At 36.4% G+C, this 288,358-nt stretch overlaps 16 protein-coding genes across 22 annotated transcripts; 7 read left to right on the forward strand and 9 right to left on the reverse strand.

Annotated features, from left to right (window-relative positions):
- Positions 1-5,751: 5,751 nt before the first annotated feature.
- Positions 5,752-6,691, reverse strand: LOC131801275 (uncharacterized). Its single transcript, XM_059119777.1, has 3 exons — positions 6,267-6,691; positions 5,937-6,212; positions 5,752-5,877 (listed from the first exon to the last, which is right to left on the reverse strand). Exons 1-3 carry the CDS (start codon positions 6,374-6,376, stop codon positions 5,778-5,780), a joined length of 486 nt encoding a protein of 161 aa, XP_058975760.1. The 5' UTR covers positions 6,377-6,691; the 3' UTR covers positions 5,752-5,777.
- A 12,249-nt stretch (positions 6,692-18,940) lies between these two features.
- On the forward strand, positions 18,941-22,391 carry LOC131801277 (uncharacterized). 2 transcript variants are annotated; one of them, XM_059119783.1, is made up of 5 exons: positions 18,941-19,312; positions 21,328-21,413; positions 21,484-21,716; positions 21,796-21,949; positions 22,021-22,391. In XM_059119783.1, exons 2-5 carry the CDS (start codon positions 21,332-21,334, stop codon positions 22,134-22,136), a joined length of 585 nt encoding a protein of 194 aa, XP_058975766.1. In that variant the 5' UTR covers positions 18,941-19,312; positions 21,328-21,331; the 3' UTR covers positions 22,137-22,391. The 2 variants fall into 2 exon arrangements, with proteins under 2 accessions (XP_058975766.1, XP_058975773.1); XM_059119790.1 differs by having other exon boundaries at positions 18,941-19,252.
- A 1,407-nt stretch (positions 22,392-23,798) lies between these two features.
- LOC101900369 (DNA-binding protein RFX2) lies at positions 23,799-40,498 on the forward strand. The gene is made up of 9 exons (XM_059119795.1): positions 23,799-24,731; positions 32,201-32,285; positions 32,346-32,562; positions 32,683-32,877; positions 33,558-34,058; positions 34,197-34,496; positions 34,566-34,880; positions 39,480-39,848; positions 39,913-40,498. Exons 1-9 carry the CDS (start codon positions 23,846-23,848, stop codon positions 40,012-40,014), a joined length of 2,970 nt encoding a protein of 989 aa, XP_058975778.1. The 5' UTR covers positions 23,799-23,845; the 3' UTR covers positions 40,015-40,498.
- On the reverse strand, positions 37,411-38,050 carry LOC101900542 (peptidoglycan-recognition protein SC2). The gene has a single exon (XM_005181114.4). It carries the CDS (start codon positions 38,013-38,015, stop codon positions 37,458-37,460), a length of 558 nt encoding a protein of 185 aa, XP_005181171.3. The 5' UTR covers positions 38,016-38,050; the 3' UTR covers positions 37,411-37,457.
- Positions 40,499-44,382: 3,884 nt separating the features above from the next.
- Positions 44,383-48,705, forward strand: LOC101898359 (peptidoglycan-recognition protein LF-like). Its single transcript, XM_005181102.4, is given in 3 exon segments — positions 44,383-44,693; positions 44,695-45,019; positions 48,028-48,705. Coding segments are annotated over 3 exon segments (1,233 nt in total). The 5' UTR covers positions 44,383-44,397; the 3' UTR covers positions 48,640-48,705.
- A 1,111-nt stretch (positions 48,706-49,816) lies between these two features.
- Positions 49,817-71,641, reverse strand: LOC101900719 (serine-rich adhesin for platelets). Its single transcript, XM_005181115.4, has 3 exons — positions 71,507-71,641; positions 55,580-57,754; positions 49,817-54,893 (listed from the first exon to the last, which is right to left on the reverse strand). Exons 1-3 carry the CDS (start codon positions 71,564-71,566, stop codon positions 54,411-54,413), a joined length of 2,718 nt encoding a protein of 905 aa, XP_005181172.2. The 5' UTR covers positions 71,567-71,641; the 3' UTR covers positions 49,817-54,410.
- A 2,541-nt stretch (positions 71,642-74,182) lies between these two features.
- LOC101898877 (protein slender lobes) lies at positions 74,183-80,059 on the reverse strand. Of its 3 annotated transcripts, XM_020035907.2 has the most exons (8): positions 79,871-80,059; positions 79,598-79,696; positions 75,530-79,530; positions 75,344-75,464; positions 75,197-75,276; positions 75,033-75,135; positions 74,786-74,959; positions 74,183-74,722 (listed from the first exon to the last, which is right to left on the reverse strand). In XM_020035907.2, the coding sequence occupies exons 1-8, from the start codon at positions 79,899-79,901 to the stop codon at positions 74,418-74,420; spliced, it is 4,914 nt and encodes a 1,637-aa protein (XP_019891466.2). In that variant the 5' UTR covers positions 79,902-80,059; the 3' UTR covers positions 74,183-74,417. The 3 variants fall into 3 exon arrangements, with proteins under 3 accessions (XP_019891466.2, XP_058975796.1, XP_005181161.2); XM_059119813.1 differs by having other exon boundaries at positions 74,183-74,959; positions 75,344-75,458; XM_005181104.4 differs by having other exon boundaries at positions 74,183-74,959; positions 79,871-80,058.
- Positions 80,060-82,272: 2,213 nt separating this feature from the next.
- On the forward strand, positions 82,273-109,384 carry LOC101899058 (baculoviral IAP repeat-containing protein 6). Its single transcript, XM_059119824.1, is given in 38 exon segments — positions 82,273-82,662; positions 83,054-83,364; positions 84,089-85,220; positions 85,958-87,695; positions 87,759-88,000; positions 88,243-88,464; positions 88,529-88,913; positions 88,979-89,239; positions 89,308-89,474; positions 93,217-93,455; positions 93,514-93,631; positions 93,701-94,632; positions 94,696-94,905; positions 94,971-95,182; positions 95,239-95,504; positions 95,571-95,749; positions 95,810-96,046; positions 97,807-97,956; positions 98,016-98,130; positions 98,199-98,264; positions 98,340-98,770; positions 98,931-99,290; positions 99,357-99,621; positions 99,690-99,910; positions 99,971-100,088; positions 101,169-101,408; positions 101,477-101,658; positions 101,717-102,225; positions 102,301-102,734; positions 102,797-104,365; positions 104,504-104,782; positions 104,845-105,032; positions 105,086-105,533; positions 105,602-106,104; positions 106,165-106,514; positions 106,577-107,075; positions 107,607-108,035; positions 108,106-109,384. Coding segments are annotated over 38 exon segments (15,228 nt in total). The 5' UTR covers positions 82,273-82,418; the 3' UTR covers positions 108,883-109,384.
- Positions 109,385-114,600: 5,216 nt separating this feature from the next.
- Positions 114,601-134,041, forward strand: LOC101899227 (solute carrier family 23 member 1). The gene is made up of 8 exons (XM_005181106.4): positions 114,601-114,899; positions 124,317-124,942; positions 125,008-125,128; positions 125,190-125,445; positions 128,202-128,341; positions 128,580-128,949; positions 129,019-129,139; positions 133,802-134,041. The coding sequence occupies exons 1-8, from the start codon at positions 114,852-114,854 to the stop codon at positions 133,860-133,862; spliced, it is 1,743 nt and encodes a 580-aa protein (XP_005181163.2). The 5' UTR covers positions 114,601-114,851; the 3' UTR covers positions 133,863-134,041.
- An 18,910-nt stretch (positions 134,042-152,951) lies between these two features.
- On the forward strand, positions 152,952-155,533 carry LOC101900896 (conserved oligomeric Golgi complex subunit 2). The gene is made up of 4 exons (XM_005181116.4): positions 152,952-153,168; positions 153,234-154,292; positions 154,349-155,064; positions 155,126-155,533. Exons 1-4 carry the CDS (start codon positions 153,088-153,090, stop codon positions 155,391-155,393), a joined length of 2,124 nt encoding a protein of 707 aa, XP_005181173.3. The 5' UTR covers positions 152,952-153,087; the 3' UTR covers positions 155,394-155,533.
- Positions 155,534-155,556: 23 nt separating this feature from the next.
- On the reverse strand, positions 155,557-161,658 carry LOC101899408 (3-hydroxyisobutyryl-CoA hydrolase, mitochondrial). 2 transcript variants are annotated; one of them, XM_005181107.4, is made up of 5 exons: positions 161,496-161,658; positions 161,204-161,327; positions 160,393-161,114; positions 156,293-156,561; positions 155,557-155,774 (listed from the first exon to the last, which is right to left on the reverse strand). In XM_005181107.4, the coding sequence occupies exons 1-5, from the start codon at positions 161,496-161,498 to the stop codon at positions 155,765-155,767; spliced, it is 1,128 nt and encodes a 375-aa protein (XP_005181164.2). In that variant the 5' UTR covers positions 161,499-161,658; the 3' UTR covers positions 155,557-155,764. The 2 variants fall into 2 exon arrangements, with proteins under 2 accessions (XP_005181164.2, XP_019891467.2); XM_020035908.2 differs by having other exon boundaries at positions 155,557-156,561.
- A 4,598-nt stretch (positions 161,659-166,256) lies between these two features.
- LOC101899679 (uncharacterized) lies at positions 166,257-167,679 on the reverse strand. Its single transcript, XM_020035906.2, has 2 exons — positions 167,106-167,679; positions 166,257-166,642 (listed from the first exon to the last, which is right to left on the reverse strand). The coding sequence occupies exons 1-2, from the start codon at positions 167,677-167,679 to the stop codon at positions 166,341-166,343; spliced, it is 876 nt and encodes a 291-aa protein (XP_019891465.2). The 3' UTR covers positions 166,257-166,340.
- LOC101901077 (biogenesis of lysosome-related organelles complex 1 subunit 5) lies at positions 167,664-168,428 on the reverse strand. The gene is made up of 3 exons (XM_005181117.3): positions 168,282-168,428; positions 167,933-168,204; positions 167,664-167,873 (listed from the first exon to the last, which is right to left on the reverse strand). The coding sequence occupies exons 1-3, from the start codon at positions 168,298-168,300 to the stop codon at positions 167,706-167,708; spliced, it is 459 nt and encodes a 152-aa protein (XP_005181174.1). The 5' UTR covers positions 168,301-168,428; the 3' UTR covers positions 167,664-167,705.
- A 624-nt stretch (positions 168,429-169,052) lies between these two features.
- LOC101899854 (bifunctional arginine demethylase and lysyl-hydroxylase PSR) lies at positions 169,053-171,236 on the forward strand. The gene has a single exon (XM_005181110.4). The coding sequence runs from the start codon at positions 169,220-169,222 to the stop codon at positions 170,441-170,443; it is 1,224 nt and encodes a 407-aa protein (XP_005181167.2). The 5' UTR covers positions 169,053-169,219; the 3' UTR covers positions 170,444-171,236.
- A 1,219-nt stretch (positions 171,237-172,455) lies between these two features.
- Positions 172,456-182,134, reverse strand: LOC101900022 (GTP-binding protein SAR1b). Of its 3 annotated transcripts, none has more exons than XM_005181111.4 (6): positions 181,974-182,134; positions 180,871-181,011; positions 176,240-176,359; positions 176,105-176,170; positions 173,522-173,757; positions 172,456-173,460 (listed from the first exon to the last, which is right to left on the reverse strand). In XM_005181111.4, the coding sequence occupies exons 2-6, from the start codon at positions 180,911-180,913 to the stop codon at positions 173,344-173,346; spliced, it is 582 nt and encodes a 193-aa protein (XP_005181168.1). In that variant the 5' UTR covers positions 180,914-181,011; positions 181,974-182,134; the 3' UTR covers positions 172,456-173,343. The 3 variants fall into 3 exon arrangements, with proteins under 3 accessions (XP_005181168.1, XP_058975846.1, XP_058975843.1); XM_059119863.1 differs by lacking the exon at positions 181,974-182,134 and adding an exon at positions 181,723-181,846; XM_059119860.1 differs by lacking the exon at positions 181,974-182,134 and adding an exon at positions 181,596-181,718.
- A 2,565-nt stretch (positions 182,135-184,699) lies between these two features.
- LOC101901246 (farnesol dehydrogenase) lies at positions 184,700-204,703 on the reverse strand. Its single transcript, XM_005181118.4, has 5 exons — positions 204,485-204,703; positions 204,253-204,421; positions 204,064-204,193; positions 189,946-190,081; positions 184,700-185,397 (listed from the first exon to the last, which is right to left on the reverse strand). Exons 1-5 carry the CDS (start codon positions 204,620-204,622, stop codon positions 185,206-185,208), a joined length of 765 nt encoding a protein of 254 aa, XP_005181175.2. The 5' UTR covers positions 204,623-204,703; the 3' UTR covers positions 184,700-185,205.
- Between the last annotated feature and the right edge of the window lie 83,655 nt (positions 204,704-288,358).

The following is a 288,358-nucleotide window of genomic DNA, read 5'->3' on the forward strand; positions in this document are numbered from 1 at the left end:
CAGGTGCAAATCCGAGAATTTTTTAATATTTGGCTTAGGCATCGTACTCCAAGTGCTGCCCAGCGAGAAGTAATTTCGTATTTCGAAGACAAGTTAGGGCTAAAACTTAATGAGCAGAAGATAAAAATAATTCAATGAATATTACTAAAAATAAAAGCTAATTGACAAAAGTGTCACTACAAGAGAGAGAGGTTTGAAGAAAAGTTCGGATCGTGGCTAAATTCACCTTTTGTTATAAGTGATGAGTGTTTATCTTTTGTAAGTACATTATGTGGAACATAATTTCTGATTCTAAATGATTGTGTCGTTTTAGGAACCTTGCACCAGCTCTAGAGGAAGACCTTCGACAGACTTTGATAATTGCTGTGATCGTACCAAAATCGAAAAGTGGGTAAACTTGTTTCAAATACAAATCCAAACTTACTGCTAAAGGCTGCAAAGAGAATTTCCGACCCAGCGTCTCAAACATCTATACCGGTAGATAAAGCTTTGACACTTTTTTTAGATATGGATTTGTCTTTCAGGCAATACCAACTTATATAATAATAGTAGATAATTGGGAATTTAAAAAATATATATTTATAATATATATATAGAAATGATTTTCTTATTTGATGTCAAGGAAATATGTTTTATAATATAATTAAATGAAATTAAATACTAATCAAAATACATCAGGGACAAATCAAGCTTAATTTGGATCAATTCTAACAACAATTTGCGAAAATATAATTTTTTTCATTTAAGAATATATGTGAGATGGATGTGTCCTTTGAGATATTTTCATATAACTCACAACAGTTAACAGTAATATATCAGAGACAAATCGACCCAAATTAGGTTCAATTCCAACATCGATTTTGGAAAATATAAGTTTTTTTCATTCCAGAATATATGGGAGGTCAGCGAGTCGTTCGGCCGATTTTTGCAAAACTTCGTTTTTTTCTTTTCCTACTTGTATTAGTTATATGTACCAATTTTCATTCTTCTACGATAACTCCTTCTATTTTTGGCCGCCGTTTATATGAAAACATGACACTGTATACCATAGGTCTGCATAATCAAATTTCTGTTATTCCTTGCAGTACCCATTAGACACTTCAAATGCGAAATTTAGAACGATTCCGCCGAAGCAACATCAGCAGAAATGGTTCGAAAAGTAAAGAAGCTACTTGATCGAAACCCGCGTCGCAGTGGCCGAAATATGGCTCGTGATCTATATATTCCATATATATTCCATTCGGCAAATATTGAAAAATGAGCTCGGGGTAAAGCTATTGTAATTCCAAAAAGTGCAAGAACTTACACCGCAACAGAAAGAAAATAAACTCAAAAGAGCTAAAGACTTGCTTCTCTTCACCGAAAGTGGTGAACTGCGGAATTTGGTTTTCTCCGATGAGAAAACATTCGTTGTGCAGCAGTTTGTAAACAAACAAAATGATCGTGTTTACTTACCAAAGAGGTCTGCTGAAAATGTGCACCTTCGGTTGGCCAACAGAATTCAAGCGCCGGCCATGGTGATGGTGTGGGCCGCCATAACAGCCGATGGTCGCTCTCCGCTCGTATTAATCAACCGTGGCACCAGAATAAATGCCGAATATTTTCGCGAAAATATTCTTGAGGGTGTATTAAAGCCTTGGGCACGCAAACATTTTGGCCGCAGACTTTGGACATTCCAACAGGACTTAGCAGCACCCAAGAATGGTTACAAAATGAGGTTCCTAGCTTCATTTCCAGCGCACAATGGCCACCAAAATCTCCGGATACCAAACCGTTGGACTATAGTGTCTGGAGTATTTTGGAAAGCAAGGTTGGCACTAAAAAATACCAAAGTGTCGATCACCTCAAGCAAGCGTTTCGTCAGGAATGGGCCAAAATACCGCAGAGCAACATTCGGGCAGGGTGTAACGGTTTTATTGGCCTTTTGAAGGCCATAATACGTACCAAAGGTGACCAATTTGAAGAAATCTAAACTTATTCTAAAATTTGACGGGTCTTCTCTTCATAGAAGACCTTTAAAGCCCTGTGATAGGTCTTCTATACATAGATGACCTTTGATAAGCCTTTTCTTCATAATAGAAACTCTTTCGTATGTCTTCTCACCATAGAAGACCTATGATAGGTCATCTATTCATAGATAAATCTTCTATTAATAGAAGATGTATAATAAATCTTTGATAAGTCTTCTGTGATAGGTTTTATATCTTTCGAAATATATGTGGTATGTCTTCTCTCCATAGATGGCCTGTGAAAGGCCTTCTCTCCATAAGAGAGCTGTGATAGCTTTTAAATAAAGAAGAGCTGTCTCTTCTTTTCGACATAGAAGTCCTCTTCATGGAAGACCTTCGAAAGACTTATTCTAAAATTTGATGCCATTTCCGACATTTTTTGCTTTCATACAATAAAATTTAAAAAAAAATTTAAAAATTATGGCGTTTGACTTTCTTGCAGTTTTTTTATCTCACCCTATATATATTGTCCTATGATGATTCGCTAAAACTATAACCGAGCTTTGAAGTCCTAAAATTCTGAGTGCTTATTCAATGTTCTACCAATTTACGTTAACATTCTCCCTGACTTAGCAATCGCACTTTTTTAATGGTTCTGATTGTGAGCGGGAAGAAAACTACGCTCATGGAAGGTATGTTGGCTGCTTTTCCCTGGCTTAGTTCAGGGCCAGGGAAAAGCAGCTAACATACCTTCCATGAGCGTAGTTTTCTTCCCGCTCACAATCAGAACCATTAAAAAAGTGCGACTCTCTATATTTAGCATATAAGTTAAGAGCAATACGGTCTTCAAAAATGCAGTCTCCAAGTAACTTAAGAGGTCCTAGTCCAAGTTATGCGCCTGATTTCCTCCTTATGACAAAAAACAGTTAATTATTTACAACAATTTTCTTGAAAGTACATGTGAAATCTTGTAGTATAAATTTAATGAACATAATTTTGCTCTCCACTGTAAACTCACATGTGCACGCTTCATACAGAAAGTAACAGTGAGCCCTTATCATTTCGTGTGACTGTTGATGTGAATACATCGTGTTGTTTTCACCTTTATAAAAGACGTATGAGTGAGTGTGTGTGTGTCGGCATCACATCCGTGGCATCGCGCATCGTTGAAGCACTCAAAAAATTAAGCCCCTTTAATTGTAGTTAGCAACAATAGCGTATAATCTCCGGTATAACAAGGACTTTTGCTTTACTCTCTACCGACCGACCAACCAATGTGGCTGCCGCTTTCGGCACACAGCAGAAAAAAACAGAACAACAGTACATTACAGTTGCGAGATTCTCGAGGGGAGGGGAAAGGCGGGCGTGGGATTAGTAGTTGTACTAACGCCACAACGTAACATCATTGTCATCACCACCATCAGCGTGCGATGTTTTCACCGGCATGTTTTTCCAGCTTTTTACAAGTGCAATTTGTATAAGTAACCGGTATCTGCTGTTCTGGTAAGAAGCATCAAACGCTAAAGAATAGTAGCCCCGTGGCACCAGAGAGAAAGCTGAAGATAAATCTAAAGTGGAGATAAAGAAGTTTTTTTCTTTTGTTTTTTTTTTTTTTTTCAGTTTTTTTTTTTTTCAAAAAGTTTAATTGCAAACTTTTCCACACAAAATTGTTGTAATGATAATTTGAATTTTGTAGTCGAGAAACTTTTGAGAGGAGATACAGGCATAATCTCTGCCAAAGATAGAGGGGTGGGTTGATGTGGGAAATTTTCTTGTATCTATTAATAAATTTTTATAGAGAAGCTGTAAAGGTCCCTTCATTTTGAGAAGACCTGTGATAGGTATTCTATTAATGCAAGAGCTGACATAGGTCTTCTATACATAGGAGAGCTGTATTAAATATGTGATAAGTCTTCTCTCCACAGAGAAAAACCTGTGATAGGTTTTGTATACATATAAGGCCTGTGATAGATCTTCCCTCAATGTCTGTGGTGTGTCTTCTCTCCATAGACGAAGACCTGTGATAAGTTTTGTATCCAAATAAGTCTTGTGATAGTTCTTCTCTTAATATCTGAGGCATGCCCTCTCTCCAAGAGGACCTCCATAGAGACCTTCGAACCCTGTGACATGTCTTCTATACGTATATGACCTGTTATAGTCTTTTCTTCACAATAGGTGCTTTTGTAGGTATTCTCTCTATAATAGGTCATCTCACCATAGATAGATCTTCTTTAAATAAAAGAGCTGTAATAAATCTGTGATAAGTCTTCTCTCCACAGACCTGTGATAAGTTTTATATCTATAGAAGTCCTGTGATAACTCTTCCCCAAATATCTGTGGTATGTCTTCTCTCAATAGACGGCCTGCGATAAGCCTTCTCTCCATAAGAGAGCTGTGATAGGTTTTGTATATAGAAGACCTGTCTTTTCGTTACGAAGAAGACCTCTTCATGGAAGAAAAACTGTGATAGGTCTTTTGCCCCAAAAATCCCTTTGGGGATAGTAAAATACCTTCTGTGATAGTTTTTCTCTCCATGGATGACCTGTGATGGGTCTTTCCTTCATGGAAGACCTATCATAGGTGTTCTCTCCGTTGAAGACCAGTGATAATTTTTCTTTCCATAGAAGTACTGTGGTAAGTCTTTTATCCAAAGATGATCTGTAATAGGTATCTCTCCATAAAAGAGATATGATAGGATTTATACCTATGATGTGATAGTTCCATTGAATACCTTTTATAAGTCTTAATCCATTCAAGACTTTTGATTGGTCTTCCATAGAAGCCTTGTGGTATTCACTCAATGGAAGACCTAGGATAAGTCTTGTCTCCATAGAAGACTTGTAAGAGATTTTCCCTCCATTTTCTCTCCAAAATTTTGGTATAGGATTTGGTGATAGGATCTCACTTGATATGAGACCTTTGGTGAGTCTTCACTCCATAGAAGAGTTGTGATAAATCTTCTCTCCATACAGGGTGAGATGAAAAAACTGCAACCAACTTCAGACTGCTGTCATTTCTAAGCCACTCGTCCGACAGCTGTTAAAATTATTCCAGTGACAGCTTATTATATTATTTACAAACGTACAGAAGCATTTTGGCGAGAGTTTTTCAGAAAAAAAGTTATTCGTGATGGAATTCAAGCGTGATAGTGTGATTTCTTTATATTTGGCTGGAAAATCTGAAGCGGCTATCGTTAGAGGAGCACTCCATTTAAATGTGAATAAATCTTTTGTATCTTGTACCATTGCTCGTTACCGTGATACTGGTAGCGTAGCCCGACGTCAAGGAAGTGGACGGAAGAAAACAGCAACATCAGCAGAAATGGTTCGAAATGTAAAGAAGCGACTTGATCGAAACCAGCGTCGCGGTGGCCGTAAAATGGCTCGTGAGTTGAACATATCGCGATATTCCATTCGGAAAATATTGAAAAATGAGCTCGGGGTAAAGACATTGACAGCCTGTTCCACGATATCGAAAGAACACGTTCGCACTACTTTTACACGACAAACAGCTGATTTCCGTTCCACTAAAATCCATCAGAACGAAAATTTGCACGAAAATCAAAGCGAAAGAAAACGTAAGCGTTTCAGTGTAATTTTGCGTTCAACTATATTTTTTCTTTCGTACGCATGCGAACACAAATGTCAAAATCAGTCACTTGTGTGTTTGCTGTCGTATGATGACAATTAAGGAAAATTGTTTTAACATAAACATTGCTTGATTGAAAATGGAAACAAAAATGTAAGTTAAAATAATAAATGCAATTTAATATGTGAACAACAAATATATATTTTTTTTTATTTTCTCGATTCCAGCACGAAAAAATAACTACACAGCTGCGGGCACTAGTTGAGTATATGGAGGAGAATCCTGAGTTCGCCAGAGGAGTGCAAATTTTTGGAAACAGCAGGCAATGCCTGAAAAACCACTGGAAGAAATTAGTTTTTAAATTAAATACCATACATTGTTCTTTCATAGAAAGCCTACATTGTGTTGTGTTCCTCTGTGAGTGTCGGCTTTTTTATCCATTGGCCGCAAATGTGGTCCTCAATGGTTCTGCTCACTGTCGACTTCGCTGTTGAAGTCAAGGCTTCGTTCCCTAAATTCTGTTGGTAGCTTCCTGTCGCCAAAAACCGCAAGAATGTGCCAAGTTTTAAATCGGGGCGGATTTGGGTAGTTCTACAACCGTGCACCCACTTCTCTTCCATCATATCCAAAAGAGACCGAAAAACTTCCTTCGACACACGAAAATTGGCCACAAACCTAGAAAAATTCATTTTTTATTATTTCAAAATGTAAAAATACAATCATACTTACTGGTTGTTAGGTACTTCAAATAAATTCGAAGCATCTCTTAAATGCCTCCGTGGCACATTTTGAACCTCCTCCACATCATTCATAAAAAATAGGGCTACAGAAATATTCATTTTTTTTATTTTTTAATAGCACAAATAGTTTGAACACAATCTTTATTCTGTTTGTTTATTTACAATTTGTTTGTTTACAACTGAACTGTCAGTTGAGACAGAGCCACTGCTGCTTTTTCGCGTTTAAATTAGACATTTGGCGATTTTTATGCCTTATTTCGAGATTAATTTTTCCAAAAAATATTTAGCAACACTGAATCACGTAAGGCTATGCGAAAGAAAGAACGAAAGTTAGTGGAACGCATTCTTATACGAAAGTGAGTGAGTAGCCTTCGTTCGCACAAATTTTCTTTCGAGATCGTGGAACAGGCTGTGAAATTCCAAAAAGTTCAAGAACATACAGCGCAACAGAAAGAAAATAGAACCAAAAGAGCTAAAAATAGCTTCGCTTGGCCGAAAGTGGTGAACTGCCGAATTTGGTTTTCTCCGATGAGAAAACATTCGTTGTCCAGCAGTTTGTAAACAAACAAAATCATCGTCTTTACTTGCCAAAGAGGTCAGCTGAAAATGTGCACCTTCGGTTGGCCATCAGAACTCAAGCGCCGGCCATGGTGATGTTGTGGGCCGCCATAACAGCCGATGGTCGCTCTTCGCTCCACCGTGGCATCAGAATAAATGCCGAATATTATCGCGAAAATATTCTGGGGGTGTATTAAAGCCTTGGCCACAGACCTTGGACAGGACTCAGCAACATCGCACTCAACACGCGCCACCCAAGAATGGTTACAAAATGATGCTCTTCGCTTCATTTCCAACGCACAATGGCCACCAAAATCTCCGCATACTAATCCGTTGGGCTATTCTGTGTAAAGTATTTTGGAAAGCAAGGTTGGCACTAAAAAATACCAAAGTGTTGATCACCTCAAGCAAATGCTTCGCCTGGAATGGGCCAAAATACCGCAAAGAAACATTCGGGCAGCGTGTGACGGTTTTATTGGCCGTTTGAAGGCCATAAGGTGACCAATTCGAACAAATCTAAACTTATTCTAAAATTTAATGCTATTTCCGACATTTTTTGTTTTCATTCAATAAAATTTAAAAATTATGGCATTTGACTTTGTTGCAGTTTTTTTATCTCACCCTGTAGAAGACATGTGATAGATTGTCTATATATAGAAAACATGTAATAAGTTTTTTCTACATAAAATACCTGTGACATGTTTTTCTCCATATAAGACCTCTAATAGATTTTCACTCCAAAGAAGCGCTTTTGTGGATCTTCACTCCATAGAAGACCTTAGGTAAATCTTCTCTCCATAAAATACATATAATAGGTCTTCTCTTCATAGAAAACCTGTTATTTTTCTTCTATCGAAAGAAGTTTTGTTACAGGTTTTTCATAAAAAAAAAATTCTCCATAGAAATCCTATGATAGGTCTGTCATCCCAAGAAGACCTGTTATAAGTCGTTTCTCTATAAAAGAGATTTTATGGATCTTCTCTCTATGGAAGAGCTTCGATAGGTCTTTTATCCATAGAAAACTTTTGATTAGTCTTGTGATGAGTTTTCTCTCCATAGAAGACCTGTGATATATCTGCTACATTTTAAGTCAATTTCTATTCACGGAAGAACTCCCAGATCAATTATTACAGTTCTCCTCATCTAATTAAATTTCCTCAAGTTCCAAATAATGTAATTAACAAAAATAAACCCAAAAAAGTTTTTCTTCAACATTTAGATCACATTTTAAGAGTCGTGGGTGGATGATGAAGGTGGTGTTACTCTCCGTACAGATGACTCTAAACTCATTTGGATGGCAAAAATTACAGGTTGTGGATTTCACAGTTCAGCTTCAGTGAACACAACATTTTTGGTTGTTCGTCGTCGTCTTCGTTGTTGTTGTTATTCTTATTGTTGTCATGGCAATAAAATTAATTGGAACTAATAGAAATTTGAGTGTCTGATTTGTGTGTGTGTGTGTTAGATTGTCTGTGTGTGTATGTGTGCATTTACCTTAACACAGTTATGAATGTACCTTCTATCTATTTGCGTACACAAAGAGTAACATTTTTCTTGAAAATCCTGACAAAAGATGAAACAGGCCTCTCTCTATATTGCCGTGGCATACGACAGGCCGACCGACCAACCAACCAACCGGCAAACATACTTTGAGGGTGTTGCTAAGGAATAGTCATCATTTTTGTTGTGTGTTTCTTCTTTTTCATTTCGTTGAAAAAATTTCCTTTCCATTCGACTGAGCGATGAAACGAACGAACAGCTTCAAAGGATTTCTACCCCACCTGTTTTGCCAACGTTCCATTGTTGTTCATAAAGTTGTATTTTCTTTCATGGTCGAGAGCCGTATAGATCCTGATGGATATGAAACGGTATATATGTATAGAGACAGGTGAGTTCAAATACCCAATAACGAAAAAACGCTATAAATTGCGTCAATGGAATCCATTTTATGCTATTTCATGCTATTCTGCTATTTTCTAAGAAATTGTTTCATTTCAAGGTAGGTAATTTTAAAGAATAAATTCCAGATTTTAGCTCCAAAATTCTGAAAAAACAACAACATTAAAAATTACAATTAATTCAATTGTTTTACTAATTTATTGAGAAAGTTATACAAAATTGCATTAAGATGGAATTATTGATTTCAAGAACCACCACCTAGAAATGGGAAAAGTTCTCAAAAACCCAGCATTGGTCGTTTTAAAAAAATTAACAAACTAGATTAACAGACCATTCCAGAACCACTAGAACTTGTATATTTTTGCTAAAAAAAAAGTCGTAAAAATCTTAAAAGACAAAATTTTGCGTGTTTTTTTTTTTTTTTTTTTTTGAAAAGTTCCTGTAAAAATATTTTTTTATAATATAAAAATGCGTTTTGATAAATTATTGAAAATCCGTTGTGATTGGTCAGGAAAAAAAAATACAAAATCATAAAAACTCAAAGAATTGTTCATAAGATTATATTGAAAACATATTTTTCATCAAAATCCCTGAAATGCTTGAAGTAATATTTCCACCTTGAAAAGGATGCTATATTAACCTAGACATTCCGTTTGTAACAAGCCTAAATATTCATCCATATAATGGTACCTTTTTGATGATTTTTGCCACATAATCATAATTTTTAGGTCTAGCTCCAGAGGCGAAACATTGCAGATATAGGCCCACGTTTTTGTAAAGCCACCATATAACGGTTCCTCCGGATATTCGGTATCTTGATGATTTTCACCACATTTTTCCACGAATTTGCCTAAAAATTGGTAATTGAAGTTCATATTGGGTTCTACCTCCGGTGGCGGAACTTTGCAGGGTGAGATAAAACAAGTAAAAAAGCTGTAAGTTCGGCCGGGCCGAACTCTCCACCATTTGGTACAAATTAGGCGATTTCCAAAAAAAAAAATAAAATCCGTTAACAATTCTGTTAAAATCTTAAAAATACTGAATGCCTATACGACGACGTGGACCTGCATAGGCAACTTTTGTCATAAGTTATTACAATATTTAAATGCGAAACTTCAAGAAAAATCTGTTTATAATGTAGCTAAAATCATCAAAATACCGAATATAGGGGATACCGTTATATGGGGGCTATATGAAGACGTGGACCTACATGGCTCATTTTTTCTGTCTCAGGCTGTAGTATCCATTACGAACTTCAAATGCCAAATTTGAAACAATTCCGGTGAATAATGTAGCTAAAATCATCAAAATACCGAATATCGGGAGGTACCGTTATATGGGGCTATATGATAACTTGGACCTACATGGCCCATTTACCAACTTTAACCTGCCAATTTGTTCGAAAGATAGCGTGATTACAACAGACAGACGGACATGGCTAAATCGTCTTAGAATTTTACGCTGATCAAGAATATATATACTTTGTTGGGTCTGACATGAGTATTTCAAGGAGCTACAAACGGAATAACAAAATTAATATACCCTCCAGACACAATAGACCAACGGATTGGTATCCGGAGATTTTGGTGGCCATTGTGCGCTGGAAATGATGCGGGGAACCGCATTTTGTAATCATTCTTGGGTGGCGCTTGCGATGGTGCTGAGTCCAACTCTTTTTTCTTTCTGTTGCGGTGTAAGTTCTTGACCTTTTTGGAATTTCGAGCTCATTATTCAATATTTGCCGGATGGAATATTGCGGTATGTTCAGTTCACGAGCCATTTTCGGCCATTGCGACACGGGTTTCGATTAAGCCGCTTTTTTACTTTTGGAACCATTTCTGCTGATGTTGCTGATTTCTTCCGTCCACTTCCTTGACTTCGGGCTACGCTACCAGGATCACGGTAACGAGCGATGGTACGAGACACAAAAGATTTATTCACATTTAAATGCTGGAGTGCTCTAACGATAGCCACTTGTGGTTTTTGCAGCCAAATATAAAGAAATCACACTATCACGCTTGAATTCCAGCACGAATAACTTTTTTTCTGGAAAATTCTCACCAAAATGCTTTGGTAAGCTTGAAAACAATATAATGAGCTGTCACTGAAATAATTTTAACAGCTTTTGGGCGAGTGGCTTAGAAATGACAGCAGTCTGAAGTAGGTTCCAGTTTTTTCATCTCGCCTGTATGTTTCATCCGATTTGTGGTTTTATGTATCTCAGATGTGTGTTATACCCTCCACAACAAAGATATTTGATACCGGGTATCAGATGGTGCTCGAAAATACCTCTGCCAAATTTCGAGATCGGTTCAGATTTTTATGTAGCTTCGACATACATCTTCATCCGATTTTGCGGTTATTGTTCACGGTATATGTAATATGAGCCCATATTAAATAGTTTTTTTCATATTCAACCGAATTTTACCACTTGGTGAAAGTCTATAGATATACCGGATATATCTATTGCTCCAATAAATATTTTCTAACATAATCCTTATCGAAGTCATAGTCATATCATGCACTATACTTTAATGATATTTGGTTCATAGTTAATATGATCTACTTCACATCGAATCTCCATATAAACCTTTTTGTTACATGAGCTCTATACATACATAGTTGTGTGGGGTATCATAAAGTCGGTCCCGCCCGATTTTTGACCTTTCCTTTACGAATCCCAGTGGATGGATGGAAAAATAAAATGTAGATCTTGTTTTTGATAAGTATGTCGGATTTTTTTTTACAGGGTTGCCCATATTCGACGGACCCATCTGGCAATGCCATAACTTTTGACAGAGATGTCACATCGCTTAATGACATACCGCGTTTGAAGTGTCAATCCAAGCTGATTTTTACCATGAACCAATGCACGCCACGCGAGCGCTCTGAAATAGTTAAAATTTACATTCAACAGAAGAAGTCAATTGTGAAAACTCAACGTGCTTTTAAAACATTAAAAAATGTGAGAAGTACGCCTTCTAAGAACACAATTAAGCATTTCTACGAAAAATTTTCGACAGGTAAGGCTCTTTCTAATCCGAAGAGGCCATATAAAAGTCGACCAAGGCGATCGGCCGAGAATATCGCTGCCGTACGAGCCAGTGTTGAGAGGTCCCCAAGAACATCCCAAAACCGCCGTTCTCAGCAGTTGGGCATGGCTCGGTCCACTTTACAACGGATTATTCGCATTGATTTGCATTTGTTCCCGTACAAAATTCAATTGACGCAAAGAATGTTGCCTGCGGACAAGCCTCGTCGATTGGAATGGGCCCAAAGAATCATCGAAATGGCCGAAGATGACGAGCAATTTTGGAACAAAATTATCATGTTCGATAAAGCCCATTTCACATTGAATGGGACCGTAAATAAGCAAAATTGCCGTTTTTACGCCACTGAAAATCCTCAGGAGATTCAAGAAGTGCCTCTTCATGACGAAAAAGTCACAGTTTGGTGCGGCGTTAGTGCGAAAACGGTTCTTTGGCCGTTTTTCTTCCAAAATGACTCATACGCTAATCGCGACATGATGATTAATTTTGTGATGCCAATGATTCGTCGAAAGCGTATGAGGCAGTTCTGGTTTCAACAAGACGGCGCTCCACCGCACACAAGTCGCATAACAATCGATTTTCTGAAGAATTTGTTTCCGGGCCGTTTGATGTCGAAAAGTGGTGATTTGGACTGGCCACCGCGTTCGCTCGATTTGACGCCGCCTGACTTCTTCTTGTGGGGATATTTGAAGTCAAAGGTTTACGTTAACAAGCCAAGGACAGTAGAAGAGCTCAAGGACAACATTCGTGAAGAAATAGCCGCTATTCCGGCCGAAATGTTGGCAAAAACGATGGAAAATGCAGCAAAAAGGGCACAATACGTCATCAACGCCAGAGGCGGCCATTTGAGAGATATCATATTCAAAAATTGACGTAAACAAATCTACTTGGAACAAATTAAATGATTAACATTGCCAATCGCCAAATTTTTATTTTTTTCTTTGATTTAAAAAAAAAAAAAAAAAACATGGGTCCGTCGAATATGGGCAACCCTGTAGTTGTGTGGTGTATCATATATTCGGTCCCGCCCGATTTTTGACTTTTCCTTTACGAATCCCAATGGATGGATGGAAAAATACAATGTTGATCTTGTTTTTGGTAAAATTCTCGGATTTTTTAGAAAGTCTAGGTTAAATTTTTCAAATGCGAGTTTTCTTCAAAATTGTTAGTGATTACCCATTAATCTGCGCAATCATGGCTTTGTATTACAATTCAAACAAAAAATTATTTTTATACCCCCCACCATACATAGTATGGAGGGTATATTAAGTTCGTCATTCCGTTTGTAACTCATCGAAATAATCATTTTAGACCCAACAAAGTATATTTATTCTTAATCAGCGTAAAATTCTAAGACGCTACAGTCAAAACGAATTAAGATAGAAAGCTAAAATTTTGCACAGATCCCTCTTTTGTCTGTAGGCAGGTTAAGTTCGAAGATGGGCTATATCGACCCACGATATCGTATAGCCCTCATATTACGGTACCCCCCAATATCCGGTATTTTGATGATTTTAGCCACATTTTCCAATGGAATAGTCTGAAAATAAACACGAGGAGTTCTCAATGAGCACTTTACTCCCTGAAAGAGAATTGTTTATATAGGTCCACGATATCGTATAGCCCCCATATAACCGTACCCTCCGATATTCGGTATTTTGATGATTTTAGCCACATTTTCCAATGGAATAGTCTGAAAATCCACACAAGGAGTTCCTTGTGAGTACTTTACCCCTAGACATAGATTTTTCTATATAGGTCCACAAGATTTTAACAGAATTTTTAATTGATTTTATTTATTTATTTATTTATTTTTTTTTTTGTTTAAAAATGTCCCAATTTGTTCTAAATGGTGGAGGGTATTTAAAGTTCGGCCCGGCCGAATTTACTTCTTTTTTAATTGTTTATAAATATTTTTCTTTAAATTATCATTCGCCAAAAAAAATTTAATATAGTTTCAATGAGTAGAAAGAACAAAAGAACTCCAACAAATAAACATTATTTTATTGAAATAAATTTCAATGTACTCTATACTATTTGCGTTATTTTTTAAATCAACAAGAGTTTTTAGTCGACAATCGAAAAAAACAAACAAAATTTATTTATTCACAGAATTTTACAATAAACTTAAAGAGGAATTTTATAATGAAAAATACTCATAGCCATCATCTACCTACCTACATAACATTATTCACAAATTCATAAAATACAAATAGGAACAAAATTGGGTATAATGTGGGTGGATGCTTTACAACAGACAGACACACAAACAGAAAAACAGACAGACAGACAGAGAAACTAAGAAACAAACAAATGAAATGATGATAAATGTCTTTATTCAACATTTTATAAAATGCGTGGAAAATTATAATGTAAAAAGTATACAACGAAACAGGCACTCATACATGTGGATACACATAAACATTGATATTTGTATGTATTACATACACATATACTACAGTGCGTTGGTATGTATGTTCGTGTATATGTGTGTTTGTGTGCATAGATTACATTCATCATCATCCTGGCATTATGGTTGGCTGAATTTCCGCCACCGCAGTCACAACTTTGTTGTTGTTGTTGTGTGTGTGTTTGCCTGTATGTATCTGTGTTTGTAGTGTACACCCACTTTGAAATATGAAAAGGAAATTACACAGGACAACAATGATATTGCCATAAATTGTAATCATTTGTTTTGAACAACTAAGTTCAATAGGGCCAAATAGAATGACATTTTTATAAAATGCCCCCTACTTCGTATGCGGATTAAGGAATTTATAATAAGTCAATTTATGTTAAGAATATTTTTTACCCCGAATAGAATGTATTCAATAAAAGACCATAATTTATAAATATAAATTGGATGATTAATTGCGATACACATTCATTTCAGATTTCCAGCACTATCCCTTCCCCAAATACCAAATTTAAAACCATTCATTACTTTTTTTTTAGTATGTATTTCCAAATTCTTTATATAAAGATAAGTAATACCAAATATAGATCCACTTTGAACATTTCGTTCACGTAACCATTCATTTCCATAACCACTTTATATCTTGAACCTACACACCAATATCGTACCTTTTGTACATAACCGGTACGTATTTCCAAAACCACCTCTACAGGGTCAGATGAAAAACTGCAAACAACTTCAGACGGCTTTCATTTCTAAGCCACTCATCCGACAGCTGTTAAAATTATTCCAGTGACAGCTCATTATATTATTTTGGTGAGAATTGTCCAGAAAAAAGTTATTCGTCATGGAATTCAAGCGTGATAGGGTGATTCCTTTATATTGGGCTGGAAAACCACAAGTTGCTATCGTTAGAGCACTCCAGCATTTAAATGTGAATAAATCTTTTGTTTCTCGTACCATCGCTTATTACCGTGATGCTGGTAGCGTAGCCCGACGTCAAGGAAGTGGAGGGAAGAAAACAGCAACATCAGCAGATATGGTTCGAAAAGTAAAGAAGCGACTTCATCGAAACCCGCGTCGCCGTGGCCGAAATATGGCTCGTCAAAAAATGAGCTCGACATAAAGCCATCGAAATTCCAAAAAGTGCAAGAACTTACACAGGAACAGAATGAAAATAGACACAAAAGAACTAAAGAGTTGATTCGCTTGGCCGAAAGTGGTGAACTGCCGAATTTTGGTTTCTCCGATGAGAAAACATTCGTTGTCCAGCAGTTTGTAAACAAACAAAATGATCGTGTTTACTTGCCAAAGAGGTCAGTTGAAAATGTGCACCTTCGGTTGGCCTCCAGATCTCTAGCGCCGGCCATGGTGATGGTGTGGGCCGCCATAACAGCCGATGGTCGCTCTCCACTCGTATTAATCGACCGTGGCATCCGAATAAATGCCGACTATTATCGCGAAAATATTCTGGAGGGTGTATCAAAGTCTTGAGCATGCAAACATTTTGGCCGAAGACCTTTGACATTCCAGCAGGACTCAGCACAATCGCACTCAGCACGCGCCATACAAGAATGGTTACAAAATGAGGTTCCTCGCTTCATTTACAGCGCGCAATGGCCACTAAAATGTCCGGATTTTGAAAAGCAATTTTGGCACAAAAAAATACCAAAGTGTCGATCACCTCAAGCAAGCGCCAACGGTTTCATTGGCCGATTGTAGGCCATAACTCATGCCAAAGGTGACCAATTCGAACAAATCTAAAGTTATTCTAACATTTAACGCTATTTTCGACATTTTCTGCTTTCATTCAATAAAATTTAAAAGAAAAATCTAAAAATTATGTCGTTTGACTTTGTTGTAGTTTTTTTTTATATCACCCGGTATATCAATTCATATGACCAAAACGTGCCTCATCGAAATAACGGTTTTAAAACATAGATCTCTATTACCCAAATCCGTTTCAGAACATTTGAGGTGTCCCTCCGTCTGTCTGGCAGTTGCGCACGATAAGGGAGTATCCAATTTGGTCCAAACTTAGGTCCAATTTTAGTATCCAATTTGATCCAAAGGGGGTCAAAGACCCACCACAAAGGGTCAAAGTATTGAATGGACGAAACGAACATAAAAAGCGAATTGAACATCAAATTTCACAAAATGCAATATTTCCACCCAAACAATACTTGGTATGAAGCTGGAAAATATTGGAGACTCCTTCTGGCATTTCCCCACAAAGGGTATCAATGTGAAATAGGAGTACGATTGTCTTTAAATTTCACAAATCCAAAAATTTTTATTAACACAAATTCTGGTGTGAAAATGGGATATATTGGTTCACTCCTTCTGGTACCTCTCCCACTATGGATCAACATTATTATTAGTATTGAAACTCATAAAACGTGAATTGAGCATCCAATTATCTTCAAATTTCCCAATATTTCTCCCAAAACAATATTTGGTATGAGGATGGAATATATAGGACCTCACGCACAACAGGTCAAAATTTTTTAATAACACAAACTCATAAAATGCGAAACAATCATCTGATTCTTAAGATGGAATATATAGGACCACTCGTTCTGGTACACTCCCAACAGAGGGACAACATTTTGAATAATTACATTTCTCATAATATGCGAAACAAATCAGCGATTTCAAGAAAAAAATCAGTCATCGACTCTAGAATTTAAAAATGTTAATTCTATAACTTATATTTACTTTTTGGTGGGAGCACACCTGACTAAGTAACGTCTCATCTTTATATTACGATGAGTCAAATTTATACTGGCTACTGCCTCCCTTCGCTCTACGTGAGATTTTACTTTTTTTAATTGGATTTGTTTACTTAGTCGATCCAGCTATGTATGTCCATCCGTCCGCTCGTATGTCCATGTTAATTTGAAATCACGATACCGGTCGATTAATCACGAAATTGAAAATGGAGGTTTTTAAAGATGATCGCTGTTGTTCTGCAGACCACAATTATATAGGATGAAATGAAAAAACTGCAACCAACTTCAGACTCCTGCCATTTATAAGCCACTCGTCTGACAGCTGTTAAAATTATTCCAGTAACAGCTCATTACAAGCTCACTAAAGTATTTTGGTGAGAATTTTTTTCTTTATACTTAGCTGGAAAACCACAAGTGGCTATCGTTAGGGCACTCCAGCATTTAAATGTGAATAAGTCTTTTGTGTTTCGTCCCATCGCTCGTGATACTCTGAGCGTAGCCCGACGTCAAGGAAGTGGACGGAAGAAAACAGCAACATCAGCAGAAATGGTTTGAAAAATAAAGAAGCGACTTCATCAAAACCCGCGTCGCAGTGGCCGAAAAATGGCTGGTGAGCTGAACATATCGCAATATTCCATTCGGCAAATATTGAAAAATGAACTCGTGGTACAGCCGGCCATGGTGATGGTGTGGGCCGCCATAACAGCCGATGGTCGCTCTCCGCTCTTGTTAATCGACCGTGACATCAGAATAAATGCAGAATATTATCGCGAAAATATTCTGGAGGCTGTATTAAAGCCTTGGGCAAGCAAACATTTTGGCGCAGACTTTCGATATTCCAAGAGGACTCAGCACCATCGCACTCAGCACGCGCCACCCAAGAATGGTTACAAAATGAGGTTCCTCGCTTCATTTCCAGGGCACAATAGCCACCATAATCTCCGGCTACCAATCCGTTGGACTATTGTGTCTGGAGTATTTTGGAAATCAAGGTTGGCACTAAAAAATACCAAGGTATCGATGGCCGGTTTCATTGGCCGTTTGAAGGCCATAATTCGTGCCAAAGGTGACCAATTCGAACTTATTCTAAAATTTGATGCTATTTCCGACATTTTTTGCTTTCATTCAATAAAGTTGAAAACAAAAATGTAAAAATTATTGTATTTGACTTTGTTGCAGTTTTTTTATCTCACCCTGTATGTGCCCAAATATTGATCCATTCTCGCTACTTAATGGTGGATGCCTTCCCTTCCCTGACTCAGTCTTTTCGGATTATTTAAAAAAAATTCTCCTCAATAGGTTTAAAGCTATTTAATTATATTTCGATAACCTTAAAAAAACCTGTTGTCCTGTGTAATAATGTTTACAAACACCCACACAAATACATACCCACCTGTATTGTGTATATGTGTACATGCGTGCAATACACCATTGTTGTTAACAGGGATGAAGTGGATGCAAAAATAATGATAGAATGAAAGAATGAATGAATCACTTGTCATCACAACAGTTCGTAGCAGAACAAAAAAAAAGAGAAACACAAAAACTTATTGTCGGCAAGAAAACAAAAAAAGATGGGAAAAAAATAAAGCAAAGGTACAATAAATCCCAACAATCCAACCAAATTTTTTTCCAGTCATCCATCCAGCAAGATGGGTAGGCAGCCAGTGAGTGAGTGAGCGAAGTGATGATGTTCCATGGTGGTGGTGGTGCGTTAGCGATTTTTAGTCCTTGTTGGTGTTGTTGTTGTATTCGCAGCAGCATGTTTATCCCTTTTCACTGTTTCGTGGGGGAGGTGCTTGTGTCAATGCCGACTAACATCCTTGGTGATTGGTTGGTTGCTTAGTTTCCGGACTATTGTTACAAACTGGCTGTGTTGTGTGTGTGTGTGTGATGGAGGGGAGTATAATGAGTGGCAGTGGATATATGTGTGTGTTTGTGTGAGTGGATAACAATAATAATGACGATGGAGGTGGTATTGGTGTTGGTGTTGGGAGTTACTACCCAGTAAAAAATATTTGGAGTAATCCTCAACCGAGCAATAGAGGAGTAATGATTTCTTCATCCATTTGGAGTAATAAGCGAGCAATGTATGAATTTTGTTTTGCCAAAAAATTCCACGAAGTTGGAAAAAAATTGATGTCTCGCCTTATGCTCCAAATGGATCAATAAGGGATGCATCAAAGCATTTTTGGCATGTTTTTTTTTGTTTGATGTAACTGTTGTTTAACTGTTGCTTTCGTCATGTTCGATTATTTCTTTATGGTTGTCCGTCCATTTGCTCAGTTTTCTTGTGTCCGTCTGAAGTGAAACACGTGTTGTAAGTGTAAATAAAGTGTAATTAAAAAAATTAAAAAAGTGTAATTAAAAAAATCAATTGGTAAAATAATGTGTGATAATTTTGTTTCTAAACGTCATCTTAGACGGCTTGTAAAAAAAGAAATTGAAAATTTCTCAAATTGTACTCGGCAGACTCTTACTGATCAGGAACTTTCGGCACCTATAGAAATTAATCAGTCATCAAATGAGGGTAGCCAATCGGAAAACTTTAATATTCATGACGAAATGAATCCAAATGATACGAGTTTCAGCAGTGAAAAAAAAGATTGTATTGATCGGAAGCTTGCTTCGTGGGTAATAAATAATCGCGTTTCCAACGAATGCTGTAATTCGCTTCTTAGCATTTTAAAAAGTGAAGGTATTAATGTTGCACTATGCAAGGAAACATTGTTGAAAGCGTTATATGCAGAAAACTCTTATTGCCCTAATGAGAGCCCGTCAATATCACAAATGCCACCAGGTGAATATTTTCATTTTGGATTAGAAAAAGCGCTGATGATGCATGGCCAATACTTGCTGTTGAATGCAAAGTCCGAATTACTTCTTGATGTATTTGTGGATGGAATGCCGCTTTATAAAAGCTCATCAACGTCATTATGGCCAATCTTATGTTCTTTCTCAGAGTTCAAAAACTCACAACCATTTTTAATTGCTACTTATATTGGTAAATCAAAACCTCCGGATGTAAAGGATTTCTTAAAAAGATTTGTGGAGGAATACATCTATTTGAAAAATGAAGGTTTTAAAATTGGTGATAAATACTTTACACCCAAAATTAGACTTTTTGTTTGTGACACACCTGCAAGGGCTTTTTTAACCGGTACAGTGGGACACACTTCTGCGCAAGGATGTTCGAAATGTGAGCAAGAAGCTTCATATAAAAATAAGAGACTAAATTATGCTATAGTACCCGGAAATGCCAGGACTGATGAAGCTTTCCTAGCACGAAAAAGTCAAGCATATCACATACAGCAATTTCGTAGCGAAACTCACCCTTTGGAATTATGCAACATTAAGATGGTCACACAATTTCCGCTTGACACTATGCATTTGATTGACCTTGGAGTGTTTAAAAAGATGTTGCGTTTAATTTTACAAAACAAGCATACAAAATCAAAGTTAAATGTAGCGGAAATAAATGAATTAAATCGCAAAATATTGTATATTGCGAAGTATACCCCAAAGGAGTTTGCTCGAAAAGGTAGACTATTTGACGAGGTATGCAGGTGGAAGGCAAAGGAATTCCGGCAAGTTGTGCTTTACACGGGAATAATTATTTTTAAAAACATATTGCATGAGGATTTATATACACACTTTTTACTATTACATACAGCATATCGGATGGTTTCGTGTCCTTCAAATTGTCATAAGAATTTGCAATGCGTTCAACAACTAATGGAAGCTTTTGTTGCCGATTTTGCCTTGATATATGGAAGTGATAAGATCAGTTATAACGTGCACAATTTACTACATTTGGCGAAATGCGTGGAAAACTTTGGAAATGTAGAAAATTTTTCATCATATAAATATGAGAACTTTTTGCAAACCTTAAAAAAAGATTGTCGGAAACCATCATACATTAGCCAACAGCTAAATAATCGATGCATGGAGCGGCATTTGCTTTTGAAAACAAATGATCCTAAATTCTTACCACTTGGGCAAAAACACAGAAACAACTTGTTTATGAGATACAAGTTCGACACATATTTCTTATCCGGAAAATCTCCTGACAATTTTTGCTTCACTATGAGTATGGTTCCAATTAAAGTATATGGTTTCTTGGTAGATAGCGGCGAAGAATACGTAGTCGGTAACGCATTTACAGATGCAGTAAGCTTGTTTCAGTACCCAGTGGACTCTAAAAAGTGTTTAGGAATTTGTAAGGCGAAAACACTAAATATCCACCGAGAGAAAATTAACATGCGTGACATATATTGCAAGATATTTTGCGTACCTGATGGGGAATATTTTGTATTTATTCCTATTCTACACCACTGTCAAATTTAGTAAATACTAATATTTAAACTATATTTCAAACTATTTTTCTACCTTAAGAACCATGAATTTTAATGCGAACATATTCCAAACTCAATCAGTTTTTACGGATGAAACTGTACAAAGCACACCGAATAATGTCGCAGGTAATGTTAACTCATAGCTCTTTTTATATTTTTTATCATAGTAATTATTTGATTTTATGTTCATTTCTAGAAACAAACAATGAAACAAAAAACACCAATAAAAAATTGGAAAACAAAATTGATCTCCTTCAAACTGAAGTCGAAGCTTTAAAGAAAATTATGTGTAAACAGACAATTTTGTTAGAACAGGTCGTTAAACACATACGCCCAACTAGCAAGGATCTCAAAATTTTTCCAATAAATTCACTAGAGGAATTAAATTCGGCAGAACAATTAGTTAATAACGAGCCTGAATCAGAAGTGGTAAGCCAGAGTTTTTAATGCATAATTTAAGTGAATTTGGTACTAAAAGCTAATTATATTTATCTTTAATTATTTTCAGATATCATATATGAAACTAAAATTTGGCAAAGACAAAATAGAAAAGGCGTTACATGCAATGATTGGTGACAATATTTTGCTTCGGGTAAATTGGGATGGAGCTAAAAATAAGACAGCCATAAACAAATATCGGTTGTTTAACTTTTTTTATTTCGGTAATAGCTTGATTTTATAACGTGTTTTAAATAATATGTACATGATGTTTATTTTTCCTTTATTTTTGCAGAATCACTCAGAGACACCTACGAAACTTATCCTGAATTTGAAAAATCTTTTAAGTTGGCCTTTCGCAAATGTAAGGCAACATTTTACCGGCAAACCTACAGCCTAAAATCTAAATAAATAAAGTATTTAATATGTTTTTTTAATTATAAGAAATTATAGTACAAAAATGAATTATTTGTTTTTTTTTCGTTAAAAATAAATGATAAAATATATATTCTTTATTTTACTCTTTTCTTTTACTTCTTTACTTTCTTTTACTCTTTCAGGAGATAACAAAGATTACTCCCTTGATTCTCCTTTCCGAGATCAAAAGGAGTACTCCCTATATGCTTTTTCAGGAGATAACAAAGATTACTCCCTTTGTCCTCCTTTCCGATATGAAAACGAGTACTCCGTCTATGCTTTTTCAGGAGATAACAAAGATTACTCCCTTTGTCCTCCTTTCCGAGATGAAAACGAGTACTCCGTCTGTCATCCAATGGGAGCTCAAAAGGAGTGCTCGCCTCCTAGGACATGCAATGTTAAAAAAGAGTATAAAATGCAAGAGAGTCGGAGATTTAAGGAGTACTCCATTGCTCGAAAAGGAGCGTCCTACGATTAATCGTTGGATGATCCAATTTTTTACTGGGTATGTTGTTTGCCAGTACGTACAAGTGTTTCCGCTTATGATATGTAGGGTTTGAGGGCGTTGTAAAGGAAATAATTTGGAAAAAAAACCGTGCGTAAAAGCTACTTTCACCTAAGCGAAATTTAAGAGAACAAAAACACCAACAACAAGAGTACTCGTAAAATAAAAATATTGTTGTTAAGGTATCCAATTTCCAAATTCTGAGGAAACTTTTGGAGTTTTTGTCATGGAGAATAAATCTCCCCTCCTTTTGCGATTTTGAAGCGGAATGGAGGAAATTTGGGGTTTTTATTTGATTTTATCTTTTTTTTTTCTTGGTGGTAGCAACGCTGCCAGTACGCACCACCACCCTTAGCATGGCTTGCTCTTACGTTAACGCCATTATTATTATTGTTATTATGATTGTCATTCATCAATCCAGTCAGCCGCTCGCTCATCCACATTCAACCACCCCATCATCCATGCCATCCTATCCACCCATCCAACCATTCGTCTATCCATCATCCTTGTCGCCGTGTTTTCTCTCCCATTGTCTATTAGTTGAGGCATTTTGCCGGGATAAAGTTCAAATTGGTGTTCAGTTGTAATTCGACCATTCGCTGCAGACGTGCGTTGAACAGTTTACGCGCTGATGTTGCCCGGGTAACATAAGCAAAAGAGCTTTTCAGCAGTAACCAAGAGGAAAGCCAGCCAGCCAACCAACCATCCAGCTCTCCTGCCTAGCTGCCTGCGACAAGTGTTTGTGGGAAGAACCTTCCGGCCCTGTTCACTTTCACTTTTACAATCAGTGTTGCTTTGCCATTGCTACGTGGCGACAGCATCCCAGAGCGATTGAAGCAAAAACAAGCCCCGTTTTAATGGTGTCCTTGATTTTCTCCATGGTGGAGATACATGGAAACCTTAGTCGTTATTCGGCCGTTGTCCAGCTAATAAATCGTCTCAATTTACTCGGGATTTAAAAAAGTGTTGTTTTATCAAAATTTGAATAGCAAAAAAAATTAAAAAGGAGATGGGTTCAGTTTCTCTGGGACCAGGACAACTTCTCACACATTTTTAAAAAAAAGTGGATTTCCTTCCTTAAAAATTAAAAAAAAAAACTATCTGCTATTGGAATATTTACCGGATATATGGAACGAACGCCACCTTAGCACTTCAGCAAGAACTACATTCAAACGTTTTCTAATTTCAAATCAATCGAATGCATTCACGACTTATTTTGGATCAACAGCAGCATTTACATCAACATTTGCAGCATTTGAATACGTCAACAAATTTCCATCAGCATCATTTTTTGGAAAAGTGTCGCTGTGCGGCCCGAGCCCCATTGAATTGCATACAGGGTCATAGTCATCATCATCATCACCAACACCAACACCAACAGCACCACCCGACCCAGCAATACCATCAAACGTCCACACCAAGACAAAGTCAATTGCTAGCGCCGGCATATTCTCATCATCATCATCAATATCAAACGCACTCCAATTCCAATTTCCAACAGCATCAACAACAACAACATCGTCAACTACAACAACACCAACAACAATATTATACACCACAACCATTGCAGCATCCTACGCTGCGACAGTCAGTCCCTCCACAACAGTTTTTGCATTCACAGACCCGACGTCTGCATCATCATTATCAACATCACCATCACAGTTCGGCAGCAATTGTAGCTAACGGCTCTCTCTCGACCAACAACAACCAGCAGCTACAACAGACGCAACCTTTAATCAAACAACATCACTCCCTGGTCCAACATTTACACCAACATCATCCGCCTCCTCTACAACAGCAAACGCATTATCACCATCATCACAGGCAATCGTCGTCTTCGGCCACCTTCGTTGCCAGCAGCAGCAGCAGCAGCAGTGTTCCAGCCAACAACTGTTGTTCACCTTTGGTCGCCGCCGCTGCAGCTGTTGCCACTGCTGCAATCTCGTCGTCATTATCACCAGTGACACCCAACAGTTGTTCGCCTGCAACGATAGCAACACCACCATCACCAGCGCCACCTCCTCCGCCACCAAATCCAGCTGCAACAATGTATCGGCGTCACAACAACCTGTCCTATTGTGGGGGTATGTATGACAAAATCTCTTCCCATGGGAATCATGCGGGTGTGGGGGGACCGAGCAGCATAAATACTGCAAAAATTCTGTTCTATTCACCGCCATCATCAAACAAAAGTCAATTTTCCATCATCAATCGAATCGAAAGTCATCAGGTGTATAATAGCCGACCAAAGTAGTTATCCCCATTTTGTTTTTCTTCTTCCTCTGTGTGTGTTTGCTTTTTTTCCTTTTTTTTTGCTATTGACTACTGCTGACCAGCGGGTAGTGGAGTATTGAAAAAAAATTAACCCATTCAGTTGTTTGAACCATCTCCAGACGTCAAGTTATACAAATTAGGAATAAAAACTTAAAGAATTTTTAAATGAAACGGTCATAACTCAAACGGTGTATCAAAGAATTTGAAAAGAATGCCGAAGGTTAAAAACATTGGAATAAATGCAACCCAAAAATGAAGTGAATTATTAAAAATGAAAATCGATTTCTGAATTGTGAAATTTTGATTATAACCGAAAGTGTGAATCAAGTAATATAAACCTTTGCAAAAATTTGAAAATGTTAAGGCGCATTCATTGATATTGGTCAGTCAAGACCTCATTGGAATGCATTAAAAGAAAAATTAACGCTCTATTATGTTCGATGAGAGAACCTTCATATTTAACAAAAAAAAAATAAAAATTAATAAGTGTTATATTATTTTTTAACTCTGATCAACATTGCAGAATATTACGTCATCAGCCCATTTGTCGCCGAATTGAAATATTTGCGCCAGATAGAGTCAATTACAAATGAAAAATGCTTTTGACTCCAGGAAAAGAACACCAAATTTTGGAACATTTAGTAAACGGGTGTGGTTATTCCAGAATTGAAAATAAACATGAACAAGTTAAAAAGCAGTAAGTTCGGCCGGGCCGAACTTTTAATACCCTCCACCATTTGCAACGAATTTGGAAATTTTCAAAAAAATAAAATCCTTAAAAAATTCTGTTAAAATTTTAAAAATACCGAATATAGCCGTTATTTTGGGGTCTATACGAAGTGGACATACATAGGCATTGTTTGTCATAAGCCACTACCATATTCAAATTCGAAACTTGAAATAAACGGTGAATAATGTAGCTAAAATCATCAAAATACCGAATATAGGGAGGTACCGTTATATGGGGGCTATACGAAGACCTGGACCCGCACAGACAATTTTCTGCCACAGACTGTAGTTCCCATAACGAACTTCAAATACCAATTTTGAAACAATTCCGGTGAATAATGTCGCTAAAATCATCAAAATACCGAATATAGGGAGGTACCGTTATATGGGGGCTATATGAAGACGTGGACCTGCACAGACAATTTTCTGTCTTAGGGTGTAGTATCCATTTTGAACTTCAAATACCAAATTTGAAACAATTCCCGTGAATAATGTCGCTAAAATCATCAAAATACCGAATATCGGGAGGTACCGTTATATGGGGGCTATACCAAGACGTGGACCTGCACGGATAATTTTCCGTCTTAGGGTGTAGTATCCATTTTGAACTTCAAATACCAAATTTGAAATAATTCCGGTGAATAATGTCGCTAAAATCATCAAAATACCGAATATCGGGAGGTACCGTTATATGGGGGCTATATGATAACTTGGACCTACATGGCCCATTTACGAACTTAACCTGCCTACTGGGAAAAATACATGTGTGCAAAATTTTAGCCTTCTATCTCATTTTGTTCGAAAGATAGCGTGATTACAACAGACAGACAGACAGACAGACAGACGGACAGACAGACAGACACACAGACAGACAGACGGACATGGCTAAATCGTCTTAGAATTTTACGCTGATCAAGAATATATATACTTTGTTGGGTCTGACATGAATATTTCGAGGAGTTACAAACGGAATGACAAAATTAATATACCCTCCATAGTATGGTGGAGGGTATAAAAAATGGCTTTAAGTTTGGAAGTTTGGTCATTTATTATCCTTGAATCTTTAAAATCCCTAAAATTTGGATTTGACGCAACTTAAAAATATTTAAAAAAAAACTAAAGTACTCTTAAGACTTTTGCAAAATATTCTTATGTACTCAATTACAAATGTGACTAAGCCTTCAAAAAATATATACACTTAAATACAATACTAGCGGGCATTCCATAACACATTTTATGCTTCAAAATAAGAAAAATCTGTTCATTTTAATGGAGCATTTATTTTATAGACAAATCCGTTGATTTCAAAATCCCTTAAATTTTAGAACTCAAACGCCATAATTTTTAGTTTTTTTTTTTAATTTTGTTGAATAAAAGCAAAACATGTCAGAAATGACATCAAATTTAAGAATAAGTTTAGATTTGTTCGAATTGGCACGAATTATGGCCTTCAAACGGCCAATGAAACCGTCACACGCTGCCCGAATGTTGCTCTGTGGTATTTTGGCCCATTCCCGACGAAGCGCTTGCTTGAGGTGATCGACACTTTGGTATTTTTAGAGCCAACTTTGCTTTAAAAAATACTCCAGACATAATAGTCCAACGGATTGGTATTCGGGGATTTTGGTGGCCATTGTGCCCTGGAAATGAAGCGAGGAATCTCATTTTGTAAAAATTCTTGGGTGGCGCGTGCTGAGTACGATGGTGCTGAGTCCTGTTGGAATGTTTAAGGTCTGCGGCCAAATTGTTTGCGTGCCCAAGGCTTTAATACACCCTCCAAAATATTTTGGAATGTTTTCACATCGGAGAAACCCAAATTCGACAGTTCACCACGTTCGGCCAAGCGAAGCTACTCTTTAGCTCTTTTGAGTCTATTTTCTTTTTTTTGCGGTGTCTTTTCTGTTGCTCACGAGCCACTTGGACGGGGATTTTGATCAAGCCGCTTCTTTACTTTTCGAACCATTTCTGCTGATGTTCCTGTTTCCTTCCGTCCACTTCCTTGACGGCGGGCTACGATAAGAGTATCACCGTAATGTAGTAGGTACGAGACACATTTAAATGCTGGAGTGCTCTAACGATAGCCACTTCTGGTTTTCCAGCCAAATATAAAGAAATCACAATATTACGCTTGATTTCCATCACGAATAACTTTTTTTCTGGCAAATTCTAACTAAAATGTTTATGTACGCTTGTGAACAATATGATGAGCTTTCACTGGAATAATTTGATCAGCTTTCGGACGAGTGGCTTCGAAAAAACAGCGGTGTGAAGTTGGTTGCAGTTTTTTTTTTCATCTCACCCTGTATACCGGTGGACACTCTATAACAGATTTAAGCTTCAAAATAAAAAATAAACTGGTTATTTTAATGGAACATTTATTTCATAGACAAATCAGTTGAATTCAAAATTCCTAAAATGTTTTAAATCCTGTTAAAATATTTAAATCACAACGATCCAAAACGCCAAATTGTAGCCCATTCAGTGTAGTTGAGACATGCTGTTATAAGGGAGTCCTTTTTTTATAAAAATGTGTTTGTGTATATGTCAGACATTATGGAGATTACTAAAAACCTAGGCTGACATTGAACTTTTTTCTGTGAAAGTGTTCTAGCCACTAATACTTTCTAATATTAAATTGCAATCAGTTCGGTTGAAAACTCCAAAATAACCGGAATCCAAAAGTGGTGCTCATGACATTGTGAGCTACAATTTTTTAAAATATCGAAAATATACAAAAAATTCAATATAAATAGTATGCTCCAAAACCTGCAAGAATCACAAACGAAAAAATCGGCTATCGTAATATCATTTTTACATTCTTGTTCTTGGTTTTGCAACAAGGAGGATTTATTTCCTCTAAGATTATTTCCTCCGATCTCTACCAACTTTATAGCAGATCTTGTGTTGATGGAAATATTGTCAAGTCTGAATGTAATCGAATGTTAATTTCGCGTTTGATATTAAAATTTTGAACCTTTGTCACAGCAGATCTTGTGTTAGTATAATAAAAATATTGTAATGTGTGTAATTAGAAGACAATCGGACAGAGTTATAATTAGTCAAAATTTTGACGCTTAGTGTGGGAGGTACATTTGAAGTCAGCCGATATTGCCCATTTTAGCACCTGGCCTAGCACTGATGCAAATATGTATTAGAATCTGCATAGTTGGAGCAAAATCGGATTATCCTTTCTCTTTCTGTGCAGTAAAATATTTGATTTTTTTTTAAGTTTCGACCTTTCGACGGGGAGGTACTAGAAGGAGTGGATCAATATTGCCAAACTCGATCTAAGTTTGATAATAATAATACGGTGTACAAAGTTTGAACCAAATCGGATTCTCCCTTCGAGAGTTAACGTGCGCACCAGCCAGCCATACGGACATCGCTAGGTCGACTCCTAATGTCCTTAAACCATCTAAAACTTTATTTAGATGAGGCCCGTTTTGGCCGTATCAAATGATATAAACCCTCTCTACCCATATTGCTGAGGGTATAAAAAATAACTTTCGAGCAGCTGGCAAGTCAAAATATGTAGTGCCGTGATATGGTTTCACACAGAGTAAAATGAGAGAACTCCTAATTTTCACAAAAAAAAAAAAAATAAATAAATAAATAAAATGCTATTCTATTTTTGAGCTTGATAAACTTTTCAATTTTCATAGACAGATTGGTTAGCCTCAGATTTAGAAATACTCTTACATGGTTACATTATGTTCTACAAAAACAATAAAAATACTAAATATTGGATTCAAACCATTACGATCCCAAAACACCCAACCCCGGTAGACTTTTTTTTTCGAAAATTTGTGTTTTGAGTATGTCACACCTTTTTCAGTGAAAGTGTTCTAGCTGTTAGAAATTCCAACTATTATTGAAGTGAAACCAATTCGGTTGAAAAGCGAAACAAAAATGTCAACATTAATGGCATGTTCCATAAATTCCAGGAATCTACCAGTTTTGTAATTTTTTTCCCATATCACAAAAGAAAAATCGTTTATCGTAGCAAAGGCAAAAATTAATAAAACATAAGAACATTATAAGACCTTTCTTACGAATTCGGGCCGAAAAATATTTGAAAGTAGGCAAAAAAACAGAAATGCGCACGATATTAATTCCGAGTTCGATCTGAAATCTGTCCGACAGACCATGCGAATTTGGTCCGACAGCCTTTCGATCCGACAATACGTCAACCACACCATATAATTTTCAGTCAGAAGTCGGATTTGGATGATTTTTATGGCAACGAATTAGATGCTACTCAAGTGCGTGGCGAATTTCTTCCTGAAATAATTAAGCATTCTCTAAAACTTTTAATTACCAACAATTTTGACATTTTATAGGGAGGAACCAGAAAGTGTATACTGTTTTTGTCGATGTTTGCACCTTTCATAATATTCATATCAAAACAAGTAAGCAAAGACTACAGTCGAGCGAGGCCGACCGTTGAATACCCTACAACACTATAATAAACGATACAGTTTATATAGGCGAGATACTCGTAAGAATTCCACAAGATATTGTGACAAATAATAAAAGAAAACCATCAGGTTTCGTTCTCTAATTTTCGAATAATAGCAACTTAAACTAATTTGCTCATTTCCAATTTATTGGTAGATTTTGCACGTAAATGGTCTTCCTAGATCTGGAACCAATATTTCCCAAAGACCTATAATCTCTCAAAAGTGGCAAAAGATTAAAATTTTTATTGGTTTTTGACTGAAACGCATCTATATGAGATACAGACATTTGACTATATTCTTCCACGAAGTCAGCGTTAACGAAATAGTCAGAAGTGGGTCTTTCCTGAATTTGTGAATTCTCCAAAGAGTCACTGGAATGGACATTTTCGTATTTAGTCTACAAAAGTTGGCAAACTATTGCACACATTGAATATTTTTGGATGGCCATCCAAAACTACTTGGCTTTTGCAATGTGCGGTAACCCCCATCCAAATGTGCGTGAGGATCGGGCGATAATTACGACCTGCTGGCAATTTGGCAGTTTTTTGGTCCGTTTCAACCCCTAAATATATAGCGATCATCTCCAAAAAGAGTAGGCTTCTATTCTGACCCTCATCTTATCTCCATGCAAAATTTCGTAAGGATCGGGCCATAAATGCGATCTGTATATGATATCCAAATGTTTACCAAATGTTTAATTCAAAATGAAAATATGCCAAAAATATGACTAAATTGAAAAAATATGAGAAAATTTTAGAAAATCAATATTTTCATCTTTAGAGAGATATTTTTATGCGATTTTTTCAGACGTTTTTTCTTTCCTGCCAAGAGGCCATTCTGAATTAATGAGTACTGTCGAAATCAGTTCAGCCGTTCTCGACATATAAGAGATTTTTCAAGCATATCTTCTTTGGTAAACATATATGTCGCACATATTTTGCTATATATCCATTTTTTTGGATGTTAACATCAATGTAAAGATCAGGAGTAACTTTATCATGGCTTTGTGATTTCGCCGCGATTTAAAATATTCGCGGTTTAATAAAAATTTTTGAATTTTTCAACACAAAAGATGTGGTCTATTTTACCCGCTAAATATTATCCGATGACCACCCAAATTGGTAGGCTTCTTCCCCGCCCTAAACTCTAGCTACATGCGTCGATTGGTCTATAATTGCGACCTGTATAGCTACTGCAAAATTCGACATTTTTTCAGTATTTGGTCCATTTCAACACCTAAACATTTGGCGATCATCTCCAAAAGAAATAGGGTTCTATTCTGACCCTAACCCCACCTTCGTGCAAAATTTCGTAAGGATCGGGCCATAATTGCGACCTGTAGAGTGATTACAAATTAACATGGACAGACGGACGGACGGACATACATAGCTAGATCGACTCAGCTCGGCGAGCTAGGAAGATCCATATATACTTTCCTATATGGGAAACCAATATTTCGAGGTGTTACATAAATTCTGGCCCAATCAAACTTATAATACCCCCAACACATAGTGTTGTAGGGTATAAAAAACCTAATGGGATATTCAAAAATTGTTGTTATTTGTGGGGGTATTTTCATGATTTTAGCGACAATTGTTTCAAATTTCGTATTTCAATATCTTAACAGGCACTACAGCCTATGACAAAAATTTACTTATGCAGGTCCGCGTCTTCATATAGCCCCCTTATAACGGTCATCATTTAAACGGTATTTTTCAGAAATTGTTGAAAATGTTCAAGGTCTTTCTAAAATTGTGGGGGTATTAATAGTTCTACCCGGCCGAACTTAGCTGTGTTTTTACTTGTTTAGTCTTCTATTATGTTGCTATGTCAGAATATGGTCAATAATTTTCGAGTTGCGTATTGCAATGGGAGTTTTTGATGGGAAACTATACTTCGTCGTCTTGTTCTGTTAAATGCATAGTCTAGTAAAACGTTGGTCGCCGAAAGACTTCCTGAAAATTTATATAAAATATCTTCTACAAATTTAAAATAATTTCATTACATAAAGATTGGCCTCCAAAATGTTTTTTTTTTTTTTTTTCCATAAGCATTTTTATCAACATTTTGTTGTTTTTTAATATTTCCAGTTTCAAGTCAAGAGCCCGGTCAAAACTATCAAGTTCAATATGTGGATACTGAGTTATATCACAGCAATTCAAGTCAATCGCAAATGTAAGTTTCAAAAAAATGTTTTCAACTGTCTAATGTAACTAAACACGTTTCTTTCCTCAGGACATATCCGTTTTGTCCCATAGGAGATTACCAACCACCCAATGGACAATCCTACTATACTACCACACACACAGCTAACTATTCTACTGCGGTTCCATTGAACGCTCCGACGGTACCACATCATTCGACGCTGCCATACATTGTGCCGACGGAAGAAACATTGCTGTTGAATGCCTCATCGCAGACACACAGCCGTGATTCGCCACACAGTCTAACAGTGAGTAAATATTTTCTTTATTGTTGAACATATACATATGTTTGTAAATATGTGTTTACATATATAAAGATACTTCCTGCTTCAAATTGTCTTTAACTTGAAATTTGTTCAATTTTATAGGAAGTCCCTTTTATACCCGAAACTCATAGTAGCTCTCAAACGCCCACTTCAACCACTGCCAATTCGGTAAATGTTGCTGGTATTGGGCCAAATGGCGGCGGCGGTCCCAGTGGAGGCAGCAGTGGTGGCAGTGATATTTCACCCGACAATGAACATGGATTAATGGGAAATACCAATAAAATTGCTTCGGCAACGGTAAGTAGTTTTTTGGGTGGGTGGATGGGAGGGAATGGCCGTGCTACCAATAGCAGGGATGGAACTTTTTTTATTAAGGAATTTATTGAAGTACTTCCGTGGATAATAAAGTGATGCTGAATAGGATAGATAGATACAATAGAATAGGAGATCTTCTAAAGCTCTCATATAGGGAATTGAAGAGTACTCTCACTTCTCATTTTTTTTTTTTTTTTTTTGAGGCTTTAAGTCGAGGACAGTATTACCCTTATAGTGGAAACACCATGGAGCCTGCATGTTATCCATGTTAGGCCCATATATACCGTTACCTGCTGATTTTCGGTATTTTGAATGTTTCAGCGACAGGTGGAAACCTGCATGAACTGTAAATTAATAATCCAAATTCTATGTATGCAGAAACTTTTCTTATCAAAATTCTATAACCTCAGCCTCATGTCTAGAGATGTTGGTTCGACCAAAATGTGACTCAAAAAAATTCTGAAGGTAGCAAAATTATGGACATTTGGTGTCGATATTTCAATGAAAACTCTTAAATGGAGTCTTCGATTGTGAGTTTCATCGAAAAAAATGTATCAAATTTAGTTCGAGTTGAAATATGGGTCATATTGGTCCACTACTTTTTCTTTAAGGACCTCCCGATTGAATATAGGGGAATCTCATGTTACATCTCTCTCTTACAGATCAAATGGTTATCACGGAATTATGAAACAGCCGAGGGCGTAAGTTTACCAAGATCTACACTATACAATCATTATATACAACATTGCAACGAGAGTAAAATCGAACCGGTTAATGCCGCCAGCTTTGGGAAATTAATACGCTCAGTGTTTTCGGGTTTGCGTACAAGACGTCTGGGTACCAGAGGAAATTCCAAATATCACTATTATGGTATACGCATTAAACCGGAATCAATACTAAATCATATGATGGATGAAAAACCCAACGCATTCCAACACACACACCATCAACATCATCCACATTTGAATCCAGCCAATTTGACGTCGGATCAAGCAAATGCCATGGTGGCGTGTAGTTCCAGTGGCATTGTATCGTCGGTCGGCGCACCTGGTGTGCATACGTCCAATAATAGTGGCGGCAATAACGGTGGAGGTCTCCATCACAACAGGGGAGGCAAAAAACAACATACCTTTAAGTCGGAAACGCATGAGGCTTGTGGACATGTAAGTGTTTGAGTTAGAAAATTGTTTCCTTAGGATGATATGACTTCAACTGGCTAAGACAAGTGTTACATAGATATTAGCTATCTCACGAGTGGCGAACATTGAATAATAACTCCTGTCCCCTCTGTTCTCCTTCAGTTTTTGGGCAACGGTTCGGGAGCTATACCACCCTTTCCTCCCATAGAATTGGACAACACCTTTGACAGTGAATTGACACCGGAAGACGTGGAGACATTCCGTTCCATGTATCGTGAACATTGTGAAAATTTCCTAGATGCAGTGCTCAATTTGGATTTTAATACCATAGAATTTTTGTGGCGTGATTTTTGGCGCGAAAACCCCCAAGTAGATGAGTGTCACGAAGAGGACAAGTATTTAAGTAAAACCAAACTTTATTTGCTCTGCCATTGCGCTGGTGTTCAGAAATTTGTAAGAGAGGTAAGTTAACCAAATCGAAAAAATAGAGAACAATTTATAATTATTATTATTCTTTTTCCCCTTTCGTAGGTTGATTACATATTCTATCAGAATATGGTGGATGTTATTATACCCGACGTTCTACGTTCCATACCCAACTCTTTGACCCAGGCCATACGAAATTTTGCCAAGAATATGGAAATTTGGCTATGCGAATCAATGATTGGGGTACCGGAACGTATGGTCCAAATTAAATCGGCTGCTGTATCGGCATTTTGTCAAACCCTAAGACGTTATACTTCCCTCAATCATTTGGCCCAGGCCGCCAGAGCTGTTTTGCAAAATAATTCACAAATCACTCAGATGTTGAACGACTTGAATCGTGTGGATTTTCATAATGTTCAGGTATGACTCTGTATATGTTAACTGTTACATCCTAAACGTTGTGGTTACAGACGGTCGACATCGTTTCAAAACCATTTTGGGTGCCAAACATTTGGACTCGGTCTTTATATAATTTGAGTTTAGACCTATTTTTTTCATATGATAAAACTGCGTACTTAATAATAAAATCGATGTTGTGAAAATTCAACTTCAAACTAACTTACCTTCTTCAAAACGTTGCATTCCTGTTATGAATCTAACTGGTACATGGAAGGCATCTTTGTATGGAAAACACATTATCAGAATTCTCTTTCAATAACAATCGCAGCAAATTCTTTTTAAAACAACCGGAACGGAACTATCACAGATCAGAGAATTTGAAAACTTCAATATTAAAGAAATGCACCAACAATATGCCACGTAAATGGGCATGCAAATATTTTCAAACACACTAAACCGAAAGATCACTGTTAAAACGACAAACAATCGATAACAATCCATAATTTTTTCAATGTCCAACAAGAACATGAACATCATTCTCTCTCTCACTCTTTCTCTTTGAAACACATTAAACGATTTAAAAACGACACAAACCAATCAAGTTTACGCGATACACAACGAATTGTCGGTCGTTAAATTATTTTCTTTATATGCCATTTCGCCATCGTAAAGTTATTAATTAAATGGTTATACTTCACTTCAATGCACCACATATTTACAAGAAATCGAGAGATTTCTTTTAAAACGGCTTTTAACCGACCGCCAACAACAACAATCCAACTGCATACATCTCACTCGCACACTACCTCACACCCTTTAGGAAAAACAACATCGATAATTGCAAATTCATTGCCCGAATTAAGCACTCACATTTTGCGTTAATTTCAAGCTAAAGCACTTTTATTTTGAAGTCAAATACTGAAATTAACAATTGTTAACACTTTCTTATTATTTATATTTAATTATTTACTAGAAAACCTCCTTAGTTTATATGTTTACAACTTAAGAACACAATTCGCGACTGACCGCTTTTTAAAATGAACGACAACTAAAGGAAGAAGCAACGATTAGTAATAGCAGTGTTGTCAATATCAAGAAATCGCGAATGTCAGCAATCAAATGTAAAAATCGTTTAACGGCAAAAAGGACTTTTAAGCCACATTTATAGTTTGATTACCGTGTTTTGTATGTTGCATTCTCGTAAATTTTTTAATTTTATGCCATATTAATAATCTACGTACTTTTTAATAAATCACAGCTAATTGTTTTTAATAAAACCGAAACGAAAATGTCACACATTAGATACATTTCTTTTTTAAATAAATACACCACCAATATTACGCCGTATATGGAAATGCAAATAATTTCAAAAACACTATGCCGAAAGATCACTGTTAAAACGATAAAAGATCGGTAACCATCCATGATTTTTGCAATGTCGAACAAGAACAACATGAAAAGCCATTCTTACATTCATATCTCTCTTTCTCTTTGAAACATTTCAATCGAATTAAAATAGCACAAACTAATCAAGTTTACGCGATAAACAACGAATTGTCAGTCGTTAAATTATTTTCTTTATATGTTATTTCACCATTGTAAAGCTATTAATTAAATTGTTAAATGTCACTTTAATGCTACACATATTTACAAGAAATCCAGAGATTTCTTTTTCAACGGCTACTAGCCATCCGCCAAAAACAACAACAATCCAACTGGAAACATCTCTCTCACACACTTACTCGTACCCTTTGGGAAAGCAACATCAAGAATTGCAAATTCATTGCCCGAATTAATCACTCACATTTTACGTTGAAACTTTCTTATTATTTATATTTAATTACTTACTAGAAAATCTCCTTAGTTTATACGTTTACAACTAAAGAACAAACTTGCAACCGACCGCTTTTTAAAATGAACGAGAACTAAAGGAAGAAGCAACGATTAGTAATAACAGTGTTGTCAATATCAAGAAATACTAAGTGTCAGCAATTAAATGTCAATAATCGTTTAACGGTAAAGCCACTTGCATAGTTTGATTAGCGTGTTTAGTATGTTGTATTCTCGAAATTTTTAAGAAGTAAAGCTAGATAGAAAGGAAAACAGCTTTGAACAGCATTAATGAGTACAACCAATTTCTGGGACACAACTGTTACTTTTTATGTGGGAAAATCAATTTCTATATCTTCTAACGCCAAAGGTGATGATACAAAAGCAGCTTGTCATCACGACATGTTATATTAATGCCAAATTATAAGGGAAAACGTCGATATTATTCTGGTTTTGGGCTGACATCCCCTTTATGATATGTCACTAAATATGCCAAGCTGCGTATGCATCATCACCCATAGTCACTTCCAAGGAGGTTGCCTGTTCCTAACCGTATCACGCCCTTGTAAAAATCATGATATATGGCGCCTATTTCTTTGCCATCAAAATTTTTGTCGGAACTGTTTAAACATAAGCTCCATGTAGCCGTCGTCATTTTCCTAGTCTGAAAAAACTGAAACTTCAATAAAATAATCGAGAATTGTTGATTATTTTCGATTTATTTTTTTTTTTTTTTTTTTGCAAATAATACACTTTCAATATCCATACTTAAGCCTTCCAGTGAGCCCAGGTCTTGATTTCATTCCACAAATGGGTGCCGGGACAATCGGTGGATCCGACTTGACGATGACCGTACAAAACATAACCGGACACGATTTGACCACGAGAAACAGCAGCAGCCAATAGATTTTTGGCAGCATTGATTTGGGCAGCACTGGGTTTATAATTGTGATAGTTGCCAATGAAGGAGATGCCAAGTGACTTGGAGTTCCAGTTTGTAGCGTGAGCACCCACAACATTCCAGCCACGACCCTCATAGATGTTTCCGTCACCACCAATCAGGAAGTTGTAACCAATATCAGCCCATCTCAACGTTTTTTGATGGTAGTGTTGAACATTTCTCATCTGCTGGCTGCAGGAAGCCTTATCGGAGCAAGCAGCACCCTCGGTATGATGAATGACGGCATATTGTAAGTTATTGGACAAGGTTGTTTTACTGGTGGCGGGAGCACCTCCCCATTCCGCTTTGGAGATAATAGTGATGCCAAAAACGGCTTGGGCACAGAAGAGAACGGCCAAGAGACCGAATTTAGTTTTGGAAACCATTGCAAGACTTGTCGATTCAAATGAACTGATGATATGTCGCCGTTTCATAGTGTTTATGTAAGAAAGGGTAAACATGATAAGAATATGGCTGCTTTGGCAATATAAGCAAAATATAGCACACAATATATGGCACACTTCTGATCAGATCTTTATCTCCGATAATATTGTTTAATTAATCTAACACCTAATCGAAGTCGTGCGACAATTTAACTGCTGAAAGTATACAAGCATTTTTTGGAGTGTTTTGGTAAAAATATTATTTTTAAAAGATCTTAGAAAATGTTCACAGTTTTGAAAATTAAATAAAAACGCTAAATCTGGATTAGACCGATAATGTGATACTCGACGTTACTTCACGTGGTCCACTTGTTTAAAAAATGGTGTTGACAATTTTGAATATCAAAGTCAACTTTTACCTGTTCTAAATATTTTGCTGGATCGACTTTTTGTAATCGATATTCTATAATAGATCTATGTCGATTTTTCATTTTTATGTAACCAAATAATATGCAACATTTAAAATGTTATTAATTTGGATTTTTCTTTTATTTTAAAAACTTCCAAACTTCCAAAACTTCCATGTAATTTTAAAGCGATTTTCTTGACATTTGTTTAAAAATTTTCCGATGTTAAAATATCGAAGAACGCAACATATGTTGCCAACATTCTTTTGGCAACGCTTTGCTTTTACAGCATTGGCAACACTGTTTCATATAGGTGATATTTTCTTTCTCCTGTCAATCAACTGGAACGATGATCACTGATAGTTTCTTATTTTAAATTATGCATTTTAAATTTTTTTAATAAATGTGTAAATATTAAAAAGCGTCTGTGGGTGGTGGGTACTTACGTCTGTGGGTTGTGCGTAATTTCAACTAAAAACTACAAAATTTTAAACAAATATTCATATTAATGCAAATGTCATTGGTTGTCGTACAATTCCCATTAAAATCAACAAATAAAAACCTTGAAAAAGGGAATTATGTGCCATATGAACGGTTTAATGTACCTAATTCTGAGAGCGTATAACGCGAATTAAATCGCAATGAGAACATAGCATAAAAGCATTGACAACGCTGTTTCAAAAATGTGCTTCTTCTTTCTGGTGTTAATCAAGTTGAATTGTGGTCAACGGTTGTTTGTGATCCTTAATTAAAAATTTAATAAAATAATTATTTAAAATTTAATTAAAAATTAAATAAATAAAATATAAACAAAAATAAAGGCATTTATCAATCGTAAATAGTTAAAAACACTATTGTGTCATTGCTTGAGATGAGACTTAAACGGTTGCGTGCTTTGTCAATTCAATTCCAAAAACGCGAATTTAACTGTCGGTGTAAAGTAGACTCTTCATTTGATATATATGTTTTACCCAAAATCCCATCATTTACACAAATATATCAAATCTTTAATATCTTAACATCTTTTTTAATATACATTTTTCAACAATTTTTATTCCAGGAACAAGCTGCATGGGTATGTCAATGTGAACCATCACTAGTGCAACGACTGGAGAATGATTTCAAGACAACACTACAGCAACAATGTTCCCTCGAACAATGGGCAGCATGGTTACAAGTTGTCGTTGACTCAGTGCTGCAAGAACATTTCGGCAAACCCAGTTATGCCAAAGCTGCACGGCAATTTCTTCTCAAATGGAGTTTTTACAGTTCAATGATAATCAGAGATTTGACATTGCGATCAGCATCCAGTTTTGGTAGTTTTCATTTGATACGATTACTATACGATGAATATATGTTCTATTTGATAGAACACAAAGTGGCAGAGGCCCATCAGAAGACAGCCATTGCAGTGATATGTGACTTGAAGGTAAGTCTTGTTATAAATAATTATTTTTTTTAAATAAAAATTGTATATTTTTCTCATTTTTTAGCAAAAAGATGTTGAGTTTGATTTTGGTTATCAATTGGAGTTCATTACTTCGGATTCAATGTCATCGGAACGTGGCACAGCAAAACGCTTGAAACATGAATGAGTTGTGTGGCAATCGAAATTGGCCTGTACCCTGGGATGATGTTGATAACGATCTGAAGGATATTCTTTGGAATGTGATCCTTCATTAAATGCACCAATTGAAATATGTACCTCTGCTAGGTTTATATTTTATATTATTTATGTTCACACAAATGTATATAGCTCTAATATATGTGTTTGTATATATATAGGAAAACAATAGGCATACATATAACGTAGATTAAGACAGAGATGGTTCCCTGTAGGGATACATAAGTCGACTTTTAATTAATCGGCTTTTGATTTTGAAATATTTAAAACAAGGTTGACTTTTGCCTTCCGTGAATACAGGAAAGTTAACTTTTTATAATTAATTTTGAGAACATACATTTTTAATTTTCATTCGAGCCAAATACTATGCAATGAGTTAAGCCTTATTTAGACAGAACATGTTTTCGTAAAACGTGTTTTTTGGAGGTCAGTGTGTAAGGCGATTAATGTGATTTTAGTTTTTGCTGTTTTTCTTAAATTGCGGAATCGCTTATCTGGCTGGCTTAAGTCTTCTTCAGGCTTTTTCGTAAAAGAACAAAGGAGCCAAAATCGAACGAAGTCAACCTAAAACTCCTTTGTTCATCTACGAAGAAGCAAGCCAAATATTCGCTTTATGTATTTCCACCCTAAAGGTGTCGGTACATAAGCAGCTTGGCATAGGTATATGCAAGTCAAATTATAAGAAAAAACGACGACAGGATTCGATTGCGTCTCTGACATCCCTTTAAATTGATTTTCGACCTTGTTTTCAAAAGTCAAAATTCATTTTTAACTTATTGTACAAAATCGAAAGTTTAGATAAATATATAAACTTCGACTGCATAACCCTAAATGCAGAAGTACACAAAGAGCTTTTTACTGGCAGAAGTCATCGGCTGGCTTTTTCGTAAAAGAACAAAAGAAGCCCAGGGCCAATATCGAACTAAGTCAACCTAAAACCCCATTGTTCCTCTGCGAAGAATCCAGCCGATGACTTATGCCAGTCAAAATAAGCTCTTTATGTACTTCCACCTTAACGCCAGAGCCGAATGAGCACATAGAGTAATTTTACGCCTTAAATATTATCGATAAAACATCAACTACAATGAAACGGGTTTATTGACACTGAACTCGCCTGTGGTTGTCATTTTATCTATAATTTTTAACGCGAAAAATACCTCAACGCGTGCATTCTGTTTAGCCCTTAAGGGGAGAGTACATAAAAAGCTTTTCTGACTGGCTTAATTCATCGGCTGGCTTCTCCGTAGAGAAACAAAGGAGTTTTAGGTTGACTTAGTTCGATTTTGGCCCTGTGCTCCTTTGTTCTTTTCCGAAGAAGCCAGCCGATGACTTAAGACAGCCAAATAAGCGTTTTATTTATTCCCAACCTTAATTATCTCGGCATGCTTTCAGTTTTATGTTGAAAGGATATTGATAAGAATTGTATGCCAAATATTAGTATTAGTAGTTACAATCGATTTGTATATGTTAAAAATTAAATTATGCCAAAGTAAATAGTATTAAGCCGTCCATTAATTGAATGAATACCACTATAGATTTACATAATTGTATATTTGAAAAAATCATATAGTAAATATTCATTTTATACAGATGTAGTTAGGTTCGTGTCTGTATGTTATAATTAATAATAAGTATGTGTGTGTCGATGTTTTGTGAAATAAAAAAAAGAATGTAAATCAAAGTATTTTCAATGAAAGTTTAACTGAGCGTAATAGTACGTTTACAGTTTACCGGATTGAGTTAATCCAGTGTATCAAAATTTTTCAAATAAAATATGATAACCCGATAAAAGACTCTAATGTAAATATACCACAAATGAAAGTACGTTTAGACGCGGCATAAATGTATTTTCAAATATAAATAGATTTTTATATGTTTTCTTATAGACGTCATACGGAGGTTATTATAACCCGCGTTTTTAAACAATTTTTACAAATTTAAATAATTTTTCTTTCAACATTTTCAATTCCAAAATTATTTGACGTATACACTACGGAATTGACATTTGAGATTGAGTGGATTTTTTAAATCTACTTTAAGTTTGACTATGGGAAACGTAACTTGGATTTTTTATGTAAACACGTTATAAGATTAACAACTGCAAATATAAACACCACCGAAAGTCCGGAGACATAAATGATTCCTGTGGCAGAACCAACAATTAAATACTCTACCATCTTCAAATTTCTTAAAAGATACAGCCATTTTCAATAAACGAAAGTAAACAAATAGTTTTTTGTATTTTTTAATTCGTAAAGATAAGAATAAGTGGGTTCTGGTATTCAGACCCGTTGCCTTTTTTCACAATTAGTCCCAATTTAACCATATGCATGAAATAAATCAATGTTGGGCGGGGCCATAATTCATGTAGATCTTATCGTCCGGTCATGATAAGCAATTGCAAAATTATATTGAGGAAGGTCTCTTGAGAAGTTGGATTTAATTTATGGTAATTGTGCTTAGATGTTGACCGTTATTTTTTGTGCCAAGCCTTTTCTAGACCGTTCGCCATTGTTTGGATTGTGGTTGAGTTTGATTCTTTTAAATTTTATATTAATAAACAACAATTTTTGTTCGCATAAAGTACTGTTGCACTTATCTTCAACTTAAGAGTTTGTGACCGACAAGTGACTAAATCGTTTGTTTTCATATAAAAAATAACAAAAGGTGAGAATACATAAAATGCTTTTTTTTTTTGACTGGCTTAAGTCATCGACTGGCTTAGTAAAGGAATGAAGGAGCGTAGGATGAACAAGTACAAAATGAACTAAGGCAAGCTAAAACTCCCTTGTTCATTTACGAAGAAGCCAGTCGATGACTTAAATTAGTCAAAAAAGCGTTTTATGTATTCTCAACTTAAAAGTTGACATCATTGTTATATCGGCAAGTTTTATAACACGTTTATACTATTAAAAATTGACTCGCTGGGTTTATTAGATCAAGTGGGTTAATCTGGTGTTTTCATCTGATGTTTGTTTACGTATACATACACAACCAAAAGAAAAATTCGGATATTTTAAAATCGAAAATCGATTTTTGTTTCCGTTATGTTCCTAGTCTGTCCAGAAAACATATGATTCCCGACGAAGGACTTTACCAGTAGTCGAATCATGTATTTCTGCAGTTACCGACAAAAAATCGGTAATTTTTAATCGCAAAATTTCCAGGTGAAAATTGTGTAGAAAGTTGACAACATTGTTTCTATCTGTATTTCTAAAGGAGAGAATACATAAAAGGCTTTTTTTGAGGGGCTTCTTTGTAGAGGAACAAAGGAATTTTAGGTTGACTTAGTTCGATTTTGGCCCTCCTTGGTTCTTTTCCGAAGAAGCCAGCTGATGACTTAAGACTTAAGGAGCAAGTACATGAAAAGCTTGAAGCTAGGCATATTATTGTCAAATTATAAAGGAAAGCGACGGCAGGATTTTTTGTGCGGCTCTGTAATTCCTTTATGAAATTTCACAAAATATGCCAGGCCATGACTTCAAGCTTCTTATGTACTTGCGCCCTTAAGGTTCTGGAACAGATAATAAGTTTGCAATAATATCCAACATCTATAATCCTACCTCTAATATAATCCTACCCCTTATATTAGAGGTAGAGTATTTATAAATTTAGGGATTATAGATGCTGGATATTATTGCAAACTTGTGATTTGTTCCAGAACCTGCAAGAATCTATTCGTCTTGCATTTTTTTATATCAAAAAGGGAAAATCGGTTATTGTTTCCAAACCATTGTACAGTCATTTTAAATCTATAGTACTTTACAAAAATAGGCTAGGATTTATATTCTTGGATCTCCATAGAATATTTTGGAAAAGGTAAACATCATGGTAAAATTAAGAAGGTAAAGTCATTTGAATTAATCATATTCATATCTTCATTTTTTATAATTTACCTTGTCAAATTTCACTACATAAAAAAAGGTTCCCATCCCTGATGTGTGTTTATACAATGAATATGAAAATATAAATTTTGACAATGAGATGTTGTCAAACGAATACTTTTGAAAAAATTGCAAACATATGATTACCTGACTATATTCTTAATTCTACCATGGTAAACATTTGCTATGTTCCAGAACATGCAAAAATCTACTAGTTTCGCAATTTTTCGATATCATAAAGGGAAAATCGGCTATCGTAATCAAAACTTTAATATTATAGAAAGTCTGGAATAGAAATGTTTTAAAACTACCCACTGTTAACAGTTAAATTTTCACTCGGATCCAATTAAGAGATAAATTCATTAAATTATGTTTTTTGTTTATAAATAGGTAACCAGAGATAAAGATCCAACCGAGAGTGTGCCATATATTGTGTGATATTTTTTGCTGATATTGCAAATGTAGTGATAATGTTATCACTTTTACCTCGTCGAGTTTTCCTATATAAACGAGGCGAAACGGCGACAACCAGCAGTTCGACAATCATAACAATGGTTTCCAAAACTTTATTCGGTCTCTTGGCCGTTCTCTTCTGTGCCCAAGCCGTTTTTGGCATCACTATTATCTCGAAAGCGGAATGGGGTGGTGCTCCTGCCACCAGTAAAACAACCTTGTCCAATGGCTTGCAATATGCCGTCATCCATCATACAGAGGGTGCCGCTTGTTCCGACAAGGCTTCCTGCAGCCAACAAATGAGAAATGTTCAACACTTTGGGATGGCCTGATATTGGTTACAACTTCTTGATTGGTGGTGATGGCAACATCTATGAGGGTCGTGGCTGGAATGTTGTGGGTGCTCACGCTTCTAACTGGAATTCCAAGTCACTTGGCATCTCCTTCATTGGCAACTATCACAATTACAAACCCAGTGCTGCCCAAATCAATGCTGCCAAAAATCTGTTGGCTGCTGCTGTTTCTCGTGGTCATATCGTGTCCGGCTATGTTTTGTACGGCCATCGTCAAGTCGGAGCCACCGATTGTCCCGGCACTCACTTGTGGAATGAAATCAAGACCTGGGCTCACTGGAAGGCTTGAGATTGGACTTTTTTGAATTGTAATACTTGCAGTAAAAAATAAATGAGTTGAAAATAATAATCTGACTAGTTCTTGATCAATTTATTTAAGACCTGAGGATAAATGCAATGATCGGGCTGTATTTAAAATATATATTCAAAACAGTCTCAGTTTATAAATGATCTGTACCAGAAATGCAAGAATGTAAAACGTATAACCGATTTTCCTTCATATCGGAAAAAATACAAATCTAGTAGATTCTTGCAGGGTATGCAAGAGAGCAAATGCTTCAGATTAAAGGAAATATTACTAGGACTATTGGTCTATTCCAGAAATTGAAAGATATACATTTCTTTACTGCGATAACCGATTTTTCATTTATGCTATCAAAAAAATTCATATATTCTTGCAGGTTCTGGAACAGAGCATATGTTTTAACATAATTAACAAAATTGGTCTGTTCCACAACCTGCAAGAATCTACTAATCTTGCTTTTTTTTTTGGTATCATAAAGGAAAAATCGGTTATCGAAGTGCTCATTTATATATTCTTACATTCCTGGATCAGATCAAATGTCTTCAAAAGTTTTTTATGTTATAGAATTTTAGTTTCCCACGTAAAAAATGTGCTATGTTTACAATTTTTTACTAGAAAACCGGGTCCGTACATAAAAAACAATTAAACTTACAGGCGAAATGAAAAGAACTCACATAAATATGGCGTCTTTTTGTACCGCTTTTTACTAAGTAAAGATGAGAGTACATAAGAGGCTTATCTGTAGTACGATTCTCTAACTCATTGGTAACTTTCAAACGCAAAATTTTGATATAAAAAGGAAATAAAAGTTGACAACATTGGTATCTATCGGTAGGCCTTAGCGACTACTTTAATTTCATCACTAACTTATCGAAAAATATCGCTAATTATCGAAATTATAAGCATTTTAATTTTAACGATTTTTGTCGGTTACTCGAAAAATGAGTTAGAGAATCGCACTACTGACTGGCTTTGGTAGTTTTAGGTTGCCTTAGTTCGATTTCGTCCCTTCGCTCCTTTGTTATTTTCCGAAGATGCCAGCCGATGACTTAAGGTCATCGGCTGGCTCGTTCGGAATTACACAAAGGAGCCTGGGACCAAAATCGAACTAAGTCAACCTAAAACTCATTTGTTCATCTACGAAGAAGCCAGCTGATGACTTAAGTCAACCAAATATGCGCTCTATGTATTTCCACCCTTAAGCCATTCAAAAAAGCTTTTTATGTATTCTCATCTTAAGTCTGATCGTATATGAAATAGCTCCAGATTGGTTTAAATAAAAACATCAAACTTTATTGTATAACATCAATACAAAAGCGGAGGGTCAAAAAAAGCCTTGGCATATAATAGCTATCTATAAAAAAAATATAAAATCATAGTTTTCCAGAGACCTTCCTCAATTTTGTTTTAGCAAATACTTATCGTAACTGGACGATAAGATCTACAATCTTATAGCCACGCCCCAGTTGTGATTCATTTTAAGTCTATGCCTATCAGCTGTGATTGGAAAAAGGTAACATGTTCTTATCTTTACGAAATTTGCAGATAAGAATAACTATTTGTTTACGTTTGTAAATGACGTAATGACTCTTATGGACTTGTATATGTTACGCCCCTTTTTGTCTTTAATCTCCTTAAACATTTTATATTGGGATCGTATCATGACTCAATAAGAAAGGTTGTCAACTTCAAAGAAACTAGAAAAATGCAACTCTGTGCTGAAGTCTTATAGTGTCAAATAGACTTTTAAATGTGCAACAGTAGGTTTTGTTTATTTTTCATTTTTTTGACAAAATTCTTATATTGGGGAAAGAAAATCCGCGAAACAAGATTGGAATTTTGGGGTTATTCCACAAGATAGTAGGACAATACAATTTTATCCCAAATTGTACAATGTGTTGCCCATTAACAGAGAAAATATTCATTTATTTTGAAAACAAATTTGAAATATTTTAAAATAAAAAAAATTGTTTTTAGAGGGTAGCTTTGTTCTACCTTCTGTAATTGTGCCATGCGTGGCACCAAAAGAAGAAATATAGGCCTTCTCCATACATTTTCCATGGGTGCCAAGCCATTGTTGCATCGTTGGAAATGAACCATGTGTTTGGATTCACGGAACAAAAGATAAACAATAGTCAAAAATCTGTAAACAAAATGATAACAAATTTTCCCTTTATGATATCGAAGAAAATTTGCAAAACTAGTAGATTCTTCCAGGATCTGGAAAGGAGCAAATATATGTGCGCATATTCATAAATCCGATGTATATACACAACATGTATACAATCAGACATAGTAACCTTTTCTCAAAGAAGTTGAATTTGGCATGGTAAATCGCAGAATATGCAAAGCTGGATATTGTTATTTGAAATGAGGTTACATTGAATTAATTTTAGCATTATAGGTACTTACAATATACACGACAAAGTGGCTAAAGTTCAGGGCATGGTGAATTCCTTTAAATTCATCTTAAGTATGAAATGATCATTTCTGATCTCTAAGCCCAAGCAAATTCTCTTGACGTGCATTTGCGGTTAGAAACGTCGGGCATGGGAAAGTACATGTGTCCCCATGTTTGCTTTTATAATTTTCTCGAGAATATATGGTTAGAGTTTATCACTAAAATAATTTCAAAGTTGTGTAGATCACATGGCCTGTGGTCTCGTCCGACTTTAGTTTTTTTTTTATTTTTGATTTTTTAATCTGTGGAAATTTTCCAAAACTTTTCGATTTTTTTAAGGTTCCATATAAAACTCAATATGACTTTTTGTATTTCTAAACACAGAACACCTGAAAATTTTTGCTTATTTCTTTTCCAAGTTCAATTTGTCGCTCGACTTCGATGAAGAGATAGATTCATTAAACAATATTTATAAAAAGGCATCGGAGATAAAGATCAGTGCCATATATTATGTGATATTTTAGGCTGATATTGCCGCCATGTTTCAGCCACATTCTTATCATGTTTACCCTTTCGAGTTCCTATATAAACACTGCGAAACGATGACATATCCATCAGTTCATTTGAATCGACAAGCCTAGCAATGGTCTCCAAATCTTTATTCGGTCTTCTGGCCGTTCTTTTCTGTGCCCAAGCCGTGTTCGGTATCACTATTATCTCCAAAGCGGAATGGGGTGGTGCTCCCGCCACCAGTAAAACAACCTTGTCCAATAACTTGCAATATGCTGTCATCCATCATACCGAGGGTGCCGCTTGCTCGGACAGGGCTTCATGCAGCCAACAAATGAGAAATGTTCAACACTACCACCAAAAAACTTTGGGATGGCCTGATATTGGCTACAACTTTTTGATTGGTGGTGATGGCAACATCTATGAGGGTCGTGGCTGGAATGTTGTGGGTGCCCACGCTGTTAACTGGAACTCCAAGTCACTTGGCATCTCCTTCATTGGTAACTATCACAATTACAAACCCAGTGCAGCCCAAATCAATGCTGCCAAAAATCTATTGGCCGCTGCTGTTTCTCGTGGCCAAATTGTGTCCGGCTATGTTTTGTACGGTCATCGTCAAGTCGGATCCACCGATTGTCCCGGCACCCACTTGTGGAATGAAATCAAGACCTGGGCTCACTGGAAGGCATAAGTTTCCATTTTGAAAATTGTATTATTTGCAGCAGTAAACAAATAAATTGAAAATATTCTGGCTAATTATTGATAATTTTATTGGGGGCTGATACCGGACTGTGAATTAAACATTACATTTTTCGAAAAAAAGTATAAAAGGTATAAGGTTGAAAAGAGGGGCGAAGCAATTCGCCGCATGCCCTATTGGGCATACACGTAAGCCCCTATAGGTCTGTTGTGCGCTCTATAGACCATATTGTTTAGTTTAGCAAAATGTGGAGTAGGAATAACACCGTAGAACAAAATTGATGCAATTTGCGCTGAAAGTCCTTTTTGGTATGTTGGAATATTTGTCTTTCCGATTTATTGCTCACATTATTTATTTGGATATGTTAAATGGTATACAACAACAGACTTCTTATCAAGATGGATGAAAATGCCAAATAATGAGCCTGAAAATGCAACAGAATTTGTAGTAAGGATGAATGTTAGTATTTCTCATGTTTAAATCTTACTCACCTTGGTTCTTTGCTGCCCAAAAAAGTGTGTGTCAAGGTTAATGCTGAATAACCTTGGTATTGTGTTCCAAATGTTGCTTAAATAACATTTTATAGTCGAGTAGCAAGGGGCGACAAAGAACTGTTTTTCAATTGCCAGTTACACTCTTGCTACAATGGGGTAACGATGTTCTATATTGGGATTACCGAAATTCGAAACTCTTGTCATTTTGAAGAATTGGAACAGTACAGAAATATTCTTTAATAATGCCCATATCCAGATCCTTTTCGATTGCGTGGATCTTCCCAGTTTATCTTTGGATAACTGAAAGCGCAGCAGGTTAATCTGATCGAGCTTAAAAAATCCACCCACAATTTGGATTTTTTTACAAAACCCCTTAAAAGAAACACCAATTTCTTGTAACTTTTTACATTTTTTTTATTAAATTTTACTTTGTTTTGTTTTTCTTTTCTGTTTTGTTTTTTACGCTATATGTACATAGAAAAATAGGATAAATGTACTTTATATGTATATGTATATATATGTATTTGTTTTGTGTTTGTATATATATTTATATGTAATTTAAATTTTATTTTAAATACTATTTTACATTTAAAAATATCTTTATAAAATGTTGTTTTTTTACTCGTATTGTTTGTTTTTGTAGTATTTTTTGCTTCTTCTTACTATTTTTTGTAAAAAAAAAATATTTTTTTGTACTTCAATGCATGTTGCTCAAAGAAATGTGTTTTTTATTGTTTTTTTTTTAGTTTTCTGAATTGAATCTGGTAATAGTTAGAACATTTGGAACGGATGAAGGGTGAAGGGGGTTGTTAGGTAAGAAATGTGAAATCAAAAAAAAAAATATACACAAAACGGATTAATTATAATGCAATATACCAACAACAACAACAAACATATGTATATATCTCTTTTTATTTACGTCTGCTTAAAACTAAATCTAGGAAAATGTACAAAAAATTGACTGGGTTTCTTGATGCTGCTGGTTGTTGTTGTTGCTTGGTAAAAATATGATGGGGATGTTTTGTTTATTTCTCTTGATTATACATGAAATCATAAAGAGAAAATCAAAATTACATTTCTAAGTTGTTTTTTAAGGTTATGTAGTTAAAGTAGTTTAAATGGTTTGTTGGTAGTGAGTGAATACAGTAAATGGTATGTATGGATTTTTTTCAAATGAATACTGTGAAAGATTTACTATAGATGTTAAAGGGACACCATAGTTTATTTCTTCTTTTCTTAATGACACTGTGCCATAATCCTTTGCAAAAATTGTAGTATTTTGAAGAGGTTTTTCAATCAAAATATGAGGTTATGTCAAAACAAATATATTGGATATAAATATATTGGAAGGTAAATTGGCGAAAGAGTGAAACCAGTAAAGAAAGACTTAAAGTCGGGCGGGCCGACTTTATGATACCCTACACCACTTTGCTTATTTAGTAGAGTAGAGTAGTAACAATCAAGTTTTTATGGGAGAATTAACTCATTCAAGCTATGATTATAATTATAATTTAAAGTTCAAGGGACTAAATATGCCGAAGCATTTGTATCTTTTTAATACGGGCTTATATCGCCCATTTGGTGCACAATTATCGTGAAATCGGATGAAGATATATATGGGAGCTATATCCAAATCTGCACCAATCTCGTTAAAATGGGCAAAGATATTTTTGAGCTGTATTTGATATATTTCCCTGAATATCGTCGTAACGAAGTGCATATTACGGCTGTGGAGAACAAATATAATAAATCAGATGAACAATATATATGGGAGCTATAGCTATATGTGAACCGATTTCGATCAAATTGAGCAAACTTATTTTCAGGCCTATTTTGGTCGTATGTGCAATATTCCATACTATTTGGGCTGATATTACACGTTGGGTGCACAAAAAAGACAAATCGGACGAAGGTATATATTGGAGCTATATCTAAATTTTGACCAATTATCTCCAAACGAATGATTTGTGCAAAATTTCATGTTTACAAAAATACATGGACAGAAAGACGGACGAACGTACATGAATCGACTCAGAATCGGATTCTATCATCATCAAATTCAGATCAAATTCATCAGATCATCAAAAGTAACTATAGGCTATCTCGTTTCAATTTGCAAAGACATAATACCCTGACCAACTTATGGTGTATGTTATAAAAAAAAACAAGACCGATTTGGAAGTATTTATTCAGCGGGACAACATTGTATGAAACTTTGAATATACATGTCCTATGTCCTATTGAAAGTCTAATTTTTTGCCAGTTTGGCTCCTTTCCCTAAGTTCCCCCCCTTAAATCTTTTTTTCTTAACCTCACTTTTTACGGTATTCTGAGAATCTCCTCCTCAAAATAAGTTCATTTTAGGATTACTATTAAAAACATTTTTTAGCACAGTGTTATTTGCGTCAATAAGAATGATTATTTTTTATATAGGAATGTCATGATAAAGGTTATATATTTGTAAAAAAAAAAAAAAACGAAAATGTTTGTAAATATAACTAAAACGAAAAGGTTTTTGTTTTTGTAATATATTGTCAAAAAAATACAATAACAATTTAGTTTCCATTTTTTCAATTAGGAATTTGTCAAGAGTTTTTAAAAAAAAACAAACAAAAAAGCATATTTTCTTTATGCTGAGTTAAAAAAATAAAAAAATAATTTTTGTTGGTCATTTAGTTATGGGATTTTTATATAACATTATATATATTATGTATGTATGTATATACTGTGAGATCAATTCATTATTATTTTGTGTCATATAGCTGGGGTGTATAAAAAATTTGTTCTTTTTTGTTTTTTTGGACTTTTGTTGCAAAAGTTTGAAAAATTGTCAAACGAAAAATAAAGATAATTTGGAAAAAATGAAACAAAATTTCTTGTAATTTTTTCTTTCTTTTGAACTGTACATTTACATTTTTTTAGGATTTTTTGATGGTTTTATAATAATATTCGATAATTTTTTTTTTGTTTTTAAAACTAATTTAAAAAAAGAGAGAGTTTGGGGAATAAAATTTAAACTCTCTCTCTCTGTTTAGATATAGGAAATTACAAATACACATGAAAGGATTTCTTTTGTGTGGCTTTTTCAAGTAGCTAGAGGATGTGGGCATAACATATATTCTAGGGGGAATTGAAAAATTCCGTTTTTATAGTTTAAAATATTAAATTTAAGGTAATACGAAAAATACCTTTCTTTTCAATAGAAAATAAGATAAAAAAAACTTAAAATAATGGTAGCGAATAAATTCATATTACTGCCAAATATGATTTAACTTGGAATTACAAAACTTTGGGCAGTGACAGGGGCCAATGTTGATAACAAAAACAAAATATTATTACAAAAAATTATGTTTAGTTATTAGTAATTAACAACTTAGCTGGGATGTGTGAGAACATCTCCGGATGGTATATTACTAATAACTAATTAAAAATTTAGCTGGGATGTGTGAAAACAGCATCCCCTGATATCATTCCATTGGCCCAGCCATCTGCAGAATTTTTGTTGATATGCATCCATCTAATAGAAGAAATCTTAATTTTTTTTTTGGAATATATATTCTCAATATACAATTAGTAGTATTACTTCATAAAAAAAAAAAAAACTAAATAAAAATATTATTCAGCTCATGTGAAGGAAAATGAAATTGAAGGTAACGAAAAAAAAACAAGTCTCAAAAAAATGTAGCGATGCAAACAAGCAAATTAGAGATAGAAAAATATTAGAAACAAGGGGTCGTGTTAAAATTTATGGTAGAGCTCGAGAATCCAAAATAGTAAATTCCGATGGAATTCAAGCCTTTGGCAAAGAAGTGGGTACTCTTAAATACCCCAAAAAATGTTTTTTTCATTTCTGCTTTATTGTAAAAAATACAATGTTTTATTACAGCACAAGACCAAAAATGGTAAAGTCTAGACAAAATGCATTCTGAGCAAATGGTTTGTGTCTATAATATCTAGAGTAACAGCTAATGACCGAAGCATGTTAATATAAAACAGACAATTATAGAAAAGACAAATAAAAGTTTGAAAAAATAACATTTTTTTTTCGAAATTTAATTCCATAGACTTTCCCAATTAATGACATATTGCCTTAGCGGTTTAAATCACTTCACATTGATAACTATGTTGTTACGATACCATAACAACAGAGGTATTTACACTTGGTTACAATATTTTGACTCTGTTCTGTCCCATTTTTATACTTCTATGTCTTTGAATTTGGTTCGTACAAAAGCAAACCCAGAAAGGAGATGGGAATTATTTAATGGATCTTATTTATGCCTTGCAATCACCAAACACTGCATAAACATTGATAGTAATGCAATTGAGGATCCTAATATTAAAGATCCTGGTTCAGATCCTTAGATTCCCATTGAATTGCACGCAAAAGGGGAAAGGGGAAACTTGAGCAGTCCATAATAAGTAAAAGGTCTAGAATACCATCGCATTGGATCCAACTTCTTTGAATCCTAACGATTCCCATTGACTTCCGAAAGCCTCATGACCCTTTCAAACTTGATCCTAAATATTACTGGCAAGATAATAACACCTATTTGCATCACTTTTTTTGAGAACAAAATCGAAGAAAGGAAAAAAACTAAATTGAAAATTCACAAAAATTGAGCACAATATTTTTTAGGATTTCTATGGGTATGACGGTATGTGGTATGTTTTGTATCATAAAAGGTAAAACTTATAGCAATATATAGAACGTAAAATCAATAATTAAAACTCATAAGGGTAAAATCAAAAAATAAAAAAACATAAGAATAAATTAAAAAAAATCCTATCCATTAAGAGATTACTTAAAAGCTACTTAAGCGTATTACGGTAGCAATAAAAATTATAGTAAATAGTTTTGTTTTTCTTCTTCTTTTTTTTTAAATAGATAATTATGAAAAAATCGGGCGGGTGGTTGGATGTTATTAAAGGGAGAAGGAGGAAGGGCAATTAGATTTACTACAAATTGCTTAATTTGCAAAACAAACTCCTTGAACATTGCAAAATCAAAAGAAAAAAAATTTTCTTAAAATGCCTCATAGGAATTTGTGTTGTTGTTCAACCGACCGCCAAGAGCAATTCTCTCTTTTCCCTACTGGCGCGGCCAACAAAAAATTTGTTCTTCTTCTTTTTTGGTAACTCCCTTTGAGCGCTAGACAACGATGATGACGACAAACAAAAATAAAAACGAACAACCATTGGAATTCCAATTTGTTCCTTGTTGGTTTTTTTCTTAATTTTTGCCCAGTATTAGTTATCATCATTCATTTAAGCAATCCGATTGACCAACTGCATTTTGCGACGATTTTGATTTGCCACCTCACCTAATGCCGATGAAATTGTACCAATCTGTGTAAACTGGCCCGCTGTGGCATGCTGTTGCTGTAGACCACCATTACTGGATATGGTTTGCACGACAATTTGTTGTTGTTGGAGCTGTTGTTGGATATGCTGTAAATCCTGAATATTTTGAACTTTTACAATCTTCTTAATATTTTGCATTTGTATGTGACGTTGCTGGTGATGATGCTGCTGTTGATTTTGTATCTGCTTTTCAATTTCACCCGCCGGCCCAATGGAATAATTGATATTTAACCGTGCCCTCTTTGGCGATTGATGATTCTCATTACAGCTCACGGTGGTAATATTATAATCGGCCGGACTCAATTCAATAATATCCGATTGGTTAATGGCCATGCGCACAGCCTCCTTGTCGTCATCAATATCGATGGCATCGTAGATGTCTTCAACCTGGGAAGAGAAAGAGAAATTACATTTTAGACATGCATTCAAAAAATATATCAATTCATCAAAAAACAAGTTAAAAAGCAGTAAGTTCGGCCGGTTCGAACTTGGAATAACCTCCACAATTTGGAACGAATTGGAACATAACAACAACAAAACAAGTTAAAAAGCAGTAAGTTCGGCCGGTTCGAACTTGGAATACCCTCCACAATTTGGAACGAATTGGGAAATTTTTTAAAAAATAAAAGCCTTTAAAAATTCGGTTACAATCTTAAAAATACCGAAACTTGAAATAAACGGTTAATAAAGTAGCTAAAATCATCAAAATACCGTATATAGGGAGGTACCGTTATATCGAAGTTATACAAAGATCTGGACCAGCATAGACAATTTTCTGTCACATGATGTAGCATCCATTACGAACTTCAAACACGACATCTTAAACAGTTTCGGTGAGTATTGTACCTAAAATCGTCAAAATACCGAAAATAGGGAGGTACTGATATATGGGGCCTATACGAAGACCTAGACCTGACCTAGAAAATTTTCTGCCACAGACTGAAGTTCCCATTAGGAACCCAAAATACGAAATTTGAAACTACTTCCGAGAATAATGAGGCTAAAATCATCAAAATACCGAATTTTGGGAGGTACCGTCCACAAAAAAAGAAAAACATTCCAAACCAACTTACCTCAATGTCAAAATCGCGTTGTAAACTATCCGACAATGAATTTATGCCACCATTTACCGTCTTTGTTGACAGGGTGATGGGTGAGGATAATGTTGCTCGCCGCTGGTGGTGAATGCTACCCAAACGGTTGATGATAATATCACCATTGTTACTACCGCCACCACCACCTCCATCAACTCCATCATCTTCGTTGTCCGACATATGATGAAGATCCTCGGTTTTTATCGTCACAGCATGCATCATCTCCTCATCGAGCTCCTCTTCCACTAGCATATTGTCAACCAAAGTTTCATCCAATTCCTGTTCCTCCAAATCGGAGGCCTCTTCAATTTCCGATTGACTATCCATTTCGGCATCCGAATCACCACTGCTGCCATGTTTCATTTCTCCACGTTCCAAAGCCTCCAAATGTTCCGGATAAACCATGGCATTACGTATGGCCATGGGATCTTTTTTCGACCATTTCTGGACTTCTTCATCCATTTTGGTAATACGCTCTGGGTTCATGGCCCAGAGACAGCCTTTACGTTGATTACCATTGGTGGGGGGTTTTTCGATTTTTTCAAAACATTTATTCAACGACAAATTGTGCCGTACACTGTTCTTCCAACCACTGGGTGCGGTTTTAAAATAGGGGAAGTGTTCACACATGAAGCTATAGATTTCAGAGACCGGCAGGGACCCACTGCGGGAATTTTTCAAAGCCATGGCAATGAGGCAAGAATATGAGTATGCAGGTTTGGGAAATTCCGATTCAACGGGAGGTGCTTTGACTTTTTGCTGTAACGGTTTGACGGCATTAATGTTCGGACTTGAGCCATTACTTGAGGAGGGCGAGGGACTGTGACTTGATGCTGAGGAATTGCTGGAATTATAGCTAACACCATTAATGGTGGTTGTGTTGCTGGAGGAATAGCTGGAGTTGTTATTGTTATTTTGCTGTTGTTGTTGCTGCTGCTGCAGATAATTGGAATGGGCTATTGACTTGGCTGTAAAACTTGCGCTTTGTCGTGCTATAATTTTGCTGAGATTTTGCCCACTACTGTTGTTGCCATTGCTGTTGACAGCGTTCATAGTTTGCAAAGGACTAGATTCACGTTCTCGTTTCAAAACTAACGATGAACCATTGGCAGTGATCGTTGTTGTACCCTGATGATTTAGTTTTGTCGTCCCTGTTGTGTTGGCAACGCCACTGGTGTTGTTGCTGGAATTTTGTTTCAACTTATTGTAAGTGGTAATGTTGTTGGCAAAAGTCAGGCCCCCAATACCGGGGCCCAATTTTATTGTGCTCGAGGAAGTAGCTGATGATGATGATGTGGAGGTTGTAGAACTGCTGCTGGTGGCTGTTAATATTTGTTGATGACCGGTGGCCGGTGAATTACGACCACCACTGCCATAGCCGCCTGAGGTAGATGATCCGCTGCTGTTTTCTCTACTAATAGCCACCGCATTTGCCTTGAAGACCAGCGTTTCATTCGTTGAGGACAACGGTACAACTTTACGCAACTCTGTACCCAAATCCTTTTTTATTGCCTCCACGGCGGCAGCATTTTTCCTCTGCAATGGCGAATTTGTTGCCATGGTGGCTGGAGCAGTGGTGGCCGTGGTTGCCGACGATGAAATTGCGATAATCTGTTGTTTTGGTATGTGGGCAGTCAGCTGTTCATTGCGTATGGAATTGGCACTGATCTTAATGTGGGCCGGTGAAAAGGTCAAATGCGATTTGGTATCGTTGACATTCGGTGACGGCGGTGGCGGTGAACTACTTCTCAAACTATTCGCATTCAAGTTGGTCTTTGGTGACATGTGCAAAAGTGATGATGAAATCAAAGGCATTACCGAAATGGGATTAACACATGCACCCACATCGGCTAGAAAATCATTGCCAGCCCCCAGCCAGGATGATGAGGAATTCGAGGAGCCCATGCCAAAATTGGAATTCCACGATGATAGGACACTGGTGGGTTCTTTGTGTGGCGGGAGGTTGCCACCATTTGAGCCATTGGTGTTTAGCAAATCGGTGCTATGATCAAAGGCCAAGGGTAATTCGGCCAGACAGGTCTCATAGTCGGTGACACTGCCCACAACATTCGCCACTTCACTGCGTATATCGACATCTAGCATATCGTGCAGGGAATCCGATATAAAGAAATCCAATGTGGGTCCCGAAGAGTCCTGGAAAAAAGAAAGAAAAGAGAGAAAATTAAAATTGTGTTATTTTGAAAAAGGAAACATATCAGTAATACATAAACGAGTTCTAAGACTATTGATGGATTCCAAGAAATCTTAATCCGAACATTTCAAAAGATGTGGAACAAGCGGAGGGAACTTGCCCAGTACTTTAAAAACGCCGATACACGTGTCTCCTATTTTCAACTCTAATCTCATAAGCTGCTCGATTTTCTCTGTAGTTATAGTTTTTTTGTTGCACAGTGTTATGAAAATTTCAAAAATTGTGGCACATTTTTTTTTATTTTTTACAAAATGTAAATGTGTTCCCAAAAAAAGTGTTCCCAAAAGGTTGCTGAAATGACTATCTTATGAGAAATTCGATATAAAGAAAATAAATCATCGACTAGTATGAGGTTGGATTCAGTACGAATTCATAAAAGAAAAATCGGTTATCGTTGTAACATTCTTGCAGGTTCTGGAACAGAGCAATGCTTTTTATTTTTTCCTAGAATTCAGCAAAGGTTGTCTTTTATCGATAAGAAACGATTATCAATTAATTTCTAAAGAAATTTCTTATTGGAATATATGCAACGCCATCTGGTGTCGCGTATTACAAGTACAATTCGATCTGAATACATCTACCACATAGACCCTCTGGCGGAGGATAGCATTACTAACGGTTAAGCGAATACACCATTCCCATTCACAACTCTACGCAACAGCTAAATGCCAACACAATGTTATTACTCTTCTCATTCTCACCATGTAGACATTTTGTTAAAGAGCACTGTTAAGTTGGCTCTCTACCACTGTTATCTGTATGAATGAATTGATGGTGGTGAAATTGTAAATACAACCACCACCACCATTCAACCAGACATGGCTCTTTGTTCATTGATGGTGAGTAGCCACCACTCCGAAATGGTGTTGATGGTGGTGGACGAGGAAAAGGAATAACGCCGTATAACAACAAAGCAAACAAGCATGCAGACAGAGTAGCAAACTTCAGGGAACGTTTTGTATGGTTGTTGCTGTTTTTGTTTTGCCGCCGCCGCCGTCGTCGTCATCATCATCATTTTCATCCACAATTTTTGTAGTGGGTACAGTTGACGACAAAACACCAACTTTGGATTGTTGGTAGATGATTGTGTGTTGTGTGCGGTGTTGCCTGCCTGCCGCACGGCTGCCTCTTTGTGTTTTTCTTGTATTATAGCAAAAAATAATATATCTGAGAGAATGTGCTGTGCATGAGAACTTTGTATGTTTGATGGTGTGTGTCCGGCTGTGTGTGTGTCTTGAATATCTGTATGTTTGGTTGTTTGTTGGGTATTGGATGGATATTTTGCTGAAGTCTTTGTTGTTGATTGTTGGATTTTAATTCTTGCATTTCAGTGTGCCGGCATGAAATGAGAAAAAATTGAAGCAAAGAAATTTTTTTCCACAGACCCCGACAGACATATTCAGCCATCCATATTACAAGCATATTTGTGAAGGGCAACCACCAACACCACCACCACTACTCACTACGACGAAAACCATCGCCGACGTTGTTGGATGATTGCTCATCTTCTGCAGCGGCTGCTGCTGGCTGTTTTTGACAACGAAGAATGGACGAGAACAGGGGCTGGCTGGCTGATGGTGTTGTTTGACTTGGCAGCAATGTTTTTAGTATAAAGTGGAGAAGACAGATGGGGTAATAGGTCGGGGTTGCCTGCCTTTCAGTTATGGTTTTTAGCACTAAAATGTTTGATGTTGCAAACGCTGACAGAAGACTATGAAAGAAGCATGAACATGATACACCAACAACTCTATCAGAGCAGCAAAAAAAGCTCAGGCAAACATCAACGAGGCGATGATTTTATAATTTTTTCTATTTGAGATTCTTCTTTTTTTTTTTTTCGAGGAGTTTGCTGCCTGGTTTGCAGTAGCAATGTTTGAATGAAGCAAATGAAATAATGTTCAATAATTCTTTTTTAAAATTGTGGGGGATGGGGGAGTATATGTGGAGTAATTTATTGAACAAATTAAGGGTTAATGTAATGTTCGCGACATTTGAGAGTAGATCTCCTATCAAATATTATTTGTAAGAACGGCGCCAAATGGTGGTATTTCAATGAAAGTTCAATCTTTTCGACGACATTGCAAAATCGCTTTATTTTTAAACACTGTCAGCTTTATTTGCACCGAACATGTTTTCATAAAGCACATTATTTATATAAAAACGAATATTATTAACGTTAAATCTATTATTTAACGTAAAGTCTAGTAGATTGCCAATCTAAATGAATGCCCTATTCCATAAATTACAAGAATGTAAATATGTTCCTACGATATTCGATTTTTCCCTTATGATATCGAAAAAAAATGCAAAACTAGAATATTTTGGAACAGAGCAAACTTATTTCAATAAAATTATTTTTACTTAAATAGGGTCTAATTGTATATTATACATCAAATTTAATATGGTTAATGATTGAACTTTCATTGAATAAGCCAAAATTATTTGACGCATTTTCGCGTTTTTATGTGAGATTACAAAAAGGCGCTGTAAAGTACACACACACGTAAGTCAATTTGATCGATATTTACATAGGGGCTGCATTTCTTAATGACACTGGATGTCATTTCTGGTGAATGATCGTCTAATGGAAGTTTGGCGCCAATTTAATATTCGAGGAAAATAGTACACATCAAAATGTTTTAATTAAAATTAAATATCGATAGAATTTTATAAACGGCAATTTGAGCAACTTTAGGGGGATTGGCCACACATCAAAAAGTTCAAGGGAAAGGCTGAATTTTTTACCGATTCTTGTTGGCATTCTTGATGAATGATTTATTTATTTCAGTGGAGGTTTAACTTTATTTTTTAGAGACATTTTATCAATTAAGTCAATATGTCAACTATGGACTGGATCGATGTTTTTAACGGGCTATCATTTGTGATGAATAATTTAATTATGACAATGCGCTACTTGCAAACCTTCAAAATAAAAAATTGGGTACTTTAACATGGAGTTTGTAAAAAAGAGCCAAAACCGCCAAATTCTTATACAGTCCAATAAAGAATAACCGTGCGGAATTCTATTGCCACGAATGTATTTATCTCGAGAGATGGTTGGCGAGTGATTTTGCCAACGCTAATTGGTCTTTTTCGTACCTTGTGTGCCCTATTTATTGCGCAAATGTGGTCCCCAGTCCCCATATAACGGTGTTTTTGCCACATTTTTTCAGGGATTTGTCTAAAAATTGGTATTTGTTGGTCATAATGGGTTCTAGCTCCGGTGGGAAAACATTGTATGTATAGGTCCACGATTTGGTATAGCTCCCATATAAAGGTACCTCCCGATATTCGGTATTTTGATGATTTTTGCCACATTTTTTCAAGGATTTGTGGGTCCTAAAGGGTTATAGCTCCGTTAGCGAAAAATTGTATGTGTAGGTCCCAGTTTTTGTATAGCCCCATATAGCGATACCTCCCGATATTCGGTATTTTGATGGTTTTTACCACATTTTCCCAAAAATGTGTATAAAAATTGATATTTGTGTTTTATATTTTGGGACTCAAATACATTTGGTGGTTGTTGATAAGTTTGTGGAGCAACATAGAAGTGGAACAACATAGAAGTCGAAAAACTGATGTTTTTTGGATGAACCAATGTTTCTTGGTCGAATTTTTTAAATTTTTAAAAATTTTCAAAATTAAAATGCCGAAGTGAGGCTTTTCAACACCTCCAAAATTGTTCAGTAGAAAAAACGTCAGAATTAAATGCATTTTTCCACCACTATAATTCATAAATTACAACTTCTGAAATTAAAATTCTCTTTAACAAAAAATAGATGAATTTATGAGCACGTTGGGTCGAACTTGAAATATGTTGGCTACCTTAGTTCTAGTGTTGTTTACTTTTTAATTCCATATATATGACAAAAATAGGGTTGAAACTGGAAAATTTAGTTGTTTGTAATATTTTTAACTTCACAAATTGATGTCCTCCACTAATAGTTGATCTTAATTTGATTTCATCTCATCTAATTGTTTTTACAGACTTTTGTAATGAACGCTCCAAGTGTACCCTTGCTGAGTATTCAAATGTGATTGATAACCCAGACAAATGTGAAATTATTTGTTTTCAGAATTTGAATTCACCAATTCTGCTCTCTACAACATAGGAGAGGTCGCTTGACATTCAAAAAAAAAAAAAACATTTGAATGAAGAATCCCATGAAAAATAGAATGCATAATTAAATAAAAATCGGGAAAGAAGCCAGACAAATTACATTGGTGATTGTTATCATGTAAATTGGGTTTGATGCATAGCATATGGGCTCTCTCTTTACCGGGGAGAAGGGTATTTTTCGTTAAAGAATATCTATTATCTTGATGAGTGACATATGTACATCATTTAAGTGTGTACTTCCTTTGATTGGAAATGAACTGGATCTCATCACAAATATTAATTATTGTTCTTCCGCAATAGCCAAATGATTTCTAATCAGTTTCCTCTTTTTTCCTATTATGTGTTGTGCAGCTGCCTTCTTTTACAATTGTTGTCGTCTTCTTAGTGCACTTCTTGTAATGGAAATTTTTCGCGCCCTTCAAACATTTCACATACAATTTTTGTTTTTTTTTTATGCCATCCTTTCATATCATCCATATCCTTGAAAAAACTCCTACCTACCTTAAATAAATACTTGGAATAGGGAAAAAGAAAGTTGTCCTTGTTCTTTGGTTGCATATGGGACAGGGCCATGTTGTAACTAATTCTTGTAAAATTTCAACCCCATATTTTTTGAAAAAAAAAAAAAAAAGAATAAAAGGACAACAAAGTAATAGCCTGTTGAGTCTCTATCTGCCCTGTAGTTACTTTATGTGTTGGTTTTGCCTATCCCCTTTTTGTGTTGTAATTTTGCCAGCTGTTCTCTTTCACCTGGCGGTTGCAATGTAGCCATGCCATCCTGCTGTTGTAATAACTACTACTCCAAAATGCATGTGCACATTTCCTTTAAGATGTTTGTTCGTTTCTTCGTTCTTGTACCTGAACTGCCGGCTGTCCTGAATGTATATTTTAAGTATCCCTTTGTATGTGCGTTCGTGCAACACACAGGACTAAAAATGCTAAATCTTTTCTTTAAATTTCTACCTGGCCAATCAATGATTGCGCATTTCATGTTATGCCATCCTGCTGTAGGGATTTTAATCTAAGAATGTTCTCAGTTATTTAAGAGACTTAGATTTTCGTTTAAAAAAGGATAATGGTGATGGTTTTCTTTGGTGAAAAATGTACAGTACCCTTGTTTACCGTTGGACTGCAAGCAATATACACATATAGTTACATTATCATTTCCAAAATACATGGAAATCCCTGAAAATGTTATTCCTGTGGGAACATTTCCAAAGAATCTATTGTTTCACTTATTGAATGTCCTTCGGATTATTTTTAAGGAATCCATTCAAAAGAAAATAAACGTAGAATCTGTAAATATGTTATTGACATATTCTAAAGTGTGAACCAATTAGAGGAATTTCCAGGGAATATTTAGCCTTGAGATATTACCTATGATGATATGAAGAGACGGAAATCTCCTGAAATATTCGCAAATGTGTTTCCTTGAAAAGAACATTAAGGGACACATACTATGCTATAGCAAGGTCGATAATTTAATACTAAAATAAATAACAGATGCAGAGAAAAAGTTGTTTCTTCGCATTACGAGATATTTGGGTTAAAAAGCAGCTAAGTTCATTTTGGAAGGGTGCTATACCAAAACTTAAACCTACAGGGTCAGATGAAAAAACTGCAAAAACATTATTCCGGTGACCGCTCATTATATTGTTTACAAGCTTACAAAAGCATATTGGTGAGAATTTTCCAGAATAATGGAATACAAGCGTGAAATATTGAAAAATGAGCTCGGGGTAAAGCAATTGAAATTCCAAAAAGTGCAAGAACCTACACCGCAACAGAAAGAAAATAGACTCAAAAAAGCTAGAGAGTTGCTTCGCTTGACCAAAAGTGGTGAACTGCCGAATTTGGTTTTCTCCGATGAGAAACCCTTCATTGTCCAGCAGTTGGTAAACAAACAAAATGATCGTGTTTACTTGCCAAAGAGGTCAGCTGAAAATGTGCACCTTCGGTTGACCAACAGAACTCAAGCGCCGGCCATGGTGATGGTGTGAACCGCCATAACAGCCGATGGTCGCTCTCCGCCCGTATTACTCGACCGTGGCATCAGAATAAATGCCGAATATTATCGCGAAAATACAATAAGAAAATACAACAATTAACAATTATTTGAGTTTTCTTCATTTTCTTAAAACAAGTATCCAACGTGAAATGATAACAGATAATTCTTAAAGCTATTATTTTCTTAATCTAATAATAATACCCGAATTAAATGCTATAGGCAAAATATGACGAAGAATAATGTTAAATGTAAATAAATGAAACATAAAGCTGGCTCGCGGCCTCCACCACTATGACGATCAGAGCAATTAGCGTTAGAGGAAACAAAAGCACTTCAAATTTACAAACTAAAAAGGGGACGCAAAGTGCGAAAAAACCATTAGGGTTGTAGTGTTCGCAATTTAGTTTTTCTCAATTAATAGAATGATCTATAGGTAAAAATGCTTTGCGGCGTTATACCTGATTTGACTGAATATATTTAAAGAAAAAGTTTATTTTTTACCTAAGGAGCATTTATTCATAACATTTTAAAAATATCCACGTATCATATGACCCGTAACATTCATTTTCCTGTAGTGCCTATGTAGGTAAATAAAAAGGAACGCAATTCCTTCATTGAGTTAGGAATTATTTTACAAATCCATTTGGCCGTTTACATCTTCAATTTATTATCTTGATCTTCCTCCCGGTACCAACCACAATTTCTAAAACACCTCCTTCCCTCACACACACATCTCATTTCCATAATTCTTCCGAGAAATTGGAGCATATCATTTCAATTACGACAAAAGAAAAGCACAACATCAAATCGCTGAATAATTTCTTACAAATCTGCTTTCATTATTTTCTATTGCTTTTATCTAGTCTCCATGTAGGGTTGCTACCTAGGGTAAGTAGTATCAAATATCAATCAATTATAAAGATTTTCCATAAAAAAGACTACACACAAAGGTAAATTAAAAAAAAAAATCTGCATAAAAAGAAGCCCAAGTGTAAAAACAGCATAGAACACACATCCAGCCAGCCACCGCAATCGGTGTATCCAATTGCCGCCTAGTCTCATGTGCATAATATCTCGACAACACAGCGCAATGAACTTTTGATTTACAATTACCTCCTTACTTCCCACCACTTTGCAACAGACGTCATTTGTCAACCCAGACAGGGGGGAAGCAAAAAAACCGTCAAATAGAAAAATATGTGCAACACCAAAAAAGGGGTGAATAAAATTGTGTTGCTGCTAAGGGCTGAAATGATGATGGTGGCATCATAGAAAACCGGTATATGTGTTTTTGTAAAATAGAGGAAGGATGAATGGATGATAGACAACAACAAACCGGCGGCAAAATTTTACAATTATGCTGCCAGACAAAACCCCTTTCCCTACATTCCTCGCGTTGTTTTGCACAATTCCCATGTTGTAATGGAGCATTTCAATGTCAGACATATTAATCTCTCTACCTCTCTACTTCTCTCTCAAACTCTCCTGTTGGTAGGTTTTATTCTCAATGTGAATGTAATCTGGGGGTGAAGAAAATATGCATGTATTATAGAATGTGGCCGGCCGGCTGGCGCATGAACTGTTGCAACATTTTGTGGCGTATTTTACATGCCACCAAAGAAGAAATCCTTTTTGCAGCAAAGAAGAAGAAATGCAATAGCATAAACAACTTTTCAATTCAAAAGAGATGTGGAAAAAAGTAAGTTGCCAAAATGTAAGTGAAATGTGTATATGCCCATCATTTGTCCTTGTGGAATTTTCCCGCCAAATTGTTATTTTAATATTTTTCGTATGTATATATATTTGGGAAAACTGTAATGTTATTTTTTAAAGATGAAAAAGAATTGTCTGTGTCTCAAAAAACTCCTTTGGCGGGAATGAACTAGGGACACGTAGATCGACATTTGCTGCTGAGGGGTCTAAAAGTCGAAGTCGACTTTTTCCTCCGGTAAAAATTCCAAATCGAATTTTAGATTGTAAACCCTATTTTAAATTTCAATTTTCATATATTTTTATGAAAACCCACAAAAAATCGATCAATTCACTTCAAAAAAATCTCAATCGATATCAACTTTAGTCGAGTTCGTTTTTAAAAGGGGAAAATTGAAGGATCGACTTTTTCCTTTAAGGGCACATTTAAAAAGTCTACAAATCGACTTTTGTTTTTGACCACTTAGGTATGGTCAATGGCTATGGAACCTATTACAATCTTTAAATATTCAATTTTAAACTGTTCAGTTGTAAACGTAACTAAAAATACCGAACACGGTGAGTTATTGTTTTATGGGGACTTTTTCTACCAGAAGGGATGGTACCCATATTACAATTTTCAAATATTACATTTCAAACCATTTTCTTTGAGAAACAATTAAAATAAGGAATATTGGTAGGAATTATAACATGGGGATGGGGTCTGTAGAAAAGGTGGATTGATATATTACATCTTTCCTAGAGCCAGAAACAAATACATAATTATAGTAACGCTAACGGGGAAACTTTTTCGTACATACAGGGTGAGATGAAAAAATTGCAACCAACTTCAGACTGCTATCATTTCTAAGCCACTCGTCCGAAAGCTGTTAAAATTATTTCAGTGACAGGTCATTATATTGTTTACAAGCGTACAAAAATATTTTGGTGAGAATTTTCCAGAAAAAAGTTATTCGTGATGGAATTCAAGCGCGATAGTGTGATTTCTTTATATTTTGCTGGAAAACCACAAGTGGCTATCGTTAGAGCATTTAAATGTGAATAAATCTTTTGTGTCTCGTACAATCGCTCAGGAAGTCAGAAAGTGGATGGAAGAAAACAGCAACATCAGAAGAAATGGTTCGAAAAGTAAAGAAGCGACTTGATCGAAAAATGGCTCTTGAGCTGAATATATCGCAATATTCCATTCGGCAAATATTGAAGAATGAGCTCCGGGTAAGGCCTTTGAAATTCCAAAAAGTGCAAGAACTTACACCGCAACGGAGAGAAAATAGACTCAAAAGAGCTAAAGTGTTGCTTCGCTTGGACGAAAGTGGTGAACTGCCGAATTTGGTTTTCTCCGATGAGAAAATATTCGTTGCCCAGCAGTTTGTAAACAATCGAAATGATCGTGTTTACTTGCCAAAGAGGTCAGCTGAAAATGTGCATCTTCGGTTGGCCACCAGAACTCAAGCGCCGGCCATGGTGATGGTGTGGGCCGCCATAACTGCCGATGGTCGCTCTCCCCTCGTATTAATCGACGGTGGTATCAAAATAAATGCCGAATATTATCGTTAAAATATTCTGGAGGGCGCATTAAAGCCTTGGGCACGCAAACATTTTAGCCGCCGACCTTGGACATTCTAACAGGACTCAGCACGCGCCACTCAAGAATGGTTATAAAATGAGGTTCCTCGCTTCATTTCCAGCGCACAATGGCCACCAAAATCTCCGGATACCAACCCGTTGGTCTATTGTGTCTGGAGTATTTTGAAAAGCAAGGTTGGCACTAAAAATTACCAAAGTGTCGATCACATAAAGCAAGCGCTTCGCCGGGAATGGGTCAAAATACCCCAGAGCAACATTCGGGCAGCGTGTGACGGTTTCATTGGACGTTTTAAGGCCATAGTTCGACCAAACCCCGGAATGTAAACATATTATAGATAATTTGTTTGTGAAACCCCTTTAGAACATTTGCTTCTAGGAGATCCTCTATAACTAGGTCTTTTATGGGTCTATTATATTCAACAGGTACCTAGACACCACGCAGTGGACTATAAGTCCAATGTACCCATATAACCTTCCCACAAAACATAAACCTAGCCATCATAAATTCATCATTTGCTCCAGTTTTAATTTGAAATAGGCATGAAATAATAAGAAACAGCAACAACAATAACAAATAAAAAGCTCAAGTCACTGAACTAACGACGTTCACACACAACAGTAGATGTTCACACAAACGCAAAACTTGTCATTGTACTCAACAACCAACAACCAACCAACAAACAAAAACAAAACATTCCTACCTAGTTTGTGTTTTTGGTAAATAAAACGATTTAGTTTCGCAGAAAAAAACGCAATATTTTCTATTGTTTTTGTTTTTGGTCTTCTTTAATTTTTCCTTTTATTATTTTTGTCTCCCACAAAAAAGTAAAGTGTCTGAGAACCACACACACACACACAATGTAATAATAATTCATGGTCGGCCGGCAAAAAACAAGAGAGCTAGCAAAAAACAAAGACAATGTGTAGTTACATACATATGTAACTACCAACAAAAAACACAACCTATTTGTTGATTGTGTAAAGATGTTTTCATCTGCAGAAGACATACAACGCACATCCATTCATATATAGCTGCGCTACATGCCGATTTAAGAAGAAAAATAACAACGACATGACAACCGAAAAAAACCTAAACTAAACAAAACAAAGAATGAAAAGAAAACAAAAGTCCACAAACAACTACAACAAGAAACAGCACAACATAGGAAGTAGTAGAGTAGTACGAAAAAAAATAAGCCATGTGAAAAATATACCCACACACACAGAGACACATTGCAAAGACGACGACTAATAACGTGGTTTTGTTTTGATACAAAATTTTGTTGTTGTTTTCGTAGCTTTTTACAGTAAATAAGAGCGCGCGGATGTGATCAAGTGAAAAGAAACATCAACAGAAGGGAAAAAAACGAAACCCAGAGCATTAGTTACAAGAGAGCAGTTTTGTGGGAGCAAAAGTGTGAGAATCAACAAAAATGTAAATGGCAAGGCCATTGAAGAGGCGAGGCCTTTGCATAGACAAACATTACAGTTGGGTACAAACAATCGAACACATATTGGCAGTAAGGAAATTTATTTTGTTTAAATTACAAAAAAAAAATCCCTGTTATTCGATATCAACAAAAAAGTGAGAAACACAGGACAAATGAGCTTTTTCGTGGGAGCAACCCAAATCAAAAGAAATCAATGAAAATGTAATGCATAACCATCATTTAAAGTGGGGTAAAAACTATCGATATGCAAGGTCATAGAAAAAGGAAGAACACAGTAGATCCACAAAACAGATAGGAAAGTTTACGTAACTGTGGAACACATTTGATAGTAGGTCCGTAAATCGAAGGGAAAGTTTATGGTTTATGGGAGTCAAATGAATTCCACTTTTTTATCATCCCACATTTCTATCCAACAAATTTTAAAAGTGTTACTTGGGACTAGGAATATATTTAAGGTGTGTTTCGCAATTTCCTTCACATTTCTTGTATTTCGATATTGTAAAAAGAATGGTAGCTACCTAATTTATATAAATGTTACAGAGAATAAATGTTCTATTATAGGTATATAAAGTTTGTCATTCCGTTTGTAACACTTCGAAACATCCATTTTTGACCTTTGAATATTTTTGATTAGCATAAAATTCTATGTTGATTTAACAATGTCCGTCCTATTTCGCATACGTGTCTCTAGTTAAAACAAGTAAAAAAAGCTGTAATTTTCAAAAAAATAAAATTTGTTAAAAATTGCGCATCACAAATATAGGGGGGTACTATTATATGGGGGACACTCCAAAGTGGAGACCTGCACAGACAATTTTCTGCCTTAGGCTGCAGTATCCATTACGAACTTCAAATAGCAAATTTGAAACAATTCCGGTGATTAATGTCGCTAAAATCACCAAAATACCGAATATCCGGTAGTACCGTTATATAAGGGCTATACGAAGACGTGGACCTGCACAGACAATCTCCTCTCAAATGCTGTAGTATCTATTACGAACTTCAAATACCAAATTTGAAACAATTCCGATGAATAATGTCGCTCAATCAACCGAATATCGGGAGTTATCGTTATATGGGGACTATACGAAGACGTGGACCTGCACAGACAATTTTCTGTCTTAGGCTGTAGTATCCATTACGAACTTCAAATACCAAATTTGAAACAATTCCGGTGAATAATGTCGCTAAAATCATCAAAATACCGAATATCGGTAGGTACCGTTATATGGGGCTACACCAAAACGTGGACAAACGGACATCGCTATACTTTGTGGGGTTTAAAATATATATTTCGAGGTCTTACAAACGGAATGACAAATATAATATAACCTCTATACCATGAAGGGTATAAAAATAATGAAATCGCAGATGGCCCAAAAAGGCCCTCATGAGAGGCTTGAAAAACCTTCAGCTTCACAACATCGACCATTCATGTATGTTTAAACGGCAAGTTGCAACTTGTTTATCACCAACAATCACCAAGTCTATGTCGAATAAGATAAATATTTTATTCTGTTTTTGCAGAATTAACGCGAAAAGAGCAACGAAACATTAACGTACCGCAAGTTTGTAAATAAAAATTCTTCCTTGGTTACTTGTTTCCATTTTTTCATAAAAAGGCGGTGGATTCCCCTACTTGGGTGAAAAGTAATTGAATGGTGTGCAATAATAATCAATTTCCCTTTCCTTTCATATAGGAAGCGATTACAGCAACAACAATGAGATGACATGCACCATAAAATTCATGAGCCAAACAGACATAACTTTGCTCTCTTGATACTGTATAAATTTCTGAACTGACACTTCTGTTTTTTAGAAAATAATTGCATGAATTGTAATAAAAAAAGGTTGAATCCCCCACTCTTCTTACCCATCACATTGGGAACAACAACGACAGAACTATAGATAAATAAATGTCGAGACGGAGAAATGCATTTGCTGAGTATGTCAAACTACTAGCCGACCGTCTTTCAAATGCCAATACAAGTTTTGAAATTATTTAATAAACAAAAGACTGCATGTGGTTCTAATACATTTCCAGTTTACCGGATTCAATGAACCGAATGGATTTATATTGTCAATGTCGTAATACATAAGACAAATAAAAACTCCAAGTTTTATTCTGAAGCTACAAACTTAAATAAAAAAAATTAAACAACAAAATTGTCAAAGTTTTCTTAAAAATTACATTCGATTGATACTGAGTTTTTTGTTTGATTCACTTAACCGCGCTGTTGCTGAGTTCTTCTTCCTCTTTACATTCATTTGCCTATGTTATGCACATGCACTATAACATTTCCTGAGTTTATAAATAACAGAAATAAATGGGCTCTCTCGATATATTTCCCCTATGCATTTGCCTAAGAGAGAAACATGCAGTAAGAGTAAAAGAGACAGTGCATTATTCTCCTGCTGTTAACAGTTAGTTGTTTTTTTTTCGTTTTCTTTAAAAAAGTGGTGAATAAAATTAACGAATGAATGAGTAAAACATAACTGGAAACAGTTTAGCCGTTACAGCAATTCAAAATTCTCCAAATGAAAGTAAAAAACCAAAAAGGAACAGCAAAAAATATAGTTCCTCATTCATGTGTGTGTGTGTTCTGCTGCTTTTGTTTTTGTGTCGTGTGTGGTGAACCAAAAATGTATGCAGAAAATACACACATACACACATGTGGTGGTGGTGTGCTGCTCCTCATCTCTCAAGTATTAATCTTTGCAATAGAGCAAATGTCATTTATTTGACCGGCAAATCGGCAAATCAGTCGAAACAATAGAAAATAAACAATACAAAAGATAAAATATAAATAATACATACCGCATATTTATTAAGGAATCCATCGTGAAATCCACTTGAATATTCTTCCAGTTCGAACATTTTATTTTCTTGCGCGTTAGGCAGGCGGTTGGTTCCTTTTGTTCTTTGTTTTAAAAGGTTTCCCTTCTCTTGGCTCCTTGCCCCTGAGACAATTACTTCTTCTTTGTGTTAACGTTGATATTTGGGAGATCTTCACGGAATATGTAATTTAGTTTTTTTGTTTTTGTAACTTAATTGCGGTATATTATTACATACATGTACATTAAATATAAAGGGATGTATACACACAAAAATTTGCAAAAAAAAAACGTAATGCCTTTGTATTTGTAATATTTAACACAAATAATATTTCTTGGATTATTTTGCTTTGGTATATTCCATAAAAAGAAATCACTTTTGCCAGACAATTTTTATATATCCGCCGCCTTTTGATTAGAAACACTGTCCGTAAATCTTTCGTTTCGTTTTTTGCGCGCAACCTCTCTTTTCTGATTTTTCCGTTTATTGTGTTGACACAAAAAAAAAAGAACAAACGAACGAACAAATCGCAATTTGCCGGTAGGTATTGTGCTAAAAGCCGCCTTGGATTCAATTTCTTTTCATTTTTCAAACAAAACAAAAAAAAACGGGTATGAATCCAATTATCATCATAAACACCAGGCCCAAATGGAAATATGTTATTCTTTCCAAAGAGACTTGTCAATATTTCCCGCCTAAGTTTTTGCACACATTTTTACTTCTGTTTTGTTTCTAAAATTGTGTATTTATATTTTCTTCTTAGATTCGATTCTTTTTTTTTCTGTCTTCTTTACAGAACGCAAAAAAATGTGAGCCCGACTCCGACGACTTTCAACAAACCACACACGACCACTCTCTCTGACAATCTGATTGCTCTCTTCGTTCGACAACAACATCATGCCGTCGTTCAGCACACAACATTTGAAAACCAGGTATGAGATGATAATTTCTACGAAAGTGGTGGAAAGTAGGAATCAGTAATACAACTGCGAATGGTGGAATGAAGGAAATAAATGTACACAAATTTTAGCGGAACTGGCAACACTTATGTAAAATTTATTTAAATGTAACGTTTGCTTGTGAAGAACATGGTGAAATATACTTGCATGGTAGAAGAATATAGGTAGGCGCATCGAAACAGCTGCTTGGACAATAAACTGTCAAACCAATTTTGGAATTGAAAATGTTGAATAAAAAATTATTTTAATTTGTATAAATCAGCATTACATTTATTTTTAACCTCTTCTACCTCCTATCTCGATTTTCTCTCAAAAATATGATCCAAACTGTTCAATCTTTTAATATCATGGCTAAAGTGGTTAATAGCTTTAAAGCGCGAGCCGCAATGTACGTGTCTTCCAATCATTGGTTTTGAAAATATTTTTTTCATTTTTCAAAACAATAAATACATACACAACATTGGCGGAAGTCGGGCACACTTAGAAAAAATTGGAATCAGCTGGCAGCTCTACCTTATGTTTTTATTGTACCATGGTGACATCGATACAGCTGCATGGACAATGAACTGTCAAACCAATTTTGAAATTGAAAATTTTGAATGAAAATAAATTTAAATTAATTAAAATAGTTGAAAATGCAACCTCCGATTGGCGTCGTATAATATATAAAAATCTACCTATTTTTGAAAAAAAAAAAAAAACATATTAAAATTTTTGACATATCAATATTCCTAAGCCTTGATGTATCTACCTGTACTCTTCTACCATGGTATCGGGTATGAATTCGTATTTTCCTGCAATTGCGTGTTGAGTGACGACCTCATATGACAATATCAAAAAGCATTAAACTTTTAATGGGTTTAAATGATTACAATTAGAACGGAAATATATCATGGCCCATGGAAGAAGAATACAGATAAATTCATCAACGCATGGTAACTTTGACATTTCAAATTTTTTAATGTTTTTTTTTTTTTTTTTTTTCAAAAATAAGTAGTTATTTATATGTTTTCTTATACGACGCCAATCGGAGGCTGTTGTGATATGCATTTTTCCACAATTTTCACGAATTTAAATAATTTTTCATTCAAATTTTCAATTTCAAAATTGGTTTGACAGTTCGTTGTCCTAGCAGCGACTACCTGTGTTATTCTACCCTGTCATGGCCCATGAAGTAAATGTTGATGTTGCTATCACTTTACTTTGAATACCTATCAAAAATATAGTCGAACAATCGACTATAGATGGTGTCCCGGGTCCGCCCCGGGCCGCACTCTCTTCACAAAATGGATTAAAAAATGAAACTATTGGTGTTTTTATCACTACTGTCTTGCTGGATACTTCATATGTTTGAGAAGCTCTACGGTATCACTCTTTGTTATTGAAATCCAAACATCTCCTATCTAATTTTTATGGATTATAAGGGCTTTTTTTCTGATTCAAGTTTGTGTACCTTACACAATCTTTTGAATACAATTTGTTACATTTGTTACTTTTTCTCTTATTATCGAACCTCTATTGCCGTAACCATTGACTTGACCCAATTTAGCCATCGTTAATTTTTGCAACATCTTCCAACTCTTGACACCCACCATCACACTCGATCCCTTTATAGATCTTTACCCTCACCCTCTTCATTGTGTTCACAAACATTCTTGATAAAATAATTTACCTTGCAAAAAACATATACAATAATGGATTGAATCATATAACCAAACGTTTATTTTAATAATTCGAATATAACATAAAAGGGATGTGCAAGGGGTGTATAAAAAAACACACAAAAGCGCACATGTATATAAAATTAGAAAAAAGGAGTATAAACAACGAATTTTAACACAAATATGCAATTTCAATACAAACAACGAGTATAAATTTCGTAGGAATATGGCATCAAATAGAAAATAAACGTCCCTATCAAACATCGCTATCTTTTAATAATTACTATGAAGTGGTCGGCGCTCTCGTAGCTGTAACATTTCACGTGTTGTACTGCGTTTAATATCGGCACGGAATAGAGCGTTCTGTTTAAAGTTATAACCACTGCAGTGGGGCATATTCTGTTGTTTTTTAATAGCACGAGTCAATTGGGAAGCCCTTGTGCCGGGTATTTCCTCTTCAACAAACATTCCCGACTGGGTCCACTGTGGTTTGGGGAATGTTTTCTTTTTGGCTTCTTCAATATTCCGTTTACGCTTGCGATCTTTCATCGCCACAGGAAATTGTGGTGTATCAAGAGCTGAAAATTGTATATTAAAACCATATGGAGTGGCGGGACTTTCATGGAATTCCATGCCATTACATGTAAGGATGGTCCGCTTAGTTGGTGTTATGGGTTCAACACAAACCTTGCCGGTTGGCAAATGTATAACTTCTTTTGGTTTCTTTTTCTTTTCGGGTGTTCGCAATGTTTCAATGACTTTACCAGCTGCAGTTGCATAATTTCGCAATGGTCGGCAATGTTCATCAAGAGGAGCTGTATTAAAATTTAAAAATATTAATTTTAGGGTTATCTAATACACGATCTTTTCCAAGCCACTACTACTTACTTTTCTTCGATTTCTTTGCTTTGCTTTTAATACTTTCGGCCTTATCATTATTGTGCATAATATTAATGTTATTATTTTCCTCTTGGCTGTCATCTTCTTCAATCTAAAAAGAAAAAAAAATACTAAATAAATAAAGTTTGTATAAATTTGTAATTTGGACTTACAATTTTTATTGGTTTACCAATTATTATATTAGCCGAGGCTCTCAAAGCTCGTTTTACCGCACTGGCCCTTTTGACCTTATCTAAAAGATAAATAATTCATAATTCCAAAAAATTCTCCTTAAATTGCATCAATGTCGGCTCACTTACCTTTTCTTTTAAAATCCTTACTCAATGGAGCAAATATACGTTCCTTCTGCTTAGATTCTGGCGATGATGAAAGTCGTTGTATGGCTTTTTTCTTATTCTTTTTGGGCATCTTAACCTTACTCTGAAAATAATAGAATAATCACTTTAGGGGGCTAGAAGATCGAACAAAAATTCTAATTTTCAAACCTTTTTGTAATTCAGCTTAGCTTCGAGTTTGGCACGATTGGCTGCTTCCAAAATCTCATCACAACGATTCAATATACGACGAATGCTATTATCACTTTTCTCCGCAACGTTAGCCTTCTCGTGGGGAGTTGAACTATGTTTAACTTTAGAGCTACTGTTTGCCTTAGAACTGCTTAGGTTTTCAAGTGAATCTACAAGACTGCCATCAAGCGATAGTTTAGATCTTTTATGTAGATGTCTCGCATCCAAATCAATTATGCTAGCATCGAGGCCTTCAGAGGTAGCACAAAAACTCTTTGATAGACGCTTTCTTTTAGTCGACTGACCATCATATTCAGCTTTACGTAATTCCAAACTGTGAACAAACGACTGCGATGGATTGAATTCATTTCCCGAGAGAACAGCCAAACTTTTACGTTTGGGTTTTTTGGCGGGCATCGCAATGCCAAGAGAAGAGTTACAAAGTTCTATGTCAGGATTGGTGGGTAAGGCCAGAGATTGCCGTTTGGTGCGAACTAAGGGATTGCCCAAGGGCATGGGTTTATAATTTTCCAAATAACGTATGTCTTCGGTGCTCAACACACCAGTGGTATCATCGGTTTCTTCATCATTGGCCGAAGATGAGGAAGAGGGATTGGCTGAAGCATTCGACTCCTCAGAACAGGGTTTGGCCTCAATAACAGCGGTGTCCACTTCGCCACCACTAATTCGTACACCTATGGTAAATGAACGTTGTAGAACTCTTTTCTGTAAAGAGTCTTTCTTTTGTGACTTAAAGTGGCCAAAGGAAACACTTAAGCCCCGGTTGTGATGCTTAACTTTATTTGCCGCCGTTGACTTTCGTTCACTTTCATTTTCTTTGGCCTCATTTTCCATATCCGAATCATCATTGTCGCCTTCATCGGCCATTTCTTCATCCTCTTCGTCATCATCATCATCAGCATTGGTTTCCTCTTCCTCATTTTCCGCATCTTCTTCTGAAGAGTTAACACGCATTACAAGAATACTTGAATTTTTGCTGTTGGTATGTTCCTCCCCTTCGCTTTCTGCTTCATCATTTTGTTTCTTTTTGTTAGGCAACTCATTTTCCTCTTCTTCTCCATCTGCCGAAGACTCTTGCTGTTTCTCTTCGACATTTTTATCAACTTCAGGCGAGGCATCAACATCCGGGTCTAGATCCCTTACCGATTTATTAAAACGGTCCGACTGATTGAGTTTACGTAAAATTTCTTTACGCGACTTATTGGTATCCTGGTCAGTTGATGAAGACTGATTCTCATCTCCATTGCATTGCAAACGTAAAGCAGAATCGCTTAATTTGGAGTTATTTAGAGAATTATTTTCAATGTCTTTTTCATTGACTTTGTAATCAACAGAATTCTCTTTGTCCAAATCTGGTTCGGGCTCCTCCTCCGAAGAAGAAGAATCATCATCTTGAGGACGTTGAATACGTTTATAGGATTTCTTCTTTTTGCTATCCTTGCTATGTTCAAGTTCATTTGCATCGTCTTCCTCTTCTTCATCATCACTGTCCGTATTTTCTTCCTCTTCTTCATGGAGACCACCATCTTCCAGCTCATCATCGGAAACAATAAATGAATCATTTTCACTTTCCTCCTCATCTCCATCATTATCTTCTTCATCTGTGGTGTGACTGCCTATGGATTCCCCATCAACAGGTATTTCATTTTCCAGCATTTCACGCCTTTCCTCTGAATCCATCGAATCGCCACTTTCATAATCATCAGCAACCATGGCTTGATCATCATGGAAGGAGTGTTTGCGTCGATATGGGGCTTCGACATCTTCATCATCATCTAATAATGCTTCGTCTTCGTCTGCTTCATCATCATCGTCTGCAGCATCTTCATCATCGGAATTCCATTCGGCACGTTTTAGGAATTTTTGCTTTTTCTTTGCAGACTTTTCCTTGGTTACTACGGTTGCTTCTGATACTGGTTTTCTTTCAGAGGCTATGGTGTCAAGCTTTGCGTTTCCGTCGTTTTTGTTGGTAACGCTTGGGTTGCACCATTTTAAACTGGTTTCTTTATCTTCATTTCTGGTGGAAGAATTGAGAGATTTCTTAGCACCTGAATCGGATTTTCGTGTGCTTGTGTTTAATTTGGAAGAATCATCTTCGACTGATTCATTTCTTCTGATGGAAGAGTTAAGAGATGATTTGAGATTTGAGTTTGATTTTGAAACCTCATCTTCTTCTAATTTATTTTCTGAATTTTCGGTTTCTTCATTTTTCTGTTTTTCATCCTCTGGTTTTTCATCATCTTCCATGGTTATGTCTTCCGTTTCCATTTCATCTTTAGGCTCTACAAAGGAAGTCTTCTTAGCGAAAGACGAATGGATTTTTTCTACTTGTTGTTGAGTTTCTGGAATTTCCTCATCACTGGCGTCATCTACGCTTACAACAGAATCATCCCCATCACCACCTTTGAAAGAACTATCCATTTCGATAAAACTTTTACTTTTAGCACTGCCTGGTGTCTTGGGAAAAATACTTTTTTCACATTCATCGTCTGAGGCAACCGAATTAAATGCAACCGATCTTGTCTTAGTTGAGCTCTGCATGGGTGTTGCAATTTGTACCTTAGACAAGGATTTGTTTTTCTTGGGCGAAGGAGTTTTGCACATTTCTTCGGTTTCTGGTTCTTCATCATCATCATCCTTGTCCATTGGCTCATTTTCATTTGGCTCGGCTTGAACTTCATTCGTCGATGGAACATGTTCATCCAGAATTTCATCTTTAACTGAAACATTGTTGGAAGTTTCCTCAATATTGCTGTGCATTTCATCTGGATTAGAATCGCTAACCTTAGGCTTAAGATCAACAACATTGTTTGCAATATCATCATTAGTTTCCTTGGAATTGCTTATAGTTTCCAGTTCAGTTGTAGCCTCTTGAGTTTCGGGTACTATTAGTGATTGGTCATCGTCTTCATCCATAGGTAAAACATTGCACGATTGATCCAAAGTTTTGTGGGCAGAGGATTGCTCGTTAATTGTCTCTGCCGCAGTACTATTTTCTGGATCTCCATCAACTTTTTCTTCATTTTGGTCTGAAGGAGTAAAAACTGCTTCACTTGGCTTTTCTGCGGTTTGTTCTTTCGATTCTAGCAGTTCATTTGTATTTTTAGGATTCTCTTCATTTTGTACATCCTTTTCTTGTCCCATTTCTACTGTCTTGTTCAATTCTTCTTCGTTCTGTAGATCATTTGGTTGGTCTGCTTTATTTTCTACTTGCATTGGGGTTTCTTCTTTTTCTGTGACTTCCATTTGTGGTTCCTCCAATTGAGTTGTAGCATCGCTCTGCTCCTTTTGCTGTTTCTGCTCTTCAATATTTTGAGCATCTTTTTCGGTTACAATCTCTTTATCTTTGTCTCCGGATGAAGTACTCTGTTCTAGCTGCTTCTCAGGTTGATCCTCTTTGGCAATATTGGATTTATCTTGTTTATCACTTAATGGATCAATATTTTCCTGTTGTTCCATATCATTGATTTTCTTTGTCAGCGACTTATCTCTACTTATGGAAACCCTTAACATTTTTTGTGGTGATATTTTATTTTGAGTAGCTCCAATCTTTTCTTGCACAATTTCATTTTCAACTTTTGCCACCGATAACCCCCTCAAAGATTTCCTTGACCCAGCGGACTTGGTTGTGTTTTTGGTACCTGGCTCAGTTTTTATCTGTTGTGGAGATTTAGATTTCGATCTTGTTACCCTTGTGGTTTCCTGTTCCTCAAGTAAGGTATCAAAGTTTGGAGCTTTTGAACCCGGCGGTTGCGTGGGCCCATCATTTTCAACAGATGACGTGCTGCGGCGTCGAGTTGTACGTCTGGCTGGTGAAGCTGTGGCGGTTTTAACATCTGTTTCAGTTATTGTAGCAATAGCAGCGGCACGCTTTGCTGGCGTTTTAACCGGAGTTGCAACACCCGATGTTGAATTTCGGCGTGTCATACGTGGTTTCAAGGGCGAATCGGTGGACATCTCTGAAAATAAAAAAAAGTTAAAATGAGCTCTGGCATAAAAAACCATGCATGTTTGTACGCCACATACTTGTATTTGCCGCTATTTTGCTTTGTACTGGCGTTCCAGGCCTGCTGGAGTTGTTATCGCTATCAATCGATGTAACACGCTTCCTCAAGCCACGCGTCACTGTAAAAAAAATAAAATCATAAAAAATACATTAGATTATTCCCATGCAGCAGCCTTTCATTTTAAATGCAACGGTTCTTTTTTAGCACACATACACACAGCACACATTCACAAAACCGAAGAAAAATGTGCATTGCTTGCAGAAATGACATCTTTCAGTCAGTTTTTACATACCTCGTCCTCCTGAATCCGTAACTGTTTCCATTGTAAAATTATTTATTTCCGAATTTATTTTAAAATTAAACACAAATGTTTCTACTCCGTCTAAAATCTCTTGTGAAATCCCACTTAGTTTCCTTAGTGCACGCCAATAAACATCGGAATGTGTGCGAAATTCAAAAACGAGAAACGATTAAGACAACTGAGCCGAATGCATTGAACGGCGTTAAGGACGCCATAACATTAATCAGAGATGGAAAATTCAGTACTCAGTACATAATGTTTACACGAGATGCACTCTTTGGAAAAACAACTCTAAATCACACAATAACTCTTAGTAATAATATATGATAAGCAATTAAAAGCGATAAATTATGAATTAAGTAACTTATAATATCCTCCATCATAAGATGAAGAAAATGTTCCAACCATGGTACAATAAGGAGGTAGAACAGAAAAGATAAGCACACTCATGGTACAATAAAAATGTTGATTACAATTTTTTCTAAGTTTGCCCGACTTCTGCCAATATTGTGCACGTATTTATTGTTTTGAAAAATGAAAACAAAATATTTTCAAAACGAATAATTGGAAGACACGTATATTGCGCCTCGCGTATTAAAGCTTTTAACCAGTTCAGCCATGAAATTGAAAGACTGGACAGTTTTTCGCGCTATTTAACTAATTTTAAAAATGAGGAAAAATATGAAAAAAAAAATGAAAATAACTTGTTGCATATAATTTTGAATTAGTCTAACAGGAAGCGGGCATAGCCTCAGATCTGTGTTTCTGTAGATTAATGAAGCTGTTCTACCTCCTTATTGGGCCATGAGCACACTTACATGGTTGGAACCATGGTACAATAAAAAGGTAAGGTAGAGCTCCCAGCTGATTACAATTTTTTTTAAGTGTGCCCGACTTCTGCCAATTTTGTGTACGTATTTGATGTTTTGAAAAATAAAAATAAAATATTTTCAAAATCAATGATTGCAAGAAACTTAAAATGCGGGATGCGTATTAATAATTTTAACCAGATTTGCCATGGAATTGAAAGATTGAACACTTGCGAACATATTCTTGCGAGAACATTCAGGCATTTCATTCATCTTTCGCGCTATTTGACTCTTTTTAGAATTGAACAAAAAATATCAAATAAATGAAAAACACTTGTTGCCTATAATTTTGAATAATTCTGACAGGAAGCGGGCGTAGCCCCAGGGCTGTATTTCTGTACTTTTATGAAGGTGTTCTACTTCCTTATTGTACCATGGTTGGAACCATGGTGCTATGAAGAGAAGATAGGCCAACTTTGAAAAAATTGCAAGTATAGAGGTCTACCTGTTTGGCTTGTAATGTCAGAATTAGTATCAAAACAATAACAAATCAAACAACTTGTTGCATTTATTTTGAATGGTTAATTGAAAAACGCGATAAATGAATGAAAGGTCAACACTTCTTTTCAAAATCATGCACTATATATCTCTAAAGGATTATTTCGCTACAAAAACTCTAGATTTTGTCGATGCATACGTTGAAATAAACATTTAAAAAAACACTCGAATTTGAATATTTTCTGAACAATTTTTTTTGTTATTGAAAAGAAAACACACACATTATAAAGATGACATATTAAGCCAAGAAAATAAAAAAATTAGAATCATAGCCCTATCTTGATATCATTGTACCATGGTCGGACGTACAAATTTTCAAAATCGAACAAATCCACATGGACAGAACTTTTTTTGTGTTTTTTATGTTAAAAATTAAGAAAACAATTGCTCTCACTCCCGTAGGATCAATTTTTGTATGGTAATTCCAATTGAATAAGTAATGAATCCTGTTACTGTGGGTTAATCGGTATAAAATTGCGATATTAGTAGGGTATCTAAAATGTTTCATGAAAATGCGATATAATAACAAACTGCTGTCAATGCAATCTACATTATTCTTTCGAGTAATACACTCAAGAGAGCCAAGCTAATTATTGGTCTGACCAGAACTGCAAGAATGTAAAAATTTTTACTTCGATAACCAATTTCCCCTTTATTATATCGAAAAAAAAAATGCAAAACTAGAAGATTCTTGTAGGTTCTGGAACAGAGCATATGTTATACCGCCGTCATTATGTCCTTTAGACCGGCGTCGTTAACCTTTATCGAGGCTATCAAGTTGATAAAACAAATCGAAAATCGATTTTTTGTTTAATTAAAAAAAATAATTTATATTTCACTTCTCTTAAGGCTAACCATAAATGCTAATATCATTGCTACAAAAAGTTATATACAAAATATGTATGTTTCTTTCACCAAAGACCAACGAAACGTTAAAAAGGATGATACTCATAAGATAATAATCGATATCCATCCAGGAATCTATCGACATCATATTTGTCGTGAACAAGACGACTTATAGATCTCTGCTATTGAGGTAACGAAAGAGAGACGACGAAGAAAAAATAAATAAATTATTTTGTATGATTTTGTTCCCTAAAAAATTGTATTAATTGCAAGAAAGACGGCACGAAAGCGGAAAAGAACTCAACGAATACTACACAAATGTTAGTATGGCCACAGAGCAACGAATTTTAAAACCAGATGGTTATTTGGATGTAACTTGCGGCACATCCTCAAAATCGACCAATGCAAATTCTGAAAACACTGAAGCTGACGAAGAGGAATCCATTGAGACCCGCAGTATTGTTTATCATCCAAATTTAAATGTGATACTCGTCTTTGACAGCATCAATCAGGTCAAAGTACTCGATGTGCACTCTGGTGTGGTACTGCAAACTTACCATTTAGGCAATGGTAAGTGTTTTTTTCTTTCTTCTTTTTGTCTCTTCATATAGGGAAGAAGAATTTGTGAAAGACCCTTAGTTTTGGGATGTGTAATGTAGTGTCACAGGAGGAGAATCGTGCATGTATGTATGTGAGTCATGATATGTGGTGTAGTAAAGTTAAAATTGTTTTTTGCGATCACCACATAAAAAATACGAAAAAATTGTGAAATTATATTGAAAACAAGACTTTTTTCATTTTTTGTATCGGATGTGAAAAACATTGCACACATACACATGTGCGGGGTCGTAGTGAAAAATTCAGGTGTTTTTGTCCTGCACGAAAAAGAAAGTTCAATAAAACCTTTTTTTACTTGTTTACATACATATTTATTTTGTTCTTTTTCTTTGATTTATTTCAGATACCAACCACAATGTATGTGGCTATTTTATGCCATTACAAGAGAAAATCTTATTGACTGATGGTCATGTTATTGGCTTCCGGGGCGATTATAATGGTGTTTTGTTACTTGATACGGTGCTCCAGACACCAGTACCAAATAACGATGATCCCATACGCCTTGAAATGCTGCTGTCAGAGGCAATCATTTTTCAAACATGCCTCAAGGAGCTGGAACAGGATATCGAGTGTCCTTATGATTTACAAAATGAACTAATGGAGAAAATTAAAAATGCCCAAGGCAACTCGAAGAAAGGCATCAAGGCACAGCGGGTATGTATAAATGTTATATCTTAAGAGATTTTTTAAGGAAAACATGCTTATTTATGCAGTAAGTTCTAAAGCTGTAACTTTATGACAAAAAGGTATTTTCGAAAAATTTTTTTTCGAAAATTTGTCGTTACAATGTTACAAGTGAAAACGCCTTCATGGGATTCATATTCAAACGATTTATTTATGGCCTGTTCCAGAACTGGAAGAATGTAAAAGTTTTTACTATGATAACCGATTTTCCCTTTATGATATCAGAGAAAATTGTAAAACTTGTAAAATCTTGCAGGATCTGGAACAGACCCTTATCATATATGAGTAATTGAAATGATAACCCCACATTAACTCATTGAACCAATAGATTTTAAACCCAATTGTTTAAGTTTATGCGACCATTTTAAAATGTAATTTATTTTTATGCAAGTAAAATTTCCATATAAAGAAGCATCCCAAATTAAGTATTCTTATATTTTTATCTGGGTTCCGCAACTTTTTCTAGTCCCTTCTGGTGTTTGGCTTCCTGAAATTGCTTCCTTAAATATAAAGAGATTCAGTCACAATATGATTCTTATCGTGTTCTTACACTTCATGTTAAGTATATAACATACCTTCCGAATTTTTAAGTTGGCGAAATTTAGAACTGCCCTTGAAAGAAATTATTTTTCTATATATATTTATACATACATTACGTATTAAATATTATTAACGCTTCCTTTTTTTCTTCCAGTGGAATACAATATGTCTGCAGGTGCCTTATTCGAGTCTAAAATTTGTGGCCAATAATTTGGTTATAATGCTGAAAAGGCTTGAACGCCATGTACCAGCATTGGCCATTGCATCGGCCATAAATGAGAGGCTCATCGACCTGCTGGCCGGTGGACGAACATCCAATATCAGCTGGCAATGTAATAATTTTCAACGTGTCCTTATGCATTCGGAAGCGGTGCGTAGGCAAACATTTGAGAAATGGCCACACATGGACTATAAATGGGCGCTGCCCGATCAAATGGCCCAGGCGGGTTTCTACCATCAGCCTTCGTCGTCGGGCGAGGATCGGGCGATGTGCTTTACCTGCAATGTCTGTTTGGTTTGTTGGGAAAAAACCGATGAACCCTGGAGTGAACATGAACGTCATTCGCCAATGTGTCCCTTTGTTAAGGGCGAATATACACAAAATGTCCCCCTAGCTGTGACATATGCAACAAACCCAGCCGTTGTGGCTCCGGGCGTTTTGGGTTTTGATGTCATTTCGAACAGCGATTATGCCAATGTCTTGGTGACAAGTTGTTCGGCAACGGGCGAAATTACCATCTGGAGCATTGAAAGGCATTTAAAACAGATGCACACTTTCAATGTCTCATCGTTGATGAAAGATATATTGGGAGGAAGTAACGGCGGAATGACATCATCAAGCTGTGATGGATCATTAAATGAAGAAACTGACACTAGCTACGAATGGACTCGTGTCACAGCCATTTGTGTCCTGCCAAATACCAGAGCTCAAAGTAAAATTTATGCCATGAATTTAACACAAACTGGTTCGGCGTGCATGTTGGGCAGTGGTGTGGCCGTTGGAGGCAATTTACCACCACCTTCAGTTACACCCTGTACCTCCACATCAACAATGCGAGCTGGTGTGGTCGAATCCAAAGTAATACTTGGGCTAAGTACGAGAAAAACAACTGGAGAACATTTACTATCAATGGCAGTGTTAAATATCATTGAAAGTGATCGACCAAACGATGGCAATGGTCGGAACAAAACTGAAAGTGGATTAAATACTGCAGTAAGCTCAGCGGGAAATGTCAGCACCAATGTGGATAGTAGTAAGTCGGTATCAGCTTCGAACAGTGTTAAAGGTAAATATGGGTTTCAGGTATTTATATAAATACATCTGCCCTATGGCTACTTATCCCCACTATCCACTCCCTCTCACACCTTCGACCTAAATTTTTAAACAGATTGTGATTTCTTCGTAAATTTCGTTTGTTGTAATTTTTTTTATTGTGTTCATGTCTTATCCGAATATGGTCCACTCGTTCTGGCACATCTCCCAAAAAAGTAAAATGCAAATTGTTTCAAATTTCGCTTACTCGAGAAGACCCTACTGGTTCTTCCCTCTAAATAATTAAAAAAGTAATGAATTGTATCCTATTACGAAGTGTGTCCCCGATTTTGTCCGATGAATTGATTGTTACATTTCTATGACAGACCAAGCTAATAGCGAACTATGTCGATTTACTCTTTTAGGTAACTTCCTCATAAAGTGCATTCAATTCAGATATCTAAAATTGAACTCCTTCTGGTAGCATGTCCTGATTCTTTTGATCCTACCCCCGTTCTATCCTAGCGCTAGTTTCTTCATCATTTCCCCTAACCTTTCTAAAAATGCATACAAAAAAATTTATTTCAAATTGGAATTGTTATCCGAAATTTCCATTGGCATATCTTGAATTATGACTGGAAAAATTCTACAGATCTACCAGCATTTTCTGAAAATCTTTTATTTTTTGTAACATCATAACTCTGTTATTATATATTTATGTTTTATTTTGTGTTATGCGCATCATTATCGTCGTCTTCGCATCGTATATAGTAGCAAGCGGCGATCCTTCTTCATCAAACAATATTAACAACAACAACAACAATAATAATAATGAAACCCATTTGAATAAAAAATATCATGACGAACGTGATGACAACAAAACTCAATGTTCAATTTTTGACAAATATTTAGATGGACTTGATAGCAATGGATTTGTCGCCGATATAGTTCCAGCAACAACGCCTGAGGTTGTGGTGCCGGCCACATCAGCTGACAAATCGGATTCGGTGTTGGATTTTAATGATGCCTATCTGGAGGCAGAATTCAAAAAGATGGCCGAACAATTCAATGATTTGAATAGTTTATTCGACTATGAATATGGCCAACCGGTGGAGAATAACTCTTTGTCTGGTGTTGGCGGGGGTAGTGGTCCCAGCGTCAATGCTGATGACATGGAAATGGATACAAGCTATTTCAAAGAAAGTCTACTGACAGCGGCAAAGAATGTTCAAAAGACCAAGGCAGCCATGATCAATGATGCGACGGTGAAAACGAATAATTCCCCCAACCCTGAGGCGGGTGGTGGTGGTGGTGGAAATGGTGTGGCAGCACCAAAGACCTGTATCAGTGAGGATATCGATTGCATTGTGGAAAGTTGTTGCATACTCAAGCGTAGCAATGCTTTGAAAGGCGATTTCCAGCCAATGTCCGAAGATGAGCTTGTGGAAATAACCGAAATTTTGCCCACAAATAGCAACTGTAATCAATTGCTGGTGAAATTGGTCAAGACAAAGGTTCCGCGTAGCAGCCGTAATAAAATGATTATAACAGATGTAATGAGCGCCGAAAGTGTTGGGGAAGAGCGTGAGGATGATGACGATTATCCCATGAATGAAGAAGAACCCACAATTGGTGGTCAACTTTTGCTTTTCGATTGTCTAAATGGAGTAATACCAAATGAACACAAAATAGCCATGACATTCTCACGTCAAAATTATCCCAAACAAATATGTATGCTGCCAAATTTCCAAACAATTAGTATAGGCTCCGAGCCATCTTCAGTGGCAACAAATTCCGGAGCATTTTGTGTGGTTTGTGCTGATGGCACAATTGAAATTATATCGCTAGCCGATTTTCAAAGTATCAGTAGCATCAAAGAGGAGGAGCATCATTTTACTTCCGTGGCATATTGTCGTAGTTTGGAGCGTTTGTGTTGCTGTACCCGACGTGGTTCGTTGATATTCTATTCCCTGAATGATGCTGATAATGAGTCGGGAGATGAAATGATTGACATAGAAGAGGAGGTTGGTCCAGCGGCAATGCTGGGTAGCAGCATGAAAAATGACAGGGGAGTGGGAGCAGGAAATGGATGTTGTGTTACCGATGGTGCCACACCACAAAAGAGCAATGACCAGCAGCAGCAAGGAGGCGGTGAAGGTGCAACTGGAATAATGACAGAGGATTTACATAAAACAACCTCTGCCACATCGAGCAGCGGTTTCACAACTTCCATAAAAGTTGATTGTGGCACAGGCCTAAGTGGCGCCATTTCGCAGGCTTCACCTTCACCATCCTCGACATCCATGAATACAGCAGCAACATCAAATCTGCTTGCCTACCGTAGTGGCGAGTTATCGCTGGATGATTTACGCACCCTCTACTCTCTGACCCAGTTCGATGATAAAGTTGTTCCATACACAGCTGAGGTGCCTAGCTGTTGGAATGATCTCGTACAAGCCCAAAAACAGAGAAAGCAATCTCAACACACCTGGCGTTTACACAACGATGCGTAAGTTGAGCAGAAGGTCTCGATGTTGATGTTTATTTTTTAAAATGTCGCTTTATTTTTCAGGACTACTTGGGATGAACATATAATTGAAATAAATCTATTGGTAGCCGCTACCCTGGGTCATATTGATTTGAAATTTTCATTGTATCAACAGTGCCATAATCCAGCCGCCATTCAGGTGACTTTGTTAAAGCAAAACACCAGTGGTTTTGGTTATCGCATGAAGGGACCACATTCCAGTTTCAAACATTCATCAGCTGATGTTGGTGGCGGGTCAAATGAGCAGCCTTCTACCAGTACAGAAGGTAATGGGAGAACAAACAAAGTTGAAAACAGAACATTTTAAAGTAGATTTACATACAAATCTGTAGACGGGTTAAACCTGACAATTGACCAAACCAAAAAAATCCAATGAAAAACATACGTTTAATTTATTGGAAAGTATTGGTCACTGGTCGAGGTTAACCCGGGTAACGTTTTTTTATGTAAACACGTAGTACCCTTTTTTGAAACTTTCCACAGCTGATTTATTTTTGTTTGCTCTTAGGAAACAATGAGAATCCTGTATTGAATGCAGAATTTTTACAAACGCACAATGCTGAAATTCTAGCTGGCCCCATTGAACTATCCTCATGCATTGATTTGTGTGATCAAGGTGGCACAGTTATATTGACCTCACCCAAACTGTTCAAAACACGCACCCGAAACTTTTTACTACACATCAAAACAATGGGTGATCCGGCCAAGGATGGCCAGTGTAAAACTAGAGGTAATTACAACTTTCCTTCATTTCATGATTAAATTCAAAACTGAATTATTTTAATCTTTTGCAGGATGTGATTGGTTACATGAAATCTCAATTTATGTACGTGGTGTAAAGGTTCAATCCCACATTCCCAATGAACGTCTGCAACGCATTGCCATGTTGGAGAGTAATCAATTATTGGACAATCTCTTCAAAATAATAAGCAATGAAAAATCGTCCATGTTGGCACGAAATTATGCTCTCGACATATTAACATGGATTTGTTGTATACGATTGAAACGCTTCCGTTCACCCAAGTCGGAACGTCAGAAAGGCCAACCCATACTGGCCCAACAACTGGAATGTATTTGCCAGGCAGAAAAGTATTTGGAGAATACATTACGTTACTGCATTATACACAGCAATCGAAGTATGTCTCACAAATGTGTCAAACTAATGCTGATGTTAACAGAGTAAGAATGAAAAAATATCGTTCGTTATAAAGAGAATACATGTAAATCTTTGTTGTATTTTTTAGTGGTTTTTGTAATTTGCCAGCCAACAGTAAAGGCACTTCTAAGTTAGATGTTGCTCTGCGAAATGCAATTGCCACCACCTTTAATGAATTGCCATTCGCCAAACATGCAAGCGTGGTTCGTTGGTATGTTATGTTAGCATGCATTACATCGACAAATAAAACCTATAATAGCATATCGGAAATGTGTGTTAAACTCTTGGTGGATATATCGGAGGAAATCAAAAGACGCTGGGATCCATATGGTGCATTAATTGGAACCAGGTGAATAGAAATGCATTTCAATGAATTAATAGTTTAAAAAAACTTTGTGTATAATTCGTAAAATTTAGATTTGGCCTTTATGGATTTCCCTTTGAACCGGATATCTTTGACTATGATCTGCCAAATGTTAACAAGAACAATGTGAACTTCTCTTCAACGCTAATGAATATAATACGAAATAATGCCGGTTTGGTACAAGCGGCCGGTATTGACATCAAAAAATTGTGTTCAATAGGTAATGAGAGTAGTTAGAAATAGATCGTCTATATGCTAAATCTTTGCCAGGTCTAATCGTCAAACCAATGACCAATCAGAAAATATTAGGGAATCTTTCCCACAGTCAAATTTGTGATATTGTTTAACTATGAGGGTTAACTCGGAAAAAGATTTTACATGTAGACGTATTTTATTGCTAATAATTTTATATATTGTCAACTATCAAAATGAGTTTATGAGTCAGTCGTCGTTGAGCATTGACCGAGAGCGGACGCATCTAAGGAGCGTAGAGCATATTACATTTTAAACTTTGTATTTATTCCCAGAATTACTTTTATTTTTAAATAAAAACCATCTTGACAGAATCAGAAGTGGGATAAGAACAGAAATCTACAAGGAATTTCATCATTTTGGATAAGAATTGCAGAAAAATACTCAAAGAGCTGAGAAACTAAGGCGTCAAAGTGATGTAGTAGTGAAGAGCTCAATGCAAAGCAACAACGACGACCAAAGGAGAAACCACGCAAAGGCACCTAAACTCAAAAGTTCGAGTGAGTTTAGTGAGAGTGTGTAACGTGCTCAAAGAGAGCAAAGGAGAAAGCATCAATCAAAGGAGAATGTACAAAGGTATACTCAAAAGTGTGAGTGAGTAGGACAACGATAGTACATCAAGGAGATTGAAAGCAAGACATAAAGAGGGGAACCCCGAAGAAGAAGTTTAAAAAGGGAAAAGTTAACGTATATTTTTAGGGCGTGCGGCTTCTAAAAAAAGGAATAGTTCTAGATTTGCTGAAGTAACGAATTAAAAAGGAAAATTCACAAGGAAAAGTATGAAGGTGAAAATAAGTTCGTTAAAGGTTGCGGAGCTAGACAAATTATTACTGGCAAGAAGCTTACCACGAACAGGAAATAAGTCCGAGAAAATTGCTAGACTCATGGCTTGCAATGGAAATGACGAAGTGGAAGTTGAAGATTCAGAGTCACAGGAGGATTTCCATGGATTTGATGAAGCTGAGACGGGTGATGATTCTCTAACAAGTCAAATGCGAGAGCTAAAGGATATAATGTTGACTCTAGCAAGAAGTGTGCAACAGTTAACAACACTTTCAACAGAAAGGGCTATTACGTCAAATGCAGGGTTAAATTCAAGGGATACAGAACAGCAAGTTCCAGCTGAAGTAATATCAAGACAATCTGGTTCCGGAACATCTGGTTGTTTAAAGGATTACATAGTAATGATACCAGACTTCGATCCAATTAAAGTAAATGTTACATCAGTCCAATTCATTGACAAGGTTGAAACGTTGCAAAGGCTTCATGGATGGTCAGATGAAACAACTTTGTTTGCAGTTCATCATAAAATGAGTGGTGTTGCTAAAATGTGGATAGACGCTTTACCAGTGGTTGAAACATGGAAAGAGTTCAGACAACAATTTTTAAAGGATTTCCCAAGTCGAGTAAGTGTTGCTGACATTCATCGTGAACTTATAGCTAGGAAACGAAACTCGAATGAGTCTTTGGTGGAATATTATTACGCAATGTTGGCCATAGGGAAAAGAGGAAGCGTAGATGAGGCATCAATACTGTCGTACATCATAAATGGTCTCAATGATAGCAGCTTAACAAGAACACTTTTAGCTATGAACCCGCAGACATGTAGTGAATTATTAAGGTCGTTGGAGAATTTGACCATACAAACGTATGCAAGGAAGCAAACAAAGAATGACGAGGATGACAAAACCGTAAGTGTCTCAGGTGGAGCGCCAACCAAGGGAGTAAAATGTTTCAATTGTAACAGGTTTGGGCATATCTCAACTAGTTGCCCACAACCATTGAAGAAGCCGAAGTGTAGTAAATGTGCAAAGATTGGTCACGATGCATCGCAATGCAAAGGTAAAGGTACAACTGTGGCAGCAATGACAGAAGAGTCTAAGGATTACTGCCCACCGGTTATGAAAGATGTTACGGTCAATGGTAAGACATATGAAGGTTTTGTGGACACTGGAAGCGACTTTACCTTAATGCGGAAAGCTGTAGTTCCAGAGGGTTGCGATATGGAAGTAACGTCAAAAAGAATGAAAGGTTTTGGTGGATCTATTGTTGAAGTGGTGGAAATGTTTGAGACTAACGTTGTCATCGACGAGGAGAGTTTAATGACTACCATTTATGTAGTGCCGAATGACTTGATGCGATATGACGTTCTCTTAGGAAGAGACGTATTGTGTAAGAAGCAAACAAAACTTACAATTGAGCATGGTGTCTTGAAAGTGAGGTCAACAATGCCAAGTACATTTAATGTCGGAGAAAGTCTGGATGAGCATCAAAAGGAAAAATTAGACCAAATACTGTCGTCGTTCAAGGACTGTTTTGCTGAAACCCTTGAAGACCTTGGAAGGTGTAAAAATACACAAATGGAAATAAGTTTATCTACGGACAAGCCTGTAGTTGGTAAAAGATACCAAGTTCCATTTTCTCAAAGACAAATTCTGTCAGACATAATTGACAAGTTGCTTCGATGTTGTATTATTCGCCCAAGTGATTCGCCCTATGCAGCATCAGTATTGTTGGTCAAAAAGGCGAACGGGGAAAGTCGTATGTGTACGGATTATCGAGCACTAAATGAAGTCACCATCAAAAAGCAGTACTCGATGCCAGTGGTTGAAGAACAACTTTCGTTGTTATCTGGAAATAAGTATTTTACAACGTTAGACATGACATCAGGATATTACCAGATACACGTCAAGGAAGAATCCAAGAAATTCACGGCGTTTATAAAGCCAACCAGGAATACAAAGACTGCTCCGGTTATAACAGCGCTGCGAGAAGTTATGTCGATTTTCGGACAGCCACGAAGAATTGTATCGGATAAGGGAACGGCGTTCACGTCTAAAGAATTCCAACAGTTTGTGGAATACAACGGAATACAACATGTACAAACAGCAGTCCGAACACCAAGAGCCAATGGCCAAGCCGAGCGGATCAACCAGACAGTTTTGAATGCGTTGAAATGTCTAGTAGGTGATACAAAAGAATGGGACACTGAGACAACGACGATACAGTGGAGCATTAACTCGCAGCTGAATGCGACTACAAAGTTCAGTCCAAATGACTTCATATTCAACTTTAGTCTCAGAGATGTCAGTTACAATAGAATTATCCAGGCGGTTGGTGATGAAGAAAGAGAGAATTTCGATGTTAGGGTAATTCAACAGCAGGCTGTTGCTAACATCCAGAAACAAAAGGAAAAATGGAAAGCAAGATTTGACAGCCGTCATTCCAAGCCAACTCAGTACAAGGAAGGCGATTTGGTGGTGATAGACACGGTACCGCAGCCTACAGGAGAATCGCATAAGTTGGATGCGCGGTATAAAGGACCATACATCGTCACGAAAATTATCGGAAACGATCGTTATCTGGTAGAGGATCTGCCGGATTTAAGTTTGAAGCAAAGGAAATATTGCGGTGTTATGTCGACCGATCATATGAAGCCCTGGTGCTATGGTGATCCAAGTCTCGAAATCGAAGATAAAGATGAGTCTGATGATGGTTCGCCCAGGAGGGACGAAGAGTCAGGAGAGGCCGAATTGTCAACTATCAAAATGAGTTTATGAGTCAGTCGTCGTTGAGCATTGACCGAGAGCGGACGCATCTAAGGAGCGTAGAGCATATTACATTTTAAACTTTGTATTTATTCCCAGAATTACTTTTATTTTTAAATAAAAACCATCTTGACAATATTTATATTTTACTATTTGCAATAGATGGTGTTGATTTTCGGACTTTCCCACACTTGATTAAATGTAAAAGTGTTAGCAATCAATTGCGTGGTCTTTTGGAAGTGGAGCAATTGCATTTCAACTGTGCCGCAACATCGGAATCTACACGTATTGACAACATGGATACTGTGTCTTCTAGTGCCAGTACATCTAATGTTAATATGGATGATCTGCTGATAGCCCCCATGGTGGTTGAAACAGTAGAACATATGTATTCGGATAAGGTAAGATTGGTTTTCTATTCTATATTCCTGGATCGTTCTTACTTTTTTACTCTTGTAGATGAGTGATATACTAAATAATGTCAAAAATAAAGCCAACAATTTGGTGGACAAGACAAAACTGGAAAAGAAAATGGATGGTTCGGAAAGTGTTGACTTGAAGCCTAATGGAATTGGACGTAAGTATCGATGTTCGATGCCTACAAATAAGATTTGTTTTTTTTTGATTAATGATTTTTTATTTTCAGCCGTTGTAATTGATTGTGCTGCCAGTGGTTCAGGTGAAAAATTTACTGTCGAAGAAAAATCTTCTAAAATAAAAACAAATGCCAGTGGCGGCAGTGGAACAAGTGGAACTTCTTTACCCAAATTCAAGTTCATTTGTGAATACATTGATCAACAATTGGGTTCGAACGTCAAAGCAGTTGCTGAAGATAAGGACAAGGAAAATAAAGAGGAAAGTGAACAAACTACTGCCACAGGTGAAAAAATATCTGAAGGTGCTGAGAATATGAATGCAAACTCGTCTTGCTCCTCCAATGTTTTTCCATGGCACAAATTATTATCGCCACCATCCAAACAAATGATTGTCATTGAGCGAATGCATTCGGGTGCACGTCGCTTTGTGGTCCTAGACTTTGGTTCACCCATACTTTTAACCGATCTAATTATACCAGCCTGCGATGAATTGGCTTCATTGCACATTGATATTTGGTGTTTTGATGAGGAAACCGATTGTGTTCGTTTGGTTGTTGCGCCAGATATAGGTACAAAAACATTGGTACTTAGCGATATCCAGCCACCGCCGATTTGTCGTTACATGAAAATAACCATTATGGGACGAATCGGAATGTCATCGACAAAATGCAAAATACCTTTGGGTTCATTTTTCGGTCATGTCATCATATTGGAATCGGATGGTTATGGTGATATGTTTATGAAATACATGAGCCATAAGCCACAAAATATACAAGCTCAAATTAAGGCATTGTATTCGTTGCATGAAGATGTCCACTGTCGCTACAGTTTGGCCAGTTGTAAGCTGTTGGAATTATTGACACCTCTGCTCAATTCGGATGTTTCAAATGTGGCCCACATGCAGGCATTCATAAATAAGCAACGCAGTGAAGATGATACCAATACTACAATGGAAGGCGGAAGGATTACATCGATTTATGAGGTAAGTATTTTTTGAGAGAACAATTATAATATATTAACTTTATTTTATTTTATGCGCGCTTAGGAATGCATTGTTCTTCAACACGAAATCAATGTCATACGAAATGTCATCAATCGTCTGGAGTCCTCGCTGCAACCAAATGCAATTGATGGCAATGAACCCGTCTTGGATAATTCGCATGCTTTGCGTACAGCATCACGTGATAAATTAAGAGTTCTGGGTCAGGCCTTGATTGAAATACTTTTGAATTTTTCCATAGAGTACAGCGTAAAGGTAATGCAATACATATTTCGGTGGAGAATTCAAAATGATTGTAATATTTGTTATATATATTTTAGGATATGATGGCAATGCAACAACTTTTTACAGCCGATGTGGCCAACATGCTGTTCAATTCTTTTGTGGTGTATGGAGATGCACACATACAACTTGCCACTTGCTCACTTCTAGTTCGCATGTGTTGTGTTCAAAGTTGGTGGGGCGATTTTCTGGCCAATATTTTCTGTACATTATTCTCATCACAAAATAGTAAAATATTTCCACAGGATAGGTGAGATCACAAGGGCAAAAATATGCAATAGCGATTTAAATATCTTGTTTTTGCAGAATATTCTTTTTGCTCACCTATTTGGGCAGACGCAGCATATCCATGGGCAATTGTCGTTCCATTGTGATTGATGCAATCTTGAAAACACTGGCCAAACAATTGGCACCAATTTCACCACGTTATCAGGAGGCAACGGCCTCTGGTCTCAATATGTCCGATGCTGAGACATCATCTGTCGGCAGTTTATGTACAAAATCTGATTTACAGTTAATAACCTGGTTATTGCTATTCCTGTCGGTTTGTTTGGACGATAGGAAAGACAAATGTAAGACATATCGTCATAGGTTTAATAATGGTAAGAATAGTTTAGCTAACAATTCAAATCCCACAGCTGCCAATCGTTGGGACTTTATGAGTTGTGAAACGGATTTTGCCAAAACTCGAGGACAATCCTCAAACAGTTCGGGTAAACAGCTAAGATGTTTCAAAAAGCGTATTATCCAACAAAATAAGTACAGTGTACAACCATATGCCGATTGGGGCAAGAAAATCTATATGATACAAAATGAGGTAGAGTACAGATGAGTTTGGTGGAAAAGTTAATTTTTATTAAATCATAAAATTCTCTAGCATCCTGGTATATTTATGGAGATAACAGGCAAACCCAAATCTTCTAGTAAGAGCAGTAAAAGTAGCATGCTACCCAAGCCCAGTAAGGAGACACCACAAGAGCCAGAAAATAATTTTGATAAGGGTCTTAAAAATATACGTCTCAATAATATATTGATTGTTATACGGGGTCTCATTGCCCTGTTGCTGGAGATGGATTTCACCTGTAATATGGATCAATTTTTATTGACTTGCAAGGTAAGTTAAAGGGAGGCGACTCGAATACGAAAGAAAAACACAATACCAAATGAGGTTGTAAAATTTTTGTTTTTTTTATACCCTACAACACTATGTGTTGGGGGTATTATAAGTTTGATTGGGCCAGAATTTATGTAACACCTCGAAATATTGGTTTCCCATATAGGAAAGTATATATGGATCTTCCTAGCTCGCCGAGCTGAGTCGATCTAGCTATGTATGTCCGTCCGTCCGTCTGTCCGTCTGTCCGTCTGTCCATGTTAATTTGTAATCACTCTACAGGTCGCAATTATGGCCCGATCTTCACGAAATTTAAAATGTAGGTGGGGTTAAGGTCAGAATAGAACCCTATTTCTTTTGGAGATGATCGCCAAATGTTTAGGGGTTGAAATGGACCAAATACTGAAAAAATGTCGGATTTTGCAGTAGCTATACAGGTCGCAATTATAGACCAATCGACGCGGAATTTCGCATGTAGCTAGAGTTTAAGGCGGGGAAGAAGCCTACCAATTTGGGTTGTCATCGGATAATATTTAGCGGCTAAAATAGACCATATCTTTTTGTTGAAAAAATTCAAAATTTTTCATTAAACCGCGAATATTTTAAATCCCGGCGAAATCACAAAGCCATGACAAGGTTACTTCTGATCTTTACATTGATGTTAACATCCAACAAATCGGATATATAGCAAAATATGTGCGATATATATGTTTATCAAAGAAGATATGTTTGAAAAATCTCTTATATGTCGAGAACGGCTGAACCGATTTCGACAGTTCTCATTAATTCAGAATGGCCTCTTGACAGGAAAGAAAAAACGTCTAAAAAATCGCATAAAAATATCTCTCTAAAGATGAAAATATTGATTTTGTAAAATTTTCTCATATTTTTTCAATTTTGTCATATTTTTGGCATATTTTCATTTTGAATTAAACATTTGGTAATATTTCTACAGCTAACAAAACTAAGTAGTTAGGATATCAGGATATAATATACAGATCGCATTTATGGCCCGATCCTTACGAAATTTTGCATGGAGATGGAGATGATCGCCATATATTTAGGGGTTGAAATGGACCAAAAAACTGCAAAATTGTCAGCAGGTCGTAATTATCGCCCGATCCTTAGGCACATTTGAACGGGGGTTACCGGACATTGCAAAAGCCAATCAGTTTTGGATGGCCATCCAAAAATATTCAATGTGTAAAGGAGTTTGCCAACTTTTGTAGACAAAATACGAAAATGTCCATTCCAGTGACTTTTTGGAGAATTCACAAATACAGGAAAGACGCACTTCTGACTATTTCGTTAAGGCTGATTTCGTTGAAGAATATAGTCAAATGGCTGTATCTCATATAGATGTGTTTCAGTCAAAAACCAATAATAAATGTTATTTTTTTGCCACTTCTGAGAGATTATAGGTCTTTGGGAAATATTGGTTCCAGATCTAGGAAGACAATTTACGTGCAACATCTACCAATAAATTGGAAATGAGCAAATTAGTTTAAGTTGCTATTATTCGAAAATTAGAGAACTAAACCTGATGGTTTTCTTTTATTATTTGTCACAATATCTTGTGGAATTCTTTCGAGTATCTCGCCTATATAAACTGTATCGTTTATTGTAGTGTTGTAGGGTATTCAACGGTCGGCCCCGCTCGACTGTAGCCTTTGCTTACTTGTTTTATAGTGAAATTAAAAATTTGAAAAACACATTTGGAATTTTTTGTGAACTTATTAATTTTTAACTGTATTTTGTAGGTTATAGCTCGTTTGGTGTCTGCCTGTAGACCAGCGGTTCAGTTATCCAAAATTATTACCATAAATCAATTGGAACATTTGATACGTATGGCCGTATGGAATGATCAGCAACAACCATGGGCTGTTCATGCCATTACATGTCTTTTGCAGGTAATAACATAAAAATATGAAATTTGTAAAGCTGTTTTAAAATATTTCACGTTTTCCAGGATCTTTTGGATGCTGATCGTCATTATAAAGATAACGATGCCACACCCACAAATGATGGACAAAGAACTATGGATAGTTTCCAAGAAACAAAAGATCTTTTTGCTGATTATACATGTAAGTGATCGTTTTACTTTTAGTTCGAGTAGACGTTTCCTTTTATTTATTTATTGATTTATTGTTAGCACTCTACATGTCTCAAAATATGGGTCCCTCACAATCAACAAGTAGCGAGATTCCCTATTCGGACGGTGAGAGTCTACCAAATAAAACATATATTAAAAATATATAAAAATAATACCCCTTTTCATTACCTTCTCTTTTAGCTGTAAAATACCCATATTTACCATCGTTAATTGAATGTGAGGACACCGAATTTGATGATATATTAAATGATATTGATGTGATGGAGCGTAACAAAACCGTGACCAAAAAAGACAATACCAATATGAACAAAAATACTGTCAACTATTTTTGCAAATCAATATCTAGTGCTATGGATTCACGTTTAGATATTGGACTTGATTTAAATGTCGAAACCGATTTGAGACGTATAACAATGGTATCATCATTGGATATGTATTCATCGTTGCCACAAATTGCGGCAAGTGAATTTAAGACCACATCGCCAGAAGTTGCTGTTTGGCCAGATTACATAGCCGATATGTGGTCGGGACCGGAATATAATTGTGGTGTCAATACCTATACAATGTTTAAGAATGTTTTCGATTGTATACTGGCTGATTTACATTTGGAGGTAATAATAGTTTTTTCTCGGGCATAAAAATAAAAATTCATTTCGAAAACTCGTATCCAGAGCTGGAGGCAAATTCTCATTCGAAAATTTAAAATTTTTCTAATTTGGGCATAAATAAATTGATTTCAATCACAATTTTTTTCCTCTTCTTGAATTGCAGGAAACATGGGTCCATTTGGAGCAAGTATTACAAATGTGGCTAACATTAAATGGCGAACTGGCTGACAAACCCTACAGTGCTGGCATTTCAAATGCCGATGTACCAAAAATACCATTCGGTGCCAATGCAATACAGGGCTTACTCTTGGCACTGGCCTGGTATAACGATGTTAAAATACGAACATGGTGTTTGGGATTCCAGTGCCTGTTGCTGGCCTGCAATTCACAGACATTTGGCCAAGAAGATGCCGATCGAACAAGAATAAATGAAGTCATTGTAAACGATGAGAATTTTGAGAAGATGCTATTGCGATTTTTCTCTGGTTATGGCATGAGTTCGGTTATTATCACAAATCGTTGTGTAAGTTTGAAATAAATTCTATGTCTATATTGATTCTTGTTTAAAATTGTTTCTTTGTTCTTGAAGGCTGGTCCCACAATATGCAAACATTTGCATGAACTTTTACATTGGCTCCATCGCAAGGGAGAGTCCACGGATGGTGTGATATCGTGCAAGCGCAAGCTAAAGGATACTCTCTTGCATGTCATATTGCAACTGGTTCAACCCGGCGGTGCAATAAGCAATCAGTTGGGACCCATTGATGCCCAAAGTCAGCTGGTGCGTGATCTATTGATAATGCCCAATGATAAGGCTGATTTAAATATATCACTAAATATTATTGAATGTGTTTGTAAGTAGTAAAAACCTTTGGAATATTTGTTGGTAAACCAAATTCTAAACCAAACAATTTATTTACAGCATTTTTGGTTTTCAACAACATTTCCAATGGTGATAAAATACAATGTCAACGTACATCGGATACGAATAATACCAGCAATTCATTTAGTAGTCTATTTGCCAATGTTTTGGGTTCAGATCATTCAAAACAAAATTGTCCCATTTCGGATAGTTCATTGATCATAAGCCTTTTAAGACTTTGTTCATCGCTAATTCAGACAGAGTTACCACGTCAATTGACTGTAAGTTCTTGCCTCACTCGTATTGTATGGTTATAAAATAATTTGAAAATTTGTCAACAGGATGTTACCATACCAGAAGAAGAAGAACTGACCAGCATATGTCAAACAGATGAGACGAAAGCGGAACAATTAAATATTGAAGGTCATCGTGTTAAGACTCCATGCATTGCTGATACAGGTAATACCAACAACAATGAATGTCAGGAGGGCAGCAAAACCGAATCAGCTAGGGACAGATTAATCACAAAAACGTGAAATGAAAAAATTAAAACTAGAGTTTAAGCAAGTCTAGAGAACGGGTCAACAAAGTGTCTGGTTTCAAAGTGTCTTTTTCTTCAAAGAGAGCTTTTCTGAAGTAGCTGCAATAAATGCGTATAGTCTTATCAATCGGTAGATCAATCGACGAAGACCAACCTCAAGCTAATTCATCAGTAGTTTCACTCCCAAAGTGCCATTTTCTACCAGTTTCTTCTATAAGAGCCTTTTTGGAACAGCTGACATAATAGTTCATGGGTGGTTTGACCTCGAGCTAATTCATAAGTCATTTCCTGTCCTGGAACCCACCAAACCTTAGATCAATCGACGAGGACCAACCTCAAGCTCGTCGTTTCACTCCCAAAGTGCCATTTTCCACCAGTTTTTTCTATAAGAGCCTTTTTGGAACAGATGACGGAATAGTTCATGGGTGGTTTGACCTCGAGCTAATTCATAAGTCATTTCATGTCCTGGGACCCCCCAAACCTTAAGAGTTCACGTATTGCTAGAATATAGCAGGTTGTTTTCATGATTAACGGCAATATGGCCTTGCATTCGATTTCATGGTGCCATTATCTACCAGTTTCTTCTAGGATAGTTTTTTTTGAGACTGCTGACTGCTGTTGATTGATCTTCTGGAAACCAACTTAAACTAATTGTTGAGACATTTCATTCCCCACTATGTTGCTATGTCCTGTGACCAATAACAACAAGAGAGATTGGTTACTTTTACCATTGGAATCAAGATCCGTAAGCTAAATATGGCTTACCACTAGACATTCGGTTAATTGGGTTGACACATTAAATACATGTTTTATGTTCCGTTCTTCTGATAGTCTACAGGAATCTCGTTAAGTAAACAAATATTACAAATCTTGGATCTTGGGATGATTTAGGTTATATTTCATACGAATACGAAGTCTCACAAAATAATCAAGATTATGAAAAAATGTAATAAATATATATTAGAATTATATGTAATACTTTTTTTATTCCATTACAGTATTGCGTCATTTCCCAACAATGAAACGTTTGCTGGGTTCTCTATCTCACTGTTCCAGTTCTTCGTTTACGTTAATGTCTTCATCGGATCTGTATGGCACTCATCCGGCAATTTCAACATTTTTACTTGATGAACCACAAACTGCTGCTGATGCTGTCTTTAATATGCTGCTAACATTATGTGAAAAGGCTTCAAGTTCACGCCTTATTGTCGCCCCAATATGCCAATATTTGGAAGCATGTAAGTAGAAAAAATTATATCGCAAGGGACTGATACACTTATTAATATTTAATTTCTCCTTTTTGCAGGCACATCGCAACGCAGCACTTTGCCCAGACTACATTTATCAGAGCCTCTACTATGGTACATATCCAAAGTTTTGTACCTGTCCTCATCGGTTCATTTGTTTACACAATTGGGAGGAATTGAAATTATATGTAAAAATTTAGTTAAACTAAATAAAATACTTATTAATGTTCAACCAGGCTTGGTAAGTCATAATTTTGCTTGCAAGGATTTCTATTTGAAGATCTGTAACTTTTTTTCAGATATCCATGATAATGCAACACATGACAAGGAATGCCAAACTTAAGTTGGTGTCACATGCCTGCTCAAATGGCAATAGCAAAAAATCCAGCTCCAGCAGCAGTCAAAATCATCGCTATCTACAGGATGGTTTAATTAATTTTGCTCCCTTCTGCACAATATCTGCTGAAAATGATACCGCCCAATCGGCCGAAATATTAATAATGAATCCAGTGGCTTCACATCGTAGACCTAGGACGCCAGCCTGGAGTTATATGTTCTATCCGAATGAATCACATGCTGATCTCACAATAACACTACCCACCGCCATACTATTGCGAGAGGTACAATTGCAACCGCATGCACCAACTTTGGCCTCGTGTCCATCGGCTGTGGCTTTGGAAATATCCAGAGATTTTGGTTTGGGACCAGTGCCGGTGGGTCCGCCACTAACCACTACGGGCATGACTTGTATACGTCTCAAGCTTGCCAAGCCGGAAATTGCAACTAGCATTGTATTGAGATTGTACAGGTATGTCATATTTACAAAATTGTATATATTATGTTATTGTTACTGTAACTCTTTGTTTTTCTCCCTTTTTAATAGGCCAAAAGATAGCCCCAGCATTGGCCTAACCCAAATAGCTGTATTGGGCAATACCATATTCTCTTCACATAGCGGCAATGGTGGTGGTCTGGTTACCAATTCAAATTGTAGCACTTCGGCTCTTTCTTTTGACCAGGCCATGGATGATGATTCCTTTGCCAAAACAAGTGTTGGCTGGGTACGCATACTCTCCAGATGCTATAGTGTCGCCTCAAAAGTCTCATCGGCTTCAAAATTGGCGGCCGATGTTATTGGTGCTTCAGCAGCATACCCTGGCTTTCTGGATGCTTGCTGTTCCCTTATGAATATTATGCCCATGATACCAAATGCTGCAGTACAAAACTTGGGTTCGGTTTTGCTGACATTGGGAGCCTATAGCAAAGATTTATGTTTGCAATTGATACGGACTCTGTTATGGAATACCAGTCCACAAAGTATGTAAAAAGAATATCATATTCTCACCTCTTCAGATTTTAACATTCCTTATGCCTTTCAGTATACAAGCTTTCCAATGACAGCATATGTGATCTGTTATATGATTTGTGCACCACCAAAGATACCTATGTCATGGATAAGGTGAAGGTTCTTCTTGAATGGATTGATCATCTAAGACAAAATTTTAGCAGCAATACAGCCCGTTGCAATAATCCCCAAAGTGGTTTTGTGAAATGTATTGCCTCTATCCTATGGAATATTTTTGAAGATAACAGTGTACCAAATTTGTCGGAATTAATAACGGAAAATGTTTTCGAGGCATGTATGCATTGGATTGATCGTTTGGAGAATGAGGAACCACTTAAGGTGGCATTTGATTCGTTGCTTTGTTCCTTGTGTTACATTCAGCCAAAATTCTTTAATCACATGCTAATGCGATTGAATGTAAAAATTGCCCATGCCACCAGTAGTGGATCTGCAGCAGAGAGTGGTGATGGCAATGCTACAATTTTAAGTGGTGTGGCCTCTAATATAGCCGAAGATGATAGCACCAAGTGTGGTCTGACTGACGATAAAAAGGAGATGAGTGGAAAAGTTTGGTATGCCAATGTGGCTACAGATAACTTATCAACATTGTTTCAACATCCCTCATATTTGGCCACCATTGCTTTGGCTTGTCAATCCTCAAATGCGGTATTTCAGCTTGTGGATTCGGGTTTGCCGAAACTGTTGGCCTATGCTTTGTATGAATATTGTTCTAAGCTTTTGTGTCAAGAAATGGATGTGGACAACAACACTCAACGTTCTAACTCTCCAGTTGAGCTCCCCAATCCCGTTTCTCCTACCTCTCCTTCTTCATTGTCCCGGACTTGTATGACAGATGCTGACAAGGTTGCAGGCGACCATCATCACGGAATGGAAGAAATGCAAACCGAAAATAATGATAACACTGACCCAACGCAACCACAACTGATGTCCTTTGAATTAGTGCCTAAAATTTTGGACTTTTTCTCCGATTGTTGTACTGAGGGTCATATGCGCGATTGGTTGGGTACCCAGCAGGGTTCAATATTTTGGAAACCCTTATTGAAATTACTTTGCAATCATCGACCCATTGATTTTATATCCCCTCAACAGAGCGGCGTCAGTGAGCCAACACAACAGGCTTTTATACGCATCGAAAGGGCCACAATAAACTTCTTTTCCCATGTAACCGCCTGTCACCCGAACAATCAAAATATATTGACAATGCTGCTGATTGAGGTAATACGTGAGCCGTCGGCTTCGTTGGCCACAAAGAGTGGTACCAATGCCGATGGCAGTAATAAACAGACAATATCTGGTTTTACCCGCCAATTGGTATTGCAATTGCTATTGGAAAACGAACGTTTACTGGTATCGGTTCGTAGTAAACAACCATTGCAAAAAAGAGATCCTCATGCGACGTTTATGTCGATGGCATCAAATCTGCAGAACTCTACAACGGCCAGTAGTTATGTAACGCCCAGCAGTAGTGTTAACATTTCATTGGTTAATCATCATCCGGCGAAACGTATCAACACTCATCATTTATTGTTTTCGGTTAGTGCAAACACAAAGTGTCAGGAGATCATACAGAATTGCCTTTCAGGTGAGTGGAAAATATGCAAAGTCTGGAGTATTCTGGATAAGGACCTTTTTGTTTTGAAAGCGCCCTTCTTTATTCTTTAAAAACCAATTACTCAGCTACAAAATTCATTTAAATGAATGTTTGTTTCTTTTCTCGTAGAAAATCGACGCAATGACAGTGGAATGGTGACTACAACCATGGTCGCTGGACCAAGTATACCCAACAGCACCAGCTGTGATATACATAAGGAAGATGGTAGTGACAAGAATCAAAATGATCCCTATAAGGATATATCAATTAATTTCAATGGCCTGGAAAATGGTATGGAATTTTTAAGTGTTGCTGCCGGTGTTACGGCCAAGGACAAACGTATAAAGGATGCTAAAAATCAAGTGGCTGCCAATAAGGAAAACAAGGAAATGGTGGCCAATTTTTCAAGTATGTTTGTTCCCTTGCTCTTAGTTAATGAGGTATTTTTTATATCAATTTTATTATTACAGAACTTGTCAATTTGGAAGACATTCTTACACCCACCAATACCGTATCGAATTCATCAAATTATGTTCAACTTGTACATCGTGATTATCCTGAAATACAAATAGGTAGTGATACAACAATATCCCAGTTATTAGCTGCTTTGCAAAGCAAAGGCTATTCATTGGCAAAGCCTTGTTTAAGTCTTGAATTGGTAAGTAATTTTCTTTGAACTATTTTCAAATGATTAAAATCGTTATTTTTTAGATCTCTGGAAAGAGCGGCGGCTCCCACACAGAAGTTGGCGATGAAACTTGTGTGGTCAAGGCTTCTTCTGTGGAACCCTTACCATCCCCCTTGCAACGGTTCTCTAGCCGTGGTGGTTTATCATTGTTGGCTCAATATTTGCCAACTGTTTATCCAGAAATAACTTCACGAAAACACCAAAATAATGCACCCGAAAAGGAAAAGAGTCCACCCATGAATGATTGGGTGAAGTTAGAACCAAACGATGACATCTATGAAGATTTAGAGGATCCATTATCAGAACCCACAACCAAACAGGCTACCATAACTGCAGTGCCGCAACATTCTTTGGCAGCATTTGGTTTGTTTTTGCGTCTTCCCGCCTATTCGGATGTGCTACTACGTGATAAGTTACGGGCCCAATGTTTGCTGCGTTTGGTTCTGGGTGTCACCGGGGATGGAGAAGGAAGTGAGTATCCCAATAAACTATTACTTTTTATTAGAAGCCTTTCTAATCACCCCCTCCAATATTTTCAGATGATATCTACAGTCTTTCATTAGCTCCAACATTGCCAACATTGCCTTTTGAAGTTTTTCGCCAGCTTTTGGATAGTTCACCATTGACCACGGATGATGGTATGCTATTGCGGCGCATGGTTATTGAAGTTGGTGCCATGCATTTGATATTGAATTGTCTGAGTATATTTACCCATCATTCGCCCGTTTATCCATTGGGTAGTAGCCAAAATGAGGTATGTTAAGCAAATAACTTAGACAAGATTTCTGGTGGAAATTTTCCTTGTCTAATGTCTTTTCTTAAATCTTTTTAGACAACAACAAATGGCAGTAATGGCAACAGTATCAAACCAGCCATGAATTTGGGTGAAGATGCTTCAATGGCCACCTCCGATGACAAAGGCCATATGTATTGGGCCAAGGGTACAGGTTTTGGCACTGGTTCTACTACACAATCTTGGAATGTTGAACAAGCACTGCTACGTCAAAAAAGTGAAGAGGAACATGTCACTGTCTTGTTGCAGGTATGATCATTTAATAATCACAAAGGGAAACTTCTTAAATCATTTTTTTTTGTTTTAAAGGTCCTTGCAAGTTATATAAATCCAGGAGATCGCATTCCAACACCAGAAGAAATGCCCTATCATGAAATGATGAATGCCTCGAATGAACTTCCCAATGAATTTCTAACTTTGCTAAAGCAATCGTGTCTCATTCCAGCGCTTAGTTCCTACTTACGCAATGATTCCGTACTTGATATAACCCGACACATTCCATTATATCGAGCAATATTGCAATTGTTGAGATCCATATCATTGTCACAGGAATTGGTAACGCTATTGCAACCCCAAAATATGGGTGAAAGTTCTCCATCGATTTCGGAACTTTTAAGCAATATGAAAACCTGTGTGGATACCTATGCCAAACGTTTGAAGTAAGTGTGGCAAATTGTATTTTCTGTTCATGTCAATTGGTAAATTCTGTTCTTTTCTTTAGGTTAAATAAAAAATCCAACATTAAGGGTCAAACCCAACAGGTCACAGTGAATATTGATGATGGCGACGACGAAGGCTTAGCCTTGCTTATTCCCGATATTCAAGAGACCACGGTGTTGGTACAAAAAACCACCCAAAGATCAGGCCAACAACAGCAAAATCAGGCTGGCGGTGGTTGTGGCATAAATGAAGCCGGTGGTCAGTTAATGGACTTTGAGCGACCGCTTCTAAGCAAATCGATAGAAGAGCGTTATCTGGAGGTCATGAAAAAACTGCAATTCGACACGTATGACATGATTGTGGAGGCTGAGAGTAATGGTTATCGTTTTGTGGTGTCACATCATTTTGAAAAAATGGTACGCATGGCCGGCGATCGTTATCATCCGTCGCGTGTCAAGCGCTTGGCCCAAGAAGCTGTCACGCTATCGACCAGTCTGCCATTGTCCTTTAGCAGTTCGGTATTTGTGCGTTGTGATACAGATCGTTTGGATGTTATGAAGGTAAGAAGAAAAGGCGGCGTAAGGGCCATATTGTGGAGATTATATTTCGTTAAAAGACCCCATAAAGACTGCATTTTTTTCTCATGAACAAATTCTATAAAGTTTTTGTCCAATAGAGATCGACATAACTTGGGAAGAGGTTTGAAATTTTTAACAGACATTGATTTTTCATGCCAATGGCGATGAAAATATTTTAGATAAAGTTTTTGTTTTTGTTATAGGCATTGATTTTAGGTCTGTCTGGTTTTTTTTTATACAGGAATGTCTTTCTCAGAGTGTTAACACGAATCTGAAAGCTTTCAAATGAAAATCCAAAACAATTTATCTTCCAAATCGCTCTCTTTGACAGAAATGTTGTGTTAATAGACAATTGTTACACATTTTTAGTAATCAGACAAACCTAATGTTCCTAGGGTTTTAAACTGTACGTCGAACATAGGAGAAGAGTGTATTCTCAACGATTTAATACGATAAAAATCTCTGCCACATTATCTCACATATTTTGTTCATTTCTAATGTTTTGCATTCCAGGTCCTTATCACCGGCCCAGCTGATACTCCATATGCCAATGGTTGCTTTGAATTCGATGTGTTCTTCCCACCTGACTATCCGAATCTACCAATGCTAATTAATTTGGAAACAACCGGTCGCCATTCGGTGCGTTTCAATCCGAATTTATACAATGATGGTAAGGTGTGTTTATCTGTTCTCAATACATGGCATGGACGGCCCGAAGAGAAATGGAATGCCCAAACATCCAGTTTTCTACAAGTTTTGGTGTCCATACAGTCGTTGATTCTGGTGCCTGAACCATATTTCAATGAGCCTGGATTTGAGCGTAGTCGTGGTACGCCAAGTGGCACACATTCATCGCGTGAATATAACAGCAATATCTATCAGGCCTGTGTGCGTTGGGCAATGTTGGAACAGATAAGAAATCCTAGTCCATGTTTTAAGGATGTAAGTGACATTTTGTTAAAAAAAAAAACAAAATTATTTCATTAATGTTGTCATTGAATGCTCTTTGTAGGTTATTCACACCCACTTCTGGTTGAAACGCAATGAGATTTGTGCTCAAATCGAAAACTGGATAGAAGAGCTGTGCAAACCTCAGTATAATGAACGTAGTAGTCGTACTATATCCTTCAATTCCATGGTATTGCGCAGACAATACCGCCACTTGCGAGAAGAGTTGGCCAAATTGAAGGTTCCCGAAGGCCTGGAGGATTTAGATGAACCATTCAATCCAAATGTAACGCTGCCAGCCATGAGTGAAAGTGCAAACAATGCCAGCAGCATTAATAGCAGTAGTGGTGCTGCATCCAAGCCACAAACAGATAGTTCAGTTATTTCCACAACAAGCACCAATGCCAGCAGTTCAAGTGCCAGTGCCATTGCGGAAACAAAATCCAATGAAGGTTCTGAGGAAACCACCGTTGAATCGTTAAGTTCTCAACTATGTAGTGGCAGTGCGCCATTGGCACCACTTGAAATCAACACGAATCAGCCCTACATTAGTTGTGCCATGGATGAGGATAGTGATTCGCCTGCGGTTCTGCCCCAATCTACATTACCCGCAGCAGCCACAGCCAAAGTGGTCCAGGTAGACGAGCAAACAAATGAGGGTGAGGATGGCGGAGATGTTGAGGATGATGATGACGAGGCAGAAGGTGATAATGATGGAGATGATATCAATGCCCCCGAAGATGCTGATGGTATGGATGCTAATGATTACAAATGTGTTGGAGAACTAATGGAACAACTATTCTTTGCCGGTCCAGATAATACCATGCACTATGATGATTGAAGGGAGAAGGAATCATCCCAGCATCACTTCCAATAGTTTACACCCTTGATGAGACTCGTCGCCTCTCTATCTAACTAGACACACTATTGTGCATTATTGTTCTGCCTTCTTTTTTGTGAATACACAACAAACATACATACATTAAAAAAAAATTACGTTTTTCTAAAAACAAAAAAATGATTCGACTACCATATACACGTACATACATACGTAGATTCATAACAACCAATCAACTATTCTATATAACATGCTTAGAAATTATTTTTGATTTGTACTTTATAGTACCATCAGCAGCATGTTCTGTTCTATTCTTTTTATAACTTAATTATTACTATTATAATTTTTATTTCATTTATTAGTTTTTAAATAGTGTTTTTTACTTTCCCACAAGAAACAAAAAATCTTAAAACAAAAGAAATATATATTCAATAAAAATTAATTGGAACTCTTATGGCAATCGGCGATTGCAAACAAGAGAGAACACATGCTAATGAAACATTAATGGCTGCATATTTATTATATAAAAACAATTATGTACTCCAGCAATCCCTTCGAACCACTCACTCTCCCCGTCCCCTACTATTCCAAGTTTTTTCCCTTAGCCACACACATCCAAACATACATATATCCAAACAAAAAACATATATATCAACCAAACTCTTTCTCATTGCATAATATATGCCAAGACTTAAAAATCAGTGCGATGGCCACTGGTTATAATAATATAATAATACCTATACACATAATAATAACAACAATAAAATGGCTGATTATTAACAAAACAATTAAAGTGTAATTCATTTAATAAAGTTTTTTTTGCAAATAATAATGTTGTTATCATTAAGGTATTAATTGCATAAAAAGTTCGCTCAAGAGAAGAGAGAGAGAGTATTGAAATTGAATCAGGAAGGAGTAAACGACCATCTAGGTTTCAATCCCAAAAAGAAATTTAGGATACACACGAATAACTTGTTATAGGGTAATGCAAACTAAACCAAGCCCACATAGTCAAAACAGTTCCAAATACAACTATAAATTGGAATACTCCAAAAATTATGGATTATTTTTAGAGTATTAATTTTTTTAAATTTGTTTTTGAAACCGTTTTGGCTATGTGGGCTTACTACCTTATTTTATTTAGGAAAATTTACATAAAAACACGTAAAATCGTATCCGTCGGTTTTGCCGACAGAGTTATGATTATTCAAACCATGAGTTATGATTATTCAAACTTTTGACCCTTTATGGGGGAGGTTCCGAAGGTTACCAAATATTAACCAATTCGTATCTGATCAAAGACTGACTTTGACTATTTCGACTACTTCCTATACTTTATATGAGATATGTGCAAATTTTTAGAAAATGTGGAAATATGCGTTAGGCAACAGATATAGCGGACCGGAGTATTCCATTTTCATACTTCATATTAATACAGATAAAAATATTGGTATGTGTGAAATTATAAATTTCGATAAATTACATATTCATATTAGATTTCTTGTTAAGAGAAATATTTAGATATAGCAAATTGTAAAGAATCGCCGACTTGTTTCGCAAGTTATGACAGATATAGGTATTGGAAATTGTAACCCTTTGTGGGTGAGGTACTAGAAGGGGTTGGCAGTTATCTATCATCGTCACAACAGATCTTGCGTTAGCAAAAATATTTGGATGTGTGGAATTTGAAGAGAGTTGAATTTTTATTTCGCTTTCTTTGAGCGTTTTGTTTTTCAAAAATGTTGGACCCTATATGGGGGATGTACCAGAAGAAATATTCTGATATCTACCACCTTTATAACAGATCTTGTGTTCATGGAAATATTGAGATGTACCAAGTCTGAATGGAATAGGATATCAATTTTGCGGTATATGAGCTTCATGGGTATTCAAAATTGTCACCCTTTGTGGGGGAGGTACCAGAAGGTGTTGTCCGATTTCTACCATCTTTATAACAAATCTTGTGTTATTGGAAATATGGAGATGTGCCCAGCCTGAATGGAATCGGTGTTAACTTCGCGTCTTAGGAGCTTCATGGATATTCGAAATGTTGACCCTTTTTGGGTGAGGTACCAGAAGGAGTGGCCCGATATATTCCATCTTCACACTAGACTTTGGGTTAATAAAAATATTGTTATGGAAATCGGACTATTACATCAAATTTTATAAGAGTTATAATTATTCAAATTTTTGACCCTTCGTGGGGGAGGTACTTGATGGAGTGGATCGATATTTTCCATTTTTCAGCTGACTTGCACTAATGCAAATATTAGTATTTGTAAAATAATATTTTTTTTTAATATTTTTTTGGAAATTTCGTCCATTTGTAGGGGGGGTACAAGAACAAGAAGAGATGGAATGTATCGGTCCACTCCTTTTGATACCTCACCCACAAAAGAGTCAACATCTTCAATATCAATGAAGCTCATAAAACGATTTCATTCAGACTTGGTTCATCTCAATATTTCCATTATAAATATGACAGAGATCGGACCATTTCATCTGGTACCTCCCCCACATAGGGTTTAAGTTCTGAAAAATCAAACGCTCTCTTCAAATTTTACACATACAATTATTTTTGCTAACACATGATCTGTTGTGAAGATGATATAATATCTGCGAACCACTTCTGGTATCTCAACCCCAAAGGGTCAAAATTTTCAGTAATTTTATTTTTCATATCTTGTGAAACAAGTCAGCGTTTCTTTACAACTTGTTATATCTAAACAATTTCTCTCAACCAGAAACCTGGGATGAATATGGAATTTATGATTTCGCATAAAATTGGATATTCGAATTTCTTGTAATTTTGCCTATAGCAATATTTTTCTCCAATCTTTAAAATATTAAAAAACATATCCTAAAAAGAATATTTAAGAAAAAGTAAGCAAAGGCTATAGTAGTGCGGGGCCGACCTACAACACTGCAATATGTTAGAAGCCCACTTATGTCCAAATCCATTTTGGAACATTTCGCGTTTGAAATTATGTCACGGAGCACTCTTAGCATTTTGACCAGGGATATTTGTCCAATAATTACGCACTCCGTCGTGCTGTTAGTTGTTGTTGTCCATTTTACAGCTAAATATAATTCAATTGTCATCCAAAATGCTAGAATTCTCCCCTGTCCTAAACTCTCTTCTCAGGCGTGTCGATTGGCTTCAATTGTGTGATCAGGAATATTTTTCTGTTTTTGGTTAATTTGAACCCCTTAATGTCTTGCAATCATCTCCAAAAGCATGGGAACCCTCTGTATCTCAAAATTTAGACTCATTTATATGATTTGCTCGTCTACGATATTCGGTTATATTCGTCAAAGAAATCAGCATAAAAAAGCCAGAAGTTCGCCTTTTGCGTATTTCGGATATCGCCTGTAAGTAATGTTATAATGGTATTTTTTCAAAAGTAGAGGTTCAAAACTCTAACTTCATGAGAGATTACTTTAGTTTCTATTTGTTACCTCTATAATAGCTGCAAAATCAGGACCTTTTTTAGTTGTTGGTCTATTTCAACCCCTAAATATATTACGGACATCTTTGAAAACAATAGGCCTAGCGCTTTCGAGCCTAACCCGGAATTAAAAATATTCACGGTTTAATGGAAAATTTGATTTTTAATTAACGCAGATGTTACGGTCAATTTCACCCGCTATACATTACCCGATGATCATAAAAATTGGAAGACTTCTTTTCAGCCCTATGATCTTAGCATGGGGCTGCTAACTTCCGCGTCGAATGGTCTATAATTGCGACTTGTAGACAAACTGCAATATCAGGAAAATTAGGGCTCTATTGTGGCCCTAACCCCACCTCCATTCTAAATTTCGTGAAGATCGGACCATAATTGTGACCTGTAGAGTGATTACAAATGAACATGGACAGACGGCGGACGGACATACATAGCTAGATCGACTCAGCTCGGCGAGATAGGAAGATCCATATGTGGGAAACCAATATTTCGAGGTGTTACATAATTTTTGGCCCAATCAAAATTATAATACCCCCGACACATAGTGTTGTAGGATATAAAAAACCACTCCCTTGGACACTTTTTAATAAATCCACGTCCTTGTAAAAAAAAATTATAAAAAACGAAACCTTGAAAAATATTTTTAAAAAATCCACATACTTCGAAAAAAAATTGAAAAAATCCGAGTCCTTGAACAAATAGTTAAAAAATTGCAAACCTTAAAAAAAATTAATAAATCCACGTCTTTGAAAAATATTTAAAAAAAAATCCACATACTTTGAAAAATAATTAAAAAAAAACCTTTAAAAATATTTTAAAAAATCCACATCCTTGGAAAAGCATATAAAACATCAAACTCTTTGAAAAGTATTTTTAAAAAATCCACATCTTCGAAAAAAACGTTAAAAAATATTTTTAAAAATCTGCTTCTTAAAAAACTACTTTAAAATGATATTTTTTAAATTAAAACAATATTTAATACAAACTAGTAAGCAAAGGCTATAGCCGTGCGAGGCCGACCAAGTGTAGGGTATCACACTACAATATTTTGGAAGCCCCTTAGGTTCAAATCCATTTTGGTAGATTTCATTTTTGAAATAATGCCATACAAACCTTCACAAAATGTTACGTTTGGTTTTTGAAATATAGGGCAAATTTACGCTCTTCGTCGTGTTGATAAGTACTGTTGTGGTCTATTTAAACGCTAAATACAATCCCATGGTAATCCAAAATGCTAGACCTTTGCCCTGTAAGGATCGGACCATAATTGCGACCTGTAGCGTGATTACAAATTAACATGGACAGACGAACGGAGGGACATAAATAGCTAGATTTACTCAGCTCGGCGAGATAAGAAGATCCATATAAAGATTCCTATGTCGGTGACCAATATTTCGAGGTGTTACATAATTTTTGGCCCAAACAAACTTATAATACGCTATGCGCATACAAATATACTTCATTGAAAAAAAAAATTAAAAAGATCCATTTACTTGAAAATTAAAAAAAAATCACTTGCTTGAAAAATATTTTTTACAAATAATTGATGTTTATGAGAAGTTCTTGAAGAAATTCTTAAAAATAATCCACGATAGTCCTTGAAATATATTCAGTAAAAATCATGCAACGTGGATAGTCTTAAAAGAATATTTTAAAAAAATTCATATGTAAAAATATCCCTCATCCCTTAAAGCCGGTAATGGAAAACCGCAGAGCTAATTTAAATAAAATGCGTTGTCATCATTCCACATAATAGGTGGTGGTATGTAGAACAGCCTTGAAGAAGGTTAGTTCTTTGGTTCATAAATATAATTGTAGAGTAGGAATTGTCGGCCGATTAGGACCACAAAATTGTTACTGATAGTAATCTTTTTTATTTTTTGTTCTTTTTACTTTTTTTGGAATATTGAGAGATCAATTTTGCCGTTGCCGTGCAGTTATCGTTGGAAACTTTCCTTATCGATTTCGGTTTTATGAGGGGGGCATTTTCTCGTTGTGTTCTCTTCTTCTGTCTACTCTTTAATGACGCAGTGATGCCGTTAATTGGCATGATAACTAACCAACCTACCCAACAAAATATACGAGTGCAACAACAAATAGCACATGCTTTGTGAAATCTCACAGAAGTAAAATACAAAAAAAAAAAACAGCAGGAACAACATCAACAACAATAAGTCAACCCATTGCCTTTTACTTGATGATCGGGTTGGACTGAAAGGGTTGCTCGCCTGCTTGGCTTCTAGTTAGTTAATGATTCGTTGGGTCGCTCGATTGATCGGTTTCCATCAACAGCCATTCAGTAGATGTTCATCACTTCGTTAAGACAATTCAAAGGAATCGGTCGTTGGGTTCGGATCTTATCGTCTTTGATATTAATTGCTAGTATTGCTTCTAATCGTTAAGTGTGATAAATAAGAAATAAATTAACGGAACGGAACAAAAGAACTTTTCCCATAGAATGCTCTGCTGAATATTTTTGTCGCCTTAAAACAAAAAAAAAAAAAAATGGAATTAAATAATGTAACTATCGATGGGGTTGCCCAAAATGTTGCTGTAAGTTTGCCAAACGCCGTCTTGTCACCGCCGTCGCCAATTTAATTTTATCCTCTGACGATTTTTCTTCGCAGTCGAATGCCAAAATAAAAAGAAAAACCAAAGTGTGAAAAAATTTGGCTTTTTTTGAACAAGAAAACACAAATTATAACGTAATAGAACATGTCAATTTAAATCACAAGAAATACTAAAGTGAATCATGTTCAATAATATAACCATTAATTGAATAATTTGTGTGGATTCAATGGATGCGCCATAAAAGTTGCAGATAATATTTTAACATGAATAGAGAAAAAATAAAAAGAGACAATTAAAATAGAAGGGAAATCACAGTCGTATTTACCGGAATTATTTAATTTAATTGATATATAATCCAAAATAAAAATCAATTACGACTTTATGTATTGTTTGTTAAAATTACATTATTAAACCTGTATAGAATTTTATAAATCCCTTGGGACATTTCCGTCAGAAAAGTGACAAATTTAAAAAAAAATATATATAAAACAATTTTTAATAATTTCATATTTTTAATAAGTTCATATTAGGAGAAAATTAAAAAAATACACGGTATGGATAGCCTTTAAAAAATGGTCTACAAAATACCTAATTTGTTGTTAGTTCTTGAAAAATACATTTTTAACCTGTATGGAATCATACCCCATAGGATTTTCCGTCAGAAAAGTAGTGGCTTTCTTGTAATTTTTATCAGCCATATGGTTAGCCATATGGCTAGAGTAGGTATATATGATTTGATACGGCAAAAACGTGGCTCATCGAAATAACGATTTTAGACCCTTGGTATCTTTGGACTAAATCCGTTTCAGGACATTTGGAGTCGATTTAGCGATGTTCGTCCGTCTGTCTGGCTGGCTGGTGCGCACAATAACTCGCGAAGAGAGTATCCGATTTGGGCCAAACTTGGTACATCGTAATATTATTATCAAACTTAGATCGAGTTCGGAGATGGGCAATATCGGTCCACTCCTTCTGGTAACACCTTCACAAAAGGTCAACGTTTTCCAAAAATTATTTTACTGCACAGAAAGAGAAAGGATAATCCTATTTTGCCCCAAATTTGTAAATCCTAATATTTACATCAGTGGTAAGTCAGGTGCGAAAATAGACAATATCGGTCCACACCATCAAGTACCTCCTCCACAAAGGGTCAACATTTTGAATAATTTTAACTTTTATAAAATTTGATGTAATAGTCCGATTTTCTTCAAATTACACACATCACAATATTTTCATTAACCCAAGGTCTAGTGTGAAGGTGAAATATATTGGCCGACTCCTTCAGGTACATACCCCACAAAAGGGTCAACATTTTCAATATCCACGAAGCTCATAAAACGCGAAATGAAAATCCGATTCCATTCATACATAGTATATGTAAATATTTCTATCAACACAAGATCTGTTATAGAGAAGGTAGAGATCGAACCATTCCTTTTGGTATCTCCCCAAGAAAGGGTCACAATTTTAAATAACCAAAACGATTATAAAATTCGAAATAAGCATCCAGTTCTCCTCATATTTCACACATTCCATATTTCACACATTATTATTATTATAAGACAAGATCTGCTGTGAAGATGGGATGTATCGGCTACTCCTTTTGGTACCTCCTCCACAAAGGGTAAAAATTTTGAATATTTGAAGAGAGCTGCATACTTATTTCACTTTCTTTGTTTTTCAAAACATTTGAACCCTATGTGGGAGATGTACTAGAAAAAATGGTCCGATTTCTTTCATCTTTATAACAGATCTTGTGTGCAGGGAAATATTGACATTTACCAAGTCTGAATAGAATCGGATGTTAATTTCGAGTTTTATGACCATATTTACAGCAGCTCTTGTGTTTGTAGCAATAATGGGATGTATGTAATATGACAAGAACTGGATGCTTATATCGGATTTTATGATCGTTTTGGTTATTCAAAACTTTGAACCTTTAAGGGTAGGTACCAGAAGGAATGATTCGATCTCTACCATATTTATAACAGATCTTGCGCTGAGGGAATATTGAGATGTTCCAAGTCTAAATAGATGCGGATTTTAATTACACATTTTATGAGCTTAATGGATATTCAAAATTTTGACCCTTTGTGAGAGAGGTACCAGAAGGAGTGAACCGATATATCCCATCTTTACTCCAGTTTTGAAGACAATCGGACAGTTATTTTACATGTGAAAAGAGTTTTAATTATTCAAAATGTTGACCCTTTGTGGGGGAAGTACTTGACGGAGAGGACCGATATAGTCCGTTTTCGCACCTGACATAACACAGATACAACTATTAGGGTTTGCAAAGCTGGAGTAAAATTGGATTATCCTTTTCCTTCTTTACAGTAACATATATATTTTTTTTGTAGAAAAGTTCGATTTTTTTTGGGGAGGTAACAGAAGGAGTGGACCGATATTGCCCATCTCCGAACTCGATCTAAGTTTGATAAAAAAATTTCGATATAGCAAGTTTGGACCAAATCCGATACTCCCTTCGAGAGTTATCGTGCGCAACAGCCAGTGAGACGGACAGACGTAGTACAGCCTATAACTTCGCTAGATCGCCCCCAAATGTCCTAAAATGGATTTGGTCCAAAGAGTTGTATCAAATGATATATACCCTCTTTCTGGCTGCGGGTATAAAAAATGTCAAAACCGTCAAATCCTACGTTTTAGCCGGCTAAATGGCCGGTCCCGAGCGTGAAATAAAAGGTTTACCTCACTCGCTTCTCAATAAGTATATTGTTACGTGTGGCATGTGGCACTGTCTGGTTGAAAGCACATATCATGCAAGTCAAGCTCTTGCATTTTGGATATTATCTTACGGCCCATAATCCACACCAAACTGTGATTTTTCCAGTACGCATTGATGTCTTTTGCAATGATCTTCACTCCAAAATCGACAATTCTGCTTATTTATGTACTCATTGAGACTTTACATCAAATTGCTATAAGTAAAAGTCGCATATATTTATTTGTATCCATATCAACAAAATACCAGAGACGGTAGGGGAAGATAAACCAGTAAAGAAAGTCTTAATGTCGGCCGGGGCCGACTTTATGAAACCCTTCACCACTTTACATATTTAGTAGAGCCTCACATAACAAATAAAAGTTTTTATGGGGAATTTGTGAGAATTAAAGCATACCAACTATGATTATAGTAATAATTAGAAGTCCAAAGAAATATATGAGAGGAACATCCTCCTCCTCTGAATCGATTTGTACTAAATTTGCCGAGGTATTTGTGCCTTTTCAATTCGAGCTTGTATTACCCATTTGGTGCACAATTAACTGGAAATCGGATAAAGGTATATATGAGAGCTATATCTAAATCGATAAGATAAAGTCGAAAAATCGATCTCGATAAAATTTGGCAAAGGTATTTCTGAGCTGTATTTGATATATTTCCCCGAATTTCGTTACTATGGAGTCCATATTACGGCTGTGCAGGGCAAATTCAATAAATCGGATGAACAATATATATGTGAGCTATAGCTATATTTGAACCGATTTCCACTAAATTTGACATACTTGTTTCTGGACTCTATTTGGTCGTAGGTGCCGAATTCCATTCCATTTCTGGTAATATTACACGTTTTGTGCACAATAAAAGGCAAATCGAACGAAGGTATATATGTGAGAACTATCCAAATCTTAAGCGATCTCGATAAAATTTAACAAGGGCATTTCTGAGTCGTATTTTATATATTTGCCTAAATATCGTTGTTACAGAGTGTATATTACGGCTGCGGAGGACAAAAATAACAAATCGGATGAACAATATATATGGGAGCTATAGCTATATCTGAACCGATTTCGATCATGTTTGGCATACTTATTTTAAGGCCCAATCTGGTTGGATGTGCAAAATTCCATACTAAATGGGCAAATCAGACGAATTTATATAAGGGAGCTATACCTAAATTTCGACCGATTATCTCCAATTTCAATAGGGTTCGTCCTTGGGTCATATAAATTATTTGTGCAAAATTTCATCAGGATCGGGCAATAAATGCGACCTGTACTTTGTTTACAAAAATGCATGGACAGACGGGCGGACGGAAGACACGCATAAATCGACTCAGAATGTGATTCTATGCAAATAATTAATCATCTCTTTTCCTTTTGCCTGTTACAAACAAATGCACAAAGACATAATACCCTGACCTCCTTGTGGTGTAGGGTATAAAAATAATTTATTGATTTTGAAATGTTTACAGATTTCATTACATAAAAATAAATTATGAACTTCCCAAAGAAATAAATGCATTATTTATGTCAAAAGCCAATTAACATTATCAGAATACATTGGCTACCGTGCAGGCCGCTATGTTTATTTTTTTTCTCAATTAAACAACTTAATAATGAATAAATAAATAAAAGAAACGCCTTAATATTAATTGCTAATAAATTGTTGCAATCGAATATTATTAACTGTTTACGAAATACCACACAGACATACCAGCATGTATACATACATACATCATAGATTTTCAACATTTTACATATTTTACATCACTTGGGTTCTAATAATATGTAATGGGATATTGTTACGTTTTTTTTATTTGTGTTTCTTTTAATAAATACTATTATTAAGCAAGTTAAAATCACAGCATCATTAAATAATCACAGCAAATGTTAATTATGGAAATATTGTCCACCACCAGTGGCCGCCATGCATGGGTGAATGTTTTGATGTGAAAAATTGACGAGGCAGGGTAGGGGTTGGTTTCGGCGTCAACACTCGTATTTCATCTTGCAAGTGGCACTAGTATTTAATATTATTATTAATTAACTGCCATCTAATCTTAAATATGCATTCGTTTGTTTGGCGTTTTAAATCAAAACGAAACTGTTTTTTTTTTGTTTATCAATATTAATCGACAGCGGGAATTTATTTGCTTCGCTGCCGTTAGTGGGTTACTTAAATAAATTCCTTAATAAAATAGGAGACAGTTACACCGCGGTTTAAAAATATAGCACTGCATGTTTTGCCATCATCAGTAAGGTAAAAAGATGGCTCGGGAAAATGAAGGCTGAATTTTCTGAAAATCGAAAATTAAGACTTTATTAAGCGTTTTTTATACTCTCAGCCGTATGGCTAGAGAGGGTATATATCATTTGATACGGCCTAAATGTGCCTAATCGAAATAACGGTTTTAGACTCTAGGTCTCTTTGGACCACATCCGTTTCAGGACATTTGGAGTCGATGAAGCGATGGTCCATCCGTCCGTCTGTCCGCTGGCTGTGTGCGCCCAATAACTCTCGCAGGGAGTATCCAAAGTTGTTACATCGTAATCTTATTATCAGACTTAGATCGATTTCGGATATAAGAAATATCGGTCCACCCCTCCAAAAAGGTCGAAATTTAAAAAAAAAAAATACTGCACAGAAAATGAAAAGATAACCCGGTGTTGCTCCAACTTTTGAAATCCTAATATTTTCATTTGTGCTACATCAGGTGCGAAAATGGATCGGTCCACTCCATCAAGTACCTCCCCCACAAAGAGTCCAAATTTTGAATAATTATATTTTCTTAAAAAATTTGTGTAAAAGTACGATTGTCTTCACATTACACACAATATTATATCTTTATTAAACCAAGATCGGGTGTGAATATGGAAAATATCGGTACACTCCTTCTGGTACCTTCTCCATAAAGGCTCAACATTTTGAATATCCATAAAGCTCATTAAACACGAAATTAACATCCGATCCCATTGAGACTTGCCACATCTCACTATTTCTATTAACACAAGACATGTTGAAAATAGGGTATAGATCGGACCATTCCTTCTAGTACCTCCCAAGAAGCCCATATCTAATGGACAACATTTTGAAAAATTTTCTTAATATTTTTTAAATGTTTCAAATAAGATTTAAGATTCTTTCATATTTTGAATGTAAAAATATACTATATAGAAGTTTATATATTGTTGTGCTACAATTTTTACACCATTATATTACCATAGATCAGTACCTGTCTATTACATTTCTGATCGGTGTTGACAGACGCTCGTGACGAAGTGAGTGGTAATTTTTCAGAAACTCGTTAATAGAAGAAAATGAAAACACCCAATTTGTGCATTAATTCGATGAAAACAATTTTAATTTAGTAATAAATTAATACTAATTATAAGACGAAAAAAACTAGTGTTATGAAGTCTACCAGCAGTGTTCGACATGGACAACAAAGTTGATTTGTAGATATGTACAAATATTTCAGATACAACAATGATTAATATTTCCCGTGCAGTTTTCAGATGTTTGCGTTTGAGAAAAAATGTCGATTAAATAGTTGTTCTAAAATGAGTGTGAAATACATCACCAGCAATGTAAAATAAATACGTTTTGAAATTTCTTCATCATCAGGTGATGGCAATTAATTTCATAAAAATATATAATGCTGATTTTTTCGTTGTCTTGATTTATATATATATCAAATGAGAAGACATTATGGTCTTCAATGAAAAAAAAAATGATTTTCTGGTCTTCTATCAGAAGAAGGTCTTCTGATTTCTCTAAGAAAAAGTTCTTCTGACTTTATATGAGAAAAAGGATTTCTGGTCTTCAATTATGAGAATACAGACATTTATTTCCATTGGATTTTTTTCGGTATCATTTTAAAACTTCAGGATTATATTTTATTCTTGAAAACCCAAAAAAATACACTAGAACACACACAAATATAGCTCTGAAAAATACAAAAAAAAAAATATTGAAAATATTCCTAATAAATCTACGATTATAGTTTTGGAAAAAAATTAAAATATTATTAAAATTCGATGACTATAGTCCTGAAAAAATATTCTTAAAATATTTAAAATTTTAGCCTTAAGAATCCTTCAAAAACTTTTCTTTAAAATACAGAAAAAAAACCTCAGAAACTATTTAAAAAAATCATGAAATATGTTATCATGAAAATTTTCTTCAAAATTCAAGAAATGAAACTCCTAAAAATATTCTTAACATTTCACGATTATAGCCCCAAAAATATTTTCAAAAATATTATACTGAAAATTCCTCCAAAAATATATAATTTTTTATAAAACTCACGATTCTAGTCCTTTCTGAGATAAAAAAACTGCAACAAAGTCAAACTCCACGATTTTTATATATTTTTTAACTTTATTGAATGAAATCAAAAAAATATCGGAAATAGCATCAAATTTTAGAATTAGTTTAGATTTGTTCAAATTGGTCACCTTTGGCACGAATTATGGCCTTCAAACGGCCAATGAACCATCACACGCTGCCCATATGTTGCTATTCGGTATTTTTGGTGGCCATTGTGCGCTGGAATTCTCGCTTAATTTTTTTAAACATTCTTGGGTGGCGCGTGCTGAGTGCGATGGTGCTGAGTCCTGTTGGAATGTCCAAGGTATGAGGCCAAAATGTTTGCGTGCCCAAAGCTTTAATACACCCTTCCAAATATTTTGCGATAATAATCGGCATTTATTCAACTATTCGATAAATACGAGCGACCATCGGCAGTTATGGCGGCCCACACCATCACCATGGCCGGCGCTTGAGTTCTGGTGGCCAACCGAAGGTGCACATTTTCTGCTGACCTTTTTGGCAAGTAAACACGATCATTTTGTTTGTTTACAAACTACTAGACAACGAATGTTTTCTCATCGGAGAAAACCAAATTCGGCAGTTCACCACTTTCGGCCAAGCGAAGCAACTCTTTAGCTCTTTTGAGTCTATTTTTTCTGTTGCGGTGTAAGTTCTTGCACTTTTTGGAATTTCAATATTTCAATAATGGAAATGTCCACCGGAAACGGAAATCGAAGCAATGGATGATGATTCGAGGCAGGAGCTGTGGCAAATACGTATGCGTGAGTTGTCGGGTGCCATTGCAGTTTCGGCTATGGTACAGGTTATTTTGGGTTACACAGGGCTGGTGGGAAAAATTCTGCGATTTGTAACACCGCTGACCATAGTGCCCACAGTGTCGTTGGTGGGTCTGACACTGTTTGAACATGCCGCCGAAACCGCTTCCAAACATTGGGGCATTGCTGTGGGGTAACTATTGCTTCCAAACAGATTAAATTTCGATCCTCATTTTCTTTATAATTTTTAGAACAACGGCCATGTTGACTTTATTTTCCCAAATAATGTCAAATGTTGCCATTCCGGTGCCAGCTTATCGTAAAGGTCATGGTATTGAGTTTCGACCTTTCTTGCTATTCGGTATTTTTGGTGGCCATTGTGCGCTGGAATTCTCGCTTCATTTTTTTAAACATTCTTGGGTGGCGCGTGCTGAGTGCGATGGTGCTGAGTCCTGTTGGAATGTCCAAGGTATGAGGCCAAAATGTTTGCGTGCCCAAAGCTTTAATACACCCTTCCAAATATTTTGCGATAATAATCGGCATTTATTCAACTATTCGATAAATACGAGCGACCATCGGCAGTTATGGCGGCCCACACCATCACCATGGCCGGCGCTTGAGTTCTGGTGGCCAACCGAAGGTGCACATTTTCTGCTGACCTTTTTGTCAAGTAAACACGATCATTTTGTTTGTTTACAAACTACTAGACAACGAATGTTTTCTCATCGGAGAAAACCAAATTCGGCAGTTCACCACTTTCGGCCAAGCGAAGCAACTCTTTAGCTCTTTTGAGTCTATTTTTTCTGTTGCGGTGTAAGTTCTTGCACTTTTTGGAATTTCAATATTTCAATAATTTTTGAAAATTCAATGAATATTGCGAATAGAATATTGCGATATGTTCAGCTATGGAGACATTTTTTGGCCACTGCGACGCGGGTTTCGATCAATTCGCTTCTTTACTTTTCGAAACATTTCTGCTGATGTTGCTGTTTTCCTCCGTCCACTTCCTTGACGACGGGCTACGCTATCAGTATTACGGTAACGAGCCATGATACGAAACACAAAAGATTTATTCACATTTAAATGCTGGAGTGCTCTACCGACAGCCACTTGTGGTTTTCCAGCCAAATATAAAGAAATCAAACTATCACGCTTCAATTCCATCTCGAATAACTTTTTTTCTGGACAATTCTTACCAAAATGCTTTTGTACGCTTGTAAACAATGTAATGAGCTGTCACTGGAATAATATTAACAACTGTCGGACGAGTGGCTTAGAAATGACAGCAGTCTGAAGTTGGTTGCAGTTTTTTCATCTCACCCTGTATATTGACAAAAAAACGATTATAACTCAAATAATACTTAAAAATATATTCCTCAAAATCTACAATTACAGTTGATAATAGCCACGATTACAATCTCGATTTCTTTTCAAAAATCTTCTTTGAAATAATCTGATAATCCTTCTGAAAAATATTCCAAAAAATCAAGATTTTAGCCTTGATAATCCTTAAATATATTCTTAAGAAATTATTCTTTAATATTGTCCATCTTTCCCCAATTCTCACAGGTCACAACGATTGGCGGAAAATCAAATGACACCGAAAACAAAGCGAATGGCACAAAAAGTACGGAGAACAATAAGCTGTTATACGGCATAAACGATAATCCACCATGGTATCTGAGTATATTTCTGGCATTCCAACATTATTTGACAATGATCGGTGCAATTGTTTCGATTCCGTTCATTTTAACACCGGCCCTTTGTATGTCCGACGAAGATCCAAATCGTGGTATCATTATATCGACAATGATATTTGTAACGGGTATTGTGACGTATTTTCAAGCCACATGGGGTGTACGTTTGTCGATTGTTCAAGGTGGTACGATTTCGTTTTTAGTGCCGACCCTGGCCATTCTTGCATTGCCACAATGGAAATGCCCTCCGGAAGCGGAGATCGAAGCAATGGATGATGATTCGAAACAGGAGCTGTGGCAAATACGTATGCGTGAGTTGTCGGGTGCCATCGCCGTTTCGGCTATGGTGCAGGTTATTTTGGGTTACACAGGGCTGGTGGGAAAAATTCTGCGATTTGTAACACCGCTGACCATAGTGCCCACAGTGTCGTTGGTGGGTCTAACATTGTTCGAACATGCCGCCGAAACTGCTTCCAAACATTGGGGCATTGCTGTGGGGTAACTATTATTTGCGAATAGATTTAATATCGATCCTTAAATTCCATTTCCCTCATAATTTTTAGAACAACAGCCATGTTGACTTTATTTTCCCAAATAATGTCAAATGTTGCCATTCCGGTGCCAGCTTATCGCAAAGGTCATGGTATTGAGTTTAGACCTTTCTTGCTGTTTCGCCTGTTTCCGGTAAGTTGGGAAAAGGTGTAATTTGAAAATATTTTAATATTTTTTTCATGATGTTTTGAAGGTCCTTTTAACCATTATGATTATGTGGGGTCTTTGTGGCATCCTAACACTGACCGATGTCTTTGAAGAGGGTCATCCTTCTAGAACAGATGTTCGTTTAAAGGTGTTAACCAATGCCAAATGGTTTTATGTTCCATATCCTGGTCAATTTGGTGTGCCTTCAGTTACATTGTCAGGAGTACTAGGCATGCTGGCTGGCGTCTTAGCCTGTACTGTGGAATCGTTGAGTTACTACCCAACAGTTTCTCAAATGTCGGGTAAGAAAAAACATCACATGAGCCGATATTTTTTACTATTTTCAAAAATATTTCAATAAGGAATAAACGATCTGATTTGAAAACATATAAAGGGTGAGATAAAAAAAACTGCAACAAAGCCAAACGCCATAATTTTTACATTTTTTTTAATTATATTGAATGAAAGCAAAAAATGTCGGAAATAGCATCAAATTTTAGAATAAGTTTAGATTTGTTCGAATTGATCACCTTTGACACGAATTATGACCAATGAAACCGTCACACGCTGACCGAATGTTGCTCTGCGGTATTTTGGCCCATTCCCGGCGAAGCGCTTGCTTGAGGTGATCGACACTTTGGCATTTGTAAGTGCCAACCCTGCTTTCCAAAATACTCCAGACACAATAGTCCATCGGATTGGTATCCACAGATTTTGGTGGCCATTGTGCGCTGGAAATGAAGCGAGGAACCTTATTTTTGTAACCATTCTTGGGTGGCGCGTGCTGAGTGCGATGGTGCTGAGTCTTGTTGGAATGTCCAAGGTCTGCGGCCAAAATGTTTGCGTGCACAAGGCTTTAATACACTCTCCAGAATATTTTCGCGATAATATTCGGAATTTATTCTGATGCCACGGTCGATTAATACGAGCGGAGAGCGACCATCGGCTGTTATGGCGGCCCACACCATCACCATGGCCGGCGTCTGAGTTTTGGTGGCCAACCGAAGTTGCACTTTTCAGCCGACCTCTTTGGCAAGTAAACACGATAATTTTGTTGGTTTACGAACTGCTGGACATCGAATGTTTTCTCATCAGAGAAAACCAAATTCGGCAAAGCAAAGCAACTCTTTAGCTCTTTTGAGTCTATTTTCTTTCTGTTGCGGTGTAAGTTCTTGCACATTTTGGAATTTCAATGGCTTTACGTCGAGATCATTTTTCAATATTTGCCAAATGGAATATTGCGATATGTTCAGCTCACGAGCCATTTTCGGCCACTGCGACGCGGGTTTCGATCAAGTCGCTTCTTTACTTTTTGAAGCATTTCTGCTGATGTTGCTATTTTCTTCCGTCCACTTCCTTGACGTCGGGCTACGCTACCAGTATCACGGTAACGGAGCGATGGTACGAGACACAAAAGATGTATTCCCATTTAAATGCTGGAGTGCTCTAACGATAGCCACTTGTGGTTTTCCAGCCAAATATAAAGAAATCACACTATCACGCTTGAATTCCATCACGAATAACTTTTTTTATAATCGTTTTGTATAACCCTTTGTGAGGGAGGTACCAGAAGGAGTGGACCGATACACTCCACCTTCGCAGTCGATACTGTGTTAGTGAAAATAAATGAATGTGTGAAGTTTAACCCTTTGTAGGGGAGGAGGTACCAGGAGGAATGGTCCGATCTCTAACATCTTTATAACAGATGCTGTGTTGAGGGAAATATTGAGACGTGCCAGGTCTGAATGGAATCAAATGTTAATTTCGCGTTTTATGAACCTCGTGGGTATGGAAAATATTGACCCTTTTGTGGGGGAGGTATCAAAAGGATTTGACCGATATATTCCATCTTCACACCAGACCTTGTGTTGATAAAAATATTGTGGGGGGTGTAATTTGAACACAATTGGACTATTACATCACATTTTATAAAAGTTTAAATTACTCAAAATTTTGACCCTTTGTGGAGGAGGTAATTGATGGTGTGGACCGACATTGTTCATTTTTGGACCTTGAATATTAGGATTTACAAAGTTGGAGCAAAATAGGATTATTTTGATCTTTTGTGGGGGTGTAACCAGGAGGAGTGAACTGATATTGCCCATCTCCGAACTCGATCTAAGTTTGATAATAATATTCCGGACCAAGGACCAAGGGTCTAAAACTTCGATGAGGCACGTTTTAGCCGTATCAAATGATATATATCCTATTTAGCCATATGGCTGAGGGTATACAAATTAAAATTTAGTCGGTTCTTTAAAAAGTGCGGTCCTATAGACTATAAAAAACCTTGGAAAAAAATATTATTTAGGTCCTTTTTGAGTATGGCGATACGATAATGAATATGAAATAAAGAAAGATCCATGTCTTCGAATAGCCCCCATATAACGGAACCGCTTGATATTCTGTATTTTGATAATATTAGCGACATCATTCAGGGGAATTGTTTCAAACTTGGTATTTGAAGTTCGAAATGGATTCCACAGACTAAGACAGAAAATTGTCACTGCAGGTTCACGTCTTCGTATAGCCCCCATATAACTCTACCTCCCGATATTCGGTATTTTAATGATTTTAGCGACATAATTCTTTCAAATTTGGTATTTGATGTTCGTAATGGGTGCTATAGCCTATGACAGGAGATTGTCTGTGCAGGTCCATGTCTTCGTATAGACCCCATATATCCCGATATTCGGTATTTTGATGATTTTAGCGACATTATTCACCGGAATTTTTCAACTATGGTATTTGAAGTTCGTAATGGACACTACAGCCTGAGACAGACAATTGTCTGTGTAGGTCCACGTCTTCGTATAACCCCCATAGTACGGTACCTCCCATTTTATTGTTTTTGAGAATTTCCAAATTCGTTCCAAATGGTGGAGGGTATTCAAGGTTCAGCCGGCCGAACTTACAGCTTTTTTACGTGTTTTTTATATAAATTTAAAATTTGGTGTTATTTTTAAAACAAATTCTTAACAAAAACTTGACCGTAGAATGTACTCTTTTAGCTACAACACCCCTTAAAAAGTTCTAATATTTTATTTTTTCTTTACAGGAGCGCAATCACCACCCCTGCATGCGATCAATCGAGGTATTGGTACTGAAGGTTTAGGCACGGTCTTGGCTGGCCTTTGGGGTGCTGGTAATGGTACAAATACATTTGGTGAGAATGTTGGTGCCATAGGTGTCACTAAGGTAAGTCAATTGGAAATTCAATTATTAATGACGTACGCATTCTATTAAACCAAATTCGTTGATAAAATTTATAATCTGTCAATCGAAGTTAATAGCTTTTTGAAGAGCGACCATAAACAATTAATACAGATTAGGATTTATTAGCTTTTATTAATTGATAGCCGAAAATTTATTTGGGTCAGTGTATGCCAATAAATATTTAAACATAAGTTTATTTTATTTTTAAACTTCCCCATAGATTGGTTCCCGTCGTGTCATCCAATGGGCTGCCTTTATTATGATTCTGCAGGGTGTTATTGGTAAATTTGGTGCGGTGTTCATCCTTATCCCCGATTCCGTTGTGGGCGGTATATTTTGTGTTATGTTCGGTATGATTGTTGCCTTCGGTCTGTCCACGCTACAGTATGTGGATTTACGTTCAGCACGTAATCTCTATATTTTGGGTTTGTCGATTTTCTTCCCAATGGTCCTGTGTAAATGGATACAAGAACATCCGACAGCCATTCAAACGGGTAATGAGACGGTGGATTCAACATTAACGGTGCTCTTGGGTACCACAATTTTAGTCGGTGGTCTATTGGGTTGCTTTTTGGACAATGTTATACCAGGTAAGGGGAGGGAACTGCTGATATGTGGATATAGTGAAGTTATAATTGATTTTTATTTTGTAATATTAGGTACTGCAAAGGAGCGTGGACTGGTGGATTGGGCCAATGAAATGCCACTTGGTGATGATAACATAAACGACGGCACTGCCACGGATTATGATTTCCCCTATGGCATGGAAACACTGAGACGGTAAGTAAATGTTATTTAGGAAATATCAAAGATGATAAGTGATGCGATGAAAAAAACATGAGCATAGTAAACATGAGAGTAAAAAGTATCTCAAATTCTAAAAAAAATGCAGGATTTTGAATTTTAATTTTAAAACCCTTAAAGACAGGCCAACAAATCGGGCAGGCCGACTATGACACTCTACGCCGCTATGTATATTTAGCAGAGCTACCCGTAACAAATAAACGTTTATATTAGGAATTTATCTGAAGTAGATAATCCCAACTATAAACCTATTTTGAATGCATATTTAGAATCAGAAGGAACAAATGAGTATTCTGCTCTGAACCGATTTCCACTAAATCTAACGGACCACTTGTACCAAAAAACAAAACTACAGCGTACAGGGCATGGCTTCAAATAGAATTATATTAAACAAGTAAAAAAAACAGCTAACTTTCGAACTGTCAATAACCTTCATCATTTGGAAGAAACTTGATTTAACAAATTCCAAAAAAATACCATTAAAATGATGAGCTTTATACGTAAGCTATACGAAGACGCGGATCTACATAAGTAATTTGTTTATGTCATAGGCTGTAGTACCCATTAAGATCTTTAAATAACAAATTTGTATCAATTCGGGTGAATAATGTCGTTAAAATCATGAAAATACCGAATATCGGGAGGTATAAAGGTAAGGAGCTATACGAAGACGTGGACATGCATACAAAATTGCATAGGCTGTAATACCCATTACAAACTTCGAATAAGAAATTTGAAACAATTCGGATGAATTATAGCGTTAAAATCATGAAAATGACGAATATCGGGACGTACCGTTATATGAGGGCTATACGAAAAAGTCGAACTTAACTTGCCTACTAGAAAACAAGTAAAAATGTTGTAAGTTCGGCCCGGCCATTTGGAACGAATTTGGCAATTCTCAAAAACAATAAAATCCGTTAAAAATTCTGTTAATATCTTAAAAATACCAAATGAAGCTGTTATATTAGGAAGGTGCCATTATATGGGGGTTATACGAAGATGTAGACCTGCACAGACAATCTCCCGTCATAGACTGTAGCATCCATTACAAGCATCAAATACCAAATTTGAAACAATTCCGGTGAATAATGTCGCTAAAATCAAGAAAGTGCTGAATATCGGAAGGTACCGTAATATGGGGGCTGTACCAAAACGTGGACCTGCACAGACAATTTTCTGTCTTAGGCTGTGGTATCCATTTCGAACTTCAAATACCAAATTTTAAACAATTCCGGTGAATAATATCGCTAAAATCAGCAAAATACCGAATATTTGGAGGTACCGTAATATGGGGGCTGTACCAAAACGTGGACCTACATGGCCCATTTTCAATACCAAAAGTCCTGCAGACATAATACACGTTTGAGTAAAATGTTATCAATCTACTTTAATTCATTTGGAAGCTGGAGTGATTTCCACAAACGGACGGACATCCCTAAATCGATATAGAATTTTATGCTGATCAAGAATATATATATATATACTTTGTGAGGTCTAAAATGTATATTTCGTAGTGTTACAAACGGAATGACAAACTTAATATACCCTCCATACTATGGTGGATGGTATAATAATAACCAATGTGTGCAAAATTTTAGCCTTCTTTCTCAATGCGTTCGAAACATAGCATGATTACAACAGACAAGCAGACAGATAGATTCTTAGAATCTTATGCTGACCAAGAATATATATTTATACTTTATAGGGCATAGAATACTTATTTCGAGGAGTTAAAAACGGAATGACAAACTTAATATACCGTCCAAACCATGTATGGTGTAAGGTATAAAAATAATTGTCGTACCAATAGATATATGGGAATCAAGTTTCAACAATTGAAAAATTGGGTTGAATGTGCAAAAATCCATCGAATCCACTCTATTTATGCTTATATTAACCATTTGGTGGACAATAGCCACGGAGTCGGGTGAAGATATGTATGGAAATTATATCCAAATCTTAACCGATCACGATAAAACTTGGAAGAGGTATTTTTGAACTATATCTTATCATATCTGGTATCAAATATCATTGTTTTGGAGTGCATATTACGAATGTGAGGGACACCAATGTATTGGAGCTATAGCTATATCTGAACCGTTTTAGATAAGAGGGAAGCTGTATCTATTCTGAACAGATCTCCATATAATTTGTTAGAGGTATTTCTGAGCTGTATTTGATATCTTTTTCCGAATATCGTTGTTTTGGAGTGAATATTACGGCTGTATATGGAAGTTATAGCTATATCTGAACCGATTTACACAAATTTTGTCATATTTGCTTCTAGGCTCAATTTGGTCTCATGTACCAAATTCCATTCTGTTTGGCCTACTATTAAACTGTAAGAGACAAAACGGACGAAGTTATATATGGGAGCTATATCTAAAATTTGACCTATTATTACCAACTCTAATAGGGTTTGTTCATGGGCCAATCAAATGACTTGTTGTAAATTTCATCTCAATCGGACAGTAGTTTGTACGAACTGTAGTTTGCAAAAATTTAATCAGCATGTGATTCCATGGAGATCACCAAAGGGAACCATTGGTCTCACTCTATCTTTCTTCTCCATATAACAAACAAATCATAGACGTTGATGTCTCTTCTTCTCCGTTGTGAGTAAACATCAATTAACAGACATATATGAATAATTTTCAACAATTCAGTTTCTGTCAATTAATTTTTGAGCTAATTGTAAATATATTTTGGTTTAGAAATTATGAATTAAATAAAATTTTAACGCACCAAAGTTATTTCAAAATTTTCTTAAGAATTTCTCTTTAATTATTTTTCCACATCTATGAAACAAATGCATGAATTTTCCAATTTTATGGCACATTTTTATACCCTCCACCATAGTATGGAGGGTATATTAAGTTTGTCATTCCGTTTGTAACACCTCGAAATATACATTTTAGACCCCATAAAGCATATATATTCTTGGTCAGCAAAACATTCTATGCCGATTTATCAATGCCCGTCCGGCTATTCGTCTGTGGAAATCACTCTAGCTTCCGAACGAAATAAGGTAGGTTGATAAAATTTTACTGAAATGTGTATTATGTCTACAGGACTTTTGGTATTGAAAATGGACCATGTAGGTCCACATCTTCGTATAGCCCCCATATAACGGTACCTCCCGATATGCGGTATTTTAATGACTTTAGCGACATTATTTACCGGAATTGTTTGAAATTTGGTATTTGAAGTTCGTAATGGATACTACATCCTAAGACAGAAAATGAGCCATGTAGGTCCACGTCTTCGTATAGCCCCCATATAACTGTACCCCCCGATTTTCTGTATTTTGATGATTGTAGCGATAATATTTACCGGAACTATTTCAAATTTGACATTTGAAGTTCGTAATGGATACTACAGCCTATGACAGAAAATTCTCTGTGCAGGTCCACTTCTTCGTATAGCCCCATATAACGGTACCCCCAATATTCGGTATTTTAATGATTTTAGTGACATTATTTACCAGAATTGTTTCAAATTTGGTAATTGAAGTTCGTAATGGATACTACAGTCTATGACAGAAAATTGTCTGGGCAGGTCCATTTATAACCCCCATGGTACCTCCCTATATTCGGTATTTTGGTGATTTTAGCTACCCTAATATACGGCTACATTCGGTATTTCTAAGATTTTAACAGAATTTTTAACGGATTTTATTTTTTTTTTAAATTTTTAAATTTGTACCAAATGGTGGAGGGTATTCAAAGTTCGGCCCGGCCGAACTTACAGCTTTTTTACTTGTTTTAATACAGATATTCAAATGCCTTGCGATTTTCTTACCCATTGGGAAATAATGCTATCCAAGTTGACAACGACTAAATGTTTGTACAATATTTTGAAATGTTTACCCTACGGATTCTAATGACAACTTTTAAACCTCGGCGCTGCATCATTTAATAGTCCCTTATCTTCTTAATTTCAAAGAAAAAAGCTGTTCCCATCACTTAATAGATGATTTATCTTGGGGTAGTACTATTTGATCACAGGTCAAATTCCGATCGTTCAACAATGCTTTACAAATGTTTTATCTTAAAGAAGGTGACAGCAAACAATACAAAACAAACCATATATGCTGATAAAACTTCACGCACATTCTATACCAGGAATATTTTTAGATTTTTTATTATTATTTTACAATTTTTTTGTACGTCATGGAAATCTAAGAAAATAACCACCAGTCTTTTAAACAAACATAATAACCGAACATCAACGTTGTAAGTCATTATTTACAGTTTTATATTGTATGAAGCTATTGCTGCACATGACGGTGATGTAGATAGATAACGCTACAACGTATAGCGGCTACACTGAGTTGTACGAGGAAATTTTGAAAACTCATCATTGTTTTTCTTGGCTAAAGACGAGTAAAATAGAAAGTACATTTACAATCTTTACACATTGCCACAATTGGTGTTGTAAACTAATTAAATACGTTAAAATGTAATTATCTTAAACTATTTCGCTGATATCAAGGTCGTGGAAAGATTACAAAAAAGGGGAATATAGGTAGATTGCTGCAGTTACTTAATGATTACTCAACTTCTCAATTTGTCTTAATTTATTCTAATTTATTTTTAATAATAAAAATTATTTTTCCATCTTTTTTCCTTACAGCTGGAAATGGACCTACTATGTGCCCTTCTTACCCACATATAAACTACAAAAACAAAGCTGATTTCTAAATAAGCACAATGCACAGATGAAAAAAAACGAAATATTTTTTATTTTATCCAGTACCTATTGTTATTGTTTTATTATAATTATTGTTTTGTTGTAAATTTACCATCTACAGTTTATGTTTAATTTTAAATATTATTCAAATGTACTTAATAAATAACAAAATGTTGTATCAAATTTCTTGCTTGCTATTTTTTATTTTCTTTTATTAATTATAGGTTGTCAGAATTGTAAAATATTTACAACATTGTAATAATTAAGTTATCGATATCTATTATATCTCACAAACAATAGACAAATGAATGGCTGACTTCAACACATTATTTATTTTTGCATAAATTAACAAGTAATAAAGCAGCTATGTTCGGCCGAGCCGAACTTTTAATACCCTCCACCATTTCGAAGAAACTTGAAAAATTAAAAAAAAAACCGAAAACTACCACTTAAATGAAAACCGTTATATGGGGACTATACGAAGACGTGGCTCTGCATACGAATTTTTTTGTCATAGGCTATAGTGCTCATTGCGAACTTCTAATATGAAATTTGTAACAATTACGGTGAATAATGTGGCAAAAATCATAAAAATACGGAGTATCGGGAGGTACCGTCATATCGAGGCTACACGAAGACGTGGCCCTGTATACGATTGTTTTTGCCATGAGTTGTAGTACCCATTAAGATACGACATTTGAAACGAATCCGGTGAATAATGTTGCTTAAATCGTCAAAATACCGAATATAAGGAGGAATTTGTATATGGGGCCTATACGAAGACATGTATACTTTAGTTCCCAATTACGAACTCTAAATACGTAATTTGAAACAATTCCGGTGAATAATGTCGCTAAAGTCATTAAAATACCGAATATTGGGAGGTACCGTTATATGGGGGCTATACGAAGACGTGGACCTGCACAGACAATTTTCTGTCATAGGCTCTAGTATCCATTTCGAACTTCAAATACCAAATTTTAAACAATTCCGGTAAATAATGTCGCTAAAATCATCAAAATACCGAATATAGGGAGGTACTATGGGGGTTATAAAACGTGGACCTGTACAGACAATTTTCTGTCATAGGCTGTAGTATCCATTTCGAACTTCAAATGCGAAATTTGAAACAATTCCGGTAAAAAAAATGGCTCTAAAATCATCTAAATACCGAATATCGGGGGTACCGTTATATGGGGGCTATACGAAGACGTGGACCTGCACAGACAATTTTCCGTCACAGACTGTAGTTCCCAATTACGAACTCTAAATACGTAATTTGAAACAATTCCGGTGAATAATGACGTTAAAATCATCAAAATGTCAAATATCGGAAGGTACCGTTATATGGGGCTATACGAAGACGAGGACCTGCACAGACAATTTTGTGTCTTAGGCTGTAGTATCCATTTCGAACTTCAAATACCTAATTTGAAACAATTTCGGTAAATAATGTCGCAAAAATCATCAAAATATCGCATATCGGGAGGTTCCGTTATATGGGGACTATACGAAGACGTGGACCTATATGGCCCATTTTCAATACCAAAAATCTTGCAGACATAATACACATTTGAGTAAAATTTTATCAACCTACTTCATTTCGTTCGGAAGCTAGAGTGATTTCCACAGACGGACAAAATTTTATCAACCTAGAGAGATTTCCACAGACGGATAGACGGACGGATATTGCTAAATCGACATAGAATTTTATGCTGATCAAGAATATATATACTTTGTGGGTTCTAAAATGTATATTTCGAGGTGTTACAAACGGAATGACAAACTTAATATACCCTCCATAATATGGTGGAGGGTATGAAAATGATTTGAATTGAGACAAATTGCAAGACGAATCAATTTGTTATATGGTGATTGAATTTATAGCAGAATATTGATAAATACTTTTTTGCAGAACATTTAAAACAATGATGCATTGATTAGATAGGGGAAGTAGCGAAGATTTATTTGAGTAAGTTACAAATTAAACAAAATAGAGACTATTAATGCATAGAATGCAGTTCGGATAGAGTAGTCTTCAACTTAATGACCAAACGTATTAAAATGATTCCCTTTGTCATGTAGTATGGATCAGTTTAAATTAACTCTATCTTCTATAGCTATAAAAGTTTGTTTGTTTGTAATTTATGGACTCGAAAACCGCTGGACAGATTTTCCTGAAAATTTCCAAATATACTACAATATCGCCTGAAAGTAACATAGGCTATATAAATTTTTGAAATTCCACCTGGAATTGGAGATATAACATCAGAATCAGAGGTACCTCCCAAAAATTTAGACTTTAAATGCATATATCTATTGATCGATTGCAGATAAAGTCACCAAATTTCGAATGCGTAAATTTAAAACAAAAATAAATTTGCCAAATAACATTGAAATCGGTTCAAATTAGGTTATAGCTCCCATATACATTTTCGGCCGATTTCAGGTATTTGATGCATCAAACACGCCATGTATATATAATTTCAATGATATTTGGAACGTGTAAAGAAATTTAAAACGAATACACCTTTGTTAAATGATATTGAAATCGGTTCACATTTGGATATGGCTCCCACATATATTTTCGACCGATTTCGTTTATTTGATGCACTAAACACGATATGTATGTTCAATTCCAATGAAATTTGGAATGTGTGACGGGTTTTTGATCAGAAAATAAAGTTTGCAAATTATATTGAAATCGGTTAAGATTTGGATATAGCTGCCATATATATTTTGCGGCCGATTTCACATATTTGATGCACCAAACACGATACGTATGTACGATTCTAATTAAATTCGGCATGAAAGACTAAATTTGGAACAACAAAAATAAATTTGCCAAATTATATTGAAATCGGTTAAGATTTGGATATAGTTTGATACACCAAACACGATATGTATGTTTGATTCCAATATAATTTGGTATAAATGACGGAATTTATTAAAAAAATAAATTTACGAAATCTAATTGCAATCGATACAGATTTGAAAATCTAAACCATTTTTCACAAAATTTTACATATTTGCTTCAAGGCTCAATTTGGTCGCATGTGCCACCTTCCATGCTATTTGGGATAATATTACAACAACATAAAGGACATATCGAACAAAGAAATACACGGACATCCATCAGAAATCCCAATAAAACAAATTTTCCAATTTTATAACAATTTTTTCTTTTAATTCAGACTGCCTGGCGATTTGCTTAACCAATGGGAAAAATTATAACCATCCATTAATACAGACTTTTCATTTTTTTGCAAATATGAAGATACTTGTCAGTTTTAAAACCTCAGTGATACCATGATGATTTACCACTATCTTTTTTAATTCCGAAAAATAAACAAACAAAAAAAAACGGTCCCCCACTAACAGATGATTTATCGCAGGTGAAATTCAGGTCGTTCAATAATGCTTTACAACTTTTTTATCATAAAGAAGGTGACAGTACACACTACTCAAAAAAAACCATATATGCTGATAAAAATTCACGCGCATTCTGCACGAGCTATGACAAGAAAGACAATCCAAGTTATTTTCATTTATTGTGGAATATTTTTAAATCTTTTTATTTTACAATTTATTTTTGTACGTCACGGAAATCTATGAACATAACCACCAGCTTTTAAACAAACATAACAACCAAACATTAACGTTATAAGTCATTATTTACAGTTTAATATTGTATGAAGTTATTGCTACACACGATGATTATATAGATAACGCCACAATATATGGCGGCTTTACTGAGTTGTAGGATAAAATTTTGAAAACTATTTTTTTTTGGCAAGCACGAGTAAAATAGAATGAACATTTACAATCTTCACGAATTACCTTAAGCCATTTCGCAGATACCAAGGTCGTGGAAAGATTACAAAAAAGGAATATAGGTAGATTGTGACAGTTAATCAATGTTTACTTGACATCTCGATTACTTGTATATTCAAATACCTATGAAAACATACAAATTTATTTTAAACTAGCTGGCCCGGGATCGAGATGTCAAGTAAACATTGATTAACTGTCACAATCTACCTATATTCCTTTGACTGATATAAGTGTTCACGTACTGGTCGATTTAAAGTGTTTTAAAATACCTGTACCCATATCTAAGCCGTGGCCTTAAATATTTATACCGTGGACTTCAAATGTGTGGATGTGCTATACAAATCCATTAAAAAGTATATATCAATCGTATCTCCATGTAAGGAAGGGAGGGGAAGGGAGCAATAATTTGGAATTTACTGTATTTCGTAGACTTTATAATTGAAGGCTGAATGATTTAAGAATAGCCAAAGTTAATTACTTTTTTAAACCCATTAGCACCTCAGATTGTGCTCTTAAGTCCCCCTAACCATGTCGGTTTGTTTGAAATTTTTGTATAAGATTTCCACCCCAAATATACATTTTTAGCCAAATCCTTTGAAATATGGTACAATCAGGGGGTACCTTTATATGGGCACTACTCGGAAACATCGACCTACATTGAAAACTTTCTTCTGCCCCTTATAATCCAATATGATAAATAGAGGGCAAATCAAAAATATAGCTATTTTACACCCATTACCGTAAGATGGGAATTAATTTTATTTGCCATTTAAATTGTAAGTTGGAGACCCCATAAAGTCCATATTTTTCATTATAGTATAACTCAATGACGATTCAACAAATATTCGGTCCCGTGCTACTTTCTTATATTTGTCATTTGTTCATGTTTTCACAATTTATTTGATATAGATGTACATCCCAAATCTACGTTCCCAACCAATATTCTCTTGGGGGTTACAAATTACAAAATTTTCTTTTCTGACCACACATTAGATGTGAAAGTGGACTTGGGGATACTCCAATGTGGGGACTTTGCTTAAATAAATTCTTATGAGGCAATTATCTGTATGATGGTTCCCTACCCAAGGTAGCATATATACAATTTTTTAGCCAAATCAATTGATAAATGTGGTCAAGACCAATATGGGCCCTACTTACGCGAAAAGGTTCTCTACCCCCTTAGACACAAAGATGCCAAATAAGGGCCAAAAAATGAAGAAAGTGGCCAAGACCCCAAAAAGAGCTTATATCATACGATGTAACCATCGTAAAATGAAATCGGAAGAATAGAAATCCTTTTCTTACTAAGAGTCCCATTCGCTCTACTATTTTCCACCCTATATATTTGGTATTTTACTGATTGTACTCCCAAAGAATTTTGCATTTTGAGCTCTCATTGGACGGATTATTGCCACATGAAAGAAGTTGGTCCACGCTTTGAAATGAGCCCCATTAGGCTTTTTCGGTAATTTTTGTTTGTTTAAATGTGTTCGCATCTTCCAGCTGAACCAGGATGTCGGCCCTGGAGTTGAAAGGTAGATGTCAGTTAACATCGTATTTCGCACTTATTTCATTTTTTTGGTGAAAAATTGTATATAGTGAAAAATTATTCCTTATTTTGTTCACAAAAAATCCACTGAATTCAATGTGATAATAGAAATTGAAAAAAATTGACAAAAGAAGAATAACAAATTGACGCTGATTTTTACAGCAAATGTTTAAAGATCCTTACAAAGTTTATCAATAGAATGTACTATTATTTTAAAATTCGATTCCATTGAAATTTTTTTTTCGATTTCGGACAGGAGACAATTCCGAATTTGTATCAGTCCAGCGGTGCTTAAGTTATAAGAGTAGTAACTAACACAACTTTCTTTTAGATAGATAATAATTTTTTCCATATTTTTTACCTTATAGCTGGAAATGGATTGTCTTCAAATTACACACACATCACAATATTTTTAATAACCCAAGGCCTGGTGTGAAAATCGAATATATCGGTCGACTCCTTCATATACCTCCCCCACAAAGGGTCAAAATTTTGAAAATCCATGAAGGTCATATAATGCGAAATTCACATCCGAATCTATTCCGACTTGACACATCTCAATATTTCCATCAACACAAGATTTGTTATAAAGATGGTAGAGATCGGACCAATTCTTCAACTACCTGTCCCACATAGGGCTCAAGATTTTGAAAAACCAAAGGCTCAAAGAAAGCGAATAAAATGTCCTCAAATTTCACATAAACAAGGGTCACAATTTCTAATACTTTTATCTGTCATAACTTGCGAAACAAGTCAGCGATTCTTTACATCTTGCTATATCTAAATATTTCTCTCAACAAGAAACCTGAGATGAATACGGAATTTATGTTTTCCCACAAAGTGGATATAAATATTTGATTTTCTTGTAATTTTGCCCATATCAATATATGCCCTGTTCCAGTATCAGCAAGAATCTACTAGTTTTGTAATTTTCTTCGATAACGTAAAGAGAAAATCGATCATCTTAGTAAAAACTTTTACATTCTTGGACTTCTGGAACAGACCAATTTTTATATGTATTAGATGAAGCATTAAAATGGAATACTTCGGTCGACTATACTTGGTATCTCATGCACATTTTAACATTTTCTAAAAATTATCATATGTGTCGTATTTATTTAGGTCCGATACGAAATAGACAATATTGTCGTATTCCCACAGAACCCACTCCATAGAGGGTCAACAGTTTGAGTTTTATTAATTATAGGTTGTCAAAATTGAAAAATATTTACAACATTGTAATAATTAAGTTATCGGCAACTTTCATATCTCACCACAAACAATAGACAAATGAATGGCTGACTTCAACACATTATTTACTTTTGCATAAATTAAATGAGATTGAATTAAGAAAAATTGCAAGACGAATCAATTTGTTATGTGGTGATTAAAATTATAGCAGAATATTGAAATATATTTTGTTGCAGAGAATTTAAAACAATGATACATATATTAGATTGGGTGCAGCGAAGATTTATTACAAGTTTGCATTTTCGCACAAACACAAAATAGAAACCAGTAAAGAAAGTCCTACACCACATCGCTAATTATTTAACAATTAAATGTTTTTACCCTTTGGTGCACAATTAATTTGAAAGCGGATAAATATAAATATATATGGTAGCTATATCCAAATCGGAACCAATCTCGATAAAGTTTGGCAAAGATATTTCTGAGCTGTATTTGATATATTTCCCTGAATATCGTTGTTACGGAGTGCATATTACGGCTGTGGTTAACAAATATAAAAAATCGGATGAACAGAATATATGGGAGCTATAGCTATATCTGAACCGATCTTCGCCAAATTTGACATACTAGCTTCTAGACTCAATTCGGTCGTATGTGCCAAATTCCATATTAAACGTTTGGTGCACAATAAAAGGTAAATCGGACGAAGTCATATATGGGAGCTGCGGAGGACAAAAATAACAAATCGGATGAACAATATATATGGGAGCTATAGCTATATCTGAACCGATTTTGATCACACGTTTGGTGTACAATAAAAAGCAAATCGGACGAAGATATATATAGGAGCTATATCAAAATTTTGACCGATTTTCTCCAATTTCAATAGGGTTCGTCCTTGGGCCAAACAAATGATTTGTGCAAAATTTCATCTGGATAGGGCAAATAATGCAAACTGTACTTTGTTTACAAAAATACATGGACATGGACGGACGGACGGACAGAAGGACGGACGGACATGCATAAATCGATTCAGAATGTGATTTTATGCAGATCATCAAACTATGGATTTATCTCGTTTCCTTTTGCCTGGTACAAACAAATGCACAAGACATAATACCCTTACCACCTTGGGGTGTAGAGTATAACTATTAATGCAAAAGAATGCAGTTCGGATAGAGTAGTTTTTAACTGCGAGTCTGAAATACCGTGGAAAATGAAGCTGGAGTTAATAAAATACCATATACCAATATGGGTAGGTAGAACCCATTACTTACACCCTAATACCAAATTTGGCACAAATCAGAAAAAAAAAAATTGGCTAAAATCATCAAAATATCGAATATTGTGGTGTATCATTATATAGACTATACAAAACGTGAACCAAATTTCAAACCCCTACGTCAAATAATGTGGGCTATATCATGATTTCAACAGACAGTCGGACATACTTAAATTGACTTAGAATCTAATCTAAATGTGTATATCTTTTATGGGGTCTCCGACGAATATTTAGAAGTGTTACAAATGGAATGACAAATTTAATATTCCCTACTTTCCAAGGTGGGATCATAAAAATACGTAAAAGTTGAAGAACCATAAATTTGATATGTTATGTTTCTAATGAAAACGAACATTTGGCAGATGTATTTTTGTGCTGTATAAGATAATATGGCACCAAATATCATTGTTTTGGAGTACATATTACAAATGTGATGGACATAAACACTAAATCGGATGAAACGTATTTATGGGAGCTATAGCAATATCTGGAACGATTTTAACCAAATTTGAAGTATTTGCTTTTTTTTTCTCCCCAATGGAGTGCATTTTATGGTTGTGGAGGACTACCATAATAAATCGGATAAAGAATGTATATGCAAGCTATAGCTATGTCTGAACCAGAGGGCTGCAATGAGTATGATCGAGTAGGCTTGATCACACACATTGGAAATACAATCAAACTCAATCAGTCGGTCAGATGCAACATGTTCATTCGAGTTACTCAAGCCAAACGAAAAAGTTGTGATCAAACATGTATTGATCGAAGTTTTGTGATCGCAATCAAACAGCTCACATGAGTTATTTGTTTAAGAACTTATGTTGAATTGTTCATAACGGGTCGATCATCTATGAGGAGTCTTGTCGGTTTGATTCATCCCAGTTAAGTGAGTGATTTGATTTGATTAAAACACAAATGTTCGAAACTGAGCGAAATCATGATTGTAATTTTACAAAGGATTTCATAACTAAAAGCTGTCCCCATAAAAAAATTGGTGCAAATTATATTTAAACAATGTTTTCGTTTTATTTGGTTTTTTGGTGTGTTAGACTTCAGTGAATTATTAAAAAAAAAAAAATTAAATTTTTTAATAAAGAAACACATCATTGGTATTTAGAAAACTAAAAATGTTTAAATATTTTTTTTATTTTACAATATTGGTCAAGATTTTTCACAAACTTCGACCTCTTCGTTTACCTACACCTGTGTAGTTTCTACTTGCAACAATTTCGTTCGCACTATCACAATATTCTTCCATTTCAAATATTAAAAAAGTCAAAATAAACTGTCCTAACTTGATTAAATGGTTGAATAAACAATGACGCTGAGCGAACTCGATTCAAAGAAGACAATCACGGTTGTGATTGCTCATTTACATTCATGTGTTCGATCAACTCACGTTGCTGAACACATCAAACCGTCTCGAACGCTCATGTTTGATTGTGAGTGAAGTGATTCAAACTGAGCGTTCGATTCGATCCGAAGCGAAAACGGTCATTTCATTCAGATCAAACTAAACGACTGCATCAACAAAAATCAGGTAAGAAACCGAGTATGCTTGAATTTTTGCATACTCGTTGCAGCCCTCTGGTCGGAACCATTTTTCACAAAATTTGACAAATTTTTTTCAAGGCTCAATTTGGTCGCATGTGCCAACTTCCATCCTTTTTGGGCCAATATTAAACATTTGGTGCACAGTAAAAGACACATCAGACGAAGATATATATGCGAGGAACATCTTAATTTTGATTCTTGATCGGATAAATAAATACATGGACAAACGGACATCCATAAATCGAATCAGATTTTGATTCTATTTTCTTCAAGGCTCAATTTGGTCGCATGTGCCAACTTCCGTACGAATATATATATATATATATATATGTATACATATATATATATATATATATATATATATATATATATATATATATATATATATATATATATATATATATATATAAAGTACTAACAAGGAACTCGTTGTGTGGATTTTCAGATAATTCCACTGGAAAATGTGGCTAAAATTATCGAAATATGAATATTGGGGGATGTACAGTTATATTGAGGATATACTATATCGTGGACCTATATGGACAATTCTCTTTCAGGGGGTAAAGTACTCACAATGAACTCCTTGTGTGGAATTTCAGACAATTCCGTTGAAAAATGTGGCTAAAATCATCAAAATACCGAATATCGGGGATACCGTTATATGGGGGCTATACGATATCGTGGACCGATATAGCCCATCTTCGAACTTGACCTGTCTGCAAACAAAGACAGATCTGTGCAAAATTTTAGCAGCCTTTCTTAATTCGTTTTGACTGCAGCGTGATTACAACAGACGGACAAACAGGGCTCAAGAATATATATACTTTGTAGGGTCTAAAATTATTATTTCGATGAGTTACAAACAGAATGATGAACTTAATATACCCTCCATACTATGTATGGCGGAGGGCATTACAAAATTCTAATAGAAATCCCAATAAAACAAATTTTTCAATATTATAACACATGCCTTGTCTTGCGATTTGCTTAACCACGGGGAAAATTATAACCATCCATTAATACTGACTTTTCATTTTTGGGAAAATATGACGATACTTGTCAGCTTTAGAACCTCAGTGATGCACCTTTAAATTCACCACTATCTTCTTAAATGCAAAAAATAAACAACAAAAAATAAAAGTCCTGTTTTATCACAGGTGAAATTCCGGTCGTTCAATAATGTTTTACAAATATTTTATCTTAAAGAAAAACAAACCATATATGCTGATAAAACTTCACGCGCATTCCACACGAGCGATACCGGGAAAAACAATCCAAGTTATTTTCATTTATTGCGGAATATTTTTAAATCTTTTTATTTCACAATTTATTTTTGTACGTCAGGGAAATCTATGAAAATAACCACTAGTCTATTCAACAAACATAATAACCGAACATCAATGTTATAAGTCATTATTTACAGTTTTATATTGTATGAAGTTATTGCTGTACACGATGATTATATAGATAACGCCACAACGTATGGCTATACGGTTATACTGAGTTATATGGCGCGCAAATATGGGCATATACAAATTTTGAGTACGTAGGCAAATTAGAAATTTACTTCTGGAAGAAAATATTAAAACTCCCAAATTTCACACCAACATACATATTAAGATTAGAAACCGACATGGAACATAGCCATATCCTCTCCTTGAAAACCCATTTGGATTATATCATTCGAGCCATATTTGATTACAATAGCGACCGATTACCTCACAAACTGGCGAAAATAGTTCTGCAAAAAGACATTTACTGGGCAAAGCATATTCGTGCACTCTTAATGCAAAACAATATCGAACCATTTAATTTAAATAGTACCAAAAGCGAAGTTGTGGAAAAAAAAGATCACCTCCTAAAGACATTAGATTACAAATATTGGTGCGATGCCATAAATAGAGCCAATCAAGCGACCCGAATTTACTCGAAGCTAGACCCATCAGTAGGTCAAACTTACATCAACTCGCTGTTAACCTCAGAGGAGAAAATGTGGATATTCAAAGCCAGAAGCGATATTATCAAACTTAATCTCAATAATATAGATGCAAATAGGAACCCACTCTGCTCCTTATGCAACTTGATGGAAGCTGAAAATCTTCAACATTTTCTTTGTAACTGCCCCATATTTAAAGAATTTAGAATTATGTTCTTCAAAAAGACACTGCTTAAGGAAGATGACCTTATAAATATTTTAAATGGATATATTGTAAATTGGAAATATGTCGCAAGTTTTATAAAAATTTGTACACAATATAGAAATCAGCTATTATCTGAATTTAACTTTTAAATCCCAATTTGTATTTTCAAACAATGTCTTAAAAAAATAATAATAAAAAAAAAAAACAAGTAAGCAAAGGCTACAGTCGAGCGGGGCCGACCGTTGAATACCCTACAACACTATAATAAATGATACAGTTTATATAGGCCAGATGCTCGAAAGAATTCCACAAGATATTGTGACAAATAATAAAAGAAAACCATCAGGTTTCGTTCTAATTTTCGAATAATAGAAACTATTTGGCTTTTGCAATGACCGGTAACCTCCATTCAAATGTGCATGAGGATCGGGCGATAATTACGACCTCCTGACAATTTTGCGGTTTTTTGGTCCATTTCAACCCCTAAATATATGGCGATTATCTCCAAAAAGAGTAGGCTTCTATTCTGACCTTCATCTTATCCCCATGCAAAATTTCATAAGGATCGGGCCATAAATGCGATCTGTATATGATATCCTGATATCCTAACTACTTAGTTTTGTTAGCTGTAGAAATATTACCAAATGTTTAATTCAAAATGAAAATATGCCAAAAATATGACAAAATTGAAAAAATATGAGAAAATTTTACAAAATCAATGTTTTCATCTTTAGAGTGATATTTTAATGCGATTTTTCAGACGTTTTTTCTTTCCTGCCAAGAGGCCATTCTGAATTAATGAGAACTGTCGAAATCAGTTCAGCCGTTCTCGACATATAAGAGATTTTTCAAGCATATCTTCTTTGATAAACATATATGTCGCACATATTTTGCTATATATCCGTTTTGTTGGATGTTAACATCAATGTAAAGGCCAGAAGTAACCTTGTCATGGCTTTGTGATTTCGCCGGGATTTAAAATATTCGCGGTTTCATGAAAAATTTTGAATTTTTTCAACACAAAAGATATGGTCTATTTTACCCGCTAAATATTATCCGATGACCACCCAAATTGGTAGGCTTCTTCCCCGCCCTAAACTCTAGCTACATGCGAAATTCCGCGTCGATTGGTCTATAATTGCGACCTGTAGAGCAACTGCAAAATCAGGAATTTTTTTAGTTTTTGGTCCATTTCAACCCCTAAATATTATGCGATCATCTCCAAAAGAAATAGGGTTCTATTCTGACCTTAACCCCACCTACATTCTAAATTTCGTGAAGATCGGGCCATAATTGCGACCTGTAGAGTGATTACAATTTAACATGGACAGACGGACAGACGGACAGACGGACGGACGGACATACATAGCTAGATCGACTCAGCTCGGCGAGCTAGGAAGATCCATATATACTTTCCTATATGGGAAACCAATATTTCGAGGTGTTACATAAATTCTGGCCCAATCAAACTTATAATACCCCCAACACATAGTGTTGTAGGGTATAATAAAAAAAAAATACAACATAAGCTACAGACAGACAGCCATAGGCTATTGTCTAATTGATATTATATATCTGATTTTTTATTTAAAATTACACAAAAGTTTAATTTAATATTACATACACTGTAACGAATTTGAAATGTTTAAATAAAAAATACTCTACTACTACTACTGAGTTATAGGAGGAATTTTTTAAAACTCATCACTGTTTTTTTTTTTTTTTGTAGCAATCACGAGTAAAATAGAAAGTACATCTACAATCTTCATAAATTACCTTATACGGTGGTGTTGTAAACTAACTAAATACGTTAAAATGTAACCATCTTAAACAATTTCATAGATACCAAGTGTTCATGGATAAGTGAACATGTTTTTATAATAAAAGAGAATAGCGGGGCTAACTAGTGTAGATGAGAGGGATTTGTTAAACAGGGATCTTTTTAATACAGTCCATATTATATAAGATAAGAAAATTTGGTGAACAGACCTTTGAGTTAGAAATAAATTATTCAATTGCTGCATGTGGTATATTTGAGTTAGATTACTGGATGAAATCTTAACTCATACTGATAAGGAAGTGCAGCATGTTTGCTTGCCACAAGTGAGATAGCTACGCATGTTTTATGACCTCCCTAGAATTTATGGCGGCATGGTACACAGACATGTGTAGATTTGTATTTCTCTATTGCTCTTTCTCTCTCGCTCTCTCTAACACTTTATGCTAGACTAGGTTAAGAAAAATTATCATAAGTAGAACTTAAGAATTATTTTAAATGAATAAAAACAGTGTAGTAACAATAGTCAATCGGTGCATACATTCTTCCGCGTACACCAAGGTCGGGGAAATATTATAAAAAAGGAATATAGATAGATTGAGTCATTTAATCAATGAAAACATCCAAATTTATATATTGCTCTAAAGGCCACAATTATCAACCAATCGGCACGAAAATTTGCATGAAGTTAGAGTTCAGGGCTGAGCAGAAGCCTGCTAATTTGTCGTCGGACAATATTTAGCGGGAAAAATAGAACATATCTTTTATTCAAAAACAACAAGAGAATTTCCACTAAACCGCTAATTTTTTTGATCCCGGCGAAATCACCAATACATTAAAAGGTCACTTCTAACCATTACAGTGATGCTGATAGCCAAGATATAGGATATATAGCAAAATACGTGCAATATACAGGGTGGGATGAAAAAACTACAACCAACTTCAGACTGCTGTCATTGCTAAGCCACTCGTCCGACAGCTGTTAAAATTATTAGCATTTTGGTGAGAATTTTTCAGAAAAAAAGTTATTTGTGATGGAATTCAAGCGCAATAGTGTGATTTGTTTATATTTGACTGGAAAACCATAAGTGGCTATCGTTAGAGCACTCCACCATTTAAATGTGAATAAATCTTTGGTGCCTCGTACCATCGCTCGTTACCGTGATACTGGTAGCGTAGCCTGACGTCAAGAAAGTGGACGGAAGAAAACAGCAATATCAGCAGAAATAGTTCGAAAAGTGGTCTGAACATATCGCAATATTCCATTCGGCAAATATTAAAAAAAATTAGCTCGGGGTAAAGCCATTGAAATTCCAAAAAGTGCAAGAATTTACACCCCAACAGAAAGAAAATAGACTTAAAAGAGCTAATGAGTTGCTTCGCTTGGCCGAAAGTGGTGAACTGCCGAATTTGGTTATCTTCGATGAGAAAACATTCGTTATCCAGCAGTTTGTAAACAAACAAAATGATCGTGTTTACTTGTCAAAGAGGTCAGCTGAAAATGTGCACCTTCGGTTGGCCACCAGAACTCATTCGCCGGCCATGGTGATGGTGTGGGCCACCATTACAGCCGAAGGTCGCTCTCCGCTTGCATTAATCGACCGTGGCATCAAAATAAAAGCCGAATATAATCGCGAAAATATTCTGGAGGCTGTATTAAAACCTTGGGCACGCAAACATTTTGGCCGCAGACCTTGGACATTTCAACAGGACTCAACACCATCGCACTCAGCACGCGCCACCCAAGAATGGTTACAAAATGAGGTTCCTCGCTTCATTTCCAGCGCACAATGGCCACCAACATTTCCGGATACCAATCCATTGAACTATTGTGTCTGGAGTATTTTCAAAAGCAAGGTTGGCACTAAAAAATACCAAAGTGTCGATCACCTCAAGCAAGCGCTTCGCCGGGAATGGGCCAAAATATCGCAGAGCAACATTCGGGCAGCTGGTGACGGTTTCATTGGCCGTTTGAAGGCCATAATTCGTGCCAAAGGTGACCAATTCGAACAAATCTAAACTTATTCCAAAGTAGGATGATATTTCCGATATTTTCCACAATTCATTCATTCCATAAATTAAAAAAAAAATTAAAAATTATGGCCTTTGGCTTTGTTGCAGTTTTTTATCTCACCCTGTAGATTTTCAAAACTGGAAAATCTTTACAACATTACAATCATTGCTCACAAACAATAGACAAATGAATGGCTGACTTCAACACCTTATTTATTTTTGCATAAATTAAAAATCTTTTGAATTGAAACAAATTGCAAGACGAATCATTTTGTTGTATGGTGATTGAATTTATAGACTGAATAAAAAATAGTAATTTACAATTGAAATAAAATAGGAGCTATTGATGCAAAGAATACAATATGGTTAGTGTAGACTTCAATCTCATGTCCCAACGTATATCCTATATTCCTTATCATACAATCTAAATGTATCGAAATAAAATCTCGAATGTAAGTGATTGCAACGTTTTTTATAATAGGGGGATTTTTTCTGTGTGTACATTTTTATATTCCACAATATTGTGTGTGTTGGGGTATTTCAAGTTTGATTGGGCCATTGGTCATCACCCACCAAGCTGAGTCGATCTAGTTATGTGTGCCATCTCTCCATGTTAGAATATTATCAAACTAGAGGTCGCAATTACGAAACTCTTCGTTGATTTATGATTAAAATAGAAGAACTAGAAGCGTATCGATTTTGAAGACGTACCCAAATTACTTATAAAATTTGGAATTTTAAATTTGGAATCTCAATTATAGACCAATCGACGGAATTTTTCCAGGGGTTAGGGTTTTAAGGAGGGTAGAATCCTACCATTTTGGATGGTCACCGGATAATATTTGACGTGTGAAATGGACCATCATTTTTGTTGAAATAGCAAAATTTCCATTACACCACGAATATTTTAACACTGAAAGTCACTTTCCGCCGAAATCGCAAACACACGAAAAACGCACAATTCTGGTTTTTACATTGATTCTAACATAGTAGAAGCATAAAGTCCAGTATATTTTCAAAAAAGTTGAATTTGAATTGTCTCGACAGAGGGCGTAAATATAGGGCAATAGATACGGATTTTACATGGTCCGTGGTTTAGGTAAAAAACGATGATAAACAGTTTGCATTTTTACAAAAAAAATATATATTTTTTATTAAATATTAATACAAAGTCTACTATTTATGTATTGTAAGATAAATAGTATGGCATTAACTCAGCAATATAAAAAAATATTTATAATAATAAAAATCCATTAGGCTCCCCTGCCACATGAATACTGCAATCTAGAACAAGATAACCCTATATTAACCAGAGATAATAATTAACATGACCATTAAAATAAACGTTCAATTTATATTTATTTCAAGCATCAAATGGACCACATGATGCATGAAATGTTTTTGCGAACCTAACAAATAACCAAAACATTATTTGTAAACACTAACTCTTGAAAATTAGAAAAACATTTATTTGAAATTAAGCAGTACAATTATGTAACTTAATATCTGAAGGAATTTGTTCAGATCTGCAGAAACGTAACTTAATATCTGAAGGAATTTGTTCAGATCTGCAGAAACGTTAACGCAAATTATTGTAAACTATCGTATGTTAGGCCTTATGGTTAAAATGAATTAAATTTAAAATATGTGCTTTCAAATTTTAATTGAACTTTAACGAATCAAAAATTTAAAAAACTTTTATAAAATGTATCGACCCTTTAACATACTTTTTGCTTTCGCGCAAATTTTAAATATTCGAATATACATATGTATGACCTACCGCTGTTTCCAAACTAACAACAAATGTTAAACTCTATTCAATAACAAATAATTTTGACGATTCTACATATTAGAACAGTGTTGGCTTTGTTTGTTCGGGATACCATAGAATTTTGTTGTTGCAAAATGGTAAGGCTTAAATATTTATAATATTGGAAACTTCCTCGTCATCAATTCTTGTGAACAAAAATAGCGAATACCCTTGCTCGAAATAAATGGTCCAATTATGCCTATACATGTTTTGGCATGTTTTTGAGGCAAAAAAATCATTTTTTAAAGTTAGTCGCTTAAATAAAAAACAAGTAAAAAGCAGTAAGTCAGGTGCGAACTTTGAATACCCTCCACCAATGGGACGAATTTGAAATTTTTCAAAAAAAAAAAACATTCACCAAAAATTCTGTTAAAATCTTAAAAATACTGAATATAGCCGTTATATTGGGGTCTATACGAAGACGTGGACCTGCATAGGCAAATTTTGTCATTAGCTATTACAATATAGAAACACGAAACTTGAAAAAATCCGTGAATAATGTAGATAAAATCATTAAAATACCGAATATATGGAGGTACTGATATATGAGGCTTGTACGAAGGCCTGGACCGGCATAAACAATTTTCTGTCATAGACTGTAGTTCCCATTACGAACTCTAAATACGTAATTTGAAACAACTCCGGTGAATGATGTCGCTAAAATTATCAAAATACCGAATATTGGGATGTACCACGTCTTCGTACGTGGGTCTGCATTGATATTTTTTGTCATAGGATATAGTACCCATTAGAAATTCTAGGTACGCAATTTCAAACAACTCCGGCGAATAACGTCCCAAAATCGCCAAATATGTAATATGGGGGGTTCTGTTGTATGTGGCTATACGATATCTTGAGCCTATATGTCGGTGATACCAAATAATTAAATTCGATCGCTTAAATATGATTTGGACCCTGTGGGAGGGAGTTACCAGAAACAGATGTTATATTCTATCTTTACATTTGACGTCATATTGATTGTCAATTTTGATGTTATATTCTATCTTTACATTTGACGTCATATTGATTTTCTCACCATTACTATGTGCGGAATTTGGACATAATTATGGACTAATTTACATTTAATATTGGCGTATGTTGTTGGCCTGCAATTTTTATCACATTTAGGTACATTTAAACTAATTATGGTAAAGTATATTTTGTTCGTGACTGAGGACCCTTTAACCCTAAAGTTATACTACTAACACTGGGGGGTAATTTTTACCAGTTCTGGAGCAATACAAGAAAATCCATATTTTCTTACCGGAATTTTTGAAAAACCCTAAAAGTCGTAGCCTAACTGTCCTGATAAAGTTTTCTTAAAAAAATGTTGAAACGGTTATTTCAATGATTGTATTAAATGGTATGCCTTCCTCTATATACGTCTAAGGGTTTAATATATATGCCTGGCACCGGTGTATCCACACTTTTCCATCTAGTTTGAATGTTATTTAGGTTAGAGTTTGTAATGAATTAAAGTTCAGTCAAACCTGTCTTTAATCATTGTAGAAATATTTGTAATTGTACCATGTTCTTCAATATGGGGGTCATAAATCTTACACATGTTCTTTATATGTTCCTAGGCACATTTCTCACGATTTTTTGGGCACTTGGATACAGCCAATATTTTTGTTTATACTGTTTTTCATAATTAAACGCGAAAATTCACTGATTTAAAAACAAACTTTCTTTAAAAAAACGACACTACCTCGATCATGATTTGTTTAGCATATATTCACAGTTGTATTCATATCGTATCCGGTTCAATAACAGAAGAGTTGGGTTTTATTGCAATTAGTAACACAGTGTCCAGAGGCAAGTGCAAAAGCGTACGATAAAAGTTGCCACAAGTAACAGGAGTAGGGTTGAAAATCGATAACGCACTGATCGGAAAGTGGTTAAAATGTACATATCGATTTTTAAAACCCTATTTTCCCTTTTTGTTTAGTTTCCTAATCTTTATCAGCTCTCTCTTTGGCTGTCTCCCAAATAAGAAAATATCCTTCTGTGTCAGCAACGAAATAATTTTCCAGGCTTTTTTGCAATCATTTTAGGATTTTTTCCTTATCGGCGGAAAAATGATTGAGTCCACAAAGAATCCCTTAAGGGAAACCAACACTGGCGACAAGCTGTGCTTTGACAAAAATGAATTTTTAAAGGTATTTTCACCCATTGAGACAACAATTGACGTGGACCATTTTATTCTTCTCTCTTATTTTTTTAGACAAACTTCTCGGTGGATGAGTTCCTGCACAAGAATCGCAATGTTTCCAGCTTGGAATTGTTGCGAGATGATCTGGGTCTTTATTTGAAAAGTTTACGGGCATCTATGATTGATTTAATCAATGAAGACTATGAAGATTTTGTTAGTCTGTCGGCAAATTTGGTTGGGCTAGATCAATTGATTGACACCATTGAAAAGCCACTGGAAGAGTTTCGTGAGGAAATTCTTGGCATAAAGACAATTATCGATGAAAATATTGCTGATATACGTCAGAACCTTAATGCCAAACGTGAATTGCGAGAGAAAAGAAGAAACCTACAAAGCCTGAAAAAGGTGTATGAAACAACACACAAGCTGGAAGATTTGCTGGCAAATCAACTTAAGGATGAGACTAAAATTGTGGATTTAGAAAGGGCAGCTTTGGATTTGGTGCAGTTGAAATTTAATGAAAAATTTTGCAGTGAATACTTAAATACAGACGCCCAGACGGGTATAAGAAATTTGGAATCGGAAGTTCACAAAAAACTAAGAGCCTTGCTGAAGTCTGCCATCAACAAATCCAATGCAAACTGTTCGGAAGCACTGGAACGTTGCTTGCGGATCTATATAACTTTGGATGCATGTCGCGATGCTGAGTTGGCTTTCAAAGAAGATATTGTGGCACCGTATATGTCAGAAATCATATCTGAACATAGCTTGCAGCAGACACCACAAGGTCTGGCGGGAATATACAGCAAAGTTCTTAATTTCATTTCATTGTATATGACTGATCTGTTGCGCCTTACCCAATATACCGATAAGTTAAAGGGTTTCAACTTTGTGGTCAATAGTTTTTGGTCCGATGTTGAAATGCGTTTGGAAAATCACATGTCGTCTATATTTGCTCCTGGCAATTCTGAAGTATTTTATGCTAAATACAAATGTACTCAAGATTTTTTGAGCAAAATTGAAGAACTTCTTGCGAATCCAGAATCTGTTGAGGTATTTCGTCAGCACAAGCAGACAAAGGCTTTTCAAGGACGTTGGAATCTACCGGTGTATTTTCAGATTTGTTTTCAGGTGAGTGGGGTAAATACTTGCTTCCTTATTGTTAATTAATTCAATTACAATTATAGGAAATTGCTGGTAAATTTGAGGCAATATTGGAGCCACCCTTGTCGGATGATATGTTGAATGTAACTTCGGAACACTTTCAATTGAAACCATTTACAAAAGCCCTACTCGCCATTAAGTCGTGTTGGATGGAGGGTGTATTTCTTCAGGAACTTTTTCCAAAATTCTATAAACTTCATGTACAGATACTATTACGTTTGTGCCACTGGATAGAAGTAGTACTTCGAAGCATCACCTCCAAAAACACCGCTGCCGCACCCTCATTGAAAATGAAAAATACAATTTTACTGACAGCTTTACATTCCGATATCAACAAATTAATTAAACTGCTTAACGAGCAAGAACATGAAATGGTTCTGGCGAATTTAAAAACAACCACTATGCAAAGAATTCAACCCACTCAATTGGATCTTGTCAAAGATGCAGTCTCAAAATCTTTTAATGATTTAAAAGATAATTTCTCCCAGCATCTGTTGGGTATTAAACAAGCCATTGTTGATAGTTTGATTACGGAATGTGGTCCGGATAATGTCAAACAGGTTAATGATTTGCCTCGACTCTATCGCAAAACCAATCGTGAGGTACCAACACGTTGTTCCACATATGTGGAACAAATGCTGAAGCCCATGAAATCCTTTACCGATGAATACAATGACAAATTGGACAAGGCAACAATGCACAGTATTTTGGAACTGGTTTTGAACAAGATCACAGCGGAGTGAGTGCGAAAGAAATTGCATTTTAATTTTATTGAATATCCTTTTGCCTCTTGATTTTAGTTATCTTGAAGCCGTTAAAGAAGTCTTGACGTCAGTCCAAAAAACCGAGGAATCTTTGCGCCGTCTAAGAAGTCTAAAGGGCAATGGGCAACAACCTATGCCGGCCGCGGGTGGCACAATGTCAGATGATGATAAAATACGCTTGCAGTTACGCGTCGATGTCTCCTCATGGACAAATGAATTATCAAAACTTGGTTTTATGCCCACCGATGTTGCCCAATTAATGGAGCTGAACAACGTGGTAGAAGAGAGTATAAAAGGAAAGTAGTCATCACAAATAAAAACAACAAAAAATATTCACTAAATATTTTTAATAGATGCAATATTTATTCATAGAGAAACACACGACATATACAAATATATTCCATATATAAAAATAAAGCGCATTTTTAATACGGAATATAAGTAAATCACTTTTAATTCCATATATATATGTAAAAAAGAATGTATGTATTTTTATTTTATTGTACAGTTACTCTTACATTATTATTGTTATGTTAGGAAAATCGTTTTGTATGTTAATTGGCACTGGTGTGAAATTTTGAAGGCAGATTTCCAAGAGACAAAAAACATAGGAAAATAAATGCATTTAATATCCTGGCACTTTGCTAATGGTAGCATTTAAATTTTGAAGTTTGTTTAGGCTCCTCTGTTGGGGTGGAAGAGAATAAATATAACATTACTATTAATTATTGCTTCCAAATATGTGATATCATCAATGATTGTGGTTGCAAGAAGTAAAAAAAGCAAAAAAAATATTAGCATAAAATGTAAAAAAAAAATCGAAATAATTCGTTAACTCAATGCAAGGCACTTACATACACATAAATACAACTACTACAAAGAAGAAAAGAATTCGTAATAAAGAAGCATTTAAAAAACGAATACAAAATCATAAGTATCAAAACAAACTCGTTTTTGTTTAAGGACTTGCCGCCAGCAGTCATGCGACGTCAAAAATGTATATTAAAACTAAGGCGGCGGAATGTGCAGGTTCTATAAAAAATGTATATATAAATTTAAAGAAAAAAGTGGACGACTGCGTCACAAGGCAGCTCTACACACATTATATCTTTAACTACAAACGCACGCACACAGAAAAACTCAAAAGCTAAACAAACAGGTGCACAAAAGCAAACCGTTTCGTTGTTTTTTTGGAAAATTTACAATTTTAGTTCTTCGGTATCGGGCAACTTGGCAAAGAATGACTGAACACGTTCTTCGGTCACGGCCTCCAATGTTGTGGGATTCCAATTGGGCTTTTGGTCCTTGTCGATGAGTAATGCCCGTACACCTTCTTTGAAATCGCTATTCTCCAAATGACGTACAACCATACGATATTCCATATTCAAGCACTGGGGTAGTGATAACTTGGAACCCAATTCCAATTGACGGAAGGTGACCTTCAGGGATGTTGGGGACATTTTGGACATTGTCTGAAAAAATAAAAAAACAATAAAAAGGACACCAATGAGATTAAAATGATTAAGAAAACACTGAAGACAATAGGGGGTCGGGTGTACCTTAATTTGGCACAACGCCTCGCCTAGCATTGATATAAATGTTGCAAAGTTTGAACATAATGGAATGAAACCTTTTCACCCTCTATGAGAACAATTATTTCCTTTGAAAATTGTGATCTTTTGTGGGTTATATTCCCCAGGAAAAGTGGGGTATATTTCCCATCCCGGAACTCTATCTCAACTTGATAATATTATTACAATGAAACAAGTTTGGACGTAATCGGGTAAAACGTATTTTTCGATAAGATATTTTTAAACCGTATCAAATGATATATACTTCTGTAGCCATATGGCTCTTTTAAAAAAGTTGATAACCCACTTCTTCCATTTTATGGTCAATTTCGTCGATCCATTGAAGCGGCTATATAAATTGCTGGATATTCCTCAGGAAAAGTGGGGTATATTTCCCATCCCGGAACTGTATCTAAACATGATAATAGTATTACAATGAAACAAGTTTGGACGTAATCGGGCAATCGTATGCACCAGCCAGTCAGATAGACATATCGACTAGATTTCCAAAAGAAATACAATTCGTCTAAAGAGACCTGAGGCCTAAAGCGTATTTTTCGATAGGATACGTTTTAATCGTTTAAAATAATCGTATCTTCCATTTTATGCTCAGTTTCATCGACCCATTGAAGCGGCTATATATTGCTGGACAAACACAGAGTTTGAACTGAAGAATGACCATTAATTATCGATTCGTCGCCGTTCAAATCCATTGGGTCTCTTATACTCAACAACATGGGAAAATTAAGAAGGATTTAGAAGTGAAGCCTTCCAAAATACTACTTGTGCAAGAAGTGAAGCCGAACCACCCATGGTACAATGATATCAAGATATGATACCATATGATTTTAATTTTTTCACAATGAAGAGAAGGTAGGTCAACTTTGAAAAAATTGCAAGTATAGAGGTCTACCTGTTTGGCTTGTAATGTCAGAAATAGTATCAAAACAATAACAAAATCAAACAACTTGTTGCATTTATTTTGAATAAATAATTGAAAACCGCGATAACTGAATGAAAGGTCAACACTTATTTTCAAAATCATGTACTATATATCTCTAAAGGATTATTTCGCTACAAAAACTCTAGATTTTGTCGATGCATGCGTTGAAATAAACATTTTGAAAACATCAGAATTTGAATATTTTCTGAACAATTTTTTTTTTTTGTTATTGAAAAGAAAACACATACATAAACAAATAAAGATGACATATTAAGCCAAGAAAATAAAAAAATGGAAATCGTATGGTATCATAGCCCTACCTTGATATCATTGTACCATGGTTCAATGGGTACGTAGATGAACAGAGTTGTCCATTTTGGAGTGAAGATCGGCCAGAAGCATTTCATAATTTACCAATACGTTCAGAAAAATTCAGTTTGGTGCGGTTTTGGGCTTATGCCATCATTGGACGTACGTCTTCCATGAAGCTACGAGTCGTAACGTCACTTTGTCTTATATCCTTCGTTTTTACCACAAAATCCAAGAGTTTGACTAACATGACATGTGGCTTCAATAAGACGATGCCACATACCACACAGAACGCTTAACAATGGACTTATTTAGAGGAGAGTTCGGCGAATATTTTATTTCTCCTTCGGTACTGGTCAATTGACCGCATAGATCATGCAATTTAACGCCTTTAGACTAAATTTTGTGGAGCTATGTTAACAGTAGAGACTGCTCCAATTGACACATTGGAAGATAACAATGAAGCATTTATTCGTTATACCGGCCGAACTGCTGAAAAGAATATGATAAAATTGGACCAAACGGATAAACCATACGACGACATGGACCTGCATAGGTAACTTTTGTCATAAGCCATTACAGTATTCAAATGCTAAACTTAAAAAAAATCGGTGAATAATGTTACTAAAATCATCGAAATACCGAATATCGGGAGGTACCGTTATATGGGGGCTATACGAAGACGTGGACCTGCACATAAAATCTCCTGTCATAGGCTGTAGCATTTATTACGAACATCATGTACCAAATTTAAAACAAACGAATATCGGGAGGTGCCGTTATATGGGGGCTATGCGAAGACGTAAACCTACATGGCCCATTTTCAATACCAAAAGTCCTGCAGACATAATATACATTTGAGTAAAATTTTATCAATATACCTTATTTCGTTCGGAAACTAGAGGATTTCCACAGATGCACATACGGATAGACGGGCGGACGGACGACCATTGCTAAATCCACATGATTAAGAATATATATACTTTGTGCTGTCTAAAATGTATATTTCGAGGTGTTGCAATCGGAATGACAAACTTAATATACCCTTCATACTATGGTGGAGGGCATAAAAATGTGTTATTTAAAAAATATTTTATATAAATATTAAAAATTCTTTCATTCATAAATTACGGTAGATTAAATCCTGCAAAAACATTGTCTTTTAGATCACATTATAAAGATAAACAAGGTTAGAAACAGCACCCGTGAAAGAAATAATAAGTTTAAACAAACAAAACATAAAAAAAAAACAATTTGATAAACCGCACAAAAATTAATTGTGAAAAAAAATAAAATGGTATGCTTTAGATAGATTTGAATACTACATATATTTTTTATGGAATGTATTCAATTCAGTTTTGCACAAAGAAACACGATCCCACAGGATGGACCAATGTAAATATTAACATGTCGAAAATATAAATCAACAAAAAACAAAGAAGTATGTAATACGCACGGTGCAAATATTAACACCTTAATGGTCCAAATAGTCTAACAATGCAAAACAATTTTTTTCATTATCAGCTGATACTTTGGGAAAATCGCTTTAAATTAGTCCGACAAAAGCATTTGTTTTTAATTATTGCAATGATGTAAATGAATGAATAAATTGTACTGTACAGGCCTGCATGTTTACATTGGCCATTGACATAAAATCTGGTTGTATGTATTTATTACTTGCACGCACACAATACTTACATACATATTTGTTTACATCAAAATCTATTCTTAACTAAAAATAGAAAAACAAGGAGTATGTAATAGGCATGGTGCGAATATTAACACCTAAATGGTTCACATAGCCAGTCTACCAATACCAAACAATATTTATCATTATCACTTTATAGTCAGGCAAAATGTTTACAAGCCCGCTTTTTTGCGCTAAAAACATTGCAAGTAAATAAGAAATTTAAATTAGTCCGATGCATTTGTTTTTAAGTAATGCATTAAAGTAAATGAATGAATTGTATTATATGGGGCCTGCATATTTACGTTGGCTATTAGCATAAAATCTTGTTGCAAAAATAACAAATGTTCCCAAGGCAGGTATGTATGTATGTGACCATTACATGTTCACAAACACATATACATACACATTTGTTTACATTTAAATCTATTCTTAACCAGAAAATAGAAAACAAATCACCTCATCGTATTACCAACAAATGACAAAGAATGAATAAACCTTGATTTAAAGTAGCAAACAATATCGTGGCAAATAAATGATAAGCAACACTGATTAGAGAAGGAGAGATTGGCGTAAAAACAAAAAAAATAACAGAAAAATACTCCAAGTATGAAAAAATGTATTCTAGTAGATAACCGGCAAGCCGGCAGTAGATAAGGCATTAAGTTATTGAAGAAGAAAAAATAAGAAAAACATAAAATCAAAGGCACGTAGACCCCCAACAAACAGTAGTAACAGTAGTAGTAGGTAGCACCAATTAAGTGCAAGGGTTCAAAGTCCACATTTCACTTACCTGTAACGTCTTGGTTGCCCATTCACTGCCATCCTTTTTGAGATTCTCCACAATTTCCTCCACACTCTCAGCCGAAAAACAATTGTTTATCTGCTCCATTTGGGGTGTCAATACAAATGGTTTTGCTGAGGGTGAATTGAATTTAGATAAAATCTCTGGCACCTCATCAGCATCGGGGCAATTAAGTAAAGCCGATTCCAAATCACTTAATTTGGAACTCTCACAGAAATGTGTTGCTATGCCAGCTTTAAGAACATCTTCACCCTTCAGACGGAAACCGGTAAGGCCAAGATACAGGCCAATTTTGCCCTCCAAACGGGGTAGGAAATAAGAACCACCAACATCAGGGAACAAACCAATTGCCGTCTCCGGCATGGCAAAGAGAGTACGTTCAGTGGCCACCCGATATTTACCATGGACCGATAGACCAACACCACCGCCCATTGTAATGCCATCGATGAGGGCAATATAGGGAATCTTGTAGTTGCCGATCAATGCGTTTGTTGCATATTCTTCACGGAAGAAATTCTTCGACTCTTCGGTAGGACCTGCCTCAACCACAGCCCGTACATCACCGCCAGCACAGAAACTCTTGTCGCCAGTGCCCTTAATTATCATCAGCGATTTTGTCTTCTCACATTTTTTCAAATGTTTATATATTTTGCGCACCATTTCCAGGTTGATGGCATTCAAAGCTTTTGGCCGATTCAAAATGATCATACCTGCAAAGAATGCAAATTATGTTGTGTTCTCATAAAACATGCATAAAAACATGAAGCTTGAGGGGGAGGTGAAGAATGCAAAAACTCACCTTTGTCGGAAGATTCTGTAGCCAAAACTTCAGTCGACATATTGCGTATTGCTTGAGTTGTGTGTGGATTGCCCAACAAAGGCATGGTACGATGACCAAATGCATAAATAATACGTTGAATTACCTGTGTTAATGGAAAATAGTTTTAATAATTTTATTTCTTTTTTTAAAAATGATCAATTCTAAAAAATCACTTTCTTTTTCCTTCTCTTCATCCATTCTGCTTATTTGAATTATTGATTAGATTTAATAGCAAGTATTTTTGTGAATTGGATTTTGGAATGTTACTTACCATTTTATTGCAGCGGTTTCGAATTGAACCTATGTGTTTCTTCTCCCCAAAAGTTCTTTAATGAGGTTGCGCAATCTTAAATCTAGAATTCTCAAAGAGAACCTCCAACAAAATAAAGCCACACAAAGAGAATCACGGCATATTTATCAGGCCACGCAAGTGGCGAAAATAGACAAAACATCTGTTTTATGCGTCAACTTGTCAAAAATTGTTTGTTTGTTGAGACAAATGTTAAACGAAGAAATTAAAAACTAAATTATTGTTGACATAAAAGTATTTAGATTTTATTAATAACTATTTAATTTTTAAAATAAGTAAAAGCTAAGCAATTCTTTACATTTTGCATGACATTCAAATAAAAACCAAATTTGACAATTTAAATGATGGTCAGCTGTCCCAATTGGATGGCTCTGTAGGAAAAGAATAGAAGAAGAATTATAATAATAGGGATACATAAGTCGATTTTCGACTTATCTAAGTATCGACTTTATGTTACCAATTAATCGATACCTATTACTTAGGATTCACTTGAATACTTCATTCAATTGCTTGTTCCAAAACAACAATAATGTAAGAATTTTACAATTGCTCTGTTCCACAACCTACAAGAATCGGAGCAGCTGCTGGGATAATGAAATCTCAAACCGATTTTGGAATTGAAAATTTTGAATGAAAAATTATTGAAATTTGTAAAAATTGTTGAAAAAGGCATTTTATAGCAACCTCCGTCGTATAAGAAAAGTTACAAAAACCTACTTATTTTTGAAAAAAATATTTAAAAGTGTTGACATATCATTGTTCCCAAGCGTTGATGCATCTATCTATATTCTCCTACCATGGTACGGGAACACTTTTTAAATAAAACGCACCGTAAAATAATACAGGAAGCCACATCGTAACAGCTGGTGGAACTGTCAAAACATTTTTGGAATTGAAACCCTTTCATGAAATGCTATTTAAATTTGTTGAAAAACGCATATCTTTACAGCATCTGAACGGCATCGTATAAGCAAATATGTAAAAATACATTTTTGCATTTTTTTAAATATTCCTGACATTCATGTTATGCATATGTCAAAAAATTGTAAACTGAGTGGATTTTATTGATTTTCACATATTGTTCCAGAATTGCAAAGAATGTAAAACTCTTTTTGCAGGCTTAGGAACAGGGCATATGTAAACCCACGAAACTTGCGTTCGCACAACTGTCAAACTTTGTACGTAATCATCGAAGACACACATTGAGGTGGCTTAAAATACAACCCTTAGTGTGCAAAATCTCTGTTTATGTTTATCGGTATTTTTGAAATTGTCAACGAATTTAATAGAAAATAAAATATAAGTATCATTTTTCCATTAAAAGATCAATTAAAATAGAATACTTATACACATAAGCACTAATAAATGTGATAATTATAATTATTTTTTATTTGTTCGTCTGTTTGTTTATAAATGCGCGCAATCATAATTTTAACTTCTCTCAATTCTCTCTCAAAGTTGCTCCGATTGTCAATTAGAAAAAAATTGACTACCTTTTCGATGATTTCCCGCTAAAAAATCAGTTCGCGTATTAAATTCGACGTTAACGGTTCAGTGCAATGAAAAATGAATAATTTTATGTTTTTAGAAAGACTTTTGAAACCATTGGACTCCGTAAAGCTACTAATGTAACGTTGAGTAGCAAGCCAATTCCCTAGCATTGAAATTTAACAATTCTCATCACGGATATGGAAAATAAACGTCTATGCTTTGCGAGCCAAGTATCAGAAGGAGAATTTACTTTAAATTATGTTATAATCGTTGAGGATTTGAGGAGAAAAGTAATTAATTTTTGGCTCCGGAAGGACTTTTGGAAACACAAAACTGAGTAAAGCAATATTAACTGGTCTAGTTATCCTAGCTAGAAAATTACCATGAAATTCCTAAAATCTTTATACTAATTTATACGGTTTAAGACAATTTTTTAATTCGGTATTGTAAGACTGGAAGTGATATAAAACAAAGCAACTCTTAAAAAATGGGATACTGAACTTTGAGTGATTATGATAAGATTTGGAAACACTGAGGACTGAGTGGAGAATCCTAGCTTGAATTTTTGGACTAGAAAAGATTTTTGGAAACACATAACTGATAACAAACACGTAACTGTGAATCAGAGACAGCTAGTGATTACGATAAAAAAAGTTTGGAAGCCCTGAGGACTGAGCGGATACGAAGCTAAAACTGGACAAATAATCATACAGAAATTTACCTTGGACAATCTCATATCTTCAGATTAATTTTCAGTTCGGTATTGCAAATTTGTAAGTGAAACAGTGAGTGGTTGTGGCAAAATGTGAAAGCACTGAGGACTGAGTAAAGCAGTGAAGTTGGCCAGTTACACTAGCTTGAAAAATCAAAAACTTTGAAGGGGAATAATAAACTAAATAAAACTGAACAAATAATCCAAGAAAAAATTTCCGCCAAAATGGTGCTCCTCAAATACGTTAAGTATCTATGCGCATATTCGGTTTCAGATTTCGGTTCGGTAACGTAAGACGGGAAGTGATATAAATCTAAGTGCTCGTAAAAATATTTAAAAGTGAATATTAATTATAACTAAAATGATTTCAAGATGAATATAAATAAATGCATAAGTTATTGAGACTTCAACAATGTTACATAAACACGGCGGATGTATATCTAACGAAGTGAATACGTTTAAAGATGGATAAATTTATTAGATAATAAAAGAATTGCCTTTCTCTCAAATCTTTAAATTTTAATATAAACTAATTGAAATCAGTTTGGCAAAAATAAAATATAAATACGAAAAGTGACTTATAGCTGAATATTAAGACATTCGACTCCTGAACGACTCGTAAGGATGCATTGCTGTTTGTGAAATGTTCGATGTTGACAACGCAAATATACGTTCTACAGAATTAACAGGTATGTATATTATCTCATACATTCTATATCTGTTAAAGTTTTATGTCCATTAATGCATCTAAGTTACAGAAAACGTTTTTATGGTTAACATTTAGATTTTTTAGTAAAACTTTCATACTGGTTTCCATACCGGGCTTAAGACCGGTTCATATTTAAGATATAAATAAATTTAAGCGATATATCAATATATGATATCGAAATTAGCTTCAGGAGTTATAGCAAAATAATTGTCAATAATGATATGAGTCTTACATTCCCGAACTCAGGCTGTAAAGTTCTTCCTGTAGAAAAAACTTCAGGAGTATGTATTAAACATGATCTTTTTATATCCTCCATTATACATGCATACATAGTATGGAGAGTATATTAATTTCGTCATTCCATTTGTAACTCATCGAAATAGTAATTTTAGACCCAACAAAGTACATATCCTGATCAGCGTAAAATTCTGAGACGATTTAGATAGCGTTTTTGTGTCTATTTTACATCCTGAGAAAGAATTGTCCATATAGGTCCACGATATCGTATATCCCTTCCGATATTCGGTATTTTGATCACATTTTTCAATGGAATTTACTGCTATTCTACACAATTAGTTCTTTGTGAGCACTTTACCCTCTGAAGGAGAATTTTCTATATAGGCCCAAGATATCGTACAGCCCCCATACAATGGTAACCCCCGATATTGGGTATTTTGCCGATTTTAATGACATTATTCACCGTAGTTGTTTCAAATTTCGTAATGGGTTCTACAGCCTATGAAAATGTCATATGCAGGTGCACGATATCGCATGCCCCCAGGTAACGGTACCTCCCAATATTCGGTATTTTGATGATTTTAGCGACATTACTAACCGTAGTTGTAGCAAATTACGTATTTAGAGTTCGTAAGAGAAGGAAGATGCATCATGCCACACAACACGCGTAACAATAGACTTTTTGAGAGGCGAGTGAACCTAGATCGTACAATTTAACTTCTTTAGACTATTTTATGGGGCTATGTTGAAGCTCATGTTTATACAGAAGAGCTCACATTCAATTGACGCATTGGAAGACAACATTAAAGCATTTGTTCGTGAGATACCGGCCGAAATGTTGAAAAGATAAATTTCTTTGAATTGTATTTATTTTTTCTTTAAAATTTTTCCCATAGTTCTTAGAAAATCACACTTCATATTAATACTGCATTAAATACAAACTGAACTGGTTCAGAAAATTTAGTTTCTGATCTTCACCATTATAAGAAATAATTTTGAAAAATTCTTAGGGAAAAAATATGTATCAAAGTTTTTTTTAATCATTGAATAATGGTGTAATTCTGTAATTCTTTCTGTACTTACCGACAAACATCGGTAACCTTCAAAAGTAATTTTTAAAAATATTTTAGACTAAGAATATTATATATAATTTTAGAGTAGTCATGTATAGAAGTTTTTGGAACCGTCCATGGCCCTATGGGCTAGGTAACTATGTTAATTGAATATAAATAAATAAAAAAACATAAAATATTAAAACAAAGTTGTCAACATTGTTTGCATCGGTATGACTTAGCGAATACTTTATTATCGTCGTTAACTTACCGAAAAATGTCGTTAATTGCCGATATTATTATCCAATAGCATCTGCAATTTCCCCAACAGTTTAAAAGGTTTAAGTAGCTAGTAATTATTTTTTATTCTAATATTTTAACACCTATTTTAATTTTTCATGAAAAAATCAATTATAACTAATTGAGTGATACAGACGAAAATCGTATCCTCACATTACTCTACGCTTAACAGGAAAAATTTCTGTCTTGTTGTTTTTGGTATATTAAAAATGCAAATAAAATTAGAGAAACATCCCATAATTGTTCGTAATGACATCATTATTATCTATATTCTTTTCTCAAACCATACAGACTAGTCTATAAACTTATTCTACGTGTAATTTCTTTTGAATTTCTTCATTTAGTATTGGTGTTTTGCTAGCTTTAATCTTATTGATGGCCTTGTTGACCGTCTCCGTGGTATTGTCATATTCGTTAAGTTTCTTTGCCAAAAAGTAAATCTCAGCCAGGGCAATTATAAGAGCAATCATTATGCCCAACAACAGGCGCAGTCCAAAATCTAAATTTCCCACAATAAGTTGAATGCCAATGAAACCAAAAGCAAAACCAGCTGCCACGGAGAATATGAATTGCAGTACGGCAACCAGTTGACTGTTGATGGCTTTCACTGCAAAAAAAGAAGAAACAAACAAATTTGTCATTTGAAAATAAAATCTTATTCACAATAATCGAATTAGACCACTTGTACTATAGGCTGTAACTTTGAAAGGAGCTTTAAACAATTCCGGCGATCTTTTGTTAAATCCAGAGAAACAACTATAACAAATGTATAAAATGATATGTTTCATGAAGAAAAACGGTGGAAGATCAATGGCAGTTTTTTTTTTTACTTTTAGCAATTCATTCCAAATGGAATAATTTGGTTAACATTAAAAAACACATTCGTGATCAATCTCGGGATTTAAATTAGAAATTCAAATGATGCTTCTTGCACATCAATTCGAATATTATTCAACTACACATACATGCTCTTGATAAAAGAACAGTTGAACGTAGCTAAAATGAATATTTGTTATAAACCCATATCCCATCATTATTTTATAAAACCTGATTCAAAAATGGATACTTACTTTGATAGGCAATCGTATCCTCTGGATAATTCTTTAGCGTTGCATCAACATCCTTTGTCATTTTACGATATTCCAGGTTTTGTTGTTCCAGACGTAACTTCTGACAGCGTGCCTCTAGTTCTGGATTTCTTTCGATTGTTGCATTTTTGGGCAATTCCAATGAACATGTCTCAAGCAAATCATTTAAATACACATCAACTATGCCTTTGGAACGTAGAGTACCCAGGGCTTGGCTAAACCAACGTAGATCACTTAAATACAAATATATTTCTTTTGTCTTATCGAAGCTAGCTTTTTCTTCTTTTTCCTTCTCAGATTTTGTCGTATGGGTTTCACTTTCTATTGTCACTTCATTGTTTGCCAAAATATCGTTGAGTAGTTTCACATCGACACCTTTATAACCATTTCCATTATTGTCTAATTGCGTTACACGTATTCCCATTGGTTTTAATAAGTCCACAACATGTTTGGGGGCACCCGCAAATTCTGTATGGTGTTTTTTAATAATGTCCAACAATTGCGTTGACACCTTTACCCTGATTCGGGGATCTTTGATGGTATCTATAGTGCCCATTGTAAAATGTGTGTTTGAGTTTTTTATCACTTCAGTTTAAGCTTGAGCTGCAAATCGGAATACAATTCTGATATTTCTTCCTCTTTAACTGCAAATGAATTTTCAACTCTTTGGTAGTTGTGTTTCAGTTCCAAATCAAAATCTTCTTTGCGTTTGGTTCGCTGTGCTCGAGACTCTAGTATTTCAGCACTCACCTGAAGCAGGTATGCAGTTAGTAAGTTGACAATAATTAACTAAGATTTTTCAAACTTACCTCCTTTGGTACCTGTAAATTTTCAACCAAAGTTTCCACTTCTCCCAATATGGTCTTTAATTCACCGGCAATATTACCTAAATGTGCCGCTCCCAAGCTAATACATTTATCGGATAGATCGTATTTCAAGGCACCTACTGTCTCGGTTACTTTGAACAAAGATTCCACTTCTGAATCGTTGCGTTGTGTTTCGAAATTGTTGAGAAAAGTTTCTATTTCTCCATTTACAAAAACACGATGATCCAAAATACGATACTGGGTGTTCGATATATCTGCAAAAAATATTCGATATTTTTATAAAAAATTTCATTAAGGATTTAATAAAAACATGAAATGCATTTGCAATTACCTTTTCCCAATGTTATCATTTTCCCTTTATTCTTTCGGCTGTCAATGGTTGTCACATGATACTAGGGTTGCCAATGGCTCGGCCATTGGGTGGGCAAGCTGATGATGTTGTGTAAGCTGTGTAGATGGCGATGTCATAGAAACTACAGTAGGGCTTTGATCATCTTGCATAAGTGAAATGAAATTTTTAAATAGCAGAAAAGCTTAAATAAAAGAATAATAATAAAGAAAATATCTTCAAATGTTCATAATACATGATTCTGGAATCTTAATCGAGAATTTGCTTCTCACTGATCTTCACTCTTGATTGACAATTCTGCATATTTACGAAGGAATTGTGCCAAAAATGATTCCAATCAGATCACGCATTTTGATAATAAAAGTCAATGATTTACATGCAAGACGATTCGCTGTTAAATTATTGATAAAACTTAGCGTGGGATCGCTGATTAAAACAATGTTGGCAAAAAGGTAATAGGTAAAAAATCACTTTTTTCTATGGATTTGTATGTTTATATGGAATGGATATAATTTTGAAAAAAAAAAATGTAAATCTGCACTGTATGCAAAAGTCTCGAATAAAAATTAAAAAATCTTAGTTTTTGCATTAAAAATTTTAAATTCCAACATTTTTCTTTTAAATATCTTCACAGCTGTAAAACATAGCGGCCGCAAAAACTACTTTCCGTTAAAACTCTCTCTATTTTACTCTTTTCATACTCATTCTTTATGACTCTCTCTTGCTGTAGAGTGTCGATTAGTTGATTAGCCGAATGTCGACTTTTACATCCCTACTTCTGAGGTCTACGTGATTTTTTTTATTATTTTTAGCAGCTGTTGAAAATTCGGGGAGGGAAGAAAAGTCGCGAAATTTTCCATTATCAAATAACAAAAAATCAATAAAACAATTATTGGAGAAAATTTTTGACTGCAAACACGATGAGCGAGGAGTTTAAATTGCCAAAACGTTCCCGCAAACGTACACGTGATGTTAAGCGACGAGCACGACCAGAATTGGACAAAGAAGGTTGGGTTGCGCTGCGTTACGCCGACCCCGAACGATTTGAACCGTTCTGTAAGGTCAATGACAACATGGAAAGGATCAATGAGGATGAAATAAGTTGCGAGGAATTCATACGACGCTTTGAGGAACCCTATTTGCCCGTGGTGATTGTGGGTTGTCAAAAGAGTTGGCAGGCATTAGAAAAATGGACCCTACCACGTTTGGCCAAAAAGTACCGTAATCAAAAGTTTAAATGTGGCGAAGACAATGAGGGGTACAGTGTCAAAATGAAAATGAAATATTACATAGAATACATGCAAACAACGCGGGACGATAGCCCTCTGTATATTTTCGACAGCAGTTTCGGGGAACATCATAGACGCCGGAAACTTCTGCAAGATTATGTTGTGCCGAAATATTTTCGCGATGACCTATTTAAGTATTGTGGTGAAGAGAGACGTCCTCCGTATCGTTGGTTTGTAATGGGGCCGGCACGTTCCGGTACTGGTATACACATAGATCCATTGGGCACCAGTGCATGGAATGCCTTGATAAGTGGTCACAAACGTTGGTGTCTATTCCCCACCCAAACACCCAAGGAATTGTTGAAGGTGCCCTCCCACCTGGGTGGAAAACAAAAAGACGAAGCCATCACTTGGTTCAGTACAATATATCCACGTACGAAGCAAGCCGATTGGCCAAAAGAATATCAACCTGTAGAGATTTTACAAAAACCTGGAGAAACTGTTTTTGTGCCAGGCGGTTGGTGGCATGTGGTGCTAAACTTGGACGACACTATTGCTATAACCCAAAACTTTTGCAGTCGTACCAATTTCCCAATTGTATGGCACAAGACGGTGCGCGGTCGTCCAAAGTTGTCACGCAAGTGGTTAAGGGTTTTACGCGAAAAAGAACCCGAATTGGCTAAGGTCGCTGAAAACATTAACATAAATCAAAGCACTGGATTTGCATCGGATAGTTCAAGCAACTCGAGTTCCTCCTCATCAAGTTCATCATCATCGGAATCGGATAGTGATAACGGTGGCAACAACAGCGAAGATGATTCATGCTCATCGAATACGGACAGTGGTCAGGAAAGTCTTACTGCCAAAAAGAAAAAGAAACGACGCATGGGTGAGGCCATGACCTCAAATTCATGATGGCCGTTACTAGTATTTAAATGTAGTTGCTATAGAAAAAATAACACCAACGATAAAATTAACGATAATTGTAGAAGTATTGCAAATAATGCTGATGATGCCACCACCACCAACAACACCACTGCTACTACTGCCCATAAACACCAACATTATGTTCACGATGATTTTAACAAGGAAATGAAACCAGTAAACAAAATGTCAACAGCAGATGTTGTTGATAACACTACAAGATTCCTAAGCAGAATGCGTATGCTATATGTGGGACTTATGGTTGAAACCAATAATAGTTAACATTTTTCTCTCATAATTTAAGTAATAGAATTTGGGTGGATTCTGATCTAGCATATTGGCAATTCCCCATCTTTCTACACAATTTTGAATATCTTTCTTTTATTACATGGATATTTCTCTGTCCCACAGATTTCTTTTTGCTGAAATATGAAATTCTCCATCCGTTTTCCTTAAAAACTAATTAATTTAACTATTTTTACCTACTAATTGAAGAACTATTTATCAATTACTTTGACTAATTTATGAGCCCGTATTAAAATCGACTGGATATCAAGGCCTTTAATTGCAAATAAGTATTTTTTACTTTGCAATTATTCCATATATATAGTAATATACTGAAAAAAATTGCAATTGTATAATGCTAACATCCCCGCCAAACCATATCGTTGTCCTATTTTTCCGTATACCTACTTTGATTTAAGAATTTAATTAAATTAATAAATAAAATATGATTTGAACAATAATTAAACTTGTATTAAATAAAAACATACAGAACAGAAAATATCTGGATTTTTTTAATTTATAATTTATCATACTACAATTTTAAAGGATTATAGGAACTTTTATTGTGAGTTCGGTTAGGTTTAAAGATGAACAGTTACACAAGGCTATGCAGCGGCTTCAATCGGATACCATTGATCTATTGTGTTCATTCCAAGAAAAGTTAGTTATGATAGGAAAAATATAATTTGGAAATAAAGACGTGATAGAATTGTCTAATTATAAAAAACTGCAACAAAATCAAACGCCATAATTTCTAATATTTTTTTTTTTTTTTTCAATTTTATTGAATGAAAGCAAAAATGTCAGAAATAGCATAAAATTTTAGAATAAGTTTAGATTTGTTCGAATTGGTCACCTTTGGCACGATATATGGCCTTCAAACGGCCAATGAAACCGTCACACGCTACCCGAATGTTGCTCTGCGGTGTACCATTCCCAGCGAAGCGCTTGCTTGAGGTGATCGACACTTTGGTATTTTTTAGTGCCAACTTTGCTTTCCAAAAAACTGCAGACACAATAGTCCTACAGATTGGTATCCGGAGATTTTGGTGGCCATTGTGCGCTGGAAATGAAGCGAGGAACCTCATTTTGTAAACATTCTTGGGTGGCGCGTGCTGAGTGTGATGGTGCTGTGTCCTGTTGGAATGTCCAAGTTCTGCGGCCAAATGTTTGCGTGCCCAAGGATTTAATACGCCCTCCAGAATATTTTCGCGATAATATTCGGCATTTATTCTGATGCCATGGTCGATTAATACGAGCGCAGAGCGACCATTGGCAGTTTTGGCGGCCCACACCATCACCATGGCCGGCGCTTGAGTTCTGGTGGCCAACCGAAGGTGTACATTTTCAGCTGACCTCTTTGGCAAGTGAACACGATCATTTTGTTTGTTTACAAACTGGTGGAAAACGAAAGATTTCTCATCGGGGAAAACCAAATTCGGCCGTTCACCACTTTCGGCTAAGCAAAGCAACTCTTTAGCTCTTTTGAGTCTATTTTCTTCCTGTCATTTTCTCTTACGAATTCACCAAGCCGATTTTTTTAAGAATATTTTTTTAAGTATTACCTGAGCTTCCAGATATATTAAGGACTATCAGTGTGGGCGTTTTAAGAAAATTTTCCCCAAGGACAAGGACTTCTTTTCTGCTTCCGCCCGTCCAGTGCCCTATTTTTCCACCTCACTAGTTGAAGCATATACAACATTAAAAACAAATATAAATTATTAAAAAGGAGTTTTTTTGTATTTATTTAGGTTTTTTTTGTTGTTGATGTTGTTTTGTATTTTTTGCACAGAAAATCGAAATGTTTTACACAAGACCAAATAAAATTTACGCTAATTAAAATTATGTTTATTAAAACTTATGAGAAAAAGAAATTCCATTTTTCTTTTTCTCATAAGTTTTAATAAAGCTCTTTAATGGAGAAAACAAATTAAATAATTTGAGAACTACAATTAAATATGTTCGACAAAAAAGAAATCCTCTAGAGCATGGATGGATATCAAATCCAAACTAAATAATAATCACAAGAAAATTAAAGAATAAATGGAATACATTTTTTGTGTGTATGTGTTGATTGATTTTTTTTCTTCTGTATGGAAATAAAACAAACTAAAGAAATGGCAAAGAAGTCTTAAATTTGTAAATTTGTTTGAATTCTATTTGTTGTTAAATTTCTTCCGGCATATAGATGGTATTTATTGTTCTTGAATAATGTAAAAAAAAATTGCGCCTTTCTTCCCCACTGAGTTTAAATTAAAATATATTATTATGGTTGTTTTATTGTTGTTGCAGTTTGTTTTTTACGTTTTCTTTTATTGTTGTTGTTGTTCTTGAAATTGTTTTTTATACTGTGGCGAATGAATTTTGTTGTTGCTGTTTTGTTGTGAATGTAAAAAGAATGTGTGTATGTATGTAAGTGTGTGTGTGTGACAGGGTGGAGTAGGAGGAAAACAATGGCTGCTGCAGTTTACGAATATTGAATGTTTTTTTGTTATACTTAATTGATGTACAAATTATTATTTCTTTTTGTTTGTTTGTTTGTTTTGTTTTTTGGCTATTTGCCACTCCGTAACGAAACGAAATACCACCGACCAACCGAACCGAACTTAATCAATATACTGCGCTAACCAACGGAAACCTTCACCATAACCTTGTCTCTTCAGCACAGAGCACATGAACAACTCCAAGGGACGACCAGGCAAATCGGAACGTGCAACTTTGCCCTAGAAAATATTACAAATATGTTAATGGACCTTTTTAAAATATGCCATGAAAATAACTTACCTTGCCAGTGGTTAATTGATAGAGACCAAACACATTTCTTAACTCATCTTCACTGGCAGCACCTGGTTTGTCGATTTTGTTTCCCAAAATAAGCACAGGACAATTTGACAAAGCCTCATCTGTGAGCAGAGAGTCCAATTCGTTTTTGCTTTCTTGGAAACGGCCACGATCCCAGGCATCGATTAAGAATACAATGGCATCCACAGCGGGGAAATAGTCCTTCCACACTCTACGGGCTGGAAAAAGAAGCAAATGAAATTGAATTTTATAATTATCGGAATTTCATGAAAGAGGAAAACATATTAGAGAGGATTTGCTATGATCCACCTTATAGATAATTTGTAATTATACTTAAATTATCCCTCATAATTTATGTTTAATTCCAAAAGAATACCTTAATGAAAATTAAGCAACAAAAGGTATATTTTTTTTCTAAAGAATATTTCCTGAAAACGTTCCAAAACTAAAATCACCGCTTTTTATTTGTTTTTTCTCTTTCGAGATGAGCTTAATGATGATATGAAATTTGCAGTACGAAGGAAAGCCATCCAAACACTATCACACACTCCCCACTATGTGATGCGTTTTACATTTGAATGATGCCGAACAAGGGCCGTTTTTTGAAAAATAGTATTTATTTCAAATTTATTGCGATTGAACATATGCGAATTAAACGCCTGAAACTATTCAAGTTCTACTAGCGATTTTTTACAGCAACGCTTGTTTTTGTATTGATGTTTTTTTTGCCTACAACAACCAAATTACTTCCAAGGCATACACTTTTTATAGTACTGCTGTGGGAAGAAGACTTTACGTTGAGATGGCAACTTCTAGGTGGCTGCACATTAAGGCAAAGATCATACAGGGTGAGATAAAAAAAAAACGGCAACAAAGTCAAACGCCATAATTTTTACATTTTTTTTAAATGTTATTGAATAAAAGCCAAAAATATCGGAAATAGCATCAAATTTTAGAATAAGTTTAGATTTGTTCGAATTGGTCACCTCTGGCAAAAATTATGGCCTTCAAACGGTCAATGAAACCGACACACGCTGCCCGAATGTTGCTCTGCGGTACTTTGGCCCAATCCCGGCGAAGCGTTTGCTTGAGGTGATCGACACTTTGGTATTTTTTAGTGACAGCCTTGCTTTTCAAAGTACTCCAGACACAATAGTCCATCGGATTGGTATCCGGGGATTTTGGTGGCCATCGTGCGCTGGAAAAAAGGGAGGAACCACATTTTGTAACCATTCTTGGGTGGCGCGTGCTGAGTGCGATGGTACTGGGTCCTGTTGGAATGTCCAAGGTCTGCGGCCAAATTGTTTGCTTACCGAAAGCTTTAATACATCCTCCAGAATATTTTCGCGATACTATTAGCCTGATGCCACGGTCGATTAATACCAACGGGGAGCGACCATCGGCTGTTATGGCGACCCACACCATCTCCATGGCCGGCGCTTGAGTTCTGGTGGCCAACTTAAAGTGCACATTTTCAGCTGACCTCTTTGTCAAATAAACACGATCATTTTTTTATTTACAAACTGCTGGACACCGAATATTTTCTCACCGGAGAAAACCAAATTCGGCAGTTCACCGCTTTTGGCCAAGCGAAGCAACTTTTTAGCTCTTTTGAGTCTATTTTCTTTCTGGTGCGGTGTAAGTTATTCGAATTTCAATAGCTTTACTTCGAACTCATTTTTTAATATTTTCCGAATGGAATATTGCGATATGTTCAGCTCACAAGCCATTTTTCGGCCACTGCGACGCGGGTTTCGATCAAGTTGCTTCTTTACTTTTCGAACCATTTCTGCTGGTGTTGCTGTTTTCTTCCGTCCACTTCCTTGACGTCGAGCTACGCTACCAGTATCATAGTAATGAGCGATGGTACGACACACACAAAAGATTCATTCGCATTTAAATGCTGGAGTGCTCTAACGATAGTCACTTGTGGTTTTCCAGCCAAATACAAAAAATCACACTAACCCGCTTGAATTCCATCACGAATAATTTTTTGTCTTGAAAATTTATATATAAATTTTATATAAATTTAATCATGATGACTTACAAAATAGATAAGAATTCGTTAAAGAACTAGGAAATTGAGAATATAGGGGTTTTAAAATAGTTTTTGAGGGTTTGGCTGAGGTTGCGGCATCTTAATTCCGAAAAAAAAAAATCCAAATTAAGTTCCAGTGTTACAGGCCTTCAACAATGGCTAGACTCCAAACTTCTTTCTAAAATTTGCTTTTTCAATTTTGTCTCACATAAAAAAACAATTATCAAAAAATTATCAAAATATTTTCTCCTTAGCCATCTTTTTTATTAACAATCTACATACACTCGATTTTTATACGAAACTACCGCATTAAAATTGGCAGCAGGAGTTAATGATGTAACACAACATAGTAAACAAAATTCTGGGGTTGTTCTCTATTGTCCCCCCAAAAAAACAAAACCTGCTTGACAACATTTAACTTGAAATGCAAATGAACCAATTCGTACTAACTTAACCTAGTGGTTAACTTAAAGGAGTGGTTGGTTGGTAGTTAAAACAAAAGTGATTCATAAGTTATGCTAGCTTACCTTGAGTGTGACCACCCAAATCGAAGGTGGTGAAGCGCATATTGCCAATGGACAATTCTTCCGATGCTGTAAAGAAAGTTAATAAAAAATGTAATTTAGAAACTTAAATCATTGTTGGGAAATTTGTGTACTTACTGGGATGTAATGTTGGTACATGTTGGGCTAATTTATCATCTTTGAGCATGTGCAACAATGTGGTTTTACCAGCGTTATCCAAACCAAGGAACAATAATTTACCCGATTTTTTCCATAGACCTATTTTGGAAGAGAAACAAAAAAAAAAGAATTTAATTTTTAATTTAGTTTAGCTTTGCTTTACAAACACCGCATAAAATTTAAAGTGTAGATCATTTCACTAATATCTGGCAGCATATGTTTTCTAGGTTCCTCTTCTAATGAGCATATTTAAAAGGTTGATTTAAAAAAATCATCAAAAAGGAAAAAAAAAAATAATGAATCCGATAGGGATTGCAGGCTCTTTCCGAAAATATAGACTTTTCGGCCTTACCGCTTCACTGAAGGCTATTTTTTACAGGTCTTACAAGCCTTCAAGAGAGATAAAATATATATTCAAAATGTTCTATTTACAGAGATCTAATTAAAAGAATATATTTGAAATGTCTTCGATAAAGAGGACATCTTTCATTTACCTTCCATATAATATAATATATAATTCTATAATATGGTAAGGTCATTTGGTGATAAAGAAAAAAGATAAATAAACTACAATTTTTTATTCATATATGCATAGAAAGGCTTTAAGAAAAATTCTGGGTCTTCTGACAGGGCTTTTTGAAGATAGAAGAGTTAATACTAGGTTCGCGGAGACGGAGTCGAGCAATTTCTGAGGGAGTTGGGGTCGAAGTCTTGAAAAAATTAGACCTGACTCAAAATATTTTTTAGATAATTATTGATATTTTGTATATTATTATGGTTGTTGTAATATCAATAAGTGTTTCCTATTAATTTCTCCAAATCGGATCCAACTCCAAATTTAAAAATTCGGTCATCATGCTCCAAAGTTCTCCGAAATCGACTTTAGAGTTGATCACACGCTGGGCAGATTTTATATACTTATTTATCAATTATAGCCCAATTCCAATTGAGACGGCTGTAACATCCTTAACGTAGTTGGACCAAAACAACGTTGGTTTGCCTATGCAGCCGACTTTCTTCAGCTGGAATGGATGGGGTGGACTCCTTTATAACTTTCATATTGTAATTGTTGAAAGCACCTCTGACAACATCAGAACTGCCAGATAGAACTTTTCATCTTGAGGCTCTCTCTTATAACGTTGGACCTCCATATCTCTAGGTCATTCTTGACCTGCCTGGGTGGGATAGTTTTACCCCACATATGATGGCTTTGTTGGATCCCACAGTAACATCCATACAGGTATTGCTTGTTATAGGCCTTTTAGAACACTTCTCTGGATAAAAGACCAAGTAAATCTCTTATCCATATTTATATATTGAAGACCTCTTGAATGCCGTTTAAGAGGTCTTGAGGAGATAAAGGATACCAAACGTAGTTCTTATATGGACTTAAGATCTTACAAAGTCATCTGTTTTCATCATCGTTTATCGATTTTTTTATTAAGATTCAACTTTTCGGATTCAGTTATTTTGAATATTGAATTTTTAAATTTCATTTATAAATTAAAGACATCTCACGATTTCAATTGCTAAACTTGCTCTATGTTTATTTCTACGATAAATGACCTGTAAAAGCCCACCAGACTTCTATAAATAGATCCAGAAAAAAACATCTAGTTCAGGAAAATCGCAGTTAAAGCTTTCAAAATACCATAAAGTTAGTGGTACTGTAGCATGGGAGCTATAGCAAAACGTAAGCCTACATAGACAATTGTTCTGCAACATAGGCTGTTATCTATTGTGAAAAATCATGAAATAACCGAATACCGTGGGATATGTTATATGGGAACTGCTGACACTGTGGATCAATATAGTCGATATCCTGGAACCGATGGTAAAATACCAAATTTTAAACAAACCCGATAGAAAAAGAGGATAAAATCGACAAAAAAATCGAATAACTCCAAAAACCCGATATATGTAGGCTATAGAGAAAATTAACCTACATAGACAATGTTATGAAACAATTTCGTGGAAAAATAACATTAAAATGATCGAAATAATTAATATCGGCAGGTACCTACTACTGTAGTTATAGGAAAACGTGGACGTATATAGACAATGTTCACCCCCCGGAGCTGGAAACTATTGCGATCTACAAATATCGAATTCCAAACATATACGATAGAGAATGTGGCATAAATTGTCAAAATTACGAATATCCGAAAATACCGTTATATGGGTAATGGCTACAGGAAAACGTGTACCTATATAGACAATGCTATTAACCATGATACAATGATATCAAGGTAGGGCTATGATACCATATGATTTTAATTTTTTTATTTTCTTGGCTTAATATGTCATCTTTATTTGTTTATGTATGTGTTTTCTTTTCAATAACAAAAAATTGTTCAGAAAATATTCAAATTCGGATGTTTTCAAAATGTTTATTTCCACGTATGCATCGACAAAATCTAGAGTTTTTGTAGCGAAATAATCCTTTAGAGGTATATAGTACATGATTTTGATAAGAAGTGTTGACCTTTCATTCAGTTATGGCGGTTTTCAATTATTTATTCAAAATAAATGCAACAAGTTGTTTGATTTTTTATTGTTTTGATACTAATTTTGACATTACAAACCAAACAGGTAGACCTCTATACTTGCAAAATTTTCAAAGTTGACCTACCTTCTCTTCATTGTACCATGCTATTAACTATAAATTCCAAATTTGAAACATTTTTGCAGAAAAATGTGAACACGTTGACCTACATATAAAATGTTTGAAGACTAACTAGAATACATTACAATCTCTATAGTCTCAAATTCAAACAAGTCCGTAGAAAATTATGTCTAAAATTATTAAAATATCGAATATTGGCTGGTACCATGGTACAATAATATCAAGGTAGGGCTATGATACCATATGATTTCAATTTTTTTATTTTCTTGGCTTAATATGTCATCTTTATTTGTTTATGTATGTGTTTTCTTTTCAATGACAAAAAAATGTGTTCGGAAAACATTCAAATTCGGATGTTTTCAAAATGTTTATTTCATCGTATACATCGACAAAATCTAGAGTTTTTGTAGCGAAATAATCCTTTAGAGATATATAGAACCTGGTTTTGAAAAGAAGTGTTGACCTTTCATTCAGTTTTCGCGGTTTTCAATTATTTATTCAAAATAAATGCAACAAGTTGTTTGATTTTGTTATTGTTTTGATACTATTTCTGACATTACAAGCCAAACAGGTAGACCTCTATACTTGCAATTTTTTCAAAGTTGACCTACCTTCTCTTCATTGTACCATGGCTGGTACCTCTAAATGAGGGTATAGAAAACTTGTACCGAGATGCTCCATTTCAATGTCTACATCCTACACATAATGCAAACTAGTATGCCAAATTTAAAAGCCCTACGTCGCATAATATTGCATGTATTTTGATTTGAGGAGACAGACGGACACCGTTAATACCACATACTTTATGGGTTCTCTGACGAATATTAGCGGTTATTACATAGGGAATGACAAATTTAATATGCCCTCATTGTCATGGTGGAGGGAAGTAGGAATGTTCTGTATAAAGGATACATATGTCGGTCACCCATGGATAAAAGACGACTCAGCATTAACAATGTATATAAAATATTTTATTGATGTAAGACCTTTTATTTTGAGGTAAAATATTGTTTAGTTTTATCTACTAATTAAAGACATATCAAGTTATTTAGATAAAATATCTCTTGGATGTTAGGACTGAAAATTTATTTTGCATTATTAGACTGTTTTTAACGTATTCTGTACAAACTTTAAAAAGGTCTTCTGTAAAGTGAAGCGTAGCCCCTTAAAACAGGCATTTTTAAAATCCGTTGAATTTATTCCAGTTTATTTTATGGGGATAAAATCTAGTAGACTTCCACAATTCTTCATTAAAAACCTTCGATTTCATTCATTCCTTCTATGGATAGACTTTGAATCGTTGTATATTTGAAACTGTTTGTTTATAAGAACATATTGTACACTTGAAAAAAGTACCTGACTTCGATTTAGAAGTGATTGAAAGTACTATAAGGATTCAAGTGTAGCAAGTATTCACTTCACAAAAAATAAAATGCAAAACAAAGATTGCACTCTTCCAACAACGTTAACACAAAAAAAAAAATGAATCGAACGCCAAGTTTCATTTTTTTAACATTGAACTTGATCGGCTAACCTTATCCATTTAACAATGAATAAGATAATTATCAAAATTGTTGTTGTAGCTTTTATTGGGCTACAGATATCTTCTATAGCTGATTTCATGAAGACGAGTATCTCACAAAACCAATGTGTATTTGTGATATCTCCTTTGATATACACTTTTTCAATAAATTGCGACCAAATAGCCGTCTAAATTCGATGTTGGGTCAAAAAACAAGATAATCAAGTGGCCGAGATGTTCAAAGATCAAACGTCAAAAGTAAACACAATGCCATGGCCAACAGCGTGACGTTGCGTGTGTGTGTTTTTTTAAACGTCAACACTTGTTTAAGCTGCTGCTACTACCGACCGTGTCTGTCAAGTTTCAATGGATAGACATATGGGCCCATATTTATATGCTTTGTTGGCAGAAACAAATTTTAAAGATTAACAGAGTTTTAATTTTTGAATATGCTCCACTTACCCAAATATCCTAAAACACCGGTAAACCAATCCCAAATGAACATTTTGTTTTAATATGCTTCTAATATGCGGGGAAGAAGGGAATTAAGTGATATTAAATTGTTGAAATGCTGCGGCTCTGCTGCTGCTATGTTAAACTAAGCTGTAAATAAAAGAACAATAAAGACAAGTTAAAAAAAAAAGACGGAAACATTAAACTCGAACAAATAGAAACAGCAACAAATAACAAAGAAAGTAGTGCACTTTTCAGTATTAGCACACGTTCACGCACACACACTCACACACATGTACACTGCCTATGCTAATTTCAATGAGAGCCCAGATAGTATGGATGAGTTCTGATGAATAGGGAATTATTTGGGGACTGCTTATAGCGATTACAACTCACGCTCCCCGCATATAAATAATTATTACATGCTTGAGAAAACTGATAGTTAGAAATGAATGAATGACTGGGCAACTCTTGCTGAATGCAAAGCAATAAATGATAAGACACGGGGCAGCAGGCACTTCAAAGATTGAACAAAGTAAAAAAAATAGTAGCAGTGGCTGGCTGACTCTCTAAATAAAGGCAAAACCTTGACATAAATATGTGTAAGGCGCAATACACGGCTGACGAAAAATATTATTAATAGACTCATCCATTGCTGGCTGGGCGCAAATAACAATCAAATTGTTATTTAATAATTTGCAATTATTTGTGGTTTCATTTGGGGCATATTGTACTTTAGACTTTTTCGAGATGCAAATGCATTAATGTTGGGCCTGGAAGTTATGACCCGCATTTCTCCATACTGTTCCGGAATAATTTTTCCAGGCACAGCCACGATTTACACTTCATTTTTCTTCTGACCAATCATTGTTTTACGAATCACACCACCACCAACACCACCGCCGCCGTCTTCTGCTGTCTTGTCTGCCTGCCTGGCTAGTATGACAACTAGTCAAAATCAGCAGCCAGGCAGCGTATATGTGCGTGTTTCTTTTATCATTTTTTACACTTCCTATTTCTTTTTTCTTTCTTTGCTCCTCGAACTTTTCAACAACACTTTTTTTTGTCCAGTCATTATCGGGCATGCCGAGGATGCATTGAACTTGTCTTACCTAATGGAGTATATTTTAATTAAAAGTACAAATTCCAATAAATTTATCCAAAGCTCCCCTATCAAATTTTCACTTAATTCTTTCTTTTTTTCTGTTAACAAGAAGAAGAACAAGACACGACACGACAGCAACGACAGCGTTCAATGTTACTAACTTATGGGAATGTTAAAAACGTCAAAAAGTAGATGTGACATTTGACATCTGTCAGTGTTGTGATGGATGAACAAGGTACATTGCTTTTGTTAAAGAAAATCATTTATAATGTAGAAATAAACGAATTAATTACATATATAGTATTTCGCATTTGCTGAAGCCTGAGATATGAGAGTATGATTTGTAATAAAATATGCTTTGCTGTTTGCTTTTTCAATGGAATTCTTTGTTTGGTGATGTTGTACGATATATCGACAAATGTGAATACAAATAAGAAATGTGAAAGAAGTTCGGGTGTAAAATAAAATAGTTTGAAAGGTTTATTTCCTTTCTTTTTCATTATTAATGTTGTTGTTTTAGTTACTTTTCCATATTCCTAAAAGAGAAAGAACTATTCCATACGTTTTTACAATATTACTTGATAAATTATGGCACAAGAATCTTTCCAATTATATGAAAATGTTTTTAAAAAAAAAAAACAATTTTTGAAATTAATAGGAAATATATGGAAACGATTTTGAAAAGAAAGAAATTTTTTTTTTTTTTTTTATCAAAGATCAATATCCTCCGCCATAACTAGTAACTCATCGTTTGTAACTCATCGAAATAAAAATTTTAGACTTAACAAAGTATTTATATATTTTTGATCAGCGTAATATTCTAAGACGATTTAGCCCTGTCCGACCGTCTGTTGTAATTATGGTAGAGTCAAAACGAATAAATTTAGGAAACTAACATTTTGCCCAGATCTTTTGTCGGCAGGCAGGTCAAGTCGATCGACGATATCGTATAGCCCCCATATAAAGGTACCCATTTTTGATGAATGAGCAAAATTTTTCAATTAAATGGTTTGAAAATCCACAAATGAAGTTCCTTCAGAGTATTTTACAACCTGGAAAGTCTATATAGGTCCACGATATCGTATATTTGGTATTTTAATGATTTTAGCTACATTTTTCAATGGAATTGTCTAAAAATTCATACTATTTCTAAATTCGTTCAAAATGTTGAAGGGTATTCAAAGTTCGGCAAATGTTCAAACCTTATCTTTATAGTGCAATGAATTTAATGCCAATTGTACATATAAACCAGGTTAGAACACTTCTATAGGGTCGAATAATCGACTTTTAGTATTCAAAGTTCTGGAAGTCGTTTTCGACTATGGAATACAGTGCAACCCGATATATCGGCTATTCATTATATTTTCAAATACTTTCTCAGGATGTGGCTTATAATTTTTGGAGATGATCGACATCGACAATCTCTTGGTTTAGGGTAGCACGATACGGACGTAGAATTGTGGCATTTCATAAATGGATGCCACAGCCGCACTCAAATCCTGTCATCGTTCTTTATGAACTTCGAAATTTTAAACAATTCCCGTGAATATTGCACCTAAAATCGAAAAATTATGGGATATAGGGAACTGTTATACGAGGGCTATACGAAGACGTGAAACTGTATAGAAAAATTTCTGTCATAGACTGTGGTTCTCATTACAAACTTCAAATACCGAATTTGAAACAATTGCGGTAAATATTGTTCCTAAAATAATCAAAATACCAAATATAGAGGTAGATAGAGATAGACAATTTTCTATTATAGAATGTAGTTCCCATTACCAACTCTAAATACGAAATTTAAAACAACTCCGGTGTATAATGTCCCTATAATCGTCAAAATATGGAATATCGAGGGGTACCGTTGTATAGGGGCAAGACGATATCGTGGACCTATATAGACAATTCTCTTCCAGGGGGTAAAGTACTCAGGAGAAACTCTGTGTGGATTTTCAGAATATAGGGAGGTACCGTTATATGGGGAAATACGATATCGTGGACCCTTGTAGACAATACTCTTCCAGGGGGTAAAGAACTCATAAGGAACTTCTTATGTGGATTTACAGTCAATTTCATTGAAAAATTTGGCTACAATCATCAAAATACCGAATATCCGGAAGTACCGTTATATGGGGGCCATGTGTTATCGTGGACTGACTTAGCTCATCTTTAAACTTGATCTGTCTTTTGACAAAAAACGGAACTGGGCAAAATTTTAGCTTCCTATCTTTGTTCGTTTTGACTCTAACGTGATTAAAACAGCCGGACATACGGACGGACAGGGCTTAGAATTTTACGCAGATCAAGAATATATATACTTTGTTGGGTCTAAAATTATTATTTTGATGAGTTACAAACGGAATGACGGTATAAAAATATAAGAAGGGGCCATAGTTTTTTTGGCGATTTTTTTAAAAAGGCGATTTTGATATTTGTTTATTTAGCAGCACTTGCATTTTATGTCGGCTCTTTTCGCATGTAACTATCTAATGAAATACAACCATGCAACCTTAGTATCAGTTGGCAACGTAAACCGTGTTACTCTTAACTACACATCAACAGAGGGCGCTCTTCGTTTTATAATAAAAATATGTTTTTTTATTGTAAGTTTTTGTAATCGTTTTATAATTACTTTTTTAAAACAAGTAATATTGAATAATTCATAATTAAACAACTCTTTTATTTAATATAAATATAAAAATATATATATTTTGTTTGCCATCTGAAGAGATAACAGCTATCTGATTGACAGTTGAATTGCAGTATTTTTGTTGTTGCTCTCCATGTGCATTTGTATTGCAATAACCCGGCATCCCTGTGAGAGAGAGAGAGAGTGAGTGGGAAAGAAGAAGAGCAAAGAGAACGAGTGTGCAAATAACAGTAAATACGTGCATTGGCGTTGTGAATGAAAGTTTTGTTGTTGAAAGAAAAGAAAATAAATAAAATACCCCCCAAAATTATGAAATGTTAACAAATCAAAAATCAAAGTGCAACAATAATGTGATATACTCTTTAAACAAAACAACAACGACAACAACTTTATGTGCATAATATATATTTGACGTTTGGTTCTTCCATAGAAATCAATTCAAAACAGCATTTTTGTAAGTTTCATTCATTGTTTTTAATACATAGCATGGATGGCGCACGTGTATGTGTAGCGAGTGTGTGAGTGTATGTGTTGATTTCTGTAAATGTTTGCCGGCTTTTGCAGCACGTTCGCATCAACCAACACATTCTCATAGATTTCCGGCTGTATCATAACGCCGCATCGCCTGCAATGTTATGTCCTCCACCTGTACATGATTCGGTGTCTCAAGTGCATACATTATTGCATCGGCCACATCGACAGCATTCAGTTTGGGTAGGTCAGCAACGGTGTGGGAGTAGACATTTAGGAAATCTGTATCCACCATGCCGGGATTAATGCTCTGGCAAGACGGAGAGGAAGAAGAGGAAAAGAAATTGAAAAGTAAATAAATTATTTATTGTGGATAAATCTAATATTTTGTTTTTTAGAAAGGGGGGTTTTCTGTGGATTAGTAAGGTGCATTTGATTGCATAATTCATTTGCATTAGTGTCTGATATCTGTACATTGTGTACCTACGTATAGTAGACAGTTTAAATACTTGCATACATACATATATATGCATGTATCATATTATCTTAAAGGTAATGAAAATGTCTTCGTAGAGAAAATTTCGACGAAAAAAAGTTATCAAAATTAAATTTTGTACGATTTTTGTTGTTGTATAGGAAATATAAAGAAAAATTTATAGGAAATATAGAAAAATTTAATTGAATGGATAAATAGCAGATATTTTCTTCGAAAATTCTTTCCATATTGAATAACAGAAACTATTGTCGAAAAATAGATTTAATCATAATTTTCATGTCAGATCAAATTGCGCCAAAAATAAGTTCGACTTAAACGATTTTTTATACCCTCCACCATACAGGGTGAGATAAAAAACTGCAACGAAGTCAAACGCCATAATTTTTACATTTTAGCATCAAATTTTAGAATAATTTTATATTTGTTCGAATTCGTCGCCTTTGGCACGAATTATGGCCTTCAAACGGCCAATGAAACCATACGCTGCCGAATGTTGCTCTGCGATATTTTGGCCTATTCGGTTATCGACACTTTGGTTATTTTTTAAGTGCCAACCTTGCTTTCCAAAATACTCCAGACACAATAGTCCAACGGATTGGTATCCGGAGATTTTTGTGGCCATTGTGCGCTGGACATGAAGCGAGGAACCTTATTTTGTAACAATTCTTGGGTGGCGCTTGCTCGCCTAAGGTCTGCGGCCAAAACTTCTGCGTGCCCAAGGCTTTAATACACCCTCCAGAATATTTTCGCGATAATATTCGACATTTATTCTGACGCCACGGTTGACTAATACGAGCGGAGAGCGACCATCGGCTGTTATGGCGACCCACACCATCGACATGGTCGGCGCTTGAGTTGTGGTGGCCAACCGAAGGTGCACATTTTCAACTGACCTCTTTGACAAGTAAACACGATAATTTAGTTTGTTCACAAACTGCTGGACAACGAGTGTTTTCTCATTGGAGAAAACCAAAATTGGCAGTTCACCACTTTCGGCCAAGCGAAGCAACTCTTTAGCTCTTTTGAGTCTATTTTTTCTGTTGCACTTTTTTGAATTTCAATGGCCTTACCTCGAGCTCATTTTTCAATATTTGCCTAATGGAATATTGCGATATGTTCAGCTCACGATCCATTTTTCGGCCACTGCGACTTTTCGAACCATTTCTGCTGGTTTTGCTTTTGTACGCTTGTAAACAATATAATGAGCTGTCACTGGAATAATTTTAACAGCTGCCGGATGAGTAGCTTAGAAAGGACAGCAGTCTTAAGTTGGTTGCAGTTTTTATACCCTCCACCAAAAAAAGTATGGAGGGTATATTAAGTTCGTCATTCCGTTTGTAACTCATCGAAATAATCATTTTAGACCCAACAAAGTATATATATTCCTGATCAGCGTAAAATTCTAAGACGATTTAGCCCTGTCCGTCCGTCTGTCCGTCCGTTGTAATCACGCTACAGTCTAAACGAATTAAGATAGGAAGCTAAAATTTGGCACAGATCTCTCTTTTATCTGTAGGCAGGTCAAGTTCGAAGATGGGCTATATCGGTCCACGATATCGTATAGCCCCCATATAACGGTACCCCAGATATTCGGTATTTTAATTGTCTGAAAATCCACACAAAGAGTTCCTTGTGGGTACTTTATACCTCGGCAGAGAATTATCTATATAGGTCCACAATATCGTATAGCCCCCATATAACGGTACCCCCGATATTCGGTATTTTGATGATTTTACCCACATTTTTCAACGGAATTGTCTGAAAATCCACACAAGGAGTTCCTTGTGCGTACTTTATACCGCGGCAGAGAATTGTCTATATAGGTCCACTATATCGTATAGCCCCCATAGAACGGTACCCCCCGATATTCGGTATTTTAATGATTTTACCCGCATTTTTCAACGGAATTGTCTGAAAATCCACACAAAGAGTTCCTTCTGGGTACTTTATACCTCGGCAAAGAATTATCTATATAGGTCCACGATATCGTATAGCCCCCATATAACTGTACTCCCCGATATTCGGTATGTTGATGATTTTAGCCACTTTTTCCAATGGAATTATCTGAAAATCCACACAAGGAGTTCCTTGTAAGTACTTTACACGCAGACATCGATTTGTCTTTATAGGTCTACAATATCGTATATCCCCCCATATATCGGCACATTCCTATATTAGATATTTTAAAGATTTTAAAAGAATTTTTAGTGGATTTTATTTTTTTGAAAATTTTCTAATTCGTTACAAATGGTGGAGGGTATTCAAAGTTCGCCCCGGCCGAACTTACTGCTTTTTTACTTGTTTCATCTCACTCGTATATCAGTACCTCCGGATATTCGGTATTTTGACAATTTTAGGTACAATATTCACCGAAATTGTTTGAAATTTCGTATATGCAGGTCCAGGTCTTCGTATGGGACCCATATATCATTACCTCCCTATATTCGGCATTTTGAAGATTTTAGGCACAATTGTTTGAAATTTTGTATTTAAAGTTCCTTATAGGTACTACAGCATGTGACAGAAATTTATCTATGCAGGCCTCGTCTTCGTATAGACCCTAATATAAAGGCTATAGGCGAATTCGTATAGATCCCAATATAAAGCCGAATATAGCCTTTAATATTCGCTGTAGTATCTATTAGGATATTTTTAAGTTTTTTTTTTCATTTTTACAGATTTTACTTTTTTGAAAATCTCTAAATTAGTTCCAAATGGTGGAAGCTATTCAAAGTTCGGCTCGGCCGAAATAACTGCTTTTTTCTCGTTGATATTTCCAGGAGTCTGAATTTTATTTATTTTTATGTGTTGCTTTTCTTCTTCTCACAATATTTTCTACATTTAATTAACCACTGGCAAGGGCCACAGTGTCTTCACAGTCGAAGTCGTCGAAAACTTCAAGACCTTCCGTTTGTTGTGTGATGTGATAATTTACATACACCGGCCATGGACGGCACAACATAAATTGCGAAATATTTGGCAGTGATGTCAACATCAACAGTCAATGGAGAAAAACAACAAACTTTTTTTTTTATTCTCGCAGAACCAATCAGGTATTGTTGGTCATCGCATATATACACCATGACGAATGGGTGACCAGCAGATATGGAAAAAAAGCTCGACTCTTTTTTCCTGATATAAATTCTTAACAAGGTTATGGTTCAAGAAATGTTAAAGACCTGATTTTTACGCTCGTGTTGGTTTATGCGTGTGTGTGTGTTGGGGTTATTTTCTTCATTGCAGTCCAGTGATGTCAAAGCCGCAATGAATGATATTATTCGATGTAATTACGTTTCGTAAGTGCATTAATTAACGGACAGCTTAAATGAGTGCATTATACAGTAGGGGAGAAAAGTTGTCGTCGTTTTCGAGGAAAATTAAATTTTGTTCCATAGAAATAGGAATTTTCGTCGAAATTTGTTTCTATGTCGAAGAAACAGGAAATTTCGTCGAAATTTGTTTCTATCCTATGGAAACACGATATTTCGTCGAAATTTGTTTCAATCCTATAGAAACACGAAATTTCGTCGAAATTTGTTTCTATGCTATAGAAACATGAAATTTCGTCGAAATTTGTTTCTATGCTATAGAAACACGAAATTTCGTCGAAATTTGTTTCTATGCTATAGAAACACGAAATTTCGTCGAAATTTGTTTCTATGCTATAGAAACACGAAATTTCGTCGAAATTTGTTTCTATACTATAGAATCATGAAATTTCGTCGAAATTTGTTTCTATGCTATGGGAACATGAAATTTCGTCGAAATTTGTTTCTATGCTATAGAAACACGAAATTTCGTCGAAATTTGTTTCTATGCTATAGAAATACGAAATTTCGTCGAAATTTGTTTCTTGCTATAGAAACACGAAATTTCGTCGAAATTTGTTTCTATGCTATAGAAACACGAAATTTCGTCGAAATTTGTTTCTATGCTATAGAAACATGAAATTTCGTCGAAATTTGTTTCTATGCTATAGAAAGACGAAATTTCGTCGAAATTTGTTTCTTTCCACAGAAACACGAAATTTCGTCGAAATTTGTTTCTATGCTATAGAAACATGAAATTTCGTCGAAATTTGTTTCTATGCCATAGAAACACGAAATTTCGTCGAAATTTTGATGCTATCCTTAGAAACATGAATTTCGTCGAAATTTGTTTTATTTCCCATTCACCCTGTGGTCACATATATTCCCCACTGTTCATTTCGAACTGTCCACTCGACCGCCACCAATAAATGTAATCAAGTAGTACCTCTGTCACTCCACGTATGGAACTTGAAACATGTGTGCGTGTGTGCTGTGGCCATGTTGCCACACGCAACGCGAACGTATGGCGCGCGTTAAAAGAATATTTACTTACCGTTAATTTGATATTTAATTTAAGGAAATGTATTTCCTGACGCAACGTCTGACACAGACCCGTAATGGCATGTTTCGTGGCGGGATAAACACTGAATAAGGGCACGGCAACGTCTGGTATCCGGTGGCCTAGAATGCTGATGAACACCAAAAAAAAAAAGAGAAGAAAAAAGACACAAAGAACAAAAAAAAAAACGTGAATGGAGAAAACAAGCCGAGGATAAACAATTAAATGTTGATGAAGGAAGAGCAATCAAAATCAAGGCAATCGGATGTGTGTGGGTGTTGGGTTGGAGTTGTGGTTTACTTATTCGATGGCCATATGAGCGTGGCCCCGAATGATGTGGTATGTGTGACCGTTATCTGGCCAGTCTTCCTGCTTGTTTGGCGTTGCTGTGACATTGCGTACCGCGTAAGGCAACAAACATTTAACCATTCCAATTAGTGACCAACGATAAGTGTATTGGTTTCATCAGCTGCACTTTGCAATTGTAAAATTTGTCTCCTCTGTCACTTCTTCCTCGAAAGAAGAAAAGACTGTTACAACTTCACTTGAGTTGAGGAGAGGGAAGTACGAGAAGGAAATCACTGAAATACTGACAAATAAGGGATTGACCTTTTCCGAATCATTGAATTGAATAAATTGTTTCAGTTTGTGCTTCTTCAAAAGCTTCTTATGCAATTAATGTCATTTTTGGTGCGAAAAGTTGTGGTTTTTTGTGGTTGTTTGTTTGCAGCCTTTTTCTTATTTATTCTCTTGTAAATCGGATTAAATTGACATTTTTAAAGGGAGATTATTGTGTTTTGTTTGTTTTCATTTTAAAATTGAATTGAATTTTTAGGTAATTGATTTTATTAAATAAATTTTGTAATAGAAAAAATAAATTCTATACTTTAAAATCGGTTGCCTTGTTAAAAAAAGTCGACTTTTAGAATTTTTTTTCAAACCAGTAGATTTCGAATTTATATTTTTATACCCTACGCACTATGTCTTGGGGCTAGAATAAATTTGATTGGGCCAAAAATTATGTAACACCGCGAAATATTGGTCCCCGAGATAGGAAACTATAAATGGATCTTCCAATTTCGCCGAGCTGAGTCGATCTAGCTATTTGTCCGTCTGTCCATGTTAATTTGCAATCAAGCTACAGGTCGCAATTATGGCCCAATCTTCACGAAATTGAAAATGGAATTGGGTCAGGGTCAAAATAGAAGCCTATTGTTTATGGAGATGATCGCTACATATTTAGGGGTTGAAATGGACCAAAACAGAAACATTTCCTGATTTTGCTGTTGCTTTACAGGCTACAGTTTTAAAACAATCCATGCGGAATTTAGCATTTGTTTAGCAAATTTATTTTGACTTTAGGGACATTATTTGAGGCTTTAGGGATATTATTCACCGGAGTGTTTAAAATTTCGTATTTAGATTTTGTATTGGGTACTACAGCCTATGATAAAAAATTACGTAGGCCCCCGTTTTCGAATAGCCTCCATATTACGGTACCTCCCATTATTCGGTATTTTGACGATTTTAGGGACATTATTCACCTGAGTTGTTTCAAATTTCGTATTTACATTTCGTATTGGATACTACAGTCTATGACAAAAAATTACGTAGGCCCACGTCTTCGTATAGTCTCCATATAAAGGTATCTCCCAATACTTGGAATTTTGATGATTTTAGCGACCTTATTCACCGGAATTGTTTCAAATTTGGTATATACAGTTCGTAACGGATACTGCAGCATATGAAAGAAAAATTGTCTGTGCAGGTCCACGTCTTCGTATATCCCCCATATAACGGTACATCCCTATACTCGGTATTTTGATAATTTTTGCCACATTATTCATCTGTTTTTTTAAGTTTCGTATTTGATTATTGTAATGGCTTTTGACAAAAGTTGCCTATGCAGGTCCACGTCTTTGGTATTTTTAAATTAAAAACAATTTAATGGATTTTATTGTTTTGGATATTTTCAAATTCTTTCCAAATGGTGGAGGGAATTCGGAGTATATTCGGCCGAACTTACTGTTTTTTTCCTGTTGTACCCTCCACCATAGTATGGTATATTATACCTATAGGACTTTTGGTATTGAAAATGGGCCATGTAGATCCACGTTTTGGTATAGCCCCCACACGGTACCTCCCAATATTCGGTATTTTGATGATTTTAGCGACATTATTCACCGGAGTTGTTTCAAATCTCGTATTTAGAGTATTGCGACAAAAATTGTCAATGCATCCAGGTCCAGGTCTTCGCATAAGCTCCATATATCAGTACCTCCATATATTCGGTATTATGACAATTTTTGGTATTCACCAAAATTGTTTGAAATTTCGTATTTGATGTTCCTAATGGGTACTACAGTCTGTGACAGACAATTTACTAAGTCCAGGTCTTCGTATAGTGCCGATATAACGGTACATCCCTATTGAGGATTTTAGCTACATTATTCACCAATTTTTTTTTCAAGTTTCGTATTTGAACATTGTTATGGCTTATGACAAAATTTACCTATGCAGGTCCACGTCTTCGTAAAAAAGCAACAAAGGTAAAAGCCATAATTTTTATTTTTTTTTTTAAATTTTATTGAATGAAAGCAAAAAATGTCGGAAATCGCATAAAATTTTAGAATAAGTTTAGATTTCTTCGAATTGGTCACCTTTGGCACGAATTAGGCCTTTAAACGGCCAATGGAACCGTCACACGTTGCCTGAATGTTGCTCTTCGGTATTTAGGCCCATAACCGGCGAAGTGCTTGCTTGAGGTGATCGACGCTTTGATATTTTTAAGTGCCAACCTTGCTTCCCAAAATACTCCAAACACAATAGTCCAACGGATTGGTATCCGGGTGGCGCGTGCTGAATGCAATGGTGCTGAATCTTGTAGGAATATTCATGGTCTGCGGCCAAAATGTATTCATGCCTAAGGCTTTAATACACCCTCCAGAATATGTTCACGATAATATTCGGCATTAATTCTGATGCCACGGTCAATTAATACGAGTGAAGAGCGACCATCGGCTGTTGTGGTGGCCCACATCATCACCATGACTGGCGCTTGAGGTCTGGTTGCCAACCGACGGTGCACATTTTCAGCTGAACTCTTTGGCAAGTAAACATGATCATTTTGTTTGTTTACAAACGCTGGACAAGGAATGTTTTCTCATCGGAGAAAACCAAATTCGGCAATTCACCACTTAACTTTTCGAACCATTTCTGCTGATGTTGCTGTTTTCTTCCGTCCACTCCCTTGATGTGCTATGCTACCAGTATCACGGTAAGGAGCGATGGTACAAGACACAAAAAATTTATTCACATTTAAATGCTGGAGTACTCTAAGGATAGCCACTTGTTGTTTTCCAGCCATATATAAAGAAATCATATTATCACGCTTGAATTCCATGACGAATAACTTTTTTTCTGGAAAATTCTCACCAAAGTGCTTTTGTACGCTTGTAAACAATATAATTAGCTGACACTGGAATAATTTTAACAGCTGTCGGACGAGTGGCTTGGAAATGACAGCAGTCTGAAGATGGTTGCAGTATTTTCATCTCACCCTGTATGTGTGAAATTTGAAGAGAGTTGGATGCTTATTTCGCTTTCTTTGAGCGTTTTGTTTTTCAAAATCTTGAACCCTATGTGGGGAAGGTACCAGAAGAAATGGTCCGATATCTACCATCTTTATAACAGATCATGTGTTGATGGAAATATTGAGATGTACCAAGTCTGAATGGAATCGGATGTTAATTTCACGTTTTATGAGCTTCAGGGATATTCAAAATTTTGACCATTTGTGGGTGAGATACCAGAAGGAGTCGGCCCGATTTATCCCATCTTCACAGCAGATCTTGTGTTAGTAGAAATAATGGGACGTGTGAAACATGAAGAGAATCGGGGGTTTATTTCTGATTTTATTATCGTTTTGGTTTTTCAAAACTTTGATCCTTTGTGGGGAGGTACCAAAAGGAATAATCCGATCTCTACCATTATTATAACAGATCTTGTGTTGATAGAAATTTTGAGATGAGCCAAGTCTGAATGGAATCGGATGTTAATTTTGCGTTTTATGAGCTTCATGGACATTAAAAAATTTTCACCCTTTTTGGGGGAGGTACAGGGAAGGAGTGGACCGATATATTCAGTCTTCATACCAGTCCTTAGGTTAGTAAAAATATTGTGATGTGTGTAATTTGATGACAATCGGACTCTTACTTCACATTTTACAAATTTGTGACCCTTTGTGGAGGATATACTTGGAGTTTGCCAATATTGGCCATTTTCGCATCTGACCTAGCACTGATGCAAATATTAGGATTTACAAAGTTGGGGCAAAATGGGATTATCCTTTCTCTTTCTGTGCAGTAAAAAAAATTTTTTTTTGTGAAATTTTCGATTTTTTTGTAGGAGTTATTAAAGGAGAGGATGAATATTTCCCATCTCGAACTCGATCTAAGTTTGATAATAATATTCCGATGTACCAAGTTTGAATCAAATCGGATAAACCCTTCTAAAGTTAACGTGCTCGCCAGCCAGACAGACAAACGGACGTACATCGCTAGATCGACTGCAAATATCCTGAAACGGATTTGGTCCGACCTAGGGTATAAAACTTTTATTTCGATGAGGCACGTTTTGGCCGTATCCAATGATAAATACCCTCTCTAGCCATATGGCTGGGGGTATAATTAGTGTCAGGTGTGAAAATAGACAATATTGCTCTAATCTTTCTGGTATCTCCCCTACAAAAGGTTATCAGGTTACAACTCCATTTAAAAGGTAAATCAATGTCCCAATTTTCTTAAAAATGTTCACATCCAAATATTTTTTAAAACTAGTTCAAAAATAGAAAATGTCGGTACACTCCTCCCCGTACCTTCCCCCAAATTTTCAAACATGTCGAAATCATTATGTGTATATCTCATATAAAAAGTTTGTCCGTATACGACTTAGGTTAGCAACGAATGTGAAAGATATTGGCCCATTGCATCTAGCATCTCCTCCCAAAACCGGCAACATTTAAAAAATAATAACTATTTTAAAATACGATCGTAATTTATATTGTAAATGTAAAATTTTCTCTAAATGGTAATAATTTAATATCCTTATAAATGTACCGCATCTCGATCTGCCACGAAGAGAATTAGAGCATTAGTGAACATTTTCTTCCTATATTCATTTCATAATTTTGCCATGTCTAATGTTTCGCTCCTCATTTAATACCATTCTCCCTTGCATTTGTCAAAAAAAAAAAAAATCGCTTGACATCAACTGCATTTGCTGCAATTTATTAACTTGCCTTGGCAGATTACTGTAGTAAGTGCTCCACTTACATGTGTATGCTCGCCAAAAGTAATACACCTCCCAGCCACCCACCATCCTTTAACATGTCGTTGGCAGTATTTACTCATTTGACTATTTATCCCCGGGTACGCATTAAAAACAACGAACTGTTGCACTTTGAGTGCTGAATAAGCGCTTTTATTTGCCTGTCGATGCAACTGCTGACGGCGGGATGAGCAGAGCAGAGTACGAGAACAACCACGACGATGATGATGACGTTGATGACATGTGAATAGGTATTTTACTACTACAATGTTGAAAGGAGCGTAGTTGCAGCAGCAGGATGCCAAGCAATCGCTTAATGTTTGTAACTGCTGTTCTGGCAGTCAATGATGCCGTTGTTGTTGTGGATTTTTATGTAGAGCGTGTAGTGAAGTTGAGTGCGTAGGTGGCTGCGTCTATACAAATGGCATTAATGGTGTCTGTTTTTGTTACGCGCTTTGTTTGTCTGTCTTGATTACTGCAATTTACATACGCCCAGACGTTGTCCTTGTTCTGAGAATTGCAACATGCAATGTGGCATACATGTATGTACATAAATGCATAGTCTGCCATACAAAGAGACACATATGTATGTATGTACGCACATTGCTGTAGCCAAACTTTGTACCAGAAAAAGTGCATTTAAGCCGTCCATGTTGTCACAAAATTGTATGCGCCCAAATTGTATTTACATACCAGTTTTGTTATAACACTGAACGTGAATTAAGTAGATTTAAAATAAAATATATCTGTGGAAAAATATATTTTAAAAATCCACGTTTGTGGGGACAATGGTCCTGAAAAAATATGTATTTTAAAAATCCACGTTTGTGGGGACAATGGTCCTGAAAAAATATGTATTTTAAAAATCCACGTTTGTGGGGACAATGGTCCTGAAAAAATATGTATTTTAAAAATCCACGTTTGTGGGTCCAATGGTCCTTAAAAAATATGTATTTTAGAAATCCACGTTTGTGGGTACAATGGTCCTTAAAAATATGTATTTTAAAAATCCACGTTTGTGGGTCCAATGATCCTTAAAAAATATTTATAGAACAGTGTTTGGCTTGCTTGTTTGGGATACCATAGTATTTTGTTGTTGCAAAAATCGTCAGGCAAAATCCCATTATTGTTGTTTTTATAAAAACAACGTTTGTTTATGAGTGGAGAACGATGGTAATGTTTACCAGGGGGTAAGGCAGGGAATACCTAGGTTTCGGAAAGAGCCACCAATCCTCATCAGTTCCCTTGTTTTTTGTCTGGGATATTCTCCCCAGAAGTTATTTAAAAAATAACTTCTATGACAAAAAACATTTTTTTTTTTTTAGAATTTTAGTTTTAGTGACGATCTCTTGGGTAAAAAATGTTTTTTGTCATAGAAGTTATTTTTTAAATAACTTCTGGGGAGAATATCCCAGACAAAAAACAAGGGAACTGATGAGGATTGGTGGCTCTTTCCGAAACCTAGGTATTCCCTGCCTTACCCCCTGGTAAACATTACCATCGTTCTCCACTCATAAACAAACGTTGTTTTTATAAAAACAACAATAATGGGATTTTGCCTGACGATTTTTGCAACAACAAAAAAATATTTATTTTAAAAATCCAAGTTTTTTTGGGTTCAAGGGTATATAGAAATTATATATTTAAAAAATCCACATTTGTATTTAAAAATGGGTCCAATGGTCCTTAAAAAATATGTATTTTAAAAATCCACGTTTGTGGGTCCAATGATCCTTAAAAAATATTTATTTTAAAAATCCAAGTTTTTTTGGGTTCAAGGGTACATAGAAATTATATATTTAAAAAATCCACATTTGTATTTAAAAATGGGTCCAATGGTCCTTAAAAAATATGTATTTTAAAAATCCACGTTTGTGGGTCCAATGATCCTTAAAAAATATTTATTTTAAAAATCCAATTTTTTTTGTGTTCAAGGGTCCATAGAAATTATATATTTAAAAAATCCACATTTGTATTTAAAAATGGGTCCAATGGTCCTTAAAAAATATGTAGTTTAAAAATCCACGTTTGTGGGTCCAATGATCCTTAAAAAATATTTATTTTAAAAATCCAAGTTTTTTTGGGTTCAAGGGTCCATAGAAATTATATATTTAAAAAATCCACATTTGTATTTAAAAATGGGTCCAATGGTCCTTAAAAAATATGTATTTTAAAAATCCACGTTTGTTGGTCCTATGGTCCTTAAAAATATGTATTTTAAAAAAACCAAGTTTGTGGGTCCTATGGTCCTTAAAATACACGTTTGTTGGTCCTATGGTCCTTAAAAATATGTATTTTAAAAAAACCAAGTTTGTGGGTCCTATGGTCCTTAAATTTTAAACCTGTGTTGATGGGAATATTCCGATGCGAAAGTCTAAATGGAATCGGATATTACTTTCGCGGTTTATGAGCTTAATGGATATTCAAAATTTTGATCTTTTGTGGGGGAAGCACTTGATGGAGTGGATCGATATTATCCACTTTTGCACCTGACCGAGAACTGAGGCAAATATTTGGATTTGCAAAGTTGGATCTAAATCGGATCATTGCTTCTTTTTCTTTGCAGAGAATATTTTTGTTGTTGTTTCAAAATGGTCAGGTTTAGTCTCATTATTGTTGTATTTTTAAAAACATTTTTTGAAAATTTCGACCTTTTGTGGGGGAGGTACCAGAAGGAGTGGACTGATTTATTCCATTTTACCACCAGACTTTGGGTTAATAAAATTATTAGGATGTGTGAAATTTGATGACAATCGGACTCTTACGTCACACTTTATAAAAGTTGTAACTATTCACAATTTTGAACCTTTGTAGGGGAGGTATTAGATGGAGTAAACCGATATTGTCCATTGTCGCACCTGACCTAGAACTGATGCAAATATTAGGATTTGCAAAGTTGGAGCAGAATCGGATAATCGTTTCTCTTTCTGTGAAAAGTGCGATCATTTGTTGGGGAGGTGCCAGAAGGAGTAGACCATCTTCGAACTCGATTTAAGTTGGATAATAATATTAATCTTGACCAAATCGGAAACTCCTTTAGAGTGTTATCGTGCGCACCAGCCGGACAGACGGACGGACGGACCGGTATCGCTAAATCGACTCCAAATGTCCTGAAACGGATTTGGTCCAAAGAGACCTAGGGTCAACTGTTATTTCGATGAGGCACGATTGGGCCGTATCGAATTATATATACCCTCTCTAGCCATTTGGCTGAGGGTATAAAAATTCACCTTTATGGGTCTAATGGTCCTTGAGAAAATATATTTGAAAAATTCATGCTCAAGGATCTCATGGTTCTTGAGAAATATATATTTGAAAAATCCAAATTTATGGGTCTAATGGTCCTTGAGAAAATATATTGGTTGTATGGTTCTTAGAAAAATATATTTGAAAAATCCAGATTTATGGGTCTACTGGTCCTTGAGAAATATATTTAAAAAATTCACGTTTATGGGTCTACTGGTCCTTGAGAAATATATTTAAAAAATCCACGTTTATGGGTCTAATGGTCCTTGAGAAAATATATTTAAAAAATCCATGTTTATGGGTCTACTGGTCCTTGAGAAAATATATTTAAAAAATTCACGTTAATGGGTCTACTGGTCCTTGAGAAAATATATTTAAAAAATCCACTTTTATGGGTCTAATGGTCCTTGAGAAAATATATTTGAAAAATCCACGCTCATGGGTCTCATAGTCCTTGAGAAAATATATTTAAAAAATCCACGTTTATGGGTCTAATGGTCCTTGAGAAAATATATTTGAAAAATCCACGCTCATGGGTCTCATAGTCCTTGAGAAAATATATTTAAAAAATCCACGTTTATGGGTCTAATGGTCCTTGAGAAAATATATTTGAAAAATCCACGCTCATGGGTCTCATAGTCCTTGAGAAAATATATTTGAAATATCCACGTTTATGGGTCTAATAAACCTCGAGAAAAATATACTTAAAAATTCAAAATTCTGGTGTTGGTTTTTGATGAGATATAGTTTTGTCTGTCTGCTCATACATTTTTCTCCCCCACTGTAATCCTTTGCAGACATCGAAATATTTTTGTATATCTTCAAATATACATTTATGCATGTAAGGATATTTTGTGGGTGCTTCAATCGAATTTACCTCGATATGACAATGTCAGATTGGTGTTGTGGCTGGCATATTGCAAGCATTAAACACAAATAAAACGCAAAATAACTCAATTATTAAACACAATTAAGTATTTACGACATATAATGCATAATGTCATTTCATGCCAGTACATTAAGTGTTTATGCTTCGCACACACACAAAAACATACACATATTCGCGCAGACACATATAAAAGGGTAAAGTTACGCATATAGGCAAACAAACCAAGGGAATCATCAGATTATACAAATACTCAGCCATTACCACCCATTCGAAGCCAACTCCCCCACCCTGGGGGCATGTGCCATGAAGTACTCAAAATATTGGTTTCACCAGCAATATTAAAAACTTACAACACACAAGTCATGTGGAGAGGAGAGAGAGTGACACTTACTCACACACCTACTTGCACATGGATGTGTGTGTATGTGTGCGTAGTTCCATTGTGTTGCACACAAAACCGCTTTTTGTCATGCAGACGTATGAGTGTTATTAATTTGAACTTATCATCTTAAAAACGATTGAATGGTGTCAGCCACATGGCCTGCCAGCCAGTCAACCGGTCAGCCAGTCAACCATCGACAATAGTTTTTTTTATGGCTTTTTGTTGATGGTCATCAATTTTGCGGATAATGCCGATCAGTGTTCCTGCCATGATAAGCCAATGGTGTCAGGCATTGGACAAATGTGTTTGGTTTTATTGAGGGGAACCGTTTTTTTTTTAAAGTGAAATTATTGTTTTTTTTTTTACAAGGATGGCGGTGTAATGAATCGTTGGAGTTGGGGTAATAGAATATAAAGGACATTTTCCGGGAAATTGGAGGACCAATAAAAAAATAAATTTTAAATCAGGAAAACAAAGTGGTTCTAATTATTAGTAAAAAATTGTACGATTTGCACCTATCTGGGTACCAAAAATACATATTTACATAAATATTGAAATTAATTCAGGGACAAACGACGTAGATTTTTAGGATAATTATTTGCAAGGACTACCAAAGCGATAAACGTGAATTTTTGAAATTCTGTAATCATGGGATTATTAAAAAAATATTACATTGAGTTCTACAACATTACCTTCTGGTAACTAAGGATTTCTTAAATATATATTTAAGGACTAACAAAGCTGTAAATATGGCTATATCGTTTAATTTTAATTTTTTCAAGGGTCAAGAAACCTGTTGTCTTGGATTTTTTAAATATTTTCTAAGGAATAACAAATCGTGGATTTTTTTATCCTCCACCTTAAAAAGGAGGGTATATTAACTTTGTCATTCTAGGATGGTTGGTATTGACAATGAGATACAGGGTGAGATAAAAAAATGGCAACCAACTTCCGACTTCTGTCATTTCTAAGCCACTCGTCCGACAGCTTATTATATTGTTTAGAAGCGTACAAAAGCATTTTGGTGAGAATTTTCTAGAAAAAAGTTATTCGTGATGGAATTCAAGCGGGATGATTTCTTTATATTTGGCAAGTGGCTATCGTTAGAGCACTCCGGCATTTCAATGTGAATAAATCTTTTGTGTCTCGTACCATCGCTACCGTGATACTGGTAGCGTAGCCCGACGTCAAGGGATTGAACGAAAGAAAACAGCAACATCAGCAGAAATGGTTCGAAAAGTAATGAAGCGACTCGATCAAAACCCGCGTCGCAGTGGCCGAAAAATGGTTCGTGAGCTGAACATATCGAATATACCATTCGGCAAATATTGAAAAATGAGCTCGGGGTAAAGCCATTGAAATTCCAAAAAGTACAAGAACTTACACCGCAACAGAAAGAAAATGGACTCAAAAGAGCTGAAGAGTTGCTTCGCTTGGTCGAAAGTGGTGAACTGTCAAATTTGGTTTTCTCCGATGAGAAAACATTCGGTGTCAAGCAGTTTGTAAACAAACAAAATGATCGTGTTTACTTGCCAAAGAGGTCAGCGGAAATGTGTTAATCGACCGTGACATCAGAATAAATGCCGAATATTATCAAATAATTATTCTGGAGGTTGTATTAAAGCCTTAACATTTTGGCCACAGACCTTGGACATTCCAATAGGACTCAGCACGCGCCACCCAAGAATGGTTACATGATTAAATGAGGTTCATCGCTTCATTTCCAGCGCACAATGGCCACAAAAATCTCCGGATACTAATCCGTTGGACTATTGTGTCTGGAGAATTTTGGAAAGCAAGTTTGGCACTAAAAAATACCAAAGTGTCGATCACCTCAAGCAAGCGCTTCACCGGGAATGGGTCAAAATACCGCAAAGCAACATTCGGGTATCGTTTGACGGTTTCATAGGCCGTTTGAAGGCCATAATTCGTGCCAAAGTTGACCAATTCGTACAAATCGAAACTTATTCTAAAATTTGATTATATTTCCGACATTTTTTTCGTCTGTCTGTTGAAATCACGATACAGCTCACATTATTAGACGTAGAGCTTCAAAACATGGCACAAACAGTACCTCCCAATATTCCGTATTTTAATGACTTTCGCCGCATTTTTTTTAAAAGATTTGTCTAAAAATTGGTAATTGTAGGTCATAATGGACTTTAGCTCCGGTGGTGGAATATTGTATGTTTATGTCATCGTTTTCGTATAACCCCTATGTAACGGTACCTCCCGATATTCGGTATTTTAATTATTTTCGCCACATGTTTTCACGAATTTGTCCTAAATTGCTATTTGTAGGTCATAATGGGTTCACGTTTTTGTATAGCCCCCATATAAGAATACCTTCCGATATTCGCTATTTTAATAATTTTTGCACACATTTTTCCACGGATTTGTTTAAAAATTGGTATTTGAAGTTCGTAATAGGTGTGGCGAAACAATGTATGTGTAGGTCCTTTTTTGTATAGCCCCCATATAAGGGTAGCTCCCGATATTCGCTATTTTTATATTTTTTGCACACATTTTTCCACGGATTTGTCAAAATATTTGTATTTGTAGTTCGTAATAGGTTCTAGCTCCTGTGGCGAAACATTGTATGTAAAGGTCCACGTTTAGGCATAATCCCCATATAACGGTAACTCCCGATAGTCGGTGTTTTGATGATTTTTGCCACATTTTCCCACGAATTTGTCCAAAAGTTGCTATTTGTAGGTCATATTGGGTTCTAACTCCGGTGGCGAAACATTGTATGTGTAGGTTCATTTATTTGTATAGCCCCATATAATGGTACCCCCCGATATTCGGTGTCTTGGAGATCTTTCCCACATTTTTCCATGGATTTGTCCAAAAAATCGTACTTCGCAATGGGCGGAACATAGTATGTATAGATCTACGTTTTCGTATAGCCCCCATGTATAGGCAGCCATATTCGGTATTTTGATGATTTTCGCCACATGTTTTCACGAATTTGTCTACAAGTTGGTATTTGTAGGTCATAACGGGTTCTAGCTCCGGTGGCGAAACATTGTATGTGTAGGTCCATTTTTATACCCTTCACCATACTATGGAGGGTATATTAATTTTGTCATTCCGTTTGTAACTCCTCGAAATACTCATGTCAGACCCAACAAAGTATATATATTCTTGATCAGCGTAAAATTCTAAGACGATTTAGCCATTTCCGTCTGTCTGTCTGTTTGTCTGTCTGTCTGTTGTAATCACGCTATCTTTCAAACAAATTAAGATAGAAGGCTAAAATTTTGCACATATGTATATTTTGCCAGTAGGCTGGTTAAGTTCGTAAATGGGCCATGTAGGTTCAAGTTATCATATAGCCCCCATATAACGGTACATCCCGATATTCGGTATTTTGATGATTTTAAAGACATTATTCACCGAAATTGTTTCAAATTTGGCATTTGAAGTTCATAATAGATACTACAACCTAAGACTGAAAATTATCTGTGCAGGTCCACGTCTTCATATAGCCCCCATATAACGGTACCCCCCGATATTCGGTATTTTGATGATTTTAGCGGCATTATTTAACGGAATCGTTCCAAATTTGTTATTTGAAGTTCGTAATAGATACCTCAGCCCATGCCAGAAAATTGTCTGTGCAGGTCCATGTCTTCGTACAGCCCCCATATGACGGTACCCCCTATATTCAGTATTTTGATGATTTTAGCTACATTATAAACAGATTTTTCTTCAAGTTTTGCATTTAAATATTGTAATATCTTATGACAAAACTTGCCTATGCAGGTCCACGTCGTCGTATAAGCATTCGATATTTTTAAGATTTTAACAGCATTTTTAACGGATTTTTTTTTTTTTTTTTTGGAAATTGCCAAATTTGTACCAAATGGTGGAGGGTATTAAAAGTTCGGCCCGGCCGAACTTACTGCCTTTTTACATGTTTTGTATAGCCCCCATATAATGGACATACTTTTATAGAAAATTGTTTTCTTTACCCAATGGTGGAGGGTATTAAAAGTTCGGACCGGTCGAACTTAATGTTTTTTACTTGTTTAACATACTTTAATCTCTCCCCAACCACTTTTTCTATGCAGTGTAGACTTCATAAAGAAACATAGATTCTTAACATAGATTCACATTTCAGTTTAACCATATTTAAACATTTCATACGGAATTTTTCACATTAATAGAAAAATTAAATCTTGGCCCGTATTTTGAGAGGAAATACCATGACACATATTGCCTATTAAAACCCTTCATTTCAATTCCACTGCCTTTCACTCACCTGTTCAACACCATAATATGTCCCTTATCGACTTTTCCATTTCTCATCAATTTTAAGCCCTCACGCAGGCAAATTGTTGTAGCATAGGCATTTATGTCGTACAATTGCTTTAAGTCAGCATTTGATGATTCTAAGAAACATTACATTTAAATTAAAAAATATATCTTTCAACAAAAACCATATCCTTACCAACAATAAAATTCGCCTTGAGCACACCGGCATTACACACCAGAATGCTGATGCCACCAAAATGCTCTCCAATCCATGCGAAAGCTTTGCCAATATTTTCCTCATTTGCCATGTCACAACGGTAGGAGTGAATCTGGCCGCCATTGCCATGGACTTTTTTGTTAAGATCCTTGTGATATCAATTATATAAAATAATATTTTCAAGGTATTAAATATTCTCTGCTACCCTTACATCAATTAGCTCCGCACGTCTGGCCAGTCCAACGACTGTAATCCCTGCATTTGCCAATCTAACAGCAACTTCGGCTCCAATGCCGACAGAGGCCCCGGTAACTACAGCCACCTTGGATTTCCATAAAGTTGAAGACATTTTTTTTTTGCGATCCGTTGCAGTAAAATTTATGTTGCGTGTTCTTTATTATTTGAACTCTGTTCGATGACTGAATGAATACGGCTTAGGTTTGAGTTGTGGCAGATGCATTTGAATCGGTTGAGTGACTTGTGATCGCTTTGAGAATAATTTGATATGTACGTTTAGAAGAACCATCTACAGTGGGATAAGAAAGCCAATGATTGCACTCTATAAACCGAAGAGGATTCGATAAGTTATTGTCAAGTTAAATCCATTAGATATTCTCCTTCGTCCAGTGATGATCACAGCATGAATATCATGAACATTGGTTATCAATGGGAATTGTCAAAAGTTCTAAAATCTGCCCATTTTTTGATCCCCTGCCCTCTGATCAATGACAATTGATGCCTATTCTGTCGCCATTGACATCTGACAATGGCTATTAAGGCTAAGTTAATGGGTATTGACCCAAGGTCAATTGATGGCAGATAAAATGGTTTCACTCTTCACAATGTTGACTTCTAGTCTAGTGACCTGACCTCTACCGTCGGCTTTATGAATATTGACCTCTGCTCATTGACTTGCACTTATTTCCAAGGGTATTGACTTTTGGTTATTGATTATTGTCCTCTTGCTAATATGTATAGACCTCTGGCCAATATATATTGACCTGTGGCTAATACTTATAGAACTTTAGTCAATATTAAATGACTCCTAGTCAATATGTATTGATCTTAGATTAATCCCTAATGCCCTCTAGTCATTGTCTCCGGTCAACGACTGTTGACTTCTGGTCCTTGACTCCTGACCTACTGTCAATGACTTTTGATCTCTGGCCAATGACTACTGACTTCTGGTTTATAACTGTTGACCTCTGGTCTATAACTATTGACCTCTGGTCAATGACTATTGACCTCTGACCAATGACTATCGACCTCTGGTCAATGCCTATTGACCTCTGGTCAATACCTATAGACCTCTGATCACTGACTATTGACTTCTGGTCAATGATTATTGATCTCTGGTTAATGACTATTGACCTCTGGTTAACGACTATTAACCTCTGGTCAATGACTATTAACTTTTGGCCAATGGCTATTGACCTCTGGTCGATGACTAAAGACTCCTGGTTAATGGCTATTGATCTCTGGTCAACGCCTATTGCCCTCTGGTCGATGAATATTGACCTCTGGTCAATGACTTTTGGCTTCAGGTCAAAGACTATTGACCTTTGGTCAATGACTATCGACTTCAGGTCAATGAGTATTGACCTCTGTTGACCTATTGTCAATGACTACTGAATTCTGGTAAAAGACTATTGACGATGACTACTGACTCCTGGTCAATGACTATTGACCACAAGTCAATAAATATTGACCAAAAGTCAATAAATATTGACCTCTGGGCAATATTTAATTAATCTCTGGTCAATCACTATTGACTTCTGGTCAATCACTATTGACCTCCAGTCAATCACTGTTGACCTCTGGTCAATGCTATTGACCTCTGGTCAATGACTATTGACCTCTGGTCAAAAACTATTTGACCTCTTGTCGATGACTATTGACTTTTGGTTAATAACTATAGACCTCTGGTCAATGACTATTGCGACCTCTGGTCAATGACTATTGACCTCTTGTCAATGACTATTGACCTCTTGTCAATGACTATTGACCTCTGGTCAATAACTTTAGACCTCTGGTCAATGACTATTGACCTCTGGTCAATAACTATCGACCTCTGGTCAATGACTACTAACTTCAGGTCAATGACTACTAACTTCAGATCAATGAATATAGACCTCTGGTCAATGACTATTGTCCTCTGGTCTATAACTATTGACCTCTGGTTAATGACTACTAACTTCTGGTCAATGACTATTGCGACCTCTGGTCAATGACTATTGACCTCTGGTCAATAACTATTGACCTCCTGTCAATGACTATTGACCTCTTGTCAATGACTATTGACCTCTGGTCAATGACTATTGACCTCTTGTCAATGACTATTGACCTCTGGTCAATGACTATTGACTTCTGGTCAATAACTATTGACCTTTGGTCAATAACTATTGACCTTTGGTCAATGACTATTGACCTCTGGTCAATAACTATTGACCTCTGGTCAACGACTACTAACTTCAAGTCCATAACTGTTGACCTCTGGTCAATGACTACTAACTTCAGGTCAATGACTATTGCGACCTCTGGTCAATGACTATTGACCTCTGGTCAATAACTATTGACCTCCTGTCAATGACTATTGACCTCTTGTCAATGACTATTGACCTCTGGTCAATGACTATTGACTTCTGGTCAATAACTATTGACCTCTGGTCAATAACTTTTGAACTCTGTTCAATGACTATTGACCTCTGGTCAATAACTATCGACCTCTGGTCAATGACTACTAACTTCAGGTCAATGACTACTAACTTCAGATCAATGAATATAGACCTCTGGTCAATGACTATTGTTCTCTGGTCTATAACTATTGACCTCTGGTTAATGACTACTAACTTCTGGTCAATGACTATTGCGACCTCTGGTCAATGACTATTGACCTCTGGTCAATGACTATTGACCTCTGGTCAATAACTATTGACCTCCTGTCAATGACTATTGACCTCTTGTCAATGACTATTGACCTCTGGTCAATGACTATTGACCTCTGGTCAATGACTATTGACCTCTTGTCAATGACTATTGACCTCTGACCTTTGGTCTATAACTATTGACCTCTGGTCAATGGCTATTAACCTCTGGCCAATGATAATTGATCTCTCGATAATGACTATTCACTATTGAAGTCTGGTCTATGAGTATTGACCTCTGCTCAATAACTATTGTCGTGATTGATTGATCTTCCATTATTTTAAGCTCCAATAAGTCAATGCTCCACTGTTCCATTCCCCAAAGCACGACTCTCTCCCTTTTGGTTTTGTACTACGGATTACGTGTATATGTCACATTCATTTTCTCACGTATCACTTGTTGCATTTGTGAGGTTTCCTTCTTCTGGTCTCCGCTGGAACCTCATAATGATCTTCGTCATTGTTGGTGGCCACAGTATTTGCATTAGGCAGTTGTTTGTTCGTTCGTTCGCTTCAGTTCATTTGAGTTCAGACCAGTTAGTCAGTGATCTCTTTGTCCACCAGGCTTGCTATGAAGTGTATGTGTGTCTGTACGCCATATACATGTGGGCGTGACACTGAGTACTTCAATCCACTCACTAATCGCTTTTAATTAATTGAAAATTTCCATAATCATAGAATTTCACAAATACATTTAGAAATGCTTTAGTTATATTCGCGGTGTTCATTTGTATGTACACCCGAACATGTGTGTGAGTGTGTGTTTTTTTAATTCACATTAAATTGTGTCTGTGTATTGGTGGGATTTTAATTTTCCTATTTCTCTAATATTTCCTCAGGGCAAATAATTGATTTGCGTGAATTTGCATAGACATGCACGTTTTCAATGGAATTGCTTGGGCGAAATGCAAAGTAACTTAATTCACTTTAAAGTGATGGTCATATTTGGGCATTTTTGATGAATTCTAAGATGAATTCTTGCCCTATTCAAAGGATATTTTAGATCAGGCCCAGACACTCGTACCTTCAATGAGCGTAATTATCTCTATTCCTCAATCCGATCCATAGTAAAACAACTAGAGAGCAACAAAATAGGATTTGAACCGCGGACCTCGGTGTGCAGCCAACTAGATGTTGCCGTCTCTACGTTCAGAGCCATTAACCCGTCTTCCTAAAGCAGCACTAAAATAAGTGTATGCATTGGAAGCAATGTAGTTGTTGTGGACAAAAAATCCATCACTACAAAAAACAAAAACTTTGCTGTGAAAAAGATCTGTCAATAGAACTTGAGTCGAACCTGGAGAGTTTCTAGTGTATAATTCGAATATGCTAATTTGCAATAAGTTCGAAATATATACTACTTTCCAGAGAACGGCCCCTGTAAGCCATCATCCACACCAAATATGCCTGATGAGCCGCTTAACCAACGGCGAAACGCGTCGCAAAGTGGTGAGTGTGTGATAGTGTCTATCTGGCTTTCCTTTTCACTGCAAATTTCAGATCATTAAGCTCGTCTCGAAAGAGAAAACAAACACATAAATCATAAAAGTGTTACTCTCTGAACAGCCCTGTTTTAGATGTAAGTTGATATGAAGCAAATTTAATCTGAATTGTATTCAGATATGATAAATTCACATCTGATCACAGATATGTCCCTTATTTAAATATCCTCCACCATATATAGTATGGAGCGTATATTATGTTCTTCATTCCGTTTGTAACTCATCGAAATCATTACTTTAGACCTAACAAAGTATATACTGGGTGAGATGAAAAAACTGCAACCAACTTCAGACTGTTGTCTGACAGCTGTTAAAATTATTCCAGTGACAGCTCATTATATTGTTTACAAGCGTACAAAAGCATTTTGTTGAGAATTTTCCAGAAAAAAAGTTATTCGAGATGGAATTCAAGCGTGATAGTGCGGTCTCTTTATATTTGGCTGGAAAATCACAATTGGCTATCGTTAGAGCACTCCAGCATTTAAATGTGAATAAATCTTTTGTGTCTCGTACCATCGCTCATTACCGTGATACTGATAGCGTAACCCGACATCAAGACGGGACGGAAGAAAACAGCAACATCAGCAGAAATGGTTCGAAAAGTAAATAATCGACTTAATCGAGACTCGCGTCGCAGTGGCCGAAAAAATGGCTCGTGAGCTGAACATATCGCAATATTCCATTCGGCAAATATTGAAAAATGAGCTCGGGGTAAAGCCATTGAAATTCTAATAAGTGCAAGTACTTACACCGCAACAGAAAGAAAATAGACTCAAAGCACCTAAAGAGTTGCTTCGCTTGGTCGAATGTGGTGAACTGCCGAATTTGGTTTTCTCCGATGAGAAAACATTCGTTGTCCAGCAGTTTGTAAACAAACAAAATGATCGTGTTTACTTGTCAAAGAGGTCAGCTGAAAATGTGCACCTTCGGTTGGCCACCAGAAAAAAAGAACTCAAGCGCCGGCCATGGTAATGTGAGCCTCCATAACAGCCGATGTTCTCTCTCCGGTCGTATTAATCGACCGTGACATCAGAATAAATGCCGAATATTATCGCGAAAATATTCTGGATGGTGTATTAAAGCCTTGAGCACGCAAACATTTTTGCCGCAGACCTTGGACATTCCCACAGGACTCAGCACCATCGCACTCAGCACGCGCCACCCAAGAATGGTTACAAAATGAGGTTCCTCGCTTCATTTCCAGCGCACAATGGCCATCAAAATCTACGGATACCAATCCGTTGGACTATTGTGTCTGCAGTATTTTGGAAAGCAAGGTTGGCACTAAAAAATACCAAAGTGTCGATCATCTCAAGCAAGCGCTTCGCCGGGAATGGCCCAAAATGCCGCAGAGCAACATTCTGTGCAGGTCCATGTTTTCGCATAGCCCCTTTATAACGATACCTCTCGGAATTGTTCCAAATTTTGTATTTGAAGTTCCTTATAGGTACTACCTTCTATGACTGAAAACTGCTCATGAAGCTCCATGTCTTCTTATAGTCCCCATATAAGGGCTCCTCCAATTGTTCGGTATTTTGATTATTATAGCCTAAATTTTCAATGGAATTGTCTGAAAATCAACACAAGGAGTTTCTTCTGAATACTCCACCCCCTGAAATAGAACTGTCTATATAGGTTCAAGATATCGCATACCCCCACACAAAGTTATCCCCACGATATTCGATATTCACTGGAATTTTTCAAATTTCGTATTTGAAGTTCGTTGAATGGACACTTCAAACTTTGACGGAAAATTTTCTACGCACGTCCACGTCTTTGTATAGCTCACACATGACGGCTTGCATTTAAGAGGTATTTTTCGACGGATTTTTTATTAATTTTTTCAAATTCCTTCCCAAAGGTGGAGGGTATAAAAACTTCGGTCCGGTCGAGCTTAGCTGCTTTTTTCCTTGTATAATTTTAACTTCCCTTAAACTTTAAGGATACCATTATTTGTTCTACCATCCAATTTCGCTCCATTGACTGTTTCACAAAAATTGTTGTGAACCCTAAATTTGTGACTTAGCCCATTTTGAGTTTCACTTCAATTACTGTGTGAGAGTGTTTTTTTTTTTTGTTATAATTTGCATTTGGTTTTGGTTCAAATAAATCGCAATTGATTTTTATTAGTTTCCAATTAAATCTCATTTTTCCACAACGACGATAATAAATCGCCGGTGGTCGGATGGTGGCTTTGTTGTTATTCGCTGATTGATTAAATATCGACGTCATTATCACCATCATCATCATCATCTGCAGCAGCAGCAGCAGTATCTTCATTATCGGCATCAGTATTAGTATGTTCATTTACATATTCCTACATTTGTATGTAAGTGGGTGTTTGTGTGTGTCCATATCCATTTCCAGCTAAATGCATTTCGGGTTTATTAACTAATCCACAGACGGCTTAATTTTACTCCCGAACAATGGCAAATATTGCATACACGATTTTATTGGCCCATTGGTCGATAATTCAATGACATGCATTATGGAATATAATTGTCCTGCGCTTGATTTGAATGGAATAAAAGGAATTTTATTGTTATAAATAGGGAGCAAATGCAATTTGAGTTGATATTTTGAGATAATACCAAAATTAAGTCAATGTGGCTTGGAAAATTTGGCAACAACCTAAAAAATTCCTAAATATCAAATTACAATCATTTTAGTTGTAAAGATCTTTTAAATTTTTTTAATGTATGTTCTCGAGATACTAAGAACCAGAATTTCATTTACCACAGAAATTTGGCAAAAAAAAAAACTAAGTAAAAAGCAGCTAAGTTCGACCGGGCCGAACTTTCAATACCCTCCACCATTTGGAAGGAACTTGAAAAATTTCAAAAAAAAAGACATGAAAACGACTTGCTTACGAAATTTTGTCATAGGCTGTAGTACCCATTACGAACTTCAAATACCGAATTTGAAACAATTCCGGAGAATAATGTCGCTAAAAAACATCAAAATAGCTAATATCGGGATGTACCGTTATATGGGGGATATACGAAAACGTGAACTTACACACATTATTTTTTGTCATGCTGTAGTACCTATTACGAACTTTAAATACGAAATTTGTTACAATTCCGGTGAACAATGTCGCACAAATCATTAAAATACCGAGTATTGGGAGGCACCGTCATATGGGGGCCATACGTGGACCTGCATACAAAAATAAAAAAATAATTTCACTGAAATCATGAAAATATGGATTATCGGGAGGTAGCGTTATATGGTTCGTATAGCTTCCGACATGGCCCATTTACGAACTTAACCTGCGTACTGGTAAACTATGTATGTATGCAAAATTTAGCTTCTATCTCACTTCGTTAGAAAGATAGCGTGATTAGAACAGATGAAGACAGACGGACATCGCTAGATCGTCACCGAATTTTACGCTGATCCAGAATATATATGCGTTGTAGGGTCTATTATAAATATTTCGAAGTGTTACAATAGAATGGTGGAGGGGATAAAAAGTAAAAGAAACAATTCAGTTTATTTGGGGAGTACCCTATACAGGGTGAGATAAAAAAACTGCAACAAAATCAAACGCCATAATTTTTAATTTTTTTATTTTTATTTAAGAAAGCAGAAAATGTCGGAAATAGCATCAAATTTTAGATTAAGTCTAGATTTGTTCAAATTGGTCATCTTTGGCACGATTTACTCAAATTTTCTTGGCACTCAAATGGCTAATGAAACCGTCACACGCTGTCCGAATGTTGCTCTGCGGTATTTTGGCCCATTCCCGACGAAGCGCCTGCTTGAGGTGATCGACAATTTTGTTATTTTTTTAGTATCAACCTTGCTTTCCAAAATACTCCAGATAAAATAGTCCAACGGATTGGTATCCGAATATTTTGGTGGCCATTGTTCGCTGGGAGTGAAGCGAGGAACCTCATTTTGTAACTATTCTTGGGTGGCGCATGCTGAGTGCGACGGTGCTGAGTCCTATTGGAATGTCCAAGGTCTGCGGCCAAAATGTTTGCGTGCCCAAGGATTTAATACACCCTCCAGAACATTTTCGCTATAATATTCGACATTTATTCTGATGCCACGGTCGATTAATACGAGCGGAGCGCGACCATCGGCTGTTGTGGCGGTCCACATCATCATGGCCGGTGCTTGAGTTCTGGTGGCCAACCGAAGGTGCACATTTTTAGCTGACCTCTTTGGCAAGTAAACACGATCATTTTGTTTGTTTACAAACTGCAGGACAACGAATGTTTTCTCATCGGACAAAACCAAATTCGGCAGTTTCGAATTTCAATGGCTTTACCCCGATCTCATTTTTCAATATTTGCCGAATGGAATATTGAGATATGTTCAGCTCACGAGGCATTTTTCGCCCACTGGACGCGGGTTTCGATCAAGTTGCTTCTTAAACTTTCGAACCATTTCTGCTGATGTTGTTTTCTTTCGTCCACTTCCGCGACGACGGGCTACGCTACCAGTTTCACGGCAACGAGCGATGGTACGAGACACAAAAAATTTATTCACATTTAAATGCTGGAGTGCTCTAACGATAGCCACTTGTGGTTTTCCAGCCAAATATAAAGAAATCGCGCTTGAATGCCATCGCGAATTACTTTTTTTTATAATGAGCTGCGACCTGCATTTTGTTCACAAAAATACATGGACAGACGGGCGGACGAACGAACATGCATATATCGACTCAGAAAGTGATTCTATGAAGATCCTCAAAAGTAGCTATAGATCTGATTGGAAAAAAATCAAATATTCATCGACCCATTGACTGAGAATCGAAAATTTGAAACAAAATTCTTTTATGTCAAGAAATCATAGGTATATAATATAAAAGAATATTTCTATTTCATTTAAAAAAAAATATTTCTTTTAAAAAAATGTCCTTCAAGGAGCTTTCAATAAAAAAAACATTATTGGAACAAAATCAAGTATTAGTGGACCATTTGACTTAGAATCGAAAATTTTAAAGAAAATTCTTTTAGGTCAAGAAATCTTAGATATATAGAATAGTCTTCTTGAACTGAATCCTGGATTTATCAAGAAAATTATTTCAAGGACCGTTTTTAAAATAATCGTTCAAGTATCTATGGACCAAGAAAAGAAACTTATCTCAAGATCCTAACCGAAACAAGTGAAAAAGCTGTAGCCGGGCCGAACTTTGAATACCCTCCACCATTTGGAACGAATTTGCCTATTTTCAAAACGAAAAAAAAAAAAAAATAAAAAATAAATAAAATAAAAAATTCTCTTAAAATGTTGTTGTATATTGTTGTCCTGTTATATTTATTTTACTTATTTGTTTAATTTCTTGGCTTAAGGTCATTAAAAAACTATGTTTTTTATTTTTGAATTTTTCCTGTTTTATTCATCCAATATTACGATTTTCCCCGGAAATCATCTTCTATTGAGTTTAAATGTCGCTATCTCTTAAAATCTTAAAACTGCCGAATGTAGCCGTTATATTAGGGTCTATTTGAAGACGTGGAGCTGCATAGGTAACATTTGTCATAAGCCATAACAATATTCAAATGCGAAGTTTTAAAAATAATCAGTGAAGAATGCAACTAAAATCATCAAAATATCGAATATAGGGAGGTACCGTGATTATACCAAAACGTGGACCTGCATAGACAATTTTCTGTTATAAGCTTTAGTATTCATTACTAACTTCAAATACGAAATTTGAAACAATTCCGCTAAAATCATCAAACTACCGAATATCGGGAGGTACCATTATATGGGGCTATACGAAGATGTGGACCTGCACAGACAATTTTCTGTCATAGGCTGTAATATCCATTACGAACTTCAAATAGAAGGTATGAAAAAAATCCGGTGAATAATGTCGCAAAAATCATCATCAAAGTAGCGAATATTGGGAGGTAAAGTTATATGGGGGCTATACGAAGACGTGGACCTGCACAGATAATTTTCTTAGGCTGTAGTATCCGTTACGAACTTCAAATATTAAATTTGAAACAATTCCGGTGAATAATGTCGCTAAAATCAACAAGGAACCGAATATCGGGAGATATATCGAATATCGGGAAGTACCATTATATGGGAGTTATACGAAAATGTGGACCTGCCCAGACAATATTCTGTCTTAGGCTGTAGTATCCATTACGAACTTAAAATACCAAATGTGAAACATTTCCGGTGAATAATGTCGCTAAAATCAACAAAGAACCGAATATCGCGAGGTACCGTTATATGGGGGCTATACGAAGGCTTGGACCTGGAGACACAATTTTCTGTCTTAGGTTGTAGTATCCATTACAAACTTCAAATACCAAATTTGAAACAATTCCGGCGAATAATGTCGCTATAATAATCAAAGTACAGAATATGGGGAGGTACCATTATATTGGGGGCTATAACAAAACGAGGACCTACATGGCCCATTTTCCATACCAAAAATCCTCCAGACATAATATACATTTGAATAAAATTGTATCAACCTATTTCATTTCGTTCAAAAGCTAGGGTTTTTCCACAGACGGGTACACGGACGAACATCGCTAAATCGACAAAGAATTTTATGCTGATCAAGAATATACTTTGTGGGTCTAAAATGTATATTTCGAGGAATGACAAACTTATTATACCCTCCATGCGATGGTGAAGGATATAAAAATAGCTTATTTAATAGAATCGCTTCAAAGGAGGTTCTTTCAGAAAATGGATTTTTAGATTTTTCCGAAAATAGATTAGGAGTGTATTTCTTCCAGGACATTTTAATCCAAAAATCGTGGACAATAGAGAAAATTCTATTAGGAATGTTCTAATCTTTCAAAGAAAATTATTTCAAAATTCATTTGAGGTCCTTTTTATTGAAAATGGTGGATTTTTTATTTAAAAATATAAAAAGGATAAGGACTTCCTGGCAAAAAAAAAAAAAAAAACAAGAAAGAAATCGCAAATACTGAAAGTATGTTTTTTGGACATCTATTGATTGGATCCGTGAAATTCATGCCTTGGCAGAAAACATGAGAAAATGGAAATTTTTGAAGCAGCAAAAAAATTGGTAATTGTCTTTATATTTTATCCGCTTCATGCTAGGAACACAATTGGAGCGAACGACGAATTTTTTCGCGGCGTATGTTCGTCGTCAAAAATAAAAACCATATGTGTATATGGAAGTGCACACAATCACGGCGCCGGCGAAAATTTCGTCGGTCGCCGCGAACTCAATTAGCTTTATTTCTATTTCATACGCCGGCGAACGGCGACAAAACAGTACAAGGTGGCCATACTTGTACGAATTTTATGTGTTTTAGTAAATAAAGTTACTTTTTACTTAAAAATTTGTTATGGTCACTCTACTATCTGTTATTCGTATAAAAAAAACATAAATAATTTGTTTATTTATTTGTGCACTTGCGCCTGAGTGAAGATGGATATCAGTGAATTTATAATAGAAAAGATGGACATAACTGAAATTATAAAGAATTATGAGTTCTTGTATAATTTTCATTGTAGTCAACAAATGAGCAAAAAGTAAACAACTTCATCAGCTGTTTTATAATTTCGTCGGTATTGTGTTCCATACGACGAATTTTCGCGGCTCATTTTGTCGCCGCGTAGGGCGAAATTCGTCGTTCGCTCCAATTGTGTTCCTAGCATCACTTGTGTCGTAGACAAAAATTAGTCTTCCAATTGCCATACAATGTTAAATGACCCAATTTGTTTTGTCCCGTCCTGTTGGTTCATTCAAAATTCATTAACAGTTCTCCAGCATGCAAAGCGTTATCTATCTAAGGCTCTTTGCCAATTTGATGACTCCATTAGCAGTTTTTATTCGGCAGTCATAGTTGCTGCTATATATCCATCAAAGAGACAGAGAGAGAGAGAGAGAAAAGTAAGCAAATGAATAAGAAGCATAAGTATCCTGGATGACATGTCTCTAATGCAAGACACACTCGTAAAGCATTTGTCTCCGGCCAAAGATGAGTTGATATTTTTTGACAACAAAAGCAACAAAAGAACAGCAAAATAAACTGCTGTCACAAAAAGCTTAGTAAACTTTTATTGTGAATCATAAACAAAAAGAAAAAAAACGAGCACAAAATACCAAAGGCAAATGTGACGGTGAGGATAAAAGGACAATACAAATGCATGCATATTCCGGCTGTCAGGCAGGCGGACAGACAGACAGACGGACAGGATCAGCAGCAACAATAACAACAAACAATTTGATAAACTTTTCTTTGAGAAGTAAAGATGGGAAAAAACAGAAAATATGAAATGAAGAATGATGGGTCATGACACGGTATCACCATCATCATCATCGTCCTCATCATCCTTATCATCATGCTGATTGTCTTCTTCCTTGGCATTGTTACCGCCGGATGTTGCGGAAACATCGGGCCATAACAAATTACGCTCATTTTGCATAAAAACAACATTTCATTTAAATTCCCTTGTCCATTTGCCATTTCAATTAAACGTCTTAACTTGACTGGGGCTGATGCTCGGAGCATAGCCAGGCGGCGGCCAATGATGAAGCAGCAGAAGAAGATTTCAATGTTACTGATAACTTTGAGAAGCTTAACTATCATGACATTTACAATTGAGATGACCCAAACGAAAAAAGAGGCTGTCAAAAACGACCTATCTACCTACCAACCAACCCAACGACCCATCGACCTCATACATCCTGTGAATGCCAAACATTGTCATCGCCATCAAAGACCAAGACAATCGTAGCGATGTCGAAAGGATATTCAAGTGTTTGTTGTGTGCTAAACGTTTGACTCTCTCTCGTTCCCCCACCTCCCCATCACTGCCATTTTGGGTTTGAGGGTGGGTGTGTGTGTGTGCGTGTGTTTAACTTGTTGTACCCAAATGTCAAATACACAAAATCAAGATATTAAAAGTATTTTTCTGGTTGTTTTTTTCTCTCTCCAAAGCTCTATCTTCCATCCCTCCCCCATCCTATATTCAAGGACCAAGGAAATGAAACTGAAAGTAAATAAAGAAATAATAATAATAGAAAAATTCCATAGCCATGATTAAAATAATACAAAAACTAAACCCTTATAAGAAAATATGTTTGAACAGAATATTGCCTCACTCCCATTTCAGATAACATCTGGGAAGTTCATGCAAATGGGGATGAAGTGATGATGATTAGCATTAAAATTGATTGAGATTTGAAAATAATTAAGGATTTGAAATTAAATTTATTCAACATTTTTATAAAATATTTGTAATTTACGAGTTGAAGCTGGGCTAGAAGAGTTTAGGTTGAATGGAGTCTTTATACGAGAGTGGAGGCATAGTGGACGATGTAGACGTTGTGACCGCCATCTAGTCAATATTCACGAATTAAATGCCAAAGGGTCGAAATTGAAAGCTGGATCCCAAGAGTCGGCATAGATGAGTTGCAGGCAATGGAGACGAGCTGGAGGTTAGTTAGTCGATATAGATGAGGCCACCTGGACGATATAGACGTGCTGGAGTCCAACTGGTCGATATAGACGAGGTGCAGGTCAGCTAGTCTCCATAGACCAGCTGGAGGCCAGCTAGTCTCCATAGGCGAGCTGGTGGCCAGCTAGTCTCCATAGACCAGCTGGTGGCCAGCTAGTCTCCATAGACCAGCTGGTGGCCAGCTAGTCTCCATAGACCAGCTGGTGGCCAGCTAGTCTCCATAGACCAGCTAGTCTCCACAGACCAGCTAGTCTCCATAGACCAGCTAGTCTCCATAGACCAGCTAGTCTCCATAGACCAGCTAGTCTCCATAGACCAGCTAGTCTCCATAGACCAGCTAGTCTCCATAGGCGAGCTGGTGGCAAGCTAGTCTCCATAGGCGAGCTGGTGACCAGCTAGTCTCCATAGGCGAGCTTGTGGCCAGCTAGTCTCCATAGGCGAGCTGGTGGCCAGCTAGTCTCCATAGACCAGCTGGTGGCCAGCTAGTCTCCATAGAGACCAGCTCTTCTCCACAGACCAGCTAGTCTCCATAGACCAGCTAGTCTCCATAGACCAGCTAGTCTCCATAGACCAGCTAGTCTCCATAGACCAGCTAGTCTCCATAGACCAGCTAGTCTCCATAGGCGAGCTGGTGGACAGCATGTCTCCATAGGCGAGCTGGTGACCAGCTAGTCTCCATAGGCGAGCTTGTGGCCAGCTAGTCTCCATAGGCGAGCTGGTGGCCAGCTAGTCTCCATAGACCAGCTGGTGGCCAGCTAGTCTCCATAGAGACCAGCTCGTCTCCACAGACCAGCTAGTCTCCATAGACCAGCTAGTCTCCATAGACCAGCTAGTCTCCATAGACCAGCTAGTCTCCATAGGCGAGCTGGTGGCCAGCATGTCTCCAAAGGCGAGCTGGTGGCCAGCATGTCTCCATAGGCGAGCTGGTGGCCAGCATGTCTCCATAGGCGAGCTGGTGTCCAGCTAGTCTCCATAGACCAGCTGGTGTCCAGCTTGTCTCCATAGAACAGCTGGAGTCCAGCATGTCTCCATAGAACAGCTGGAGTCCAGCATGTCTCCATAGAACAGCTGGTGGCATGCATGTCTCCATAGGCGAGCTGGTGGCATGCATGTCTCCATAGGCGAGCTGGTGGCATGCATGTCTCCATAGGCGAGTTGGTGGCATGCATGTCTCTGTAGACCAGCTGGTGGCCAGCTAGTCTCCTTAGACCAACTGGTGGCCAGCTAGTTTCCATAGACCAGCTGATGGCAAGCTAGTTTCCATAGACCAGCTGATGCCAAGCTAGTCTCCATAGACCAGTCTATATCGATCAGCTGGTGACCAGCTGCTCGTCTATATCGATCAGCTGGTGACCAGCTGCTCGTCTATATCGATCAGCTGGTGACCAGCTGCTCGTCTATATCGATCAGCTGGTGACCATCTGCTCGTCTATATCGATCAGCTGGTGACCAGCTGTTCGTCTATGTCGATCAGCCAGCTGTTCGTCTATTTCGATCAGCTGGTGACAAGCTGTTCGCCCATATCGATCAGCTGTTCGTCTACATGGATCCACTGCTCATCTATAGGGAAGAGCTATCCTCCTGGTCGTCTGCATTGACCAGCGGGCCACCTGTGCGTCTACAGGTACTAGCTAGCTGGACGCCAGCTTTTCTAAGGAGACTAGCTGGTCACAAGCTCTTCGATATCTATATCTTTATAGGCCACCAAGTTGTGGTCTTAATTGACCTCCTGATAGTGGTCTGCAAAGCCACCCGTGGTGGTCTTTATAGGCTGTCAGGTTGTAGTCTTCATGGCCACCTGGAGCTGTTCTTTATAGGTATAGTATTTATGGACCATCTGAGATCCTGCGGAATTTCAAGGATTCCCCCTCCCATTTATGTCATTCCCAAGCATTTCTCTTCGAACTTTACCTTCTCAAATCCGCCCTCGTTTATCGGATATAAAATCTCGCAATCACTTGCATAAATAGCCGAGCAACAACTGATGCTGGTGGTCATTGATGGCTATAATGTTTGGACAAAGCCTAAATATGTATTTAGGTTGTTCCAACAGACAGATTTGAAGTGTAATCTGCAAATACTTGAAGTGACGTTATTTTTTTCTATTCCTTTTATTTTCTTTGTTCCCTCTATCTAGCAGCTATAAACATAACTTTATTTAGATCTGAAAGAGGAGGAGGAGGAGAAGGGGAAGATGGCCGGCATACAGCTGTCAAATAACAGCAATAATCGAAGTAAAAACAACTAACATATTGACTATTTCAAGGATACCGAAACGAGAGTTAAGGAGATACTGGTTGCTTTGTCCCAAACAGAAAAGAAAAAAAACCAACACACACACAAATAGACAAATCCTCCCCTGGTTCATCTAGGGAGGGAGGGAAATTTTGGGGGGGTCAACTGGGGCGTTTGCAAAGAGTGTTATGTTTTTGTTAACTGCGTAAAAGGCCAACACAAATGGTGCCTCTTATTACATTGTGGTTGCCACATAGCCGTCGTTGCCTTCCGAATATACAGCAGAACTTGCCAGACAGCCCTTAGGGAAGGAAAAAGAAACTCCCATTTCACACACACACACACAGAGAGACAGCAGAAGGCAACAACTTGCCAACTAACCGAACTGAGACAATGGCAGAGCAAATGCCTTGTTTGCTCTGCCGTCAGCATTGACAAAAGGTTGAGAAAAGTCAAATCAATTGAATGCTTAACTTGATTTTTCCTCCTCTACGTCTTTCAGTTCTTTTTTTTTATTTCTTTATATATAAACATGGCAGCACATCCCTTACAACTGCCGAACTCCGAACTTCCCCTCCTCCTCTTCACAATCTTATAAAGCCAAACAAGTGTGTTCGGGCTTTTGTGTTGGATAAGTGTGTCAATATTAAAGTATCGAAATATTAAAACTAGAAATGGATGGGAGGGCGGAGAGATATCTCTTCTGTTCCTGGAAGATGAAGCAGCGTTGAGCAGTGGAGTGGAGGGTGGTCCACACAAATTGTTAAATACCCCGACTGACAAAGCAAACTGTAATAATGCAAACAAATCCGAACATTAGCCCACCAAATCATAAAGAGCTCAAGTGGGACTTCAGGACGGAGGATGCCGGGAAGACGACCCCCACCCCTCCCAAATAAAGTCTTAAAGATTTTATATTGAATTACAATAATAACACTAATGTCTGTCATTTTCAGCGTGAAAAAAACATTCGACATTAACTTAATATGCCGTTACGTAGTTAAGTAGCGACAGGACAGGGGACAGATTTTGAAATATCCTCATAATGGTCAATAAGGGAAATACTTGAGATGGGCATTAAGGGCGTGACGTTATGACTACTTAGTTTTTGAATGTTCTTCAAACGATTGTTTCTCAATTGAAGGGGAGGAATGTAGCAGGAGTTGTAGATTGGTTCTACTTCTGAATACATGGTCTGTCAAAATCGCAGAAGAGACTTATTTAGTCAATTTTAAGTTTTATATCAAACTTCCTGTGAGATAAATTTGGGCATGATTTTGGGTGAGTCTTCATTATTGAAATGATATTCTGCCACATTCAGTTGACACCAATTAAAGCATTCAGACGTGATCAAAATCTGCCGTGAGTGATGTGTAAAATATAGTGCATGGTATTCTTTCATAAGTGTGTGCAAGACGCAAAGTACTCCAAGTCCGAAAATAACAATGTTCGAAATTGAAGACGGTTGCAATTATGGCTGCGGAGTCGAAGTCGGAGTCTGTGAGTCGAACAATTATGCTAGAGTTGGAGTCTAAATTTTCCCATTCAATTTTCTTGTGGAAGGATTGATACAAAATCGAAAAAATTAAAAATCCTCTGAAACCCTCCATAGATTATTAAAATTTGTCTCAACAAGTTAAAAAGTATTGGTCGGTCTGCCGATATAAATCTTCAGTACTGGACGACATATTTATGCTTACCTTATTTATGACATTCGATATAAAATAGACCGATAATCCCATTAAATTTCATTTTAGTATAAATTGTTAGTATCGGCTTGGATACGCTCAGTCACCATAGGGACCCATTATATGTTATGGAATAAAACAATTTATTTTTCTCTCCTGGAGCCAAAAATGAGTGTTTATTGACATAAGTATAAGTAAATTGTACTTTAAATGAAATGCGACGGGTTCATAGACCGAGAGATGTTTGCGTTTGGTTGATGGCAGCAGCCGGTAATGATGGGGTGTGTTGAGGTTCGGGTACTGCGATGATTTGATAAATTCGGCCGATGCTCAGGGCATTCGCTCCCGATGAGTTTCGAGAATTCAGCTGATGATTGGGAAGCAACGATAAGGTGATGTTCGGGAATTCGGTAGATGATCGGGAACGACGATGCAATGGATATTTCCACGGGCTACGATCACAAACTACTCCGTGATTGTACGAACAGGGAATTAGAGTCCCTGTGAGGTACAGTAAACCGAACGGAAACCGAGGTCTCTGAGTAGGGCGGAAAGCCGAAGATTTCGTGTGGAACAGGAATAAGAAGACTCTGTGTGGTACAGGAAACCGAAGTTTCTGAGTGGGACGGAAAGCCGAAGCCTCCGTTTGGTAAAGGAATCCGAAGTCTCTGTGGGGATCGGAAACCTTTGTGGGGTACGGGAAACCCAAGTCTCTGTGTTATGTATTGATATGACTTCCACTGACGGAAAGCCGAAGCTTCCGTGTGGGATAGGAAACCGAAGTCGTGGGTCGGAAAGCCGAAGCCTCCGTCGTGTACAGGAATCCGAAGACTCTGTGGATGGGACGGAATACCGTATACCGTGTGGTATAGGAATCCGAAGTCTCTGGTTATGTATTGATATGGCTTTTACTATGGGACGCTTTTTTTTCCAACCAAAAATATGGTAATAGGCTGCCTTCGATAGCCTGTCCCAAGTAGTAAATACCAAAGTATTGAAGACCCAGGTGACGCGAGGTGAAATATTGCTAAGTTTGCATTTTATCTTGTATGTACCAGAAGGCGTTATGTTATGAGAACTATTATTTTTCAAAATGTTGAATCCTTGCCGAAGAGGTATAAGATCTTTGCTGATAGAAATTTTAGGAAAAAAATGATAATCCGATTTTGCTCCAACTTTGCAAATTCTAATATTTACATCAGTGCTAGGTCAGGTGCGAAAATGGACAATATCTCTCTACTTCTTCAAGTACTCCCCCCACAAAGGGTCAAAATTTTGAATAAACAAAACGATTATAAAGTCCGAAATAAGCATACGGTTCTCTTGATATTTCACACATCCGATTATTTTTACTAACACTAGATATTCTGTGAACGTGGGATATATCGGTTCACTTCTCCCTGCCCCATAAAGGATTAAAATTTTGAGTATCCATGAAGCTCATAAAACGCTAAATTTACATCCAATTCCATTCAGAATTAGCACATCTCAAGATTTGTTATCAAGAAGGTAGAGATCAGGCTATTTCTTCTGGAACCTCCCCCATATAGGGTTCAGAATCAAAGAAAGCGAAATAAGCATTAAACTCTCTTCAAATTTTACACATACAAACATTTCTGCTTACACAAGATCCGTTGTGAAGATGATATATATCTGCGAATCCCTTATGGTATCTCACCCACAAAGGGTCACAATTTTCAATACTTTTATCTGTCATAACTTGCGGAACAAGTCAGCGATTCTTTACAACTTGCTATATCTTGCTTTCTTTCAACCAGAAACCTGGGATAAATATGGAATTTATGGTTTCGCATCAAATTGGATATGAATGTTCGATTTTCTTTTAATTTTGCCCATACCAATATTTTTATCTGTATTAGATGAATTATGAAAATGGAATACTTCGTTCGACTATATCTGGTACATCACGCACATTTTGACATTTTCTTAAAATTGTCATGAGATATGTGATAATTTTTAAAAAATTACAATTTAAGGAATTTACCAATATAGTCCAAACCTGACACGTCGCAGTATTTATATCATATTTAGGGTCGATACGAAAGGGACAATTTTGGTCCATTCCTTCGGAACCTACTCTATAGAGGGTCAACAATTTGAATAATCAACACAATGTTCGATTATTTAAATGTATTTTGACTTCTGTTATGACTATTCAAACTCTTAACCTTCAATGGAGTGGATCCTGAAGGAATGAGCCAATATTGTCAATTTCATATCAGACGTAAATGGTAATTTCATCATAAAATCAATATTCATCCCAAGTTTCTGTTTGAGAGAAATATTCAGATATAGCGAATTGTAAAGAATCGTTAACTTGTCCATTTTGTAAGTTATGACAGATTAAAGTATTGAAAATTGTGACCCTTTGTGGGTGAGGTACCAGAAGGGATTGGCAGGTATAAATCATTTTGACAACAGATCTTGTGTTAGCAAAAAGTTGGTATGTGTGAAATTTGAAGAGAAACCCTATGTGAAGGAGGTACCAGATAACAGATCTTGTGTTGATGGAAATATTGAAATGTGCCAAGTCTAGTGAATATTCAAAATTTCGACCCTTTGTGGGAGGGGGGAGGTACCACAAGGAGTGGACCTATATATTCCATCTTAACACCAGACCTTGGGTTAATAAAAATATTGCAATGTATGAAATTTGAAGACAATGAGAAAATGCGATGTAAACATTTTATAAGATATGTTATTATTTAAAATGTTGACCCTTTTTGGGGAGGTAATTGATCGAGTGGACCGATATTGTCCACTTTCGCACCTGACTGACGCAAATATTTTGATTTGTAAAGTTGGATCAAAATCGGATTAACGTTTCTCTTTCTGTGCAGATAATATATATTTTGAAAATTTCGACCTTTTGTGGGGGAGGCACCAGAAGGAGTAGACCGATATATTCCACCCTAACACCACCAGACCTTGGGTTAATAAAATTATTGCGATGTGTGAAATTTGAAGACAATCGGAATCTTAAATCACATTTTATAAGAGTTGTAATTATTCAAAATGTTGACCCTTTGTGGGGGAGGAACTTGATAGAGTGGACCGATATTGTCCATTTTCGCACTTGACCTAGATCTGACGAACATATTCGGATTTGTAAAGTTGGAGCAAAATCGGATTATCGCTTCTCTTTTTGTGCAGAAAAAATATATATATATTTTTTAAACTTCGACCTTTTGTGGAGGGGAGGGGGGGGGTATCAGAAGTGGTGGACCGATGTTGTCCATCTTAACACCAGACCTTGGGTTAATATAAAGATTGGGATGTGTGAAATTCGAAGACAATCGGACTCTTATATCGCACTTTATAAGAGTTGTAATTATTCAAAATTTTGAACATTTGTGGGGGAGGAATTTGATAGAGTGGACCGATATTGTCCATTTTCGCACTTGACCTAGAACTAACGTATATATTAGGATTTGTAAAGTTGGAGCAAAATCGTATTTTTTTTTTTTTGCAAATTTTGGTCTCTTGTATCAGAAGGAGTGGACCGATATTGCCCATCTCCGATCGCGATGTAAGTTTATCTAAAATATTACGATGTACCAAGTTTGGACCAAATTGGATACTCCCTTCGAGAGTTATCGTGTGCACCAGGCAGTCAACAGACGAAGGGACGGATATCGCTAGATCGACTCCAAATGTCCTGGAACGGATTTGGTCCAAAGAGACCTAGGGTCTAAAACCTTTATTTCGACTAGGCACGTTTTGACCGTATAAAATGATATATTCCCTCTCTAGGCCTATGACTGAGGGTATAAAAATATCATAATCGATGTTTTAGATTTTATTTCTTAGCCAACTACTTGTAACTTATAGTTCTATAAAATGTAGAACCATTATACTTCGGCTAGGGCCCATGCCGTGTTTTAGCCAAATAATTTTATTTAAAAGAAAAAAAAACAAAATATGATAAATAGCCGTATAGCGGAATATAAAACTCTTAATTATATATTTATTTAAATTGAACACTCGAATGAAAAGTTATACTAAATTAATGCGAAATCTGTTGTATGAAAAATTTTATATAAAATTAAAAATAATAACTAATTAATATTTTCTCTTTTCAGATTGTTACACATTTATTGCGAACATTTAATGTGAAAGTAAGGTAAGTTCAAAAAAAGTTCATTATTAACCATTTAACGAATTGAACAATATTTGCGATAAATAAAAAAACTACTCCAATTTTCAAATATTTCTAGCAATTTTGATTTTGCTGTCCCAACAAAAGTTTCTGTTAACTTGTTTCATCCCCATCTGTTTTTCCCATTTTTAAAGCCTTTTCTATTCACTTTTGTACTCTAGTATGTACATAATCCGATTACAATAACAACCTGGCACATAATTGCATTTCTTCGAATTTCCAATTAAAACCAATATTCCTTCCATTTTACCTTATCTAAATTTCATTGGAAATCTCTTCGGTATTGCAATTCATCATTAGATTTGGGTCACTGACCACATACAACAACAACGGAATTCTTTGGAAAATTTATGACAGAATAATTAGGTGGCCCTGCAACTCAATATCAAATGTGGTACATCTCCTTCCTTTTCAATGTGCCCACACACATGAACGACGACGACCACTGACTGCCAGCCATTGCGGTGACATGTTAAATGGACCGACTTGACTGCATTACAAAACACAATCAGTCATGAGTGAAATTTACCAAAAATTAAATCCAATTGAATTCAATGCGGAGAAAAGGATTCTTGTCATTGTGTGTGTGTGTATGTGTGCTGTTGTCACATTGTTCACAAAATAGAATGTCCTTGAAATTGAAATTGAATTCAATCTTCTTATCGAAACTATTCACAGCGTCGTATTCTCACTGCCATCTGAAGAAAGGGAACACATTGTTCCGGACAGACAGACAAACAGACAGACTTTCTTGACTTGTTGACTGACGACGGTCACAACAAGAAATGTCATCAACCTGCAGTTGAAAGCCACAAAATGACATTTTAAGTCATTGTTGTTGGTGTTGTCGACGCTGTCGCTGATGCCATTGCATTGCAGCGATGAGGAGAATGTTGTCCTCTGTCGTTGTTACGTTTAGTTGTTGCTGCTGATTTTATTTCACTTTTCACCGTCTGCCAGACAACCGATGGGAAGTGGAAAAGTTGTCTGGGTGCTGGAGAAGAATATTTTGTTTACAATTTAACCCTGTTTTGTGTTGGCATTCAGAGAAGAACGAAAGGAGAGTAATTTTTGGGTGACAAATTTCAGAACTAGAAGGGAAGGTGGGTTCTTCTCACATGATAAAATGGTCTTATCGTAGGAGAGTGGCTGGTCTCCTCGGAAAAGATTAGGTGGTCTTCTCCCATTAGAAAAGAAAATCATTGTGTCCATCCTCTTACATTCGTATCGCTGCTTCCCTAGTAAAAGTGATGGGCGTTTGCGTCACATGTACTGTCCCCCCAGGGGTCCGGGTCTTCGTAGGGCATGTGGATTAAGGATATCAGTAGTGGTTTATCACTACTCTACTTCCATTCAGCCTTACGGCGGTGATGTCTGCTTTGCTTGTCCCTGTTTGTGGAGGCGAAACCCGTATAGTTCTTGCCATTTAGCCTGGAGACACATTTGTTGAATAGGTTTGACTCTTGGACCAATGTGACGAATTCGAGGAAGTTTTACATGATTATCGCCAAGTATGATGCACCATTGCACCGGTGCCATGGTTAGTCATGGCACCTTTAGAATTACCCAGAGTTCTCTTAGATAGTTGTAACCCTAAACAGAGTTCTAGGTCTATTGCACAGGTAGCAATTCGAAGATCAGCTATATGGGTTTCACTTTACTCTCGGTAAGAGGTTGAGGACTGTCTTACACTTCTACAGCTCCTCTATGGATCATAGCACCTGGTTGAGAATGCACCTAAACATCAATCCTAAGCTCTACCATCAATTTGGATAAAACACAACCACCGCGTTGCACCCAAGACAGGGGTCTCTCCGTAGTCAAGCTAGATCAACAGATCTAGGGACTTCTGACACCCGCGGCTCCGATCAGATTTCGTGGTCGAAACTATTCCCAGTTTTTTTTTGTTCCATATAGGAAATTATGGCATAGAAAATGAATGCAACACAAAAGTGCCATACTAATGGAGCAGTCTAATCACTACGTTTATATGGGCGGAGCTTTCTCACTGCGAATAGCGAGGCCTATTCACCTCTTTCGCTCTGACGCTGGCGAACGGCAACCTATTTAAGGATCGTAGAGATCTGTGGTGATGAGGCAGAGAGTTGGGATTCCCCACCACTTGCGATACTAGAAAAATACCTTTTGTCAGCTCTCGTTATCGAGTTACTTCCAGTTTCGGTCCTAGGTGACTGGTAATCCCCGGACCAAGGCGACATTGATACTTGACGTCGAGAGAGTTAGATGGGGTTCGACAGCCGCGGCCTAACAATTAGGTCCACTTGCTTCGTGGGAAGCGAAAGTAAACCCAAAGTTGGGATGTCCCCCTCGACTTCTTAGGTTGACCTCTCCTGCCTTGTCCATGGCTACCTTGTGAGAGAATTCAGCTCACACATTTCCAATACTGAAAACAGCATTCTGCTTCTCAGCCAGCTTCAGGATTTCCTTTATCTCCATACTAGAAGGTGGAATTCCCAATTCCGCATGGTATCTTCGAGAAAGGCATGGCTTCGACTTTGCTGCCATCCCAAATTAATTCAAGGCCCTAACTACTGAAACAAGGAAATCTACAGATTCATTATTTTCTCAGGTTATGACCCTGGCTCCTCTATAGATTGCAGTTCGGCCAATCCGAACATTCATCTGGTCGACCTTATCCGATAGGCAGATGTACCGAATCTTCCCGTCAATTAGCAGCCGATGATCTTAGTTGATGCCTCCATTGGGGTCAGTCTGATCAATGGCCGATACTCCAAGGTCATACGGTAGCATCTGTTGAGCAGACTTATGATCTTGTTTCGGTTTTGGGTAGCAAGGTGTCTGTGAGGTATTACCGACAGAATCGGAGGCATTCGCCTTCCTATTAATGTGCTTATCCTTCTTTGATACATACGAGACCTACTGTCACCATTTCCTTTACCTTTAGTTCTTGCTTCTCTCAAGCACTGACTGAGAGAAGGACTTGGTCCCCTTTGATGCTGCCTTCTTCAGCGAGATTGGCAATTAAGAAGAAGATAACTTTCATTGTAGTTGTCTCTGTCCAGTCTATTTGCTTTCACTACCTTCTCCGTTGTAACGGTTTGCGTTAATGAATCCACTAATGGCCGAGTCGGTTTGGATGGTTTAGGGGGCTTCGATTTCCTCTTCTTCTTCGCAGACTTGTTAGAGGCCTGCGATTTAGAAGACTTAACGTAAGCATTGGCCTCCCTTACTTTGGAGGTGGTACCTTCGTCTCTGGCATCTTAGAAACGTTTCTTGAAGGTTTCTATGTCCCAGTCTCGTTCGATACTACCTTTCCAGATGAGCAGGGTTTCCTAAAGTCGTCGCCTTTTTTGTGGCCCCGACTACTTTCCTTAGTCCTGCTTCCCTTAGTTTTGCGTTGGAATATGTCCTATTGACCTTCTTAACGAACTTCAGGTTCGTCGGGATAAGCTGCAGCTCCTTATCAATGGTTTTTATGTCTTTTTATGCCTTATCTTCTTGTATAGGGCACTCTTTTGGGAGAGTTCAGCACTACTTCTATTTTATATATGGAGACGCCGCTCTGCCCTTCCTCTACTTCGATTGCCTACTACCATGAAAGTGGGAGCTCGTTGGTATTTACTAACGGGCCACTGGTACTGTTCAGGTTGACTTTTTTGGAAATCAACCCCCCGACTATAGGTCGAGACATATACTACGGTATTATCCACGCCCTTTTCCTCGTCCGACATGGGGCTTTTCCAAAAGTCGACAGGGATACTGTCTTGACTCAGCCTTAACATATCTAAAATAATCTGGCGAATTGTTTGATGCTGTTTGTTTCACGCTGGCATTAATTGGGTCAAGAGTCAGATCATTGTCACCTCCTAAGTCTCCCGTCCTTGAGAGTGTGAGCTTGTTGACGGGCCACTGGGACTCTTCAGGTTGACTTTCTTGGGAGTCAACGATAGGTCGAGGCATATACTACGGTGCTATCCACGTCCTACAGGGATACTGTCCTGACTCAGCCTTAACATGTCTAAAATAATCTGGCGAATTGCTGGGTCAAGAGACATATCATTGATTCCTCCTAAGCCTCCTGTTCACTTCGTCCTACTAATAGTAGCAGAAGATCCCAATTCGCTCTCTGTGTCCACATTTAGGGCCACATTTGTTCAGTTGAAGGTGAACTTAGCACTTGTAGACTGAGGGTGCCAGCATCAGCCGAAATTGATTTTTTATTTTTTATTAAAGTGGCGCCGAAATATCCCCTCGTCATCATTGACACTCGTCGATACATATTTATGCCAAAACTCTTCCTACATACCGGCTGCTTATTCAATACTCAGCTATCCAGTTGTTGGGTACACCGTTAGCACTCAGCTTTGCTTCCCGAAGGAGGATGACCTCCTTCGTAATCTACTGTAGAGTAGATGACATATCCGTTGCCATCTACTATAGAATAGATTACCTCCGTTGTCATCTATTAAATAGTAGGTGACCTCCATACTCATATACCATAGAGTAGTTGACCTCAACTATCATCTACTGTAGAGTAGATGATCTCCATTGTCATCTCCCATCGATTCAGTAGCCTTTGTATACTCCATGATCACTTAATATGATCTCCATATTTACTTAATATGGAGTAGATGATCTCCATTGTCATCTACCATCGATTCAGTGGCTTTTGTATTCCCATCGCCCTATCTTCGTCATGACTTGCATATAGTTTACGTTTACGACGCCATAACATCATCACCCTATTAACTTCAAAATCAATTTTTCTGGGCCATAATGAGTCCCGACATCTCTCCTGAAATATAAACTACAATTTACAAATCTTTTGTGTGACATAAACTAAACTCAAAACTTATGATACGTGATCCTTTAAAGAATGTTTGCTGGTGCTGTTGAATGTCGGGAATAGTGTGATTGCATTCTGGCAGCCGACATTCTGCTGTCACATCGACCTCATATGCTGTTATACGCTTATCTGTCTGCCGGTTCGCTCCCTTCCACATCACTTGAGGGTGAAATGTCAGTTGAGAATTGCTGGGATTGTTGAATGCTGTCGCTTGTTCGCTCGGTCGGATGATGACTTTGCATTGTGAATTTGTTGTATTTGTGACCGGAGATTGGCGCTTAAATTCTATGCAATGGATGATACTCCTCCAAATCTTGAAAAGGAGCGAAGAAAATGAAGCAGCAAAGGTTGCGGAAGGAAAATAAGAAAAGCTAAGCTAACGAAAATCAATAATACATTGCACAAAGTGTTAAACAAGAAATGAATAAACGAAGAGTAAAATGAAATTTGAAGAAAATCATTTTAGTGACAGACAAAGAGCAGAGGGGGGAAGACTGTAAATAAGGTTTTATCCTGCTGCTTGGCAAGAGAGTACCCTACAATTGGTACTGGAAACATAAATTGAAGTCATAAAAATAAATATTCAGTATTGCCTTCTATGAGGGTACAGAGACAGAATATGAGAGTTAGCAAAGACTCCCACCACATGTGTTTTCTCTAATCGACTATAGATGACACCTGTTGAATTGATATCTGAGGTTCCCATAAATTTCCTACCTAATTTGAATTTGGGAAACTGAATGCCCCAGAGAAGATTTGAAGATTTTGCTCCTTTTCTCTCAGCTAGGAAACCCCGTTTTCACATGAAGTCAGACAGTAATTTTGACATGGCAACGACGATGACAGTAACGCCACCTATTGGGGAAGTAATACTAGGAAGATCTAATCGGTCTCGCCAGTCAATATTAATTTGTTCAGCGGTTCTGAAGATTTATCTACTTGCTCTTGAACATATCTTAATTTCTTTTTTAAATCCAATCTTGCCTAGCCCTTCTCATGACATGGCAAGAGGCAGAACCACATCAGCTACGTCAACAATTGGTAAGCGATAGTGATAGTGGATTAGCAAAGACACCCACAGTACAGGGTGCGATGAAAAATTTTTACCAACTTCAGACTGCTGTCATTTCTAAGCCACTCGTCCGACAGCTGTTAAAATTATTCCAGTGACAGCTCATTATATTGTTTACAAGCGTGCAGAAGCATTTTGGTGAGAATTTTTCAGAAAAAAAGTTACTCGTGATGGAATTCAAGCGTGTGATTTGTTATATTTGGCTAGAAACCCACAAGTGGCTATTGTTAGAGCTGTCATGCATTTAAATGTGAAGAAATCTATTGTATCTCGTATTATCGCTCGTTACCGTGATACTGGTAGCGTAGCCCGACGTCAAGGAAGGGGACGGAAGAAAACAGCAACATCCGCAGAAATTGTTCGAAAAGTAAAGAAGCGACTTGGTCGAAACCCGCGTCGCAAAGGCCGAAAAATGGCTCGTGAGCTGAACATATCACAATATTCCATTCGGCAAATATTGAAAAATGAGCTCGGGGTGAAGCCATTAAAATTCCAAAAAGTGCAAGAACTTACACCGCAACAGAAAGAAATTAGACTCAAAAGAGCTAAAGAGTTGCTTCGCTTGGCCGAAAGTGGTGAACTGCCGAATTTGGCTTTCTCCGATGAGAAAACATTCGTTGTCCAGCAGTTTGTAAACAAATAAAATGATCGTGTTTACTTGCCAAAGAGGTCAGCTGAAATGTGCACATTCGGTTGGCCACCAGAACTCAAGCACCGGCCATGGTGATGATGTGGGCCGCCATAACAGCCAATTGTTGCTCCCCGTTCGTATTAACCGATCGTGGCATCAGAATAAATGCCGAATATATCGCGAAAATATTCTAGAGGGTGTATTAATGCCTTGGGCACGCGAACATTTTGGCCACAGACCTTGGACATTCCAACAGGACTCAGCACGCGCCACCCAAGAATGGTTACAAAATGAGGTCCCCCGCTTCATTTCCAAAATCTCCGGATACCAATGGACGTTGGACTATTGTGTCTGGAATATTTTGGAAAGTAAGGTTGGCACTAAAAAATACCAAAGTGTCGATCACCTTAAGCAAGCGCTTCGCCGGGAATGGGCCAAAATACCGGAGAGAAACATTCGGGCAGCGTGTGGCGGTTTCATTGGCCGTATGAAGGCCATAATTCGAGCCAAAGGTAACTAATACGTACAAATCTAAACTAATTCTAAAATCTGATGCTATTTCCGACATTTTCTGCTTTCATTCAATAAATTAAAAAAAAAAAAATTAAAAATTATGGCGTTTGACTTCGTTGCAGTTTTTTTTTATCTCACCCTGTAGGTGACTCCTCTTGAATTGCTCTTAGTTTGCTCTGAGATTCCCATATTTTTTCTATCTAATACGGAGTTGTTGAACTAAATGCCTCAGAGAAGTTGAAGATTTTGCTCCTTTTCTCTCAGCTAGGTAAACCTGATTTTACATAAAGGCGAACAGTAATTTTCACATGGCAACGACATCAGTAACGCCACCTATAGTGGCTTAGCAAAGACACCCACTGTATATTTTCTGACTAGTCCACAACAGATGGCTCTCCCAATACAAGTTAGCTTGTCCAAAGTCCCCATAACCTTACTACTCAATATGAAGTTGCAAAAAATCGAAATTTCTGTGTAGCTCATTTATGGTACCATTATAGCCTCAATATTTGCCAAATCGATTCTCTCGTCTTGCTCTTGAAAATATCTCAATTTCATTTCCTATCTCCTTACCACAACACCAGGCAGACCATCGCCGTCACTTTTACATGGCAACGACATCGCTTCGAATATGAATATTCTAAATTGAATTAGAGTTTAATAAGGTATTATAATAATATATTTACATAAATAAGTACCTCTGACATTCGTACAAACTGTTTGAAATAATCTCAAATGTTACGCTTAATATTGCCCCGGGGAATAGACAGGGAGTTTCCTGCAACCAACAACCACAGTAAGGAGAGAAAAAAGCAAAGGAAGTATGTTCCTCTACATTTTGTTACTTTTTTTTTTTTTGGAAAATGAGAATTTTGAACTTGATTTATGTAGTTAAGTCGTTGCAACACACACATACACACGCACTTATGTACACACAGACTTAAGTCAATATTTACATAGGAGTATATTATATTCATGTGCATATGTATTTACATATGCACAGATTCTGGTGAGGTTAAGTGCAGTGATTTGTGGCCACAGAGTTCCAATTTTCAAGAATACAAAATTGCAAATAAAATTAATGTTTTTCCGGGAGATGTTTGCACAGAGCCAGGGGGAGAAGAGTACACAGTAGCTGCCAATAAATTACCAATATCAAGTATTTTGAAAATAAGGAATAGAATTTAAATAAGCTAATATAATAACGAACTTAATTTGAGATTAAGGCAATTTTTTATGCTGAGCCAATTTTAATATTGCTGCACTGGAATATATTAATGAAGAGTCTTCACAGTTACAATTTTTGAAGAGCTTAGCAATATTTCAGAGGATTTTAAAGCAGGGCAGTCATTTACCATTAAAAAAAATAAATACCAAAAAGGTTTAAATTAGGCGAAATAGTCTTATAGTGTCATTTACTGAACAGAAAATGTCTTAATGGCCACTTAGTAATCAGTAGACCATCTACGACTGGGTAGAAGATCTGGAATACGTTCACCTACTGGGCAGTAGATCTCTAAGAGGCTATATACTGGGCACTGAATAGTAGATGTTCTATACGGCCAGCCACTGAAGAGTAGATGTCCTGTATGGCCAGCCACTGAAGAGTAGATTTCCTATACGGCCAGCTACTGAAGAGTAGATGTCCGAACAGCTATTGAAAAGTAGATGTCCTATACGGCCAGCTACTGAAGAGTAGGTGTCCTATACGGCCAGCTACTGAACAGTAGGTGTCTTATACGGCCAGCTACTGAACAATAGGTGCCTTATACGGCCAGCTACTGAACAGTAGGTGTCCTATACGGTCAGCTACTGACAGTAGATGTCCTATACGGTCAGCCACTGAACAGTAGATGTCCTATACGGCCAGCTACTGAACAGTAGATGTCCTATACGGTCAGCTACTGAATAGTAGATGTTCTAGACGGCCAGCTACTGAACAGTAGATGTCCTATACGGCCAGCTTCTGAGCAGTAGATGTTCTATACGGTCAGCTACTCAACAGTTGTTGTTTTATATGGCCATCTACATGACTGTAGGTGACCTCTACGGCCATCTACATGACTGTAGGTGCCCTCTACGGCCATCTACATGACAGTAGGTGCCCTCTACGGCCATCTACATGACTGTAGGTGCCTTCTACGGCCATCTACATGACTGTAGGTGCCCTCTACGGCCATCTACATTACTGTAGGTGCCCTCTTCGGCCATCTACATGACTGTAGGTGCCCTCTACGGACATCTACATGACTGTAGGTGCCCTCTACGGCCATCTACATTACTGTAGGTGCCCTATACAGTCATCTACATGACTGTAGGTGTCCTATACTGCCACATGACTGTAGATGACCTATAAGGACATCGACATGACCTATACGGTTATTTATATGACTGTAGATGTCCTACAGTGTCATCTACATGAATGTAGATGTCCTATACGGCCATCTACATGAATGTAGATGTTCTATACGGCCATCTACATGACTGTAGGTGCCCTCTACGGCCATCTACATGACTGTAGGTGCCCTCTGCGGCCATCTACATGATGTACTATACGGCCATCTACATGACTGTAGATGTCCTATACGGCCATCTACATGACTGTAGATGTCCTATACGGCCATCTACATGACTGTAGATGTCCTATACGGCCACCTACATGACTGTAGATGTCCTATACGGCCTATACTACATGACTGTAGATGTCCCATACGGCCTATACTACATGACTGTAGATGTCCCATATGGCCTATACTACATGACTGTAGATGTCCCATACGGCCATCTACATGACTGTAGATGTCCTATACATGACTGTAGATGTCCTCTGCGGTCATCTACATGGCTGCAGATGTCCTATGCGGCCATCTACATGGCTGTATATATCCTATGCGGTCATCTGCATGACTGTAGATGTCCTATACGGCCTATACTACATGACTGTAGATGTCCCATATGGCCTATACTACATGACTGTAGATGTCCTATACGACCATCTACATGACTGTAGATGTCCTATACGGCCCTCTTCTTGTCCGTAGATGTCCATCTGCTTCACTTGACGGAATATTAGCCGTTGGGTATGAATTAGCTTTTCATAACATTATTTTCATAGCAAATCAATTTTCAATTTGTTATCGAAGAATTGTGAAAAGTAATTAAAACCAATATTTCTTTAAACATTCTAACAATTGTTTTTTCTTATCTCGAAAAAAAATCAAGCTCATCTCTTTGTTGTTATTGGAAAATCATATACATAAATTTCCATACTTCAGGACAAAAAGGAAGTCTCAATAAAAATCAATTAAATGCAGTTCATGCAAATAATCAAAAACATATTACGAACAATAAATAACTAATTTTCCAATGCATATTCGACTGTTTCAGATGGTAAATTGGTTACTGGGCGGAGGGTGGTGAGCAATAACAACAATGCGGTGTTGTTTTATGTTGTTGCTGCTGCTGCGAGTTGAATAAACATTCAAAATTCCATTTTTCAAATATTTAAAACCTGATGCCGTTGGCATCAACTGGTCAACAATGTCCGTTTGTTCGTTTGGTTGGTCATTTGAAAAATATTTTATTTAGTTTTTGTTAATATTTTAAATATTTGTTCTTTTGTTGGGGTTTTTTTTTTTGTTTTACTTGGCAGTTGTCAAAGGGGTGCGGAGGGGATAGATGCAGAGTAACAATATGTATTTTTTTATTATGACTGTAGAATTTCTTCAATTTCATTAAATATTTGAAATTGAAGAGAGCAAAGAAATAATTGACAGAAGTCATATTGCAAATGGGTACACTGTGAAGAAATTGTAATTCTAGGAGTGCTATTTTCCAGACCTTTAATAATTCCTTTTTTTGTTGTTGTTGCAAAATGATCAGGCTTTATCCCTTTATTGTTGTTTTTATTAAAACACAAAATATTCGTCGGAGACTTCATAAAGAAAGTATGTCAAGAGTTTTTGGTTAAAAATTTTAAACTTATACTTATTAATTATATTCTATATACAGGGGGAGATGAAAAAACTGCAACCAACTTCAGACTGCTGTCATTTCTAAACCACTCGTCCGACAGCTGTTATATTTACTCCAGTGACAGCTCATTATATTGTTTCCATGCGTACAAAAACATTTTGGTGAGAATTTTCCTGAAAAAAAGTTATTCGTGATGGAATTCAAGCGTGATAGTGTGATTTCGTTATATTTGGCTGGAAAACCACAAGTGGCTATCGTTAGAGCACTGCAGCATTTAATTGTAAATAAATCTTTTGTGTCACTACCGTGATACTGGTAGCGTAGCCCGACGTCAAGGAAGTGGATGGAAAAAAACAGCAGAAATGTTTCGAAAAGTAAAGAAGCGACTTTATCGTTGCAGTGCCCGAAAAATGGCTCTTGAGCTGAACATATCGCAATATTCCATTCGGCAAATATTGAAAAATGAGCTTAGGGTAAAGCCATTGAAATTCAAAAAATTGCAAAAACTTACACCGCAACAGAAAGAAAATAGACTCAAAAGAGCTAAAGAGTTGCTTCGCTTGGCTGAAAGGTTGTCAACTGCCGAATTTGGTTTTCATTGATAAGAAAACATTCGTTGTTCAGCAGTTTGTAAGCAAACAAAATGATAGAGTTTACTAGTTAAAGAAGTCAGCTGGAAATGTGCACATTCGATTGGCCACCAGAACTGAATCGCCGGCCATGGTGATGGTGTGGGCCGCCATAACAGCCGATGGTCGCTCTCCTCTCGTACTAATCGACCGTGGCTTTAGAATAAATGCCGAATATTATCGCGAAAATATTATGGAGGGTGTATTAAAGCCTTGGGCAAGCAAACATTTTGGCCACAGACCTTGGGCATTCCAACAGGACTCAGCACGCACCACCCCAGAAGGTTTACAAAATGAGGTTCCTTCCTTCATTTCCAGCGCACAATGGCCACCAAAACTCCGGATACCAATCCGTTGGACTATTGTGTCTGGAGTATTTTGGAAAGCAGGGTTGGCATTAAAAAATACCAAAGTGTCGATCACCAGAGCAACATTCGGGTAGATAACCTTCAAACGGCAATGGAACCGTCACACATTGGCCGTTTGAAGGCCAGAATTCGTGTCAATTCGAACAAATCTAAACTTATTCCAAAATGTGATGCTATTACCGACATTTTTTTCTTTAATTCAATAAAATTAAAAAAAAAAAAAATAAAAATCGTGGCGGTTGACTTGGTTGCAGTTTTTTATCTCACCCTGTCACCCTGTTACGCATGTGAAGGACTTAAAACCTCAAATGGGATGAGACATATATATGAGAGCAATAGCTATATCTGAACCGATTTTCACCAAATTTGAAGTACTTATTTCCAGGATGAATTCGGTCGGATGTACCAAAATTCAGATCATTTGGACTGAAATTGGTGCAAAATTAAAACAGAAATGGGTTGAAATATATATGGGAGCTCTATCTAACTTTGAACAGATTCTCACCAATTTCAACACGATTCGTCCTTGGCCAAACAAATATTGTTTAAAAAATGTCATCGCAATCGGATAATAAATTCGACTTGCATTTTGTTTACAAAAATACATGGACAGACAAACGGACGAACTGAAGAAAGTGATTCTATGAAGATCCTCAAAAGTAACTATGGGTCTATTTCACTTCCTTCTCCATGTTACAAACAAATACACAAAAACATGATACTCTTACCACTATGTGGTGTAGGGTATAAATATTTAAAAAACGGACATTGGCTGATGGTATACATCAATCGGCAAAACGGGCTTTTGCTTTTTAATTTTTTTTTTATAAAAAAATTTAGATCTCAATGAGGATAATTTTCCAACGTTTGAACAGGCAAAAATATATTTTTTTTAACATGTGATATGTGACTCGCTGCACTGGTTCAAGAAAAAAAGAAGAAACAACGGCACTTCGAATATACTCTTCGCTATGATCACTAAAAGTACATTATGCATTTCAAATCACTTTTTCCCCCCAATTGCAAAAATTGTATAATACCAGTGGTACGTTCCGTATTTGCAATCCAGAGTAATTTTGGTACAATTTTTGGAAGCCCTCGTACAATGTTTTCCAAAATTTAATAAATTTTTAACGTAAATTTTAAGTAGAATTTTCTACATAGAAATTTTTTAGTACCTTTGTTGATGTTATTTAACAAAATGTACACCACGTCCTTTTCATAAAATATGTTAGGCTATGGTCTTTGGAAGCCGTTTAATTAATGTTAAAATTTTAAAAGGCAGTTTGACTACATAAATTATTATTCTAACAAGTCAGTCAATCCATCTTAGGATCGATAAAAAGGATATTCTCAATAAATAGTTTGCCAACTAAATCAATACAGTTTAAAATATCCCAAAAATTTCCCTCAGTGTAACATTTTTAAAGCAATTATTGCCAACTCCCCAAGTTTTGAATGACTGACTCTAAATCAAGTTCAAATCAATAAAAATGTTGTTGTTTTTGTAGACAACAAAATATTTTTGTCTCGTCTTATCTCTGGAGAAGGTTAAGGAAGCAGTCATAAAAAAAAACAACAGCAACAACAACAACTTGTATTTAATTGTCAGCTGCACACATGAACTGACAAATCGAGCAAAGGAAGGAACATTGCAGCAAGCCGGCTTGTGAAAGTTTCCAAATGGACATTGCATGTGGACATTGTCCATGTGTGACACTGTGTGTATGTGTGTAGATGTTTGTGTATATGTGTGCCATAAAGACAAATATTTTGTAGTCATTTGAGGTTGCATAATTTAATTAAAAATGTTTATTTAACTATATTTTTGGAGTAGGGACCAAAAGACCAGAGGACATCTGTAGATGGACGAAAAATGTGCAGACGCACACACACACAGACAGACACAGAGTCATTGACTGACAAACACATATATGTGTATGTGTGTTTGTGCAATATGTTATGTGTACAAATATATCCCTACCAATAGACATATAACTGGAAGGCATAAAAGCGAATGTGTTAAAAAATTGAATTCTTCCGGCAGAAAAATTCTTTTCTCCCCCACCCCCCTTTTTGGAATGTGCCCAAATTCATAGACCAATTTTAAAGAGAATGGATAAACACTTTGAGTATAGACTATCTTTAAATTGTGTCTGGCTGGGTATAGAAAGGAAATTGTATGTGAACATATAAAATATACGGCCATAAACATGGCTGTAGATGTCGAATGCGTCCATCTACATGCCTGTAGATGTCATATGCGGTCATCTACATGGCTGTAGATGACCTATATGGCCATCTACATATCTGTAGATGTCCTATATGGCCATCTACATGGCTGTAGATGTCCTATATGGCCATCTACATGGTTGTAGATGTCATATACGGCCATCTACATGGCTGTAGATGTCCTATACGGCCATCTACATGGCTGTAGATGTCCTATACGGCCATCTACATGGCTGTAGATGTCCTATACGGCCATCTACATGGCTGTAGATGTCCTATACGGCCATCTACATGCCTGTAGATGTCCTATACGGTCACCTACATCGCTGTAGATGTCCTATACGGCCACCTATATGGCTGAAGATGTCCTATACGGCCATCTACTTAACAGTAGATGTCCTATACGGCCATCTACTTAACAGTAGATGTCCTATACGGCCATCTACTTAACAGTAGATGTCCTATACGGCCATCTTATACGGCTTGATAGCAGATGTCCTATACGGCCATCTTATACGGCTTGATAGCAGATGTCCCATACGACCATCCACATGGCTGTAGATGTCCCATACGACCATCTACATGGCTGTAGATGTCCCATACGGCCATTTACATGGCTGTAGATGTCCTACACGGCCATCTACATGGTTGTAGATGTCCTATACGGCTACATGGCTATACGGCCATCTACTTAACAGTAGATGTCCTATACGGCCATCTTATACGGCTTGATAGCAGATGTCCTATACGGCCATCTTATACGGCTTGATAGCAGATGTCCCATACGACCATCTACATGGCTGTAGATGTCCCATACGGCCATCTACATGGCTGAGGATGTCCCATACAGCCATCTACATGGCTGTAGATGTCCTACACGGCCATCTACATGGCTGTAGATGTCTTATACGGTCACCTACATGGCTGTAGATGTATTATACGGCCATCTACATGGCTGTAGATGTCCTATACGGCCATCTATTTGACAGTAGACGTCCTACGGCCATCTACTTGACAGTAGATATCCTATACGGCCATCCACTTGACAGTAGATGTCCTATACGGCCATCTTCTTGTCCTGTGCGATCATTAAGTTGACAACATATGTTCTATATTGTCATATACTTGACTTTAGATGTCCTATACGGTCATCTGTTCATTATGTCTGCCATATGATACCGAAAATTATAAAATAATTTTGCATATTTTCAAACAAAACATTTACAGACGGACTCATTCTTTTCGTCTATTAACAGCACACAAAAAAAGGAATTTTTAAAATTTGATAGAGAAATGATACTCCTACACCCATGCGTACGTACAAAAATGCATACCATACCATAATTTGATGTGGCTTCATCGGGACAACAGAAAAGAGGTCAGCTGTGCGTATGTGTGTCGGCCTCGTGTGTGTGTGTGTGTAGGACCATTAAGAAACCCACAAAACCCATTTATTTTTCGCCCACTAACAAGGACAAGAACGACTCTGGCAGTCAATAGACAGACGAGCAGAAAGTATGGGACCAACAACCGGCCAAAGTTCAACAAAACCGTTTGGTTGAAAATTGTGTTGTGTAGTGTGTTTGATTCATCCATGTTGCCATACCTTCCGTATGACAACGTATCATACTGGTTTACATATTTGTCCAAGTTGGCATACCTTCTGTATCCAACTAATAGTATGCTTTTACTCAAGTTACAATACATTCAGTATGTAACTTTACACCCTCACTTTATTGAGGTATGTTGTCCGCACTGCTCCGAGATAGTAAGCGTGCATTATGCTTACTAAGCGTTTTCCCACGCTCACTTTATTCTTCATTTACCTTAAGTTAATTTTTGTAAGATAATATTATTTCAGTTCTAATTTGAATAAAGTATGGGGAAGTCGCATTTTGCGGCTTCCCCAACAAAACCAGAAGAGTTTTCATTTCATGGCGATCCTGCCAAACAAAAAAAAAAACTTTAAAATCTACAAAAGTGGTGCACCGTGTATAATGTGATTTCGGATAATCTATATATATTAAACGCTTAAACTATGGACCAGCAACACAGACCGTGCCAGCTCGTAAATTATAAATAGAAAAAAGAAAGAAAAATGCCTCGGGTTTGCTAAAAAAAGACAAAGAAACAATTGATTTGATTAATGATCCTTGTTTAAGTATCAATCGAAAAAGGATTTAACAACAACAACAACTATATGTGAAATTCAAACAAACAAACCAAAAAAAAATGATTTACAAAAAGATGAATGCCAAAAAAGAAAAGAAAAAAAATGAATCATTTGAATATGAGAAAGCAGAAGAAAACTTTGCTCAGATAATATCAAACAAAACATAAAAAAAATCTTCAAAAAACAACGAGAAAAAAAAAACCTAAAAACAACACAAGGAAAAAATAAGAAAAAAAAAACGATTTTTTTTGCTAGTTGAAACAAGATAAAAAATTGAAAAAAAAGTAAATTCAAACACAAAATAAACAACTTTAAAAAATCCACAAAAAATCGTAATATGCCATTTAAAAAATAACTTAAAAATGGAAGCAAAAACCAATACAAGGTTAAAATATAATTTTTTTAATACAACAAACAAAAAAAAAGAAAAACATTGACATAATAAAACAAAAGCTGCATGTGACTGATTCTGACATTCTCTATTGTGAACAACAACTATCAGCGAAACACCACATAAACAAACGGGGTCTTGAGATTTCCGAATACACGTATGTGCAGAAACCAGTAATGAATGAAAAGTTAAAAGAGAACAAAAAGGACCTGTGCACTTTCACTCTCGCAATCTCCTGCCTCTCATCGAGAAAGAAATTAATCCAAAGAGAAAGAAATTAATCCAAAAAGAAATTAATCCAAAAAAAAAGCAGAAGAAAGGATGAAATTGGCGAAGGAAGAACAGTGAAAAAGTAGAGAAAAGGAAAGCGTTCGTCTTCATATTCCATATATTGCAGATAATTTTTACAAACAAATACCATAATGCCAGAAATTCGCAAATGCTGTATTGTGGGATGCCTGTCGAGTTCTCGAAGAAATACACCAACGATGTGAAAATCTATGTCTAAGAAAATAAACAAAACAAACAAGCAACTACAATAACAGGTAACCCCCTTTTGTTTTTAAGAAGTGCAACAAGGATAATATCGACCACCCACACTAGCAGAAAAATAATGTCCCCTTAAAATTATTATTGTTAAATATTAACTTAACACAACAGCAATACAGATTTTAGTTCTAGCATTAACCAAAAAACTGCAACAACAACCCCTATACATTATTAAATGCAAATAATTAAAACAAAACACTTATATTTATATAATATATACCACGACAACAAAGGCAAACTATATAAAAAAAAACAACATTTAAATATTTATTGTTTCCATTCTGTTTTTGTTTACATGCAATATTTTTGGCGGTGCCTCCGAATTTGATAACATATAATCGGGGATACTTGAATTGATTAATTACATTCAGACAAATTCAACTCAAACATAAATATCATCAAATCTATAAAATCTTTATCAGCTTGGTTTTACATTGTTAAACAATGGGTGGCTCAGAATCTAAAATAGACAAACCGAATGCCAATGTAGTAAATGACATTGTGCTTAAGGTTGAGCATCCTACTATTTACCTTATTATAATTATCGCTTAACTAGCCGCGCAACTACTGGTAACTCTTTACCAGTTGCATAAAAAGACATTGCGAAAATATTATATCAGGGCTGCTTCAGTCGGAAACGGTCTTGATAAGGTTTAACGACCAAAAGAAAGAAAGACCAAACACAAAAAGATAAAAAATTAACAAGCGTGTCAGACATTCCTAGGGTCTACGAACCACTAAATGCAAAGGAGGTAAAGAAAAGTGTTCGCCTAAAGTTTTTTCTCTCTGGTACAACTCCAAAGTGTATCCTTAAATACGGGAGAAAAACTTTAGAAAATGTAAAGATTGATGACCTTATTACTAATGGAAGCTTTGATCTAAGTCAATTCATTCCTAGGTTGGAAAAAATAACCGGTAATAAGGGAATATTCAAGTTGCAACTCTCATTAAATGAGGATTTATTCAATATGATTCGAATCAATGATTTCAAAAACTGTGCGAACCAGTTATTAAAGAAACTAACAATAGCGTTAACGCCAAAATTAGAGAAAATATCTGCTGACGAGCAGAAAAGAAAACTCCTACAAACGTATCATAATGACCCATTATACGGAGGTCACCCTGGCATCAAAAGAATGTCAGAAAAACTCCGCAATAAATATCGTTGGAAAGGAATGTCTAAAGACATCAAAAACTATGTTAAAAATTGCAGTAAATGCCAAGAGAACAAGTCCCTTAAAAGGACGAAAGAACCTATGTGTATAACGGAAACCCCAGCAAGTGCCTTTGATATTCTCGTTATTGATACAATAGGCCCATTTATTAAGTCAAACAGCGGTAACGAATACGCAGTAACAATAATATGTGATCTCACCAAGTACCTGGTAACTATACCAGTACCCGATAAAACGGCAAAAACAATAGCTACGGCAATATTTGAAAACTTTGTACTTACATATGGACCAATGAGAAAAGTTTTAACTGACAGAGGAACTGAGTATAAAAACCAGACCCTGCAGGAACTTTTTAATATGTTGGATGTGAAACATGCTCCCTCAACAGCATACCACCATCAAACAGTTGGATCCATAGAAAGGTCACATAGGACATTTAATGAATATATTCGTTCTTATGTGTCATTAGAACGAACGGATTGGGACGAATGGCTTAAATATTTTACATACTGTTTTAATACTACTCCATCAACAATCCATGGTTATTGTCCGTATGAATTGGTTTTCGGCAAAATTCCAAATATCATTGATTCTATTGGTTTTAACACTGTAGATCCACTTTATAATGTTGACTCTTATGAAAAAGAAGTGAAGTACAGACTCCAAATGGCAAGACAACGAGCTGCCAAAATGATTACTCAATCAAAATTCTCCAATAAATTACAATATGACAAAACGGCTAATCCTTTACACGTACAAATAGGAGATTTAGTACTAGTAGAGAATAATGGCGGCCATAAATTGGAACAATTATTCAAAGGCCCCTATTCTGTCGAAAATATAGATTCTAATGGGAATTGCACGCTGTCATCGTCGGACAGAAAAAGTATTGAAGTACATAAAAACCGTTTAAAATTGTTCAATGCATTAAGCAATAACTTGAATTAAGAACAAAAATATTGAAAATATTGTTTTTTTTTAACTGCCTTTTAAATATAACTCTGCCTCTAAAATATACGTATATATAAATTTAGCATATACATACAATAAATTATAAAACTTACATAAAACATAGATAACTGGCCAGTACCTATGAAAATATAATAATATAATACATAGTAATAATATAAAAACATACATATATATAGTAATACATAGTAATAATATATAAACATACATATATAGCAATAATCTAAATCTACTTTAGATCATTTAACTTTTCAATTCGACTTAGTAAACTAATATATAAGAATACATCTATTAATTAATAAAAAAATATGTATATATGTAAAATAATGAAAAAAAAAAACATATTAAATCACTTATATTAAAATTTAAGATCCCACAACAAAATTTTATAAAATTATATTTGAGTTTTACAAATCATAAATTATATTTTATAGATATCGTTTAAGTTCAAAAAAAAATTTTTTGCTATTTTTCGTTATTCTCATGTAATAATTTTTATTTACTACAACATATATTATAGAACAAAAATTGTAACCGTATTAAATAAGTAAAGTTAAATATATATGTAAGCATTAGTCTTTATACAAAAAAAAAAAAAACAAATATGAGTAACTTGTAAACATTAAACGTAATTTTAAAATAAACCAGAACTAAATTTAAATAATGCCAGCACTGACTGTTAATTGTAAATTTATGTGAATAAAATTCATGAATTATAAAATTATACGAATTAAACTCAACTAAGAATAATCAACTTAAACCGTTGATTATTCTTTGTTAAAAAGGGAGGTGTAGTGTGTTTGATTCATCCATGTTGCCATACCTTCCGTATGACAACGTATCATACTGGTTTACATATTTGTCCAAGTTGGCATACCTTCTGTATCCAACTAATAGTATGCTTTTACTCAAGTTACAATACATTCAGTATGTAACTTTACACCCTCACTTTATTGAGGTATGTTGTCCGCACTGCTCCGAGATAGTAAGCGTGCATTATGCTTACTAAGCGTTTTCCCACGCTCACTTTATTCTTCATTTACCTTAAGTTAATTTTTGTAAGATAATATTATTTCAGTTCTAATTTGAATAAAGTATGGGGAAGTCGCATTTTGCGGCTTCCCCAACAAAACCAGAAGAGTTTTCATTTCAGTTGGCATTATTGTTATGTTGTGTCATTTTAAAATGATACGTAAACACACACATACAGTGATACATGTATGAATGTGTTGGTGTGGTAAAATAAAAAAATCGTTGTTTTTTTCTTATTGTTGTTTTCCAACAAGTTGTCATCGAACAATAACACAAAAAAAAAAAAATAACCGCTCAGACTGGCATTCACCAGAGCAGAACAGACCAGGCCAGACATCCAGCCAGCCAGTAAGCCACCCCGCCGACATCATGTGGGTACTTATATAAGTATAATACCAAAATGGGACATCAATAAACAAATGCTTTGCAATAATAACAACATCGATAATAACAACGACGACGACGATGATGATGATATTTTTGACATAAAACGACATTTATACACAAATTACTTGAAAGCCTATTGTGTCCCGTTGTGTTGACTGTATTCATCGGCATTGTCCTCCTCATCGACGGAGTCGTCACCATCGACATTGCCATTTTCATAGGAAAAATGTCAATGGATAGGAGGATTACGTAATGTAGGATGTAATGAAAGCACTTGAAGAGAAATTACCGTATAGGACATCTACTGTCAAGAAGATGGCCGTATAGGGCATATACTGTCAAGAAGATGGTCGCAGAGGATATCTACTGTCAAGAAGGTGGCCGCAGAGGACATATACTGTCAAGAAGATGGCCTTATAGGACATCTACTGTCAAGAAGATGACCGTATACAACATATACTGTCAATAAGATGGCCGTATAATACATCTACTGTCAAGAAGATGGCCGCAGAGAACATCTACTGTCAAAAAGATGGCCGTATAATACATCTACTGTCAAGAAGGTGGCCGTAGAGGACATATACTGTCAAGAAGATGGCCTTATAGGACATCTAATGTCAAAAAGATAGCCGTTTGGGAAATCTACCGTCAAGAAGGTGGCCGTATACAACATCTACTGTCAAGAAGATGGCCGCATAGGACATATACTGTCAAGAAGACTGCCGTATAGGACATCTACTGTCAAGAAGGTGGACGTATAGGACATCTACTGTCAATAAGATGGCCGTATAGGACATCTACTGTCAAGAAGATGGCCGCAGAGGACATCTACTGTCAAAAAGATGGCCGTATAGGACATCTACTGTCAAGAAGAAGGCCGTATAGGAAACCTACTATCAAGAAGATGGCCGCAGAGGACATATACTGTCAAGAAGATGGCCTTATAGGACATCTAATGTCAAAAAGATGGCCGTTTGGGAAATCTACCGTCAAGAAGGTGGCCGTATACAACATCTACTGTCAAGAAGATGGCCGCATAGGACATATACTGTCAAGAAGACTGCCGTATAGGACATCTACTGTCAAGAAGATGGCCGTATAGGACATCTACTGTCAATAAGATGGCCGTATAAGACATCTACTGTCAAGAAGATGGCCGCAGAGGACATCTACTGTCAAAAAGATGGCCGTATAGGACATCTATGGAAATATGGAGCATCACTGGCTCACCTATTGAAATAGGGTTCATCACTGGCTCACTTATGGAAACAGGGTTCACGACTGACTCACACGTGGAAATAGGGTTCACCACTGACTCACCCATAAAAATGGGGTTCACCACTGACTCACCCATGGAAATAGGGTTCACCACTGCAGCAGCTATGGAAATAGGGTTCACCACTGGCTCACCTATTGAAATAGGCTTCACCACTGGCTCACCTATGGAAATAGGGTTCACCACTGACTCCCCAATTGAAATAGGGATCACTACTGGCTCACCTATGGAGGTAGGGTTCTTCATTGGCCCACCTATTGAAATAGGGTTCGCCACTGGCTCACCTATTGAAATGGGGTTCACCGCTGGCTCACCTATGGAAATAGGGTTCTCCACTGGCTCACCTACTGAAATAAGGTTCACCAATGGCTCACATATGGGAATAGAGTTTTCCACAGGCTCATCTCTTTGAAATATGTTTCACTACAGACTTATTTCTTGAATAGATTCAACACTTGGAAGTGGTTCGTCATTGGCTCAGCTTTTAAAATAATTTCAATCTTGCCCAGATTCCAATCCATCCCATTATGTATATATAAATATTTTTGTATATAAATTTTATGCATGTGACATCTGTGATGTGTCTTTACTTCATGTGTGTGTGTGCGTGTGTTTGTGTGCGGATGTCGTTGTGCCACACAACGACATTATTCTGACGCCTGTGGTATGAGTAATTGAAATCATGTTGCTTGTCGTTTGTTATTTGCTGCGAGTGTTTCATGTTGACTCTAAGAGGATTCATGTGTCCCTATAACCGCACACACACATACATGCATAAACATGAAGCAATACATATAAATGTATTTATGCTATGTGTGTGTGCATGACATTTAAGGTTTGTTTCCTGTGTCTCTCTGTGTATATATATGTGTACATATGTGTGTGTGTGTGTAAGTGCAACCAAAAAGATGTTATTATTTTAGTTTTTGTTGTTGTTGCTGTTAAATATACATATGAGCAATAATACCCAAAAATTAAATGATGTGCATATTTAGTTTTTCATGTTTTAAAATGAAAGCCTGCCACAACAGCAGGACAACATCAGAATTCATTCACTCATGGTTGACTGGTTGGTGGTGATGGTTAGGTCTCCGCTGTGGATGGCAAACATTTGTATGATTTTGACAAAACTTTCATAAGGATATCAGACATACATACATACCCACACGTTCACATATTAAGAAATAGTTTGTCAATCGTATCTATGGTAGAACTAATTAACATGCCATCAACTGAGAGATACAAATCTGCTATGTAGGAAGTTTTAATATATGAACGATATACGTATGTGTGTACATATACATGTGTAGATTTTGTGTGTAGGTCTACCCTGGAAATTAACATGAAATATGACAACTGGCAAATAAACTCTTTTGATAATTTTCCCCAAAATTATTGAAAGTGACATTTATAGCTCCAATTTCATTACACTTCTTCGGAATCCTAAACACATGTACCTTCTGTATGTGTTTTACTTATGTTTTAATTAGTGCAGAATTCATTCAGCATGTTATCGATTAAATATATATATTGTGCCAATTAATTTTGTGTAATGTATAGAAATTAATTTGTTAATGGAATTATGGCAAATTTCATGTTTAAATATTTCAGGTTAAATTGAAAATAGGGTAGTAAGGAAGGAAGTGAAGGCAATTACTGTGATTTTTAATAGAATTTAAAAAGGAAATGTAGAAAAAAGCATGTAAAAAACATTAAGTACGGCCTGCCCGAACCTTAAATACCCTTCACCATATGGAACCGATTTGGCAATTTTCAAAAAATAAAGACCGTTAAAACACGACGACGTGGACCTGCATAGGCAACTTTAATCATAATATTCAAATGCGAAACTTGAAAAATGGATAATGTAGCTAAAATCATCGAAATACCAGATATAGGGAGCTCCCATTATATGGTGGCCATACCAAAACGTGGACCTGCATGAACAATTTTCCGTCATAGGCTGTAGTATCCATAACGAACTTCAAATACTAAATTTGAAACAATTCCGCTGAATAATGTCGCTAAAATTATCAAAATACCGAATATCGGGAGGTACCGTTATATGATTGTTACACGGAGACGTGGACCTGCACTGACAGTTTTCTGTCACAGGCTGTAGTATCCGTTACGAACTTCAAATACCAAATTTGAAATAATTCCAATTGTTGGGATGTACCGTTATATGGCGGCTATACGAAAACATGGACTGATATATCTCATTTTCAATACCAAACATCCTATACATAATACAAATTGTTCTGCCAAATTTTGATGCTTTACGTCAAATAATGTGGGATGTATCGTGATTTCAACAGACAGACAGACAGATGGACAGACAAGCGGACATGGTTAAATCGACTTAGAATTTTATGCTGATCCTGAATATATATACTTTATGGGGTCTACGACGAATATTTATGGGTGCTATAAACGGAATGACAAAGTAAATATACCCTCCTTTTTAAGGTGGAGGGTATAAAAAAATTATATAATAATATCTGGATTTGAAAATTGTTCCACTTTAAAGTGCAAATACCAGTAAGACCGTTTGGATAATTCTGTTACACTTTTCAAAAAACCATAAAGTGGATGAGGTCATTACATGGGAGCCATACCAAAACGGGAACCTCTATAGACAATATTACACTTCAAGGATTGTACAAAATACTTTGTACATACTTTTGAGTGCGGTTGAGGCGCTGGGGAAAACTAGAAATAAACAATCAATATTCAAAAATTACATATTTCCCAGCCGCCATAAAATACCACATGTGAACAATTCGGTGATCTTGTGCGCTGACGCATACGTTAATGTGTCAGATCATAAAGGTTATGACCCACACGCACAGATATCGATGCGCTCAGTAGATGCACAAGACCACTAGAATGAAATTACAAGCAGCCCTGCAATGTTCTCCATTCAATATTAGAATAGACAAGAACAATTGTGTGGCTGCGACTAGGTTAAGTTAGATTAGTTTCAGTAGTACGTAAGGAACATGTATTTTAAATAAAAACAGAATTGAATCAACAGCCAAACCATTCTGTTTGTTTGCCTTTCTCGTTTATATTGGTCCTTCGAGCCGGATCCAAAATAGAATTGGATCTAGACTCAAGCGAAGCGGTCGTGTTTCTTTTCTCACTAAATATTGCTCCAGTCGAGCCGAAAACGGAATAGAGTTGACAATCGAAGAGGGAGTTTGGACCTTATTCTTATCATAAAAACATTGATCCTCCGAGCAGGATACAAAACAGAATTGAAATAACACCCTAACGAAGCGGTCGTGTTTCTTTTCTCACTCAAGGATTGTCATATACCCATTCTTCTTAAATAGCAAATTTGAAACAAATTCGTCTGTAAATGTGAATTTGATTGTCAAATACTGAATATCGGTGGGTATCGTTATATGTGCGCTATAGGAAAACGTGGACCAAAATATTCAATATTTTGCCACCGGAGCTGGAACTCATTATGAACCAAAGATACAAATTTTAAGACAAATCCGTGGAAAAATGTGGCAAAAATCATCAAAACACCGAATATTGGGAGGTGCCGTTATATGGAGGCTACACGAAGACGTTGGCCTGCATACGTAATTTTTTGTCAAAGTCTGTAGTTCCCATTATGAATTCTAAGCACGAAGTTTGAAACAACTCCGCTGAATAATATCCCTAAAATCGCCAAATTACCGAATATAGGGAGGTACCGTTACATGGGGGATATACGGTACGGTACGAGCTGGTTTTGGATATGCTTACTATAATTGGGATATAGTATCGGTAATGGGTTAAATTGCAGAGCTGAAATTCTAAAGTTTTATATTAAAATCGCTGTTGGTATCTGAGCACTTAAACTGTGGGAAAAGAACTAAATGCAACTAGATTTGGTAAAAGCCCGTCAAGATACATTTAATTAGCAAAGACACAAACCCATGTAATTTGGTAGTAAATCAGATGAAAATAAAATGTTTTTTTAATCACAAAAACGGAACACAAATTTCAAATTTGCATAAAAATCGCAAAATTAAAACATAATTAAAAATTAAAAATACGTTGAAAATTTTTGGAACCTATAACTCCTCATTTAATACCCGAATATACGATTTAAAAAATGGAAGCGGGGTTGTGGTTGGGCTCAGATGCAAGGTCTCGAGGAATACTTTTCTGAAAAATTATCGCTTAATTTGAGGGAAATTGTAGATATAAGGGTCCACTGAACAGAAACGAAGCTGGATTAAGGCTGGACTCAAATGAAATGTCTCAAGGAGTACTTCCCGAAAATATATGGGCCTTATAGGCAAACAAATTTTCGAATTTCCTGCAGAATTATCGATCAATTTGAGGAAAATGAAAAAAAAAATCAGAAAATGAGAATGAAGAGGGATTAAAGCTAGAAATCCCGAAAATCACTTAATTTTTAACAGATCTTATGTTGATGGAAATATTGAGATATACCAAATCTGAATGGAATCGAATGTTAATTTCGCATTTTATAAGCTTCATAAATATTAAAAATTTTGACCCTTTGTGGGGGAGGTACTAGAAGGAGTAGACCGATTTTCATTTGGTTATAAAAATTATTGTAATGTGTATAATTTGAAGACAATCAGTCTCTTACATCACATTTTAAAAGAGGAAAGTTTTGCAATGTTGGAGCAAAATCGGATTATCCTTTCACTTTCTGTGCAATAAAAATGTCGACATTTTGTGCGAGAAGTACCAGAAGCAGTGGACCGATACTGCCTATCTCCGAACTTGATGTAAGTTTGATAATAACATTACGATGTACCAAGTTTTCACCAAATCGATTACTCCCTTCGTGAGTTATCATGCGTATCAACCAGATAAACAGACAGACGGACGGACGGACGGACATCGCTAGATCGACTCCGAATGTCCTGAAGCGGATTTGGACCAATAAGACCCTGAGTTTAAAATCGTTATTTCGATGAGGCATGTTTTGGCCGTATCAGATGATATATACCCTTTGTAGCCATATTTTTGAGGGTATACTGTCCACTGAACAGAAACAAAAAATGAAGGGGGATTGAGACTGAGCCCAAAGAAAAGTATCGTGGGGTCCTTCCCAAATATATGACCTATAGCTTTTGCCATTCGCTAGGCACAATGATGCTTAATATTCGAATTTGTAACGCCCTGAACTTATTTTAATCCCTCAATGAATGATAAGTTTTTTTAGACATTTTTAAAGCATTTTACATATTTTGTCTTCACTACTTCACCCCCTCACTTCGATATATTTAAAAAAACGTGCAACTTCTTGAAATTCCTAAAATGAAACCGTACGTTACTTCAATACATCTACAGGGATTTTTTTGCAAATTTCAGAATTCTAGTCTTATTTGGTCGTCAGAAATCATTGCACGGTATGTGGTATCTCTTAGTATCTTCTGTAACCCTTTAATTTAAATTTTCACAAACCTTGCGTACATCGTCTCTACATAGCACCACAATAACTCGCATGCCTAATTTCTATGTTCTAGCGGTTTCTTCAGTTCATTTAAATATCTAATTTAATATATTCATACTGTGATAATTCAGCCTTATCTTTTTATCTGATATTTTTTGGCTTGCTATGAGATGTTTTCCATTGGCCTCCTTCCCATAAAAAGTTATGTACAAATGATAATCTTTTATATAAACAACTAATCGAAACTTTTTCTTCGCCTTTTTGTAATACAAAGCGATTTGTTGCACACCTTTGTTAATATTACCCTAATATTTACTTTTCATTCGAGAGGTAATCAAAAATTTGGAAAACAACCCATGCACTTTGCGCTACGTTTTTTGTTATTCATTAGATAGCTCTTCAGATATGCACTCACACACACACACTTACCCACCGTGATAAGTGTGTGCCTGTTAAGTGCTACTCAAGTTATTATGTTGAGGCAATCGCCTACAAAGGTCCATTAATAGGTCATAACACTTTCAATTAGAATCAATATTTGGCGAGAGTGAGAGAGAGAGAGAGTGAGACAACACATATGTATGTGTGTATGTACATTTGTTTACATGTTTATTTGTATTGGCAAATAATAGTCAATTCTCCTGTTGTTGGCCTGCATGCCTGCCTGCCAGCCAGCCTTTCGGCCTGTCTGCCCATCCTGTCATTTGAATGATCAACAAGTCGTCCATCATGCATCACTCAACCAGCTATCAATCAATCAATTGAAACGTGCTTCAAAACTTGTTAGAGATACATTTCTACATAGATTTATTCAATGAAACAAATTGAAACCCCCACCTATCTGGCCAGAATCTATGCCACTTTACTCCACTCCACTTCGCTTACTGCACTGCAATCCCCGCAGTCCTTACTTTGAGAAGCAATCTACTATTATGTGGTAAATTAAATTACAACAAACTTCTTAAACAAATACCCAGCATGCATAGCAATGCAGCCAGCAGTGCAACAACCACAAAAATAAATACAAAAACAAAACAAAAAAAAAAAAAAAAAAACATCATCAATGGCAAACAATCAACAGTAGTCTGCCGGAACAAACAAACGAACATAGTAAAATAAAAACACACACACAAATGCTCAAACTTACACACAGAGACACACACACTCACCAATAAATGTTACAACACAATCAACACAATACCGGAAACCGGATATAAAATATATAAAAAAAAGAATCATAAAGAAGAAGCAGAAACGAAAGAACCTACAACTTTTGCAAAATGCAATAAAAATTAAAATTATATAAAAAAACCATATGGTGTACCAACTCCCCCGGCCCTCCCAGCACTTGATGGAGATTCCATCGTTCCCTCATCACAAATAAAAAAACACTACTAGTGTGCCAGTATATTGGTGTTAAAAAACTACTTGATATTTGATTGGATGAATTGTCTGTGGGAAGGTGAGGAGGTCGGTGGTAGGTGTTATGTTTGAAAACTCTTCCTCCTGAATCAAACGTTTCAGAATTCCGTATATGTATACATATTGTTGTAACACCCTACAGAAGCCCTTTTGATCCGTTGGCAGATTAGGTGGACAATTTTAGTGCGATAAATTGGGAGATATTTTGACCTTAATATTATATTCTAAGATAAATTAAATGTTATTCTTTTAGAGGATCTTATTCTGTACCATCGACGCACAGTGTCGTCGAAAACACGTGAGATTTGAGAAACTTTGTTAAATAGTTGGTCGCACCAAAAAAAGAAAAATGCAAATTTGCTAAATATCTCATTGGATTTGAATACAGTACACCGATCAATCTATAACTAGTAAAGGTTTGGGTCTGACCTCTTCTAAATGCAGATTATATGGAATTATACTGGTAGTCTGTACAGGATTCGCCAAAAATGCAATCAGATTTGGATATATGTAACGTGGTTTTCTCGTCGGCAGAGGTAAACTCAGCTGTACCCAGGGTCTCCATATGGACCCTCTAAACCTTTCCTGGGGGTAAAAAATCTGGTGTTCTACTCATTTTTATAACCTACACCACATAGTAAGGGTATTATTTCTCTGGGCAGTGGCCGAAAAATGGCTCGTGAGCTGAACATATCGCAATATTCCATTCGGCAAATATTGAAAAATTAGCTCGAGGTAAAGTCATTGAAATTCCAAAAAGTGCAAGAACTTACACCGCAACAGAAAGAAAATAGATTCCAAAAAGCTAAAGAGTTGCTTCACTTGGCCGAAAGTGATGAACTTTCGAATTTGGTTTTCTCCGATGTGAAAATATTCGCTGTCCAGGAGTTGGTAAACAAACAAAATGATCGTGTTTACTTGCCAAAGAGGTCAGCTAAAAATGTGCACCTTCGGTTAGCCACCACAACTCAAGCGCCGGCCATGGTGATGATGTGATGATGATGCCGATGGTCGCTCTCCGCTCGTATTAATTGACCGTGGCATCAGAATAATTCCCGAATATTATCGCGAAAATATTTTGGAGGGTGTATTAAAGCCTTGGGCCAGCAAACATTTTGGCCGCAGGCCTTGGACATTCCAACAGGACACAGCACCATCTCTCACTCAGCACGTGCCACACAAGAATGGTTTTAAAATGAGGTACCTCGCTTCATTTCCAACGCACAATGGCCACCAAAATTTCCGGATACTATTGTGTCTGGAGTATTTTGGAAAGCAAGATTGACACTAAAAAATACTAAAGTATGGATCACCTCAAGCAAGCACTTCGCCGGGAATAGGTCAAAATACCGCAGAGCAACATTCGGGAGCAACAACAAATCTAAACTTATTCTATAATTTGATGCTATTTCCAAAATGGTTTGCTTTCATTCAATAAAATTAAAAAAATGAAAAAATTTTGGCGCTGGACTTTGTTTTTTTTATCTCACCCTGTATTTGTGTGTATTGTTGCAATACCCTACTGGAGGCCCTTTAGATGCTCTTTAAGAATTTCGTTACTAAGTGTTTGTAATGTGTTCAACCTCCTGTGGGGGACCATTGCCTATATGTTTCCATGATTTCATATAGCCCCAATGTAAAGGTACCTTCCGACATTCAGGGTTTCACCTTTAAAATTCGGCGTTTGTAATGGCTTCTGTCATCGGACTGCTGGAACAGGCCCATTATTTCGTATATCACCCATTAAGCGATACCTCTCTATATTTGGTATTCTGGTGGTTTTAGGCCATTGTTATACCTTACACCACACAGTTGTAAGGGTATTATGTCTTTGTGCATTTGTGTGTTACATGAAGAATGAAGCGAGATAGACCTATAGTTGCTTTTGAAGATCACTTTCTGAGTCGATTTACGCATGTCAGTCCGTCTCTCGAGGTATTTTTGTTCACAAAATGCAGGTCGCATTTGAGATGAAGGTCCGATTGAGATCAACATTTTTCAAATTATATTTGTTTGGCCCAAGAGCGAACCCAATTGGCGAGAATCGGTTCAAATTTATATATAGCTCTCATAAAAACCTTTAACCGATTTCGGGTTAATTGTGTACCAAATGGCCAATATCAATCCAAATGAACTGAATTTTTGCACATCCGACTGAATTTGTCCTAGAAAATCGGTTCAGATATAGCTATAGCTCCCATATATATGTTTGCTACCAGATATCCGATATAGCTCAGAAATAAGTGCCTAAAATTTTGTCAAGATCGGTTCAGATTCGGATATAGCTCCCATACATATCTTTATCCGATTTTTGGTTTATTTTGCACCAAATGGCTAATATCAGCCCAACTGGGTTGAATTTTTGCAATTCCGACGGATTTCAGCCCACAAGAAAGTACTTCAAATTTGATGAAAACCGGTTCAGAGACAGCTATAGCCCCCATATATGTTCCATCAGATTTGGTATTAAAGTCCCTCACATGCGTATTATAGACTCCACAAAAATGATATTTGATACCGGACATCAGATACAGCCCGAAAATACATTTGCCAAATTTTATCAAGATCGGTTCAGTTTTCATATACCTTCGATATACATCTTCATTCGATTTTACGGCTATTTGTGAAACTCGTTTCGGTATATCTATTGCTCCAATAAATATTTTTAATATAATTCTTATCGAAGTCATATCATGCACTTTACCTCCAAGGTACCAGAGGTACAAAATCCTCCGTCAAATTTGTTGAAAATTAATTCAGAATTGGATATAGTTCCCATATAGCCATTCAAAAAAAATGGAATCTTTTATATGATCTACTTCACATAAATTAATAATATCAATTTTTTTCTTACGGGATCTCTACTAAATAGGTATAGTGGTGTAGGGTATCATATAGTCGGTACCGCCTGACTTGGACCTTTTTTTTAACTTAAGGTAGGTGCTAAAAGTTTTGGTACTCCCAAACTATAGCCTTTCAACTATTTTGTAATATTGTTTACCCATACCGGTGCAATGAGGTGTGTGTTTGACCCCTCCTCCTTCCCCCACCCCAGCTGACCATAGCAATGCAATGCAAAAAAACAAGAACTACAACATTGTAACATATAAATGTTTATTTAAAAAGTTTTCATTTCAATTTTACTTTCAATGTTTCACTCTGTGGCAGTGTCGGTGGTGGTGGCAGCAACATTGCAGTGCTGCAAAGGAATCGTTGGGGCAGAGGTATGGTGGTCCTGGAGAAATGGTTAGAATAGTGATATTTGAACGTAAGTTTGCTGGTGGGTGGCTTACCGGCCGGTACGCCGGTTGGCTGCCTGCCTGACTGACTGTCTGTTGTGCCCTTTCATCCATTCATTTATTTAGCTGTCAGTGACTTCTCACAGACCCCAATTGCATTGAAGAAAAAAAAAAAAACACAAAAAAAGTAGAAACTTGCCATCAAAAGTATTTGCCTTGGGCTAGTTTTGCTCTAAAAGCAAAAAAAAAAGTGTGTGGCAACAATTGTAGCAATTTTAAATCTGGGCTGTTTGAAAACAATGGAATCACATCACAAATAAAAGTTTTGATTTGAAAGTGTTAAAATATTCAGATGTTAACTTGTGTTGCGATCATGTTTGGGTGTTTTTGTGATATTACAAATAGCGGGATAAATGTTCCAACATTTTTTCGGCGAAAATAGTAATTGTAGGCGGTTTTTAGTAGAAAACTAGACTATGTAATAATATTTGCAAATAATAAAAAGAAAATAGATTGAGAATCGAACTACAAAAGGAATTTTCAATTTCAAAACTGATATGTGAGATAACACCCATATACGATTTCAAAATCATTGAGAAAATTTATGTTATAGCTGGTATACCATTTTTATATAGTTTTTTTTTAAGTTAATGAAAATAAAAAAATAAAACAATAAAATATTAGATTTTTTAAAAAGAAATCCCTACTACCCTTAGCTTTATGGCTACAAATGGTATATATCATTTGATAAGGTAAAAGTGCGCCTCATCGAAATGACGGATTTTGATACTAAGTCTCATTGGACGAAATCCTTTTCAGGACATTTGTTTCGTTTTCGGTTTATCAGTTTCAGTCGATTTAGCCCTACTTTCGAAGGGAGACCACATCGTAAAATTTCTACCAAATTTAGATCGAGTTCAGAAATGGGAAAATCAACCTTTGCACCTCTCCCACAAAAAGTAAAAAAGAAAACCTCATACAATTCAATCGTATTTTAGCTCAAACTTTCAAAGTTCAAACTTTGAACCAACCTTACATCAAATGAAAAATCGGTTCTCTCCTTCTGGTACCTCGCCAAAAATGAGTACACATTTGGAATAGATCTACTGTAAATTTAGGACTTATCGGTCCACTTCTTCTGGGACGGACCCCAAAAACGGCATCAATTATATGCAACAAGTAAAAAAGCATTAAGTTCGGTCGGGCCAAACTTTTAAAACCCTCCAACTTATCAAAAAACCAAACCAAAACGGGAACTTCTATAGGCAATTTTATACTTCAAGAATTGTCATCCATCAAATCTTCTAAAATACTAAATTTGAAACAATTATGTGGGTAAATGTGACTAGAATTGTCAAAATACCGAATATCGGTGGGTATAGTTATATGTGCGCTTTAGGAAAACGTGGAACTAAATATTCAATGTTTTGCCTACCGAAAATCTGGAGGTACCATTATATGGGACTATACCAAAACGTGGACCTATACATACAGTGTTTCACCACCGCAACTAGAACCCATTATGACCCACAAATACCAATTTTTTTGTTCGTTGAAAAATGTGGCAAAAATCACCAAAATACCGAATATCAGGAGGTGCCGTTATATGGAGCACGTAGACCTATACCTACAATGTTTTGCCACCGGAGCTAGAAACCATTATGACCCACAAATATCAATTTTTAGACAAATCCGCATTATGCCCTTCAAATGGCAAATGAAACCGTAACACGCCGCCCGAATTTTATTCTGCGGTATTTTGGCCCATTCCCGGCGAAGCGCTTACTTAAAGTGATCGACACTTTGGTATTTTTTAGCGCCAACCTTGCTTGCCAAAATACTCGCGATAATATTCGGCATTTATTCTGATGCCACGGTCAATTAATACGAGCGGAGAGCGACCATCGGCTGTTATGGCTGCCCTCACCATCACTATGACCAGCACTTGATTTTTTTTTCTGGTGGCCAATCGAAGGTGCACATTTTCAGCTGACCTCTTCGGCAACTAAAAACGATCATTTTGTTTGTTTACAAACTGTTGGACAACGAATGTGTTCTCATCGGAGAAACCCGAATTCGGCAGTTCATCACTTTCGGCCAAGCGAAGCAACTCTTTTGCTCTTTTGAGTCTATTTTCTTTCTGTTGCGGTGTAAGTTATAGCACTTTTTGGAATTTCAATGCCTTTACCCCGAGCTCATTTTTCAATATTTGCTAAATGGAATATGCTCAGCTAACGAGCCATTTTTCGGCCACTGCGACGCGGGTTTCGATCAAGTCGCTTCTTTACATTTCGAACCATTTCTGCTGATGTTGCTGTCTTCTTCCGTCCACTTCCTTGACATCGGACTACGCTACCAGTATCACGGTAACGAGCGATGGTACGAGACACAAAAGATTTATTCAAATTTAAATGCTGGAATGCTCTACCGATAGCCATTTGTGGTTTTCCAGCCAACTATAAAGAAATCACACTATCTCGCTTGAATTCCATCACGAATAACTTTTTTTTCTGGAAAATTCTCACAAATCTGGTTTTGTACTCTTGTAAACAATATAATGAGCTGCCACTGGAACAATTTTAACATCTGTCGGACAAGAGGCTTGGAAATGACAGCAGTCTGAAGTTGGTTGCAGTTTTTTCATCTCACCCTGTATATGTATCTGTATCTGATAGTTGGGAAAAAATTTGGTTGTTATGGTGAACATTTTACGCTACGGCATTTTTGGGGTATTTGAACACTTGCAAGAATCCTGCCTAATTCAATCCCAATTCAAACTGTCGATATCGATCCAATACCTTCAAACACTTTTCTACTCGGAGGTCAAATATCGAGCACAAAAGGTAATTTTCTCTAAAAAAATTAAAAAAAAAAATTAAATTTAACAATTGAATCCTAACTTCTCGAAAACAATGTTTCTTCTATGTACTCTTGGAATACGCCGTATCCTGACCCTTGGAGTCACTTCAATGAAAAAGTTGGAATCTCTAGCACTTTTTAATTGAATTCTCACAATGATGTACCATATTGTACCATTAGTGACTTTTTGTATTTTTAAAGTACGAAAATACAATCATTCCGCTTAGCCTACCCAAGAGTGATCTTTATGCAAAATATTAGAGTTTCAGCTCTTGTTGACCACACATCCAATTCAATAATGGGTTGGTCCCCATCATTGCCCTGGATGACTGAACTAGGATGACAATTGTTGAATGGCAAAACATTAGGTTCGTCTAATGGAAAAGTTATAAAACTATGAAGGTAAGCAAACAAACAAAGGGGTGTAGGAAACCACGACAGAGAGAGAGAGAGACTCTCCCAGAAGTGAGATGGAGAGGAGGGAGTCCAATTGTCAACTTTGCTCCTTTGTGTGCTGCTAGATGCATCCAGGAAAAATTGATGAAGGTAGTTAACGCTTTTAAAGTCGGCAATTTGTTTGCTTGTTTCACTTAAAGTATTTTTTTCGAAGGGGGTGGCTGAGAGTAGCTTCCACCGAAGTTCCCTTTTTTGCTGGGTGTTTTGAGAGTGGTATGGGCCAAGTTTTTTTTAAATAGAACAAAAAATCTCTTCCATTACCTTTGATGCCATGCCATTATGAGTTGCATAGATTTTCGGGTTTTTTTGGTGCTGTGCTTGCATTGGCATCTGCTAGTCCGTTTTTTTTCTGCAATGCGTGCGTTCGTGCATGACCCAGACTAATGCCATTCGTTTGGTATTGCTCCCCGGGTTCCCAGGACATTTCCCCCTCTCTGCGTTACAAATCTAAAAGTTCGCATATTTTTTTTTTCTTCTCCATCGTTGATGTTCCTTGGTGCATTTTGAACAAAATATATATTTTTGTGAGTGATATCCTTAGTTTTGTAACAATTGTTGTTGACAAAAACAACAAAAAGAAAAATTCCAACAAGGACTCCCGCTACCATGACCATGGAAAGCTATTTGGTAATGCTTTTTCTATTTGCTGGCTACAGTTGCCGCTTCAATTGCAGGAATATCACTTTGGAAAGTTTGGATTTTTTGGTACTTTTCTTCCATTTCATTTTGAGAATATAGTATTTCAGTTTGTGTGTGTGTGTGTGTGGGTGTGTGTGTAGCGGGAAGGGTATCCATTTCAAGATACCTTCCTCGGCATGTCCACTCCTTTGGGGGAATGAGTATCTCCGCTTCTTGTGTGTGCGGCGATATGCGCTTTACGCCGCCGCTGCTGCCATTTGAGCTTGAGCTGAAGTTTTTATTCACTCACATAAATCACGTTCGCGCACAAAAGTTTTGATTTGTAAAATCAAAGCTATTTGCGCTGTAATCAGCACAAACATTGTTGTACTCGGATTGCGTTTAGTGGCCGTTTGGGAGGTGGGATGGTATGGGAAGTTTGCTTGAAATGTGTACTGCAATGATTTTTGAGATAGATTCCATAACAAATTTTTAAGTAGTAAAGTAAAATGAAAATCCGACTCTTTTCAAACTTGACACATCCAAATATTTCCAGCAATCATTCCAAAAATCGGATGGGTTGCCGTATATTAGTCAATTCTTTCAGGTACCTCCCCAAAAAAATTAAAGGCGTTATTTATTTCTTACAAATCATATGGAGTATCTGAATTCGTTGAAACTTTTACATTAGGCTTGCCACAGATTTGAATATCAAGACAATATCAGTCTTCTACCTCTGGCACCTCCCACACAAGCGGTCAAAGGTTTTACTCCACAGTTTTTTTTATATTGCGGTATAAGGCAAATTAAAGCTTTGGGTAGCAAATCCTTCGTATATACAGGGTGAGATGAAAAAACGGCAACCATCTTCAGACTGCTTTCATTTCTAAGCCACTTGTCCGATTGCTGTTAAAATTATTCCAGCGACAGCTCATCATATTGTTTACAAGGGTACAAAAGCATTTTGGTGAGAATTTTCCAGAAAAAAAACTTATTCGTGATGGAATTCAAGCGTGATGGTGTGATTTCTTTATATTTGGCTGGAAAACCACAGGTTGTTATCGTTAGAGCAATCCAGCATTTAATTGTGACTAAATCTTTTGTGTCTCGTACCATCGCTCGTTGCCGTGATACTGGTAGCGTAGGCCGACGTCAAGGAAGTGGACGGAAGAAAACAGCAACATCAGCGGAAAAGGTTCGAAGAGTAAAGAAACGACTTGATCGAAACTCGCGTCGCAGTGGCCGAAAAATGGCTCCTGAGCTGAACATATCATTCATACCATTCGGCAAATATTAAAAAATTAGCTCGGGGTAAAGTCATTGAAATTCCAAAAAGTGCAAGAACTTACACCGCAACAGAAAGACTAGAAATAGGCTCAAAAGAGTTAAAAATTTGCTTCGATTAGCTGAAAGTGGTGAACTGCCGAATTGCGTTTTATCCGATGAGAAAACATTCGTTGTCCAGCAGTTTGTAAACAAACAAAATGATGGTGTTTACTTGCCAAAGAGATTAGCAGAAAATGTGCACCTTCGGTTGGCCAACAGAACTCAAGCGCTGGCCATGGTGATGGTGTGGACCGCCATAACAGCCGATGGTCACTCTCCGCACGTATTAATCGACCGAGGCATCAGAATAATTGGTGAGTATTATCGCGAAAATATTTAGGACTCAGCACCATCGCACTCAGCATGCGCCACTCAAGAATGGTTACAAAATGGGGTTCCTCGCTTCATTTCCAACGCACAATGGCCATCAAAATCTCCGGATACCAATCCGTTGGACTAGTATGTCTGGAGTATTTTAGAAAGCAAGGGTGGCACTGACTACCAAAAGTGCCGATCGGATTAAGCAAGCGCTTCGCCGGGAATGGACCAAAATAACGCAGAGCAATACTCGGACGTCATTGGACGTTTAAAGACCATAGTTCGTACCAAAGGTGATCAATTCGAACAAATGTAGACTTATTCTAAAATTTGATGCTATTTCCGACATTTTTTGCTTTCATTCAATAAAATTTAAAAAAATGATGGCGTTTGACTTTGTTACAGTTTTTCAGGGAGATATTATGCTTCCCTGAATTAATCTCCGTTTTTGGGGATTTCACCTTACTGTGCGACGTCATCATACATTCTATCGAAAAGTTCCTTTATCGTGCCATACTTTCCTGGTGCCTTGTGGGTTTTCATAGTTCAATGATCACGAATGCCGAAATGAGTCATTTTAGTACTTTCCTTTTATACCCGCAGCCAAAATCCGTTTCAAGACATTTGGATATTTTCTTTATCTATGGTATGGTGTAAAAATGGAATATATCTGTCCACTCCTTCTGGCACCTCCTCCACAAGAGGGTCAACATTTTCAATATTCATGATGCTCATAAAACCCGAAATTAACATCCAAATCCATTCAAAGTTTTGACTAACCAAAATTATTATAATATCCGAAATAAGCATCGGGTTGTCTTCATATTACACACATCCCATAATTATTCTATTAACACAAGATATGCTGTGAAGATGGGATGTATGGTTCTACACCTTCTGGCACCTCCCCCACAAGAGGGTCAAGATTTTCAACATCCATGGAGCCCATAAAACCCGAAATTAACATCCGATTCCATTCAGACTTGGTACATCTCAATATTTCTAACAACACAAGATCTGTTATGAAGATGTTAGAGATCGGACCATTTCTTCTGGTACCTCCCCCACAAAGTGTTCAAGGTTTTGAAAAACAAAACGCTCAAAGAGAGCGAAATAAGCATCCACTCTCTTCAAATTTCACACATACAAACACTTTTGCTAACACATGATCTGTTGTGAGAATGATATATATCTGCGAACCTCTTCTGGTTTCTCACCCACAAAGCATCGTAATTTTCACTTCTTTTATGTGTCATAATTTGCGAAACAAGTCAGCGATTATTTACAAATTGCTATATCTAAATATTTCTCTTAACCAGAAACCTCGTATGAATATGGAATTTATGATATCGCACAAAATTGGATATAAATGGAATGATATAAATGCCAATACCAATATTTTTATTTGTATTATATAGCTATAGCTGGCAGCTCACGCACATTTAATCATTTTCTAAAAATTATCACGTAGCAAAATTTTGTATTAGATTTATTTAGGTCCTATACGAAATGGACAATATTGGCCCAATGGAACCCATAGAGGGTCAACAATTTCAATAATCATAACAGAAATTGAAATATATTTAAATAATCGAACATTGGCTGAGGGCATACATCTGTCGGTAAAACTGACTGATACCTTTTAACTTGTTTTAATCACATTTAATATAGACGATAACCTTCGTTTGGAACGCAGTGCAGCGGCCAACCGCGCTATTGGAATCTCATGGAAGGTGGGAGTCAGTAAAAGTATTTCATAAGGGTTTTAAGTTGTTAGAGCAAACTTTTGTTTGGGCTCATTATATAAACCTCTCTGGAAAAACTATCGATGGAGATACACATTTCGCCCCTATCTAAAGAAAGGTTCTGACTTTAGCTATAAAAAATTGTTCACCTAAATTTTTAAAAATGTTCAAATATTTTTTTGACAATTAATTGCATCTAGGCCTACATTTCGACCTAAGGTACAGGGTTGCCCATATTCGACGGACCCATCTGGCAACGCCATAACTTTTGACAGAGATGTCACATCGCTTAATGACATACCGCGTTTGAAGCGTCAGTCTAAGCAGATTTTTACCATGAACCAATACAAGCCACGCGAGCGCTCTGAAATTTACATTCAACAGAAGAAGTCAATTGTGAAAACTCAACGTGCTTTTAAAACATTAAAAAATGTGAGAAGTGCGCCTTCAAAGAACACCATTACGCGTTTATACGAAAAATTTTCGACTGGTAAGGCCCTTTTTAATCCGAATAGGCCATATAAAAGTTGACCAAGGCGATCGGCCGAGAATATCGCTGCCGTACGAGCCAGTGTTGTTGGGGTCCCCAAGAACATCCCAAAAACGTCGTTCTCAGCAGTTGGACATGGCTCGGTCCACTTCACAACGGATTATTCGCATTGATTTGCATTTGTTCCCGTACAAAAATTCAATTGACGCAAAGAATGTTGCCTGCGGACAAGCCTCGTCGATTGGAATGGGCCCAAAGAGTCATTGAAATGGCCGAAGATGACGAGCAATTTTGGAACAAAATTATCATGTCCGATGAAGCCCATTTCACATTGAATGGGACCGTAAATAAGCAAAATTGCCGTTTTTACGCCACTGAAAATCCTCAGAAGATTCAAGAAGTGCCTCTTCATGATGAAAAACTCACAGTTTGGTGCGGCGTTAGTGCGAAAACGGTCATTGGCCCGTTTTTCTTCCAAAATGAAAATGGCCATGCTGTTACCATCAATCAGGAGCGTTATCGCGACATGATGACCAATTTTGTGATGCCAATTATTCGTCGAATGCGTATGAGGCAGTTCTGGTTTCAACAAGACGGCGCTCCACCGCACACAAGTCGCATAACAATCGATTTTCTGAAGAATTTGTTTCCGGGCCATTTGATGTCGAAAAGTGGTGACTTCTTCTTGTGGGGATATTTGAAGTCAAAGGTTTACGTTAAAAAGCCAAGGACCGTAGAAGAGCTCAAGGACAACATTCGTGAAGAAATAGCCGCTATTTCGGCCGAAATGTTGGCAAAAACGATGGAAAATGCAGCAAAAAGGGCACAATACAACATCAACGCCAGAGGCGGCCATTTGAGAGATATCATATTCAAAAATTGATGTAAACAAATCTACTTGGAACAAATTAAATGATTAACATTGCCAACCACCAAATTTTTATTTTTTTCTTTGATTTAAAAAAAAAACATGGTTCCGTCAAATATGGGCAACCCTGTACAACTTGTTTTAAGTTATGTCAAAGGTCTTCTCCAAATATTCCAATCGACTTGGTCTGACTTTGGCACATCCTTGCGGATGTGTAAAGTGACTTAATAGAGCAAAGCCGCAAGGGACTTTGGGGATTTAAATATAGGGCACTACGTGGTTAGTATCTAAATTGTTTAAAATTCTTCTTACATTTTCTGTAAAAATCGAAATATTTGTATGATTTCCCAACTTATCTCTCCACCCTCATTCAAGGCACATGAAGCATAACAACTGCATTTCATATCACAAAGCTACAATTGCCAACGTTCTTTTCTTTGCTCTCTGGCTTTGGCTTTGCACTGACAGCGTTAGAAAAAAGATTTTGATATTCGTTGGCCGTTTCTGTTGCGCTTTTCTTTACATGTTTTTTTTCGTTCGCTCAACGCCAAAGTCGTTTTGCTGAAGTTGACTAAAACTTAAGATTTTTCTCTTGGTTTACATTACGCAAAAGTTTCTGTTCTTCCATTTTTATTTTCTCGTTTTGCAATCTCAGTGCATAGTCCGGTCATTTGTCCGTTTGTCTCTGTTCGTCCCCCCCATTCGTTCGTTTGCTTGTTTGTTTGTCCAATCTAAAGTAATTTGCCTTTTTGATATCCTTGAGCAAAGCTTCTACGAGTTTTTTTTTTAGTTTTGCTGTCTTGTTACAGCTGTACATAGCTTCTATTTTAACGCGACGTGTAACAGACGGAAATGTTTTTTTTTTCGTTTTTGAAGAATGGCTAATTTGAAAGATGTGAGCGGAAATGCATGCGGTATTTAAAAGTGATCTTTTATCATTGTTTTAAATATTTTTTGAATTTTAGAAAACGTGGGTATTTCTTATACCCGATCTTGAATACGTGAATTTGATATTTTCCATTATTTATGGGTACGATTGCTCATTTCTTCGTAACCCACAGAAGAATAGTGGTTTTGAATGATTTTTTTTCTCCATAGAATATAGGTCCCTCTGGAAATTTTTTTTATCGAATTGTAGTACCTTCGGGTGGGGTCTTTTTTTATCTAGAAAAAGGCCTATCGAAAAGAAGGCCTGGAGGTCTTCTGTTGCATGTTGTCTATATGAGACATGGAGATCTTATACATATTGTCTGTAGAAGACAATTGTCAATAGTCTATAGAAGACCTCGAGGTATTCAATTGTCTATAGAAGACGTTGAGTTTTTTTATGTCCTGGAGTTCTTCTATTGTCTAGAGAAAACCTGGAGGCTTTCTTCTAAATTGAGCCTTCTATTGTCTAACTGAAGGTCTTCTCTTGTCTATAAAAGACCTGAAGGTCTTCTCTTGTCCATAGAAGACCTGAAGGTCTTCTCATGTCTATAGAAGACCGGAAGGTCTTCTCTTGTCCATAGAAGACCTGAAGGTCTTCTCTTGTCCATAGAAGACCTGAAGGTCTTCTCTTGTCCATAGAAGAGCTGAAGGTCTTCTCTTGTCCATAGAAGACCTGAGGACCTCTCTTGCCTATAGAAGACCTGAAGGTCTTCTCTTGTCTATAGAAGGTCTTCTCTTGTCTATAGAAGACCTGAATGTCTTTTTTTGTCCATAGAAGACCTGAAGGTCTTCTCTTGTCCATAGAAGACCTGAAGGTCTTCTCTTGTCCATAGAAGACCTGAAGGTCTTCTCTTGTCCATAGAAGACCTGAAGGTCTTCTCTTGTCCATAGAAGACCTGAAGGTCTTCTCTTGTCCATAGAAGACCTGAAGGTCTTCTATTGTCCATAGAAGACCTGAAGGTCTTCTCTTGTCCATAGAAGTTCTTAAGGTCTTTTCTTGTCTATAGAAGACCTGAAGGTCTTCTCTTGTCTATGGAAGACCTGAAGGTCTTCACTTGTCTATGGAAGACCTGAAGGTCTTCACTTGTCTATGGAAGACCTGAAGGTCTTCACTTGTTTATGGAAGACCTGAAGTCTTCTCTTGCCTATAGAAGACCTGAAGGTCTTCTCTTGTCCACAGAAGACCTGAAGGCCTTCTCTTGCCTATAGAAGACCTGAAGGTCTTCTCTTGCCTATGAAGACCGGAAGGCCTTCTCTTGTCTATGGAAGACCTGAAGGTCTTCACTTGTTTATGGAAGACTTGAAGTCTTCTCTTGCCTATAGAAGACCTGAAGGTCTTCACTTGTTTATGAAAGACCTGAAGTCTTCTCTTGCCTATAGAAGACCTGAAGGTCTTCACTTTTCTATAGAAGACCTGCCGGTCTTCCATTGTCTATAGAAGACCTGACGGTCTTCAATTGTCTATATTGTATATGGAAGACCTGAAGGTCTTCTCTTGTCTATAGAAGACCTGAAGGTCTTGTCTTGTCTATAGAAGACCTGAAGGTCTTCTCTTGTCTATAGAAGACCTGAAGGTCTTTTCTTGTCTGTAGAAGACTTGAAGGTATTTTCTTGTCAGTAGAAGACCTGAAGGTCTTCTATTGTCCATAGAAGACCTGAAGGTCTTTTCTTGTCTATAGAAGACCTGAAGGTCCTCTCTTGTCTATAGAAGACCTGAAGGTCTTCTCTTGTCTATAGAAGACCTGTAGGTCTTCTCTTGTCTATAGAAGACCTGTAGGTCTTCTCTTGTCTATAGAAGACCTGCATTTCTTCTCTTGTCTATAGAAGACCTGAAGGTCTTCTATAGGTCTATAGTCTGATATCCTGGAAGACCTGAAAGTCTTCTCTTGTCTATAGTCTGATATCCTGGAAGTCCTGGAGGTCTTCTCTCGTGTAAAGACGACCTAAAGGTTTCCCCTTATCTACAGAAGACCTGAAGAAAGAAGAAGACTCTTATCTTTAGAAGACCTGAAATTGAAGATATTTTCTTGTCTATAGAAGACCTGAAACTGAAGGCCTTCTCTTGTCTGTCGAAGACTTGGAGGAAATCCTTTTGTTAAGGACCTTCTTTATACCATTGAATTCCTTTGGACTTTTTCCTTTTCTAACATTGATTTATCTTCTCTCCCTTCCAGCTGCCACATCTCATCTTCTAATCGCATTTGCTGCGCTCCATCAGAGTGTTTTCTCAGCGCGTTTCTCCCGCCACTGTGCCACAACTCCAAACATCAACTGGTAAGTAGAAGATATGTCACTACTTTTCAAAGGAAAAGCTTCTTTTCCGTTTTTCGTTTTCTTTTGCTCCGTTTCCTCGTTTGCATACAATCAAACATATCAGGCTAGAGGAAACAGAGAATATCTTGACAATTACTTTTTTGACTTGTTGTTATCTTAATCACCCGCCTACGGCAGTGTCTCTCCAAGTACTCGGAACAACATCTTTTGTAAGCTTTTTAAAACTTAAATCGACTTTTTTCGCCTTATGCGGGTGGGTGAGTGTGTATGTGTGTGTGTGTGTGCAGCTATCCGTGAGGATGTGAAACATTTAAATGTTAAGCTCCAAGAAATGTTGGTGTGCCAAGGAGTAGATGGACGGGCGGATGGATGGATGGACCACTCAGGCCTAAGGCATGTTAACCCGACGAAAGGATACCAAGATGAAGAGGGAAGGGAGAGGAAAGGAGCCTGCTGAAGGAAGTCATGATGAGGCCGCTTGTCTGAAAGTGCAAGTAGGCCGTTCGAATTGTTAGGAAATTGTTAGCAATCTTGGGAAAGTTAGTGAGAGAGGGAGAGAGAGAAAGAGAGAGGAGTGTTGGAATACAACAACTGACCCCAGACACAAAAGATTCTATGTAGACCTATTGTGTTATTTTATTATCCTAGTCCTGTTTGGTGGAAAAACATTGGTTTCCTTAAAGGCTCGGACAACAATTTCTAAGGACGTTTTTGTATTATAAAAAGAAAAGCGAGGACGAACACACAGAAGCTGGCTGCCAAAAATAAAACTTTCTCATTTGGTGGCTAAATATCTGCAACAATTTCCTGGTGGCAAAAGGACTTGGCTAAACTGTGTCATAGAGCCTCTATCTAACAATTCTCACAAAAATCCAAGACTCCTCTTCTTGTACTTTCCTCTGTTTGTCTAAGACTCAACGCTGTTTGATTGTCTACTTCCAGCTGTCCAGCAAACAGCTTGTTAGCAGCTCCTCAGTTCCAATTGTTATTATTATCCTTTATTTTTTTTGTGCATTCTTTGAACAATGTTTATTCCAGCAGAGTATTGAGCAAATGAGTGGTGTTTGTTTCGCCATTGATATCCTGGTAACTCCTTCCAACAATTTTTTAGAATTTGCAGAAAATTTAAGTGAAATTTTTGATGTTCTTTTTCTCGGCATTTATCGTTCGGATTAGTGCAACCAACGGTGGCATTATGCAAGTGAACCATATTTTCTTTTGCAGCTGCAGGATGAGCAGCAGGCATGCATTTCCCCCAGCAGCTCATTCTCCTTTGGCCACTAGATTGCGATATCTATGATTGTGGCCATTATCTGTTGGTGGTTGCTGGAGCTGAAAATGAGCTTAACTGAAATAGTCTTGTTTATATGGCAAATGAAAATGATGTTTGTATTAATACACTTGGAGAAATCTGGAACTCTAAAAGTCAACTGTATCATAGTAGAGCCCGAATGATCTCCTTTCCTTTAGGAGAGGTGCTAAAGGTCTTCTGTCTCATAAAAACCCCCAAGGGATCCTTTTGTCTCCAGGAGAGACACATAAAAGGCCCTTGTGTTAAGAAAGATCTCCATTAAGTCATCTGTCTAATAGAAGACCCGTAAGCGGTCTTCCGCCATCTGCCTCAAAAAGGGTAATTTCAAAGTTTTTACATCTCATATTAAACCACAAGGTTCTCCGTCTCATAGACAGCCTTGCCAAGATCCTCATGGAACACCTTAAAAGAGTCTTCCGACTCAAAGAGAGCCATTTCAAAGGCCTTCGGTTTCACACGAGCCCTCAAAAGGCTTCTGTGTTATAGAAGGACTCTAAAAGGTTTTCTGTCTCGTAGAAAATTTCTCTCTGTCTCACAGAAGGACTTCAAATGGTCCTCACCCTCGTGAAATTCCTGCAAAGAGTTTTCTTTCTCAAGAGGACCATTTCAAAGGTTTAACCGATGACCTTTAGAAGGATTTTTGTCTCGTAGAAAATCTTCTAAAGATTCTCTGTCTCATAGAAGGCTTTCAAAAGACCCATTCCCTCATAGGATAGGCTCAAATAGTCTTACATCTCAAAGAGGATAATTTTCAAGGTCTTCGGTCCCGTATTAGATCTTTTGTCTTATAAAAGATCTCCATAAGATTTTCTGTCTTTTTTGAAAAATGTCTTAAATGTTCTCTGTCTTGTAGGAGATCTGCAAAAGGTCCTTTCCGTTATAGAAAACGGTCTTTTGTTTCGAAGAGGACTATTTCAAAAGTCTTTGGCCTCAAAGAAGACATTCAAATTATTTTCTGTCTCAAAGTGGACTTTTGAAAGAAACCCTGTGCCAAAATCTTCCATAGGTTATCCTTCTCATAGAAGGAATTAAAAAGGTTTTTGGTTCCATGGAGGATTTTTAAACGATCATTTCCATTTTGAAGATCTTTTCTCTCCTAGCAGTCCTTTGAAAGTTCTTTTACATTGTCGTTTGAACGCTTTTTCTCATTAGACGACCTGGAGAGGACTTTGTTCGCACAAAAGGGATTTAAATGACTCACTTGCCTTTAAGAATTTCTTCGCTCATCAAAGTCACTTCAAAAACTTTTCTCTCAAGGTTTTTGAAACCCTTTTCCCTAAACGACCTTTAAAAGTCGGCGACATCAAAAAAGATATTCAAAGGTTTTCCTCACCTTGAAGTAGTACCTCTCGTTCCAAAGTTAAGTCCTTACGCCAAATTGACTCTGAAAGTTCTTCTCTTTTGACTTTTGAAGCATGTCTCTCTCTAGAAGATATATTTATGCTGTCGAAAACTTTGACAGCATAAACGAGCTTTAAATTAATTTTTTTGGAAGAAGAAGAAGTTTTTCTCTCATCAAAGTGGCATTAGGGCGTTCCCTCTTTAGAAGGTATTTAAAAGTCTCTAGAATGTTTTTCTAGTCCAAGAGACCATTTCTTTCTTCTTCTTCCTATAAACCTTTTCAAGGCTTTCACTCGCGTAGAAGTCATCTTAATGCCTTCCTCAGCCGTTTCTCGCCTCTGGTTAAAGTATTCTCTCTCCTAATATCTCTCACCCAGAAGGCCTTTGAAGGTCTTCTCTCGTCTAAAAGATCTTAGAAAGTCTCTCGTTTCTTTCTCTTTGAATCCATTAAGACAATCCCCCGCCTAGAAGAAGATCATTGAAGATCTTTTCTCTCTCTCTAGCGTTGGTTTCGAATCCGCACAGAAGGTCTTTGACGATTTTCTTTTGTTTAGGAGACTTCTGAAGGCCTTTTCCCGCCAAAAATATATATTTCTATCAGATCTTAAAATGTCCTCTATCTGCTAGAAGACATCTGACGATGTTAGGCCGCATGGAGGACTTTTTCGCTCGTCCAGAAAACTTTTGACGATGTACTTTCTGCTTGAAGACTTTTGAATTTTTTCTCCCTATTGAAAAATCTAGAGGACCTTTGAATATGACTTCTCGCCTAGAAGACATTTGAAGAGCTTCTCTCATCTGAAAGATATTCCGAAGTAATCTCTCGAATAGAAGTTCTTCAGCAAAAAAAAAAAAAAAAAAACTTGTGAGATCCTTCTCTCAGCCCAAAGATATTCGAATGACCTCCCTTGAAAAAATGTGTCTGCAATATCCAAGAACCTAAACCTGAATGAAAGTAGATGTCTTCTCTAGTAAGAAGACACTTGGATATCTCTTTGGATATCTTAGGTTTCTTCCCTAGGCTAAAGACCTGTGAAGATCTTCTCTCGCCTAGATAATATTTAGAGGCTTTCTGTGGGTTAAAAGACGTCTCTTCGTCATTCCTTTTTTATTCTCGTGGTGGTCTTCGCTTAGAAAACCCTGGAATACCACAATTTTATGTCTTCTAAAAAATAGTTTATAGTCTTCTCTTAGCTTACATTCCCGTTGTAGATCTGCCCTTATATTTGAAGATCTTTTGTGGCCTAAGAGGCTGTTGATAGTTTTCTCGCAAGAAATCATTGTAAGGTCTTCTCTCTTCTAGAAAATAGTTGAGAATCTTTTCCCGTCAAAAAAAAAAAAACAAAACAAAAAAACTTTAATATTTTCTGCCTCCGTCTGGAGGACCATTTTTGTTCACTCGGCTAGATGACTATTAAAGTTCGTTTTAAGTTCGACCTTCATGGTGGCAGAGAGTGCTATTAATCCAGTATCGGTCAGAGAGTCAAATTTTGTTACTCTCTTATTTTTTCATGGTTCTGATCATGAGACTGCGGGGAGAATTTAGCTCCCTGAGAGCACGAGTGTCCACGTGTTCGTAGAGCCCCCATATAACCTCCCAATTTCGGTATTTTGATGATTTTAGCGTCATTATTCACCGGAGTAGTCTCAAATTACGTAAGAATTCGTAATTGGAACTACAGTCTAAGAAAGAAAATTGTCTATTCAGGTCCAGGTCTTCGTATAGGTCCCATATATCAGTACCTCCCTATATTTTGACGATTTTATGTACAATACTCACCGAAATTGTTTGAGATGTCGTATTTTAAGTTCGTAATGGATGCTACAGCCTGTGAAAGCAAATTGTCTATGCAGGTCCAGGTCTTCGTGCATATACCCGATATTCGGTACTTTGATGATTTTAGCTACATTATTCACCGTTTATTTCAAGTTTCGAATTTGATTATGGTAATGGCTTATGACAAACAATGCCTATGTATGTCCACGTCATATAGACCCCAATATAACAGCTATATTCGTTATTTTTAAGTTTTTAGCAGAATTTTATTTTTTGAAAATTTTCAAATTCGTTCCAAATGGTAGAGGGTATTCAAGTTTTTTTTTTTAATTTTTAGAGTGTATTCTAACTCTCTTCCTATTTAACAGTAGCTGATTATATTCATTTGCTCTGAACTTTACTTCCGTTTTTTGTGTGCCGTATTTGGGCCGGCTAAGAATATTTCCGAGTTTAGTGTGGTGCAACTAAACACTACCGTAAAGTAGAGTTTTCTTCTTCTTCTTCTTTATGGCCACCATTTAAGTTTATGATCTTGGGAAAAATTCTTAGCAGTGGCACATGTGCTCCATGGTGGACTTAAATTGCCACGACGTTAAATAAGTTTACGCTTTGTGCAGCAAACAACCACACACACTCTCTTGGCAATTCAGGAGCTTACTTTTCCTTAGTAGCTTCTCGAACTTTAAAGGGTTGTGTGTGTGTGAATGCATCTAAAACAGTCACTGAATTATAACTTTGTTAGCGTTAGCATCCTTTTGTAGTTCTTCTCCTGCTGCTTCAGGATTTTACCAAGTCTTTGGCAATTCTCTTTACAATTGACCCCTTGGGCTAGACTTTTTTTGAGCTAAAATTAGAATAAGGTAAATGAAAATGTTTTGCTGGAAATCTCCACAACAACAAAAACCAACCTTAATCTTGCATAATTTTCTCAGAATTTTATCAAATGGAGCAACGATGCGTTTGCTCCAGCTATTCAGAGATTTTGTGGAACGACACAATTTTTGTCCATGGTGGCATGTCGCCAAAGATATTCACTGGCTGTGAATGCTTGGGAAAAGGTGCCTCGGGTTGCTATTAATTGTTTTCCTTCTTTATTTTTCTTCATCTTTTTTTTGCTCTTCATTTTCATTTTCTTTGTCTTGGTATTTGTCTTTGAAGTCTTTCAAAAATTCCAAAAAGATTTCAAATTAGAAATGTCTTAAAGCCATAAATGGTGATTATTTTAAAGCTGTAGGAGAATGACAAAAGAAATTGTGCGGGAAATCGAAACAGTTGTTGTCAAATCCAAGTCGGTTGCTGGCATGTCGGTGTGTGGGTTAATCAAATTCTGTCGTTACTAAGGGTTTTAAAATGGGGAGGAGACTCATTAGTGGGATTCTCAAGATAAAGAAATTATTATAGATTAAAATAAATGAGATTTTAGTGTTGAGAAATCATTCAATCCTCGCTTTTATTATACCCTCAGCCATATGGCTAAAGAGGGCATATACAATTTGATACGGTCAAAACGTGCCTAGTCGAAATAACGGTTTTAGACCCTAGGTCTCTTTGGACTAAATCCGTTTCAGAACATTTGGAGTCGATCTAGCGATGTCCGTCCGTCCGTCCATCTGTCTATCTGTCTGTCTGGCTGGTGAGCACGATAAGGAGTATCTGATTTGGTCCAAACTGGGTACAACGTAATGGATGGACAATATCGGCCCCCACAATAGGTCGAAATTTTCAAAAAATATATTTTTGCACAAAAAGAGAAAGGATAATCAGATTTTGCTCCATCTTTGCAAATTTCAATATTTACGTCCGTGCTAGGTCAGGTGTGAAAATGGACAATATCGGTCCACTCCATCAAGTACCTCCCACACAAATGGTCAAAATTTTGAATAATTACAACTCTCATAAAATGTGATGTAAGAGTCCGATTGTCTTCAAATTGTATACATTCCAATATTTATATTAACCCAAGGTCTGGTGTTATGATGGACAAAATCGGTCCACTCCTTCTGGTACCTCCCCCACAAAAGATCAACATTTTCAAAAAATATATTTTTTACACAGAAAGAGAAAGGATAATCCGATTTTGGCCCAACTTTGCAAATCCAAATATTTGCGTCAGTGCTAGGTTAGGTGGGAAAATAATATTTGCGTCAGTTCTAGATCTCGTGCCAAATGGATAATATTGGTCCACTCCATCAAGTGCCACTCCCACAAATGGTCAAAATTTTTTGTTTATAACTCTTAAAGAATATGATGTTTGGTGTTTCGATTTGGTGTCTAAGTTCCTCACATTCGTAATATGCATTCGACAGCAATGATATTTGGTTCCAGATAACAGATATAGCCCAGAAATACCTCTGCTAAATTGTAGGGAGTTCGGTTCAGATTTGGATATAGCTCCCATGTATATCTTCAACCGATTTCGGGATAATTGTGCACCAAATGGCCAATACAAGTCTAAATGATCTGAATTCTGGCACATCCGACCGAATTCAGTCTAGAAGCAAGTACATTAAATTTGGTGAAAATCGGTTCAGGTATAGCTATAGCTCCCATATATAAGGTTTCATCCAATTTGGTGTTTACGTCCCCCACATTCGTAATATCCTTAATCCGATTTCAGGTTTATTGTGCAAATAATGGCTAATATCAGCCCAAATGAAGTGAATTTTGGGACGTACGTTTTCATTTTGTGGAGCTCGGATCCGATATATTTTTTTTAATATAATCCTTCTCAAAGTGATATCATGCACTTTACAGCAAGGTTATTTGGTATAAAATATTAGAGTAGTATTGTCTACATGGGCCCACAATATCGTATTTGCCCCTTATGACGTTATCTCCCTATATTCGGTATTAGATGATTTTAGCTACATTTTCCAGTTGAGTTATCTAAAAATCCATATTAGAAGCTTCTTCTAAGCACTTTACCCCCTGGAAGATAAATGTCAATAGAGGTCCACCATACCGTATAGCCCACATACAACGGTACCGCCCGATATTCGATATTTTGATGATTTTAGAGACATTATTCATCGGAGTTGGTATTAAGAATTCGTAATGAGTATTACAGCCTATGACAGAAAATTGTCTATGCAGGTCCAGGTCTTCGTATAGGCCCAATATAACAGTTCCTCCCTATATTCGGTATTTTGATGATTTATTTTTTTTTTAATTCAACGGTTTTTTTTTTCAAGTTTCGTATTTGAATGTTGTAATAGCTTATGACAAAAGTTATCTATGCACGTCCACGTCTTCGTATAGACTTCAATATAACGACTATATTCGTCGTACCTCCGGATATTCAGTATTTTGATGATTTTGCCACATTTTTCCTCGTTTTGTCTAAAAATTGTTATTTGTAGTTCATAATGGGTTCTAGCTCCTGTGGCAGAACATTGAATATTTAGGTCCACGTTTTCCACATATGACGGTACCCACCGATATTCAGTATTTTGATAATCCTAGTCACATTTACCCACGAAATTGTTTCAAATTTGGGATTTAAGAAGATGTGGTAGATGATAATCCTTAAAGTATAAAATTGTCTATAGAGGTTCCCGTTTTGGTATGGTCCCTATATAACGGCCTCTCTCACTTTATGGTTTTTTGAAAAGCTTAACAGCATTATCCAAACGGTCTTACTGGTATTTTTAGTTTATATAAAAATGTTTTATTAATGTTCTTTTACTTGTTATAGCCTATAACACTATGTATTGGGGGCCAAAAATTAAGTAACACCTCGAAATATTGGCTTCCCACATAGGAAAGTGTAGGATCTTCCTATCTCTCCGAGCTGAGTCGTCCGTCCGTCTGTCCATGTCAATTTGTAATTACTCTACAGGTCGCAATAATGACCCGATCTTCACGAAATTTAGAATAGAGGTGGGGTAAGAGCCAGAATAGAATGAATTGGACCAAAAACTGAAAAATTTCCTGGTTTTGCAGTTGCTCTACAGGTCGCAATTATACACCAATCGACGCGGAAATTAGCATGGGGCTAGAGCTTAAGGCTGGGCAGAAGCCTTCCAATTTTAATGGTCATCGGGTAATATTTGGAATGAAATATTTGTGTGAAATAGACCATAACATTTGTATTAAATAAAAGTCAAATTTTCCATTAAACCCGAAGAAATCACAAATAGGCGAACAGGTCAATTCTGACCGTTACGCAGATTCCGCTGGTAAATATATCGGATGTATATTGCGAATTATAGACAGTGTTGTCCATATTCGACGGACCCATCTGGCAACGCATAACTTTTGACAGAGGTTTCACATCGCTTAATGACATACCGCGTTTGAAGCGTCAGTCCAAGCAGATTTTTACCATGAACCAATACACGCCACGCGAGCGCTCTGAAATAGTTGAAATTTCATTCAACAGAAGAAGTTTGTGAAAACTCAACGTGCTTTTAAAACATTAAAAAATGTGAGAAATACGCCTTATAAGAACACCATTAAGCGTTTATACAAAAATTTTCTACTGGTAAGGCTTTTTCGACCAAGGCATCCCAAAAGCGCCGTTCTCAGCAGTTGGGCATGGCTCGGTCCACTTTACAACGGATTATTCGCATTGATTTGCATTTGTTCCCGTACAAAATTCAATTGACACAAAGAATGTTGCCTGCGGACAAGCCTCGTCGATTGGAATGGGCCCAAACAGTCATCGAAATGGCCGAAAATGACGAGCAATTTTGGAACAAAATTATCATGTCCGATGAAGCCCATTTCACATTGAATGGGACCGTAAATAAGCAAAATTGCCGTTTTTACGCCACTGAAAGTCCTCAGGAGATTCAAGAAGTGCCTCTTCATGACGAAAAAGTCACAGTTTGGTGCGGCGTTAGTGCGAAAACGGTCATTGGGCCGTTTTTCTTCCAAAATGAAAATGGCCATGCTGTTACCATCAATCAGGAGCGTTATCGCGACATGATGACCAATTTTGTGATGCCAATTATTCGTCGAATGCGTATGAGGCAGTTCTGGTTTCAACAAGACGACACTCCACCGCATACAAGTCGCATAACAATCGATTTTCTGAAGAATTTGTTTCCGGGCCGTTTGATGTCGAAAAGTGGTGATTTGGACTGGTCACCGCGTTCGCCCGATTTGACGCCGCCTGACTACTTCTTGTGCGGATATTTGAAGTCAAAGGTTTACGTTAACAAGCCAAGGACAGTAGAAGAGCTCAAGGACAACATTCGTGAAGATATAGCCGCTATTCCGGCCGAAATGTTGGCAAAGACGATGGAAAATGCAGCAAAAAGGGCACAATACGTCATCAACGCCATAGGCGGCCATTTGAGAGATATCATATTCAAAAATTTGATCTAAACAAATCTTCTTGGAACAAATTAAATGATTAACATTGCCAACCGCCAAATTTTTATTTTTTTCTTTGATTCAAAAAAAAAAAAACATGGGTCCGTCGAGTATGGGCAACCCTGTATCTTGTTTTCAGCATAGATATCATCTTTCTAAATCAATAGCGGTTCGATACATGTTACATGTTAATAAAATTAAATATTCCCTTTTTATTTCCCCCATTGCCATGGACAAATAATAATTACACATAATCTCTATTAATCAAATCAAAGCTAAATTAGTTATTATAAAACGTATTATAAATATAATCTCTTCAGACAAGTGTAATTCATTTACGGATTACGTTGCTAATCATTTAATCATGCACTCGTAACGGGAGAGCCATTAAACGATTTAATCACATTTTAATTTTAAATGCTTGAAAACAACACCACTTAACAAATTTAAAAAGAGAGAGAGCGTTTTTTTACATACATCTAATAAAAACATAAATCATTAACGAAAAGAAGAAGAAGAAGCTGAAAGAGAAGGGAATAAAGAGTTATGATTATCATTAGCAACAAATCTTCTCTTTTGTGGACGGACCACTTGTCGGGATACCCAACTCCAGACACGCACAATTCACACGTCCAGACACAAAGTCCATTGAAGAAAATAACCAAACAACCACCCTGGAAAAACATCAATCAGCTGTTTTTTAATGGTGTATCGTTTGCAAAAGCTTCAGAGACGTAGTAAAGTGGAAAGCCGGAGAGTCTAGGAGAAGCATGTCTGCTTAAGAAGCATGAATCCCTAATTTTCTCACATATTTTATTTTTTTATACCCTCCACCTTAGTATAGAGGGTATATTAAGTTTGTCACAGCGTTTGTAACACCTCGAAATATATATTTTTACCCCACAAATTATAAATATTGTTGAGCAGCATGAAATTCTACGCCGATTTAGCGATGTCCTTGCGTCGCTCCTTTTGTCCGTCTGTAGAAATCACTCTAGCTTCTGAACAAAGGGAAGATGAAATTTTACTCAAATGTATATTATGTCTGCAGAACTTTTGGTCTTGAAAATGGGCCATGTAGGTCCACGTTTTGGTATAGCCACCATATAATGGTACCTCCCTATTTTCGGTTTTTGGTTATTTAAGCGACGTTATTCAACGGAAATGTTTCAAATTTGGTATTTGAAGATCGTTATAGATATTATAGCCTATGACAGAAAATTGTCTGTGCGGGTCCACGTTTTCGTATAGCCCCCATATAACGGTACCTCCCGCTATTCGGTATTTTGATGATTTTAGCGACATTATTTACCGGAATTGTTTAAAATTTGGTATTTGAAGTTCGTAATGGATACTACTGCCTATGACAGAAAATTGTCTGTGTAGGTCCACGTCTTCGTATAGCCCCCAGATAATGGTACCTCCCTATTTTCTATATTTTGGTGATTTAAACGCCGCTATTCACCGGAAATGTTTAAATTTTGATATTTGAAGTTCGTAATGGATATTATTGCCTGTGACAGAAAATTGTCTGTGTAGGTCCACGTCTTCGTATAGCCCCCATATAACAGTACCCCGATATTCGGTATTTAGATGATTTTTGCGACATTATTCACCGGAATTGTTTGAAATTTGGTATTTGAAGTTCGTAATGGGTATTACAACCTACGACAGCAAAGTGTCTGTTCAGGTCCACGTTTTGGTATAGCCCCCATGGTACCTCCCTATATTCCGTATTTTGTTAATTTTGGCTACATTATTCACCGATTATTTTTTCAAGTTTCGCATTTGAATATTGTAATGGCTTATGACAAAAGTTACCTATGCAGGTCCACGTCGTCGTATAGACCCTAATATAACGGCTAAATTCGGTATTTTTAAGATTTTAACAGAATTTTTGGAGAATGTTATTTTAATGAAAATTGCTGAATTCGTTCCAAATGGTGGAGGATGTTCAAAGTTCGGCCCGACCGAACTTACAGTTTTTATTTTTACTTAATATAATATATTTAAAGATGCCAAGCATCATTCTCCAGCAAATCCTTGCTACGCCTGGCCATTCCTCCCCCCTTCCCTTCCCAAATTGTAATGTGTTGCGTGCTAAGAAAATTACAAGATGAGCTAGACAAAGATTCATCTTTTCTTTTTTTGATATGTATGTATGTGTGTAGGAGTATATCCTCTCTTTGATGCTAGATGCTAGACCAGCATCCAATCTAAAGAGGTTAAATGCGTCTTAAATGTTTTCTTTATATTTACTTTAAAGAAATTTCCGCAATAAAATGAAAGAGGGCAAAATACAATGTTGCAAGGGATGTGTCGATGTCTGGTCATGTTTATGTGTAAATATGTATAGATGTGAATACCAGTTTTTATAGATGCTAAAAATAATAATCATAATAACAATTGTTGGCGTTAAACATGTATATTCGTGGACAGTGGATTCAAATTTTGGACAGTAAAAAACGCAGAAAAGTTTGTACAGCGTGTGATGAAAAACCAACTTCAGACTGACAGCTGTTAAAATTATTCCAGTGACAGCTCATTATATTGTTTACAAGCGTACAAAAGCATTTTGGTGAGAATTTTCCAGAAAAAAAGTTATTCGTGATGGAATTCAAGCGTGATAGTGTGATTTCTTTATATTTGGCTGGAAAACCACAAGTGGCTATCGTTAGAGTACTCCAGCATTTAAATGTGAATACATTTTTTGTGTCTCGTACCATCCATCATTCGTGATACCGTGATACTGGTAGTGTAGCCCGACTTTGGCACTTAAAAACATCAAAGTGTCGATCGCCTCAAGCAAGCACTTCGCCTGGAATGGGCCAAAATACCGCTGAGCAACGTTCGGGTAGCGTGTAAAGGTTTCATTGGCCGTTCGAAGGCCATAATTCGTGCCAAAGGTGACCAATTTGAACAAATCTAAACTTATCCTAAAATTTGATGATATTTCCGACATTTTTTGCTTTCATTCAATATGTTTTTTTCATCTCACCCTGTGTTAGCTCTTTCCAGTCGTTCAACAACAATGTTGTGAGGTTTTGTACATTTCGTAATGTAAATGATGCCGCACTAAAATTTTTTGTGTCCCTAGCGTACAATATTTCAAGTATACGCCCGCCTCCTGAAAAACCAGTTAGCATAAACTGTCTAATAAAATGTTGTCTAATATCGTTATTTTTCGTTACATTTCTTTTTTCCACAATTCCAAGTCCAGAGAAGTCCTCCTTTTTTCACCTTTTACATAAAAAGTGATATCCATGCAAAAATATAAGATTCTAGCTTCCGGAAACTACCAATTAAATGAAAACTATACCAAGACGCGGACCTGCTTACGAATTTTTTTGTCATAGGCTGTAGTACCCATTACGAACTTTAAATACCAAATTTGCAACAATTTCGGTCAATAATGTCGCACAAATCATAAAATACCGAATATCGGGAGCTACCGTTATAGAGGGGCTATACGAAGACGTGAACGTACGAAAATTGAAATAATTCCGATTATAGGGTGGAACCGTTATATGAAGGGCTATACGAAGACGTGGACCTGTATAAAAAAATGTTTGTGAAAGGCTGTAGTACCCATTACGACCTTTAAATATGAAATTTGAAATAATTCCGGTAAATACTGTCGCCTAAATCATGAAAATACCGAAAATCGGGAGGTACCGTTATATGGCGGCTATACGAAGATGTGGACATCCAAACAACAATTTTTGTCACAGGTTGTAGTACCCATTACGATATACATAATCTCGCTAAAATCATCAAAATACCGAATATTGGGAGGTACCGTTATATGGGGGCTATATGATAACTTGGACCTACATAGCCCATTTACGAACTTAACATGCCTACTGGCAAAATATATGTACATGTGTGCAAAATTTTAGCCTTCTATCTCAATTTGTTCGAAAGATAGCGTGATTACAACAGACAGACAGACACACAGACAGACAGACGGACATGGCTAAATCGTCTTAGAATTTTACGCTGATCAAGAATATATATACTTTGTTGGGTCTGACATGAGTATTTCGAGGAGCTACAAACTGAATAACAAAGTTAATATACCCTCCATAGAATGGTGGAGGGTATAACAAGAGAACTTAAAAGTTTCAAAGTTCTTCTCCTTCTAACATTACCGTACCCCATTCCAATACCACAGATGGTAATTTTCCACATTTGTCCTTTTCTCCCAATGCCCAAACCCACTGTGCAGTATCTTACAATGGAAAATAACTACATCTCGCACATTACATGTACATGGAGAGCAGCATAGTTTATGACCTCCGACCCGAAAGTTGGATGGAACATATTTAGTAAAATAGTTTGTTGCAACGGAAGTTGCCGAGAAAGCAATGCGGAAGGGGAAAATATTACAAGACCAGCACATATACATATATTGCATATAAGTGTGTGCGCGTGTGTGTGTGTGAGTGAAAATGTTTATTTATATTGTTAGAAGGGAATGTGTTCCGCAACGAAAAACTGGAAAACTGTTTACAGCCACAAAAAGTAATTTCAAGGATTTATTTCCCCAAAAATTTAGGTAATGAAGAAAGAGTTTCACTTGTAGTTATTTTGAATTTTATGGGCTGTACTTATGGTGGTACATACATGTACCACGGCAACCGTTTCGTACGGTTGCTGGGCGCTCTCTTCGCCGTCGTCGTGGTTCTGCAAATGGGGCGATAGTTGTAATTTTATTTTATTGCCTAGATTAAGACCATTATTTTGAAAACTTTAACAAAACATATTCCATTATGATGTGAGTAAGCATTATTGCTGTTGCTGTTGTTGTTGGCGAATTTGGTAGTTGTTGTTGCCACTCAAGAACAACAATTTAATGGTAGCCCTCTTTGGCCAAAGGAAAATGGAATTTAAACCAAACCAAACCAAACTAGGGAGGGCGAGTGAGGAAAAAAGAAGAAGAAAACTGTTTGTGCTTCCACTTTCTAAATGAGCTTTCAAGAATTTTTAATGAATTGTTATTTATGCATTTATTCATGACCATTCCCTAATTCGCCAAGTTCCTACGAGTGGCCATTATTCAGCGGGAGAGAGAGAGAGCGAGAGGGAGACAGTGGGAATGCGAGAGACGGTATGACGTTGTTTATGAATTCTTTGGAATTCTTCATGGATATTAAATTTTGTAGCTGAAATGTGATGATAGCAATTTTTTCGTCCTTGTCGTCTTCTTCTTCGTCTTTATTTATTTTAAATTAAAATCTCTGATTATTTAATGAGTTCTGAGTAGGATGTGTTTAGAAAACAAACTTTGCTTATGGAAGATATTTGCGCTTTATGCTGTCAGATGGGAGGATTTGTCATGAATCCATTTCGCATTGACGTAAATGCATTCATTTTAGGATTATCCCCATAACCATAGGATGCAAGGTTTAACCTTGATTTGAATGGAATTAAAAATTTAAAAACTTCAATCTATAAGAAGACCAGCTGGTATTCTATGAATACACCACTTGGTCTTATATGAGGAGACCTTCAGGGTCGGGCAACTGGTCCTCTATAAGAAGTCCTCCCGGTCCTCTATAAGAAGTCCTCCCGGTCTTCTTTGAGAAGACCTCCGGGTCTTCTATGAGCAGACCTCCGGGTCTTCTATGAGAAGACCTCCGGGTCTTCTATGAGAAGACTTCCGGGTCTTCTATGAGAAGACCTCCGGGTCTTCTATGAGAAGACCTCCGGGTCTTCTATGAGAAGACCTACGGGTCTTCTATGAAAAGACCTTTGGGTCTTCTATGAGAAGACCTTTGGGTCTTCTATGAGAAGACCTTTGGGTCTTCTATGAGAAGACCAACCTTTCTGGCCTCCTATAAGAATGCCAACCTTCTAATCTTCTGTGAGAAGACAAACCTTCTGGTCTTCTATGAAAAGACTAATCTTCTGGTCTTCTATGAGAAGACCAACCTTCTGGTCTTCTATGAGAGGACCAACATTCTGGTCATCTATGAGAAGACCAACATTCTGGTCTTCTATGAGAAGACCAACCTTTTTGTCGTCAATGAGAAGACCAACCTTCTGGTCTTCAGTGAGAAGACCAACCTTTTGGTCTTCAATGAGAAGACCAACCTTCTGGTCTTCTATGAGAAGACCAGTCTTCTGGTCTTCAATGAGAAGACCAGTCTTCTGGTCATCAATGAGAAGACCAAACTTCTGGTCATCTATAATAGGACCAAACTTCTGGTCTTATATGAGAAGACCAACCTTCTGGTCTTCTATGAGAAGACCCACCTTCTGGTCTTCCATGAGAAGACCTACCTTCTGGTCTTCTATAAGAAGATCTTCCTTCCGGTATTCTATGAGAAGACCTACCTTCCGGTCTTCTATGAGAAGATCAACCTTTTGGTCTTCAATGAGAAGACCAACCTTCTGGTCTTCTATGAGAAGACCAGTCTTCTGGTCTTCAATGAGAAGACCAGTCTTCTGGTCATCAATGAGAAGACCAAACTTCTGGTCATCTATAATAGGACCAAACTTCTGGTCTTATATGAGAAGACCAACCTTCAGGTTTTCTATAAGAAGATTGTCGTCTGGTCTTCTATGAGAAGACCTTCTGTTTTTCTATAAGAAGGTCAAGTGCTCTTTTATGAGAATACATTCTACTCCAGCTGATCTTCTATAAGAAGTCCAACTTCTTCTATAAAAATACATTTCTCAAGATGCTATGTTTACCTACTGGGCAGGCTATCTGGTCCTCTGTAAGAAGGCAAACGGGTCTTATATGAGAAAGCCTTCTGGTCTTCTATGGGAAGACATTCATGTCTTGTCTTGAAGACCTTCGCCTGGCCTTATACTGGAAGACCTTCGTGTGGACTTCTATAAGAAGTCTTTATGTTCTTTTATACGGAGACCGTATGTTCTTCTATACGAAGACCTTCTTCTCCCCTATACGAAGACTTTTTGATCGGCTATAGGCATCAGAATAAATGCCGAATATTATCGCGAAAATATTCTGGAGGGTGTGTTAAAGCCTTGGGCAAGCAAACATTTTGGCGGCAAACTTTGGACATTCCAACAGGACTCAGCACCATAGCACTCAATACGCGCCACCCAAGAATGGTTACAAAATGAGGTTCCTCCAAAGCACAATGGCCACCAAAATCTCCGGATACCAATCTGTTGGACTATTGTGTCTGGTTGGCACTAAAATATACCAAAGTGTCGATCACCTCAAGCAAGCGGTTCGCCGGGAATTGGCCAAAATACCGCGGAGCAACATTCGGGCAGCGTGTGACGTTTGGCCGTTTGAAGGCCATAATTCGTGCTAAAAGTGACCAATTGGAACAAATCTAAAATTATTCCAAAATTTGATGCTAGTTCCGACATTTTTTTGCTTTGATTCAATAAAATTAAAAAAAAAAAAAATTAAAAATTATGGAGCTTGACTTTGTTTCGGTTTTTTATCTCATGCTGTAGTACAGTTTTCACACATAGTACCCATTTCCAAAACCACTTTCATGTGTCAAATTCTCTTTCCAACCTTGATTGTCGTACAAAATTTCAAAGTTCTTAGCTTTATCCGTTCACACAATACCAAATGGTACAATTATAGAAGTTTAGTGACATTTTAGAACTTTTTTTTCGTAACATTAAAGTTCGAAATTCCAAAAAACCCTTGGTATAGCTAGCCTGCGCTCCATCAGTAACTCTCATTCCAAATTTCTGAAATCTAGCTCATTCTGTTTGTTTAATACAAATTAAATTTTTAATACTTTTCGAACCCCTTTAGTACGAATTTCCAAAAAAACGTGCCTTATCACACGCCTAGGTATCAAAAATTAACCAAATGCAAAATTTCAGATTCTAGCTTTAGCCGTTTCGCCGGTGTTTTGATCCCTAGATTAATACTATTAATGTATTCTAGGGCCTGTAGTAGAATTTTATGACAAATAAATTTTGTAGAATATTTGAAAGCAGACAACAAAGTATCCTCTGGTGAATCGGTAAAAAATTCTGAATAAATTAATCCTCAACATATTACCGATGACACTATCAGAAAATTAAAAAAAAAAAAATATATATATATTTGAAGAGGTGGGAATCTGCTTCCTCTATTGATGTTTCTTTTCCGACCTAAACTTTGAAAACACCTTAAGCTCTGTCTTTTATTATACCCTACACTACAAGGTGGTCAGGGTATTATGTGTTTGTGCATTTGTTTGTAACAGGCAAAAGGAAACG

This window comes from Musca domestica, unplaced genomic scaffold (genome assembly GCF_030504385.1).
Source record: "Musca domestica strain aabys unplaced genomic scaffold, Musca_domestica.polishedcontigs.V.1.1 1, whole genome shotgun sequence".
Classification (NCBI taxonomy): domain Eukaryota; kingdom Metazoa; phylum Arthropoda; class Insecta; order Diptera; family Muscidae; genus Musca; species Musca domestica.

Coding starts and splice junctions, on each gene's coding strand:
- LOC101899408 (XM_005181107.4), bottom strand. Junction 161,115..161,203: donor TACAGAATCTTCCGACAAAG/GTGAGTTTTTGC, acceptor CATTCTTTGCAG/GTATGATCATTTTGAATCGG. Junction 156,562..160,392: donor GGGCAACCAAGACGTTACAG/GTAAGTGAAATG, acceptor TTATTTTTTCAG/ACAATGTCCAAAATGTCCCC.
- LOC101900896 (XM_005181116.4), top strand. CDS start 153,088: ATGATTGAGTCCACAAAGAATCCCTTAAGGGAAACCAACACTGGCGAC. Junction 154,293..154,348: donor ATTTTCAGATTTGTTTTCAG/GTGAGTGGGGTA, acceptor TTACAATTATAG/GAAATTGCTGGTAAATTTGA. Junction 155,065..155,125: donor TTGAACAAGATCACAGCGGA/GTGAGTGCGAAA, acceptor TCTTGATTTTAG/TTATCTTGAAGCCGTTAAAG.
- LOC101901077 (XM_005181117.3), bottom strand. Junction 167,874..167,932: donor ATTTACAGGTACCAAAGGAG/GTAAGTTTGAAA, acceptor TACCTGCTTCAG/GTGAGTGCTGAAATACTAGA.
- LOC101900022 (XM_005181111.4), bottom strand. CDS start 180,913: ATGTTCATTTGGGATTGGTTTACCGGTGTTTTAGGATATTTGG. Junction 173,758..176,104: donor TTTGGGTGGTCACACTCAAG/GTAAGCTAGCAT, acceptor TTCTTTTTCCAG/CCCGTAGAGTGTGGAAGGAC. Junction 173,461..173,521: donor ATCAATTAACCACTGGCAAG/GTAAGTTATTTT, acceptor AATATTTTCTAG/GGCAAAGTTGCACGTTCCGA.
- LOC101900719 (XM_005181115.4), bottom strand. CDS start 71,566: ATGTTCGAACTGGAAGAATATTCAAGTGGATTTCACGATGGATTCCTT. Junction 57,755..71,506: donor GATTCCTTAATAAATATGCG/GTATGTATTATT, acceptor TCTTTTTTCCAG/GACTCTTCGGGACCCACATT. Junction 54,894..55,579: donor AACGCGATTTTGACATTGAG/GTAAGTTGGTTT, acceptor TTCTCTTCCCAG/GTTGAAGACATCTACGATGC.
- LOC101899854 (XM_005181110.4), top strand. CDS start 169,220: ATGAGCGAGGAGTTTAAATTGCCAAAACGTTCCCGCAAACGTACACGT.
- LOC101901246 (XM_005181118.4), bottom strand. CDS start 204,622: ATGTCTTCAACTTTATGGAAATCCAAGGTGGCTGTAGTTACCGGGGCC. Junction 190,082..204,063: donor CATATTATGGTGTTGAACAG/GTGAGTGAAAGG, acceptor GGTGTTCATCAG/CATTCTAGGCCACCGGATAC. Junction 185,398..189,945: donor AATTAAATATCAAATTAACG/GTAAGTAAATAT, acceptor CCGTCTTGCCAG/AGCATTAATCCCGGCATGGT.
- LOC101899227 (XM_005181106.4), top strand. CDS start 114,852: ATGGAATTAAATAATGTAACTATCGATGGGGTTGCCCAAAATGTTGCT. Junction 125,129..125,189: donor TGCTGTTTCGCCTGTTTCCG/GTAAGTTGGGAA, acceptor GATGTTTTGAAG/GTCCTTTTAACCATTATGAT. Junction 125,446..128,201: donor AACAGTTTCTCAAATGTCGG/GTAAGAAAAAAC, acceptor TTTTCTTTACAG/GAGCGCAATCACCACCCCTG.
- LOC131801275 (XM_059119777.1), bottom strand. CDS start 6,376: ATGAATATTTCTGTAGCCCTATTTTTTATGAATGATGTGGAGGAGGTT. Junction 6,213..6,266: donor TTTGAAGTACCTAACAACCA/GTAAGTATGATT, acceptor GAATTTTTCTAG/GTTTGTGGCCAATTTTCGTG. Junction 5,878..5,936: donor ACAGAGGAACACAACACAAT/GTAGGCTTTCTA, acceptor AATTTCTTCCAG/TGGTTTTTCAGGCATTGCCT.
- LOC101899679 (XM_020035906.2), bottom strand. CDS start 167,679: ATGGGCACTATAGATACCATCAAAGATCCCCGAATCAGGGTAAAGGTG. Junction 166,643..167,105: donor GGATACGATTGCCTATCAAA/GTAAGTATCCAT, acceptor CTTTTTTTGCAG/TGAAAGCCATCAACAGTCAA.
- LOC101900369 (XM_059119795.1), top strand. CDS start 23,846: ATGCATTCACGACTTATTTTGGATCAACAGCAGCATTTACATCAACAT. Junction 24,732..32,200: donor CAACCTGTCCTATTGTGGGG/GTATGTATGACA, acceptor TAATATTTCCAG/TTTCAAGTCAAGAGCCCGGT. Junction 32,286..32,345: donor AATTCAAGTCAATCGCAAAT/GTAAGTTTCAAA, acceptor TTCTTTCCTCAG/GACATATCCGTTTTGTCCCA.
- LOC131801277 (XM_059119783.1), top strand. CDS start 21,332: ATGAATTTTAATGCGAACATATTCCAAACTCAATCAGTTTTTACGGAT. Junction 21,414..21,483: donor CACACCGAATAATGTCGCAG/GTAATGTTAACT, acceptor GTTCATTTCTAG/AAACAAACAATGAAACAAAA. Junction 21,717..21,795: donor ACGAGCCTGAATCAGAAGTG/GTAAGCCAGAGT, acceptor AATTATTTTCAG/ATATCATATATGAAACTAAA.
- LOC101898877 (XM_005181104.4), bottom strand. CDS start 79,901: ATGGAAACAGTTACGGATTCAGGAGGACGAG. Junction 79,697..79,870: donor TACGGATTCAGGAGGACGAG/GTATGTAAAAAC, acceptor TTTTTTTTACAG/TGACGCGTGGCTTGAGGAAG. Junction 75,136..75,196: donor TTGGTAAACCAATAAAAATT/GTAAGTCCAAAT, acceptor TTTTCTTTTTAG/ATTGAAGAAGATGACAGCCA.
- LOC101900542 (XM_005181114.4), bottom strand. CDS start 38,015: ATGGTTTCCAAAACTAAATTCGGTCTCTTGGCCGTTCTCTTCTGTGCC.